Source organism: Drosophila nasuta, chromosome 2L (genome assembly GCF_023558535.2).
Source record: "Drosophila nasuta strain 15112-1781.00 chromosome 2L, ASM2355853v1, whole genome shotgun sequence".
NCBI classification, from domain to species: Eukaryota; Metazoa; Arthropoda; class Insecta; order Diptera; family Drosophilidae; genus Drosophila; species Drosophila nasuta.
In genome coordinates, this window is record NC_083455.1 from 8457569 (window position 1) to 8740395 (window position 282827).

At 38.3% G+C, this 282827-nt stretch overlaps 37 protein-coding genes and 4 long non-coding RNA genes across 53 annotated transcripts; 23 read left to right on the forward strand and 18 right to left on the reverse strand.

Moving 5' to 3' along the window:
• Positions 1 to 1055: 1055 nt before the first annotated feature.
• On the forward strand, positions 1056 to 4340 carry LOC132785460 (beta-1,3-glucosyltransferase-like; the record flags this gene model as incomplete). The annotated part of the gene is made up of 6 exons (XM_060791572.1): positions 1056 to 1511; positions 1992 to 2128; positions 2212 to 2587; positions 3282 to 3414; positions 3631 to 3784; positions 3923 to 4340. Coding segments are annotated over exons 1-6 (1596 nt in total), but the record flags the coding sequence as incomplete, so codon positions are not given.
• A 1808-nt stretch (positions 4341 to 6148) lies between these two features.
• On the forward strand, positions 6149 to 6637 carry LOC132785465 (uncharacterized). Its single transcript, XM_060791585.1, has 2 exons — positions 6149 to 6291; positions 6363 to 6637. Exons 1-2 carry the CDS (start codon positions 6261 to 6263, stop codon positions 6635 to 6637), a joined length of 306 nt encoding a protein of 101 aa, XP_060647568.1. The 5' UTR covers positions 6149 to 6260.
• A 4617-nt stretch (positions 6638 to 11254) lies between these two features.
• LOC132798244 (beta-1,3-glucosyltransferase-like) lies at positions 11255 to 17259 on the forward strand. The gene is made up of 7 exons (XM_060810028.1): positions 11255 to 11740; positions 12339 to 12475; positions 12559 to 12940; positions 13724 to 13856; positions 14061 to 14214; positions 14353 to 14882; positions 17098 to 17259. The coding sequence occupies exons 1-6, from the start codon at positions 11363 to 11365 to the stop codon at positions 14870 to 14872; spliced, it is 1704 nt and encodes a 567-aa protein (XP_060666011.1). The 5' UTR covers positions 11255 to 11362; the 3' UTR covers positions 14873 to 14882; positions 17098 to 17259.
• Positions 17260 to 22389: 5130 nt separating this feature from the next.
• On the forward strand, positions 22390 to 23647 carry LOC132798617 (ribosomal RNA-processing protein 7 homolog A). The gene is given in 3 exon segments (XM_060810544.1): positions 22390 to 22611; positions 22668 to 23179; positions 23181 to 23647. Coding segments are annotated over 3 exon segments (801 nt in total). The 5' UTR covers positions 22390 to 22586; the 3' UTR covers positions 23445 to 23647.
• A 2495-nt stretch (positions 23648 to 26142) lies between these two features.
• Positions 26143 to 27054, reverse strand: LOC132798563 (uncharacterized). Its single transcript, XM_060810471.1, has 2 exons — positions 26754 to 27054; positions 26143 to 26691 (listed from the first exon to the last, which is right to left on the reverse strand). The coding sequence occupies exons 1-2, from the start codon at positions 27009 to 27011 to the stop codon at positions 26236 to 26238; spliced, it is 714 nt and encodes a 237-aa protein (XP_060666454.1). The 5' UTR covers positions 27012 to 27054; the 3' UTR covers positions 26143 to 26235.
• Positions 27055 to 29019: 1965 nt separating this feature from the next.
• LOC132797114 (homeobox protein H2.0) lies at positions 29020 to 35690 on the forward strand. The gene is made up of 3 exons (XM_060808634.1): positions 29020 to 29688; positions 34726 to 35273; positions 35334 to 35690. The coding sequence occupies exons 1-3, from the start codon at positions 29178 to 29180 to the stop codon at positions 35586 to 35588; spliced, it is 1314 nt and encodes a 437-aa protein (XP_060664617.1). The 5' UTR covers positions 29020 to 29177; the 3' UTR covers positions 35589 to 35690.
• Positions 35691 to 36962: 1272 nt separating this feature from the next.
• Positions 36963 to 42754, forward strand: LOC132798207 (breast cancer anti-estrogen resistance protein 3 homolog). 2 transcript variants are annotated; one of them, XM_060809979.1, is made up of 8 exons: positions 36963 to 37166; positions 37224 to 37505; positions 37574 to 37757; positions 39103 to 39457; positions 39964 to 40962; positions 41025 to 41459; positions 41517 to 41923; positions 41983 to 42754. In XM_060809979.1, the coding sequence occupies exons 1-8, from the start codon at positions 37109 to 37111 to the stop codon at positions 42107 to 42109; spliced, it is 2847 nt and encodes a 948-aa protein (XP_060665962.1). In that variant the 5' UTR covers positions 36963 to 37108; the 3' UTR covers positions 42110 to 42754. The 2 variants fall into 2 exon arrangements, with proteins under 2 accessions (XP_060665962.1, XP_060665964.1); XM_060809981.1 differs by lacking the exons at positions 36963 to 37166; positions 37224 to 37505; positions 37574 to 37757 and adding an exon at positions 38471 to 38774 and having other exon boundaries at positions 41983 to 42752.
• Positions 42755 to 43596: 842 nt separating this feature from the next.
• Positions 43597 to 46524, forward strand: LOC132798257 (beta-galactosidase). The gene is made up of 6 exons (XM_060810048.1): positions 43597 to 43843; positions 43913 to 44076; positions 44477 to 44627; positions 44693 to 45035; positions 45092 to 45239; positions 45303 to 46524. The coding sequence occupies exons 1-6, from the start codon at positions 43691 to 43693 to the stop codon at positions 46405 to 46407; spliced, it is 2064 nt and encodes a 687-aa protein (XP_060666031.1). The 5' UTR covers positions 43597 to 43690; the 3' UTR covers positions 46408 to 46524.
• Positions 46525 to 47100: 576 nt separating this feature from the next.
• LOC132785476 (odorant receptor 42b-like) lies at positions 47101 to 48270 on the reverse strand. Its single transcript, XM_060791597.1, has 4 exons — positions 48180 to 48270; positions 47645 to 48089; positions 47250 to 47595; positions 47101 to 47175 (listed from the first exon to the last, which is right to left on the reverse strand). The coding sequence occupies exons 1-4, from the start codon at positions 48268 to 48270 to the stop codon at positions 47101 to 47103; spliced, it is 957 nt and encodes a 318-aa protein (XP_060647580.1).
• Positions 48271 to 49702: 1432 nt separating this feature from the next.
• Positions 49703 to 53484, reverse strand: LOC132798416 (tetraspanin-17). 4 transcript variants are annotated; one of them, XR_009633945.1, is made up of 6 exons: positions 53016 to 53476; positions 52873 to 52953; positions 52535 to 52813; positions 51716 to 51832; positions 51389 to 51608; positions 49703 to 51230 (listed from the first exon to the last, which is right to left on the reverse strand). XR_009633945.1 is itself a non-coding variant. In XM_060810270.1 (6 exons), exons 1-6 carry the CDS (start codon positions 53298 to 53300, stop codon positions 51540 to 51542), a joined length of 942 nt encoding a protein of 313 aa, XP_060666253.1. In that variant the 5' UTR covers positions 53301 to 53483; the 3' UTR covers positions 49703 to 51539. The 4 variants fall into 4 exon arrangements, 3 of the variants coding, with proteins under 3 accessions (XP_060666253.1, XP_060666252.1, XP_060666251.1); XM_060810270.1 differs by adding an exon at positions 52351 to 52461 and having other exon boundaries at positions 49703 to 51608; positions 53016 to 53483; XM_060810269.1 differs by lacking the exon at positions 51716 to 51832 and adding an exon at positions 52351 to 52461 and having other exon boundaries at positions 49703 to 51608; positions 53016 to 53484.
• A 751-nt stretch (positions 53485 to 54235) lies between these two features.
• Positions 54236 to 65453, forward strand: LOC132792233 (lysine-specific demethylase 5). The gene is made up of 4 exons (XM_060801537.1): positions 54236 to 54431; positions 58223 to 59779; positions 59836 to 61250; positions 61315 to 65453. The coding sequence occupies exons 2-4, from the start codon at positions 58279 to 58281 to the stop codon at positions 64162 to 64164; spliced, it is 5766 nt and encodes a 1921-aa protein (XP_060657520.1). The 5' UTR covers positions 54236 to 54431; positions 58223 to 58278; the 3' UTR covers positions 64165 to 65453.
• A 1624-nt stretch (positions 65454 to 67077) lies between these two features.
• On the reverse strand, positions 67078 to 71468 carry LOC132784029 (sphingolipid delta(4)-desaturase DES1). Its single transcript, XM_060789433.1, has 2 exons — positions 70867 to 71468; positions 67078 to 68070 (listed from the first exon to the last, which is right to left on the reverse strand). The coding sequence occupies exons 1-2, from the start codon at positions 71262 to 71264 to the stop codon at positions 67503 to 67505; spliced, it is 966 nt and encodes a 321-aa protein (XP_060645416.1). The 5' UTR covers positions 71265 to 71468; the 3' UTR covers positions 67078 to 67502.
• Positions 71469 to 71567: 99 nt separating this feature from the next.
• Positions 71568 to 72788, forward strand: LOC132784111 (uncharacterized). The gene is made up of 2 exons (XR_009632231.1): positions 71568 to 71845; positions 71914 to 72788. It is a non-coding gene; the product is annotated as an uncharacterized LOC132784111 (long non-coding RNA).
• A 245-nt stretch (positions 72789 to 73033) lies between these two features.
• Positions 73034 to 77455, reverse strand: LOC132783891 (eukaryotic initiation factor 4A). Of its 2 annotated transcripts, none has more exons than XM_060789233.1 (5): positions 77351 to 77455; positions 75599 to 75825; positions 73970 to 74583; positions 73283 to 73506; positions 73034 to 73209 (listed from the first exon to the last, which is right to left on the reverse strand). In XM_060789233.1, coding segments are annotated over exons 1-5 (1212 nt in total). In that variant the 5' UTR covers positions 77353 to 77455; the 3' UTR covers positions 73034 to 73064. The 2 variants fall into 2 exon arrangements, with proteins under 2 accessions (XP_060645216.1, XP_060645297.1); XM_060789314.1 differs by lacking the exon at positions 77351 to 77455 and adding an exon at positions 76049 to 76201.
• An 835-nt stretch (positions 77456 to 78290) lies between these two features.
• LOC132793871 (profilin) lies at positions 78291 to 86622 on the forward strand. 2 transcript variants are annotated; one of them, XM_060804127.1, is made up of 4 exons: positions 78291 to 78379; positions 79587 to 79896; positions 83519 to 83690; positions 86384 to 86622. In XM_060804127.1, the coding sequence occupies exons 2-4, from the start codon at positions 79786 to 79788 to the stop codon at positions 86479 to 86481; spliced, it is 381 nt and encodes a 126-aa protein (XP_060660110.1). In that variant the 5' UTR covers positions 78291 to 78379; positions 79587 to 79785; the 3' UTR covers positions 86482 to 86622. The 2 variants fall into 2 exon arrangements, with proteins under 2 accessions (XP_060660110.1, XP_060660033.1); XM_060804050.1 differs by lacking the exon at positions 78291 to 78379 and adding an exon at positions 79261 to 79389.
• Positions 86623 to 89131: 2509 nt separating this feature from the next.
• LOC132793799 (mitochondrial uncoupling protein 4C-like) lies at positions 89132 to 90632 on the reverse strand. The gene is made up of 2 exons (XM_060803927.1): positions 89990 to 90632; positions 89132 to 89755 (listed from the first exon to the last, which is right to left on the reverse strand). The coding sequence occupies exons 1-2, from the start codon at positions 90621 to 90623 to the stop codon at positions 89400 to 89402; spliced, it is 990 nt and encodes a 329-aa protein (XP_060659910.1). The 5' UTR covers positions 90624 to 90632; the 3' UTR covers positions 89132 to 89399.
• Positions 90633 to 90729: 97 nt separating this feature from the next.
• On the reverse strand, positions 90730 to 91620 carry LOC132785589 (mitochondrial uncoupling protein 4C-like). The gene has a single exon (XM_060791746.1). The coding sequence runs from the start codon at positions 91618 to 91620 to the stop codon at positions 90730 to 90732; it is 891 nt and encodes a 296-aa protein (XP_060647729.1).
• Positions 91609 to 93544, reverse strand: LOC132793714 (mitochondrial uncoupling protein 4C-like). Its single transcript, XM_060803807.1, has 2 exons — positions 92775 to 93544; positions 91609 to 92063 (listed from the first exon to the last, which is right to left on the reverse strand). The coding sequence occupies exons 1-2, from the start codon at positions 93406 to 93408 to the stop codon at positions 91708 to 91710; spliced, it is 990 nt and encodes a 329-aa protein (XP_060659790.1). The 5' UTR covers positions 93409 to 93544; the 3' UTR covers positions 91609 to 91707.
• A 526-nt stretch (positions 93545 to 94070) lies between these two features.
• LOC132798834 (mitochondrial uncoupling protein 4-like) lies at positions 94071 to 95322 on the reverse strand. The gene is made up of 2 exons (XM_060810821.1): positions 94557 to 95322; positions 94071 to 94488 (listed from the first exon to the last, which is right to left on the reverse strand). Exons 1-2 carry the CDS (start codon positions 95167 to 95169, stop codon positions 94133 to 94135), a joined length of 969 nt encoding a protein of 322 aa, XP_060666804.1. The 5' UTR covers positions 95170 to 95322; the 3' UTR covers positions 94071 to 94132.
• Positions 95323 to 97707: 2385 nt separating this feature from the next.
• On the forward strand, positions 97708 to 99887 carry LOC132798393 (atrophin-1). Its single transcript, XM_060810240.1, has one exon. It carries the CDS (start codon positions 97781 to 97783, stop codon positions 99827 to 99829), a length of 2049 nt encoding a protein of 682 aa, XP_060666223.1. The 5' UTR covers positions 97708 to 97780; the 3' UTR covers positions 99830 to 99887.
• A 2982-nt stretch (positions 99888 to 102869) lies between these two features.
• LOC132788286 (uncharacterized) lies at positions 102870 to 104348 on the forward strand. The gene has a single exon (XM_060795622.1). It carries the CDS (start codon positions 102939 to 102941, stop codon positions 104289 to 104291), a length of 1353 nt encoding a protein of 450 aa, XP_060651605.1. The 5' UTR covers positions 102870 to 102938; the 3' UTR covers positions 104292 to 104348.
• A 5657-nt stretch (positions 104349 to 110005) lies between these two features.
• Positions 110006 to 110642, forward strand: LOC132788318 (vitelline membrane protein Vm26Aa-like). The gene has a single exon (XM_060795654.1). The coding sequence runs from the start codon at positions 110072 to 110074 to the stop codon at positions 110495 to 110497; it is 426 nt and encodes a 141-aa protein (XP_060651637.1). The 5' UTR covers positions 110006 to 110071; the 3' UTR covers positions 110498 to 110642.
• Positions 110643 to 111594: 952 nt separating this feature from the next.
• Positions 111595 to 112216, forward strand: LOC132788329 (vitelline membrane protein Vm26Aa-like). The gene has a single exon (XM_060795664.1). The coding sequence runs from the start codon at positions 111681 to 111683 to the stop codon at positions 112083 to 112085; it is 405 nt and encodes a 134-aa protein (XP_060651647.1). The 5' UTR covers positions 111595 to 111680; the 3' UTR covers positions 112086 to 112216.
• A 1263-nt stretch (positions 112217 to 113479) lies between these two features.
• LOC132788297 (annexin A7) lies at positions 113480 to 114329 on the forward strand. The gene has a single exon (XM_060795633.1). It carries the CDS (start codon positions 113576 to 113578, stop codon positions 114155 to 114157), a length of 582 nt encoding a protein of 193 aa, XP_060651616.1. The 5' UTR covers positions 113480 to 113575; the 3' UTR covers positions 114158 to 114329.
• An 843-nt stretch (positions 114330 to 115172) lies between these two features.
• On the reverse strand, positions 115173 to 115875 carry LOC132788308 (vitelline membrane protein Vm26Ab). The gene has a single exon (XM_060795644.1). It carries the CDS (start codon positions 115808 to 115810, stop codon positions 115256 to 115258), a length of 555 nt encoding a protein of 184 aa, XP_060651627.1. The 5' UTR covers positions 115811 to 115875; the 3' UTR covers positions 115173 to 115255.
• Positions 115876 to 116521: 646 nt separating this feature from the next.
• On the forward strand, positions 116522 to 117438 carry LOC132787041 (transmembrane protein 138). The gene is made up of 3 exons (XM_060793911.1): positions 116522 to 116798; positions 116865 to 117118; positions 117178 to 117438. The coding sequence occupies exons 1-3, from the start codon at positions 116665 to 116667 to the stop codon at positions 117285 to 117287; spliced, it is 498 nt and encodes a 165-aa protein (XP_060649894.1). The 5' UTR covers positions 116522 to 116664; the 3' UTR covers positions 117288 to 117438.
• Positions 117439 to 117624: 186 nt separating this feature from the next.
• LOC132787026 (serine/threonine-protein kinase 11-interacting protein) lies at positions 117625 to 124075 on the reverse strand. 4 transcript variants are annotated; one of them, XM_060793883.1, is made up of 11 exons: positions 123830 to 124075; positions 123509 to 123732; positions 121471 to 123201; positions 121290 to 121410; positions 121098 to 121233; positions 120908 to 121040; positions 120678 to 120851; positions 120217 to 120285; positions 119259 to 119945; positions 118734 to 119198; positions 117625 to 118672 (listed from the first exon to the last, which is right to left on the reverse strand). In XM_060793883.1, exons 2-11 carry the CDS (start codon positions 123597 to 123599, stop codon positions 118209 to 118211), a joined length of 4071 nt encoding a protein of 1356 aa, XP_060649866.1. In that variant the 5' UTR covers positions 123600 to 123732; positions 123830 to 124075; the 3' UTR covers positions 117625 to 118208. The 4 variants fall into 4 exon arrangements, with proteins under 4 accessions (XP_060649866.1, XP_060649856.1, XP_060649881.1 ...); XM_060793873.1 differs by having other exon boundaries at positions 120672 to 120851; XM_060793898.1 differs by lacking the exon at positions 120217 to 120285.
• Positions 124076 to 124564: 489 nt separating this feature from the next.
• Positions 124565 to 129776, reverse strand: LOC132791297 (glycerol-3-phosphate dehydrogenase [NAD(+)], cytoplasmic). 2 transcript variants are annotated; one of them, XM_060800179.1, is made up of 7 exons: positions 129537 to 129774; positions 129252 to 129429; positions 127083 to 127289; positions 126613 to 126985; positions 126399 to 126552; positions 126234 to 126326; positions 124565 to 125088 (listed from the first exon to the last, which is right to left on the reverse strand). In XM_060800179.1, the coding sequence occupies exons 1-7, from the start codon at positions 129578 to 129580 to the stop codon at positions 125076 to 125078; spliced, it is 1062 nt and encodes a 353-aa protein (XP_060656162.1). In that variant the 5' UTR covers positions 129581 to 129774; the 3' UTR covers positions 124565 to 125075. The 2 variants fall into 2 exon arrangements, with proteins under 2 accessions (XP_060656162.1, XP_060656155.1); XM_060800172.1 differs by lacking the exon at positions 124565 to 125088 and adding an exon at positions 125304 to 125708 and having other exon boundaries at positions 129537 to 129776.
• A 605-nt stretch (positions 129777 to 130381) lies between these two features.
• LOC132798921 (uncharacterized) lies at positions 130382 to 130784 on the forward strand. Its single transcript, XR_009633999.1, has 2 exons — positions 130382 to 130477; positions 130535 to 130784. It is a non-coding gene; the product is annotated as an uncharacterized LOC132798921 (long non-coding RNA).
• A 6213-nt stretch (positions 130785 to 136997) lies between these two features.
• On the reverse strand, positions 136998 to 153651 carry LOC132791291 (protein dissatisfaction). Its single transcript, XM_060800159.1, has 5 exons — positions 153569 to 153651; positions 150623 to 150706; positions 150394 to 150555; positions 138642 to 140131; positions 136998 to 137813 (listed from the first exon to the last, which is right to left on the reverse strand). Exons 1-5 carry the CDS (start codon positions 153576 to 153578, stop codon positions 137331 to 137333), a joined length of 2229 nt encoding a protein of 742 aa, XP_060656142.1. The 5' UTR covers positions 153579 to 153651; the 3' UTR covers positions 136998 to 137330.
• Positions 153652 to 156528: 2877 nt separating this feature from the next.
• Positions 156529 to 157110, forward strand: LOC132794088 (uncharacterized). Its single transcript, XR_009633181.1, has 2 exons — positions 156529 to 156667; positions 156728 to 157110. It is a non-coding gene; the product is annotated as an uncharacterized LOC132794088 (long non-coding RNA).
• On the reverse strand, positions 156728 to 171916 carry LOC132794005 (WD repeat and FYVE domain-containing protein 3). The gene is given in 21 exon segments (XM_060804248.1): positions 156728 to 159051; positions 159108 to 159222; positions 159296 to 159430; positions 159521 to 159622; positions 159680 to 159886; positions 159947 to 160115; positions 160179 to 161091; positions 161152 to 161255; positions 161392 to 162477; positions 162479 to 162970; positions 162972 to 163517; positions 163578 to 164815; positions 164876 to 166065; positions 166124 to 166703; positions 166763 to 167778; positions 167831 to 169167; positions 169233 to 169411; positions 169475 to 169829; positions 170159 to 170404; positions 170471 to 170883; positions 171766 to 171916. Coding segments are annotated over 20 exon segments (10482 nt in total). The 5' UTR covers positions 170777 to 170883; positions 171766 to 171916; the 3' UTR covers positions 156728 to 158885.
• A 384-nt stretch (positions 171917 to 172300) lies between these two features.
• LOC132790521 (dynein axonemal heavy chain 1) lies at positions 172301 to 175913 on the forward strand. The gene has a single exon (XM_060799077.1). The coding sequence runs from the start codon at positions 172375 to 172377 to the stop codon at positions 175567 to 175569; it is 3195 nt and encodes a 1064-aa protein (XP_060655060.1). The 5' UTR covers positions 172301 to 172374; the 3' UTR covers positions 175570 to 175913.
• A 171-nt stretch (positions 175914 to 176084) lies between these two features.
• LOC132790531 (tectonic) lies at positions 176085 to 178755 on the reverse strand. Its single transcript, XM_060799089.1, has 2 exons — positions 178090 to 178755; positions 176085 to 177578 (listed from the first exon to the last, which is right to left on the reverse strand). The coding sequence occupies exons 1-2, from the start codon at positions 178753 to 178755 to the stop codon at positions 176295 to 176297; spliced, it is 1950 nt and encodes a 649-aa protein (XP_060655072.1). The 3' UTR covers positions 176085 to 176294.
• On the reverse strand, positions 178731 to 179771 carry LOC132790550 (B9 domain-containing protein 2). Its single transcript, XM_060799122.1, has 3 exons — positions 179639 to 179771; positions 179225 to 179576; positions 178731 to 178854 (listed from the first exon to the last, which is right to left on the reverse strand). The coding sequence occupies exons 1-3, from the start codon at positions 179724 to 179726 to the stop codon at positions 178761 to 178763; spliced, it is 534 nt and encodes a 177-aa protein (XP_060655105.1). The 5' UTR covers positions 179727 to 179771; the 3' UTR covers positions 178731 to 178760.
• An 827-nt stretch (positions 179772 to 180598) lies between these two features.
• On the reverse strand, positions 180599 to 182057 carry LOC132790540 (testis-specific serine/threonine-protein kinase 1). Of its 2 annotated transcripts, none has more exons than XM_060799110.1 (4): positions 181809 to 182057; positions 181359 to 181746; positions 180997 to 181307; positions 180599 to 180941 (listed from the first exon to the last, which is right to left on the reverse strand). In XM_060799110.1, exons 1-4 carry the CDS (start codon positions 181831 to 181833, stop codon positions 180685 to 180687), a joined length of 981 nt encoding a protein of 326 aa, XP_060655093.1. In that variant the 5' UTR covers positions 181834 to 182057; the 3' UTR covers positions 180599 to 180684. The 2 variants fall into 2 exon arrangements, with proteins under 2 accessions (XP_060655093.1, XP_060655084.1); XM_060799101.1 differs by having other exon boundaries at positions 181800 to 182056.
• Positions 182058 to 203813: 21756 nt separating this feature from the next.
• On the forward strand, positions 203814 to 204358 carry LOC132798224 (uncharacterized). The gene is made up of 2 exons (XM_060810002.1): positions 203814 to 204010; positions 204076 to 204358. Exons 1-2 carry the CDS (start codon positions 203870 to 203872, stop codon positions 204301 to 204303), a joined length of 369 nt encoding a protein of 122 aa, XP_060665985.1. The 5' UTR covers positions 203814 to 203869; the 3' UTR covers positions 204304 to 204358.
• A 19817-nt stretch (positions 204359 to 224175) lies between these two features.
• On the forward strand, positions 224176 to 229652 carry LOC132794038 (uncharacterized). Its single transcript, XM_060804261.1, has one exon. The coding sequence runs from the start codon at positions 224336 to 224338 to the stop codon at positions 229568 to 229570; it is 5235 nt and encodes a 1744-aa protein (XP_060660244.1). The 5' UTR covers positions 224176 to 224335; the 3' UTR covers positions 229571 to 229652.
• Positions 229653 to 248352: 18700 nt separating this feature from the next.
• On the forward strand, positions 248353 to 250719 carry LOC132798858 (mucin-2). Of its 2 annotated transcripts, XM_060810851.1 has the most exons (3): positions 248353 to 248441; positions 248506 to 249271; positions 249305 to 250719. In XM_060810851.1, exons 1-3 carry the CDS (start codon positions 248426 to 248428, stop codon positions 250554 to 250556), a joined length of 2034 nt encoding a protein of 677 aa, XP_060666834.1. In that variant the 5' UTR covers positions 248353 to 248425; the 3' UTR covers positions 250557 to 250719. The 2 variants fall into 2 exon arrangements, with proteins under 2 accessions (XP_060666834.1, XP_060666833.1); XM_060810850.1 differs by having other exon boundaries at positions 248506 to 250719.
• A 2442-nt stretch (positions 250720 to 253161) lies between these two features.
• LOC132798852 (uncharacterized) lies at positions 253162 to 254687 on the reverse strand. Its single transcript, XR_009633981.1, has 3 exons — positions 254528 to 254687; positions 254069 to 254461; positions 253162 to 253274 (listed from the first exon to the last, which is right to left on the reverse strand). It is a non-coding gene; the product is annotated as an uncharacterized LOC132798852 (long non-coding RNA).
• Positions 254688 to 264484: 9797 nt separating this feature from the next.
• LOC132793925 (uncharacterized) lies at positions 264485 to 265172 on the forward strand. Its single transcript, XM_060804087.1, has 2 exons — positions 264485 to 264974; positions 265040 to 265172. The coding sequence occupies exons 1-2, from the start codon at positions 264496 to 264498 to the stop codon at positions 265098 to 265100; spliced, it is 540 nt and encodes a 179-aa protein (XP_060660070.1). The 5' UTR covers positions 264485 to 264495; the 3' UTR covers positions 265101 to 265172.
• Positions 265173 to 282827: the final 17655 nt, after the last annotated feature.

The window sequence follows — 282827 nt, forward strand, 5'->3', positions numbered from 1 at the left end:
ATATATATATTATTATATATTATATTATTATTATAATTATATTATTATATAATTATATTTTGAATGATAACACCATTAATGAAAAATAATTAGTGTTTTATTAAATTGTGGTATACAATACTTCTATAATAATAGATTCTCGACTGTCATGTTCTCTTTGACTCTTCGGGTTATGTGGCATCGCATAAATAAGTTTTCTCTAAAAGTGAGGAACATATCGAAGCAAATACTTATGAAATTTCCAATAGTTCCTTAGCTCAGAATCCAGATTTGCATTATCCACTTCTGGGCACAAGATAACGATTAGACGTTTGTGCTTATTCATCGATGTAGCCTGAATTGCCGTACGAAATTCAAATCGACCCCAAAGGGACTTGAAAAAGACTTCTTCTGCGTAGTACGTACGTATTAATATTATATTATGTATCATATTACATATAACAGAAACAGCAACAGCCATTAATGGTTTATTGTGTTAATATTGATAAATATAGTATAATACTGCTTAAGGATTTGGAACTGGATACGCTTTACGTTTAAATACTGTATTTTAAAGGCGAACTTTTAATACAGTTTGAGAATCATTGTTGCAGACTTCGTGGACCTAATTTACTGCTAATGTCACAATAATAATATATTATTTAAATTAAATTAAACCAATAAATAGTAAATTGGTAAATAAAAGTTCAAGCACTTTAAATTATAATCATCCATTATCGACTACAAATGAAACATTTTTAATTTTAACCATTTTTTTTATTTTCAACTCTAAAATTTTTTGTCGCTAACATAATGGACTTGTTATCATAACAAGCTAATCATTCTGCCATAATATGTAGGGAATCTCAATGCGTACAACTGTACAAACATTGTTTTCATTGTCATTGCCATTTTGAGTTGCCAACTGTTGCGCACAATCCATTTTCATTCATAAAAAACTACGTTACTTTGGCGCCTGCGCATTATTTTTATTTGGGTTTCCTTTGCGCCAAAATTGCAACCAAAATCAAAGTTTCTTCAGTACGTATTTGAACGTTCATTACCCAAGTCGCAGTCAGACTATGTCGGGTCAGTTTTAACAGAAATTAAGAAAACAAATGTGAATTGGAAAATTTGAAAATAATCTTAAAAAAATGGAACTGAAGCCTCTCATATTATTATTTTCGTTTATATTGTGTTTTGATTACTTGTGCCATGGACGCGAAATTCTTTTCGTTATCTCTTGTCCCCATGAGGGATTAAAGAATTGCCGAAAACTAGAAGAGAATCTGTGGCAACAACAGCAGCAAATAACCGAGATGATCCCAATGGATTATGATTACGCCATTAAGGTTCACATAATGCATGAACTATTCAATTACTGGACACTGCTCGACGCGTTGCCACATTTGCGAAGCCAGACACGTCTGCTAAATGCCAACACCGAATGGATTATTTGGTGTCAGCAAAACACGAACGTGTCCTTCCTGCGTGCTCTGCTCGACCAGCTAAATCGCCAGGATGCCCAAGAGGTGCGTTGCCGACAAAATAAACCTTTCACAATTAAACTGTACAACAAAAACGGAGATTAATTAATCTGGCAAGGAAAGCAAGGAAGTGAATAAGGGAGAATGTTCAAAGTTGTAGAGTTGACTCAAAAAATAAACCAAGTTCTGATATAAATAGATAAAAACTTTAGTTGTTTTCGCTAAATCATAGTACAGATTTTAAGATCTACATTACAATCGTGAACTTTATCTTAAAAATGGCGGTTTTACTTTTTATTGTTATGAATTTGGGGGAATATATTAAAATTCGAAAGTCGGAAGTGATGTCTGCCTTGCCTGTTACGTATTTTTCGTTTAAAAAACAATTTTCTTGAATGTGTGCGTTTGAAACATATGACAAATTGGCTCAAAAAGGTTGCAAGATGTTAATCAAATTGTATCCTTTTTTTTTTGTTACTTCTTATGCGTTAGCTTAAATTTTACTTTTGCTTCCATAATTTTCAGATGGCCTACTATGGACACGCCTTGTATGATGCTGAGGCAACGATAGTGCATCACTTTGCGCACTACAAGAATCCAACTTGGTTCCCGTATCCAATGCTGAGTTCTGGCGTTGTTTTCACAGGTGTTTTACTCCGCAGGTAAGTTCAGCGGGGGGTGAGGGGAACCACTGCAACAAGGTGATGCCCATTACTCATCATGGAACATGCATTTGCATTTGCAGCCTGGTCGAACTTGTTGCTGCTAATCCCCAAAATATCACTAGGCACAGCGAATTCGCCATAGATGCGGCGCATGAGTTGGCCCGATTCATTTTCGATAATTTAGCACCTTCATTGCCAAATGATGATGATGATGATGATGATAGCAGCAGAAACAGTGTCGAAAAAGACTTGTTACAGCGCAGAATAATTTTGAAAAGTGCTGCCTACATTTGTCCCTCGGCGAACTTGTCGCCAGCCTGGTCTGGAGAGTTGCCATCTCCAGAGACGCCGAAAGGCAAGCGAACAATAACAACAAAGTCGAAGTTGAAGCCGAAGCCTGTGTCTTGTATGTTGCATGCAACTCCTGAAACGGCTGCTGGGAATGTCGAACATTGTGTGAGTTGATTTATGAATGCATTCATGGTTGGCCCCTTGAGTGTTGTGAGTTGTAAGTTGCAAGACTTACTCAAACAAGGGTCAGTAGTCAGCAATTTTGGATATGTGATGGATGCAAATTTAAAGTTTTTGAAAATAAGATTACAGCTTTGAGAATATAGTTTTTGTATTCCTAATACCTTACTTATTTATTTATATAATATATTTAAACTCTTAAACATTTACTGAAAATAGATATAACATTTGTAAGCAGATTATTACGAAACCAAAATGAAGTAATTATCAATTTAATATTTCAATTTCAAACTATTATCTGACTTAAAATAGATTTTGATAATAAATGCATAATTTTTCTGTTTGTCATATGTGAATTCTTTTTCCTATGACAAGTCTAAATGGAAGAGCAATAATTAGCGTAGAATTCCTGACTCTAGCTAAAAATGTATAAATATTTTGGTTTTGTGCAAACCTTCCTCCTGACTAGAAGGTTGTGCCTTAAGTGGAGTGAATGAAAGTTGAGTGCTCAATTTTGGAACAGCAATTTAAAGCAAACATTAGTGCAGTTGTAGGCAATTGAAGCAATTAACATTCGACTAGGCAGCTATAACCATAAATTCTCTGACAATGGTCAATCGAAAACTGAAACTGTCGATTTTCGCCCACAAACACAAACTCAAACATAAACACAAAACAGGTGCACACAACTGGGGCCCACATCTATTTTGCAATCAAAACCTGTGCAAAATTCCATAAGGAGCGAGTACCAATCATCGAACGCACCTGGGCGCAGGATGCCAGGCAGCGCAAATACTACAGCGATGTGGCAGGTAAGGTGTCACAATATCTCGACAACGTTGAGCACAATTAAAGCAAATGAGTGTCTGCAACAGCATGGGGCATGGATGCAGACTGCAAACAGCCTCACTTTAACTTCAACTGCCATATTGAATATTCATTGATTTGTCTTTGTGATCTTCCACAATTTAACCTATGACAATAACGACAACGACAACGACAACGACAACAATTGGCAACCACAACAGATGCCAGCATACCGACAATCAGCACCGGGATACCAAATGTTGCAACTGGACATTGTGCCAAAACATTGGCAATTTTGCAATTATCCCTCAAGGATATCAGACAGTCAACGGACATTCGTTGGCTGATGCTCGTCGATGATGATACGCTACTGAGGTGTGTGTACTCGTATAGTAAGTGTGTGTGAGCCATGATTTTTATGCAGCTCACTCGCCTGACAGCACATTCAATTAAAATTATTATTGTTATTATTTCTTTCATTGCTTTCCAATGTGTGGTATTAATCTGATTCAGCGTGCCTCGATTGGCCGCTCTGCTGAGCTGTTACAATCACACGGACCACATTTATCTGGGCGAACGCTATGGCTATCGATTGTATGCGCCGGATGGCTTCAACTACCACACAGGTGGCGCTGGGATTGTGCTCAGTGTGCCGCTTGTGCGGCTCATAGTGGAGCATTGCAGCTGCCCTTCTCCGAGTGCGCCGGATGACATGATCCTCGGCTACTGTTTGCAGACGCTGGGTGTGCTGGTGTTGCATTCCTCCGCCTTCCATCAAGCACGACCCCAGGACTATGCTGCGGATGTGTTGCAACTAAATGCGCCCATTTCGTTCCACAAGTACTTGCAGACAACGCCGGAGCACACGTATAAACGGTGGCTGGGTGGCCAGCCACCGGACAACGCCACCATACGTCATGTATCTGGCAAGGATCAGCGGTCAGTTCCAATGCAGCTTAGTGGTCATGGACTGCTACAGTTGGCCAATATAGACCTCGATGACTCCACAAAACATCTGGATCTCTAGCCAGGTAAGTGGTATGACTAAAATATTTAAGGGTTAATTGTAAATCTCTGTCAGCTAGAACTCTTTGGCTGTGGCAGTTGAATAAATGTTGTTACCACAAAGCCGTGGCCTGTCCGAAATGCAATCTTCTCCAGCTTCAAATGCAGCCAGCCATCAAGTAACTGACAGGCACACAAATTTTCCGTTCTTAAACGGGAAAAAGTTTCTCAATGGCACATTGCAAAACCCTTTTACCATATTTTATCAGCAAATGTGTGTGCAACTTTTCGCATACCTTGTTTTTTAGGTGTGTAAGTGTATGTGTGTGTGTGTGTGGTCGGGTGTTGAGCAACCTTCGTGTCACTTTAATTAGTGGAAATGCGGTCGCCATTTGCAACTTTGCGACAGCAGATTGAATCTGTTTATACAGAGTAGAGTATTGGGGTTAATCCTTTGGTTTTGTGTTAGCTGACTACAAAATGAAATTAAAGAAATTTTAATTATATTCACTTTTATGTGAATGGTGAATGGTATTACAAGCTGGCAATTAACAATTTTCTTACTTAAGGAATACCTAATTCTACGATAAAATTCATAAGTGAGACTGGAGCGTTCTTTATACTTGGATCAATCATGTTTGCTTTCAATAAGCTCACAGCACTGAATGTGAAAACATTTTAAATGTAAAACTCAAACAGAAAATGAAAACTAAAACAATTGTGGCAATTCAAGGGGGAATTGAGAGCTGAGCTGAACGGAGCTTCGACAAACTGTAAAGTCCCAACCGTAGCTCGACCGCTCAGACCTAGACTGAGGCACAAACTATTTTCTAAATCACTTGGGATTTTGTTGCACATTGTATGAGGGATATCTTTTTAAACAATTTCTCTTTCCTGCTTCATTTCATTGTGTGTCTTTGTGTGAAGTTGGGGTTACTTAAATTTTCTTGTGGTTTAACTTTTTGATGTTTGGAGTAAGATTAACGCTTGAATTTCATACACACAGACGACCCACATCTCGCCCAACTTACACTCCTGCCGGACCTTTTCTGATGTCACATTGTGCGTGTTCCATCTAATCTACTTTCAAATAGCCACAAGCAACACCCATGTCTATGTAATGGTGTTGGTGTTGCCTTCAGTCCTGTCTGCGGACAAACTGTAATTTTATGCTAAAGAAAAAGAAAATGCTGCATAAAGTCTCAAGATAATGTGAAAATTTTTGACATTTTCTGGTGCTGGTTCTTTTTTTTATGTATTTCACAGATGAGCAAGCATCAAAAACAACAAATGCAGATGCAGTTTATCTAAACTTTTACAGTTTGAGAGAAACGAGAAAAGGTTATCCAAAACCCTGTGCTCAAATAAAGTAGTCAACACATGCATTTAATTAATGGTGACTGTAAAAAGAAACATATATAAAATTATCGTACAATCATAAAGTAAAGAAAGGGTTAGAAACTTTTACTTTCATTCCAATGCTCATAAAATAAAGCATAAACTGATAATGAGGTACAGGCCGAAAATGAAATACTCTTACAAATGATGTTATAAAAGCTTTATAATATTATTTAGTAACTTTAAACATGGTTTTTTTACAACAAAAATATGTTTTCGTACTTTGATAAGCCACCAAAAAATAAATAGTTCTATAGTTTAAACTTAAGTCAAATTCTTAATGTAAATTTCAACTTGAAAATATTTTAAATTCTGAAAGTTTTCCTTAACAAACTGCTCTTTGAGCCCTTAGCATCTATCGATAGAAAGGGTATAATGAAAACTATTCGAAGCTTTGGTATAAAAACGAAATTGTTTTCAAAGAAATGAGACAGTTCAATATTAGAAAATGCAGATATCAGTTGTGTTGCTTTGTTTGGGTGAGTACGGATTATAGGCACCATATAACAAATATTTGATATCGATAACGAAGTATAACTTCATCTCTAAGTGCTGTGGATGATAGCAGTCAGTGCATTGCCCTGGAGTCCGAGCGATCCCATGGAGCCAGTGCTTTTTCAAGCCTATAAACACCAGAAGCAACGAAACTTGGCCAAAATACAACTGCCTCCACAAAGTGCTATCAATTTCGTTGGTCCCAGACAGGCAGCATCCTTGGAAGAAGATGACGATGACAGCTACTATGACGATGGCTACGAGGACGGAGACAAGAATTCGCCGGTGGATTACACAGAATCGGAGGAAGATGATTACGAGTGGCGTTGAAAGATATACATGTACATAACATACATACTTAGACACTTTTATATATGTAAAGTAAATGTAGTATTTATTTAACGGCAACTTGGTTGGTAATTAAATTTATTTGTCGCAGAGGCATGCAGCATGCCGCATGTAGCGGTTGCTTCGTATTCATTGAAAAAATCCGCAACTAATTAGGACACGATGCAACACACCGTAGACAAGAGACGAGAATGTGTTTTCAGCGTTTGCTTGCCCAGTCTGAGTCTGAGTCTGGCTGTGACTCTGCCATCCAGAGATAAGCAACTCGAGTGTCGCGTTGACCAACCGACTGCAGACTGCAGACAGCGTCAAACAGAGCAAATAAACAGAATCAGAAACAAGCACAAAGCAGAGACCAGGCTGTTGAGAGATGCACGATTAAAGTAGTATATTAAGAAGTCTTTTTATCCAAACATTTACAAGTTTTCAAGCACAAGATAATTCGTTTAATTGCAAAGATAGTTAAGTTAAGTTTAGTTAACATCCTTTCAATTCTATCAAAATAGCAGTGCTTTTACTAAGCATAACATATTATTACTATAAAACTCTAGTGAAATTTAATTTCCTTTTTTAATTTAAGCAAATTAAAAGCTTTCCTGATGAACATATATTTAAATTCACTTACTACTCACTTGAAGCGATGGTTCGTTTTTATACCCGCTACCCATAAGAAAGAAGAATTTTAAAGCTTTGTGTTTACAGGAAATGTTTGTAATAGGATTGATGATTTTATGATAGATTTTTGTGTACTCTGAATACAAGATAAATGAAATAACTATTTTTTGCAAGCATGAATTCTATAAATAACTAGAATACTTTTTGCAATGAGCTTAATTTTTTTATTCATATTTTTGTTTGCTAAAAGTTAATCAACAAATCAAAAACTTTGATAAATTTTAGAAGCAGTAATTTAAATGTTATTGCCAGTTACCACAACGTTTCAACGGAGCCTTTAATAATTGAAGTTGTCAGATTAAATAACCACAAGCAATTACAACTGTCAACGCGACCAAATCAAAAGTCATATTATTTTCACCTAATTGGCAATGTCGTCGCCCCTTTGGCCACTTGCGAAAAGTTTAAGTATTGATTGGTATTTGAATAATAGATGTATTTGCTGCTTGCGGTGTCAATGAAGTGCTTGGCTTGCCCCATGTCGCATGACTGGGTGGCATCAATGCCAATCGATTGGGGGCATGGGCGGATAAATGAGTTGCTTTTGTTTGTTTATCGCCGAATATCTCAAAGATGCACACTTCAATTCATCTCAGTTCAGTTGAGCTTTAGTTTCGTTCAATTCATTCAGTCCAGTGCAGCCAACCAGCGACGGATAAAACACTCCAAAAATGCAATAGAGCGTAAACTGTTGATGCCCCAATCAGGATGAAGCAGAGCTCTGCTCGAGTTGCTTTTTGCCCAAATTTACATTTAATGACGTTTAAGTAAATGGAAGGTGCCAAAAAGCCATTGAAATTGCTTTGCACTTTATAGTTTCAAGTAATTCAAATGATGCTAATGGTTGACCTCGGATTTTATATTGAATTTATTCTAGTTGTGGATACTATTATCTGGAATTTAGATCAACAACTGATAAACACAAAGGGAAAAGACATGCTGCTTTAATAATTACATATTTCTGATTGCATCTTGATTGAATTGAATGCAATCATCAATTCAAATATTAATTATTTTATGGATATTAGTCGGTTTCTATTTAAAGCACTCAAATATTTCACAAACCAAATCAAGTCTGAATACAAATCCATTAAGATTAAGTTCGAATGCTCGAGAGTAGGTATCTCTGTTCGAACATAATCTTTGCACTCTTAGTCAACAATAAATTTGTGGCCATGTCTAAAGTTTAACTCGAAGAAAAACCATTTAGGGTCTATCAAAAAGTCTAATCTGCACTTCGTGCAGCAACACAGCCCAACTGAATAACTGAACCCGTCTTAACCAGCTTGCCACGTGCAATAAATTTCTAGGCGCAATGTCTGCACTATTTGTGGCTAGTCCCAGGACTAAGGCGTTGCCTCTCTCTCTCGTCTCCAAGGAAGGAATTGTCAAGTGTTGAACGAAGTTTCAATGGCAATGAGCATGGGCTTGATGTGAGTTACTCTCACAGTTAAACACGTGCTCTGTACGTGATCTGATAAGGAATTAAAGCCAACACAGGAGCATGTGTATAGTTGGTTAAACTGTGTCACATTCGTTTGAAGCCACCGCAAAAGGAAACAAATTCCACGCCCTAACGTTGTTATTTCCGGTGAGGTTTGAGCAGCACTGTTTACACAGTTTGACAGCCGTTGTCGCCGAGTTCGCTGCGCTAATTTGCTTTAAATTGGCTTTTACGGCAATCGCTGCTTGTTTTGGTGATAAATGACAGGAAGCCCTTGACCCAAAACCCCTCAATGAGACGTCCAAGCTTATTTGAAATGTGTTTTTGTTATCACTAATGGCATCTGCAGCTGGAGTTTTTCCTGCTGTACACGCTGGTAAGTTAATAAATTGGTAAATAAAAATTAATGCAGCATAAATTACAAATAGCCAACACTCAGCATTGACGACGTCGCTGGCTCTTGACAAATTTCCTTTTTTGCCCACTCACATTGTGGCCATAATTAACGAGCAAAGTTTTTAACCTTTTGTGCAAGTTTTTCAGCCAGAGTCCAGTCGCATGGTCCCGTTGCTTGTTCGCAATATTGGCTGCTTATCGCAACAATGCCATCTGAGTGGCCAGCAGCTTGCGGCATTTGCCCTGTGGGCGTGGCATGTCAACTAATGAGAGTGCGCGACCAGTCGAAAAGTTTTTCTTTTCACTTGGCATAATTAATGAAGCGCACGTTAGTCAAAGTGTTTGACCGATTAATCAGCAAAGCAATAAAATCTTTAAGGCTGTGCATGGATTATTGGCGCCTTTGAAATTCTCTGGATCACGTTCAAGCTGTTAACGCACTTCGGTCGAGTAAATCACAGTAATTTAAGATTAATTTCAACTGGTTAGCATTCCTATTACAAACTATGCTATACAAATGTGAAATATTCAGTGATTCTGTAAGAATTTCTCATTATTCTAGGCACTATTATTATTGTTAAAAATTTGTATTTTACTAATAATTTAATTATTACCTGCTATCACATAACATCTGAAACTAAATACACATAGGTTAAAAATATAAAAAATTATTAAATAAAGTACAAAACAGTTCGTATAGTACCATAAAAGAATTTAAGATACTTAGGTTGCTTTGGGCTGGTTTCCACTATCAAAATAGAAACGAACTTCTGATTAGTAACAACTAGCAGTCTATACCTTTAACATACTGTAATGTTATTAAGAAATGTTTGCATCTATTTTTGGGTACAAAATACACAATCTTTTCATAAGTCTTTGCAAAAATATTATCGTATCGTATTCGTTTAGAGAGCATGTTAGAAATGTTTTTTTTATTACACAAAAAATAGATGGCTTAGTGAATTTTCTGACGAATTAAAAGGCTGCAGCGACGAATTTCGAAATGTGCCAATGATTGCCGGCCTGGTCGATTGCACAACACATTTGTTGATTCGCTTGCGGCAGAAATTGTGTGCCACAAATGGACACACATAAATCATGCGTGTGGCAAACCTCGACTGAAAGTTTTTACGCACAATTGGCTTAATTTCAAAGCTTTTCCCAGCACAGGTGGCGATTCGCATCGACACAATTCTTTCTGGCACACCATTTCAAAACAAATTAAATGTGAAGTTTAAGTATCTTTTATTTAGCGACTGAAAAGAGCAAGTATTGAATTCGATTTCTGAATCAATGCTTAGGTTATTGACAATAAAACTTAAAATTGACTTAAATGTATGTATATATAATATAATAGACTATTTTAGAAGAAGAAGAGTATTCGAGAACTCCAAAATTTGAAATAGGTTAAAAAGTCTACTAGCAAGGTGTAGGATAAAATTACAGCATCGATTTTGCTCGATTAAAATAATAAATAATAAAAAAAAAAAAATAAATAATTTCAATGCTCCATTTTTAGATTGTTACTGGTAGTTAGGCAATAATTTTGTAACCGCTTACACATCTGACACATTGACACAAATTCTCAACTAGAAAATCTAATAAAGTAGCAAATGTGTCAACGGTGCTGCCATTGATTAGCCTCTTGCTATATGAGATATAGGCAGCAGATTGAAATGAATGTTTAATTTAAAAGAAATATTTGTTACCATCAGACCAAAATTTGCCTATTTCAAATGACTTCATTAAATCCTAATGAGAGTAATAGAAACGACAAAAAAACAACAAAAGCAACAAAATAAATGGCAACGGGGCTAAAAACTTAAACCATGCTAAATTTTGTGTAATAAATCGTACTCACACCCTGCACAAACTGTATTCAGTGTCATTGTCAGTGCTTTGCCAACTGTTGCATACAAGCTATTTTCATTCATAAAAAGTTTGTAACTTTGGCGCCTGCGCATTTCTATAGCTCAGAAATATTTGGTTTCCGATTGCGCCAAAATAGAAATCACAGTCAAAGTTGCTTCAGTACGTTTTTGAACGTTCATCAGTGAAGTTGCATTCGGACCACGTCGCTACATTCGAGTAATGGATAACGCGATTTAAAGGCAATTCTAAATTCTGTCTAATTTTGACGGAATAAAATATATTTCCAAAAATGTATAATTAAATAAGAATTGGTGTACACCATGGAATCTAAGCATCATTTATTGCTAATTTGGTTTACATTGTGTTTTGATTACTTGTGCCATGGCCGCGAAATTCTATTCGTTATCTCTTGCCCACGCGAGGGATTAAAGAATTGCCGAAAAATGGAAGAGAATCTGTGGCAACAACAGCAGCAAATAACCAAGATGATCCCAATGGATTATGATTACGCCATTAAGGTTCACATAATGCATGAACTATTCAATTACTGGACACTGCTCGACGCGTTGCCACATTTGCGAAGCCAGACACGTCTGCTAAATGCCAACACCGAATGGATTATTTGGTGTCAGCAAAACACGAACGTGTCCTCCCTGCGTGCTCTGCTCGACCAGCTAAATCGCCAGGATGCCCAAGAGGTGCGTTGCCGTCGCCAAAACAAAGCTTACGCAATTAAGTTATACAACTAAAAAGAAGATTGATTAATTAGGAAAAGAGCAAAAAAATGTTTAGTTTAGTTTTTTAGTTTAATGCTATAGTGGATATTTTACATATTTGCAGTCTAAAAAAAAAACCAATTATGAAGACAGCCGTAAATATTGCCTGTAATGGACTAATCATTCGAATTTAAAGTTTGTCTTAACAAATGCCGGATTTAGTTCTTACTATGATGGACTTCGGCAGGTATATGAAAAATAAAATTATAAATTAGTTCGGTATCCTTGTCTTTTATCGTTGATGAGATGCAAGTATTCATATGTACCGACGGGCAGAGTCATCAAAATATACACATATTCGACTATTAAATGATGTCTATTTTGCCTGTTACGTATATTTTGCAATAGAACCTTTTTTTTATTTGAAGGGTATAAAAAACAATTTTCTTGAAAGTCTGCATTTGTAACATATGAAAAATTGGCTCAAAAAGGTTGCAAGATGTTAATCAAATTGTATCCTTTTTTTTTGTTACTTCTTATGCGTTAGCTTAAATTTTACTTTTGCTTCCATAATTTTCAGATGGTCTACTATGGACACGCCTTGTATGATGCTGAGGCAACGATAGTGCATCACTTTGCGCACTACAAGAATCCAACTTGGTTCCCATATCCAATGCTGAGTTCTGGCGTTGTTTTCACAGGTGTTTTACTCCGCAGGTAAGTTCAGCGGGGAGTGAGGGGAACCACTGCAACAAGGTGATGCCCATTACTCATCATGAAACATGCATTTGCGTTTGCAGCCTGGCCGAACTTGTTGCTGCTAATCCCCAAAATGTCACCAGGCACAGCGAATTCGCCATAGATGCGGCGCATGAGTTGGCCCGATTCATTTTCGATAATTTAGCACCTTCATTGCCAAATGATGATGATGATGATGATGATGATGATAGCAGCAGAAACAGTGTCGAAAAAGACTTGTTACAGCGCAGAATAATTTTGAAAAGTGCTGCCTACATTTGTCCCTCGGCGAACTTGTCGCCAGCCTGGTCTGGAGAGTTGCCATCTCCAGAGACGCCGAAAGGCAAGCGAACAATAACAACGAAGTCGAAGTTGAAGCCGAAGCCTGTGTCTTGTATGTTGCATGCAACTCCTGAAACGGCTGCTGGGAATGTCGAACATTGTGTGAGTTGATTTATGAATGCATTCATGGTTGGCCCCTTGAGTGTTGTGAGTTGTAAGTTGCAAGACTTACTCAAACACGGATCAGTAATATTCGAAGTGTGATGGATACAAGTTCTGAACGTTAAAAGATAGAATTATGTATGATTTCCCGGATACCGGATACACTACTTACTTATTTATATCTTGACGCATCTGATCGTTAGAATCCATTAAAATGAAGATCCCTTTATCTATAAAACTTATTATGTTTAAAATATGGCAAACATACCAAATAGTAAGATTGTTGAATTAATTCAGATTAATTTTTCAATTTCAACTTATTAGATGGCTTAGATAAAATTTAAATCTGACTTTAATATGTAAGAGTTTTATCAATATTAACAAACATATGTTTAATATAGGACCACTGCAAATAGACTATTTTCTTCGTTTGTATATCTGTTATAGATGAGTTCTTTTTTTTTGAGAAGCCTGAGTGAAAGAGGAAAAGTTAGTTTGGTATTTCGGACATAAACATTTTCGATTTGTAGTTTTGCATTTTAACGAAAAGTTGTTTGCGTTAAGTGCAATGAGAGTTTTCAATGAAAGCAAGAGAATGTACACTAGGAGCAACTTCGCAATTTGGGAACAACAATTTAGAGCAAACATCAGTGCAGCTTTAGGCAATTGAAGCAATTAGCATTCCACTAGGCAGCTATAACCATAAATTCTCTGACAATGGTCAATCGAAAACTGAAACTCTGTCGATTTTCGCCCACAAACACAAACATAAACACAAAACAGGTGCACACAACTGGGGCTCACATCTATTTTGCAATCAAAACCTGTGCAAAATTCCATAAGGAGCGAGTACCAATCATCGAACGCACCTGGGCGCAGGATGCCAGGCAGCGCAAATACTACAGCGATGTGGCAGGTAAGGTGACACAATATCTCGACAACGTTGAGCACAATTAAAGCAAATGAGTGTCTGCAACAGCATGGGGCATGGATGCAGACTGCAAACAGCCGCACTTTAACTTCAACTGCCATATTGAATATTCATTGATTTGTCTTTGTGATCTTCCACAATTTGACCTATGACAACAACAACTACGGCAACAATTGGCAACCACAACAGATGCCAGCATACCGACAATCAGCACCGGGATACCAAATGTTGCAACTGGACATTGTGCCAAAACATTGGCAATTTTGCAATTATCCCTCAAGGATATCAGACAGTCAACGGACATTCGTTGGCTGGTGCTCGTCGATGATGATACGCTACTGAGGTGTGTGTACTCGTATAGTAAGTGTGTGTGAGCCATGACTTTTATGCAGCTCACTCGCCTGACAGCACATTCAATTAAAATTATTATTGTTATTATTTCTTTCATTGCTTTCCAATGTGTGGTATTAATCTGATTCAGCGTGCCTCGATTGGCCGCTCTGCTGAGCTGTTACAATCACACGGACCACATTTATCTGGGCGAACGCTATGGCTATCGATTGTATGCGCCGGATGGCTTCAACTACCACACGGGTGGCGCTGGGATTGTGCTCAGTGTGCCGCTCGTGCGGCTCATAGTGGAGCATTGCAGCTGCCCTTCTCCGAGTGCGCCGGATGACATGATCCTCGGCTACTGTTTGCAGACGCTGGGTGTGCTGGTGTTGCATTCCTCCGCCTTCCATCAAGCACGACCCCAGGACTATTCTGCGGATGTGTTGCAACTAAATGCGCCCATTTCGTTCCACAAATACTTGCAGACAACGCCGGAGCACACGTATAAACGGTGGCTGGGTGGCCAGCCACCGGACAACGCCACCATACGTCATGTATCTGGCAAGGATCAGCAGGCAATTCCAATTCCACTTAGTGGACATGGGCTGCTGCAGCTGGCCAATGTGCCAACAGGATTAGATGGGTCCACAAAGCATCTGGATCTATAGTTGTTTGCAGGTGAGTGACATAACTAAAGTATTTGAAGCATAATTAGAAACCTTCGTTAGCTTAAATTGTTGGCTGTGACAGTTGGATAAGTCTTGTCACCCCAAAGCCGTGGCTTGTCCACAATTCAGTGTACTCCAGGTGCCACAGCCATCAAGCGGCTGCCAAGCGCACAAATTTCCATTTTCAATCGCGAAAAAGTTTGTCGGCTTGCGCATTGCAAAATCTTTACTGCATATGTGTGGGTACATTTAGTTGTATGTGTGTGTGTATGTTGCGGTCTTCATGAGACTTTAATTAGCGAAAAGTGGTTCTCATTCAGACAGTTAGGTCTGTTTATACGAGGATTGGGGTTAATCCCTTAGATTTCCATTTCAACCCTAAAACAATGATATACCATTTAACAAATTCGTTAGAAATAAAGAAAACCATTATATGGTAAAATATACAAACGTGTGCAGAACAGACATTTCGAAACAGTTTAAATGGCCGAGAATTCTGCGAACAAACTTAGAAAATAGGAATCCAAATAATTTACATCATACTGCAATACTTTTTATATACACACACATACAACTAAATGTACCCACACATATGCAGTATGCAGTATACAGTATACATATACAGATAAATATACCGAAAGTTATATTTGGCATATTGATATGCTATAGCATTAAAACTATACCTTTAAGTACAATATAAACCAGATTAAAATTCAAAGCTACTTAGGGTAGACTCAACTGCAAGAACCACAATTTTCCAAACAAAATTATTTCTAAATAACTTCTATAAGTTTTAACCTAATTTTTATACCCGCTACCCATAGGGTAGAAGGGTATTACAACTTTGTGCCGGCAGGAAATGTATGCAACAGGTAGAACAAGGCATCTCCGACCCTATAAAGTATATATATTCTTGATCAGCGTCAACAGCCGAGACGATATAGCCATGTCCGTCTGTCCGTATGAAACACTGGATCTCAGAGACTATAAGAGATAGAGCTATAATTTTAATTCGACAGCATTTGTTATGTTTGCACGCAGATCAAATTTGTTTCAAATTTTTGCGACGCCCACTTCCGCCCCCGCAAATCAAAAAAAATCGAATAACAAGTGTAATTTTAAAGCTAGAGTTGCGAATTTTGGTATATACAATAATTACTATAGTAGTTATAATTTCTGATTTGGGTGCGATCAGATAAAAATTGTGGAAGTTATTAAAGAAATACTTTTGTATGGGCAAAAACGCCTACTTACTAGGGGTCTTAGTTGCTTTGGCTGACAATCTGGTATATTGTGCCGTCTATGGTATATTTTGAATGGTGTACTATATCGATATACCAAACATACCATTACTTGTTTATTCTTAAAATTATTTTTCTATGAAAAAATCGAATGTAAACCTGATCTGCTATGTTACATTTATCTAGTAGCACCATTCAGTTGCTTCCGTTCACATTTATTGTTCATGATTGGTTTTCCTATTACTTAGATTGTGTTTAGCTATATGTATTGAAGACTTAGTAGTAGTATCATATATTAATGAGCTAAATGCAACGGTACGAATCAGAAATTTTGTTATTTACTTCAATCAACTTTCAACACTCAATGCGAAGACAATATAAATGCATAACTTAAACAGAAAATGAAAACTAAAACAATTCAACATATTCAAGGGGGAATTGAAAGCAAAGTTGAGCTAAGCTGCAACTTGCTTCCACAAACAAAAAGTCTCAATCCTGCTTTGCCTTCCCAGACTCAGTTACAACTATTTACCAAATCACCAAGGATATTGTTGAACATTGCATGCTTCATTTTATTTTGTTACTTTGAGTGAACGCTGGAGGGAATGCTCGGGTTTCTTACATTTTTTTTACCACTTTACTTTTTGATGTTTGGCATAAGATTAACGCTAGAATTTCACACACCTAAGACCCATGTCCCCTCATGTTAATCCCCACCACTGCTGGACTTTGACGTGACATTGTCTAATCTACTTTCAAGTAGCCACAAGCAACACCCATGTCCATATAATCTCTATGTACTTTGTGTGTATGTACTCGTGCTTGTGTATGCGTATGCGTGTTTTTGTTTGTGTTGCCTTAAGTCCTGTGACTAGGGAGAAACTTTAATTTTATGCAAAAGAAAATGCTGCATGAAATTCTCAAGATAATGTTAACAATTTTTGACATTTTGTGTGTGGTTCTTTTTTTTTATGTATTTCACAGATGAGAAAGCAACAAAGACAGCAAGAAGGTCGAAAAAAGTATATGATCACTTAAATATAACTTTTCTTTTGATGGAAATTCTTAGTCACAAAATATTAAGCAAAGTGATTGAAGTAAATGCTTTCAGATGATGTTTGTATATATATCAAGTGATAAAATAATGAGCAGATATACTATAATAATAAAAAATAATTGTGATGGTGCCACATTTTTAATGGTTTTTTGTACGGTAGCAATTTTTAACAAAGTTAAAATGCCTAAATTTTTATATATAACGATGTAATTCAAAAAATTAACATCTTTCTCAAAAAAATATATTTTTTTGGGTAAGTTCTAGTATTTTCATATTTTATATTTTATAGAAACAAATTATTTTATTCCATTGGTTATCAATGTTCAGATATATTAATCATTTAAACGACCGCTGATCACTTTGAGAACTTTACACAGCTTCGATAAAACGTTTAATAATTTAAGATGTTCGACCAAATCAATTACAAATGTCATCGCGACAAAATCAACTGACACATTGTTTTCACTTCACATTTGGCAATGTTGTCCAAATTTGTGAACCTCTCATTCCCCTCTTTGGGATACTTGCGAAAAGTATTGATTGGTATTTGAATAATAGATTCACTTGCCGCATGCGGCGTCAATGAAGTATGTTGTATGCCCCATGACCCATGGGTGGCATCACTAAGTGCCCATTGACACATCGATTATGGCATGGGCGGATAAATGAGTTGCTTTTGTTTGTTTATCGCCGACAATCTCAAAGATGCATACTCCAATTCAGCTAGGTTAAGCTTAGTTCCCTTCAATTCATTCAGTCCAGTTCGACTCAACCCAGCCATGCCAACCACTGGCGGATAAACCACTCGAAAGATTCAATGAAGCGTAAACTGTTGATGCTTCTACCTTCTCTTTTCTTTGAGTTTCCTCTTCAAATTTGAATTTAATGAGGTTTAAGTAACTGAAAGGTGCCAAAATCTTATTGAAATTGCTATGCACTACCGTAAATCTTAAAGTTTTATGTGATTGAAATAACGGGTCAGATGAACGTGGCTTTTCAGATTGGAATTATTTTTGTCAGCACTCTTGATGGCCATCAGAATAACTTGGGAAAGGGACATAGTTACTAATTTATAGTAAATAACAACAATCACAAATGATTTAATTTGATAATGAAAACAACTATATGTTTACAAAGTATTTTTAAAGCATTGAGATTTATAATTTTATATTTATTTTATTACTTAATTTAGAACATTTTAGAGTAAACACGAAAATTCAATCACAGATCAAGGATTCTAATAAACATGATTATTTTTTAGAAGTATTAAACTCAATGTTACGCATTGACAGAAGTTAAATGAAATAAAGATAAATTAATATGCTAATAGCTCCTTTGGAAGTATGTATGTTGTTGTTTTTGATTTGAGTTTTCGAAAAATTATAGATCTGAAATGGCTGCATTAAAACTAAATAAAAAGCTTGTGTTCAAAGAAAACAGAAGCTAATAATTCTCAAATCGCTAAAAGACATTTTCCAGCCACAAAAAACAAAACTGAAAACAAATCCTAAGACAAATCCATTGAAATCAAGTTAAGACGCCAGAAAGTGGCAACTTCATTCAAACGAAATCCTTCCACTTTTAGCCAGCAATAAATTTGTGTCCATGTCTAAAGTTTAACTTCAGGAAAAAACCATTTTGTGTCTATCTAAAGGTCTAATCTGCACTCCGTGCAGCAACGCAACCCAACTGAATAACTGAACCCATCCGAAGCAACTTTGCCACGTGCAATAAATTCCTAGGCGCAATGTCTGCACTATTTGCGGCTAGCCCCAAGACTTTGGAGTTACCCCTCATCCCCTAGGTAGTTAAATTGTCAAGAGGCGAAGGAAGTTTCGAGGGGATAGAGAAAGGGAATGGGAATGGGAATGGACTTGATGTGAGTTACTCTCACAGCTAAACACGCGCTTTGTACGTGACCTGATAGGGAATTAAAGCCGACAGAGACATGTGTAAAGTTAGCCAAAACGCGCTGCATTCGTTTGAACCCACAGAATATATCAGTGAGCGCAAACAAGGCCGCTAACCCTCCTCCCCCACTCGATCCCTTTTGAAGTTTTATCCAGTGTGGTTTTAATAGCACTGTTTACACAGTTTGACAGCCGTTGTCGCCGACTTCGCTGTGCTAATTTACTTTAAATTGGTTTTCTTGCGGCACTTACGGCTTGTATCTGTGATAAATGACTGAGGGCGTAAAACGCTGTGCCATGACACCAGACCAAGCACTCGAAGCCTATTTCTAATGTGTCTGTGTTATCACTAATGACATCAGTAGCAGGATATTTTTCTACTGTTTCTCAAGGAATTATTTTGCTATGTTAAAATACTGTGTGTACATATGTATGAGTGCACATATATTGAATTAATAGTACATTTAAAAAGTCTAAGTTTTGAACATTTATATTTGTAAACATTTATCTCAAAAAAGTATTCAATGAATAGTTTACATTTGTTGTTGCTACTCTTAAATATTATAAGTGCGTGCATGAATCAGGTTAACATACATACATTCACCACTAATTTCTTATTGCTAACTACCAGACATAAAAAGTTCTGATTTATCGCAACACAACATCACAGAATTCCGCTCTCTGTATCGGCGATGGCTCTTGACAAATTTATATATTTTTTTGCCACCTTATATTTTGACCATAATTAACGAGCAGAATTGGTAACCTTTTGTGCCTTTTTCATTTCATGTATCGCAAAAAACCCTCATTTGAAAGGCAACCAGCATAGCATGTCAAACAGTCGATTTTCTTCTTTCTTTTGGTATGCCATAATTAATAAAACGCACGTTAGTCAATGTGTGTGGCCGATATAATAAGGTTTCTTGGGCGCTTTTATTACACGCTGGCCATGTTGGAGCTATTAACGAGTTGGGTAAATAAATCATAGAGATTACGTCAATCTCGAAAACATTTTGCATTGCCTACTTCTAGGCTAAACATGGCATTCATATTATTCCTAACAAATTTGCAAGGACGTCTAAGGAAAAGAAATCGCACAAACTATTAAAATGTGTAACACACATGATTTAATTGTGTTTTGATGAATTCAAAAATTAAATTAATTTTTAGTAACTTTTACAATGTGCGATAAAAAATAAATTGCATTGCGAAAACTCAGAGTTGAAAAAGCATTTTAGAAAAGTTTTTTTCTTTTGTCATAGCAACCGTAGATGGCTAAATAAATTTGCTGCACGTGACGACGTAAATGGCCGCACCGAGGGATTTTCAAATGTCAGAGAAATGGCTTCCGACCTGTTCAATTGCACAACACATTTGTTGATTCGCCTGTGGCACAAATTGCGTGCCATAAATGAACGCACATAAATCATACGTGCGGCAAACCTCGTTTGCAAGTTTTTACGCACAATTGGCATAATTTAAAAGCTTGGACTTAGCCCAGGTGACCATACGCATCCACACATTGCCTTCTAGTATACCATTTTGAAAATTGGAAAACAGCAAATAAAGCCGAAATAAATTTCAGTTGCGATAGACGTTCCGTTTTCTACTGATTCAAGGTCTCGTTTGGGTTGCTTATCATTTATTACGTATCCGCAATAACACGAAAATCAATGGAAATTATTTTTGCGCCTTAAAGTAGGCAAAACTTTTTGCTGCTTGCCACTCATAAGATGTCATTCTACGAAGTATTTGTATGTATGTATTCGTATCTATGCAAATGCTGTGGTCGCACTTTTCTCCCTAAAAATGTGCCATATAGTTGAGCACCCTACACTGTAGTCTTTTGACTTAGTTTATAAATAATTTGAATTAACCTTTCGCAGCTACGCATCAGCTAAGCGAACATTTTTAATGACTTCGCAAAGTTACACACACTCAAAACACGTAACATAAAGAAGCAACGAGACCGACATTTGTTTTTATGTGTGAGATACTTGAAAGTTCATAAAAATGTCTGGTGATGTGGCAAGAGGGGGTAGGATGCCTGGAATGCCTTGGTCGCAGCCAACGCAAGCGCTAATTAGTCAAGGATTTGGCATTAAGGACTGGCCTCAGTACCAAGTTGAATTTATAAAATGTAAAACACGCGCCACGCCATATTTAAAATATTCAAAATATTATTTTTATGCTGTTTGTAAAAAAATTTGAAATTTCGAGCACGTACTGTAAAAGTTAAACAAAATTTGTGTTTATTATGACTGCGTTCATTTGCTACGCTTGACGTGAACTTTATGGGCTTGGAAATTTTACGACGTTCGAATAGCTATTGGGGATGGTTGTATTTAAATTTGAACGATGATATTGTTTATCAAATTAACTGTCCTTTTGGCACAACGTTTGCAATGCATATTCATTTGCACATTTAATTACACTTGAGACTTGCACAAAATCAAACCACATTCAAATTGCATTATTCAATCAACCAGGTTGTCCTCCCTCAGAGGCTGTTTATGTCCATGTGTAAGTCCGTCTACGTGTGTGTGTGTCCAAAAACAGTTGAACAATTGCCACTGCAATTAGGAACATTGGAATTTTGATTAATGAATACAAGCATGTAAACGAAATAGTCCCATGCAAATTTTCAAGATATAGCTTAAGTATATTCAAGTGTTTTAATGATTACATACCAGTTGTGGCTTTAATCTTAAATGTGGCCAAAACATGCTTAATCATAGCACACAAAAAAAGAATCACATTCAATTAATTAGCATCAATTCAGAGGACCTAGAACACAACGCAAGCCAAACGTGCATGACAAACTTCCGCTTTTCGGTTTGGTCGCAGGTTGGCTTAGATAAACATTTAAGAGAGGGCGGGCGGGCTGGTGGCTTACTGCATTTGTGGCTAGTGTCCAGTTTTGTTTTCGGACCATTTCACGGGTACAAACGAGTCCAAGTTGAAAACTGCTGCCGGACAACAGGGCAAAACAAATTCGTACGAAACTAAAATACGTGCAAAGTTTACAAAAAACAATTTGGTTGTGGCTCGGCCGCTTCCGTTGCAGCTCCTGTCCAGGTTGTTTAATTATTTGCCATTTAGCAGCAAGAAAAACTTTTGCCTACTATTGAATTACTAATTTTATGCAACTTAAATGTAAGGTACTGAAAAAAATTGTTGTAGTGAAATTTAGAAATAGCATTTTTATTCAATTAATCTCAGTGACTCCAAAATAAAATATATGGTATGCTATCTTTGAATGTCAACACCAACATCTTAAAAAAATTCTACGTTATTGATTTGAAATTAGCGCCCACACACTATTTAGCGTTGCCACACAGTTTTAAATACTTAGTTGCTGAACAACGTTGCCATCATTCGGGCAATGCATGAAGTTGGCTGCGCTTGTGCAAACAGCTGTTAACCATACACAGCTCGTACGTGCATTTCAAACAAAACGTGTTTACAATTTTGTGTATTGTCAAATATAAACAGAAAGCCACACAATGACAGAAATTGAAGGCTATAAAGGTGAGATATAATAAAGATAGTGGCCTTTATAAAACTAACGTAAATATCATTTACAGTTGTGCCGCTCAAAGTGACACCTGAAGCGAAAAATTGCCACAGCATTTACATGCGGGAGCATTTCATACGTCTTATGGATCCCAACAAACCGAAAGGCCGAACACTGTTTTTGTTAAATATTCCTCCATATGTCACAGAAACGAGTCTCGAAACATTCTTCAAACGCATAGGCAACGTGGAGAGTGTTTTATTTGCTGCTAAGCCAGGACGCGAAGAAACCGCCAAATGGTATGAAGGCACCGATGTTCCGTTCTCAAATACAAAAGCGCCGTTCAAGTTCAAGGTAGCCTACATTGTGTTCCAGAAGAGCAGCAGCATTGGCCATGCACTGGCCATAGAGAGCATTGATTTGTACAACAGCAGCGGTGTATCCCTCATCAAAACAGGCATGGAACTGTGGCACGATGAATACGAGAACAAGTTTATATTGGATGTTGCGAAAACGCAAGCAAAGATAAATGCATATATGGCAGACTATGATAAACGGGAGCGTGCCGAACAGGAGGCAGCCAAAAAACAGCGAGGCTGACGCTGATGGTTGGGTTACAGTGGGCAAAGATGGCCGTAATGCGGGCTTCGAGCAAAAGGAGTCAATAATTGGACGCCTGGAAGGCAAGTTAGCCAAGGACAAGAAAACCAAGGAGCTTAAAAACTTTTACACATTTCAAATACGCGAAAGTAAAATGCAGAATGTGGTAGAGCTTCGCAAAAAATACGAAGAGGATAAGCGCAAAATTGAGATGTTAAAACAATCGCGAAGATTCAGACCTTTTTAGTAAATCAATTTAAATAAAATATATATAATAAAAAAATAAAAACAATTTTTGAAAGATATGTTAACAGTTGTTAATGTGTAAATATAATAATTCTGAAAATATCCTAGCAGTAAACAAATTAAGCATTATTGTATAATGTGATCAACACATTCATCTTTCATGATTACAAATAGCTGCCTAAATAGCTGCTTTGAAATATAGTTTAGAATAACTTTTCATGTGTTTATTTTTAATTTGAGCATGTTGTATATTAAAAGTAAAAAAAAAAATGCAAATTGGTATATATTGCAAATGATTTGTTCGTTAAAAATAGGGAAAACTTTCTTTCACTACAAACAAAATTGTATTTAAAGGTCATTTCTTGATGAATTCAATAACGAACATAAGTCCAAAAAGTCTCAATGTAAAGTTAATAACAAGAAACATTCATTTGGCTAAATATCAATGAAATTCTAACGTGTTTTTCGTTAACCAAAATTGCTGCAACTCTTTTTAAGTATGAGTAATTTAATGGAAACTGACAAATGCTAGTCACAATAATTAAATTAACTCTTCGATCAGGATTATCAGTTCACTTTTCTCAGAGCAATTGACATACTACGAGTAATAGTAAGGTGCTTAAGCAAAGGTGAAGAGTTGAATAAATGTGAAAAATACATTCGCCCAAACAAGTAGGGAAGCAAATATATTCTTATGTATGTATGTATGTATCTGGAAGTACGCATTCGCATATGTGTTGGATGACATGACCGCTGTTCGAAATCCTCATAAATTTATTGCCATTGACACTTTGCCGCGACTAAATCCTGGCCTGGCCTGCCATAATTTCACGGCAATGCCATAACTTATAAGCGAGCCGCAGTTGTGCGTCTGTTGTCCAACGAGAGGTCCCCATAAAAGCGCATAAAAAAAGCAAACAACAACAACCACAAAATACGCTAAAGAAAATGCAATGAGAAGGAGAAGAAACGCTGCGCTTATTGTGTGATAATCGTATATGGTTTATGTTAATTTGAGAAATGATAAAAATATTTCGCTTATCAATTTTAATCATCATAATCGTCGCGTTGCCATCGTCGCGACGCAGACAGAAACGCAGAGACCTCGCGCTCCACGCTCAGCACGCGATCCGGATCTGTTGTCGTCGTTGTTGCTGCTGCATGTGAAGCGCTTGAGACTTTTAGGCATAATGTGGCGCGCGTAAATTTCCAATCCACTATCTACCAGCAACTGGGGTAATCGGAGAGTCTGGAGTTCGGAGTGAAATACAAACGAGGTACGCGTTGGGTAACGCATACAAACATACACAAGCACACAGACATACACACACATCAAAATCTGAGTTAATGTTGTTGTTGTTGGCCATCATCAAGATTGTTGCTGTTGTATGCTTGTCATTGGCTGGAGGCCTGGCCTACTGTGGAGCCTAAAGACAGCAACACATTCATAATTTCTTCCGATTTGTATCGTTTTAAACATTTTAAATTGATTAAAATGCGATAAATCATAATCGCCCAGTGACTGCGATCAGGGGACTATGGAATTGGAGTTGCAGTTGGAGTCTGAAAATGGTGGGATTGGGGTCTCTTCGTCGCAGACTGGAGCGTCTGCGTCTGTGACCGGGTGATGGAACGATTTATGAGCCTTGAACATAATAAAGTGTTAACGGAACGAGTTATTAAGGTAATCTGAATGCGCATAAGTTAATAAAAGCTCGTTGCACTTTCGTTAGAGCTGCGACGATTTGCATTTGCATTTGCATTGGAGCCACACATACCGTTTGCTTTGCTTTGCTTAGGTTAGCTTTAGATTGGTGGTTTTCTGGTTGCCAGTTAGGCAAGTCACAACGACTTGCGTCTAAGGTTGCATAGGCCCCGTTGCGGACACACAAGATGTCGAAAAATATAACATAAAACGACCACACGTACGTCTCCCATGCCGCGCAGCAGGACATCGAGAGATCGAGAGACCACAAAACATAAACGCCGTGTCTTGTGAGCAGAACAATCAATAAATTTGAACACGTGAGCGGGACGCGAATGCGGACAGCAACAGCAACAACAACAACGAACATAACAACAACAGCAGCAGCAACAACAACAATGAGTACAACGCGATAAGTGATCACCGTGTCGACTGATTGGGCAGCAACAGCAACAAAATTCACTTTTTTTCACTGTAAGTGGGAAGTGCAGAAACTTGGAAGTTGTTTGGGAATCGAGCAGAACTTTTTTTAGGTGCAGTAGGGAAACTAATACGTACTTAGTTCACTTACCACTTATTGTACCGGAAACGGAAATACACTTTTACATAAATATATCTATAAATAAATGCTAATATAAATACATATAAATGCAATATTTTATTATATCATTTGCATTATATTTGCAGAAGGTATCGAACAAAATATGTATAAAATACTTGTTAATTATATGATAAATACAGTGCAATAAAACCAACAACAAAAAAACTATCCTATTACTAGTGTACAAGATTATGATTACAAATAAAAGGAATAAGCTCTTCTGGAAAGATAATAAAGATAATTAAAACATTTTTCTATAAATTTCCTGACATTTCTTGTGGTAATTCTTTTTATTTTCACACATGTCTAAAATAAATAAAGAGATTTCATAACAAAAACTAAGATAAAAATGATAAAAGTAGGCAATGCTTAGGATTGCCTAAATTGCAGTTTTTGAAGTGAAATTAAAATAAAAATTTCAGATAAAATTTGATTATTCTATTGATTAATAAGAGATGGGTAAACTTGCATTGGGTAATCGAATATTCAATAACAATCCCCAAATTGATACCAAGTGGTTGTATCGACATCGTCCACCATAATGGGTTCTCGACGTGCTGTTGATGGACCATATAAATTATAGCGCCTGGATCCGGCAACCACCTCGCGATATCGTCGAACTGGAATGCGGGACATGTGCAGCTCCATGAGATCCCATTCGTTAAGGTCCTGGAAGACCGATCGCAGCATATGCATGCGTCCCAGCAGCTCCGTCTCACGCAGTCCCTCATAGTTGCGTCCGGTTCGAGATCTAAAGGATTTATACACCTCGCTATTCTGCTTAGCCTCAGTGGCTGTCTGCAACTCCTTGCGATAGAGAGCTCGAATGCCGCGACCCAAGTGACGAATATGCTCAAAATCCCGTATATTGAGGGCTACCAAAGCAATGGCATCCAGATTGAGAAGCTTATGGCCATCGATGTAGTTCTCCCTGAAGGTTTGCTGTTTGATAATTTCAGGAATTACGGATTACAAGTGCTTCAAGATTACTAAAACCAGCGAACCTCATATTCTGGATAACCAAAATCAATCAGCCAATTGGCCACATCATTGATGTTCCACTTAAAGACCTCAGTACGTCCCTGGGCATCGACGACGGCGGCACAGAGATTGAAGAGCGAGTCTGGCGAAGCTCTAAATGAGAGGGGCACATCATTTTTATCGTACTCCACATCGGGATACATGTAGCTGGGATAGCGAAATGTGAAATCCTGTTCATCATCATCGCAATCGCCTGGTTCACTGATGCTTAGACTTTCCATATTTGCATATTTGCCGCGCAATAATGGCGTAGATACCGATGACGGCGACGGAGGCGTTGAGGATGACAACGAAGCCATTCGAGCGAAAGATACGTACTGTGTCTACCTAACCCAAATTTAGTTGCGCCAAGTCGTTTTGATTGCGGTTTTCTCCCCAAAAAAATATCCTGTTCGTGTTTTGTTTACTTTGCCTGGTTGCGTTTCTCCATACGCTTCTTTTAAGGGATATACGACCTTTGTTACCAAGTTGAAAACAGAATACTCAATACTACTACTACTATATTAAATAAATATCCTTAATAATAATTATTTGTTCATTAAATAAAATAATTATATGCCGCCACGATGTATAAAATGTGTATTAAAATTAATGAATATTTTAATACAATTTTTTTTTTGTTAAAATTATATCAGTTTTCTAATAATATATATAATTATAATATTTTTAATACCATTTTTTATGGTGTTATTAAGAAATTCATCTCATTGTCTAAAATTCACAACAATAAAATATTTTTATTTGAATATCAATATATCATAAGCCAATAATTTATTATTTTGTATTAAATATTAAATTAAATTATAATGAAATAAACACTGCTTCCGGCTTCGACTGCGCAAAAGGAATAAATGTAGTTAAGGTACACATACAATTTATATTTTTACAATTAATTTTTAAGGGTATTCCACATTTGTTAGGCAGTACTTTGGGTCCTTCTTTAACTTACATTTCCCGTGATTGCATTTGCATATTCATTGTTTTTTTTCGGGGTCACTTGGGCGCGGTGAGAGGGGCGGTGTTAGGCGCCGCAATGTATGCTACGTAACGGCACGGCAGGACTCACATTAACGAAACGAACTTCGATTCACAATTTTTACTTTTCCACTATTTATTGTGTTGATTTTGAGCAGTTCACAAAGTTTAATAGCTCACCGAAATTTCAAAGCAGCAATTGCGGATTCAGGAATGCGGTTAGATTTATGACTAAACTTAATATGCAGAAACATTACCTACTTTATTATTGACTGCCCACATATAGATATCGTACAGAGATCACTCAATTTCAAACAAATTTACCATACACTCCCCACATAGCATGTGCAGGAAAGAGATAAAGCATCATTGGCGATAGAGTCTGTTAGCTCCGCCCACTTGAACGGATGGCTCGCATTGGCTGCCAGCTGCCATGCTGTCTCTCCCCATAAGGTGTAGGTGCTAGGGAACCACTCTGTGTGTGAGTGTATTTCTTCTCAGCATCTCTGTGTGCGTGAGCGTGTGTGTGTGAGTGAGTGGAGTACGGCAACATATGGAGAAATCGGTAAACAAATCTCAATAGCGATCAACGAACGATCTCTGACTGAGCTAATGACATAGCGGTCTGCATGTGTGTAAACAACCGAAGCAAGCCGTGTACAACAAGTTTCTCATCCGTGTGAGCAACAGTGGGCAAAAACGAAAGAAATATTCAAAGAACGATCTGTCAAATATGGTAGATGAACAATCCGAGAACACGGAAAATGCATGTGAAACTATTTTAGGTTAATTCAATATAGTATTCTGATATACATTTTACGAAGTATGTATATTAAAAAGATTTTGATAATTTCAGAATAATTATTTTTATCATAAAATAGTAATTTGATATAAGCCTATTGCGTCCTTTATACCCTGATTTCGAACATGTCTACTTCAACTTCATAAAATAATATTTTCGTTAAAAATAAAGTTTCAATTGCAGCATTTATAAATTTTGAATTAATATATTAATTACTTTTTTTACTGATCCTTTATTCATAATATTCAGTACATTAATAAGAATGTATGCACCTTTAATTGCATACAATAATAAATACTTTATAATCCCAATTTTGACCACTGTGCCGATCACTGAGATTTACTTTAACACAATACTTTTTCGTATGCGCCCAAAGGCAATCGATGATCGCTGGTTGGGTCTGCTCCCGGGCCGGTTCATTCAGTTCCGTGTGGGTTGTCTTAGCAAACGGTTTCAACTTTAGATGCGCCCCCCTTTAAGACTTCTTTGCGATCGTATCATTGAGGTTCCTTTAGCGACGGTGTTTTTTTGTTACCATATAGTTAACTTAACTTATGGCATGTTATTCGATCTATGCTAATAACGTTCAGTAGTGTGATTAAATTGTGCAATGTTACTACAAGAAAGTGCCAATATGGAACAAAGTGTGCCCGAAAATCTAAGCACGCATGTGTTTAACGACTGTGAAATTAAATTACAAGCAAGCAGTCATGATCCTGCGGACAGTGAGAATGGCTCCAACTCCAATAGTGATCTGCCCACCAAAGATTCAGTGACCAATTCCAGTGTAACCAGTGAAAACCCTTTAACAAGCAAAAGCAACAACTCCACAACCAAAGTGAAACTCAGTTTCAGTGTCGATCGTCTGTTGAGCTCCGATCGCACAGATCCTTTGGCAACCCTATCAATACCTTCATCCACCCGACAATGCTGTGACGGTGGTCTCTATGCATGCTGCACATTTCCCAGCTGCTTTCCACAGACCACGGAAAGTGTCAAGCATTCGCCCATAAATGTTCCACATGCCTTCGCCTATGCGGGAGTGGATAAGTTCTATCCAGGACTTTATATGGATTATAAGGCTGTGCTGAGGCCCACGCCTATACGTGCTGCAGAGCATGGTAAGAATTATTACTTAACTTCTGACACTTTGTAATAATAATTTGATAGAATATTAATATACTCTACATGTAGTTGAGATCCTCTATAACTAGACTTCACAAAAATCTGTCCAAGATGTTTTATACAAACTAGTTAACTGTTATTTGACTGTCTTAATTTTTCAAAATTGCATTTTTTAAAAAACATAAAAGCTTCCCAAACTTGTACTTAACTGAAATACCTATAAAACAAACAAAATATCTACATAACAATTTGTTAACTGTAATTTGACTTTTTCAATTTTACAAAATTGACTCTTCTAAAAAAATAAAAACTTCCTAAACTTGTACCCAACTAAAATGCATATATAAAACAAACTTTTTTAATAACTAATATATCTATATAAAATACTGAAATACCTATAAAACAAACTTTCTTCATTAACTAAAATATCTACATAAAAATTTGTTAACTCTAATTTGACTTTTTAAATTTCTCAAAATTGCCTTTTCTAAAAAAATAAAAGCTTCCTAAACCTGTACTTAAATGAACTAAAATGCCTATATAACAAAGTTTTAAAATGTAGCCTATAAAATAGCGTAGACTTAAATAGACCCACATAAGCTAATTATTAATCTAATATGATCCAACCATAAATAACAATAATTGAAAGTTCAACATCCTTTCAAGTGGTTCTGTTCTCTTACAAAGACAATCACCAGCAGATGATCAAAAGATGCGTCAAGGAAGTTTTTCCCATTTGCCAATCAAATTCAGACATCTTCTTTGGTCCGACTCATTATAAACTGCATTGCGATCGCGATGTAAAAAGAATGATAGAAAATTTACATTCCGGAGAAAACATGAAACACTTTTGGTCTGAAACCAAATGGTTGGGCCATAAATTGTGCGTTTTTATTGGAATTATTAGTTGATCTGTGGCCATATTGTGCAATATTATTGTAGCCAACTGTTCTTGACGAAAACAATTCGTTTGTTGAAATCCAATCGAATCGAATCGCATTGAAATCGAATTTGAATTTGAGTTTGAAATCGACAAATATATGTATATCTATATTGTTGTATTTACGTTACTTCCTGCTGTTTTGTATATCAGGGGGACGACTCATGGACTCATGTGCACTTTGATCTTGTTTATATGAAAAATAGTGAGAAATATATTTTGTATATTGTGCTGGATTGCTATTGTTCGACTTGTTGTTTGCCCTTTAACCAATTTCTCCATTTCCACCCCGTCCCCACCATGCATCTTGAATGTTTTGTATACAATACTTATCAAGAGGGTGTTAAATAGCCAAGTGTCTCAGTATGACGTTCGCATCCGGAAGTTCTTGTTACACAATGTCATCATATTGTCAAGAAGAATGTATCTCAAGATACATACTATATGATGTAATAAATAGGAAGAACAAAAAGTATATATTACACTTCCTTTTTGCATATTTGATTCATCCAAAAAAACGAAACCAGAAATGACTTCAACGCACAACCAAACTCATTAATTTAGACTTAATTTCCTTTGAAAGTGGCTAACAAATTAGCGCCACATCAAAATAAATTGGCCATCAATTCAAGATGAACATTTATGAAAATTATTATCAAAATTAAATGCTTCTTAAACACATTATCAGCTCGCAGCGATGTTGAGAGGGCGAAAATGAAATGCCAATTAGCACGTGGCATAAAATTCGACATTTCCTCAATCAACAACAACAAAAATAAATACTGGTCAAGAGTTTTGAAGTGTTTCATCAATCCTGCGCTACATTAAATAAATTAAATTCAAAAGAACCAAAACCAAATTAACAACAATTTATGAACAAATTAAGTATTGAGCTTAAAAATAAACTGACTGCTCACAAAACGATTCGAAAATTCGGAAAATCGAAAAATTGGAATATTGAAAAGCGATTGAGGCGAATTTGTTTATTTGCTTGAGCAATTGGCTCGTCATTCATTGGGCAGCCAATCCATCTAATTATAATGAATGGTTCCGTTTGAAGAGTGCAAAGCACCATCCACCACCCGAAAGGAACTCACTCCTCACCCATTACAGATAGATGCTCACTCTCTGATAGATTGGGGCGCCGGTGGGGCCAACTACTGTGCCTCCAGATTGGAGGCTGCCGTTTAAGTTAATGACATGCAGCATTCAGGCAATTGACTGACTGAGGTACTGCCTAACTGACTGATTGAAGTTATGCTGCTTATGCTGCTATTCTGCGGTATTTTTAGGGGCCAACCGAGGCCAACTATTTACACAGCCACCCACTGTGGTGGCCCAGGCTGGCCCAGGCTACCTGTGGTGCCAAAGTTATTTCACTGGTGAATAAGCCAGACAGACAGCCAGAAGATTCTCTCTCTTTCTCATTATGTGTGTGCATTCATTTGTGATGGATTGATCGCATCGCATAGCACATCATAAAATACCGATGGCTCAACCATAGTCACAATTCCATGCATCCATCCATATCCATATCCAAATTCTGTATCTCTTTCTATAGTTCTGCTCATCTCCTCTAGATATTTGTTGCTGTTTCAGCCTTGGGTGTTGAGTAGTTTGTTTGATTGTTTTTACTTTCTAGTTGGCGATCGATCGATCCATCGACCATCAACCCATCGATCGATGGATTTGTTGAAAATCTTCAATTCGTTTTACTTGTGTTTTGGTTTTTGTGCTTATTTATGTATCGCCTAGTTTGAATGCTGCGGGTTGGGGCCCATAATTTGGCGCCACTTGCCTAATTAATTTACAATTTATATGTTAATCCAATTGCTTGTGTCTTCCACCATTTCCAATGATCAATGATCGACACATAGAGTACGTGTTCAACCATATAACCTGCTGACTTTGTCAAAGTTCTCTCTACAGCAGGTGCGCTTTCACTGACCCAGGCTAACAGGTCTATATCTTTGATGATCAACGTATTAAGGTTGCCTCAACACATCATTTCAATCAGTTATCTAACTGAATGTTACTGCATATAAATTCTACTAATCAGTGAGATCGCGATTAGGCAACTTTATGATGATGATCGCCAATTGAAACGAAATCACTCTGTATTTTTTTTATTTGTTAACAGTTATGCGATGGATACAATGGAAATATTCATCTTGATAATATTTTGAATTGAGCAAATTTTACGATTATTTTCAACTAATTTTATAAATTTGCATATGCTGTATAATATTCATTAGCTGTATAATAAGTTTACAGATGCAGAAAAACATACAAACATTTTAAGAATAAAATAATTTTTTTGTTGAATGTCTATAAATATTATATTTGCATTGAAATAATAAATATTCTGATCCGATAAGTAGACTATAAGTTTCACCTGCACTTTCTCAGGTTCAGGGATATTTGCTTGCGGAATTCTCACAAATCCCCGAGAATTTATTCAGTGTGAGAACATTCTCTCTTGCTTCATTGCGATGCACTCGGAATGCCTTCAGTTGTTTATCCGCAAAGTGAACTGGATAAATATTCGCAAAACCATAAATACCAACTCACAAACGCAATTAATTGTATATACAATTGTAAGCAGGTCATAAATTTATAGCCACAAATAATCAAGACATCAGAACAGAAGCAGGCAGCGGCAGGCAATGATTTAAAATGCGCCCAGAATGATCACAACTCATTAAGATATTTACAGCATTGAGGGATTATTTACAAATATGTATCATTGTCTAAGATGCGGCAATTAAGGTGCGCTGAGGTGTTGAAAATCGATGGAAAACTCATTAGAACGAAAAGGCGGCAGTTGACAGAAACCAAATGCCGCCAATTAAGATCCAATGCTTGCACATGGCACATGCACATGCAGATACAAATGCAGAAGCAGATACAGATACAAATTCAGATAGAAATACAGATAAAGATGCAATTGTAGCGCATTTCCGTTGCAATGTAAATAGACAAAAGATCGCTTGAGTTTTGAGTAAATAAAATGCAACATGAACAAATAATTAGACGCATGCCGAGAGCACAAACAAATTGAAAAACCGTGCGCAGAGTTTATAAAAAACCAATAAAAATGCATAAACTAGTTTAATCGTTGCCACCAATGAAAAGAAACTATTAGCTCATAAGTTGCTATATTGTAAGCGTATTTAAAAAACATTTAGCTACGAAACAAAAACACACACATACACAGAGATACACAAATACCCGCTTGCCCCACCAAATATGCCTCAAGCACATCTCGTGCCTCATGTCGTGCTCGATTACCCCAAATAAGAGATATTTGCTGTTGTTGTTGTGGTATATTTCTCGTTGTTGTTGTTGCTGCTGTTGTTGCTGTTGTAGCTGTTGATGATGTTGGTTCTTGGCGCTGTGGTGTAAACAATTTGTTTACCTACAATGCTGATTATTTCCAATTAAGTGAAAATTTTATTATAAACAAACTCATTTAAATATTTTTAACGTGCGTTTCATTCAAAATAATTTACTCAACTTATTTTTACGAAAATTGTATTTTAATATTTGTTCCCCTGTCGATTATTTGTTGTTCACTTTTCAGCCTTGTGCACTTAGGGAAATGCGTAAATTGTATTGCAAAATATATTATTTCCCGGCGGATATATGTTCAAACATAAATAAGTAACCATTGAGGATGTCTGGTGCCAACTTGTAAAAATAAATAAAGTCACTGCATTGGAAATTTGAATGGAAAAACAGTTTGGCTTCAAGTAGGAAAAGTTACAAAATAGTAGAATTTAGATAATTAGACAAAAAAACAACTTAATAAAGAATACAATTAAACATCAGAAAGAAAAATATTTTAATGCATTAATATTTCACAATAATTTTCATATACAATTTAAATCGTATAAATAACATATTATTATAACAGAATTTAGTAATAAATTTATAAGAATTTTATAATAAATAATAATTCCGTATTTAATCATTTAATGAATATAATATTTAATATGATATCATTCTTTTAAAATTAATTTTAAATATTTTTGACAATATTCAAAATAATTCTCATTTAATTTTTCCCATTTTATAAACTTATCCCTTTCAGCTACATCATTTCCAACACTGGCCACGAATGCGTTGCTGCGTTTCCACCATCAGCAGCAGCAGCAGCAACAACAACAGCAACTGCATCAGCAACAGTCGCAACATTTACACCCGCAACAGCAACATCCACACAAAGCAGCGACATTGCTGCACAGTTCAACATCCACTTTGAATAGCCTGAAGAATCTGCAGTTGACGCAACAGCAACGCTTTTTGGCCAAGACTGCGGCACAGCAGCAGCAGCAGCTACTGGACATTCCCACAACGGCAACAGGTGTTGCGATACAAAATGGCGGACACACACACAACGGCAGCAATCACAGCAATGGCAGCAATAGCAGCAGCACTCACAGCAACAATGCCAACAGCAACAACAATGCAAGTAGCAACGGCAACAACAACAATGGCAAAAGAAAGCGTTCTTGGTCTCGAGCCGTTTTCACGAATCTTCAACGCAAAGGACTTGAGATACAATTCCAGCAACAGAAATACATTACCAAACCAGATAGACGTAAGCTGGCTGCCAGACTCAACCTCACAGATGCACAGGTTAGTTTAAAGTACAAAAAATGCGCAGAAGAATTTTGCAATAAAGTTACTTTCTTGCAGGTGAAAGTGTGGTTCCAGAATCGACGCATGAAATGGCGACACACGCGAGAGAATCTCAAGAGTGGCCATGAGAAGCAACCTCCATCGCAGTTGGGTTCGGGAGTCAGTGCAGCGAAGCCAATGCTTCTGCCAACTGGAGCTGTGGCTGTCAGACCTCATGAGCCATTGGATTATAGTTCGGATAGTTGTTCCAGTGTGGAGTTGAGCGACAAAGCCGACGATGATGATAATATTGAAATAGATGTGGTAGAGTAACAAAACGTGCAAATCATTGTGAGTCATGTAGTTTATTAATAAACAAATATAACGAATTTAACTTATTGCCAATTAGAAATTAAGTAAATTAACATGTAAAGATTATAGTCTAAATAAATGTTTTAAAATCCTTGCTAAAATTGCAATTGCTTTTTTCACTCATTTAGTACTGATTTTTCTTAAGATTCTTTCAGAGTTAGAAAAAGTAAATTTTCCCAAATATAATATTATAATAATTAAAATTTTATTATATTGAATTAATTTAAAAGCTATCTTCAGTCAGCAAACAATCTCATCTCTAGAAATGTCTCAGCAATTATTGTACTAACTAACAATTCAATCCTGAAAACCAAATAAATATACACAGCTTCCTTGGATAAATAAAGATACATCATGCCCACATACTATATGAGTTGCTTAAGCCAATAAAAACCACACAAACTAAACAAAATAAATATTTCAGCTGAAACTCATCATGAAGAACCCCTAAAATATTTTAAATTTACTGCACGTCTCTTTCTCGCTCTTTCCCACAATATTTTTTCGTCTTTCGAATTGAAGAACTTGGTGTCTCTCAAAACTGAGACTCTCAATAACAAAAACACGCAATGCCATTTTCTTATATTGTACTTATTCTTTCACATGAACAACGAAAATTTAATTAGGGGTATACCGCTGTGATCAGCACAATTTGGAACTGCGACGAGACCTTCTAATCTATACAATGATAAAACCCGATACCGGCGGCAACGCAAGACGCAAGACGTACGACAAACAGTTGGTCAAGCGCGGGGGCAGCTGGCGGCGGTGTGTGGATTAAAGAGAGAGACAATTAGGCAAACAGTGAGCGCAAATTATTGACGCTCGACATTGAAATACTACTTCAATACTACAATAATAATAATATTATTGTTTTACGAATACTCTAAAATGACTATGCATTAAATAAATAAATGTATTTGTTAGGTATAAAATATTGTTTGAATATTAGTGATTGATATTGACTATATCGAATAAATTGTTGGATGTAAAATATTTTTTGAATATTAGTGTTTGATATTGACTATAGTGATCAAAAAATTTTTGTGATAAGATGCTTAATTTTGATTTCAATTTCAAATGGAATGAGTATTTGCTTGGTTTCAATTTTTTTTTTATGTTATATATATATTTTTTTTAAATATTATTAAACGAAAATACTTAATTTTGATTTTAATTTCAATGCTATTTTTTTTTTGATAATGCATGTATACAAATTATATAAAACAATATACAAAGTAAGAGTAAAGAGTATTCAAGCTGCGACTATCTAAATATGCACTTTCACTCAGTTGTTTTTCTGGAGCTTCGTTTGCTCAGTTTGTTGGCAATAAGCGCAGTGAGCGGTTGAAATTTCAGTAAATGAAACGCGCAGCAATGTGACAGCTTAATTACACAGCCAGAATAGTTGTGTTATATGTGCACGATCGCAGTTGAAGTTCTATGTTATATAGTGTAGTTAAATAGAATTACAGGAAAATATGGGCAATGTGCAGACGCGACCGTTGGAGCCGCGCAATGCGACAAATAGACGAAGCAGTGAGTCTTCAAGGAAATAAAAAAAAACATAAATTAATTATAGTGCTTAAAATGCAGGCATCCTGTGGAACTTTCGCTATCCAAATGCGAGCAGACGTCGTGACGATGTCGCTATGATTGTACACAACTCGAGGCTGAGCATTGCGGAGTGGCTGAATCTGCTGGAACTGCAGCAATATGAGGAGAATCTGCAAATGTACTCCACAGTCCACGATATCGGCGATATAACCGATCGGGACTTGAAGCGTTTGGGCATACGCAGCATGAGCCATCGCCAGAAAATGCTCAACAGCTTGCTCGGTGTACGTGCCAAGCGGAGGCAGTCAATGAATTTGGAAGGTAACCCCAATACTCGATCTATTATTCTTAATACCTAATCTAAAGATACTGCGGGTTTATCTGTCCAGCAATGCGAAGTGCTCCCTGTGCAGTGCCAGTGCCGCGTCGCAAAAGCTCCTGTCCCTTGGTTTATCAAGATGTAAGCACTATTGATAATATAGGTGGAAGCAATGATAGCGGAGGAGCTGCTGTTATTACCACAAAAAGCGGAAAGGTGCTGAAACAGCTGACATTTGATGAGCCAGCAACGATGTAAGTATAGATTAGATTTGATTTAGTCATTCTCCTATTTGAAATAATTCTCATTGCTTTATCATTGAAATATAAATAAACAATATGGAAAAGATATATTTGGTATTTAGCTTAGCAGCGTGAGGTAAACAAATATAATAAAATGAGAAACAAAATGGTGTCAAAACACAGAACGACCACAATAAATATGAATTTATATCGCTCTAAATTTTGAAGGTGGTTAGTTCCTCTTAAATATCATAAGTAAAATAATTGTTGCAGCTATTTATAGTTGTTGATTTATTTTTTAAACTACTCTAACAAATAAATAAAGTCATATTTCATGATTTTGGAACAGTTATATTGTAGAATATTATTATATTTTTTTTAAATTTTAAGACTACTCTAAAATTGGTTGAAATTTACTTTTTCACATGTCATTCAACCACATAAATATAAATTAAACACGAACGTTGCGCCAACTTATATGTTATTTATCGATATTATCGACATAAGATACCATCCACCACAATAGCATCCACATGCCCTCCCCAAACTCCACGCAACAACTTCAGTTGGGACACACGTGAAAGCATATTTCAATAACAAAAAGTGTGCGCATGTGCGCCAAGAATTTCCCGTAAAGGAAACAAAATAATAAAAACCGTTCACCGTTAGGCGGGCGGCATAAAAGTCGCGAAACAAAACACAAACAAATTGAGAATAAGCGAACAACCCCCACAAGGACATTCGACTTGTGCCAGGGTGGGCGAAGCACAGAGCGAATTTGGATGGCAAAGAGTGCAGACGCGAGGTTGACGATAAGGAAAGCCAACGAAGTTGCAGATAACGCAGTTCAAAATTAAAGTTTTTTAGAAAAAATTAAGAAACTGTATTTTGGACCAATATGCATACAAACAAAAAACTTTAAAAACTGCCAAGTTAAACATTAAACTAAGTTTTGTAACAATCTACTTGGGCGTGTCCTCTGTAAGTTTGCTGTAAAGAAAAAACGTTAGAGAAAAATGGGCGTTGCAGGTGAGTGATAACAATTTTTTTTACTGAAATTACATTTGAAAGGGAAGCATTTATTAGTTTTGTATTACAAAACATAAAATAGAAACATACATCAATGAATTCTATAGCCCGTTATTTACAATATTTTACTATTGCATAGTATTTTTTTTGCACTTGAACTTCAGACAAAAGTTTTACATATACCAAAGGACCAATTATTGTGGGAGCAAATTTCCCTTTTTGAACAAAAGCCCGGCCATCGGGGCCAATGTACACGCGAATGTACACAACATAAATTACCCATAATAAGGGAAATGCTTAACTCACACTTTCTCTTTTCTCGTTTAAGATACGAGGAACTGAAACCACGCTCCAAGTGCAACAGTCCGCATTGGGGCAACATCGCTGGCGACATGGAGAACGGCAACAGCAGCAACGCATCCACCCCCATCGCCTCCTCGCCCAATCCGAACGAGCAACAGGAGGCAATCGCACTGAAGAAGGCCCTCGAATGGGAGCTAAGTTTGGATGCTCGGGAACTGCGTTCACATGCCTGGTACCATGGTGCACTGCCTCGACAACGTGCCGAAGAGATTGTGCAGCGGGAGGGGGACTTTCTGGTTCGTGATTGCGCCTCTCAGCCGGATAACTATGTTCTCACGTGTCGCAGCAAGGCGGCGGTCTTGCATTTTGTGCTCAATAAGGTGAGAGAAATGTATGAAAAATATAATGGTATAACCAACTTCTTTATAATATATCCTTCAAATAGTACTCCATCATTTCGATTACTATTATTTTAAATTATTATTTTATATAATTGTTATACAATTTAAAAAAATAACTACAAGCTTTAATAACTTAATATTGAGACTTTCAGTACTTAAGATTGATTATAAAAAGTTATTTGGGAATGAAATGATTTTAATGCATATGTGCAGCATATTAAATAATTTCATTCCTCATTAATAATTTAAACTGAAAGATTCAGAACTTCAACATCAAAGAGTATAGTAAAGTAATATTTAAATCAATACTAATTTGAATAACTGCTAAAAATGTTAGGTAATTATTCTGAATTTTGCAGAATTTAGACTTGATATTAAAAGGTTAAATGTGGCAGAAATGAAAAGTACGAATAGGGAGGTTTATATTCAAACTTGAATATTATTATTACCTATAAACAGTTATATTTAAATGTTCTTTATTGCAGCTGGTGCTACAACCTGAGACTGTGTACGAGCGAGTTCAGTATCAGTTTGAGGAGGACGCCTTTGACACTGTGCCGGATCTAATCACTTTTTATGTGGGTTCGGGCAAGCCGATCTCTGCGGCATCTGGTGCATTGATACAATATCCATGCAATCGCACATATCCACTCTCCTTCTATGGCCACAAGATTGTGGGCAATCAGCTGCACACACAAATGCTGGCTGGATTACGCGGCTTGAGTCCCTTGAACTCACCGATGGGCAGCACAACAGGAGGCGGCGGCGTGTTTCGCTTTGGTCAGGTGGCTAGTGAAGTATCACAAGCAGCAGGAGCGGCACAACAGCAGCCGGCGACTCCCTCGAGTCCACATTGCTCGCCACCTCGTGTGCGACGTGAGGTGCCACCGCCGCGATTGCCATGCAAGAAGCAACAACGCTCGCAGAGCTTGACACCAGCACAAGCAATGGTTGTGAGCAACATCAACAAGCAGCAGGAGCAGCAGCAACAGCAGGGGGAATCAACCAATGGACATGGCATGGCACGCTTTCAGACTATCGCACGCTGCAATCCCACCAGCGATTTGCAGTTGCAGCCACAACAGCTGGAGAGCAAGTTCAGCACTCAATCGCTGCCACGTCCGAGCACATCGGCAGCGCAGGCGCTGCGACAACAGGCTGCGGCAAGGATCTGCAATTTGGCGCGCAACTGCAGCCTAGACACACCAGATCGACCGCCGAGTCCACCGCCCAAGCCACGCAAGGAGCCAATGGCTGCTGTGCTAGCCTATCAAGCCAGTGGCTCCGATTCGGGCAACGGTTCGGGCGATTCGGCGCCCGGAGATGTGAGTGACATTTGTCTGCAACGTGGCGGCGTCATCATAAAGAATCCCAGATTCATGACCAGCTCCGCTTCGAACGGCACGCTAAAGAGCTTCACCGAATTCGATGCTATGGCTGCTGAGGAGCAGCTCTTCTCGCTGCCCATCGAAGAATTCAAGCTGGTAAGTTTAATGCGAAGTTTTCAACTGCTCCAATTAAACCTTCCTTTATTTTTGCATTGCAGTGCAGCAAATTTGATTTTGAGAATTTTGTCACCTTACTGCTGCCATCAGTAGAGAACAAACCTTTAGACGGCGATGCACTAAACACCTTCAAGATGATGCTGCTAGAGACGGGACCTAAGCTACTGGCCGAGCACATAACACGCATCGACATCGGTCTATTCCTGGACGAACCGTCCAGTGAGCTGGATTCATACTTGAGCTGCTCGGGCCTGGAGTTGCTGACGCTGCCACATGGCAAAGTGTTTCGCGAGGACATCATCGAGCGCACGCAGTGCATCAAGCTGATGGTGGCTGTCACCATACTCACATGTCAAACGGACTTGGATCGTGCCGAGCTGCTGAGCAAGTGGATACAAATTGCGGTGGAGACAAAAACAGCGCTAGGAAATCTATTCGGATTTTGTGCCATCATGTTGGGTCTATGCATGCCGCAGGTTAGCAAAGTGGTTTCTAATTAACGAACATTTCATTAACGATATCTATTTTGGCAGATTCAAAAACTGGATCAGGCCTGGCACATTCTGCGCCAAAAGTACACGGACAGTGCGTTCACATTCGAAGCGAAACTGCGTCCCACATTGAGCAGCATGAATGAAGCTTCCAATCCGCAGGCTCCCAACACAACAGTGCCCCATGTGCTGCTCTATGCACTGCTCATCGATCGACCCGTGCTGGATATTATCAATCATGGCAATATCGATGAGCGTCCGGCACTTTATAACACCTGCATTGCGCCCTGGGAGTCAAAGGCTGATGACTTTGGCATGAGCATTAACTTCCAGCATTTAGATGCATCGCGTGGCTTCCTTAAGAACTTAGATCTGTATCGCAAGAATGCCAAGATTATTCTGGAGGAGGCCAGCACCAGGCTGGATGAATTGCTGGCAGATGCCTTCCGGTTAGTTATAAGCCAAGTTTAATCCCCAAACTGTTTTAACATGTTGCTTTACTTTTTAGCACCGAATTTCACGTCAAGTTTCTGTGGGGCAGCTCGGGAGCCACGGCGAAGCCAGAGGATCGACATGGCAAACTCGAAAAGGTGCTCACTCTGATGGCCGATAAATTCTGCAGCATTAGCGCCTAAATTCTGTATAAAAAATACCCAACACAACGATATTATATGGACTCTAGTTTTCTAAGCCAAACCCATAATATTTACCACAATCAAAACTCGATCTATAATTACGTCTACGTCTACGTATACTAGTCTTCTTCAATCCCATAACGATTCATCTAGCTTCCTGTAATTTCGTGCTGGTTCTACCTCAGCCTATGTGAAATAGAAGCACTTTTGTTACAGTTCAAATAATTTATAAATGAGATACAAAACTATACGCAACTATTTAAAAGTTTAGTTAAGCCAAAGTAACTACTTAGAATTTGTTATAACACGTCTTTCCCCCCAAAAAAATTCACACTTACAATCTATAAAGTGGAGTAATCAAAATATACCCTTATCCTAAAAGTAGAGCTATGGACTCTCGGAGAGAGTTGATAAAATGAAAGAAAACGAAAACAAATATTAAAGCACACTACCAAAGGCATTTATAGTCTAGTACTTAACACATATTCAACTAAATAACGTATTATAACTATAGATTGGACAATATACAATTAATCAAATTTATCATTTATACATACATTTATACGACCATGAACTTGGATGATATAATTTTTTGCAATTTTATAAGTGATAGTACAGTAAACTATGATAATGAAATAAAGGAAATATTAAAACAATACTTGTGTACATTTTATTAAAAATGGAAATAGAAAGGGACGAACGTTGAGATGAGACCCGACTAAAATGTTCACAGAAAAAAAATCAATGGCTTGATAAAACGATCGGGGAATGAAAAACGACAACACTGAAAATAATAATAAAACTTACAAATTTTTTTCAAATCTCAAAATGAAATAAAACACTTATAACTGAGGGTATATTTGTATAATTTATAGGAATCAATCTTCAACCATTAAAATAGACAATTGTTTCAAAATCTGCAATCTGCAAAATCTACAATACTGACAAAAATATTTAACATCCACTGATCAGTTGTACTCTCAAATTAAATTTAGACAAATACGTTAGACTTACTTTCCTATGCATTCATGTCTCTTCCATTTATTGCAAAGAACATTTTATGTTAAATAATTTATAATTTCTTTTTGTAATAATGATTTGAAAAATAAATGGGTCCAACATGGGAAAAGCCCCAATCGGTAATTAGGTCTTAATTACTTTTTATTGTCATCCAAAGACCAAACACGATTAAGATTATCAATTGGAACATCACAGATTTCATTTACAAGGATTATAGATTAGATATAACCATAATTATTTATAACTACTTGAATCAATAGCGATAAGCGCATACTTGCTTAGTGGAATATTAGCGATTGTTTAAAAACAATTACGATTCCACAGGCATTCAACTTAAACCCGGCATTAGCTTTATCAGCCACTCCAGGCGGACTTATCAGAATAGTATGTATATGAACAACAAGCAAATGAAGTGTGCGATCAAAGTGCCTGCCCAACTCAATGCAATCCCATTGACATTCGACTGCGAGCAGTGCTGGTGATCAGTTGTAAGTTACGCCACGCGAAAGAGCTTAAAGCTGAGCTTACTTGAAAGCTTAAAAGCACACATACGCATTAACAATGAGCAGCGCGCCTCAAACTGGCGGCGGCGGCGGCTTTCGCTGCACTCGCAAACTAACATTGGCCATGAGCGGCGGTGTTTTAATTTTGGTGATCGCATTGACTGTTGGCCTCTGCGTGGGACTCAGCAGCAGCGACGATGTCGTAACAGAGGTGAGAGCTTTTTTGGAAACTTGTATTGTTTATGCAATAATTAACACTCGTATTAATTGCTAACTTCAGGACACGCCTTCATTTAGCATTGATCACACAGCGAACACTTTTCTCCTGAATGGAGAACCTTTTCGCTATGTCTCCGGATCATTCCACTATTTCCGTGCCCTGCCCGATGCCTGGCGAAGCCGTCTGCGCACAATGCGAGCATCAGGTCTCAATGCCTTGGATACGTGAGTAAAAAGATACGAGATAAAGTACAGTTCAGTACAGTGTAGGACGTGACTATAGAAAAACTCTGTGTGAACTTTGAATGAGGAAACTATTAATAAGCAAACTCTTCTGATAAGCGGGGCAACAAAAGAAATTTTCAATTGAGCTTAAGAATAAACTTGTGACGCAATTGCAATCTGAAATAGTGTGATAGTGTAAAAAAAAGTTCATAAATTTAGAAAATATTGGTGGTACTTTTACCAAGATATGTTCTCTAAATATTTATTAAATTCATTCTCGAGTAAACGATAAAGCTTTCGCTTTTTTTCGACTTGTAAACACACTTTATCTTTTGACTGACTTAAATATTCAAGATTTTAATATACATTCATGTAAATTTAATACTCCCCCTTTTATCAGCTATGTTGAGTGGTCGCTGCACAATCCTCACGATGGCGAATACAACTGGGAGGGCATTGCCGATGTGGTGAAGTTTCTAGAAATTGCGCAAGAGGAAGACTTTTATATCATACTTCGCCCCGGCCCATATATTTGCGCAGAGCGTGATAACGTAAGTCACTGATAACAATAGGCAACTGAATGACCTTTATGAAGTTCAATATATTTAATTCATAGGGTGGTTTGCCCCACTGGCTCTTCACCAAATATCCGGATATTAAAGTGCGCACCAACGATGCGAATTACATTAAGGAGGTGGGCATTTGGTATGCTCAGCTTATGCCACGGCTGCAGCATTTGCTGATTGGCAACGGTGGCAAGATCATAATGGTGCAGGTTGAGAATGAATATGCAGCATATTATGCTTGTGATCACGACTATTTGAATTGGTTGCGCGATGAGACCGAAAAGTATGTGGATAATAAAGCTTTGCTCTTCACCGTCGATATACCCAATGAAAGAATGAGCTGCGGCAAGATTGACAATGTGTTTGCCACCACAGACTTTGGCATCGATCGCAGTAAGTAGAATATACTAAAGTTGCATGTAGATTACTATGGATTGAAAACCCTGTAGTATTTGAGATCGAAAACATTTGGAAAATGTTACGCGAACTGCAGCCAACTGGTCCGCTGGTCAACTCAGAGTTTTATCCCGGCTGGTTAACACACTGGCAGGAGACGAATCAGCGACGCGATGGCCAAGAAGTGGCCGATGCCCTAAAGTGTGTATTACAAAGAGTGTTATAATTGAATTCAACAAAATTCCCTCTCTTAAATGCTTTCAGAACAATACTTAGCTACAATGCCAGCGTTAATCTCTACATGTTCTTTGGCGGCACCAATTTCGGCTTCACGGCCGGTGCCAACTACGATCTGGATGGTGGCATTGGCTATGCGGCGGATATAACCAGCTATGACTACGATGCCGTGATGGATGAAGCGGGTGGCGTGACCACAAAGTATGAGCTGGTCAAGCAGGTGATTGGCGAGGTGCTGGAATTACCACAGATAACTCTTGAACCGGCCAAGCGCTTGGCTTATGGCAAAGTGGAGTTGACGCCTGCCTTGGAGCTGCTCTCGCTTGAGGGACGTGCTGCGCTGTCCAAGGGCACACCTGTCATCGCAGAGAAACCCAAATCCTTTGAGGAAGTCGATCAATACTCTGGACTCTTGTTGTACGAGACAACGCTGCCCGACATGGATCTGGACCCAACACTCTTAAAGGTGGAAGATTTACGCGATCGCGCTCATGTCTTCGTCGATCGTCAATTGGTGGGCACACTGTCTAGGGAGGCGCGTATCTATCAGCTGCCCTTGAGCAAGGGCTGGGGCAGCACGCTGCAGCTTTTGGTCGAGAACCAGGGACGCATCAACTACGATCGTGCCAACGACACCAAAGGTATCTTTGGCCAGATAACAATGCAGTTGCACAATGGTGGCGACTTTCCCCTAGAGAACTGGACGACCACAGCGTTTCCTCTAGAGGAAGCTACCATCGCAGCCTGGCTTGCGAAGCGTGCTGACGTTGCTCTTGATCCCAAAGTTGCCGAGCAGCGTTTGTTGCGCACTGGTCCCATTGCGTATACAGGAAGTTTTTCGGTTCAGGAAGTAGGAGACACTTATCTCAACATGGCTGGCTGGGGCAAAGGTGTTGCCTATGTAAATGGCTTTAATCTGGGACGCTATTGGCCCCTGGGAGGTCCACAAATTACACTCTATGTGCCCAATGAACTCCTGAAAGTGGGTGAGAATTCGTTGGTTCTTTTGGAGTATCAGCGATGCAATAAGACCGTCAATGGATCGGAGCTGCCGGCGGTGCAATTTGATGCAGTGGCTCAGCTGGATGGTGAATCCAGCGAGGCACCGCAGATCACTAAAAAGTCGACTTAGATTTATAGTTTGCAAGCGTTTGTTTATTTAATTCGAAACAATATTTGAATTTTGCTGTTGCAAATTAATCTTAGCTTTTAATACATTTTGCAATAAATATTTCTTAACTAATTAAAATTGGTAATTTTATTTACTGATCGGTATTATTTTTATAGTATATTAATTTGCACTTATATAATTTAGCTCATTTATGATTCACTCTTTCTGTATTCGATTTAGATTATTAAAATTTCAGCCATTCGCCAAAATCTCATGATTTTGAATATTTTTCTTTTTTTCATTGGAATTTTGAGTAAAATTATAAATTCTCTTTATTTTATTGTAAGTTTCACGGGTATCAAAAACAACTATTCTGAAAAAGCGATATTAGCCAAATTCGGACATTTTATATTAAACGCATTATATTAAACTCGGGTAATTTATAGCACATTATTTTTACTATGTGCTTTTTAAACTGTGACTATTAGTATATTTATGTGTTAACAAGCATATTCAGTATATTTATATGCTAACAAGCATATTTATAATTGTGTTTCACGGGTATCAAAAACAACTATTCTGAAAAAGCGAGATTAGCCAAATTCGGACATCGCATTATATTGAACTTGGATAATTTATAGCAGATTATTTTTACTGTGTGCTTTTTAAAATGTTATTTGTGTCTTCTGTATATTTATAAGATAACAAACATACTCATTTTTTTTGCAATTTCTCAACCAGATTGAATTGTTGTACTATTGTAACCACCGAGAATGCAAATTTCGCCAGCTTTAATAAATGAAGTAAACATTATGAAATAAGTATATATAAATATCGAATCAACTATATTTTAAAATACGTACGCTTATTTTAGTGGCCAAAGATATATCAAAAATGGTGCCACCTGTAAAATGAATTGGTAGCTGAGCCTGGTGCATGAAGTACAGCAGAGAGGACTTATAACGACGGGAACAACCAAACCAATTTGTTTGGAATATACTCAAAGTCAGATCGTTTACATCGTCATCCAACAAGTTGCAGATGTAACAAAAGGGAAGTGTTTGAAAAATACAACCAAAAATATAGGATATAGTAGACAAGTCGGCGAAAAAGATTAAATTCGTTAAACAAAGACCACATATTATGCCAACCATAATAAACTGAACAAAGATAAAACGCGAAATGAGAGGTCTCAAGACGTTGCAATACCTATAAGTACACCAATTAATTACGATCGCAAATCAGATTTATCACTCACTTTAGTATAATCTTATGGTCAGTGATGCAGCCAACGAGTTTTTCGTAGTCCTTATCTTCGGATTCCGTGTCATCCGTTCTCAATTTCTGAATACGCTGATTCAATAGATTCAAGTGAAGCCGAATATTCATACCAAATAGAGTCGGGCACATATCGATCGCAAGATGATAGTAGGTAATGATGGAGACCACAAAATATTCAATTACAACGGTTAGCCCCAACTGCCATTTACCATCATGCCAGTTCAGAAAAGGATTATGGACATTCCAGGGTGCAACACCATTGATAATAGCTGTGCAAATTGAAGTCAGTGGATAGAAAACATAAATGATTATATAGACGAAGGAAATACTATTGGAGCGTATGGTTGAACGATGCACTTGCAACTTCTCCTCTTGGGTAACACAACTCTTGTCCAATTGGTCCAGCAACGCCTTAGCTTTCTCTAATCGCCATACAGAAAAACAAAAGATAGCACCTTTAATCAATCCGGTAGGTGTATTAAAAACCAACTGAACCGATACAATTAGTTCACTTGGCGTAAAGTTATTGAACTCCCTCACATAGCTTATTATCATGCCAAATGGCAGATAGAAACCCAACGACGTTACAATTATAGAATACATTATGTACATCAAGCGACTTGACCGATTCGTAGCCGGAGATCTCCAGCCAACCAAAGTGTGCCAATAACTGGCAAACGTAAAGGAATCACGAGATGGCAACATCTCAGTCGAGGTAGAAGATTCTTGCAAGTATTTGCGAAACATATTTCTCTATTTAAATAAAGTTAAATTCAATCATACTAATATCACAAATGTTGAATCTGTTTCACTTACGAATCTCGTTCGTATCTCAAATTTAACTGTTGTGTTCTTTTCATTGCAGGCCTTTTATATGTGCGTTACATGAACATTTCAGAATTTTTAATACTTTTTTTTTGCAATTGGAAAAGTGCGTATTCTCCATGAATGAATTTACATCAGGTGGTGGCACTTTTTTGGCATTGAGTCTAAACTACGTCATCGATATTACACGTAATGGTTTACACTTGAATAGGCATTCAATTAATCGCACGTTTCGTATTTTTAGCAACTGCAACTCGGCACACATAAAATATTCAAAGATTTATTGACAATGCTCACAGTTCTGACTGCAATCATAATTTCATATTTACACACGTGTTGCTTAATAAATGAAGCAAATGGAAGTTGATCCAAATCAAATATTTACTGGTCGATTAACAAATGCCCAAATAGAAATATGCAACATATTAAAAAGATACTCAAATTGGTCAATTGAAATAATCATCTCATTGTTTTTAATTGTTTGTTATTAAATTTGATGTAGATGCATATTCGTTTATTAAATCTAAAAATCTGAAATAATGTTGTTAGTCATTTACAATAAATAAAAGCCAGTTAGATTGCAATATAACTAAGATAATCCTCCAACTTATTGCGGATGAAGCAAACGAGAATCTTATGATCATGCAACTAAAATGATATTCGACCAAACCTCTTATACATTTCTAATATTTCAAATATCTTTCGATTAATTCTTTTAACTTTTTTTTTCTCACATAAATTCAGCAATTAATATCAATTATTGTTAGTTCTGTTGTAATAGACTTCACTGCTTACAAAATGGAAAATGTTACTATAATTATTGCAACAATAATTGTTCGAATTCAGAGCTTTACTTATTCCTACTCCGACTCCTTCGGTGAATAACATCTTCATCCCTTTAATATTATAAACATATGTACTTACATGGAAAAATCTAAAATTCAAATGAAATATTTAATTCTCTTTCCCAGTAAGGCACAACAGATTACTGAAAAGTCGGTTTACATTTATAATTTACAAGCGTTTCTTTATTTAATTAGAAGCAGTTTTTTTGATTTTGCTGTCGCAACAACAACCATGACAAGCTAATCGTAGCTGTTAATACATTTTACAATAAACATTTCTTAACTAATTAAAATTGTTAATTTCATTTACTGACTGGTATTGTGTTTACAATTTATCATTTAGCAATTCTAATAATAAATTTAGCTCGTTTACAATTGACTTTCTCGGTATTCGGTAGCGTTTTTCCTTTTTTTTTTAATTTTCAGCCATTGTTTTCACTTTTATTGCACAAATCAAATTCACTTGGCCTTAAATTGTAAATAAATTTTTGTTTTTCTGTTTTTGTTCATTGGCAAATGGAGATTCAGATTTCTTGCAAAGTAAATTTTGCAGTCAAAATATTCAATCTATATATTTTATTGTGAATTTTACAATTTATGAGTTTCTCAAGAGGAGTATTTCAAAAAATGTTTTTTATTAGATAAAAATGCTCCGAAATTTGAGTAGATCTATTATTAAAATAAGGATCTCTTATTGGGCAGTGTGTGTTTCATAGGAAGAAAAAACTAACAGTTGTTCACTGATTCTATTACAACTCAGACGTATACTCGTAATTATTTCACCTACTTGTTCTGAGTTCATTCACTTAGTAATAGTAAGTGTGTGTGTGTGTGTGTGTGTGTATAGCAAATAGATTGATTTGTTTTGTATCGTTTTACAACCCTTTTCAATAGACCTCATATTTAATAATATACTAAGCACTTATATTAGCTGCATCGAACCTCTTATAGATATAATTTCAAATATTATATTCCAAATATCTTTCGACTAATTCGACAGCAGTCTTTTGTAAAAACCCATTGCGTACCCAACTCACGTAATTAGTTGCAAGTCGTTATGTATAAGATTATACAATAATAATCGAAGGTTAGACGTGCGGCCCCTTGGAAATAATGTAAATTATAAATCATAAACTAAATTAGTTCGCAAAAATATATATGTATATAGTATGTGCTAATATCTTTTCACATACCACGCATTTTCATTTAAGCTCGTCGAAAAACAATCTGTATATTTTTTTTTGTGCCCCCACACAAAAATATTTGTTGCCTTCATCTTTTAATTATTATTGTTACAAAAATACTGCAATTAATATCAAATTGTTGTAGGTTTTTGTAGTAATAGATTTTGCTGCTTACATTAGGAAGAGTTTTGTAAGAATTATTTTGAAATTAATACCCTTGCAATTGAGCATTTGATTTTTCTCTTTTACCTCTGAAGTAATGAATAACATTGCCAAAATATAATGTCCCATATTGAATTCTAGTCAGGTCATTAATTAAAAGACGAATGAAAAATTCAAAATTAACCGGTTATTATATTATTTCACTCAAGTAGTCAGTAGATAAAATTTAAAGAACTGCAAGGATATTAAATCTTCGGTAACCCGAAGTCAGTTGCTTTTGTTGATTTTGTTTTTCTTTAAATTTACTTTTATTTATTGTGTGTGAAAATTTATTTGCATATGCATTTTGGGTTGTCTCTTTTCTATACATTCATTAAAAATATATCACAGCTGCATTTCGAGTAATTTTATCCTCTTTTTTTTTTGTTATTTTTTTCTCCATCATTCTGTTTTCACGTTGTGTAAAAATGTATAGAAAATGTATGCAAATTGTCGTTTTCTTTTTTCCTCGTCTTTGTTTGATTTTGTTTTAGATTTAAAGAGAAGCCTACGTAAAACAGCAAAAAAATTTGGCAACCTAGTTAATAGTTTTTAGTCAATGTCCATGGAGACGGAATGCGTTATTTCGTTTGTTTTTTCTCTTAGTAGACACACATTTAGTTTAGGTATTTATAGTGTATAGTATATAGTGTATAGTGTACTAACCGAAGCGTAGATCCATTGTTATAGTTGTTCTAGTTGTTGTCCTATTGTTGCTGGTGTTCTTCTTACCTTATCTCAATTCTCCAGCGCGTTAAATCTCTAATTACCTTAATAACTCTTTCTAAAGTGCTGTGGGGGCAGCGTGAGCCATTTGTCAGTGCCATTTCGATTTTTGCGTATAGATATCGGCACGTAAATTCTGCGCAAAGCAAATGCCGAGGATCTGTAAGAATACGATATAAATTAGTATTGCAATTCTATTCAATGAATGGATATAAAGAAAAATAAACAAAAAAAAAATTAAAGAAAATAGTGAAACAAAACTGAGACCTGGAAAAACATAACACCAATGGCGGCCGTTGAAATTATAATTAAATTATGCTCGATCCACTCTTCGCCAGCCTGAACGCAGCCTTTTTCATAAATGATCTTTGATAGCTCTCCATTCTGTATTTAAAAAAAAAATGGGAAAACATAAGCAACGCAAAAAAAAAATACAAAAATAATAAAGAAAATATAAATAAATGAAATATAAATAAATAAATCAAATTTAAATGAAAAATATAATATCAATTATATAAATTGTGAAAAATTTTAGCCAGCTCGTGGCAGCTTATCAACTTATTGGACAATATACACTTTAAACTGTTAAGGTTTAATTTCGTATCGAATGATTCGAAACTATTAGCCGCTATTGAAAGTGAAGTTATAACTAGGATAGAACCGCTTTCTCCGTTGTCCCTAACTATTAGAGTTGATGAGATCTAAGTGTCAGTACGGACATACAGACGGATACAGCCAAGTCAACTCAGCTTTTGATGCTGATTTAGAATATTTCATATTATAATTATTATGCGGTACAAGCTCATTTTTAAAACTGAAACTTCAATTTAAAATCAACGAAAAAATGGTTTTAAACCACAATATAAATTGAGGTAAATATAATTTAGAGTTGATGACAGCACCTGCATAATGAGCAGGGCAACACACGAGGCTGCGACGCCTATTAAATGCGTCTCTAGCCAATCCTCGCCAGCGCGCAAACATCCACGCTCATGAATATTCCTATCCACAGGCTGCATGTGTATCAATTTATATGTGGAAATTGTTAGAACTACAATTAAAGCTCCTCTCTGAATTGTGACTTACGTAGCCTTCCTTGCGTACATCGTAACCACATTGCTTGTTCTTAATCACCTCCTGCGGTCGACGGCGACAGCAGGAGAAGGGGACACCGCAGGCCTCTCGACTGCCAATAGCAATGGACGAACAATTAAAATAGTTGTTGCTATCCCAGTCCTTGGGTCCATCAATGCCACAGCATTGCAGCCAATCCTCTTGAATCCAATCAATTAAGTTCTGTTGATCGGGATCCTCGCGATAATGTTTGATAAAGGCGCGCAATCCCTCCGTGGCCTGATCTTTAATCTACAAAAATTAAAGGTAAGTAATACTAATAATTTCATTATAATTCATCATTGACGTACCCAGCCTTTGTCCTTGAGCACAAATGCCAGGCCACAGAAGCCAATTTCGCTGAGCAGCAGCACGCTCAAAAATATGGCATACTGTAAATGAAATATATATACATATATTATATATATCTGGTTTACCAAGCATGTCGACTCACAGCTCCCAGAAGACAAGTATTTTCACGCAACGCTCCCACACTGCCCATAAAGCCGAGCATAAATGTGATGGTGCCCAATATGATGAGTACGAAGGCGGGATCCAAAGCAATGAATGTTAGTTTGCTAATGTTGCGGAACATATCCTTCTCGGTCCAGGCCCAAATGCCAATAGCGAGGACAAGAAGCGCTGCCATCCAGATGAGTACATTGCTGGTGAAGAGCAAGTATTTGAGGCAGCAACTGATTTCACTTGTTTCGCGTCGATATTTTCGCACCGCAGGCATTTTGCGATAACAGATTGAGATTCTAATACTACGACTAATAATATTTGACCGCTTTTGAAATCTAATGACTCTTTTTATGGTTGACAATTTTTTTTTACTAAAAATCGACGAAAAGCTGTGTTTACCAGCCACAGTTTTTCGACATAGCAGTTGTGCGACTGAGACGATAGATGGCAATTGGCCAATACCTGTAAGTTGGTAAGAGAGATCCGATAGTCTGTTTTGAATCGTCTGTTATGTTAATAACAGTTAACAACAGCAAGCTTACAAGTTGCCACTATGTCACAGTAAGCGTTGCCACTATTTTACAATTTGCTTTGCCAGACTGTTTCTGTTTGATAGCACCACTAACCGTACAATACATTGTATTGTATGGTTAGTGATAGCACGTTCTACTGCCGAATATGCAGTGCTTATATTGATATAGTCGCTGCTGCTAAATGCTAAATAAAATAACATTCTACCAAATAAAATGTAAAAATATATTGAATGAAAAAAAGACTTATATTAAGATTTTATATCACTGCAATGATTGTTGTAAATTGTTGCTCGAGCTCTTATACAAAAATATGAAAAATATTCAAATGGGCAACATCGTAAACATAATTTGAGATCTTATTTTTTTGTTTATACTTTTAAAATAAAAATTTACAATTATCAACTTAAAAGCAAAAAAACGTCTTATATTTTTGGAAACATTCTGTGAAACTGATCCCCAGCTAGCTTTGACTACAAAAATACAGATCTGCATGTTAAACTGCAGTACGACTCCTCAATCAACAGAGCTCACTCATGCATTAACAGTTACATACAGTCAACGCAATATAGTCCACACATTTTACCAGTGCAGACCAATACCAACCGCAGTATTTTCTGTGTGCGTGCTTGAGGCGACATTGCGGTATTTTATTTGACATATTGCCCAGCCACACTGATTTTCATCGTCGTGTGCAGTTGAAAAGGTAGTCGAGAAAGAGATCAGTACCACAAAAAAATAAAAATATACAAATTGAGAATACAAGAAAATAAATCAAATCTAATCAAGTGCTCTGTGCGGTGAATATATTCGATATTTTGGGCAAAGTGCACGCATTTAAACAGCGTGCTTGGCCCTAATTACCTATGACGACAGTGAGTTTAGTTTTTCCTCTACATATTTCTTCTACCCTCTGTGTGAGTGTGTGAGTTTCGCTGATGGCTGAAGCTGAAAAAATGTTTAATTAGCAGGCGAAATATGGATAGAATGTATACACATAATATGCCAAAGCCGAAAGCATACGATTAAATCAACTAAAATTCAATAAAAACTCAACTAAAGCTAATAAGTGCGCCCTGAAAAAGACAATTGGAATCAACCCCCCGCGTTTTAATCAAAGAAAAAAACTTTTGTATGTGTGTGCGGCTGCTGCTTTGGCCACTGCTTGCAGCGCAGTCCACCAAAAAGAAAAAAAAAACAAAAAAAAATTGTAATAAAAAGTGAAAATGTACGTCGCACACTCCTAAAAGTCACAAAAAAAACAATATTTCCGTCATTGAATTGAATTATGTGTGTGATTTTTGTGATTAGCTCACACTACTTATTACATTAGCAAGCTGAGCGACAACGAAAGCAAAATTATTAACAGAGCTGTAAAGTGCGTTCTCTGCTTTTTTGGTCGCCATCATAGCCAAGACGACGTCGACGGCGCTGCCTCCTTGTTGTGTGCGAGTTTGTGTCTAGCGCTGTTTAATCCCTTCAAATATTGTGATCCCACGCTTCAATATCAATTTCAATTGCACTCCCCACTAAATTATGCAAAATTGTGTAGTTTGTAAAAAGTACAGTGTTGCATTTACAAATACAAACAAACAATATATATACGTAAATATGTATGTACATACGTACATACAGTGAAACATAAAACATTTTAGTGTGCAATATGGTGGACAGAGTGCGTAAAAATCACAACGTCAACGTTTCGTTTTATGTTAACTGCTTACTATATTTCTGCTAGTCTTGTTGTTGCTGGGCTTGGTTGGCAACAAATAAAAAATGAGAAAAATTTACCGAATTTCTAAGCAGCGTTTCGTTTTCAAATGCAGCTAAATCAATTGCATTTGACAGTAAAAAGAATTTTAGTGCTAATTTCACTAAGCATACAAATGTACATACATACATAAATACATGTGTATGTGTGTGTATGTATAGAGAAATGCTGCTGTGTGTTTTCTATACGTATACGTATAATATACCTGTGCGAGCTAATGTATATGTGTGAGTGAGCTTACGGGTGTGTGTGTTCGTTCGACTGAAAATGGAAATTATATAAAACCCCTTTTGTATGCGTGAGGCGCTTTAGATTAGAGTACCAGAAGAGCATGCGGCCTATTAGGCTTCACTTATTTTTCAACATAAAGCATGTGTACACACATATACATACATACATATGTATGTATGATCAATATGGCATCAAAAAAAAGTTGTTGAAAAACTTTGCCAACATTACTAAGACTTTGTGAAATTCTCATAGTTGGCAAAGCAGCGTGTGCAGTGCTCATCGCAAATTTTGCCAATCAATAATTTGCAAAATGCCCAATTAATGAAAAACGAAAACACAATTTAGATTTACTCCAAAAGCAGTGTGACCAGGCGATGTACACATATGTAAGATGTATTTATGTACATATCCATGTATGTATGTATGTATTGCTCTCACGCACTTCTTTCTGATCAAGTAAATGACAAAACTACGCACACGCTCATACTCTCTCCACTTCACTCACACCCTTCATTTGGCATAGAAGTATGTTGTTGTTGTTCCCTTTTGGGGTGGCGCTGCTGTCGACATCGTCGCCCCACTTTTGTATGCGGACCTTTTCCTGTAACTATATGTGTGTGTGCTTCTGCTTATGTATGTGCGCTGTAACAACAACCACCAAAGGCAAAGCTTTTTTCGCCCAGAATGTAGCGACTATAACGGCGGCTTCCTTTTGTCTATTTTGACGCTGCTGCTGCTGCAAAAAAAAAAACCTTAACCGGAACTTTAACAACGTCGCTGCCGGCGACGACATTTTTCAATATGGCTTCTTTTACTTGTTCAATTTAATCAAAATACAGAAATGTATACAATTTCGTTGTGCAAGTGTGTGTAGTTCTGCAATTAAATATGCAGTAGGCAAATAGCAATTAAATTCGTAGGAATAAGAAAAAGCAATACATTATATGTATATACATAAATTAGTATGTTTATACATACGTATGAAGTACTGGATTACATGCAAACTATACAGGCAAACATATCCAATTGGTCGCTATGTTATACATACACAATGTAAGTACATACATATGTACGTACATATATGTTTTCAAAGTATAAATGTATGCGTGTTTGGCGCTCCACTTTTCTATGCAACAAATTCTTTTCATTTCTCCTTTGGCGCTGTTGCACGCTTTAATAAAATTTCAACACATACACACAGAGTGTTTTGTGGACAATAAGAAAATCAGTGAACTCACTGAGCGCCTTCCAGGATGGTGTGAATGTAAATAAGTATGTGTGCGCAAAAACAACGAACTTAAAAATAAATAACAATCCAAATGAGTTATGTGTGTTTTTACCAACACTGCACTTTTGCGCGATGCATCAAAACTTACACTCAACTCCCAATCGCACTCTCACGACTCTCTCACACATTGTGCTGCTCTCTTTCACTCTAATGTTACGCCGTCGCAAGCTCATGAAAGCCACCCCCACCCGTTGCCCTCGCATCCGTTAGGCGTTCTTTGATCACGTAGACGCGTTTGTTTGTCATCTGATGTGTGTGCGTGTGTATGTGTGCCATTTATTTGCCTGCTCGCTTTGCCTGCCATCCGGTCAAGCAGTTGGCATCGCTGCGCACAGCTGCTTTGATTTTTCGGTCCAAAAATATTTCAAATCAAAATAATTAAAAGAAAGTTTTCCATTTGCGGTATGCAATTATTTTAGTTGTGAATAAAGGATGACCTATTCTCACACATGTAATATTTAGATACTTTTTTTTCTCTGAAAATTAATATTTAATAGATCACAATCTGGCACAATTGCAGAGTATCTGTTAGTCTCCAATTATGTTAAGCTTTGATGAGCATAGCACTAATTTTGATAACCTACAAATACGTAAATGATAACATGTAAAATTATGTTTGTGCACAAACTTTAAATCAGCCCACGCATTGCTCGCGTATTTTACGAATTATTGATACACATATAGACACAATATTATTGCAATTCTGTTTTATCATTATCACAAAACGTTGACTGATAATGTAATCAAGCGTGAGAGAGCGAGAACGAGCTAGTGCTACAACGCACTTGTACTGCGAATGTGTGTAAAACATGTACATATATGTGTGCTTGTGTGTGTTTGACTTGCATTTCTTGTTGTCAGTTTCTGTCTCCGATTTAAAGCCAACCCCTACTCTTGTAAGAGAGTGAGAGATATTCTCACACAGACACACATGTAATGTAAACGCCGTTTACTGTTTTGTTTACCTGTCCGATTGAGTTAAAGAGGGGTGGGTTAGTTGCGCTGCTCATGCATGTGCTGCTGCTGCGTAACTTGTACTCTGACTCGCCCTCTCGTTTGCTCGCTCTTGGCTACAATTACATCTTTTCACTTGCCGTGCGTTCATGCGTTTAGTTTTGTAGCTAGGCTGCTGTGCCGCAGTGTTGAACAGTGCCGCCATGTTTCAATCAAATACTTTCGTTACTGGTCACACTTGTCACTTGCTTTAAACTAGAAGTTGACCATGATGAGGATTTTTGTTTTATTTTGAAAACACAAATACAAATCATAACGTAAATGAATGAGTGAATATAAACCACAACTGTTGTTAACTGTGATTTTAAACTGTTCTTTTAATTGAGATAACTAAAGAGCATATTATCCCATTTTGTTTGCAGAGCTGAACAAGATCAGCAGCCGTTGCAGCAGTACATTTAATTCAAAACATAGCCAGATGTCCGGCAAAGCCGAGGCGGACAGTAGCCAAGTCGCCAACGCTGGCGGCGGCAGCGGCCAAGGTAGCAACTCCAATGGCACCGTGACACCAGCGCGACGCCTGCGCACACGCAACTCAACTGGAAGTGGCAGCGAGTCGGCCAAGAAGAGCCATAGCCACAATAATAATAACAACAACAGCAACAATAACAATAACGAGGCTGCAGCGGCAAGTAATGAAGGATCATCCATAACCACAACAACATCATCGACACCAGTAACTGCTGCATCTGCATCATTAGCAGCACCTAGTTCCGTGGAACGTCCAATGCCCAGCGTGCCGATGAATCATGCCAGCAGCAGTGTCTCGGCCAGCAAGAAGTATCACAACAGTTGTCCACATCCGACGCCATCGGTGCACAAGAAGTCGCTGCACACGAAGCCGCACAGCACCAACAAATTCGATCAGAGCAAGAATGAGGAATTCCACTTTGATACACCGCCCGAGTGTCCAGTGTTTCGACCCACAGCCGAAGAGTTTAAGAATCCCCTCGCCTACATCAGCAAGATACGCTCTGTTGCTGAGAAGTGTGGCATTGCCAAAATCTTGCCACCGGAGAAATGGTCGCCGCCATTTGCCGTTGATGTGGACAAACTGCAGTTTGTGCCGCGCGTGCAACGACTCAATGAGCTGGAGGCCAAGACACGTGTTAAGTTGAATTTCTTGGATCAAATTGCCAAATTCTGGGAACTGCAGGGTTCCTCATTGAAAATACCAATGGTGGAGCGCAAGGCATTGGATCTGTATACTTTGCATCGCATTGTGCACGAAGAGGGCGGCATGGAGCAGACCACCAAGGAGCGCAAATGGGCCAAGGTGGCTAATCGCATGCAGTATCCATCCAGCAAAAGTGTTGGCGCCACCCTCAAGGCGCACTATGAACGCATATTACATCCCTTTGAGGTTTACACATCTGGTAAAGTGCTGGGACCTGGAGGTGCGGCTGCAGGTGGTTCTGCTGTGGGTGGCACGCCCGTCAAGCTGGAGGATTGCGGTACTGATTACAAGGCACACGAGATACCCACACGTCAGCAGATTGCACCGCCCAATGAGAATAACACGCGTCGCTCCAAGCGGTTTGGCAATTCTAATGCCAGCTGCGGTTTGGTCGGGCAGGCCGGTAAACCTGGTGCAGCTGGACCTGGTGGAGTCACCATCAAGACCGAGACCAAGGAGGATTTCAAACGGGATCTTCTTAGCAGCTTCAATGCCGTCAATTCAACTGGAACTGGCGTCGCTAATCAAGCAGGAGGTGCTGCTGCCACTCCGAATACACGTGCCACGCAAAAGAAGGCGAGCACAGAACCACAGCAACAGCTGCTCATTGATCCACTGATGAAGTACATCTGTCATATTTGCAATCGTGGCGATGTTGAGGCCTCCATGCTGCTGTGCGATGGCTGCGACGATAGCTATCACACTTTCTGCTTGTTGCCACCACTAAGCAGCATACCAAAAGGTGAGAAAAACACTAAAATAAATATAGAATCAATCTTTAATCTCTATGTTGCTCAGGTGAATGGCTCTGTCCGCGTTGCGTTGTGGAGGAAGTGAGCAAGCCGCAAGAGGCCTTTGGCTTCGAGCAGGCGGAGCGTGAGTACACATTGCAGGAGTTTGGCCAAATGGCCGATCAGTTTAAGCAGGAATATTTCCGCAAACCGGTGCACTTGGTGCCCACCGAGCAGGTGGAGCGCGAATTCTGGCGCATTGTCTCGTCCATCGACGAGGATGTGACCGTGGAGTATGGCGCCGATTTGCATACCATGGATCATGGTTCTGGTTTTCCCACACGCAGCTCTCTCTATTTGCTACCTGGGGATCAGGAGTATGCCGAATCGAGTTGGAATTTAAATAATCTACCACTGCTGGAGGATTCAATATTGGGGCACATTAATGCCGATATTAGCGGCATGAATGCGCCCTGGATGTATGTGGGCATGTGTTTTGCGGCATTTTGCTGGCACAATGAGGATCATTGGAGCTATTCGATTAACTATTTGCATTGGGGCGAACCAAAGACCTGGTACGGTGTTCCCGGCTCGTGTGCCGAACAGTTTGAGGAGACCATGAAGCGTGCAGCGCCCGAATTGTTCTCCTCGCAACCAGATTTATTGCATCAACTGGTAACGATTATGAATCCCAACATCTTGATGAACAACGGGGTGCCCGTGTATCGCACCGATCAGCATGCCGGCGAGTTTGTCATCACATTTCCGCGTGCTTATCATGCCGGCTTCAATCAGGGCTACAATTTCGCCGAGGCCGTTAACTTTGCGCCCGCCGATTGGCTGAAAATGGGACGCGAGTGCGTCAATCATTATTCGATGCTTCGACGCTTTTGCGTTTTCTCACACGACGAACTCGTCTGCAAGATGGCTTTGGAGCCCGCCAAACTGACATTTGGCATTGCCACCGCGTGCTACATTGATATGGCCGAAATGGTGGACACCGAGAAGAAACTGCGCAAATCCCTCTTGGAGTGGGGCGTCACACGAGCAGAAAGACGCGCCTTTGAACTGGTCAACGATGATGAACGTCATTGTCAGGAGTGTAACACCACATGCTTCCTCTCGGCCGTGGCCTGCGAGTGCAATGACAAGCTGATTGTCTGTCTGCGCCATTACACAGTACTCTGTGGTTGTGCGCCAGAGAAGCATACGCTCATCTATCGCTATACGTTGGACGAGATGCCGTTGATGCTGCAAAAGCTAAAAGTGAAGGCGCATAGCTTTGAGCGGTGGTTATCGCGTTGTCGCGACATTGTCGATGCCAAGGGACCGACATCGGTGACGCTCTCCGAACTGCAGGAGTTGTGTAAGGAGGCGGACAACAAGAAGTTTCCACCTTCGTTGCTTATCGATCGATTAAATGCCGCTGCAATTGAGGCAGAGAAATGTGTTACAGTTATACAACAACTGGGCATCAATAAGGTAAGCAGGGAATTAGTTTTATAGATAACATAAACTGAGATTTGACTTTATGTGTTTATTTAAGGTGCGTACGCGCTCGGATCACAATCAGGAGGCGGCACAATACAAACTAACCATGGAGGAGTTGGAGCTATTTGTACAGGAGATTGACAATCTATGCTGCATCATCGATGAGGGCGCCTCGGTGCGTGAACTACTGCTGCTGGGTCGACAATTTGTGGAGCGTGCCGAGGCACAGCTGCAACTCTCACTGGAGGCACTCGAGGAGAACGATCTGGAGACGCTGATAAATGAGGGCAGCTCGTTGCGCATAGAGTTGCAGCAACTGGATCATTTGCAGAAGCGACTCAAGCAGTGCAAATGGTACAAGCGGTCGCAGGGTTTACGCGAGACAAGCTCCAAGTTGACCTACAACGATGTCAAGACGTTGCTGCACACAGCTGCCGCAGATTTGGATCCTACGGATCCGTATGTAGATCGTGAGATGCGCAAATTACAGCACATTGGTGCCGCAATCGAAGCATGGGAATCGCAGGCAGCCAAATATTTCCGACGACTCAATCAACAGCACGAACTAACCGAGATTGAGCAGTTTCTGAAGTCGGCCACCGACATCAATGGACAAGTGCCATCGCATGGCTTGCTCAAGGACGCATTGCGTAAAGCACGCGAATGGCTGCGCTCAGTGGAGCAATTACAGCAGAACAATCATGTGACCTACTGTCACACGCTGGAGGCGATGATTGAGCGCGGTTTAAGCATACCGCTGCAGCTGGAGGAGCTAAGCCGGATGCAGGGCCATTTAAATAGCGCGCATCAGTGGAAGGAAAATACGGCACAAGCCTTTTTAAAGAAGGGCACATTCTATACACTTCTAGAGGTGCTGATGCCGCGCGCAGATGCCATTAACATTGACTCGGATCTCAAGCCGCGTTTCCAAGATGATTTCCTCAAGGATAAGAATCCCGCCGAAATTGTGGCCAGCTTCAAGCATGCCGAGGAGCAAGAGTTGCGTGACATGCGCGACTTACGGCGTCAGAATATGTCCAAGAATATGCTGCGCGATATGTTTTGTCTCTGCAAATCGGAATTTCGTGGCCTCATGCACAATTGTCAGTTGTGCCGCGACTGGTTCCACGATGATTGCGTGCCTCCACCGCCAACAGCACACACGCTAGTTCTGCCCCAACAGCAGAATGGTGGTGGAGCAGTCAACGGTGGTGGTGTGAGTACAATGCCGGTGCAACCAAAGTGGTTGTGCCCGAGCTGTGTGCGCTCGAAGCGTCCGCGTTTGGAGACCATCTTGCCGCTGCTGGTGCAACTGCAACAGCTGCCCATGCGTCTGCCTGAGGATGAAGCGCTGCGTTGCTTGGCCGAGCGTGCAATGAACTGGCAGGATCGTGCACGCAAAGCACTGAGCAGTCCCGATGTTAGCGCCGCCTTGGAAGCCATTCTCAGCCAGCAACAACTGCAGCAGCAGCAAAAGCGTCGTTGCGAAAGCAGCAGCAACAATAGTGCCGTCCTTGGGCTGGGGAACATCAACAGTCCACGAAAGCCGCGACGCGGACACAATTCTTCGTCAAAGCTGGATAACAATGCAACAACAACACCACGCTCTGAATCGGATGCGGAGGATGCAGATGATGTGGATGACGACGATGATGATGATGAGTGCCGGCTGCGCATTGTTGAGGATGGCTATAGCAACGATGAGGACGACCAACTGCAGCAGCGACTGGCGACGAGTAATGCACAAAGCGGCAACAACAATAACAGCAACAACAGCAGCAGCAACAGCACTGATCTCTTGAAACTACTCTCCGACAGCGAAATTGAGAATCTGCTTGAGTTGATGATGGAGGGTGATTTGCTGGAAGTGTCGTTGGACGAGACGCAAGAGTTGTGGCGTATTTTGGAAACGATGCCGCCATCGAAGCTGCAGGCAGAGGCCAAAGCGCGTGTGCTGCAGCATTTGCAACAACAGCAGCAGCAACGACAACAGCAGCAGCAGCAGCAACCTTCCTCTACAACAACCACACCCAACAACACAGTAGCAGCCTCCTCATCCAGCATACACAGCGGAGCCGAAGATTCCAATGACAGTCTGCTAGTGCAAAATAGTCCAAGTCCTGGCACTGGCAGTGGCAATGGCGGCAACGCTAGTAACATCCATGGCGGTGCACGCAGCAAGAAGCGACGCTCCAATGATGCTAGCAGTGGCAATGCTGCAGTGCCGCGTAAGAAACAGAACACACCGAAACAGACGCCGGGCAAGAAGTCAACAACACTGCGAAAAAGTGACAGCAAGGCGAGCACATCGCCTGGTGTCGATGCGGATGCGGAAAACAAGCAGGCGAATGGTGGCAACACCACAGCAGCAGCTGCTGCAACTGCGGCAGCGGGCGGAGCGGCAGCGAATACGCCAACGCCCGCGGCAGCGGGGCATAAAAAACGTAAGCGCACCACAACCACTAACAACAATAACAACAACACCAGCAGCAATAGTAATGCAGCGAGCAACGCGACTCCAACAGGAGGCAGCAACAACACGCCAGCAGGCGGCGGTGGGCAGAAGAAGCATGCGCAACGCACACAGCAAACCGCGCAGGAAGACGACGAAGAGGAGTGCCGAGCGGAGAATTGCCATAAGCCGACGGGGCGAGAAGTGGACTGGGTGCAATGCGATGGTGGCTGCAATGAGTGGTTTCACATGTATTGTGTGGGTCTGAATCGCAGTCAGATTAAAGCAGACGACGACTACATTTGCATACGCTGTTCCAAGACTGTGAGTGTGGGCGTGGCCGGCAGCAGCGGCAGCGCCAGTTTAACCGTAACAACTACAACAACCAGCAGCCTCACATTGAGCACAACGACGACGCCAGCCAAGCAGCGGGCAGCGCAGTCGGCGCGGTAGACAGTGAGTGAGCGAACGAGAGAGAGATCGCAAGCAAAATATAAAATAAACATCAATTTGACAAAGGTTGGCAGCACCCTCGATTAAAGCTTGCGATTAATCGATAAACTGCAATCGCAGTGTCTATACATTATTACCCCCAACACACACACATACAAGAGAACAGACCCCCACACACATATGAGGAAAGCCGACATGGAAACACACGCATTGTTGTTGTGCTAACGGTATTTACTATGTTTTAGTAAAACAAAAAACAAAAATTTAAACAGTCACTTGAACGTTTTTTGTAGTACATATTTACTAATTATTACTATTATTACGCAACGCAAACGTATTTCAAAATACAAATATGAAAACAAAACCAATCCACAACCAATCACACACACCGACACACTTGAGAAGTAAACAAGTGACAATTCAACTGTAAATGCAAAATATAAACAGATTTTGTGGTCACGATAAACAACATTTTACGTTCGTTAAACGTTCTTTTATATAATATACATATATATATACACCATAAGCACACATCATAAATATGTGTGTATTTTTAGATATATATAATTACCATTACCTGCTATTATTAGTTTTTTGTTAATTTAATTTACATTTTGTGTTCGCTTTAAGTTTTGTGCGACGCGCGCGCGTTTTTTCGTTTTTAAAATTTCAAAGAGCATCTATTAACTAAAAAACAAACAAGAATCTGTGAAAGAAAAATGATTCGAAATTGCTTATTATTTTTTACTTCTGTATATTTTTTCCTGTTTTCTTCAAGTTAAAGCAAAGTAAAATTTAATTGTTATTTTTATAATTATATACACATACATATCTATCCAAAAAATATATATATGTATATCTTCCATAAACGTTATATGCGATAATTTTGAACGCGTGGCGCGATGTAATTTTCATCTTCTATGTTTTCTTTATTTGTTTTTCCTACAAAATCCAATAACAACAAATCTTGTAGCATAAAAACCAAGTTTAAACTAAAAAACAAAACACAAAAACTTGTTGATAAAACAAAAGATCATAAAACATATTAATATAAATAAATTGCAACCCTAATGTTAAGTTTATATTTAAATACAAGTGGAAATAATAATAATAAAAAAAAAACAAACAAGAAATGTATAATTTTTAATTAAAATTTAGTAAGCTGATTAGAGAGAAAGAGTAATAAGAGCAACTTGAAACAAAAACAAATAAAAACTAAAAAAAAAAAATGCAAAACAAAATAACACCACTTCTCAACGTACAACAAAAACAAACAAAAAAAAAGCAAAGAAGAAAATGCTTAGAATTATGCGATAGAAAAACACTTTGTAAAATCATTTTTTAAGCGTGTATAAAACGAGTGGGTTTTCAGCATACAACACAGCCCCAAACAAAAAATAAGTAAAGAAAAGAAAATAAAATACCTTACCATATTAAGGAGCAACCATTTTATTTAATTAAGCTAAAACTGTACGATTTCTTTCAACGAACCCCCACAATCAATACCCAACAAATAAACCCTATCAATCCTATTTTCCTTCAAGCGATCCCCCACAATATGTAATTCTATTATATAAATAAATTATATATACATAGTATTTAAAAAATAACCGTGGAGATCACAATGTATTTTATTTAAACATGAATTCAGTCAATTAATCAACCTATTAAATGTCATTTGTATTTTTAGATGTTGTCAGCAAGAGAGTTTTGATTAGATTCCTACTGTGTTACTAATTTAAACTACGATTAGTAATCGTTGGAATACCAGCGACTTATCGGCATGTTGTTGACTTGCGTGGGGCACCAACGACGATGAACGACCTACGCCTGCAAAGACACGTGCAACATGCCAATGACTGATTCTCGATTAGTCACTGCACCTTTGACTGCTTTTTGTTTTGACTGTTAAACAGGTGTGCGTGGTGCTTGGGTAACTTTTGGGCTAGACTAATAGGTAACACCTGGAACTGATAACGTATTTAGGCTGAAACTGCTATCTTCTGGCTCTGTGAAACAGGTAAACAGTCTCTCTCAAAGTAAGTGCGTGGAAAATATTGAGTACTTTTCGAAGGAATTTCAGTTAAGTGCGTCAACAAGACCGTGAGTAATAAAACACAAGAACCACATTGAGTTGGGTGTAGTATGGAAAGGGGTTCAAGTATCTTGAGTTTTAAGTTCGATATGCTAAACAAAATAGTGCACCTCGATTCTTAAACGTATCGTCAGTAAAATATATTTTGTATTTGCAAAATTCAGAACAGTTTGCTGGCAAACTTTATAAATATTATGATAACAAAATGAAAGATTGGAAAGAATATTATCAAGATTCGTTGGGTACTTGGAATATTTGCTGTGCTGTTATTGTAGGCTATAAATTCTATGAAATTTTTTTCACAATTCTGATTGCATTCAATCATTTGAGGAGGCTTAATAACACCTGATACGGAGGGAGCTGCATCCGGTGCGGTTTGGTCAATATCGTAATTGAGAACGTGTAGCTTGTGGCGTAACCGTTGCGAGTTTAGTGGGGTTTTGTTATGGCATACTCCGAGTATATATTGACAGGTCTTATCATGCACATCATTATCAGCAATGGCTACGGCAATTAGAGCTAGAGCTGCATGTTGCCACAGCGATTCACATGACACGAAACCCGAAAACAATCAAAGCAAAAGGCCCTAATTGAGTTGATTGAACAATTTGTTTAAAGAAAATTTGATTTTTTGGTTTTTTGTTTTGCATTTTATTACATACACATACGAGTATAGTATACAATTATTATTATTGTTTATTGTTATTAGAGCTAAACGCCGCGTGCAGTTGGTTTCATTTTCATCTGGTTTTCTTTTTGGTATCCGTTTATCATTTATCAGTTACAAGAGGCTATCAAAAATAGTGTAAAGTTCACAGTTTGCAGTATATATAGTGTATAGTTTAGTTTAGTACTGTTTACAGCTGCATTTAGGCGCACAAATTTATAAATATACATACATATTTAGAAAACACTAAATATAGGAGACAATTTACATACTACGTTTAACAGGCCATCAATTAAGTTTTTTGAGGTAACAATAATAGTTTATAATAGCGCTTAACAATTGCCTTGCCAACTAAGCTTTACATACATATTATATAAGCTTACACATGAAAAAATACGTTTTATAATCATCCAGTGCGTTCGCTGTCCAAAAATAAGCAGGACAGAACTTAGCAGGCATTTCTCATTTGCATTCGCTTATTTCCTGTTTGTTGTTACCGTGGTTGTGCTTCTAGGTCTAAACGCTGAGATTACATAATGCCAGGAAACCGTTAGTAAAATCGTTGATGCGGCCACTTTAGGAGGCCAATCCGCGCTGTCGGCGCTTGACACGCGCGTATGGACCCACAGAGGGATCCATCACAAAATCGTACAGCACACGTGTCCAGCTGGTGTGCTGTGGCATCGTCTCGTAGAACTCCTTGGCGATGCGCTTCACCTCCGGCAGCCGAGAGCCAGGCACAGCCGGAAAATCGTGATGCTCATTGTGATAGCCCACATTGAAGGTGATCCAATTGAGTGGGCCATAATACGAGTACGTCTCAAATCCCTTGGCAAACATATAGTGCTCGGATATAAAATGCCCCGCCACCGGATGCAGTCCCATGGCTAGAATCGAGCCGAATATCAGATAGGCCATCGCCTTCCAGCCAATGAAATAGACGACGGCAGCATTGAATGTCAACTGTATGATCGTATTGATGATCTCCAGGCGTGTCGGTGGCTTTGGGTTGATCACCAGCGGACGGAAAATGTAGAAGAAGGGCTGCAGACACACCCACATGAATTTGCCAAAGGTTGTGTCGAATAATCGGGCCTCCAGTAGCGTTGGGATATCTGTATCAATCACCTCGTCGCCTTGATAGCTGCAAAAATCAAATAGAAAATGGGATTAGATATAGACCAGACGATAATATAACTATTTATAGCTTCAGTTTATTATATAAACATATATATATTCGGTTAGGGTTCTTATTACTTTAGCTACCAAGGCCCAAAACTGAATTTATTTATACAGTGCTATACTTTTCACAAATAATGTATGGCAAAGACTTGTGAGTCTTACTTATTATTAATTTCTTTTATATGGTTATCTTAACAAAGATACAAATAAAAAAGTTTTAATGTTAGAACCTTTTGAAAAACATTACATATTTTATTTTCCCATAATTCCTGTCAATAAAAACTTTTTTGTTGATCCATCATAATACATAACATCAAAGCACACATTATACTTAAATTTCTACTTGTAAATTTGGTAATTGTTGAATTAAACTACATTTTCAATTGCAAGTTAAAAGCTCTGCTTGCCTTATCGCTAATATTGCCTCCATCAACAAGGTATTCGAGCAACTAATAGATTAGATAAATGCGATTCACTTATCATTAGCACCTGGGTCCCAAAGCTAGACACGCGTTAGCCATATGAACCCGCGTTCTAGCCATGTGACTCAATTGCTGGCAATCTATACCGGGCAATGGGCAACAAGGTTAACGGATTTACAACCCGACAATAAATGTGACGAGCAGACTTTCTGTGTCCTAATATTATAAGTTAAAAATTCTTACACTATTTAACATGAATTGAGCATGTATAAATAACATGTTTCAGGCTGACACTGTTATTTCCCATTCACAAGAAGTACAGATAATGCTGATGATAAGAAGCTATTGCTCCAAATATCATAGCTGTTAGTCAAGGACAGAGATAGTGCTAGAGCTTGAGATAGAAAAAGATTTTTTTCCCTATCTTTGGGCAAGTAAAAAAATACAATTTTCAATAGAAATCTAATAAACAATAAATTGTAAATAATATTTTGAAAATTGACGTTTAAAATGTAGCAAGAAATACAAATTCAATTTTTCAATACAAATTAAATATGTGCAGGAATAAAACATACGAAAATATCCCACAAAAATGTATACTATACAATTATGAATATTCAACATAAACGTGTTCAAAAATATTTATAATTAATAAAAACAATAACAATGTTGTACCCTTTCTATGCAAAAACAAGTAAGAAAGCTACAGTCGATTGTACTCGACTGTGAGATACCCGCTACCCATTTTAAATAAAAGCAATATATTTTGCGGTATTATTCTCAAAATATACCAAATATACTGCAAAAATGCTATAAAAATATACCAAATGGCATATTTAGTATATCGGTATAGTACCGCATTCAAAATATACCATAGACGCCACAATATACCAGATTGTCGGCCAAAGCAACTAAGAGCCCTAGTAAGTCGGCCTTTTTGTCCATACAAAAGTATTTCTTTAATAACTTCGACAATTTTTATTTGATCGCAACCAAATTTTCAGGAATCATAACTACTATAGTAAATATTGTAATATTGTATACATCAAAATTCGCAACTCTAGCTTTAAAATTACGCTTGTGATTCGATTTTTTTGATTTGCGGGGGCGGAAGTGGGTGTGCCAAAAATTTGAAACAAACTTGATCTGCGTGCAAACATAACAAATGCTGTCGAAAAAATTATAGCTCTATCTCTTATAATCTCTGAGATCCAGTCTTTCATACGGACAGACGGACAGACACACAGACGGACATGGCTAGATCGTCTCGGCTGTTGGCGCTGATCAAGAATATATATACTTTATAGGGTCGGAGATGCCTCCTTCTACCTGTTACATACATTTCCTGCCGGCACAAAGTTATAATACCCTTCTATCCTATGGGTAGCGGGTATAAAAAGTACCAATTTTGATGCAGGTGTACAAAATGTTGAAACTTCAAAGTTAAGTTAGACTGCGATGGAAAATGTCAGACTAGTTAACAGAGCTTTAATTGAAGTAATCCGCAGCTCTATAAGCTTTTGCACCTACACCTACGTGGCTAAGGTCACATTGTTTTGAGTGTCCACCATATTTTAAAGTGTACAACAAATGAATCAATTGCACTGTCATTAAAGTGGTATTCTAGGGGCACCGCTAAAGTGCCGGCAATTACCGCTATTTTCACACACACTCGATTGATAAGGCAAGCGTTGGTGAGTCAGCGCGATGGGGGAATCGTAAATAAAAACACTCTTGAAAATATATGTATAAGAACCGGCTACGTGACCAATTAGAAGAAATATTGAATTACGTATTTAGTGATATACCTAAATATTGAGCTTATAAAGTTTTTAAGTAATCTTATCACAATTATACAAAACCAATATCGATGCTACACTAAATGCACAAAAAGCCCCACAAATGTTTCCTATTTGTTGTTGACTCATTTGGCTGGATTAAAATATATTAATGGGGACCAAACACATGTACATAAATAATGTATGGGTTGGACTTTCCCAATGAACAATAATAATAAACTTCTAAACTAATCGAAGAGCAGCGAGACTTTTGTTAAGCTTTGTTAAGTGTTGCGAAGCGGCCCTAATAGGCAAATTTGAGAAACGAAGGGAGGCGAAAGAAATTTCATGGCTACGCCCCACATGCGACAAATACACGAGCAAAGATTTAATTTGTTGCTATAAACACATACACACACTTATATATATATATATATTATACTGCCGGCACACGTAGCGCCAAGCCTGTGAGTGTGTGTATATGTAAATATGTGTACCCACAATAACGTCATCAAATCAACAGTCAGGCAGCCAGCCGATAGTCCATTGTCAACTTACCGATGATGTTCGAGATGATATTTTTTAAACGATATGCTCATCGGCAGTCCTATGGGCAGATTGCAAATGAAGCCCAAGATCCGATTATGCATGGGGCGGCTGTGGCCGAAGGCAAGATTATGCGATATTTCGTGCACGGCCAACATAAGTGAATGATTCAGAATGCCGCCAAAGCAATAGGCCAACACTAACAGCCAGGGCCACGACAAGTCCTTGACAATGAACAACGCCAGTATTTGGGTCAACACCATTGCGCCGGCAATCCATTTAAAGTTCGGATCATGACCAAACAGTTTCTTGATTTGTGGATATTTCTCGAGAATAATTTTGCGACGTGAGGCATGCGGTTCTTCCGTATAAACCCATTCGAAGTCGGTGCGCGACACTTTTTGTCCCATTTTAATCGTTTGTATTGCTCTCTTGCTCTTGTTGTTGTGGTTACACTATTAATTAAAACTGATTGTTGAATATTATACTCGAATGTGACGGCTTAAACACAGTGCTTTGCCATTATCGACCGAATCGAAGAAACAATAGAAAAGTTTTCAGACAATTCGCGGCGGCAACGCGACAACAACGAAGTGAAAAACTTAAATGAAGCCGCACCAGCAGCAACAACACACTCACACGGCACCCACACCAATGCAGTGTTGGGCAATGACGCTACAATCAGGGCTGTTCTTTCTGTAGTAATCGATAATATATCAGCTGACGCATTCAACTTTGGGGTTGCCATATGTCGAAAATGATTCAGTCAGAACTGGAATTGATACTTATTTTTTCCAGTGTAATGTTACGAATTCTAATTGGAGGGTGCCAAACACGAATTTTAAATATTTTTATAACATTCACTGTAAAGGCGAAAAAAAATATTTTAACAGCATATATTTAAACAAACTATTTAAAATATTGTCATTTTCTAAATATACCGAATTACCATATAACGTATAACAATAAGACATTTACATAGTCTGCACTCGTAAGTAAAATAAATAAAACTGAAGTAAACACTTATTTAATAATAAATTGTATGCTGACTGCTCATAGACGATGACTCCCATCTTTCATGTAAAATGCGTTAGAGTAAAGGTTTTAAGTTTTAACATATACGGTCACGCTGATATTCACACCCTTTTGTCAAAAGCCCCGATTATCGAATTCTTGGAACCGCAGGTGCAACGAGATTATTTCCAGGCAACAGAGCTACCTGCTGGCAAAATGAATACACAAAGCAGCTGCGTTTTGTTCGCCATTTTATACAATAATTTATAATTGTTGTGTTCAGTAGTCTGTAATACATTATGCAAATTTCGTATTCAAATAATTTCATTTAAAGATAAGACTCAAAATGACGGATGCTGCGTGATTCAGACATCAAGCTGCTAAATCTGTGTGTATGCACCAATGTTTCTGCTGTGGTGGCGGCGGCAATGAAAATGTGCTGCAAATGGGTGCCGTTGGGGTGACAGTGATGACGACACCTGGCTGACAACGGATCAGCGATCAGCTGCTGCTTCTGATCTCTTGCAATTTTTAGTTTGTATGGTGTCTCTGTGTTGTTATTATATTTAAACATAAAATTGTGTACATATAGTTTTTTTTTCTTTTTTGTATTGTTTTTAATATTTTTATCAATAGTTCTAGAAAAGGCTAAAACAATATGGATGTTGTGGTTGTTGTTGTTTTCGCACACACAAATATCGAAAGATGGTCTTCGTGTTTGTGTTTCCCCGTTTTAGCGTTTAATGTTTAGATTTGTTGTTTGTTGCTTGTTGACGACGCAGTTTTTATTCTTCTTGATGTTTACCGCTGTTCTTCAATTGGTTGGATATTGATTGGGTTTCTTTAGGAAGAGGACAAAGCGCCAACCAGACAGCCCGGCTGATGTTGCTGCTAAGGCTGATGATGGTATTTGACTGGTTGGTTGCTTTTAAAAATGTTGTTGATTTCTTCTGCCTTACTGCTGCTGCTGTTGTTGTTGCTGTTATTGTTGCTCCTGCTGCTGTTTGTATTGGGTTGTTTGAATAAATATATATTTAACGTGATTTAGTTCTTAGTTGTTCTTATGTTGTGTGTTTAAATAGATTTTGCGCTATTTGTTCGCAAAACTCTTTGCTGTTGTAGGTAGCGCTCACTCACTTTTTTCTTGTTTTATTTTCTTGTATTAAATTTCTTTTTTTTTTTTGCTCAACAAATATTTAAATCAAATCGGCAATATTAGCAGGCATTTCCTCAATAGTAGTGTGGTAGAATTGTTCAATATCCTTCAGGATTCGTCGATCATCATCTGTGATGAAGTTGATCGCAACACCCTTGCGACCGAAACGACCACCGCGACCGATTCTATAAAAAAAATAAGAAAAGTTGAAATTCGTTTCGCTCAATTATAATGAATAGTTCTCGCTTTGTGGCTTACCTATGAATATAGTTCTCGCGATTCGAAGGCAGATCGTAGTTGATAACCAACGACACCTGCTGCACATCGATACCACGCGCCAGTAAATCAGTTGTGATTAGCACACGGGAAGAGCCCGAACGGAATTGCTTCATGATCACCTCACGATCACGCTGCTCCATGTCGCCGTGCATGGCCGACACAGTGAAGTTGTGGTTGGACATCTCCTGGGTCAGTTGATCGACCTAAAAAGTGAAAAGCATTTCGATTATTATTTTTGTATTACTCATTAAGCCGTCATGTATTGGGTTTCACTCAGCAGATTAAAGCAAAGCTAAAAAAAAAAAAGCTAAAGCTATTTCTAATAATTGTTTCAATTTCCATTTATGTTCAAGAACCTTAAAGTTTCACTATATTACATTTGATGGATACTCGGTCGCATTACATACAAATCACAAAGAATAACTTTACAATAATGAAAATAATTTAGAATTCATAACTGTAGTTTTCTAATTACTAATGTTTCTAACAAGTATTTCCCCTGAATTATATTATTTAACTGGTTCTACAAAGCACAGCACGCTTCAAGACTTTGCACCTAGTTTAGACCGCAAGTTTTACTAGCTCATAAAGTCGACCCACTTACAACTGTATTCAGAATACATGAAATATGACCGCTCGTAAAGCAGAACAAAGTTGAAAGCTTACCTTGCGACGAGTGTTGCAGAAGATAACCGACTGGGTAATAGACAGCGTATCGTACAGATCGCACAGTGTGCCCAACTTCCAGGTTTCCTGCTTGACGTTCACATAGAACTGCTTGATACCTTCCAGTGTCAACTCCTCCTTCTTAACCAGGATGCTGACGGGCTCACGCATAAAGCAACGGCTCACCTCAAGCACATCTGGGGGCATGGTGGCAGACAGCAAAATGACCTGCACATCTGGGGGCAACATCTTGAACACATCCTGGATTTGATCCTTGAAGCCGCGCGACAACATCTCATCGGCCTCATCGAGGACGAACAGCTTAATGTGCTGCGTGCGCAATACCTTGCGGTTGATCATGTCATAGACACGACCGGGAGTGCCAACCACAACGTGGCAACCGGACTCCAGAATGCGGGCATCTTCGCGCACATTGGTGCCACCAATGCAGGCATGCGAGTGCACCTTCATGTACTCTCCAAGTGCCATCACCACACGCTGGATTTGAGTGGCCAACTCGCGAGTGGGGGCCAGGATCAAGGCCTGGCATTCACGAATGGACGTATCGATTTGCTGAAGGATAGCAATCGAGAAGGTGGCAGTCTTGCCAGTACCTATAAAAATAAGAAATCAATAACACCATGTAAAAAAACTGTTGTTTTCGAAAGCTAAGCAAAAATAAAGTGACGAAGGAGGGGGAGAAGAGATAATGTAAATAAAGTAATGACTCACAACTATGAAATGATGCATTTGAACGAAATGAAGCATTTGAAAGAAATTGAGTCTTGGCTTCTTTTTGCGCAATTTAACGCATTTTTTTCTTTCATATAAATTGAATTTAATGAATATGATGAGTTAATGCTATGAATGTTTTTGGTTATCTAATAAATTGAAATAAACAATCTTAAAGTTTAATAATGATGAAACAAATAACTGCTACAAACACAAGAAATCAATAAACATTTGAAAAACTGTCTGGAACTGCGGAAAAATATATAATCTGAATGTTATTCTATATAAATCATTGAGTCAATTGTTTGAAATGCATTATGAAGAAAGAAGACACTTGGTTTCAACTTACGAATTAAGCGCTATATTCGTAAATTGAAATTTTACTAACAACACAATAACAGAAAACACATTTGATTAATCGATGCACAATTGATTTAATAAAAGCAATATCAATATTACCCAATCACATTGAACTATATTAATTTTAATGATATGCGATATTATATCATAATAATAAGCAAAATAGCTGCTGTTTACAATTCTTGCATTTCTTTCTTTTGCTCTCTTGTTCTACTTTAGCATTGCGAAGAGAGTAAAAACGCGCTAAATGCCGATCACTAGAAAAAGTGGCGCGCAAGCGTGTTGCCGCTCAATTCAGTTTGAGCACTCTCTTTTGGGAGAGAGCTAAACGCAAGCGAGAGAGCAACGCAAGAATGAGAAGAAAAAACAGAAGCAGGCAGCTGAGTCACTGAGTTATCGTCATCCACTTACACATACAAATGCAAGCGCTGCGACCCCCCAACAAATATGTGCGTATGTAGTATTATACACTTTCTCAATTGAAGCGAAATTTCTTTTGTTGATTTTGCATACTCGCAGCAGAAAGAAATTACTCACCGGACTGAGCCTGGGCAATGACATCGCGACCCTTGACGCAAGGAATGATGGCGCGCTGTTGGATAGCCGATGGCTTCTCGAAACCGTAGCCATAGATGCCGCGCAGCAGCTCCTCGCGCAAATTCATGTCATCGAAGTTATCGTAAACCTCATGCCAGGTCGACTCGATGACGCCCTCGGGGTCCATGCCAGCGGGACCATCTTGAGCTATTTCAGTTCGATCATCCCTGTAAAGAAAAATAAAATACAATAAAACACGTAAATCACAGTAAAATTGCTTAAATTTTCTTTGCTATGCTTTTTTCACTTTTTTTTTTTTTTGGTTATGGCGAATCCGCGCTTGGCAACCAAGACAGCACAAAACGACGACAAAAACGGAGTGAGAAGAGAAAAGCGGCGTAATTGAGAGCACAAAACTGCAGCTGCGGCGGTGAACACACAGACACTTACATTATCAACAATAAAAAATTGACTAGTTAAATTTGTATACTGAATTTCGACGGCTTAAGCACCGTTCAGTTAAACAATTTCTATGTTTAGAGTTGTATTTCAAAAAAATTTTAATGAAAATTTCTTTTTTTTTTTTTCTTTTTTCAGAGTGCACACAAACGTGTTTTGTTGTGCGTGCTGCTCTGCGGTATTTTCACGTATGCCGAGCAGTTTTGCGATTGCCAACCCAAGTGTGAGGTTTCAACGACGAACCACTAGGCGGCCTTTTGAGCGTCTCGTCATTGACGTAAAATACAACGAGTGCGAAAGAGTCAACTAGTTTGTCTGTCAATGTCAGTGGTTGCTACCATGCGAGTCAGACATGTGTGTGAGCAGTAGCAAGCTACTATCATTTTCAACTGCAGTGTTGCATGTGCCGTAGTAGTTGGAAAATAGTAGTAGATGGCAGGCAAAAAAGAACAAAATTTAGTGGAAAAAATAAGCCGACCGTCAGGCAAATTTAAGGCGTGTTGTGTTTCAACCACTTGCACTTTGAGCAAGAGCGAATGAGTGTTAAAAGAAAATGAGAGAGGGCGCGTAATAGCACAACCACCAAATGAGTTGACAAATTCGTAGAATTCCCCGAACTCGGGAAATTTCTATAGCCATACGATGTACACATGTATGTACATACATATATATATATGTAGAATAGTGGCGTTGGCATTGAAGTGCTATACGTAGTCGTTGTCCATTTCAACGTCCAGTCAGCGACCATGAGTCAAAGGCGTGAGATTGTGTGCGTAGATGTGTGTGTGTGCCTCTGAGAGAGAGAAATTTTTATTTTTGCAATGATTTCATTATTGCTCGCTGTTATGACAAATATTCAATGGAAGGCAACAAACTCTGTTAACCTCGCTTTAAACTCATCGGATGTCTTATTTTCTTTGTTATTTATTACAGCTGGCAAGTCTCAGCACAAAGTATTAAATATTTGACCCAACACATACAATTCACATGCACACACACACACACACCCATACACTCAACAGCATTACGTTCTCTCTCGTCGTTCATTTTCTCTCACTCTCAATCTGTCTCTCTCGTTGACAGGGGCTGTCATTCGTGCCGCAACGTCCGCCGTCGTGTAAAATTGTTCTTTTTTGTTCGTTTTGTGTTTCACATTTTTGGTTATATTTTCAATTGCAAATTTGAATGTTATTGATCACTAAACCTGGCCTAATTTTGCCGGCAAAACTTAGCAAACGAGTTAATAAATCTGTCAATCACTTATTATGAATTAAATCGTTGAATAATACTAACATTTTCTGATTATTATTTGGCACTTTTTATACACGTGCTGCTGATTGTTAAAACCAAGCAAAAGAGGCTCCATCTTGCAAAACTTTTAGAGAGGGACCGCAAGTGGAATATTAAAATATACTAATTTGCTCAGAAGCTATAAGAAATATACCACTTCCGCAATAACTTGTTTGGTCACACGGGAATAGTGATGGGGCTAATTTTAGATTATATTCTTTATTGAGTCATTTTGAACAAATTTCAGTTTTGAATTCACTTTTAACCATATAAACGAAAACGAAATTTTGATTTTTTTGTAACCGTAAATTGGGTTTCAGAATATACCGGAAATTCGTTTTAAAAAGCATATATGGTCACACTTGGATGTATATATGAATTGAAAGCCATTTATTGAAGTTTTTAAATTATTTGGATTTTTACAAAAATAGTTATTCATTTCAATACTCGCTTTAGTACATATAGGATAACTTTCGTAAAGCAGTTACATTGCATGGGAAATAATTTCACAAAAATAATTGATTCAATAATAGAGTCTATTCATAAAGATAACATTTTCGTAGTTGGAATATTTATCGAATATCGCGCATAATAAAAAAAACTAATCAGAATTTTAACTGATCGATTACAGTTTATTATCGATAACTTTTGTCAATGTGGGTAGCTTTCTGACTGATAAAGAAAAATCTATTTCAAAGTATTTTATAACGATACTTAAAATCGTATATTTATTTTTCGATTTATTGCAGAAATGAAATGAATTCGTAGGCAACTTTACAACATACATAATTAATTTTTGAAACATTGATCTATTTTAAAAATACATTTGTATACAAATGCATTGGAAGGGGTTTTGATTTATAGAAAATTACCGAATATATAATAAATACAGTGTAACCAGCCTTGTTAGTATGGATTTGTGTGTTTTGGTATATTTTTGGTTGTAAATTAATATTTTTCTATGTTTAACTTGCGGTCATGCTGCCAGTCAGTACAATTTCATCGCCGCATCGCACAGCGTGTGAAAAAAGTGTGAGTTGGTTTTTGATTTTAAAAAGATCGTATTAACTGCTATTTATTGAGAATATGTGTCAATTTAAATGAACTTTGAGTGCACAAAATTTTATTGATATGTATTTTAACATAGTCAAAAATAGGGTATAAGTAGTTATCAAAATTCAAGTAACAAAAGAAAGACCGACTCGACTCACAAGTACACTCACACACATGCGTGTATTCGCCGACGGCGTTGGCTGTGCGCATATGTGTATGTGCATTGTTGTATGTATAAGTGTGTGCAAAAAAAAAGTGGAAAAAGTTCAGCAGCCGGTCGGTGTCTCGCCGTCTCATTGGAAGAAAAAATGACTTGTCAAAATTTGGTGTTGGCCTTGCGCTTTGTGTGCATTTAATTCCTTTTTCGGGCACTATTAACAGTAGCTAATAATCAGAATATATCATTTACTACATATACATTATTCTGTACACATTAAAATTAAAGTCTATTTTTAATTTATGATTGACCATAGACGTCGCTCGGTTACTCGACCGGCCAGCAAAGTGCTCAAGCAGCGGCAGAAAGGCCGATTCATAACACACATACACACACAGAGGGAATCAGTCAGGAGACGGTTGAGTCATCGCCTGCTCTCACTCACTCATTTGCATTACGCGGCCGGCAATTTATAACGGCCATACACGCCTTTTCACTCGCACACGCTCCAGCCTGAACAGTTTTTAGCACTGCACTCGTCGTTTGAGTGGATCTGGTGTCTGGTGAGAGTGGTGAGTGAGTGAGATTGTGTCGCAGTCAGCGTCGGCGGCAGCTGTGACTCACGCTCTCTGACTGAGTGGCTTTTGTTATTTTTTTTCTCAGTTTTCCATGCTTTGGAGCCATAGCCACAAAACATTTTGCATTTAATCGTTTTTGTCATTCTGTGCAAGTCGGACGTGTTGGAGCTGTTGCTGCTACCGAACGGTGTTTTACCTCTGCTCACAGTGTGTGTGTGTGTGTGCGCTATCTCTTGCTGGCTGTGTTAGTGTGTGTGAGTTTTTTAAAGTTACAGCGATTGAAAGAAGTATGCGCTGATTTTAGAGTTCTTATTGCAAAAATTAAGAATAAAAAATAAATATTTATTGAAATTGAAAAAGGCTCAAAGTTACTTGCAATACAAAAGGCGTAAAGTCGAATTAATGGTTTAATTTCTCTACATCTCTTCTTTTTTCTACCCTCTCGTTGCAGTTTAAATAAGTTTCCTTAAACAAATTACATAGAAAATCGCTGATTTTCTCTTTCTCGCTTTACTAAATTTCTTGGTGGCGTGAATAAAAGTGTTACAACCAAAAAAGAAGAAACAAAGCGCGTGTGTTAAAACAGCAAATATATTGCAAATAGTTTCAATTCGACACCCAAACTACTAAAACAACTACAAACTTCAATCATGAGCTGGCAAGATTATGTCGATAATCAGCTTTTGGCTTCGCAGTGCGTTAACAAGGCGTGCATTGCCGGACACGATGGTAACATTTGGGCGCAGTCCAACGGCTTTGAGGTGAGTACAATTTCCATCCGATCCCAAATAAACTAATCTTCATGGCCTGCAAAACTTTTTGCAAGTTCAAGGGTGTGACCAACAACAACAACAACGAGAACAGAACAGAGTGGCATACACACCCACACACGCAAACAGCCTCAAAGAGAGAAAGAGAGCGTGTATATGTATGTGAGTGAGTAGAGAGCAACAGAAGAGAGCTATAGGCACCCCAGCAGGACTTTTCGTCAAGTGCTCTCAAAGAACCAGTGTTACAACTTTTGTCACTCTCCAGTCTGTGTATGCTTTTCAAATTTCCACTCGAACACCACTTTAATTCTCTTCGTAATCAGCTTTGTTTGTTAGCTTGAAATGGAAATGATTACTCCAATCTTTAATAATTGATTTGAATTTGGCAAGGAACGAAGATAACATACGATGTTGTTGATTGCGGTTAGGAATTTTTCCTTGTTCGTCCGCCATTATTACTTCAAATTTTTCGTCATTTGTGATAAAGCAACTCCCACCCTAAACGGGTGAGCACCCCTGCAAACACACACTCTCTTGCTCGCTCTTTCTTTGTGTCACTCTAATAAAAAATACAGCCGCCTGCGCAGCGCTACGCGCACTCTCAATTACAGCCTCTCCCTTGCTGGCCTGTTACACACACAGTCTCACATGCACTCAAACTAAAATTTACACTCGAAAGTGATTACAAAAACATTCGTACTATAACTAATAGGAGGTGACTGATAAGAACTTGCTACAAGTAATGTTTGTCAGATTGTTTTCATTTATTTATAGCTCAATTAGCCATTGGCAGGCAAATTAGTTGGCGTAGATAAAGCAGCTGCTGCTTATTATCAAAAACAAAAAAAATTATATATATTATTTGATTAGCTTTGTGAGTCATCTTGCGGAAGAAGCTCTGCTCTCAGGTGGATTAGTCACTCATCTGCTGCCGAGCTAAGCTAAGCATGATTCGTCATAGAAGGGAGTGCATTGAGTTTGAAAGGTGTTTGATTGCAACGAGAGTCGTCTGTGTGTGTATGCGTGAGTAAGTTGACCGGCAAAACATATATTTGTGCACTTCTCAACACTGCTGTGATAGCGCTTATCCCCTTGCTGTTACTTTTTCGTTCTTTTATACACCACTAAAGTGAGTTCGTTAACTCAAGTTGAAGAGAGAGAGACAGAGAGCAAGAGGGACTCGCCTGCTCGCCCACTCGCCCACTTACCGGCCTTGTTTGCTTTTATCAACACTCACATATACATACGGCACATGCACTTGGGCACTTCACTCAATAGTTTGATACTTTGTATGTGTTAGTTTATTATCTCTGTTTCCTCTGCCGGCAAAAAATGTATTTTTTTTTTATCACAAAAAGAAATACGAATTGGAAATGAAACGAAAAGAAATGTATCTCAAAAAAACGCAACAACGACATTGCCGCGTCATCAGCGTCTACAATTTTTATATGCGCGCCACGTTTTCGCATTGACTTCATGTGGATGACTGATATACGAATGTGTGTGTTTGTGTGTACATTCGGGTGTGTGTGTGTGTGGAACTTCCTGCTGACTCCACGAAGCAGCAGCCTCTAACCATGTGGTTGATCCTTTGTTTGCGCCACTGTTGCGCGCCCCAAGCACATTCATTTTGATTTTTTTTTAACTTTTTAAAATTACATTTTTAATGGGTGGGGCACAGGGACAAAAATCTCTCTTGGGTCTTTAGGGATTTGATAGGAACAAAATTCGAAGAATAATGAGTTATTAAATAAAGGCATTTGATAGATTCACTTCAATTTTTGAACAAATATTAGAATAAAAATACAGTCTTTTATTGTTTTGAAATATAATATACAAATCAACAAATTATTATAATTGTTTGATTTCTTCTAGATTTTTATCAAGAATACGAGAACAATAGTTTTTCGGTATTTTAAATAATATAAATTTATTTGATTAAATTTAATTCAAGGTTTTAACCGAAATAGAGTTAACGACAATTGAAGTTATTGCTGAATATTTCTTGCCCAAACATGGTAAAAGTGATTTTTGTCATTTTCGTTTTCATTGTGTCGGATTTGTTTTGGTATTTGCCAATTCTCCATACACTACGTACATCACTTTCGTTTTGTGGCCTCAGTTTGTTACCTTGGAATCTAAATCTCTCTGCAGCTCGAATTTTGCCTGAGTTACCTATATATTTATTTTTACCTGAATTTTGATTCGTAACATTTTCATGATTCATCGAAAATATGTATTTGTTGGGTAAATTGTGTTTTTGGCATTGCTTCCTTTTTTTGGCTTGGATCAGCTGCTGTTGCATGAAATGCCATGGACGGCATTGCCAGACTGTTTTCGGTTTGTCTGTGTGTGTGCGTGAGAGTTAGCAAATTTTGAGCAACAAAAAAGTTCTTGACGCGCTTATCAATAACGTCTTTTTGCGTATTACACTTTGGTTTTGAATTTCGCAAAATACATACACACACATGGAAATGTGTCGACTGGGCCATTAAAAACCGGCTTTATATAGCAAAAATGTGTAGTTTTTTTTTTTTTAGTAATGAGTGTAAAACGCTGTCGTTGGATTTTTTTTTATATTTTAATTGCAATTAAACAAATTATTTTCGGCTAGACGTAGCCCTATTTTTAGTGCAAACGCAGCAGACTTGTGAAGCTATGCAAATTTATGCTTTGCTTTTATTGTTGTTGTGTTAATTTATTGAGTGCTTTCGATTAGTTTATTTAACATTTTTGGCATTGCTAAAACCGGCTTTTTACATTGCGCTCTCTTTTGAGTATAACACTCACTCAAGCACACACACAGAGGCATTCACATGAGAAGTTTTGTGCTCAAATTGGAAACGAAACTTCTCGAAGCTTTCATTGTTTGTTTGCTGGGACTCTCTTTTTCTCTCCATTTTGAAACAGCTAGTATCATTAGCATATTTGGCGCATGTGCTTCGGCTGCAAACAAACAAATGACTAACTATTAATCATAGGTATTAAACATGTTTTAATTACTAGCCATGTGAACTCTGAATGCGTTGCTTGGCAACAAAGTAAGGAGCCTGCTGGGTAAATGTTAATGACATCTTGCGTGGGAAATGTGGCAACTCCGCTGCTCCTTTTGCAAGTATCGATAAACTTGTATTTGGCAATCACAAAAAACAAACCAAACCGATCAATGGAAATCGGCCGCTCCTTCTCAACTCTTTTCTGCTTCTTTTGTGTTGTTTTTAGTTTGTTAATGAGCTGCCAGATGTCGCTGTTGTCATCTGGGGTTTTATGGGTGGTGAATGTTTGTGTTGCTTTTGTTGTTTGTAGTGGTTTAGTGGTGGTTCCATACTTTGCTGCTTGCCTTTGTTTGATCACTCGTCTCGAGATACAGCTGCATTTGTATGTGTGTGTGTGTGTGCGTTTGAGTGGGAATTAATTTTGTAAGCCTGCGTTGACTTACAACAATATTGTTGCTGCTTGCTTTATAAGGACACAACGCATACAAATTATTGAATACGCAGGATGCATAAATTTATGAAATTTATCGCTTCCGTGCGTGACTCATGTATTATTTATGTATTTTATTTTTGAAAGCTTATATTAATTTGTATGCTATGTTTTATTCTTCTTTTAGGTTACAAAGGAAGAGCTCGCCAAATTGATTAGCGGCTTCGATCAGCAGGACCTGCTCACCAGCAACGGTGTAACACTAGCCGGCCAAAGGTACATTTACCTCTCAGGCACAGATCGCGTTGTGCGCGCAAAACTCGGCAGAAGCGGTGTGCACTGCATGAAGACGACACAAGGTGAGTTTTGCACTCAATTTAAATAGTGAGAGCAAGAGAGTAGTTACGAGTTAGTAACTGTCCTGATTTTGTAATTGAGTCAAATATAAGGTGTGTGTGTGTGTGTGCCTACAGATGAGATTGTGTAGCGCGTGACACGAAATAGCAATATGCAAAAAAAATTAATAAAAAAAAATACTAAATGCGAGCTCAATGGCCGCAAAACAAAGGAATAACTTGGTTCGTGTCACGAAATGCCAAAAACAATAAGCACAAAGCTGCCGTTATCGCTTTGTGTCTCGCTCATACATATATTTGCTGCCTTTGTCTTGCTGAAATTATCAATGTATAGAAAGGTGCAAAGAATTTAATCCTAGAGATAAGTATACCGATTTTGCCAGTAGCCCGGCAGCTATAACATTTTGCGATAAGCATTAACAAATGAGCTAAATGTATTTTAGTATTTTTTTATGTTTGATACGCAAATTACAAATGTGTGTGTGTGCTTGTGTGTATGTGTTTGTTGTTTGGCTCATTAAGTAACAAGAGCAACAGAGCTAAACATATTATGCCTAATTTGTTGCATTTAACGCGCTTTTACAGTTTGCCACGTAACAGCGGCAGCAACTGCAGCTAAAACAAACATTAACGAAACGAGCTGTAAATGATAGGCAATTATTATGTGCCGCTGTTTGTTGCTGCTCCATTTTTCCGGTCAACTGGCAGCCTTTTTTGCCCCTCCCGTCTCCATCTATATTACCCACATACACACACATCCATTTACATGTGCTTATGTATTTGGCGAAATAAAAGTTTGCTGGCTGTAACGCAGCGTTTCAATTTTCACTCATTGCTTATTTTGTTTTTGCACCTTGTGCCTAAAATATTGCTGTTGTTGTTGCAGTGGAAAAATCTTGGAAGCAGCTGCCATGTCTACTCACAATCACACACTCGTACATTTATTTTAGCTATATGTATGTGTGTTAGTTTGTATTTGTGCCATGAAACTAAATTTGTTTTTGCCGCTTGTTTGCCGACACGTCGTCGTCGTCGTCGTCTTCCATATTTGTCTAGTTTTTCATTGTTGTTGTTGCGGCAACTGTTGCTCGATTCGTCGCTGCCCTCGCTGTTTGCTGCAGCAGCCGCAGAGCTCAAGGTTATTGCCATAATCCATTTCAAGTGCAAATGTGTTGCACAGAATAAGCCGCAAAAGCGGCAATGGCAACAGCGGCAACAGCGCAGCATAAATGGAAATAGGCAAGAAAATGGCATAAAATGGCAAACTGGTCTTTGGACGCAACTCGCTCTCTAACACTAACACACTTGTATATGTGTGCGTGTGTGCGTGGACATTGACGTTGGCGCCTGAGATTAGCCGTTTTGGCCTCTCTTGCTCTGGCTTTGTCTTTATTTGGCATTAAAATTGAAGCTTTCGAGGCTGGCACTGTGAACAGCTGATCGCTCAATCGATTAAATTACCACAGCAATTTATTTACCACAAATTACACGCTGCTCAAATAGCCAGTGTTGGTTAACACAATGACCATGGCAACTAAATACATATATTCCGCAGTGTGTATGTTTGTGTATTTCGCAATGGCAATTAAATTGCTGGTGTAACATCGTTTAAACAAACAATATCAAGTTATACTATTTCTGCTTGTTTTGTACGCTTGAAATGCGCTAAGGCATGCGACGGGCACCCTGATCTCATCAAAATGTCTGTATAATTAAATATAATATATACTGCTTATGTTTGAAATCTAATATCGCCTATCGTGCAGTCCAAACTATTATCGCAGTCAGTTATCGATTTTATATTCGCAGTTCTACATAACATCTCCCGCCATCTCTTTCACGCACACTCAGTTCTCAATGTGGGTGGCAGGTGTTTGGCCCGCAATGAGTATTTACATCTATTGCTATCTCGCTCACACTCGCGCGTAGACATCACACTTGACTCTTTTGGTTTATTGACCCCTGAGTTAATAATTTGTTTGACTTTGGGGCATGCATTGATTTGATTTGCTCAGCTGCTGCTGCTGCTGATGCGGCTGTTGGTGCTTCAATCAATTGGGTTACCAACAATTTGTTTTGAGCATTTGATTAATGTATTATTGAGTTAAGAACATTTTGACCACTTGACTTCGATTCGTTAGCGCAAAGCGCGCTTTGCTTACATTTATCATACAGTATTCATCAGTATTTTCAGCATTTCTCCATGTTTTATGCTCTTGCTCGATGATATTGCGGCATAGTAAAAGACTTGTCATTCAATTTTGTGGCCGGTCAGTCCGGTTTTCACCTGGCTGAGAGCTCTTCCTATCTCTTTCACTCACTTTATTGAGCGTTTTATTCATAATTTGCTTGCTGCCCGATGCTGATGAGATGTTGTATAAAATACAGTTAGTTCTTGTTTCTCTATTACTGCTGCTGTCTTTTGCTTTCTCTACACATTCTCGTCTATGCTGTATTGTCAACCGGATAAGCGGCTCGACACGATTGTGTCTCTCTCTCCTTGTCTATTTTTGTGTCTCTCATTTTCTCTTTGCTTGTAATTATGTATACGTAAGAAATATCTTAACAGATGATTACATCTGAAGTTCAGTACAGAATATTCTGCCTTTCTAAAAGAAAATAATAATTATTATTATCGCTTGTTTACGATAACAAATGTACTCACATTACATTCATTTATTTATTTATTTTTACAGCCGTCATCGTGTCCATCTACGAGGATCCTGTTCAGCCCCAGCAGGCCGCTTCCGTAGTGGAGAAACTTGGAGATTATCTGATTACTTGCGGGTACTAGAAAATAAACAAAAATCAACACAACACCATCAACAACAACACACCAACAACAACACAGCAACAAATTCGATAAGAATCCGTAAATGAACTACATAACTAAAAACAAAAAAAAAGTAATATTAATATTTAAATTTATGAAAAATGCCAAGAAACATTTTGAGGTAATTGTGGTCGACAAAAATAGGAATAAAATATGATGTCTAAAAAGTAAAAAGAAAGTACCCAAAAACCTACAACAAAATTATAAAATTCTGCATTATTATATTTAAACATCTTTGGTTCATACGATAAAAATAATAAAAAAAAAACAAAAAAAACTTAAACACAAAATTAAAGAAATTATATTGGAAAGTATTTTGTAAACAACAACAACTACAAATGAATAAGAACAACTACGCAAAGCAACGCAGGCAAATTTTTGAACACTTTTTTTGTACAGCAATATAGATACAAAGATATATACACTGATCTATATACACACACAGTTTTGTGAGAGTGAGTGAGACAGAAGAAGAAAATGAGATGAGATTTGGAGAGGAGAGGGAAGTGATGAGTCAGTCATTCAAGCAGCGAAAATACACAGGAAAATACCAACCAATATAAAAGAATATATATATATTTATATATGTAAACTATTTGGAGAACCATGAAGCTCTATTTTTATGTGGCAGGGAAGTACACATACTACATACACATGCAACAAACAAAACAAAAAAAAATCAGCCACTGTGGTAGCATTTTTTATACAAAATGAACTTTGATGTGTAATATTAAAAAAAGAAAAATGAAAAGAAAAGCAAAATATCGTCAGCCTTTTTAGCCATATATGAAGAAAATATGCTCATCATTGGGTTAGATAAACAGATTTCAAGCAGCGACAGCTACAACACCAATACCATTACAAGACGACACGCACACATGCATACATACACATACATGTATTCCGTTTTCCAACCGTCTCATCTAGCCATACATATATAGATACGTACATATTAACATACATACATACATACATATTACTTGCGACTCTTGCACCACATTTGTGCTCTCTGTATGCGCTTTTCATGTTTGTAATTTTGCTCTATATTCATACAAAAACAAAAAAAAACTAACAACGCTAAAAAAAAAGCTAAAAACATTTGCATACAACATATTTATCGATATGCGCGGCAATTACAATTATTTTCGAACGCTGTGCAACACTTGTCCGTCTCCTGCCAACCGCCAGCTGTGTGTGTTGTGTGTGAGGGCGTTTCAGGAACATTTTTTGCTGAATTATCCATCAACAATTCGGCAACAATAAATTGCCATTAAAAAAAAATCAACAACATAAACACCACACATACACGACGAATGTCGTAATGCATGCATGCGATTGAATTAAACAAAAAAAAAACAACATACGAATAAAAATCAAATCAAATATACAACAAACAAAAATTTAAACTACTTACTACAAATCATACATACAATTTAAATGGCTTTTTATGTTAGTTAAACAAAAGTCCTACATCATTTTTTTCCGACATCTTTTTCCCTTCGTCCCCCAAACATTTTACGTACAAGCGTCAAAAAGCAAAATTCATGACAAGAATGAATGCATAAATATTGAATATAATATAAAATTAAAAAGAAAACAAAAAAGAAATGAGAAACATATATAATACGATACTTTAATACTATTGAAATAAAAAACAGAGCATGGAAAAAATTCTGCTCATAAAAATAAAATATATGTAAAGTGTTTTTATTTCTCATTATTGTTTGTGCCGCAGGTTGTTCTTTTGTTCGTTCGCTTACTGCTGGAGACGGCAAATCGATAGATCAATGAACCTAGTTATCGACGTGTTGCGTCTGTTTAAAATATCTTTTGGTTTGCGCTACATTTAAGGCATTCTTTGAGTCAGCTGTTAATTAATTTAAAAGGCATTGCTCTAGGCAAAATTGTCAACGCATTTTTATCTATAAATGCATGACGCAATTGCGCAATTATTTCATAAATAATATACATATGTATGTTCAACACATGCAAAAAATCGTTTTCTGCGGTTTATTTTTTGCTCGACGTTCGTTTTTTTTTTGTTTTTGCATTTTCGCAGCTGCTTTTCTTTCAGCAATTGTCATTTTCGACATTTCTTTGGGCGAGAAGCACAACATTGACCCAAATTACACATTCTTGCGACCCAGAAATATTGAGAAAATATTTTTCCTACATTTTTGCTGAAGCTACGCGCGTATCACACACACAGATAACATATTCACCAATACTCTCACGTTATTGTGTAGATGGAATTCGACAATTTCTGTGTGAATGTTCGGCACTTTCGCTTTTTAAATGAGTTTCATTTTTCTACTTGGTGAAAATAAGCAGCATCTCAGACCCAACTCGGCTCTTTTATTTTTATTATCGGTTGCACAATTAATCACACACAATATTATTATTATTGTCGTTGTTGCTATTGCTATTGAGAAAACTTGTCTTTTTGTAACGCTTCCTCCGCCTCTCGTACGTCGCCTTTCTACGTCAATTTGTGGCGCGTGTGTTGTTCGCTGTTTTTTTCTTTCTGACTTTTAAAGCTCTAACGGCAAAATTTAAATTATTTGTCTACGGGGCAAGAGCGGCTAGAAATCAACACAAAACTCAACACACATACATTAATTCATTTAATAAAATATGCAAATTTTCAAAGGCACATGTAATTTTTTACGATTTTGATGCCACAATACAAATATATTATATATCTGCCTAGGTGACGCCACTGACTGGCCTTGCATTGTTTTCAATTTGAATTTGCATTCCAATTTACAACCAGGGCTGGGCAACTGCTTAATTACTAATCGATAAGCCGATTACACTTCTCCTCGACAAGTGTCCACATATCCATCTGCATTCACAAATAAAGACGAACAGGGTATGAATCAAAAACTATGTTGACCCTGCAGACGAAGCAACTGCTCGAAGGCGATCCAGAAGAATATGTTATAAGGACCAACGCGTAACCAACATGGCAGAAAGCCTTTATACATGGCCATAATGCCTTCCTGGGTAATAAGTTTGTAATAGCAATCGAAGGCGTTCTTATAGTGCATTCCCTGACCCCTTTCATTCACCGGCTGATTCATGATTCGTGATTTGACAACATCGGTGGGAGTGCTCAGCACACTGGCTGCCAATCCTGAGGAGACTGAGGCCAAAAACTGCACAAGCTTGCCGTCTTCTAAGCCAATCATGGAGATTATATTTCGCTTGCTGAGGTCATAAACAGCCACGTCGCCTGTCGGATATGTTAATGTGTGTAAGTGATTCAGAACTAATCGAAATCGATTGAACAATTATAGATGGCGTTCGCTAATTAATCGATTAAATTTTGATCGATAACTTTCAAGAACGTTTGGTTCATTTTTGAAAGTTAATCGATCACTGGATAATTAGGTAACCGATAAACACATTTCAATAGGTTATCGATAACCAATCGATAAATTATCGATACGTACGCTACTCCTCTTACCCGTTGTCAGCAGCATGGCACGCAGACAGCTTGGTCCCACGCCCTTCCACATGCTCTTGATGCCACCCTGCATATAGATATACTCCAACGCCTGCTTCACATTGCTAACCCGTGCCGGATATCCAAGGGCACGGCGTCGGCCCTCAACTTGCATGCGGATCTTCACGATATCTAGGGGATTGGCAATCGCCTGAGCCGTGCAACCCGCCAGGCAACTGGAGAGGAAACCCCGAAATACGGTCAACACTTCCTTGCCCTGATTGTCCACATAGATGAGCTGCCGGCGAATGAAATCATAGAATACAACGCGTGGCCCATTGAAGAATAAATTCCGTATAATCATGGCCGAAAGTCCGCCATAGACGCCACGCAATCCCTCCTCGCGCGCCATGCCCGCAAATGTGCCCCACATGCCACGTGTTTGGCTACCCTTGGCATGCGCCATTTCCGCCGTTTCGCCCTGAAGATGCAGTCGCGTCTTTGTCACGTCTAGGGGAAATGTAAAGAGCTCGGCGAACGATGCGCTTAGGAAGGTGTTGAGGTAGACCAGCGGAAGTCCGGGACTGGGCGAGTGCTTGACGCACTGCAATGATGAACGAAGCACTGGATAATCTTTGGATACATCATTATCCATTACTCTGAATTTGATAAGCGAAACGAAAGTGTTTAGATTATTTAAATATAACAAATTTTACAAATATATTTGGTTCCGAATTTAACTTAGAAACTGACAATTGACTTTAGAAACCCCTTTGACCCTCCCATTCACGTAGCTGCTCCACGCACAGCCAAAATATCACAGACCAAGAGCTCGATCTGAGGCAGGCTGGCAAGAGTCCTTTGAACAGTTTCGAAGAACCTTCTTCCTGCATAAACTTGAGCAGATACTCGACGCTTCTCTTGCCACGCTCATTCAACGGTTGTTGCAAGAGATGCAAGCGCATCACCTCGACTGGATGGCTGAGCAAACTGGCTGCCAGTCCGGCGAACAAGGCGGCGGGTAAATGAAGCGTTAGATTCTCCGGTAGCTGCAGTTGCTTCCTTAGCACTTGCTTGCTAAGATCGTAGGCCGCCACATCGCCCAAAGTCAAGAGGCAGGCTTGCGTGCAACTCAGTGGCATTGCGTGCCACAGCGATTTGCTTTGTATGGTTTTGATGGCTCTCGTCCAACTGAATGCTTCACGATGTAAGTGCTCCAAGGGATGATAAAGTGCCTGAGCAATGCAACCAGCAATACTGCCGCTCACGAGTGCACCTGGAATGCTGATCATCTCCTCGTTGATCGCATCCATGTAGAAGAATTGGCGGCGAAACACATCGTAGAGCGTGACGCGCAGCGAGTTGAATAGGAAACCACGTAACAGCACCGTGGAGATGCCAGCATAAAGAGACTTTGCTGACGGTTCAGGAGACATTTGATGCAACGACATGTCTGTAACTTTGGCCAACAGACGCAGCGGATTAACATCCATCGAATGGACAAGAGCTCCAGCAATGTTAGCACCCACCAATGTGTTGGCATAGAATTGAAAGAGATTGCCCAATGAGAGTTCTTCATGGTAGCTTCTTATCACGACAGATGTATCGTAAGGTGTGCGCATATGCCAATAATTATTACGATCTTTATCCATCATCAAAAATTTATTAATATTTATTACTACATACGAAATAAGTACACATTCAATTTGACATTACTAGCACATAACTTGATGTTTTGTCTAATAACCCTCATCGCCTCGGAAGCGTCGAATCTGCTCGAATGTCGTCCAGAACACCATCGCCCAGGGTCCGACACGTAGCCAAAAGGGCAAGAAGCCCTTGTACATCGCCACAACTCCCTCCTCCCGCACCAGCTTCGTAAAACAGTCGATCATGCCCTTGTAGTGCAGACCACGACCCTTCTCATCCGTGGGCTGATTCATAATCCTCGACTTGACCACATCTGCGGGTGTACTGAGCACAGCGCCAGTGAAACCCGCAATCATCGCTGCCATGAACTGTATGAGTCGATTGTCGGGTGAGTCAAGGAGCACCATTAGCCTGCGTTTGCTCTGATCGTAGCAGCTAACATCGCCTGGAAAGATAAGAGAATGAAATCAGTCTTTCAAACAGAATCCAAATTGCTTCCTTCTTTCGCTTGTAAATAATTAATCAAATCAATTATTTTCGAGGACTTCTACGCATCGAAGCATTTCCTCGAAATTATGTTACGATGCAAGTTATTCACTCTATTCCTAATAAAATAATTTATAAGGTTTAATGTTTGTTATTTATTTGAAAAATAAAAAGTTCTTAACAAGAAAAAACACAATTTTTAAAATACGAATTAAGTAATTTAAATTTCTGTAAAATAAACGTCAAATTTTTTAGATAAATGCTTCAACTTACAACGATTGCAACAAAAGAGAAAGGAACCATTTAATAGATTACTGCGAATATTTGATATATTATTTTTTAGTTCTATTCTATACTACTTGCGGATAAAATATTTAAGCTACATACTATGCAAAGCAAATAACATAAATTTTGCTATTATAACTTCTAACATCTACAAGTTCATAAATTTATAATAACTTCCCAGATTGTTAAGATAGTTTATATAAAATAGCTTAAATGAACAATTTTCTTAAGAAACAAATTTAGACAAACTAATAAATATTTAGGAGCGATTCCTAACCATTCCTGCATTACTTAAAAACTTACAAATGCTTTCAGCTTATTTCACATAGTCACAGATATATACGAACTTATAGATAAAGAGTTGGATATCTAAGATCATTCTTACCCATTGTGACCAGAGCTGCTCGAGTACAATTGGGCACCGTGCCCTTCCAGAGTGCGGGAACTCCCCCAGCTCGGTAGATTGAGGTGAGAGCCTGGAAAATGTTGTGTATTCTGGGCGCTTCACCCATCAGACGTCGCTTGCCCTCCATTTGCATTTGCACCTTGATCAGATCGGTGGGCGATGAGATCATATTGGCGCCAGCTCCCGCCATCATGCCACAGAGGGCGCCACGAAGAAATGGTAAACTGGCTTTGCCATCCTTATCGATGACAGTCAGTTTGTTACGAAAGGTGTCATATAGGTACATTTTGAGACCGGTGAAGATCGAATGTCGCAACACCATGGCCGAAATTCCGCCGTAGAGCTTGTGAATGCCCTCCTCCTTGATGATGCCAATCGCTGTGGCCACCATGCCACGATACTTCACTGGCGATGCCGTCTTACTAGCGAGCTCACCTTGAATATGCAGACGCGTCTTGCAGACATCAAAGGGATATCCAACAATTTCTGCTGTGCAGGCTGATACAAAAGATGTCAAATAGATTTCGGCAAATGGGACTTTCTTTTGGGACGCCAAATAAAACGGAGGTCCATATCGGTAAAGTTCATTATTCGGGCTATCTGAGTCATCCATAGTACAAAGAATTTAACGAAAAAAAAAACTAATATAATCAAAATAACGGAAAGTGTTTAACATAAAACAAGAACTACAATTTTGGAAGTATCGTAAACTACCGTTGTGTCATGCCTAATGTAATTGTAATTATATAGATTAACAATTGCGACGCCTGCTCTAATCAAAATATAATGAGCACTTCATACTAGAGTCTTCTTATATGAATTTATTCGGAAAATTTGATAAAAATAATTGTTATACATATGTACAAGTACGTGGATTAAAATAGAGAATTACTCGTATAGATAGCTTTGAATGTCGCAATGTATACATTGCAAAATTGGTGATCTCTTCAAGACACTTAACCTAATAGTCCATTAATTAGTATGTAAAATAAACACTATATGAATTTTTTTATTTAGAAATAGTTAAGTTATTTTAAAAAAATAATTCATCTTCTAGGGGTCCTAGTTTCCTTGGCTGACAATGTTGTATATTTTGGTCTTTATGGTATATTTTGAGTGCAGTACTACATCAATATACTTTTTGATATATTTTAAGTATTTTTACGCGTTATTTGGCTTTTTTTACAAATGTGAAGAGGTCGAGCAAATTCGACTGTAGCTTTTTTACTTGTTTCAAGTTGTTTTTAAGGAAAGAGCCATATTATTTCTGTTTATACTACAAATTTAAAACTTTTATTTCGATAATCACATAATATACACATAAAATTTGGACACTTTCAATAGCCCTCGTCGCCGCGGAATCTTCGGATCTGCTCAAAGGTTGTCCAGAAGACCAGCGCCCAAGGGCCAACACGTAACCAGTATGGCATAAAACCCTTATACATGGCAAAGAAACCCTCGTCACGATAGAGCTTGGTAAAGCAGTCAATTGTGCCCTTGTAGTGCAGACCACGACCCTTTTCATCCGTCGGCTGATTCATGATTCGAGACTTGACCACATCTGCGGGTGTGCTAAGAACCGCACTGGTGAAACCAGCTATCATCGCCCCCATAAATTGTATAAGTCGATTATCGGGCGAATTCAGCAGAATCATCAGTTGACGCTTACTCAGATCGTAGGCGCTAAGATCGCCTGATTTCAGAGAGCGAAAGAAACAAAGTAAAAGGGGTCAAACAACGCTGATGCATTTTTTCGCTTACCCAGTGTGACCAGAGCTGCGCGAGTGGCATTTATTACCGTGCCCTTCCACAGACCGGGAATACCTCCAACCGAATAAATAGAGCCAAATGCCTGAAAAATGTTTTTAATGCGCGCAGGTTCGCCCATAAGTTGACGCTTGCCATCCATTTGCATTTGGATCTTGATGAGATCCACGGGCGATGACAATATATTCGCAAGTGCACCAGCTGTCATGCCACAAAAGGCGCCGCGTAGAAAGCCCAATTGCGGCTTACCCTCCGCATCATTGGTGACCATCACTTCCCGTAGATTGTCGTAGAAGAACATCTTGAGGCCGGTGAATGTGGAATGCCGCAGCATCATGGCCGTAAGGCCGCCGTACAACTTGAGTACACCCTCCTCCCGGGCTATGCCCAGAGCTGTGCCAAACATCCCACGATATTTAAGAGGCGTCGCCGTTTTGCTGGCGATTTCTCCTTGGATATGCATACGAGTCTTGCACACATCGAATGGATAGGCAATGGTCTCGCCTGTAATGGCCGCTATGACTGAAGTTACGTACAGCTCTAGGAACGGAGTCTTCTTATTCGTGGATACAAAACACGGCGGAATTTCAATTCTGTTGTCTTCCATAATTGTTTTTAAGTGTAACTATTCTAATACTATAATTTCTTAGAATGGTTGTCCAAGAACGTAGTTTTAACGCATTAACTAAAATAATTTACATATATTTTCAGAATATCCCTAATTTGAATTGTATGTCAGTTATAAAGTGTTTGAATTTTATGTTCAAAAAGGTGTCAAACCTAAACAGCTTAAAATGTATATATTTATTTCTTTTAAAATATTGCATATTTATCCTATATTTTAATTTGCAATTCCTTCAAAAGTAAAACCCTGTCGAAAAAGTATACAAAGAGAAATGTGTAATTAAATTAACGCAATCCAACAGTAGTACTTTCTAAAAATAAACAGTATATGCATACATATTTTTATATTCAATAAATATATTTTATTTATTAGTAATCTCAGTGCATTGCTTTAAGGGATTCACAAAATATCGTATTCGTATAAAATACACGATATTTTTTGAAGATTATTAAAAATCAATTTAATTATAACTTTTGTGGCTGATAGAAGGGTACTTTTTGTTTGAGTTGACAATACGAATTCCATTGCAAAAATTTGGTAAAACCACTTAACTAGACCTATTTGCTTTAGACGTATATCAGCTAGTTAGCTCATATCAATAAGGTGACCTAGAAAACAAAAACTTCACCGAGAAATACCCAAGCGATAAGATAGATACCGCGAATTAAAGAGAAAAGCAAAGGAAGCACAAGAAAAAGAACTTGATGACGACGACGTGTTCATTGCACGCTAGAACGACCGCGCCCAAAAAAACAAGAACTGTACGCTCTATAAGGAAGGGAGAAGCGAGGGTTGGTGAGGGTGGAGTTATTATAAACCTGCGTATTGATGATGATAATGACGATGATAATTATGACGCATGTGTGGCAACACATGTTACACTGCTGTGCAGCTACTAATACTACTAACATAGGCTACCCTCAAACCTCGAAATGGGTGTGGCTGCTAGTCAGTCAGTCAGCCACGCAGTCAGTCACTCATTCACTCATTCAGTCTGCTAAGGGGAGACGCCAGTCGCTTTGTCTATGCCGACCAAGTCGACATCGGGTAGATGTGAATAAGTGGCGCTGTCAGTCGGCAAGAACAACACTAGTTTAGCTACTACAACGATGACGCGGCACGCGTCCCATACATATTACACCTATATATTATGCGAAACTGGCGTTTCCTTCCTTTCCACCAACTTGCCACCTTGTCACTTTTCCGCCCCTCGCTTTCTCGCTTCCTCCCCAAAACTGTTAAGCTCGAGAGCATTTAGCACTTTTGTTAAATGAAAACGACGTTTAGTGGTCGTGTTGTCAGACAGATAGGGAGCCAGGTAATTTCAAATTCCCGACACACGCAGCATTTATATTTAGATAGCTGGCAGGGGAAATACTACCTAATCACCTTGGCTACTGCTGTGACAGGTCAGTTTATGACGAATTTTTTAGCGAAATCTAATACTCGTTGACCAACTGACCGACTAGTTTCCAATATGCTCTATGCTGCTGCTCTACACAGTTCTTATAAACATACATATATCATGTGGTATCGTATTATATCGAACATCTTTCGCTGACGGGCCAAATTCGGCGGCAATTTGAGAGTTTGTTGAACTGCAAAATGCGACAAAAGTTGCCACGATCAGCTTGAAAAAGCAAAAAATCCCTCGAAGGGGAAGACAGAATACTTATTACAAATATTTAATGCTCTACAAAGGCTTATAAAACTCAAAACTTAAACTGACGTTATAATTGAGCTCTTAGATAAAGTAATTTTATTTTGGAGCAAAAATCTTTAAGTTTATATCAAATAAAATGGGCTATGCTTAAGAATACTTTCACTAAGAAAACATTTAGCACGTTGTTTAGGTATAACATAATAATTTGTTAAGGGTTTTGTGACAGTTTAGATAGTGCTATAATTTAGATAGTGGCATAAGTTTAAACCTATCATTATTACTATTTCATATTTTCTATGCATATAAAATATACTCCACGCTTTGGTAAAATCTTATGCACATTAAAGTATGAACTATTTCATATTCACTCACTGATATGGTGCAATTTTAGAAATGGATGATCTACTATAATAAGTAAAATATTTGGTACATAAAGATCTGCATAGATAATGCAGATAGGAAATTAGTCGTATACTTAATATTTTGGCTTGCTTGGGTATTCGGGCTAAATATAACAAATAACCATTAAACACTTTGGTGAATTAGCTTATTTTACCTTTAAGTCAAGAGACTTTTTGTGATAAAGGGCACTCGTTAGCATATTGAACCCTCTGGGACAGGTTCGCGCAGCACGGATCGTTGCAAAGGTGTTTATTCAGTGCTACGATTTTCGCGTGAAAGAAACTCCAATTACCAGTGCAGAGCTGAAGGAAAAACCGGACCAGAAGAGCCAACACATTGACAGGGATTGCGTAGCATTCTGCAGAATTGTTTTTTTGGTGGGTGAGTCGTGGGAGTCAAATGTTTCCACACCTAGAAGAACTGATCATAATGATGATGATGACAAAAAAAAAAAAAACAAACTGAACACTTACAGAGTATAAAAGCAAGGGCGCCAACAGTAACGGAAGTCAGTTAATAACGGAAGCAATGTTCAATAATCCACAACATTTTAAGCTACTATTGCTTCTGCTGTGTCCACTGGCTTTTGGCCAGGGGCAGCACTTGGAGCCACTGCATCGCAATAAACGCACATTGACGACCATCTGTGTGGAGATTCAACCAAGTGGGCCACAGAACGAACCGTACTTTATGTGCAAGGGCGCGGATTTCGCTAATGATCCGGTTCCAGCTGCTGTTCCTGCTGCAGCTGCTCCGCCAGTTCCTCAGCCAGCACCTCAAGCTTATCAACAGTCAGTTCCACAGTCAGCTTCGCAGACGTATCAACAGCCAGCTCCTCATCAGTCTCCTGCGTCAGCTGCCCAGCTATCGGATCAACCCATTTACAACTATGGACAACCATTGACGCCATTTCCTTCATTTCCCAGCTTTGGCGCTGGGTTTTTTCAGCACCCCCAAAGTTACGAATCAGCGCCAGCAACGCCTCCATCACCGCCTCCATCGCCGCCAGCGCCGCCAGCTGAATCCCCTGGAGCTGTCGCCTATGGAGCTGGACCAGCAGCTGCTGTTGCCTTTCCGCCTGCGCCTGCTGCGCCATCATATGGCCTACCAGCAGTTCCTTACCCAGCTGCAGGCGGCCCAGCAGCAGCTGCACGAGGAGCTGCTCCAGTCGCAGGCCCAGCGGCCACGCCCACTGCATATGCTGCTCCAGGGGCTAAGAAATCGCCGCCAGCTGCTCAGCACAAGTCGAGTGCATCGATAGGCGACAGTCGACATCGCGTCGAGTTGGATGACAGTGTGCTGGGCATGCCCAATGTGGGCTTCAAGCAAGAGGAGCTCCACTCGCAGTATAGACAACCAGTTGGAACCTTGGAGCCACCCATGGCATTCATGCCACTTGGACAGCCGGCAGCTGTGCCGCATCCTCACTACGATGATCCCATAATGCGTACGTTTTATGCCAGCTTGGGGCATGAGGAACCGCAGCTAGGACAGGCGGCGATTCCCAATGAACCGCTTGTTGCACAAGTGGCACCTGCGAATGCTCCCTATCAAGAGGCACCCAAGTATCCCACTTCAAGTGTTGCTCCCGCCGATGGGAATGCATGCAACTCTTGCAATCGTCCCTGCTCCACACCAGCTGCTGACAACTGTCCCAGCTATCAGCATGTGATCATTGCCATGCCCTGCTATGGACAACAGCAGCCCACGCATTATCTGGCTGTGCCTGGTCAACCTCAAGCCTCAGCTGCTCCATCCTTGGCACGTGAGCCAATTGTGGGCAGCTCTTTTGGAAGCGCCTGGCCACAGCTGACACCTCCATTTGGCGCTGCCTTCCACAACATAGGACCGCAGATGGGACCTGCTTTTAATATGCCGTCTCCCCAAGTAGGAGCTGCCTTTGGCATGCCAAATCCTCAGCTGTCAGCTCATGGCTTTGCTATGCAAGCACCCCAAGGCGGATCCCATGGCTTTGCCATGCCAGCACCTCAAGTTGGAGCCGCCTTTGGCATGCCTTCGCCCCAAGTTGGAGCTCCTTTTGGCATGGCACCTGTGCTGAATCCCTTTGGACCCTTTGGCAGTCTAAACCCCTTTAATCCCTTCAATAGAATTTTAGGAGCTGCAGCACCAACGACGCCCCAACCGCGTCTGCATCTCTTTGGGGCGCCAGAAGAAGGCACCACAGTCGCAACCTCAACCACAACAGGTCCACAACCTTCCCAATCGACAGCAAAGTATTCCAGCAACCCAACTGCGTCACCCACCAAGATGAGCACTGAGTCAGCTGATGTCAGTGTTGGTGCCTCACGAGAAGCTGAGCATGAACAAAAGGAAGCCGATGAAGATGACGATGAGACAACCGATGATGCAGCGCAGCATGCCACTGAGTCGCCCTCTGCCGATGACACCACTCACGATGATGCCGACGACGCTGAGCAGAACAAATCTGTTGAAGCGAAACCGCCAACGGTTAATGAGCTTGTCACAAAGGGAGAGGACAAACTGAAGGTTGACAAACGGAAGCGACACAACTCCCGCTCCCGTTCATATACAAGGAAGTTGCCCAAGCTCACTTAAAATCTATTTCTACTAAATGCAGAATATGTACTATATAATAAAGTATAAAAAATATATATATATATATATATAAAAATTGATATAAACACAGGCGTTTAATCTAATTCAATATTTCTTGTATTATATGCATGCATAATTAATTTAAAATTTGCTTTCTTAGTCTTTACAAAAAATTATATAAAACTAATTACTTAAAGGCCCTTTGCTATCCTAGCCTGCATCTAATCTTGGCCATGAATGTTCGCATAAAGTTAGCAATTTTATTGTTTGCTTTTGTTTATAGTTCAAGAGACCTTGAAAAGGTTCAGCAGGTGTATGCACTTTAATTAGCCATTGGTCACGAAAACCTTCTTATTGTCAGCACTCTTGTGTATTAAAAGTTATTATCTGAATATGGTTTTATTTAGTTTTATTTCTCCTATATCGTTTACGAGAGATTGTACTTCAAAATATCTGATGAAATAGTTTTTACTAACATACTACACAACGCTTGTGAAGAGCGTAAAAGATAATAATGACATTTACAAAACTATAAATATCATCTAAGCAATGCCTTTTTAAATGCAAATTAAAAATAAGTATGCAATAATTATGTAAAACATTATAATAATTGTAACATTATTTTAATTTAATTTTTTAAAAAGCAAAGCAGGGACCTTAATGGATTGGTATTAATGAAAAATTATAAAGTGATAAACGATTTTTTAATAAAAACTAATAGTTATTAAATTCTATTTTAATAATGGAAATCAAAAATAAATATTATATGTAATTTTTATTATCAAAGTATAAATAAAAGTTGATTTGAATGTTATAAGTCAAAAATAAAAATATACCAAATCGGAATTGATAGAGTGGATTATAGTATTTGAGGTTTTTATAACTAACAATAGCAGTATTTAAAAACCTTCAATTTCAGTTTAAATTGAAAATAAGAGCAAATTGGAAGTGGTTCGTGACTAAAGTGTATTATTAGACTTATTCCAGAAATAGCTTAATTCATTAAAACGTTCTTTGCAGCATATTAAGCAAATTGATCAACACTTTCTATGTAGAACCTTGACTTCAAGTGCTCACCGTCTGCGACTTGGGCTTCAAAGTGATTCCAGCTTGAATGCTTAAACGCAGCCCAGACAATTTCCGATGATTAAGGCAATGGCCAGTAAAGGAAGTGTTTTATATAAGTAGCTATAGATACTCTTACCCATAGGTAGACATATACGTGTGCTTATATATTTATTTATTATGCAGTTTTTTCTCTTGTTGTTGTTGTTTTTGTACATTTTCTTTGATGTACTTCCGTTTAGGTTTGCGCATTTCATTTTCCATTGGCGCACACGTCTTTATAGCAGCTCCACGCTCCGTGCTCCACGCTCCATGGATCAAACAGGAACCCACTTATGAGTGAGCTCTGTTTGCTGTTCAGCTCTTTGCTGCAATCTGCTGATTAACCATGTTGAGCACGTAACACAATTTAAATAAACAAAAAAATAAACTAAAAAACAAAAACTGAAAGCAAAAACAAAACGAAAAAAAGCACAAAATAAAAACAAAATTCAAGATAAATAAAGCATAAAGCAATTTAGGCATAGAGTCAATGTACCTTGCCAATTGTCCGTCTCCGGCTCCGTCTCCGAGTCGGACTTTGAGGTTGAGTAAGCGCTGCTGAGAATTGGGCACAGCTGTTGCGATTGGGTTTCTGTTAACCGGGTTAGAGAGTATTCGATTGCGAAATGCAAGACCAATGGACAGCTTCCTCATTTTGTGCTAGTTCTGCCGCAAAAATTGAGATACTCTATTTGCAAGTAGTGAAAGAAGTATTTGCAAAAGAGGCCATCTAAATTTCATTATACAATCCATAAATAGCATAACATACTTAAACTAGACCACATTTTAATTTGACATAACTGAATGTTTAATTCCCTCTTTACATTAAAATAACTATATTACCTTTTAACTGAAGTGCAATCTATTTTGATCTTAAACTAACAATATAACAATAATATATAATAATAAATCTTTATAGATACACTTATATGGTCCGCATTGTAGAGTATAACTATGATAATAATAAATATATAAGATAAGATTTAAACAAAGCTATCTCTAGAAATTATATTTAATGTTTGACTAAATGCATATAAATTATCACTGAAGTGATTCACAGCTTATTTTGGACGAGTTTTCAAGTTATATAGAAAGTAAAATAAAATGCATTTATTTAAACGAATATTTATACTTATATATTTTTTTTGTAGTATAATTTTAAAGTTTACTTAATATAAGTACTATATGGGTAATTCTCTGGTAAATGTCGCGTGCGAACAGCTTTTCAGTGACAAAAAAAAACATAAACTAAAACAATTTTAAAATTAAGTGAAGATTTTTCTTAAAGCTTTGGATTAGCACTATTTTTAGAGCTGAGATTGATTTTAGTAAGTTATTCTGTTTTACGATAAAACATATAAATTCGTTCATTTTTTGGTCTTGCGTACGAATTTGTTAATTTTTGCAATTATCAGAACAGAAAACAAAACAGAAAAAAAATTCCAAAACCATTCTTAACTCTAATTAAAGTACTACTCTAGAGCTATAAACATAACCTTAACTTATTTTTAAAATTGTTTCAAAATATGTTTTTTTTTGTAACTGAAAAGCTGGTCGCACGCGACATCCCTCAGAGAATTACCCATATGTTTTATATAAAATCCATTAGAACTACTTTACTGACTAATTTTGGAATATGAATTTAAAAAAGAATAAATTAATTATTTTTAAAATGTTAAAAATTGAAAGCAATAATACTTATTCATTTATTTTATCTAAGCTAGCTCAAATTTATCCAAGAGTCTCACATATGTAAATAGTTTTAACTACAAAAAGTGATATCAATAAGTTAACAGAACATCAAGCTGACCAACTCTGTGTGTTAACGAATGTGCTCCATTGTGTAGTGTATCAAAGTGCAAGGCTGGCACTTTCTTAGGCGGCTTTGGCCACAATTAAAGCTAAAGCCATAGGTGATCGTTCAATGCAATTGGAGCTAATCGAATAGTCGCAATTGCGAATTCGCTGCGCGAGGTTAAAGTTACAAACGACACTGGCGAAAATGTTGAACTCCTGCAGCTGGCTGGCGGCATTGCTGCTCTGTGGCTGCATCATTGGTCTGAGCGCATCCTCGGATGCACTGCAGCAAGATGGCAGTGCGTTGACTATGAGCAACAGCATTGCGGCACCTGGTCAACCGTTGTATTATCTGATGGCCGATGCTGGACCAACAGTGGGACCCAACGATGAATTGAAGCGCACAAATCGTTCGTTGATGAAGTGGTGGGAGGATTTGTTTGGACCCAACAATTGCTGTAACAACAACAACAATTTGTTGCCCATCAACAACAATTTGCTGCCCATTAATAACAATAATGTGTTGCCAGCAATTGTGCCCAATAATTGCAATGGACTTCAGTTGCAGAATCTGGATCCCTTCAAGCAGATGAAGCTGTTCAAGAAGCTGCCCGACCTGTGGGGCAACAACTGTGGCGTGCAGTGTGGCCAGTGTGGCAACGCCTATGTGCCACCAGCTGATGCTGGCTATGTTGCACCACAGCCCCAGCAACCACAACAGCCTGCACCTGTGGCTCCTGTTGACTACAATGCTGCGCCAGTGGCGCCTGCTGTGGTACCTAATCCTGCCTACGATGGTCCTGGCGATGGCGATGCTGGCTATGTTGCACCGCCAGTTGCGCCTGTTGCAGATAACTATGTTGCACCACCAACTGTAGACAACTACGTTCCTCCACCAAGTGTCGACAACTACGCTGCGCCACCTGCTGCAAACTATGAGGCTCCAGTTCCTACCCCAGACAGCTATGAGCCTGCTCCTGCTCCAGCACCGCAAAGCTACAGCAAAGTGGAGGAGAAGGGCAACTATGGTGGTGCACAGCCACCACAAATTGTCTATCAGCCCATCATCTATCTGAGTGCATCGCCAGCTGCCAAGGCAGACGCAGAAGTGTTGAAGTATAAGCCACAGGAGCAAAGCTACGAAGCCCAAACGGAGCCACCTCAGGCACAACCTATCTATGAGCCACCTCAGGCACAGCCCATCTATGAGCCACCTCCAGCACCGCCTGCTCCAGTTGAACCTCCAGCCTATGTTGCACCAGCGCCAGCTGCCCCGCCCTGCAATGCTCCCGCCTGTGGTTATTTGCCACTTGTGGGCGTGCCCTTCTACAGCTACCCCGCTCCACCACCAGCCCCTGTTTATGCTCCACCACCGCCTGCGCCCAGCTACGCTCCACCTCCACCGCCAGTTGTGGCACCGCCTGCACCCGCCTATTCTGCACCCTCTTGCCAGACGCCCATTCGATTGTCGCTTCACGATCAGCCGTATCGCGTCGCACCCGAACTGTTCCAGGAATACAACTATCGCTTGGCCCTGGCCGATCGCAATAGTTTATAGCCTGCCCATTGACAATAAATTTCCGCTTACTAATTGTAAATAAAAAGTATCTCAAGCTCTGTGTTTTTTGTTGACTTTTGATGAGGAAAAAATTCAAGAAATTCTGAATATATCTGAAGAGTCTCATTTTAGAAGATATTAATAGGAATCGAAAGACGTAAGGATTGGTTCCTTAAAGCTCTTTTCAACGAAGATGATTTGATACATCGATACTTTAGTTATAAGTTTATGGAAAGTATTTTTCATTTTTTTTGGTTATTTTTATTTTATTTACTGTTAGTCCCAATCGAAACAGACTGAGCTCAAGATTATCTTTAAGATGACTTTGATTGAACTGGAACCGATATAAGAACTAGTTCTAGTTATATATTATAGTCTTCTCTTTGATTTATCTCAATATGGCAAGATTGATGCATCGCTTTTTTCCAGATATCCACTGTTGTGTGCAAGAAATCAATATATTGAAAAACCATAACTCACATTTGTAGGTGTAGCCCTTCTACACTCCTACTTATTTTTCCACTTAGGAAAAATACAAATATTATTTGTATAATTCTTTTTTATTTGTAGTCAATATTTATTATGAGCAATAAGTGTTGCTACACTTTTCTGCTTTGACAGAATTAAGTGCTTACAAACTGAAATCTAATTATTTATGTTACACATTATTTTTAAATAATAATTTTGATTATATCATAAGTAACATATATATTTGAGTATTAAACGGTTGCTTCTTTCTGTCAACCTTTATTATTTATTATTATTATGGTTTCATACATACTCTATTAACTATTGATAATATTGCCATATATACATATTTGTATTTTTGGTCATGTCATTTACATATACCCAGTGATAAAGTTTCAATGAAAATATATTATGCATAACTACATATAATTTGGCTGAATTAGGCTAAGTTCATTTATTATAACCCTATAATTTTGTAAATTTTTAATGGGAAACTCGAAAACAGGAGATCATTAAGAAATTTAAAATTATTAATTACAAAGTTTTAAAGTTTTTCGTATGGAAAATTTATTTTAGCTTTTTTTTCACTAGATTAGATTAAAATACATAAATAAAGTTGATGCGCAGAATTTTAATGTTTTTCTTTCATTAAAATTTGTTTGAACATGAAACAATTTCAAGAAATAAATGTTTAAAATACTGAAGATTGCCCCCAAAAACTATTCCTAGCATCTAACAAGCTATGGATAAAATCACGAAGCCTTTCAGTAAATTACATGAAGTCTACAGAAACTAAATGATTCATAAGATCCATTCGTAAAAAAAATCTTAAATATTCCATTCATTCTTATGGCATGTGAAGTAAATAACTTTATTGCTTCAAAGCTTGCTTTAGCATTATTCTGAAAATATTCTAAAAAATCACCAAAATCTAAACTCAAGTGGGAATGAATTTATTTGACTGCTTCTTTTTAAGTGATCTTCAAGGCAAGTAATTAATTAATTTGACATACTATGCACTTGATTGATTTAAGCATAGAATCCAAATTTGTGAGCTAGTATCTAAAGACGTTTATGTACATTGTACAAGCCCGATCAATTGTACAGTTGTGCACTGTGATTTCCGTTCCTAAAAACAGAAGCCAGAGCAGAAAGAGGCAGCTTATCAACATGGTTCAATACATGTTTGTCTGGGCTGTCAAGGTCCCAGTTACTCATATACTTACTTCCATACTTAGTAGTAATCGCTTTGCTTCACATTTATCGCTTGTGTATGTGTGTGTGTGCTTGTGTGTGTATGGGTCTTCTCCTCTTCTTCTGCTTGCGCCTCTTCCTGTTATTATTGCGCTGCTCTTTGCATATGAATGCATATGAGTGAGTGAGTGCATGAGTGAATAACTGAGTGAGTGACGATGACGTCGACAAGAATTTGAGCTGTAATCGCGTCAGTCAGTCAGTTGGTCGCTGGCTGGTCTCTGTTTTCATTTTCAAATTCAAATTCCATAACAAATTGCACAAGACAAACAGAGAGAGAGTTCCTTTTTGCCTATGCGGGTCTGTGAAATGCGATAACAGCACAAATATAACACTCCGGACAGTTCGGATACACCCCGGGGCTGAGCTGAAACAATGTCCATGACCATGACCGTGACCAAGTGAAAGTGGCCTGCAGTGTTTGCCTGCCCGGCTGCCTGGCTGGCAACCAGAGCCGAAGGCCTGCACTCAGCTGGTCATCGTCTCATTGTCTCACTTTGCATGTGGCACGCACCCATTCTTGACTCTCGATCTTGCAACAGTCTTGAGTCTGGGTCTGGGTCTCGGTCTGTGTCTTGGATGGGGCGTTGATCGTTTGTTGATTGCAGCTCGTCTGTGCGGAGCGTGACGTAGTTTACATAATCTAATCGCCTGTTGACTGAGCAGAAAATATGGTTAATAAATTAGCGGTTATTCTCTTTTAGTGTGTGTGTGTCTGTGTATGGAATGATCTTCGTTTTTGAATTGTTGCGTAATGAGCTTGGGAAAAGCAAATGATCATCATCTTCAAAACGAGGCAAAGATAAGAAGATGTAGCAACAATGAAATGAAGATTTGCTCATTAAAATGGGTCTTCAAAGTTGCTGACACTGCGATGTGAGGATCATTGATCAATAATCTGAAGAGTTCTATAAACAGTTGATAGAGTCGCAAAATGGTTTAAGTCTGTTTATGAATCTGTCAGCATAATGCTCTAATTGTTATTGAGCATTGCGAATCAATCTGTCAAAACTTGTCAACAAAAAAATATCTAAAAGCAGACTGCCCTTTTACAATCAAATCAGTTCGATGATGATAAGGCAATCAGTTAATTAATTGTTTATGGCAATTGATTGCATCATTAGGTAGAGTTGAACATTCATTCATGTAATCATATTTCACTCCATTTCGAGTTGACTTCGATTACATTTTTCTGATACATTATTTAAATAAATTTCCTTCGGAATTTTTCCACTTATTTTAGGTTTTTTCTGTTATGGATACATCAGAAATCAATATAATTCAGCCAGAAATCAATATATTTTTAGAAACCACAGAAGCCACAATATATTTTGGAATTACAGTCATAAAAGTGAACTGTAAAGTAATAAGACTACATAAATAAAACTGCAGTTACAATGGAAAAATACTCATAGAAATTATAGAATTGACTTGTAGCTTTATGGCTGAACATTAATGGGCATCAACTATTAAATGGCAATTACTAATTGGTTTAGTCTAGAGATTTTATTAAATTTAATTGGGACTGCGTTCAGTTGATTCGATTACTTATTATTGATCTCACATAGTGCTATTGTAAAATTGTCAAGCTATATAGAAATGCAGCTCTAACGAGAGACAGCTACTTCTCAGAGATACTTAAGATCACAGATCGCGCATGATCGCCTTTTTAAAAGACAAGCTACAAAAAAAAGAAGATAAATACAAAAAATTACCCCACACAGATTTTCTCAGAAGTTGCGACTCTTGAGCGTAATTGAGTGAGTGAAGCAGAAGAACGATTCGAACAAAATTTAACAGCACATAAAGAACGATTCTGGCACAACATCTGTCAGGGGCCTGAACAAGAGCGCCCGATCGATGATGCCGCGCTGTTCTTGCTGCTGCTGCTGCGGCTGTTGGGCACTTGCAGCAGCAATCCAACCGCAGCGGGGGTCTCGAAAATAGCGCCAATGTCGTCGCCAATGCTGACGCCAAATGAAACGATCCTCCTACCCTTAGATAGGGTATTCAAAATATTTAAAACGACTTGCTCTAACGATCTATTTTGGAGATTTTTAAATGCATCATAACAAAATTCATCTTTGGAAACATTTTATAGTAATTACAAAACAATTTAAATATATGTATATTTAAGTGAATTTTATTCAAATATTTAAATGTGCTTAAAAAGATAATAAATGCAAATACTTAAAAACATAATCATAATCTTTTTAAAGCATAGATTATTTTTATAATAAGGTTATTATTTATGACATCAAGTAAATTTATACAAAGAATCAATTTAAAGAAAAATATATATATTTTTAATTTATTATATATTTAAGGGCATTTAAATATTGGTCTTTTTTTTTCGTCTCTTTTGTATTTGTGTTTGCGAGGCGTTAAATTATAAGGGAACGGAACCCATTGCTAGGTCCGGGTGCCTGTAGCATGTTCTTTAGCTGTAGGATATCTTTATATAAATATTTGTGGAGTGAATGTGCTCTGTGGGTGTGTGTATGTGTGTGTGCTGTGGCTGGGGTTGGGGCGTGTTATGACTCGTAGTGGTTGTGGCTGGGTGGGGGGGGGATTTTGTGGTTCAACTGTGTATGTATTTTTGAGAAATGTTGTGGAAATTTTCATTTGTTGTTACACTTTCGAAATTTATATTTAATTTTATGTTTCTTTCGCTCTTTGGATCCGAGTAATAAATTCTGAATAAAATTCAGCAAATTTAAAATGTAGGTTGTTGGCACTTGCGATGCATTTTTGGACTCGTGAACGGAAAATTTATGCCGAATACGTAGGAGATGCGCATAGAATGTGGAAAATTCTTTAAAAAAAAACAATTCATAACAATGAAGATAGATTCATGTACACCATAAATCTTTAAACAAGTCTGAGACATGCGCTTAAAGAAAAATATATATATGATCAAATTGAATTTTTAATTTTTTTAATTTTTAAAATTGGATCAAGACAAATAATTAAGACATTATTAATATTGTAACAACCAAAGATGAAAAGTAGTTTTAATGTATTACTTACGTATTTTTTTAATATGCTAGCTCCTACAAAATTGATTTATACTGTTATATTTTGATTACGAATTAAGAATAGATCAATGATCATTTAAATGTATTTCATTTTTGTTTTATAATGAATTCTTCGATGAATTTCATTGTTGTTTTATAATACTTTCTTTAAAAATTATTATATTCGGCAAGTGAAAAGGAATCGATGGCATAATACAAAATGAAGAATTTAAATCCATCGAAAACAGGTCGAGTGTGATCGACTGTGAGATACCCGCTACCCCTTTTTGAATAAAAGCAAAACATTCTCAAAATATACCAAAATAATATACCACAGAAATATTAGACAGACAGACGGATATGGCTAGATCTTCGGCTGTTGACGCTGATCAAGAATATATATACTTTATAGGGTAGGAGATGCCTCCTTATGCCTGTTACTTACATTTCCTGCCGGCACAAAGTTATTATACCCTTCTACTCTATGGGTAGCGGGTATAACAAAATTAAAATATATACATATGTATGTTTGCTCACACAAAAAGCCATATTATCCAAATTTAAATTAAAAATTGAAAGAATAAAATATCTAAGAGAAATTAGGGCATTTATCAACAAAATTTCGAAATACTTATCAATTTACCTTTTCAGCAAAACTCTGATCTAATTTATCCAAAAGTCGAGCAGTCTACAAAGAATAAGGCAAAGATTGTGCAACCATCAGAAGAGTCCCAATTAAACCACCCACCTCGTTCAGCAATTGTGTGCACTACTTTTTATGAATTCTGCCAACCTAAACGAATGATTACTTTAGTTAGTGTAGCGAATAAAATAATAAAATTCTGCATTCAAACTGACCCCAACAAAATTCCGAGTCAGCATTTCTCCAAATAACGAAAAACTCAAAGTCAATAAGTACTTGTCTAGTCACTTGTGCTAACTAGGCAGAAGTTAAGCTATATAAACTAGACTTCAGATTGGCAATGGCATCAGTCAGCAGCTTCAGCTTCAGCTACAACCCAACCAACCAACATCCTCACAATGAAATTCTTCGTGTGCTTCGCTCTCATCGCCATCGTCGCCTCCGCTGTGGCCACTCCCACTGGCAGCAGCTCCGCCTCCCTCACCAGCAGCAACGCCGGAGGCGCAGTTGCCCAGCTCAACCAGGAGGCTGAAGCCGAGGGTTATGGTGATCTGACCCGTCTGCGTAAGTCTGCCTATGGCGGCAGCTCCGGCGGCTATGGTGCCTCCAGTGTGCCCGCTCCTCCCTGCCCCAAGAACTACCTGTTCAGCTGCCAGCCCAACTTGGCTCCAGTGCCCTGCAGCGCCCCAGCTCCTAGCTACGGATCCGCAGGTGCCTACTCCTCGCCAGTGGCTTCCTACGCTGCTCCCAACTACGGTGTGCCCCAGCAGCAATATTATGGTGGCGCTGCTTACGCTCCCCAGACTTATGGCTACCAATACTAGAAGATCAGCGATCGACAATTGAGACTAGACTTTGACATGGCTTCTAAAGCTGCCAAGAAACAAATAATCTTTGCCTCGCTTAAAGAAAATCTATAAAAAAAAAATATATGTAATGCAAATAAAATGACTACAATATCTAAAGCAACATTTATTGAATTATATTTTATTTCTTAGATGATTGGTTGAATATTATAAAGGAATTGGGGTTGCTTCTTAGATGAAATATATCATAATAATGGAAAAAAACTATTTGGAATTAATTGTTCTGAAAAAGATAAGTGATGTTTTGACACTTCCCGAAATATTACAATCAAACTACATAATTTGGATAAATTCATAAAATTAATTTTGAATTCTTTCAGTTAATTACATCTATTTAGTAAATATTTAAGAATGTATAATGGGAAATTCAAGTTGATATTCATATCAAAACTGTCCATAAAATAACTATTTTGAAGTCAAGCAACATTTTTGGCAATAGTTAATAGGCTCCAAACTACTTTTATTAGAAATAACTGTTTACTTTGTTAATGAATATATATATCATGTAAGGGAAATATATAATAAATCTTAAATTAATATAAGAATTAGGACAATATTAAAGTGACTGAAAATCGTTTTTATTTCAAATCAAATATTAAATTCTTCTTGTAAAAATAAGTAAATATAAGTTAAAGCGGCGTAAACAATCATTGACGAAATTTAACTTTGTATATCTTCATGGTAGTAAAAGATTGATCTCAGAATTAAATATCAGAAGATTAGTTGCTTGACTATACAAATTTATAATTAACATATAAAATATTATTATGATAGATAAACCCAACCCAGCTTAGGTGACACGATTCTCCAATAGTCTAAAGAACATATATTTATTAAAAAGAATTCGCTTTGAAGTTGACCTATTTAAAATCTGCATTCTATATTTTTATTTGCATTTATGCTTAATAATTTGTACTGCAGAGAATATGTCAAGTAAAGGTAACAATCAATAGCTGATGAAGCGAAAGTGAAAGCATAAGAATAGTTCAAGCCACTTGTCTCCAAGCTTTATGCTAACTTTGCAAAGTTTAGGGTATATAAAGTGGCACTGGAACATAGACTGACATCAGTCACCTTTAGCAGCCATAACAGCTACAGTTCCAGCTCCAATCCAAGCTTCAACTCAACCAACAGCTTCAAGATGAAATTCTTCGTGTGCTTCGCTGTCCTCGCCTTCGCTGCCGCCGCCGTGGCCAACCCCACCAGCGGTACTTCCGTCTCTGTCGCCAACCAGGAGTCTGAGGCTGAGGGTGTTACCGGTCAGGGTTATGGTGATCTGACCCGTCTGCGCAAGTCTGCCTATGGCGCCAGCTCCGGCGGCTATGGCGCCTCCAGTGTGCCCGCTCCTCCCTGCCCCAAGAACTACCTGTTCAGCTGCCAGCCCAACTTGGCTCCAGTGCCATGCAGCGCCCCAGCTCCTAGCTACGGATCCGCCGGTGCCTACTCCTCGCCAGTGGCTTCCTACGCTGTTCCTAACTACGGTGTGCCCCAGCAGCAGTACTATGGTGGCGCCTATGCTCCCCAGGCCTTTGGCTACCAATACTAGAAGATCAGCGATCGACCCTGAAGACACAAATTTGACACGGCTTCCAAAGCTGCTGAGAACCAAAATCTTTGCCTCGCTTAAGAAAATGTAAAAAAAAATAAAATAAATGGACCAATTTTCCGACAATGCAATTCCAAGAACTGTTTTACAATCGGCTGCCCAGCTGCATTTCTTATTTATTTATATGGTATAAACAGCAGGTTTTTATTGATCAATTTCCTAAAACGAAAAGAAATCAAATATTCAAGTGGAAATCAATCTTTTGTTTGATTTACCCCTCCAATGTTGCAGTCGATGCTTTCTAGCTAATAACTATACAAATATAAAATCTTTTGTTCACTCACAATTTATTTTTATTATTTTTCAGATTTATATAAACAGAAAACAATTACTAATAATTTATTGCGGATAAAGAGATGATTAACGAAGTCTAATAATAAATATTACATATGCGTTTACTCGTATGTATAAAAATATATACATATTATATTATTAAAATAATTCAAAAAAACAAAATCTGGTTTAAGAAACAAAGAACAGAATCGATAAGAAGAATCTAATACAATTTAAAAATATGTGTACCATCTGCTATTGATATAATGGGATAGAAATAGAATAAGAAAAATAAATATCAATTGGGGTGGAATCACAGATAGATAGAGCAATTCGAAATAGAAATAATATCATATAAATGAGAATAAATGGATAACTTTGTAAAAATTAAAATAAAAAACTTAAAAAAATTTAAAAATGGATAAACTTAAAAAGCTATACATATGTGTATTAAACATTGGCACCACCTACAAAAATGAAAGACAACTCAGCATATTACAACTGCAAGTAAAGCAGTTATATACACACGATTTCCTTTCTCTCTCTTCCTATACCAGAACAACATAGCAACTAAATTGCTTATTAATCGAATGGGGTCTTTGAACTTGATGGTTTGTTTTGGAATTTACGATGAACAAATAACGTCTGTTGAAAATTGCAACATATCCGTTAATGTTGGCCTAAATCAAGAAGCAACAAGTTGTCAGCGCAGCAAAAGAAAATTGCGAAATATTCAACAAGAGTTTGCCGGTAATATGATACTAAAACTTGTAAACATATGGTCGAAAGAGTTGAAAAGCCTATAAGATACATATGTTTGCTGGCAGGTTCTTTATGTCAACAGTCATGACTGGGCTACACAAAGGTTAGGATGCATTAGGATTTAACTTCAACTCTCAACCCTACAACCGTCTTATTATCAGTGGCAATTACCCTTGGCCAATGCATTTCGACCAACTAACCCAATTGACCATGTTACCTTGGAACATTTTTGCTTTGACTCTTTTGTTTCTTTCCGCTTGCCAATGCACTTTCCAGCAAATGGAATCTAAGCCATATCGCTATCGTTAATAAAAACCAACTGCGGCCAACGCATTGGCGGCTAGTCTCAGTTTACAGCTTCATTGAACTTCAGTTCTAAAGTTATCCACACCAAGATGTCTCGACTCTGGACGCTTCTCTCATTACTTCTGTTGTGGTTCCGGTTTCAAGACTGTCGGGCGCATTGCGAACATCGTTTTGCGCGCAGTCCTTCGGGTCAACTATTTCACATCATTCCTGTGCGCCTCTTTACGCCTGAGATGCTGCAGGATAGTGTTCAGCTGGTGCGACAGCCAAGACAACAACAAATTGTCCAGGAGGTGATTGTGGAGAATAATTTTGGTGGTCCTGGCGGTGGATTTGGAGCTCCGCCATTCGGCAGACCGCCTTTTGGTGGACCGCCATTCGGTGGACCCCCAGGATTTGGAGGACCTGTTCGTGGGTTTGGAGGCGGCTTTGGCAGCGGTTTTGGAGGTGGTTTCGGAGGTGGATTTAATGCTGGCGTCAGTGGCGGCTTTGGTGGTTTTGCACGCAGCTATGACCAAGAGGAACCACCACAACAACAACAGCCACAGCCGGCAAAGCAACCAATCGGGTGCAATGCGCCTAGTATTCCAGTGCCTCCTTGTGCCCAAAGCTACTTGATTTCATGTGAAGCGGTGCTGAAGCCTGCACCCTGTGCGAGTAGTAGCTATTGAGATACCAAAGAACTGATATTGATTTCGTTAAATAAAACAGACTCTTAAAAGTTACATAGAAGTATTTTATAAATATTTTAATATTTAAAAGGTTCTAAGCAGTTCTTGAAATTTAATAAATTAGCTATTTTATATCACGTAACAAAAATTGAGAGGAGAATCCCAAGTTTAAACATATCTATTTAGTACCATAAATTGATAATGTGAGATTTCTCCGAGACAATTTAATTAACGTAAATTTACCATTTATCATAGTTTATGGATTCATAAGATTGCAAAACTCTTATGAAATAAATTTTGTATATGATATACATATTTTCGAGATACTATTTATTTATTTATTTACGTGTTTAATTATTATACAAAAATATATTATATTATAAAATATATTATATTATAACTAAAAAAGAGAGTGCTAGCTACTAAGCTACTAGCATCGTCTCCCTGAGACACTATTTCAAATAATTTTGAGTTACGGTAATGTGCGAGATTTAAATATATGTATTTCAATATTTAATTTGAAATTAATCTAAAATATGTTTTATAGAATTATAATGCATTATACAAAGATGTATATATTATATTATATATAATATTATAACACATAGTTATAAAAATGATATAATTTATTATAAAGAAATCGATCTTTATGTTAAAAACTAATAAACAAAGTATTTTAGTTTATTTTAATTCGAGATATTTCTGAGCTTCATTGTAATATGGCGAATACAGCCCTTGAACGCAGCTATGACCAAGAGGATACACCACAACAACAACAGCCACAGCCGGCAAAGCAACCAATCGGGTGCAATGCGCCTAGTATTTCAGTGCCTCCTTGTGCCCAAAGCTACTTGACCTCATGTGAAGCGGTGCTGAAGCCTGCACCCTGTGCGAGTTGTGGCTATTGAGATCCAAGGAACTGATATGATTTTAAATATTTTAAAATTCTTCATAACAAGATTTTTTTGTCGGTATTGTTTTAAGTCTTATTTATACCCGCCCAAAAAGTGAAAAATTATATTATTGTTTTCGTATAAGATTTTAGTTTATTTCAAGAGAGGTGAAACAGTTGTCCGAAATAAAGATCGATTCTTCCACTTAAACAAACTCGCGGACGATGGGCACAGCGTATTGGGGAGCGTACTGCGAGTAGGCACCGGCGGATCCATAGGATGGAGCAGGCGCAGAGCAGGGCACAGGCTGCAGTGAAGGCTGGCAGCTGAACAGATAGTTCTTGGGGCACGGTGGGGATGGGATGGAAGCGGGTGCTGAGTAGGCAGGTGCGGCTGGGGCAGGAGCTGGTGCAGAGTAGGCTGGGGCCGCTGGGGCTGGAGCTGGTGCGGAGTAGGCGGGAGCAGCAGGAGCCGAGTAAGCGGGAGCGGCTGGTGCGGGTGCAGCGTAGGCCGTAGCAGCCGGGGCGGCGTAGGCTGGAGCAGCTGGGGCAGAGTAGGCAGGTGCAGCTGGGGCGGAATAGGCTGCAGGGGCGGCAGCTGGAGCTCCATAGCCACCATAAGCGGCACGTGATACACGAATGTTCTCGGCCAATGGGGCTGGGATCAGGATACCTTGAGTTGGCTGCAATTGAATTGTTTCCGCGGCACAAACGATGGCCAGGATGGTGACCAGAAAGATGTGTCCAATGTTAAATGCCATTTTGTGGGATATGTAGAGCTGTCGCTGCTTGCTGCTAATGTGCCACCTAGAGGTTGACTGTAATACCCTAGTGCCGAAGCTTTCCACTTTATAGCCCACTACAAAAACGCTGAGCGCATTGGAAAATGGGAAAATTACCAAAAAGAAAATAAAAAATAAATATATTGAAAAGTGCAAATTGCTGACAATTCCAATTGGAGCCCAACTTGTGATTTACCATAATCGAAGAGAACGGTGTAGGGTGAAGCTCTGACCGGCTAACACCAATTCAAATGGACAAACTGAAGATACTTTTGCTTCTACTTGTAATTCATCTGCTGACCCCAAAATTTGGAGTCTTAACAGGGGCAACAGAAGCTTCCGGTATGTTACAGTTTCTGGAGCAAAACAGCAATGAAAACGAAGACTCACTGAACTGGACTCATTTATTGCCGAGCAACTACTATTCGGAGCTGAATCAGCAATATTATCTAAGATTTCTCAGACGATCGAAGCTAAATCTAATGGACTTGCGACGAAGTCGGTCATATCCATTTGAATCTGCATTATATATTTGAAAATGTTGCGTTTAAAGAATAAATCAAGTAATTTGTATTCCAAAAGTTGTATTTGTGGATGTTACAAATAGAATTTAAATTCGATTCTTATCAACGATAACTTTATCGATTGCAATGCGGTATATTTAGAAACCTGGTATATTTTAAACTTTAAGTTGCGGTCATGCTGTTGCTGGGGCAGCGCATGCTCCCGTTGCGTGGGCGCACTTGACGTCACTAGGACGAAGGACACCATAACACAAGCGTCAGAAACAAAACACAGTTCAAACAGAAAAGGTTAAGCTGCAATTATAAAAAATGAAATTAACATTGCGACGTTATTCTTGGCTTTTGGTTTTTCAACTTGCCCTGTTGCTTGCGGATTTGTTCTTCAATGCCTTTGGCTCCTGGTTAGCGCGGGATAAGCTCCAAACTGCAATATTCTTTTTCGTGTAAGCAACCAAACAAAAGTTTTTTTATAGTTGCCATAAATATATACTAAAATTCCTTGCTTGTAGTGTTCAGGATTCGTTTATCATCATAGAGTATCTGTTATTTACGTTGTCGCTGCATTCAACTTGTGTCTATCAAGTGGGCGCCTCTCACATTATCTTGCGCAATTGCAAACTATTTCTGTTCAGCATAACGATCTATTTTCTACTGTCCGCCTCGCAGCACTCCTGGATTGTTTATCAGTATCGATTGTCCCCGTCGGAATCGAGTCAACAATGGCCTTTGGCCCTTTATGCCTTGGCCGTATTTCAGCGCTTGAGTAAGTTTATTATTTTCAATTATCCTTTAGTTTTACTTAAATCTCTATTATTCGATTAGTGTCAGTTTTGTATTATTACACTTCAAAGTCAACTGCGCTGATCATGGCTGATCCACGCTATAAGGAGGAGCATCTTGATTGGATTGCCGAACAATTGGGTGACAAATAAAGCGAAAGGCTCATTTAATGGGAATAAATGTATATATTATTATTAGATAGGCAGAGTCCGTCTTTCATATATAAATTAAAAGCTCAAAATACTGTTATTAAATGTACATAAATATACATACACAAAAAAATATAATTAATGATATTTGAGAATCAAAATTAAAAACTTTTTATCATCAAAAGAAGAACATGGGAGGAAAATTATTGTGATTTGTTTAATTGCTAACTTCTGTTTGCCTGGCATTTCATTGCTCTATTATCCCCAGTTTAATACTTAAAACATCCAAGCTTGCTGAACTGTTACCACAGTTATAAAATAATTTTTAATTTGTATAATTTTATTCTTAAAAATCCTAGTTTTATTCGTAACATTATATTGTAAATTCTGTTATATTTTGTATCTTTATATTATTGCAACTCTTACAACGATTCCTATCTAACAATACGGAAACATATACAAATTGAAAGTGGTTATGTATTATAATTTATAAATATTTACAAAAGTTTTTTATATTATTCTCATTGTTAAAAAAAACATGGTAAATTCAAACCCTAGTCAAAACATTGCATCATACATAATTACAATATTTCGCTTAATTATGACTCTTCCAATACATAATAATTTAAATTGTAAGCTGTATTTTACATTGACTTCAATAATTCATAGCTAGTGTAGTGTAGTCAGCACCATTTTTCGCTTGCTTCATTATAATTGTATTGTCCACATTTTGAAATACTAAAACTAATCCAGTTAAATATATATATGTCCAGTTTGTAAAGCTAAGCATGATAATATAGTCAATTTATAGATTGTAGATCATTAGATAAACATTGTCACAATTGAATTTCAAATTTGCACATAGTTTTTGCTTCGATATGAACAAAGTAAAATAGTGTTTGGTCCCTTGTAAAATGATAAATACTACATTCCGGAATAACTGAATGGCACACCAAACAGTTGTTCCCACGATTTACCAATGACGTCCAGACAGCATTCGGCATTAGCCTGTGTCTCGAACTGAAGGTGCCACAGTTCACATTGATTTTCCGTCTCGTCCAGAAAGTTGATTTTGTACTCGCAGTCCGTAACTCGTTCCGCTTCCACTAGATTGCTCATCTGTTGTGTCAACGAAAGTTCCAGCTGTGGCTTCTGCTCCACGTTGGTTGTCAGCCAATTAAATCGGCCATTGCCGACGACTTGCAATTGTGTGTCTGAAGTTAGCAATGTGCAGACTTCAAAGTTGCGTTTATCCTGCCCACAAGTCCATCGGCAGCCACTCAATACAGTGCACATCTTAAGCGGCTCCGTAATCAGCGCATTTAGTCGTTGAAGCACGGCATCAGACGGGTCTTGTATCAATTCGCAGTTAGACGGAAGCGGATTATCTACACATAATATTATATATATATAATTTGATAAACTAAATAGGCTGCAAAGTTTACTTACCCGACAGGTACAATAATAAGCTGTCGGTGCGCAGCATATCCTGCAACAGGAGTGCAAAGTTTCCCCAATTGCGCAGAGTAAAAGACAATCCCAATTTCCAGGGAAGACACTGCACACGCGTTAAGCGATTAATGGTAGCGCTTGTTACCTGACGCAACCACTTGGATACATCATCAAGGGGCGGTGCATATGCCTCCATCAGATAGCACTTGCTGGTGGATATTATCAATAAACCATCGCGCACCGTCTGCGTTTGTTCATTGAAAATACGACCCTTGGCCAGCCACTTGAAGTGCTCGCCAGCATCCTTGAACTTTGTCTGATAGAAATACAGCTTTAGCCGGTGATCGATGTCGTTAAAGTCGCTGTAGTTAAACTTGTAGGGCTGCACTCCGCTGGCAGTCGACTCTGAGTCGATGAGCTTCTTTGAGCTGGACATTAGGACGTTGGTCGATTGAAAAAGAGCTGAAGATAGATAAAATTATATTAAAAAGCATTTATGGTCGAAAAAGGTATTTAACTCACCTCCAAACACAGAAGAGAGGCCAGCCTCTTCGCCCTTCTTCAGATGTCCATTTTCGCTAACACCCGCCACCTCAATGTTGTTATTGTTGTGGTGATGCTGATGGGTGCTAACATTGGGTTCGGCATGCAGCAAATTGTGTATAACGATGGGATCATTTGTTGCCAGTAATTGACCCTTATCCTGCGGCTGCAGCTGATGTTGCTGTTTGCTCTGTTGCTCGTAAGTGGTGCAAATGCTGTCGGTTACCGAGCCAGATGAGCTGCTCTCCGTCAGCTGCACTTGTGCCAAAGTTTTGGATTTTGGCGTTGTATCTTCAGCTGTCGTTTCAATTGATTCCTCATTTGCTGTTGACTTGGATCTGGCCGCCAGCAGTTGGCCAAACTCACGCTCAATGAAGCTTTGTGCTTGGCTGTGGTCATCATCGATGGTCTGTAGATTGGGTATTTGTGCTATGCGCCGCTCCTCAGAGGTTTTGCGACTAGCGCTTTGCACGAAATTGGGATCCAGCACTTCAATACTAGATTGGCTCGGATTGGATATGATGTCGACATCACTCTCATTGGCACGAAACTCCAAATCACGTTCGGTATTCGAACTGCCCACAACTGAACGATTGGAGTCAAACGAACACTGTGAGTTGGTTATCTTCGAACAGGAGCTGCTTTCGTTAAGTGAATTGGCCGATCCTGTGGAATATGGTTAGACAATAATTAGTTAACCTAGCCATGAAAAGTAAATATAAATTTTTCTCTAATGGAAGCAGCATTGCCCTTGTTAAACTCTTTAGTGAAATACCATTTTCTTTTGCGGGTGCGTGATTAAATTTTGAATAGATCTGTTTTGTTTTGTTAGCTTGATAAATATGCAAATAAATTAGTGGTTCATGCCCAAATGCTGCTTCACATTACAACAAGTAGCGAAATGCAAAAATTGTTTACAATAAATTGGCATATTAACTTTTTATGGTTTGCATCAAACTCCTACGATTGTTTGGTGTGTTATTAGCGATGAGCCTCTTGTTGCCCACTATATAATTAAATAGTATTTTTTTTTTACAATTGTTGTTGTTGGGTGAGCGAAAAGAGTACAAAAAGAATACATAAAAATATACAAAACGTTAGATTTCAGTCTCGATCGACATTCGTGGTTTAACATGTGTGTTGCAAATTGTTTGTGTGTCGTGTATTTTATGTGAAATATCGCATGCAAAAAGAAAAATAAAAAGAAATAAATTAAAAATGATAAATATAACAAAAATAAAAACAAAGAATTCAACATATTCCAATAACAAAACTACAAAACACAAAATGCCGCTCGCAATAACCGAAATGCATTGATAATAAAAATCAAAAACTACAAAAATTTGGCAGAATTTTGTTCTACACAAATGGAATGATTGGCCAGGGACTTGCCAATACTTTGATTATCCTCCTTGGACTGCAGCATCAGCGGTGTACCAACTGGTGATTCATCTACAATCAGCGCTGGTGACAACTTCGGTTCCATTGCAGCTCCTTTGGTTTTCTCCAGCGAACCAGACTCGTCGTGCACCTCTGCCACAAAGTCTTTAGAGCAATTGGGACAACGTAGCTCTATAAAAAGTAAGATATTAATCACATATTCTAGAATTTTAATTACTTTAGCTTACCTGATGTCTTGTAGCTCTTCTTATTACGTTCTCTGGTAAACTTAAGGCCACAATTGATGCATTTATAAATGGTAAAGTTCATTTCGGTGAGATCACGCTGCGAAAGAATATCGCGCAGCTTCTTTTCGATTTCCTAAAAGCAAAATCCATTGAATTAGTGACTCTATTAATTACTAAAAATATAACGTACTTGACAGAGTGCATTGTCCGCATAATAGACGCGCTCCTGTTTGTGTTTTTGCATGGTGTCAAAGTTGACGCGCAGCGTATTCGATTTAATGCGCTCACAAGACTCCAGCACCCTGAGACTCCACTTAGTTTTTGTTCTACAAAGGCATAGAATTATAATATTTAACATCATATTTATGATACCAATAGCTACCGTTCGTTCAGTGCGTCTTTTTCCCGTATGTAATTCGATGATATGGTTAGGAACAGAGGTTCACTAGTCTTGTGCGCATGGCAAACAATGTAAAGCTTCTCATCCGGTTCTTCGTCAGAGACTAGAAGAGATTACACACACTTAGCAAAAAATGAAATAATTTTGAAGTAGATATTATCACCTGGCTCCTCTTCTTGCTCTGCACTTGACGATCCATAAAGATTCAACACTTCTCGATGCTTGTCAATCTCTGGTTCCCGTTGTTCATCTTTTTCTTCCTGCAGTGTATTGTTCATGCTCTGATATTCCGTTTCCGTGGTATTATCACATGATTCGTAAACTGTTGCCTGAGTCTCGTCCTTGTCGGTGTTGTCGACATCTAGTTTAATGGGCGTCAATGTGTCATTCAGAGGCGAGGTCCAATGTGCCCCATTCGTGGGCGTGGAGCTAATATTGAGTTCGTCAGATTGGAGTTGAGACTGAGGTTCAGGCTGATAGTCTGCAGAAAACTCGCCCAGAAACTCGTTGAGCTCTTGGCGTGCATCGTGACGTCTCTGTTCGCTGGGCTGTGTTGCGCTTATGCCCAGCATTAGTTCTGCATTGCCCGACTGCAACCACTCGTTACCATATTTCATGCGCAATGTCTCGATCTTTTTCTTTGTCTCCAAATGGCTACCATCAGGGGCCTCTTGTTCCGGAACAGCGCTTACGTTGATAGGATCTGTTATAGCAGTCGCTTCCTTTGCAAACTCTTCGCCATGCTCTGCTATCTCCACGCTGCGCAGCTTCTTGGTGCGTCGTTTAACTATTTGCGTCTCTTGTGGCGCTTGTTGCTCTGCTTCAGATGATGAATCTCTGCCTCGCATCGATATCGAACGCTGCGAGCCAATGCTAGATGCGGGCGTATTAACAGATCCCCGTGAGCTATTTATAGACAAGTAACTGCTGGCGATTCTATGACCCATGGTGCCCACATTTCGCAGCTGTTGGCTGCCCGTCATTGCCTTCTCTGGCTTTGACATGGGCTCAAAGTCCAGCACAAACTTAACAGTGGATGTATTCTTGTGCAGATATTGTGCTGTCGCCAAGCGATGTTTTGGATGACATGCCAGTGGATTACCCTGCAAATTTAGAGTGGTCAGTGTCATCAGAACACTCAGCGGCAACAGCTGCGAATGCTCTAGGAGACAGTTGTCCGATAGATCCATATTCGTCAGAGCATCTAGTTTGGTCAAGTCGAGCAGCTCCTCCACGTAGTTGTTGCTGATGTTGAGTGACTGTAGTCGCTTGCAAGCCTCGGCATGAAACAGCGGAAATTGCGTCAAGCAATTGTAGCTTAGATCAAGTGTTTTTAGATGTGGCAGCCACTTAATGGCAGACACACTGATTAGTTTATTGTGCCGCAGATTTAGATGCTGCAGATGTTGGGCAAACTCCAGAGCAGTATCAATGCCACGCAGATTGTTATAGCTAAAATCTGCCGTTTGCAGTTCGTTCCAAACGAAGCCATTCGAGTTGTCACCACCACAGTGCGTTATAATGTCCTCCACACTGTTCAGACTCTTGATGCAGATCAAGTGTTGCAGCTGCGAACGCAACGCTTGGATGCCAACCACCTGACAGATGTTAATCTTGTGCACCTCCAGGCGACGCAGTGCACGGAATTTGCATATGTCGATGGCACCCTCGAAGTAATGTTCGCTGGGGAAATAGTTAAGCTTGAGCAACGTTGTTTTCTGCACAAAATCATGCAGCAGCTGGAGGTCGGAAAACACACTCGATTTGCCATTGAATGGCTTAACCACTTGGAATGCCTGCGAGTTCTGCTGCGATGTCCCCAATCCAGCTCCGAATCCAATGTCGCTGTCAGCGATTAACGCAAAGGAATCATTCAAACCGCGTAGCAATGGACCTGCAATGTGTGCGTTTGTATGATTAAAAACGGGTTAAACTGATAAGCAAAGCAAACTATGTGCTTAGGAACAAAGCAATGGGACAGGCGTTGGCTAGCGTTTGGTCATCGCCCGAGTGCATGCTTCTCTATACTCTATACCATTTGCAAAAATAACGTACCTACGCATTGTTAGGCTTTTAAAATTTTTCTTGTACATGAATTTGATTATTATCGTCATAATTCTGCACAAAAAATATCAACAAAATGTTGCAAATGTATGTTTTATACGCTAATAGTACTCAGCGTGTTTTTGGTTTTTACTCACCTGATAAGGTCAAGGTAAATTCCGAGCTAAGGATTTTGTCACCATTTTTGCGCAGCAAATTGGCCAATTCGGTTATCTTTTGAGGATCCATTCCAGCTGCAGGTTGAAGGCCATGCAATAACACAATTCCTCCAGCTGTTTGTTAATTATTAAATATTTGTACAGGGTCTGATTCAGTTTTCTTCTGCTTTCTGCGTTTTAGCTTTCTTTATTGAGGTTGTCAACTGAAAAAACAATATTATATTAGGCACACCCATACTTTTACACGCTGTCAAGTGTTAATTGCAAGCAAGCAAGAAGCAAACATTTTACGTAGTTCACCTAATTCTATTTTGATGTTTATGATTTGGCTGCTGTCCCCTATGAGCGAATAACAAAGGGAATTATTATGACGCCATTGTCCAGAACGCGTTTAACACTCAGCAGCACTACATAGTCAACTAATAATTATTGTATAGATTTCAAACGTATATTTGGCACTTTAACAACATTATTATTCGTTTATGTTGGTGATTGTGTTTGTGTGCAATGGGCGCAAAAATATTCCACTGTCTCCCTAAATATACTTTTGTTATTGCTAAAAATTGACAGTCAGCAGGCAGCGTAGGCACAGGGTTGCATTCGCCAGTGTTGTAAAGCGCTTCCAGCACAGCTGATTGAAATCACCGTTAAATCAGTAACCAAAGTTATCGGATTCTCTATGAAGTGTAACAAGAAGTGAAAACATATGTATGTAAATATAGGTTCGAAAACGAATATTTTCGTGATGGTCACACCAGGACAGCTTTAAAAGCTCTTTAATAATAAATAAACTTATAATATACTTACCACCCGATGGCTTAAAATCAGTTATTTTACTACATGAAGTTCTCAGAACATAATTTTCAGAATAGGAATTTTGACAATCTTAATGATCACGGTCAAATTTCCTAAGCTGGTTTGAGTACAAACTACCTTTATGACTTTAACGTGCGAGATTTGATTACGATTTAAAATTAAAAAAAAAAATCCCAGAGTTATTGCAAACTGTGCTTTTCTAAATTAAAACAAGAAAAGTAGACTCGTATAGCTTTTTGACTTTTATTTATTTAACACATTTTTAATTTTACATATAATTTATCATGACTACGCCATAAAATTCAAATTGCACTAAGATTTAGTAATGCAAATAAAATTCCGTATGCCTAGATTTATTTAATTTAAAAATATACCATTGCTGTTCCATTTTAATCGCTTCTGTTCACTTTTGTGTTTATGTTTCGAAATTGTAAATAGCATATTTGATATTTACAAAATTCTTTAGGTACATGCGCACATTTCTTGCTAAACTTTTATTAACTAAGTTTAAAATAAAAAGCAGACTTCAAGATTGGTTTTTGTTCGTTTCGGTTTCTGTGGTTCGCTGGATATGCGTTGGATTTTAAAATTAAATTAACAACCTGTACACATTCTTGTCGTTGGTTGGGGTAGTATTACTGACTCATTTGTAGAATTTGTTTGTGTGCTGAAAAATACCTAATTACTCCTGTTTGGTGCATAAAAACGTTTAAAAAATTGCATGACAATTTTACAAAGTTTGCCTGCGAAAAGAAAATAAAACTCGTTATTTGTAGAAGCGCGTCGTACTATTTTTAAAGCAATTAAAATTATAAATTGCATTCCAATACAAACATGAATTTAAAAACGCAAAATTCAATTGAAGATTCAGATTCATCAAATTTTGATACGTACTGCTGTCTGCCAATTCATAGCTGCCAATTTTGGTAAATATATGTAATTTAAATAAATATAAATATTTTTCCTAATTTGGTTTATTTTTTCGATATGTACAAAAAATATTAAAATGCTTTATTTATGATTAACAAAATTCATTTTGGTTTTAACAAATAGTATGACACTGACATTTTCTCTTATGAACACATAATACACTGAAAACAAAATATATAAATCATACAAAATTGGATAATATTATTGTTGAAATGCGTGTTGAACGTGGCGAGGGATAGCGATTTTCTGATTGTACGAGAACGTAGTAGTATACCGGTTGCAAAAATGCATGAGTTTGTGATAGAATATGACTGGAGTTGAACTATAAACGAATAGTATTTACAATCGATTGTATATTTTTTCTTTTGTTTTTTATATATTTGGTTGTAACACAGTTTAGAGTTTTGGCGACGGCATGATGATCGTATCATCCCTATGAGAAATCATATAAAAAGAAGAGAAGAAAACAAATTGTTGTTGATGAAACATAAAAGTTGATATCATATTAGCAATGCGAATGAAATGAGATAGTTATTTTTCATGGATCAGGGATGAATGAGCTGATAATGAGTAGGATTTTGTTTGGAATGAAAAAGAAAACTATTCGAAAAATATTTATGAAAAATTTCAAATTTATAGAATTTAGAAATTACTTTTGGAGTTTTTATTATTCAGCTTTTTGGTTATACTAAAATTTAAACTTAATATTATTAGAAACAGAACACATGCCAAGAACTAAAAAGAATGTGCAAAAAGTATTAAACTATTTAGGATAGATACGGTTACAATAAAAACTAAAAATCTGTTGTTATTAGGAGGAAAATCAGTAAGTACATTATAGGTTAACTCAAAGATTGCGGGTGTATATAGTAGATAGGAATATTCAAAGGGATTTGTTGAGGAATTCATGTGCAGTTTGTGCAAAACGAAAGCAAAACTAAAGGAACTCAACACTTACATATGCTCTGGATGATTGCGTATGCAATCGATTAAATCTTTAGGCTTAAGCTGATTTGTGCAAATTTTGTGAATGGCGGTGAACAGAGGGAATCTGAAATAGAAATTAAAAAACAAAATCGTTAGCGTTGAATTCAAAATGTATGGACTATTTGAAATATCGTACTTGTCCTCCAGACCCTTGTTCTTCAACATGTAGTTAACTTCCTCGGCAGTGGGAGGACCCTGTAATTTTTGTCCATTGAGCATTTCCTTCTCCAGCTCTTCAATTGTTTTGCCAGAGGTGACAAAAGCCTCAGAGACACGACGATTGCGGCCACCTATAAATTATTAATTCATATTACTTGATCAAAAACATGAATTCAAATTATTTTTCTTACCGTAGCACGTTGTGATAAGATCCGCAACACCGCAGCTCTCGAAGAAGGTAGACAATTTGCTGCCAGGGTAGAAGACTTCGACGAAACGAATCATTTCCATAAGGCCAAGACGAATAACAGCTGCCTTGGTGTTGTCGCCCAGCTTCAGACCATCAACGAAGCCCGCACCGCAGGCAACAATGTTCTTGAGGGCACCGCAAACCTCAACGGCATCGGAATCCTCAACAACCACAACACGGAAGTGATTGGCCTGGAAGAGATCACGCAGCACCTTGCCGTATTTTTTGTCCGTGCAGCCGATTGTCGTCTCGCAGAAGTTGCCCTCGGCCACCTCGTTGGCCAGATTAGCTCCCATGAGGACAGCGCATGGTATCTGAGCGTGGGAGGAGCGTGTGAGATTAGCAAAGGGGTTTTCAAAGTGACACAGTGTGTGTTCTAAATATACTACGAAAGAACGTCCATTGACTCACCTTCAAGTGGCGGGTGATAATGTGCGAAATTAGATCAATGCCGCCGCCTTCGGCTTTGTCGAAGCCCTTGATCAGCGATATGGCAATGGCATTTGGCTTGATTTTGCCCAGCAATTGTTTGCAGAAATTCGGTATAAACTGATGCGGCACCACGAAAATCAGTATATCGGCATTCTTGGCAGCCTCAACGAGATCAGGTACAGCAACCTAGAAACAGACAAAGACAAGGAGAACCAATTCATCAAAATCCGCAAACAACAACAGCAACAAAAATACAATTATAATGTTCTGATAAGCGGGGAACAGTTGTTCTGATAAGCGAGTATACAACTAAATAAAAAAGCACAGCTCAAGGTTGAATGAAGGAAAACATCACGGAAATCATTGGACGCACACGTGTAAACGTTTTCCATTTTGGAGGCTTGGCTCCGTCTAGACATGGTAAGTTAGATGACTGCGTAATCTATGAGATACTATTGTTTGATGTATCAAAATTCATAACCAGTTTTTACACATTTAATTTTTGTTTTGTTGAAAATGGTTCAGCGTTTGCTAAAAAACTTGTTTTTTGGCGTTGGCGTTGCCGTAAGCTAATTTGATAAGCGTTGCATAACTGTTTACCTAAAGTATAAAGTTCATATAAGTTGCTTAGCTCCTAATTTATATGGATTGCTCGCTTCAGATAACACCGAGGCGACAAACAAAATATATATCTCGCAAAGTGATTAAAATTGTTGGCACAGCTAAAATTAAAAGCGAAACAATTAATATTCGTCAGCAGAAAGGCTTAAAAAAGTGCAACATTGCATTTTCTTAGTCGTATTCAATTTAATGTTAATGTCCCAATGTATTTTCCAGTAAATGATTCTATATAATTAAATCGTTCATAATGAAAGGGAAGTTGTCGATACTTCAAAACAACAATTAAATGAATCAGAAACTATTCCTATTATAGAAAACCGGTTATTATGTGATAATCTGTTTTGCTGCTTAATGCAATTAAAATTGTTTAGCTCTTGTTGCATTTTTGACATTGGCCTTTTGTTTTTATTTGTTTATAAGCAATTAAAGAAAATTTTGTTTTCCCCATTTCTTTTCACTATTGAACATTTGCCAAAAATCATATATGTAGGTATTAGTGTATATTTTCTCATACAAACATATATGTATATGTAGACATGTATGTTTGTAATTTATCTGTGGTCACTTCTAATGATATAGAAAAGCAAAAAACAAAACAAAAACAAAAGCAACAGGCATAGAAACAGTTTTGATTATCATATCGGTCTGCCGCCAGCTGTTTCTATTCTGAGTCTCTCGACACTATTAATTCCAGTGTTTTTCCACAAAGAAAATTCTAAATAATTAACAATTGCAGCACAATACAAGCCTTATCTATCGCAACAACACTAAAATAGCTTGTTTAACATGACCCGCATACACAATAGAGACGAAGTTATCTATAATCAGGCAATTGTCAAGTGTCGGCTGTGTATTTTACGCTTATCAGCTATGAGCTGATGCTCTGATCTATCATATTGTTAGTCATAGTACTTACTCTCTTCATATTGACAAGCAATATGATTTAATATTCGCATTCTGCAGTGTGTGGGTGCGAGAGAAAAAGAGACGGCACGATTAACAGAATGTGAGTGAGTTTTACACATCAAGCCGGCCTTGACCTACGTCAAAGGCAGCAGTGGCAGAGCAGATATAGAGAGAGTGGGAAAGAGAAGCTGAGGGCAGCCAGCAGAGTTGGCAGTGCCAGGCTGGCAGGCTTTGCATGTGTGCAAGGTAAAGAGAGACAGAGCAAGGTGAACACTTTTGTTAGTGTTGGCCCTGAAAAAGAAAATTGCACTGAGAGCCAGAAAGAGAGCGGGGCGAGAGCTTGTAAATTGTGTAAAAATAGCTGTGTGCATTTCACCCGTTCGCTTGATTAGATAATTTCAGTGTATTCTGGCAGCACATCATCGGTCAAGATCAAGGTAGCGGCGTGTTTTATGTAAGGCGCAACAACGCGGCGACAAAAAAAGTTGTTAATAATTGAGCTAATACGCTTTGCTTATTACATAAGTTCAACAGCTTTTTCTCACACCTTTTGTGTTTTTTGTTTGTGACGTGTTAGATTATGGGTATTGATTACGATTTAATTGTTTGTATTTTACTTACCACATTTGGTGGCAGTTTGTGTCCCTTCAAGTATTTGACATTCTCGTGCGTTTCATTGATGATTTCGGTTAACTTCTTGCCATCAATCAACTCCTCGTAGACAAACATTGTAACGCGCTCCTCGAACTCGGGCAGCGCTGAAGCATTGGCGCCCACAATTTTTGCGATGGCCGAACCCCTGTTACGAGGTTTTCGTTTAGAAATGCCAAGGTGCAATATGCAATTATTATATAATTGGCGGGCATTGTTTGCTCTCGCTGTTGTTATTGTTGTTGTTGCACTTACCAGTTGCCTGAGCCAACGATGCAAACATTTACTTTTTCCGCCATGCTGATGCAGTTAGTTGTTCTTGTAGTTGGTTCTAATTATTAATTGCTTGCTGTTGCTGTATGGATAAGTTAGTTTATTGCGTTGATTACGTCTCGTATTGATTCGCTGCGCGTTTTGACACTCTTGGAATTTGTGACTTACTCCGCGAATTATTTACAACAAACTGACACGTCGAAGCCACCGCACATTAATATAAATAATAAATAGTAGTGCTAAACGCGTATTCACGACAGTGGTGGAGAAACATCAATGGATATATCCATGCATCGCTATCGATATTTTTGAACATTTTTGGAATATCGATTTTTTATAAGTACCAAATACCAAAATACAGAAACGCCGATAATTGTAAGCTGGTTACACTTTAATGGTATTTTAGTAGAATTCGAAAACGCGTGTAAGTAGGCGCGTAATTTAAAAAATTCTTTATTTCGTATGCTATACGGAGCAAATGAAAAATGTAATGTACTACGAATATTAACCTTTTGTTTGAGAAGAAAATACTCCAAAAAACTTTAAAGTTTTTACGGGGCCCTGTCGAAATCTGAAGAAATTCAGAAAAACATTTCTTTACGTAAAATTATAAGCAAAAAATATTTTACAGCACTCCCTATTTTACTGTTATGCTCAACTGAGCTGGTGTTTTGAATTGCACAGATATTGGCGTAAAATGTTTGGTAAATGCCCGATTTGAATTATTTTCTATATGCATTTTCTTATGAATTGAATTATTTGTTACTTAATGAAGTTAGTTACGAATGGTTTAACTAATTAAAATTTAAATGGTTCTGATTAGTTTATAAGTGAAAATATGGAGATTTTTAAAACAGTTGATATTAGACTAGTAAAGAGAGTTAATATGGGACACCAACAGGCACTTTTGTTTTTGATCGGTGGTAAGATATAATAAATAGTTTTAAGTGCTCAGGATAAAGATCTTGTGTATTTCATAGTATTGCTTATTTCCTTTTATCCGCTGTGTGACTGTGGTGCGTGTTTGAGATATGATCCATTTGGAAATTGTCTAACTACGCAAGTAAGTCCCTTGGGAGCCTTGCTTGGTATTTCCCATGTGCCAAGTCCTAGAGTCCCTCAAGTCGCCACTTATCCAGCAGCAGTGCCAGCTTATCCAGCAGCAATACCAGCTTATCCAGCAGCAATGCCAGCTTATCCGGTAGCTATGCCAGCATATAGATATGGCTATTACGGCTAAATTATTACGGCACGAGTCTCAAAAGGCTTATACTAAATAAATCAGAACATTTTGTTGACTGTAATGAAATTAGTTTTTTTACTACTGGCAAAGTCAAGTTTACAATTGCACATTTCAGATTATTGCACAATTTATAAGACATATATAGTATTTCTAAGACCAATTTTTATATGAACGTACATACATACATCTGCTTTTTACAACAAGATATTTCAGTTAGAAAGAAGCACAACAACCCAAACTCATCTAGAATATTGTACGATCGTTTTGAAACCAAAATTATATTTATTTTAATTGTACATTGCGCATAACTGCATCATATTTTGTTTAAAACTCGAATGTGGCATATATAAAGTTTCAGAATATAATTCGAGATGAATAATTCATTAGAAAAAGAGCATTTCTAAAGTGAAATTATTATAGAATCCAAAAAACAATATTAAAAATATTCGGTTTGGTGAAACTTATTCGGCTTGTTCTCTAATTGCGATTCTGTTTTAGGGATGTTGTTGCAGGCTTCAGCCGATTAGCAATGTTACAGCTGACGTCGACTAAGCTTTGTCCCTACTACATGGCAAAAGTTAGGCCAGAGTCATGGCTTACCACTAGCCAACGAGGCGAGGTGAGGCGAGGTGAGGCGAGGTAAGGAGAGACGGATTGGGGGCATGTTGCATCCACATCCCGAACGAAGGAGGTTAATCATGCAGCGATGCTGTTACGCGTTAATACCTTCATGTGAGCTGGACCACGTGCTGGCCGCTGTTCGGTTGCGTGTCTAACGCTGTTTGCGCTCTTCACAAGCACACACTCACACACGCTTACTTACATCTATGAATATGTGTGCATGTCAGAGTTGGTGTGTAGGTGTGGATGTAGTTGAGTTGGCTTGGGTTACTTTGGGTTGGTTTGTAAGCATGTTCGGGGTTGCTCTAATTCTGCTTCTGCTCTTGTTGTTGTTGTTCTTGTTGTTGTTGGCACTGCTGCTGTGCACCCGTAAAATTGATTGCGGCGAAAGCTGGAAAGTTGCACGTTATGCTCGTGGCCTGACTTGCTACTGCTCGGCTTCTGTATCTCTCCGTGTGTCTGTGCTGGGATGTCGAGGTCTACTCTGTTTCTGCTTCTGGTTCTGTTTCTGGTGTGGCGTGCGGATTGGCTTGTTTCCATGCCGCCCAAAATGTGATTCTATGCAGCACAGCAATGTTGATTATGTATGTGCTCCTCTCTCCCATTCCACCTGACGCCTATCTTCAGCTCTAGCTGTTAGATAACCGCAATGCTATGGGAGTATTATTTTACAGGGTAACGAATATATATATATTATATAAATGAAATATCTATTAGAAAGTTAGTTCTTTCGTAACGAACGTAAAGAAATTAAAATTCTTGAAATACTCACAACAAATTTAAAACCTAAACTTGATTACTTTGCAGCTGCTTATTTCGCTGGTTTCATAAGTTGAACGTTGAGTTAATTGACTATAGCTGCGGTTTAGCTGGACAAAGTCCCTGCTTACAACTGTTGGAATGCCAGCTACCCTTAGAATTCGTTCAAACCATTGTATCGCTATGGCTCACTAGGCGTATGGGTAATTTCAATGCACATACTCTAAATTACGATGTGTGTGCATGTGTGTGGCACATCAATCCTTTTGGCCACACACACACACACATACACGTTGATAGCGCTGTGGACAACAAGTGGCACAGTTCACATAGGCATTTCGTCAGTGAGAGCAATGCAGCCACCTTTTGGCCATGTCATGTTGCTGTGTTGACGATGATAAAGATAAGATGAGTGGAAGAATGGGTTATGAGTGGAAGAGTGGAAGGAGTGGAGCATTCGATGTAGCGATTGTTGTGTAATGTTGTGTCTATAAAAAAACAATGATGGACATTGGATCTTGGCATAGAATAATAGTATATCAAAATTTTACAGAAGGCCGCAAAAGAACGAAATAAAATCATTTACGCAAAACGAAACGAAGAAACCCAAATTGAATACCAAGGCAAGAATAAGCGAAGAAAATACACAACGTTAAGCGGATGTAGCACGCTTATCCCTTTACACACACACACACACATATATACATTGAAATAGACACACGCTTGGAGCATAGAGAAAGAGATGGTTTTTATTATTTTTATTTTATTTAAACCACACAAAATACTTAAGACGATTTTGTGTTTTGTGGTCCAAGATGTATTGCCCATGGCGATGCAAAAAGTGTGAAAAGAAATGAACGAAACGACAACGAAAGTTTTAGCCAAAAGGGTATGCAACATGTCCAGCGGTCTATGTGGTTTCCCCTCCACCCATCCTCTACTCCGCAGCTCTTTCATTTCATTTCCATCTGCCATTGGACTGGACAAACGGATCCGCTCAAGGCGATTGCATACGAAGATGTCGTATGTAAAATACGCAACTGTCTTACCTTTGGCCAACACATATGCCTCAAACAATGGCCGCTCCTTTCTTGACAGCAAGACAAGATGGGACAAAACAAGACAGGACAAGACAAGACAGGAACGAACAGGACAGTACAGAACAAGACAAGGCATCAATAATACCCGTAGTCCTCGCCAACATGTCCTTTATCAAAGCATTGAGTCGTTCACAGCATTTATGACAACTATATCCAATTCAACAGCCCCCACTCCTCTTCTCTTCTCTGTCTTCACCATCCCCCACATCCAATCCCATTCTGCATCCCCATCTGGACAATGCTTAAGCGTTACAGAATATGCGACAGCATACAAATTGCGGATTTTTATTTTCATTTTTTATGATTTACATTTTATATTCGTATTTGCCTCGCTCACTCCCTCCTACCTCCTCCCTCCCCCTTCTATGCTCTCTTTCTCTCGCAATTGAAATGTTTTGGCTCTTTTTTAATGTTACAATTTTTTGGTTTCCTTTTTTTCCCACTTTTTCTCTCCATTTTTACATTTTTTACATTTGTACTTTGCAAATAGTGCGGCCCAAAAGAACGCGTCACTTAATTGTTTTAATTGCATCCTATTTTTATTTCTTTCTTTTTTTCGCCTCGTATACACTCGTATTTCTTTTGTTTTTTGGGTTCCATTAACACAATTTGCTTTGGCTTGCTGGATTTGGTTCGGGTCTGTCTCTTATTTGTTTAGTGCCGAGGCAAATTTGCATGTTTTTTGATCAAGTTTTTCCACTGAATTAGACTAGAAGTAATAACCAATGTACTTTTACGTAGACTAGACATAAGTTTCTCCCCATTTACTAAATATATTTTTAAGTCTTTTTAAAATTTTCTCAAATATTTAAGCGTTTTAAATCAAACAAAATAAATGTATTTATTTAGTAATCTAAACTCAGTACTTTACAGGAATATAATTTTAACATAAAAATAACAAATAAAGAAATTTTTCCAACACGATGTGTGTTTTTTTTGTTTTATTTGACAAAATAGAAATGATGACGATCGGAAATTATGGAAATTAGGGAATTTCAAAATTGATTATGGAATCACTCCGGACTAATAATAATAATAATAAAAATAAAAATGTCAATAGGAAAAGTTACATCTTTTAGATACCATTAAGAGCGGTGACAATTTAAAGTAAGTAATTTATCACATTAAAATTCCTTATCGAAGCTCTTCGTTTTGCACGGAATTCGTAAATAATTGTAATTTTTCTGTTCGGAGGCCAAATCACGTCAAAAGCCCAAATTCCAGAATAACTCGAGACCCGCAGACACAATGTGAATATTCTTTGGGAGGATTATATTCCTCACGAATAGGTTGACACAAATCTCGATATTCGAAGTTTTTAGAATGCTAATCGGCTCTATTAAAAACAACTATCCTTGTGCCAAATGACATTACGATCTTTTACCGAAATATACCGAAGGTTATCTTTAGTATATCGATATACTACTACTACTACATTTAAAATACACCATAGAATAAAATATATGACAGATTTCCATAAGAAGTGGTAAAAATCTAAAACTTACTTTATAGGGGCGCAATAATATTAGGTGCTGACGAAAATAAATTAGAGCTCTATTTATAGTCTATTAAATCTAGTGTTTCATAAGGCTATATCGTTTTTTTTATTAAAATAATGACGAAATGATGACAAAGATACTAGGTGCACTGTTACCTAACTGGGCAACTTAAGCAAATCAGAAATTATAAAAAGAAAATTAATTATGTCAGCAGCACATAATAAATATAAAGTAAACAAATATTATATAAATTGAATCTAAGGATATACGGGAATTTTATGTACAGTATTACTGGTAAATATCAGGTCAAGACCCGAGACAGCAGGTCTTGAGGATGATAGCGTTTTAATCTTCTCCTGACTGTAGTGCGATGACTCGGCGTTGGGCGCCTAGCCAGGCTGTTAGGGTAACCTTCAAGTCTCTCCGTATATTTTTGTGCAATTGCCTGAATTCTATCGCCAATTTTTGGTACTTTGAGGTCGCGCCGTTCTCATGTACCATGGAGCTCCTGAGATCTGCCTCAGCGTCTTGGCTTGAATTACTCGTATTTTGTTGAGGTGCATTTTAGCCGTGAGATATATCGTCTTTGTTAATCAAGAATATATGGATTGTAGATGGCTCCTTCGACCTATCGCATACATTTCTTGTAAGCATAAATTTATTATACCCTTTTATCCTAAAATTCTCGAATGAAAATAGATGTTACTACTTATTCTGATTACAAAATCTGGGTTCTCAATCCTCAAGGATATGTCAAAAAACCAGCTATATCTCAGTCATATTCTGTCGTATTTTCAAAGGATGCATGTTGCATGACACACAAGGACAATCACTATGGATTGTAATGAAAAAAGTATGGGATCATCTTAGGATGTAACACTTTTAATATTGATACTATGCAAAGTATTTAATATCTGGGTCTTTTACTGTATCACTTGCCGCTTGATGAGATGTTAACTTCAATTTCAGGTGGAGATCTGAAATTCTGGGTATTCCGCATTATGTATGGAACTTACCTGAGAAGGAGAATTATCTAAATAAAAACTGACAGGGTTTTCAAATTCTTAAAACATTTCTCGTATTTTAGGTATTTCAATTTATTTAAATATTTTTGTATATATAATAATTAATATGCATTTATATGCTGGTAGCAACAGCTGTTGCGATTTACATACTATTTCCAACTGTATCATTTTATATCTAAGCTTTATTTGTATTTTATTTATATTTCTATTTTCTATATGTGTATAAATCGTTAGCAACATTTCTCTGCATACCATTTTACAATTTGATTGTGCGAAAATCAATTACAAAGCGTTTATCATTTAATAATTCATAAACCGAGCTGGCACCAATATGTGTGTATGTATTTGTGTGTGTGTGTGTCTATGTGTGTATCCATATATGTGAATATATGCGATATATGAAGTACTCTGCTGATACATCAAACCATCGAAATGTAAGAGACAAATCATACAGAGAATACGAGAACATTTTGTGCGTTTGACCTGCGGCAAAGTTATTTTTTCATTTTCCACGATTTCTAAACGCGATTTTCCAGCAAATGTAACAAACGAAAAAAAAGTGAAGAGAACGAGAAATGAAAGAACTCACAAGAGAGCAGAGGGAAATTATGAGTTTTGAATTATGTACACAATGAAGTGAGACTAAAGTTGGTCAGATCAGGATATGCCAGGGAATAGAAGACCGAATAAAATAATTTACAATATTTTTATGATGAACAATATGTAACTTAAAATCACAGTATCTAATAATAAATACATTTATAAGTAATACATTTTTTTCTAGATTTTTTCACTTTAAAATGATGTTAATTGAATCCAAGTTAATTGTAATAATAATAAATGTATTACTTTTTAATTTAGTTGGAACTTAAATTATAATCATTATAGTTGAATCAAAGCTAATACCGAACTGTCTCTTAAAGCTGTAATACCCTCCTGGTAGGGTATAACAAAGCCAAAACGTGATAAAGGTAAAACAGAAATGGGAAGTGGTTGGGGCAAAGCAAGGAGCGGGGGAGTCGGGGAGATGTTGCTGCTGCAGGTCAAGGGTGCGGCGGGAGGATTGCAGGTTTGCCAGGTTGCCAGGTTGAAATAACATGAGCAGTTTTAGAAAAGAGACGACAAAATGTCGAATGAAAGATAAATAAAGTGCATGGCGGAGGAGACTAAAAATAAAATGTTAGAAATAAAAAAAAAAAGAAATCGCGAACAGAGCTATAAATCAACGTGAAAGCAGCCAGCGGGGCTGGGCTGGCCTGGGCTTGGGGGCGTGGCAATGTATCTATTACATGAACTTTGTACGCTGTGAACTGTCGCAGCTGCAGTTGTCGAGTCGAGTTAGCAATTTTTATTTTTCATTTTCATTTCGTTCCTATTTTTCTGCTTCCCATTCTGCTTCGTTTTTCATTTTTAGTTGGAGCAAAAATATTTTTGCAAGTGACAAAAATTGTTGCCGCTTAAATGCAACGCGAATCGATTTTGATTACATTGGATGCCCAACTGCATCCTTTCCTTCCTCCTTCTTCGCTCTACTTGTCCACCTGGGCGGGCTCCATGGTGTACATATCGCGCAGCAGACGAGCAATGGGCACATTCCCGATGGTCTCCTTGAAGAAGAGCGCCTCGATGGTCGACGCTCGTATCGTCCGCAGAGAGGGAAGCAACAGAAGAAGACGGCCAAAGCGTGTCGCCTGGCGGGAGTAGCGAAGCCTCACATGATCCGAGAGTATGCACTGCGCCTGATCCTGCAGCATCTCCACCGGCTGCACATCGCACAGTCCAGCTGTCTCTGGAGCAAACAAGGCAATCGCCTTCATGCAGCCCACTTCGCTGCCATCGGGCGTGATCTGTCGGAAGCGGCAGAGGATCTCCTGGATCGTCTTCATCTCCGTCTGCGTCGCCTCGTCCTGCAGCACGCGCTCCTTGATCAGCGGCGACTCGAGTATCGGTGTCAGATCTAAGGGTATTGTCCATTGGGCAAGGTTCAGCAGAAACAGCTCCTTCCAAGACTCCTGCAAAATAGAAACAAAGAGGAGATTAGTGAGATTGAAAGGAATTTACATTATTTTTTTATAATATAGAAAGTTAATAATGGATTTATAATTTAGAAGAATATATGCTCTAAAGAATTTTAGTTTAAACTATATCAGAAATTAGTTATTAATACTAATGATTTAATAGAATTATGGCTTAACGATTTATTATAACTTAACATAGATAACCAAATCAGCTAAGTTAAACATTTTTATAATGGTGTCAATGTATATAATAAACTAATGAAATATTATTTAGAGCTATGCATATCATTTAAAAATATTCATTCCTTTTGAGTACTTGAATAAATTTTAATTCCTTTTACAAGCAATAAGATTTATTTTTTTTTAATTCAAACTAGCAATACTTCTACAACTTCTACGGGGTGAAGATCTCTCAAATAGTATTTTGATACAGATAATTTTTATCAGATATCACATGATTCTAAAAGAGCGATAATTTGTTACATAAATAAAGAGAGAGATAAAAATGAAGTTTATAAAACCAATAAAATATTTATATAGTTTTAAGAATAATATAGATAAATTATAGTTAGCTAATTTAGAACTTTTCTTTCCTTAAGTTTAATAGTATTTTTAACTTCTACATTTGTTAAGGCATTGTATATTTAATTGCATATAACGTATTTCTTTTTCGTTAATTTGAATGGAAAATTATTCTGTTTCTGTTGCTCTTTCATTTGTTTTATAAATGATAAATTATAAATCAACAGATTTGGTTGCTTAAGAATATATTCAAAAAAACCCTTACGATTAATTTAAATATTAATCGTGGGTTGTACACACCTGAAGCAGCAGATGCTGATCGTTCTTGGAGAGTGTCTGGAAGGGCATCAGACACTTGACCCAGCGCACGGCCATGAAGAGCAGACGCGCCGTCGTCTCCTGGAGCATCTCCCAGGAGAGGAGGCGCGAGTCGAGCAGCTGCTGGGGCAGCGGAGGGGGGAAGAGGAGCGCGTTGTGCTGCACCTGGTACTGGATGAGCTCCTGGCACTTGTCGGGACTCAGCAGCAGCTCGAGGAAGCCATTGGAGGCGTGGCAGCCGCTGCTAGCACGAGGGGCGGGCAGCGCTGGCGGAGGAGGCGGAGTTGGAGTTGTGGGCGTTGGAGAGCCCGATGTGTAGCTGTGTTGTTTATTATTGTTGTCACTGTTGTTGTTGTTATTATTGTTATTATTATTATTGTTGTTGTTATTGTGATTGTTATTGTTGTTGTTGTTGTTAACGTGAATGCTGTGCATGAGGAGTGCCGCATTGCTGGGCGGCGTTGTGGCATTGTTGATGGTCTGATGCGAGGCTTCGCTGATGCAATAGTTCGAGTTCTGCGGCGGATGCGGCGAGGTACTCGAAGCCGCCAGACTCTGGGAGTCGGTCAACGTGGGAGCTGGCGACACGCTGCCAGCACTTAGCGGAGGCGAGGCCGATGGCGAAGGCGTCTCCGTCTCGACATTCACGCGAGGACTCTCGCTGCCCAGGCTAAGACCTCCGTCGCCGTCACCGTCGACGTCGCCACCTCGACCGCCAGCGCTTCTTGAGCCAATGCTCGATATCGATTGAATCGAATTGCTGGGCGAGGGCGAGGAGTAGTTGTTCTGCGCTGTGGGCGTGGCCTGTGCATAAGGTCCCGTTGAGACGACAGCAGCCACCGCCGTGGCCGTTGCCGCCGTGATGCCCGGCAACTTGCTGGCCGCCTCGGCAATCAGATTGTGATGCAGCAAATGAGGTGGAAAGGTCATGGCCACCGTTGAGGCACCAGCAGCTCCACTCACATGCCCATTGCCACCGCCACCGCCATTCTGCAGCGCTGCATGTGGCGCTAATACATGACCATGGCCAGGATGATGAAATGCCGTTGCATGCGACGCCGTCTGCTGGCCAGGATGTGTCGTCTGTGACTGCACTTGCACCTGGGTCTGAGCCTGTGCCTGCGTCTGATGAGGCAGCGCATTGGGTGGAGCGCCAGCAGCCAAATGAAATCCACCAGGCGGTGCATGTGTCGAGATGTGTTGCGTGTAGTTGAATGAGGCCGACACATTGGTCACCAACGAGACGGGCAAGTGACCGCCATGGTGATGATGCAGTCCAGCTGCAGCTGCTGCCGCCGCAGCTGCATGATGAGCTGCTGCAGCATGTGCGTGATGGTGATGATGATGATGGTGGGCATGAGCATGGGCAGCGGCTGCATGGTGAGCTGCAGCTGCGGCAGCCGCATGATGGTGATGGTGATGCAACTGCGGATGCAGTTTTGGCTTCCGAGGACCACGCTCGTGCTGCACAGCTGAAAGAATTCAAAAGGTATTAAAAGTTAAGTTATATGTTGAAAAACTATTATAATATGTGATGACTTTTGTATTGTAATATTGTCATAAATATAAGATAATTTATATTAAAATGATACATATTGAAGTTGAATCAACAAATCAACGAAGTGAAAATCACGGATATCAACACCTCAATGTTTGGATTTCTTTTCAAAAGGACTTAAGAGTTTAAACTATTTCAATATGTGATGAATTTTGTATTGTAATATTGTCATAAATAATATAAGATAATTCGAAAGGTGCATATTGAGGTTGAATCAACGAGCAACGAAGAGAAAATCACGGATATCAACATTTGACATTTTAATGAATGGATTTCTTTTTTAAAAGGAGTTAAAAGTTTAAAAAATTGTACAATATATGAAAAATTTTGTCTTAAAAAAAATGTTTGAACTACGATTTAATTATATAATCTTAAATATAAGACAATTCTTATTGAAAAGTTGCATATTGAATTTAAATCACCAAAGTAATGAAGACATGGATATCAACATTTGAACACCACAACAGTTAAGAGTTAAAACTGTTACAATATGTGAATAATTTTGTCTTAAAAACAGGTTCGAACTACGATTTAATCATAGAATCATAAATATAGGATAATTCTTATTAAAAAGATGCATATCGAAGTTGAATCAACAAAGCAATGAAGCAACGAAGTGAAAATCACGGATATCAACATTTGAAAAACCTTTTCCCCCAAAAATGTGTTATGTTATGTTCTTTACATTATTTTGTATTCAAATTATTGAATAATCTTTTATGTACTGCTTTCCCTTAAAAATCTTTCATATTCTATTGCTTACTTTGCAAATATATTTAAAGAAGAGTTGTAAACAACTTTTTACATTCAAACAAGTTTAAAGATTTCAATAGTTTTGCTTTACAATGTTTACTATCGCTATATATACTATACTGCATTTATATTCCCCAATATCAATAGCAATATATTATTATTAATTATATTAATATAATATTATAGAAAGTTAAGGGCAACAACTTTAAAAATCGAACCGAATGATGATTGAAGTTTAAGATAGGGGACTTGGGCTGTCTTTTTTTTTGCTGATTTGCGGCTGATTCGGCAGTTACTGCGTGCGTGTGTGTGTGTGTGTTTGGGTATGTGCGTGTGTGTGCGCGTGTGTGAAAGATGCTGATGTTGCCTATCAATCCATGACATTTCGATTGCTCATCCGTTTTGCATAAAATCAGTTCAAGTGTGTAATTGCGTTAATCTGCTTTTAAGTAGTTAAATAAATAAAGTTAATTTGAAAGATACTTTGCATGGCTTTCTTCTCTTTTTTGTTGGCCACCCAGAAAAACTTTGCCGTCTCTTTGAAGTGTGAGTTTGGACTTATCTGTTTGACGAACTCAAATAGCAAATAGAAAGTAACACTTGTCTGAGTGTGTGTGTGTGTGTGTGTGTATAAGTCGCTTCTTGAGGCGCCCACACACACACACACACACACATACACATCTGAATAGAAGCAGGCATAATAAACCGATTATTAAAATGCGGAGATACACAGATGCAAGGATACAAAGATACAAAAGTCCTGGGACAGGTCTGGTCGTGTGAACTGTTGCATATGCCCCAAGCCTGGACCAGGATCGAGTTCATTCGCGTCACAGACACACTCACACACACACACACACACATGTTTGAGTGTGGGTTGCTGTCATGACTTTTATTTGTTTGTAATTAAATGTATCTATAGCATGTGCATGTTTCTATCTTGTTTCTTGTGCGTGACGCTGCGCAAAAGGGGTGACATTTTAATCCGCAGCTAATCGCATGTGTGAGTGAATTCGTGAGTTTGTCTCTGAGTCTCTCTCTATCTTTCCATCTCTCTCTCTCTCTCTCGCTTTTCATGGAAAGTGACTGCAGCCACTTGACGGCCTCTGGCTGATGGCATTGCAAACTAGCGCCAGAAAGTATGCAACAGCAAAAAAGCAAAGCTCTCAAAAGATCACAAATTTCAATTAAAGAAAATGCCAAACTCATCAAATTTTTACGCTGCGGGTTAAGCGGCATCATACAAACTTGCGACAAATTTCACCCGCGAGAGAGAGAGAGACTCCTTAAAAACTGCGGTCTGCACGCAAAAAAAAAAAGAAGGAAAGTTGAGAACCCAAACGAAAAATTGTAACCCAACTTCAAGTGAAACCTTGAGCACTTCTAACCCTTTGCACGCGACACTTTTATGCTACTTCTCATCCTTCGGGCAAACAAAGAAACGTGTGAAAAAGGCAAAAAATTAACGGGCATAAGCAAAAATTAAAAAACATATAAAACAGTCCTCATTTCCCTCTCATTCACTTTTTCTCGCCTGCTCGAATCTTCATCCATCTTCAACTTTTCTTGAGGCGACGCCATTTTGTTTTCGTCGCCAAAGTGCGAAAGTTGCGTCAAGAAAGAAGAAATTAAGTTCCAACCAATTTGATTACTGGAAAAGTTATGAAATGCAAAATGCAAAAGTCGTGTTGCCTTTTTTATGCCTGCAACTTGAGGCGTTTTTGGGTTCGCTGCTCACAGCCATTTTGAGGTTAGGTCGGATGCTAAATATCATGAGCAAAGGTCAAATCTCTGAGTGGAACAAATAAATGGAGAAATAATAAAAAATATGTATATATTTAAAAATATAATAATTTACAGAAATAACTCTATTTGAAAAAAAAGTTTGTATAGAAATAATTTTTGAAAATCCTAATAAAATATTACATAATATTAAAATCAATGTGAAATAAAAAATGTTTGGTTTCTATAAGAAAAATAAAAATCTATTTTATGTATATCTCTAATATTATCAACAACCATAACTGAATTTTTTAAATTTTATATATTAAGAATAAATTATACTAAGAAAGATAAAATATACTTATAGTTTCTCTAAATATATATTCGGTAGATCTAGTTTTATCGAATATTTTTTTAATATATTTTCAGAGATTTCTTAAATATGTTGTTTTTTTTTTATAAATTTGTTGATTCTTCAAATAGAAAGAATTTCAAGAATTTTATTCCGTCACTTTTATTTTATAGAATAGTCTTAAACACCTGGAAAGACTCCCAAAAAGTGCTGAGTTGATTTGAAGAAAAAAAGGTACGATGAACAAATCTAATTAGCAACTCATTACGCATCCTCAGAGCGTGGAGAGCAATAAAAACACAGTGTGCAAGGAAAAGCAAAACATATTGACCGATTTGCTGAAGCTAATCAATTAATTAGGGTAGAGAGACGTGCGATGGTCAGAACTAGGCGGGGGTGAAGTGGAAAGAAGTGAGTGAGAAGTGAAGGGAGCGTGAACTACAAACGCATGGAAGCAAAAACAATTATGTCAAAACAGGGGACGGGATCAGAAAAACGAAGGCAAAGGCAAAAATGTCAGAATGCCAGGGCAAAGAAATACGGTAGAAAAATTAATGATAAGTGGCAGCGCGGAGAGCGGAGACTGGAGAGAGGAGCGAGGAGAGAGTAGAGACAAAGCGCAAAAGGCGAGTGAAACGGATGTTAAGCAGCTGCCGAATTCCCAGAGTTCGCAGCGACTTCACGACCGAGACACGCAAAAATCCCAATGAATGATCATCAACCCGAGGCCCACATTAATGGGTAATGGACAATGGACAATACTGAATGGTGAATGGAGAATGGTGAATCCTGAACGTTGAATGTCGAATGGTTGCGAGTCGAGCTCGTAAGCTGAAAAGCGCGAAGCATCATCGCTGCAATCGTAACAAACATAATGAGTGAAGACAACATCCGGGAGCTTTATGTTTGCTCGAGTAATAACGTAAAATTGCGCAAGAAATGTACAAAACGCGTATTTGGCAGGCAAATGAAAAGTAAATAAGGCAACACACCTAAATGTTCTCTTTTTTGATTGCCGAGGAGGGGTGAAAAGAAACCGTGAAATTGCAGAGAAAAAAAATAAACACTTGAAGTGATTCGATGCGGTTGGCAAATGGCGATGGGGTGTTTTGGCTCGTGCCCTTCACCCCTCACTGTCGAGAAGGAGAGAAGAAGGAAGGGGGGAACGGGGCTTAAGATGAGCATCGCATTTGGCTTAGCAATTGTAAAGTGCATAATAGTGCATAATGGGCATTGTTAATGCCAGCTCAAGCACCTCATAGCCACAATCCACAGCAGGAGTCCAAACCAAGCCAGTCGAGTGACAAATTGATGTCTCGATAAGCGTTACAGTTTGTTACACATTTTACCTTATTTTGAGATGATAGATAAACATAAAGCCGCATATTATTGACTGCAACAGCTGTGGTTCTTCGTGGAGAATTTAAACTAATCTTATAATAAACTTTTGAAGAAATAAACCGATTTCATTTTAAAGATTGTGTTCTATGATTTGATTAAATTGTTCAGCTTTGTAAAGTATATTTGAACTCTTAAATAGTTACTGGAATTGTAATAGAACTAAATGTGTATATTTCTTAAAATTATTTAAAACTTTAATATTGGACTAAGTTTAATATATTATATAATGCAATTGTCTAAAAGTTGCTATTTATAATATTGTTTGTTACTACATTACTACCACATAAATTTGATTAATATTTTTGTAATTCATTTTCATTTATACGAATGCAATTTTCACAAAATATTAAAGGTTCAGTATAAAATATCAATGTATTAAAATTCTCGCACATTAATTTCTTTTAACAAGTATTAAGCGGCAATTAAAAAGAATAATTACAATGTATTTTAATATTTTGTACTCTTTCACAATTCGCTTGCAGTTTTATGCATAACTTTAACTTTCACCCAATTGGAATATTTACAATATCTTTTTGCTGGCTGCACTGCTCTTCCATCTCTTTCTCGCTTTCTACCACTGTCTCCATCTCTGTCTCTGTCGCTCTGGCATTGGGAAACATGGTTCAGGAGGCCAAAGGCTTTTACGCTCTGACTCTGTCAGCAGCGCCCAGTGAGTGAGTGATTTTAAATCCGCTTTTAATGTTGACACTGACACTTTTGTCATTCACACAGACACACTCACACATGCACACACACAGAGACGCACGCATATTGAGGTACACACACATGGAGTGTGGGCTGGTGTGAGTGCCGTGACACATGCAAGCCAGTCGCATTTACATGTCGGCAGCTCGCACACTGCCTACCAAAAGTGTATGCACATAAAGTAGTAGGCTATAATGTCAATTAAGAGCGACACTGCAGTTCGCATACACACATGTCGACACATGTACGTGCATGTGTGTGCCTGTATGTGTGCATATGAGAGGGCGCCTGGCTTTCAGTGCCCTGCAGTCATGTGTAAATGTGAAATGCGTATACGTAATATGGCGGACACAGTGCAGCGAGAGGCTTAAAAGTTTTGCAAATAAATAAATATATCAATCACATAGACACTGTATATATATTAATATGTATACTCCCTCAGATATATATAAACACACACAAAATCAATACGTTTAAATGTGGTCATGAAATTAGTCGCCATCCAGCGCCAAAAAGTCGACTATACATAGACAGACTCACAAGCAACAACAACAACAACAACAATAATAATGCGAATATCAACAACGTGGAATGGCAACAATTGCTTCAACTGCCTGACGTTCCATTTAGAGAACCGCAAACGCAGACGAAGACAACGAGCTAAGTTACAACGCAGTCTGTTGACAAAAGGGCTTAACTGCCCAAAAGTATGCTGCAAAATATACCTTATACACAAAGATAGAAGCAAGAGGAAAGGGAATGGGAATGGGAATTGGAAAACTAACAGTCGAGTGCGAACAATTTCCATTTGCAGTTCCTTTTTCATTAAACTTGCACTTGGCTGATTTTATTGCAGCCTTTTCTGACTATTTGTTCTTATTTCTCGTCGTTGTTTTTGTTGTTGTTTTGTGTATGGTACAAATGTTGCTTGGTTCGCTTGAAAGGTTTGCGTTAAGCGTTTTGTTTGACATTAGCTTTGCAAACTTTTCGATTTGCCGAAAGTGCTAAAGTTAAAATTCTACAGCTGTATGAAAGTGAAATTAGTACGATCGATAAACAGCCAAAGAAATTGAATGAAAATAATATAAAACTGAATGGAATTATTTTGGAATATGATATAATAAAAGTACAATTTTATATTCCACTAACAATTTTTACAAATAATATACCATAGACTACAAAATATAGCAGACTATTAACCAAAGCAACTAACACCCAGTAGCCAAAATGATTTCTTAAATACATTTTACAATTTTTATCTGATTGCAACCAAAATTCCACGGCTGTATATTTGATATTATATTGATCGTCTGTTGAAGCTGATTAACTTTATGGGGTCGGAGATAACTCTTTCTGCATGCACACATTACATACATTTGCTGGAGGTACAAAATCATAATACCTTTAAGTACTAATGTAATATTATAGTGTTCTTTAAGCTCTTTCCGCCACTCTGCATAACTAAATGATCAGCTTAAGGTACAAATTGTAATAATAACTCAAATCATAAGTATAATATGAATTACTTTTGTTTTCTCTACGCCATCATTAGAGCTCACTTTTCAGCTCATCACGCAGCCAGTGAGACTTAAGGACCAAGCAGCAACAACAACGACAGCACACGCAAACGCCCAGAAAAGGACATTTTATTGCTCGCTTTTTTATTTTGCTTGTGCGAATGGGATTTGGGAAAGCGACACAAATCACTCAAAATGAAAAATCCGCTTAAAATGCCGCGTAAATATTTGTAAAGAAATAAGAAAGAAATGGAAGTAGATGTGGAGAAGACAGAGAAGAGGAGTGAGAGGTGGAAGGTTGGTGGGGGGGTGGGGGGACATCATCACTATGCGTGAGATGATGCTGACACTTTGTTGGTATACAAATGCAAATACCATTAAATGTGACAAGTGGCAACATAATTTGTTAAGGGAATCTCGCTTCATGTCTTTGCTTTCTTTTTTTCCTTCTTCTACTTTTTCTTCTCGTTCCCTGCACCCTCTGTCCGGATATTAGCATACAAAGGAGCCAAACATTTATAAGGCAGGAACGAGATGGCAAACGAAATGTGCGCCGTTTGTCATATTTTCACGTAATAACTCACTTCACAATACACCTATCTCGCTCACTCTATCTTACTTTCTTAGTCTGGGATATTTTCGAGTTTAGTTTCGCTTTGCAACACTACTTTCCGACAGTTGCCAGCACTTGTCCGTTTTTCTAATTAACTTTATTGGCAACGTCGAGAAATCACACAATGGCCCAACGAGTCTAAAAACTGTGGCTAAATAAACGAAAGACCAACTAAAAATGGCTAACCACATGCCCAAGCTTCCTTTCAAACCCCCTCGGGGGGGATGTCGGGAAAAACAACATCCAACTACTCGCATGTTTGTCAGCCCCAAAAATATAACACAAACGTGCCTTGAACGATTTTTGTGGCTTTTTTGCTTTTTGCTCTAAACAACAAAAGCACTTTGTCTGCCCAGGCATCCTGACGTATCCTTGCGCTGGGCCAAGGGAAACGCTGCTCAAGTTCGAGTTCCAACAGTTGTTGGTGTCAGTCTCCTCCTCTCACTCTTTCTCTCTGTCTCGCTCTCTCGCAGTCTTTGTGGGAGTGTGTTTATTGTTTATTTACGGTAACCAGCCAAGAAAAACCCCAAAAAGGCAGCTAACATGGGGCTTTGTAGCGGCAAACTAAGAAAATGCACAAAGAAAAAGGACATGAACATGTTCGGTGACGCTTTCGCACGCCCCAGGCATACCCTAACAACTGAGGGTTAAGTACAATTATCGTGCAGTTAGAGTAGGTTTGAGAAATTGGCTATTTGAAAGAAATTGGATTATTTAGCTATAGTGGGCTACCTTCGAGTGTTTCAAATCTTTCAACAAAATAATCCTAAATTAAGTTCTTGTTTTCAATTTACTTAACATTTAATATCAATAAAAATGAAGAAAATAGAGTTATTATATCTAAAATTATACAAATTGTTTTCCACTTTTGTGCTGTAAAAATACTTTAAAATACTTCAATAGATTAGATTAAATATTTAAATCTTCTTCTTTTCGAATATTGGCTTACTCTATAAAACCTTTTTGTTATCTACCTTTTATATATCTACCCATTCTTATTTTAACATATATGTTTAAACAATTTTTTAAATTCGAGAAACATTTGAATTTGTTTGTTAATTTTCTTTTACCTTAACTTACTCTATATAGAGCATTTAATCATTGGCTTTTTGCACTTTAGCTTTTCTGTTCTATCGCTTTTATTATTGTAGCTTTCGATATGTTTTTACGTGTGTTTGTTTGCTATTGTTGTCACCTCTGCGTGCGTTGTTATTGTTAGCCAAGTTTCAAGGGCGTTAACAATATTGCCTGCGTATCTTTTGCTCCAGCATAAACTAACTTTGTTTCTGGTTCATTTCAATCCAATTCATCCATCTATCTATCCACCCAAAAAAAAAAAGAGAAGCACTATTACCCCCTGACGTGACGTCTGTTGGATTTTGCAAGTTCTAAGGTCTAAAGTCTGACGTCTGACGTCTGAGTTTGGTATCATCATTTGATTGTCAATACATTTTAGTCGCATTTTCTGCGATGGGATAATGCATGTAATCCGCTATTAAGTGCACATTGTCAATCGAGCCCCCCGCCTCCGGCTCCTCTCGTTGCTCTCCAAGCCTCTCTCTCTTTCTCTCGGCATACAGCTCCCCTGCTCTCCTCTCCTCTCTTCCCCACCCTGAAGGCGAATTGCGTGTGAGAAAATCTGCAACAATTCTCACGCTGTTGTCGTCCCTTCTGGCTGCTGTTGCTGCTGCTGTACTTATTGCTGTGGTTGTTGCTGTCGTTGTTGCTGTTGTGCAATGAACCCCTCAATCGTTGATGCCAAATGGTAAATTGTAGCCATAGAGCTATACGAGCTATACGAGCCATAGAGAGAGCTATAGTCGATGGCCTTCCATGTTATGTGTTTTTATGCTACATTTAATGTTGGCTTAAGAGCTTTAAAGCTAGCATTGTTGCATTGAGTTGTTCTCCGTATTCAATGTCGTCCTTGTTGTTGTCGGGTTTGGGTTCACTCGAATTGCTGTTGCGTATGAGAGCGGTCTGTAAAGTTTGGTCAATCGCATTGGCCAAATAAAGTTCCAAACACTCGCAACAACAAAACATATTACTAATATGCAAAATCATTTAGTGACTCAAGGAAAACATTTTCATTTGATGTCTTAGTTGCCGGACATAACTTTGAATTGAATTATGTGTGATACGAGAAATAATCGTATAATCGGAAGATTAATGAAGTAACTAGGTGAAGCGATTCAAAAAAATACCCTTTGACATTTTACTGTTGTTTCATTAAAGGTCTAGCAGTCAAACAATAAAGTGTATCAAAACTACTTTCAACAAAATTTAATTCAAATTTTAGCTAGATATACTTCAAAGTATATCAAATAATTTCAGGTAACAATTTACGTATTTGAATTATCTATTACAAATTTTGTTTGTCTACTAAAAATTATTTTTATACGTATAGTATAGTGTATTTATTAGTAACAAGTAAAACTATAAAATTGAATTTTGAATGGAAATTTGCTGATAAAAATCCTAATTGCGGGACTTAAATATTTGAGACGTTATTACTAATATATTGCATCCAAATAATTCATTAATAAGCACATCGCTCATACGCAATGTGTTACGTATACTAATCTAACCTTCACCAATTGAAAAATAATAATAAATTCAGTGCTCGTTTGTTAAAGCAAATAAATGTGACAGCTTCACAATTAAGATAGAACGAAACAAACTTGACTGTATTCAAACATTATAAAATTTAAATTGAAGTAAATCAAAGTCACGCCTTCACTTTCTATTGTGTGGCTTTTGAGTGGCAAATGGTGAAAAGAGGTGGAAAGGTGTCTGCAGGGGTGCGCATAAATTATAATCAGCTTAATGACAACTACATCAAGAATCAAGTGGCATCCACTTCATCAGGCCACAGCCGCAGGGAAGAAGTCGTCGAGTCGTTGCCAAAAGTGTGTGGCACCCAAAAGCCTGCGGCATTTTGGTTTTTCCAGTTTAATGTAATTTATGCCAAAGCTTTTCCCGGCAAGCGGCAAAGCGGCGAAAGCAGCCCCAGCTAATTTGCTGCATAATTAAATGAATTTTCCAAGTAAAACAAAGACTTGTGGGTGAACAACGACTCGAACTCTCCAGCAGCTCCCACTTGTCTCACTTACCGTCTTTATTCATGGCCGATTGAAAGCATTTGGCAAGACGACAGGCACGACATTGATTCCTGTGAGTCTTGTCCACAGGACATCGACCCTTCAGATCACCGGTCGCCTTGCAGGTGTAAATGCGATTGCGATGAATGCTGCGCTTGAAGAAGCCAGAGCAACCTAAAAAGCAAATACACATAGTATTATATTAATTTCATTAAACGATTAGAGAATAATTCAGACTTACCATCGCAGCTATAGATGCCATAATGTTTGCCTGAGCTGCGATCCCCGCACACCTTGCAGGGTATATCCAGCAGACGATCGCCGGCTGTTTAGAAAAATATATAAAATTATATACGTTTACTTCTTTAGTATTTCACATATGCAAATGCAAATATTGTGAATATATGTTAACACATTAAAATATAAATTTCGATTATAACAAAAAAATAAAAGGAATTAATAATAAATTAAAGATTATCCACTTTACCACTTTTAAATACATATTAATATGGAGCTTATATTATTATACAAAACTAAAAAATATAATACAAAATGATATAAAAAAATTAAAAGTAATAAGTAATGAGTAGGTATGAATGGATATTTTAGATCGTTTTAAGTCCGCTGTATTTATTTGTAGAAAAAAATGTTCATAGTTTTAGATAGTAATTCAAATATATTACACTTCAAAATATAAACATTGTTTGGAAAAAAGAAATAAAAAGTAATATTAAATTAAAGTGAATCTACTTTACCTATGTTTAAATATGTACATAATAAGCTAATATTATTATAATATATATAAATAAAATAAAATAATATAACAAAATAAATAATACAAAAAAAAAAAGGAAAAGTAATGAAAAATAAAAATTAATTAATTAACTTTGATTTGGTGAAGATCTTTAAGTGCAAAATGATTTTATAATCATAAGGTGACAAAGCCAAGTTTGGTCACGTACTCAGGAAATGCAGTGCAAGGGCTACAAAATCGCATTCTACCTGCTAATGAAAATGTTTCTCGCTTTTTGAATTAGTCAAACTGTCGCAAAGTGCTGCGAACTCAAAGAGATATCTGCAACATATCCGCATATTTAACTTATATTAAATGCTAAGCTCGGCCTCAAAGCTGGCTGCCCTTGAACAAACACATTGCAGCACGCACAAAAGGTGCTGCATACTTTGCGGCGCCCTCGTTGGCGAATATTTGCCTGCTGCGTATGTGTGACTGTTTCTGTTTGTGTGTGTGTCGCGGATTAGCAAGTGAAAATTGCACAAAGCTAGCAGATAATGCGAGTTATATGGAGACAGGCCTTTACTTTACCCCCTTCCTTGCGCTCGTCTCTTGGAGTCCCTTTTTGGCTGGCACGCTTCACAAATTAAGTTGAAAACTCGGCACTTGTCAAAATAAAACGCGCCCAGTTTCGATTGTTTCGCTTTGTTGAGGGATAGAGGGGAGGAGTGTGAGGAGAGTCTTTGTCCTGTGACATTTGACATATTGTCAACTGTTGGTTTGGTTGGGTTTCGGTTGCGAGCGACGCGTGTTGCCAATTTTCACACCCTGCGCATCGGCAATTGTCCGCAACATGTTAACACCTCTCGAGTGGTTGTGCGTGCCCATTTTGCAGTCACTGGCCCTGGACCCTCAGGGGTTGCATAGGCCATAGCCCTCAAACTCTTCTGTCATATATTTATATACTCTTTTTCATCGAATGTTTTCTTTTTTAAAATTTTTTAGTGTTGATTTTAAATGTTTTTGTTTATTTATCAAGTTGCGTCAGTTTTACTCTGAAGCGAGTTGTGAGTTGTGCTTTGTGTGTGTGTGGGATACAACAAAATCTTCTGTTAAACTATCAACCATACAATATGCTTTTGACTGGTATGAAAATCTCGGCATTGTTTTTATAGGCTAAAAAGGTCGCCAGTCCAACTTTATTTGGGTGTGAGCAGACGTGGGATTTAAACGATTTAACGATTTGGTCGTGGGAACTGCAAATTAGGTCTACTCTATTGCCGCACTTCTTTTTAAGTGGATCTAAGCCTCAAGTAATGCATACAATTTGTGGTGATCGCTAAAGATTGATCTACATTTAAATTATATTCTTAGAATAAATTAGATTATTTATTTAAATAAGCTATGAGTTAAATTATATTACAAGTATATTACAAGTGCATTAGTTTATTCATCGAAAGAACTTATTAATTCAAATGAATCAGATTATTCAATTAAAGAACTTATTATTTAAAATTGATCAGAATATTTATACAAAAAAATAAAAATTTGTAACAAAATCGAAGTAAATCAAACTTTTGTAAAGTCAGTGCTGTGTTCTTTAAATTAAGTGATATATTTTTGCCTCATTTAGATTGTTTAGGATTTCATATCATTAATAACAAAAGTATAATTAAATAAAAATATGCTCATATTGTCGACTATTAAATCCGTATTGTAGATTTGTTACAATACAGTTCGTTAAAGTAAACGTATGCGGGTAAACCAATATCAAATAAATGTTATGATCCTAATTTTTATATCATTTAAAAAAAATTGCTAACAAAATATTCAATTAAATATCTGAAGAATGCACAATTACAAGTCATATTTGGCGGTGGAAACTTAAATATTACATGGATATTAAAACCACGAATAAATATTAAACCACAAATTAAAATTTTAACGTACAATTACTAATATTAATCTTTATAAGTAATCGTGAATATTTTATTTATTGTTAGCTGCGAGAATTTAATTTGTTTAATAGTAAGTTGAATTGAATCTGTTTTTTTTTTAATATAACATACTTTATTAAAAGTCCTTTATAACGGTCTACTATTAAGCAGAGAACATTCCTATAGACATGCTATTGAAATAATTGATGAATACTTTAATAAAATATTTTGAACTTAATCGAAGTATTTACAATTTAAATTAGGGAGCTGAACACATATTTATTTATGTTTTATTAATAATGGAACGCTAGTGAAGTGAATAATAAAACTCAAATAAAATTTAAAATACGATTAACAAATTTTATAGTCAATGTATTTCAATTATTGCTCACGCCACAGATTTTTAAATATACAAGTATTTTGAATTTTGTGTTTAATTTACTATATAGAGACTAAAATAATCCCGTCGCTTTGATAGAGCTTTCACAACTACCGTCGGCTTTCGATTGAATTTTACCTGTGCCCATTTTCCGTTGATGGAAATATTTAAACCCTAAAGTATCCAGCGTGCTGAAGTTGTTGAGAACTTTGAATAACACTCGAAATTTGCAGATTTAGTTCTGTTCTTTCAATCAGTATACTATAATATAGTATTAACAATTTCACTTTGTAATGCACGAATTTTGTGTTGTCTTTCGAATAAGCACACGCGAAAAATGTTTGTTACATTTGCCGACGCAAAGGACGACGTCGCAGCTGCGAAGCGGATGCGGATCGTATTGGCTGACGGACCAACTGTGAATGGCGCAGCACCAGAAGCTGTGGCAGAAGCAGAGCCAGAGTCAGAGTCAGATCCGGAGCCAGAGCCAGAGCCAGAGCTGAGCAGCGCAGACCGCCAATTACGAAAGTGAAGCTGCCAAAGGAGAGGTCCTTTTTGCAGTCAATTTGACAGGACGCAGAGCAAAGCCAAAGACAGCCACCCGCCACCCGTCGCTGCCTCTGTCGCTGCCTTTGCCACTGCCACTGCCACTGCCACCCACCCCCCTTTAGACGCGACACAAAGCCACAACCGTGGCACAGGCAGCAACGTCCGGGAAATTGAAAAACACAGAGCACAGAAAGAACACAACGAAAAAAAATAAAGCACCCGAAACCGAATGAGGAAAATGGCAATGCGAAGCGAAGCGATGTGAAGCGTTGGCAGCGAAAAACCAAAACGTCGACGAAAAAGTCGAAAATTTACGAAAAGCTACAAAATGTTACATTTCATCCCTTAGAACGACGATATGGGACAGAGCACAGTGCGCGACGTGGGGGGAGGACGGAGGACAAAGCAGAGCAGGGAAGGACAGGACAGAACAGGACAGGCGGGCAGCCAACCGGAAAACGCCCTTTTTTCTGTGCCTGCCGCCTGATGCGATTACAGCAAATGAGGAGACTTCCTGCCGTCCACCATTTTTGTTCTTTTGCCCCATGCGACACGCACACACCAACACACACACACGCATACAAATATACATATATAGAGTAGTATGTGTCCTGGCCACGCACACTGCGACACATTCTGTGGCTTTCAACAATTCACCACAAAATGTCAAGAATGATGAAAAGCTAGCGCAAGAACGAAGTCCTCCTCATCGTCGACGTCGTCGTCGCTGTCGTTGACGTTAGCGTTGGCGTTGGCTCCGCTTTGCGTATGTATTGGTAATGGCATCTGTTGTCCTGCTCTGTGCACGCCATAATCTCCCTCTCCTGCTCAGTCTCTGTCTCTCTTGTGCACGCTATTTCGCTCTCTCTCTTTCTCTGACTGTCTGTATCTCTCTATATGTGCCTCAGCAAATATCTTTGCCGCCGCTCTTCGGGCTGCTGCCTCGCTGGCTTCTTCTTTTTTTTTCCTCTTTTTTGCTGGTTCGTCCTGCGCTTGTAGGCTGTCGGATTATTAGTTCTAAAGTCAGGATCTCAGCAGCAGGGGCTCTGCAAATTATGGGGCATATGCCGCAAGGTGATCAAAATGGCAACACTTAAGAGTAAAAGCATTTTTTTTTTAAATCAAGTAGTTTATCTACTTATCATTAAAGGCTAGATCTTAAATGCATTTACTTTATAAAGATGTATTAAATAATAATTTTTAGTTAAAAGTTTAAAGTTTTCTGAATGATAGAAATATAATGGAATTCTTATTAATTAGTTCCAGAATATTCAATTATTAACTGGTACGAATTAATAAATTTAAATACCCTTTCATTAAAGTATGTTTGGTTAATATAAAATTTGACAAAATTAAACTGAAGAAGAAAAAACTTACAAAAAAGAATACAATCAAAAAGAATACATTTCGTCAGACTAGTTTGTATTATAACTATATATTTTAATGTGATCCCAATCTGAGAGACAAATAAATATTATTATCTATAAATCCAAATATTATTTACGGTTAGTAAGATAAAAATAAAATTCTTAAAATTTTAAGTAATAATTTTTTAAAGATAACTTTGTTATTCGTCTCTCAGCTTTCCTTAGGATACGTAAGGATATTTCATATGTGGGATATTAACATATACGGCGATATATGTCATAATGTGTTTGTATGTGCTACTTTGTATGTGTATGCGTCGACAATTTCGCAATGGCGTTTCCTGGGCTGGCACTGGCTAGTTGTTGTTGGTATGTTGATAGGGGTTGATTTACTGACTCTCATCTAAATTGAAATGACTTTTGTGACATTGTGTATTGGTTGCACACACACACAGACACACACTCGCATGCACATAAATGAGTGCCTTCTCATATATAGAAAGAGAACAATAAACAGGCAGAAGACTACTTAGCGGACTATATCTTATATATTATGGCGTATATTCGCAATTTTGGGGGTGGAGTTTTGTAAATCGGAGTTTTGGCATGTGGCAAGTGTGGGTCCATTACACAGTCCATTGAGTTGCCCCTGGATATGTGCATACACATACACATTTACGTAGTCGGTCTGTGCCCCAGATCGTAGTATAGTATGTTGCCCCACGCGTGCATAGCCCAGCCCAGTGTCGTCGCTTTTATACTATCCTGCGGTTATATTAACCAGTCAGAATGCAAAGTCATTTGCAGCTACGCCAACGCACGCTTTTCCCCCTTTCATATCCCCTTAACACACCACACGCTGTCATCTCTTCGGTCCTCTCCCCAACTCTTCTCGAGCCCATCAATATGCACTCACACATACGCATACTATGTCGTACACACACATACACATGGGCATGCCAAATTTGCGGCATCAAGAAGTCGCATTTTTTCTATGGCCCGAAATTCCCGGTCTCTACCCCGCCTCGCACAGCGACCCTTCTTTGTATTGTCAATGCATAAGTGTGTGTGAAATTAAGCCACGCCCCTTGCGAAGAAAACTCACCACTTTTGTTGATTCGAACGCATGCGCATTTATTCTTTGCTCACTTCGAATTCAGTTCGAAAATGTTTCGAATTGAAGCTGGCTGTGAATTTCTGTCGACTGAACGTAAATTCATTCCTTGAGCTTATTCCTTTTGAGCACCTCAACCAAATTGGAAGTGTTTTTATTTTATCTTTTTTTTTTTTTGTTTACACAGCCTTGATTTGCCGGCTTCGAGTGAGTAGCCAAATATTGAAGTTAAATCTTCCAATTGAAATCAATTTAATTTACTTGCAGCAGCACCAACCATGGATGGAAATACGCCTTTCTATAATAATCAGCGTTTCACTCCTGGCAATGCGCCATTTAACAATTGTCCCAATGGCAATTGTCAGCGAGTGGAAGCAGGCAGTCAAAGATCTTGTTGTCCTGGTGGTGTCTGCTGTCCAAACGGACGTTGTCCACAACGCGAGCAGGCTCCAAGACAGCAGCAACAGCAGCAACCACAGCATCCGGTTTGGAATTCCAACAATGGACGCTGGCAATAAACAAAAAGTAAAGCGAGTCCGGCAAATCAGTGCACTTATTAAACTAAACACTATAGTATAATTGAAATGACCAACTCTCTCTCCCTTACCGAATGGCTGTTTTGTTAGTAAATAAATATTATATATAATATACATATTTCATGCAAACGAATAAAGAAACTATTTTCTTTTGTTAACATTGTCCATTTTATTAAATCGTATTTGCTTTTTCGCATATTACACGAGCTAACAATAAATATATATATATTTTATTTATAATATTTAGTTTCGGTTTTGTTCGTGTTGGTTTTTAATTTTTTTGCTTTTTCTTTTGTTTTGCAGATGGTGTTTCTCTTTTGTTGCACTTAATTGGCTAGGGAAACGTGTATTTTATTTATTTACTCGTAAAGTTTCTTTATGCTTCTCATTGAAATGTAAGAATTTGTTGCTTAAAGTCTTTCTTTGGTTAGTTGTTGAAATGTTTGATAGTTGTTGTTGTCGTTGAATGTGCTGTTTATTGATGTGCTTCAAGTCTTTTGAAAGTGTGATTTGGATTTATATTCCCCATGAAGCTTTTGGGCATAAAGAGTACAGACGTACATAAATTTATTTATGTTAAGATTGAAATACTTTTGTATATATGTAGCTGTCACATGTATATAATATTTGTAAATTATTATCAATGCAACTGTAGATGCTCTACAAAATACCGAATATCTTTTATTTATTTAACACTACGACCATTTTATTTAGCTAATTTATATTCCTTCTAAATGTCTTTTATTGTTTACTTCGTTATTTGTCTTTCGTATTTACAAAGTTTTCAGTTTAGAATCTGCTGTCATAGCATAAGATTTCAAAAATAAAAACTGATAGTATAAATATTAATTGGAGGGAAATTTAATTCATTTAAGGTGTGTATGGTTGGGAAGGCAAACTTGCTATGACAGCTTGAATTTAATTTCACTAAATATGTCTTTAATTTTTTTTTAGTTTTTATTATATATAATCGATTGTTTCTTTATATCAGTGGAGTTAAATAGCAATTTTGGATATTGCTTTTTTTATTAAGGTTCCATTCATTTTAATCAACATTTATCATTGCTTTTCAGTTAATTGTTCTTATGCATTTGGAAGTAAAGTGTTATTTTATTCAGCTTAATAAGTATTTATCAATTTGTATATTTATTAATATTGATTTACCATTTATTAGAATTTCTGTGTGAGGTTTGTGTGTTGTGTGCTAATTAGGTGTTCTGTCTGTTTATCTGTCAGCCCATTAAAAGTCTGTATCTAAATTTTGTTTGGTTAATTATAATTGATATAAGTGGCGGTGCTTGTTGCGTTATTTGGTAAGCTAATTATTGATTTGTGTTCTGTTCTATCCACTACTGGTACATACATACATTCCCTATAAGTTGTATACTTTTTAAATTTTCGTTTTTCTATAACAATATTATTTTGTGCGCTCATCAGCTTTAATACATGCACAAATTTCGGCGCTAAACACACAAATCAGTTTCGGATATCAAATATTTATATAATTTTACAAGACAATTCAATTACACTTCTACAAATTGTCAATGATTGTAGCGTATATAAGCAATTATTATTGTTTTATTCGGTGTATAATAAATAATGTAAATTTTAAAATATTTATAAAATTATATTGCAACTCGTTTGTTTTTTTTTTTCAATAAATAAATTTAAAATGTATATAAAATCATACAATAACAGCCTTTGGTTGTTCTTAGCGCAAAAAACAATTTTTTGGTTAAAATTAATATAAATAAATACGTATACAAATATAGAATAAATAAGTAGTATTTCGATTAATGCCTTGACGTCTTTTTTTAAGAAAGTAGTAAACGCAATTATTACAATTTGTTATCTAATCGAAGTTACACCTCACGTTCCAAATGACACATTTAATTGTCAAGGGAATTCGTGCGCAACTGACTATAGCAGGCCTGGCAAACCCGAACTGGTTTCAGAATTCGCAGACGCGAAATTTCGGATTCAAAGCGACTGCACTTGTTGCAAAAGACCTGACCACAGTTACGGCAATGATGTTTACGCTCATAAAGAGTGAACCTACGAGGAAGATAATGTTAGTAAATTCGATAAAAGTTATTGCTGATCAAACTTACTTCACATGACATTTGACACATTGATCGGCACCCTCATCCTTGAGCCAATGATCTGCAACTCCACGACCAGGTTGCTCGGTTACGCTCCAGGAGAAAATGCGACCACGTGCATCACCTGCAAATTAGTAAATTACAATCATTAGTTTTAACTTTTGATACATCCCTTTTATTCTCTTGGCGGTACTTACCAACATATAGTATTTTATGGTCTTTGGATACCGTAAGCGCTGTTATGCTAGCCGGTTCGGCGTTATCTTTGCGGTCATAAGCCGTATGCATGGTTAGCTTTGATCTGAACATTAATTGACGTTGCCATTTGAAGCCTGGTAAAAGGGAAAATTCATATTAGTAGCAGAGGAATTGGATGGGGAAAGCATTAATAAAAATAAATATTTAATTATTAAGCTACAAACCTTTTCTTAGCACCTGTTCGCCTCGATGTCTATCATTGTCCAACATGACGAAGCCATCCGTCAAACTGGTGTCCGATTTACTAGGTCGAATACTGTGCTCCTCTGTGAAAACATTGTCATTAACAATTTCATATTAAACAATTTAATTTATTGACTCACCATCAGCTGCTCTTTGATCTGTGCTGCAACCTGGTGCTTCTACCGTAGCTGATTTCATCTCATGCAGCGACTTAGCGCCTGCAATGGAGCTCTTTCGACGCTCCCCTGAAGGTTCCGGTTTGGCATTCGCGTCGGCGGATTTACTGGATTCGTTGCTATGCTGTGATGCCTCCGAGATGCTGCTCTCCGAAGCAGATTTCACTATTTCTAAATAAAGTAGATCATATTTAAATATGTGATATAAAAGGATTTTATCCGGTTACTTACCATGTTCTGGCTCCGGCTGCGAAAGGCTCTTCATTTGTTTGAAAATGTTCATTTTATCAGCCTTATTGTCGTCTACAGATACCGAGTCGGGTTTGTCCTGCGAGGTGACTTCCACGCCCCGTTTAAGCTTACGATCAATGGGCACTTGGGTATGCTCCAGAGACCACATCTAAAATTAAATGGTATTTGATTATAATCCACTATAAATATATAGAAATAGATTCCGACTTACCCTGACTACGCCATCAGTGGAACCTGTCATGACGACATTTTGCTGATCCCATTCACGGATCTGTGAGAAGGCAACACAAAGAATTTGCTGCATGCGATCAGCGCTGCCCACGCACGTATTGACCATCGCCAAGGCGTCACCATTTATGGACCACACATGTAGCCAAGTTGCAGAACAGGTGGCAATTTCACCAGTCAGCTCATTAATGGCCACGGCAGCCACAACACCCGCATGACCACGCAGCTGACGCACGAATGTGAACCGCGACATGTCCCAGACAATCGCAGTGCCATCTCGAGAGCCAGAGACAACGACATTATAAGCTGCGCTGGCAGCCAGGCAAGTGACGGCATCCGTGTGTCCATGCAAAGAATGTCTGACGCTGAGACTCTTGCGATTAGCGTCGAATTTCCAAATGGTCACCACAGAGCTGGTGCCGGCAGTGACAATCATCTTAGCATTCGGACAGGCACAGGTCAGAATCTCACCAGAGTTCTGTGCTGCAGCCTCGGACACAAAGGATGCTCGATCCGTATCGTAGAGACCCACACGCAGTGAGTGATCAGCGAATCCCCAGGCAATATATTTGGTATACGATGGCGGCATCATTACCTTATTCTGCTCCACAGCAAACACGGTTTTGTCTGGCTGCAATATTTGACCCACTGGCCCTTTAAGCTCTTTGATGGGTTGCAGACTGGGCTTCAGATTGTCCAGATTATGGAAAAATAGACGATCTGTTTGCAACACAGTGCTGTTGCCCTGTATCAAGGCTGTCGGATCAATCAGCGCCGAGTGCCGTGAATTGCCCATTTTCTTGGCCGGATGCGCCTTTCTAAACAGCTGCTTGGGTATTTGACCAAAATTATTGATAAATCCAATTGTTGCATTTTTCTTAAGCGGATCATCAATGCTAAAATATGAGGAAAACATTAGTAAAGTATGTTAGGGTTGTTAAGAATATGTTATTTACTTGTAAATGTCCACATTGCCTTCGTAGAAGAGATGATGGAATACATTGACGGCATCTACGGCGGCGGGCCCTTGCTGCTTGCAGCCGAAGATCAAATCGATCCACTGAAAGTACAAAGTAATACTTTAATGGTGGTATATAAAAGAAAATTATTATAATATTGACTACAAAATGTTGGCTCTTAATGTTGAACTATCAGCTAAATACAAATACCTTGTGATATAAATGTAGTCAACTTACCAAATGCAAATGCTGACTAACGTGATCGCACTCGAGAGCACTTCGATGCAGTCGTATGAATTCTCTGGGATCCTGCTTGGCCCACGGCGGGAGAATAACATGATTCAACGTTTCACCATTTTGCTTGGTGCCCAGATCAAAGTTATTAAAGTTACTGAGGAATTCGGGCAGATAGAAGAACTCTGGTATCAGCTCCTTGACATCAGCCATGTTCAGCTTGGATGCCGACAGCCAAGCCTCTTTAATGCTGTGGAACATGCGATCGGCAAGATCAAAATGACCACCTTGAAGTTTGAGAAACGGTTGGGAGAAGGGCTCCAATCGCACCAGATACGAGCACACTATCATGGCCGAACTATAATGGGTGCCATAGTGATACGGTGGAGTTTCACCATGCGGATCATCCCACTCCTTAAAACGTTTCTGGAACTGCTCCAAGCGTTCGTCCGCCTGGGCGCCCATGGGACGTGAGAAGTCGCGGAATGTCTTGGGGTTGGTAAAGTCAAGCTCTTCCGAATCATAGTCGGCGAGAATCCAAGGGAATACCGGATACTGCATGAGATCATTGTAGCTGCGTCCCGCGAGCGTATTCAAATGCATTAGATACTGGAAATTGGAGATTTCGCCACGCACCCAGCGTTGAGTTACCGATGTCTCGCCAATGAGGCCACTAAAAAGACCCGAGGTCTGCTCCACGCTAGCTGTGCGCTTCTGTCCGGCCACTGATTGCTGCGCGTTGTCGTTGAGAGCAGTGGCGAGGGCCAGGAATCGTTGGTTCACCTTGTTGCGCACCTTGCGCGGGAAACTCAACAAGTAGTTGCGTCCATCCTCGGAGAATACCTCTAGGGCAATCGGCTGCAACAGATAGCGACGCTTGTGCACTTCACGAATCTCTTCGTAAGCGAACTTGGAGCACTGCCTCAGCTTGTGGCTAACAGCACGTGATGTGGACGATGTGGTGCCGCCTGAGTTAGGTATGATGGGCTCATAGGCACCTGGAGGTAGGGTGTCAATGTCGCGTATCTCGCGGTTCTTGAGAAGCGTGAAACCGTCAACAATGTAGCAATGTTCCTTTCCGAACAGCAAAAAGACCCTCAAAGGTGTCCAGTCCCTGGACACGAGCACAGCGAAACATGAAGCTGATCTTTTCCTGTTCTTCCAGTAAACGCAAGAATGTCTCGTTGTCGCTAGTCATCGACGTATCTTCTTCCTCCTCGTCATCCTCTCCGGCATTGCCGTCTAGTGATTCCTGCGGATATGGCGCACCGTGTGCCAGTAATTTGGGCGACACAGGTGGTGGGGGTGTTGAGGTGGAACTGCTAGCCTCCAAGCGATGAGGATGACTGCTCGTTTCCAGGGAGGATTGCTGTTGTATGGCATGTTGCTCGGCCTCTGCCAGTATCCTAGGCTGTTGCTGCCCATGCTGGAAATAGAGTTTGCTGTCTAGACTGCTAGCCACCTTGTACTTCAGCTGTCGATTGTCGGCCAACTCGAGTTCAGGTCGATAGGGATAATGCAAATAGAAGACATCGTTACGCATTGTCTTCTTGCGCATGCGATGCGGTCCTTCGGTGGTGTCCCAGTATCCATTTGTCCAGCGTGCAACAGCCACCAGGTCCCCAGAGTCCGCGTTCACGCGTCAGTTCTGTTTCGGATTGCACCCAATCCTGGTAAACATATCGTTGTGTATGCTGCAGCATTTGCTGATATTGCTTCGTGCGCAGCTCCAGCAGATCCTTGATCAATTGCACATGAATGTTAGTGCATTCGTAGGCCGACTCGCGACTCATGTTCGACTTGGTGCGCACCAGTTCATCCTTCTTGACCTTGGTGCGACTGGCTAAGCGGGTAAGTCCACCAGTTACCTTTTGTATCTTGGACTGTATCTGATTGTGCAGCTCCCAGGGCACACGGTACGAGGCTTTGCGTTCGGCTTCTACATAATTAAACCACAGTTTGGAGGCCAGCTCCATCACCTGCTCGCGTGTGGTCTGTAGATCGGGAGCCTTTGAGTTGGCGGGCGGTGGTGTCAACGATATCTTGAAGACCTCTTCGATTGCGGGCTTCTTGCACACATAGAGCTCCTCCCAAACGCGGAAGGCGGCGCCCACAATCAAATTACGACCCTGCAGAAAATTGTTTATTAAATTTTTAAAGATTACTTTGGTAAGCAACGCTTGACTTACCTGCAGCTGATTGAGATCCTCGTCCTTGGGTTCGGTGGTCTCTGTTTGCGGATTCACATGCCAGGTGGTGTTACGACTAGTTGCTGGCTCCAGAATGATCTTCATGTCCGCGGTTAGCTGCAGCAGACAGTATGTGAGACAGCCAATGAACTCGAGCTCATGATTGCCAGCACCAAAGATAAGCAGACGATGCTGTATGATTTTATGCAGCGCCTCTAGCACGCTCATCTGCTCGGCAATCGAGTCGTCGGTGGGACGTGAAAGTAGAAACAGTATGCTGCGATTCAATGAATGGTGCAGCTGCTCTAGTGATAGCGACGACGAACGTCGTTTGGCCTGCGCAATCAGTTTGATGACAAAGTCAAATATATCGTGAGGATTGCGCGTGAGGCATCCTTGCCACAACTTGTCCACAATGCGCGCTGTCAGATAGAAGACATTCGGTGCAATGTGCTGTGTGTGACTCTGTAGCAATGGCACCAAAGGCAGCGCAGCCTGCTCGCCCACCAGCACATCCGCTGCGAGCAGATGATCCATGAGTGCAATGATGATTTGCGTCTGGTACTGCACTTGCAGTGGCAACTCCGCTGTCTCTGGAGCAGCATCCAGTACAAGATCTATTACAGGCGTCGTCTTGCCGTGCATATTTAATCCTAGCGAGTCAACGACAATCACACGGAGAAAGTCTATGATGCACTTGCGCACCGGATGCGCTGTCAGCTTGGGTTGATTGGCCACAGCAGCATGTAGCGCCTCGGGTGGCGGTAGCACAAAGCTGCCGCCAGTGCCGTCGGTAGGCGTGGAAGCGCCACTATTCGGCTCCGACTCACTGCTGCGAGCCTGCTGAGGAAAGAGCACCGCCACGAGTGAGGTGACCACATCGCCAGCCATCATGACGGGCGTAAAATCATTGAGATTTTGATAGAGACTGAAGAGGAGCTGTATGATTGTCTCCGGATGACTATGCAGCCACGAGGCGCATTCTCCGGCATGCACAATGGCACGCACCATGGCCAGCAGCACACAGACGCCCTCGGGACACACGTTAAGCTTGGGTAGCTGTGTGTTGGCCGAGACAGGAGCGCCCCAAAGGAAAGACCAGACCCGATCCAAGTCGAATTTTGTATGCTCTGTGGCGAGCACTTTAACGGGTTGTCCCATGATCAAAGCGGTGACCAGGAAGTACAACTCGGGTACATCTAAATGATGCTGCATCAGCCACTCGAGTAGTTGGAAACCTGTTAAAAGAAAGTGATTACTAAGTGACATTATACGATTGCAATTCATTCGCTACTCACCGGGTATATTCAATGCTGCAGTGCGCACCTCGCCTGCAATTTGTGTGGGCAGATGTTGTATGGTATTTTGTGGTGTGGCTACGATGACGGTGCCAGTGCCATTGGTGGGCCGCTGATTCAGCTGCTGGGCGCCCAGACCAAGCAACTTACGCTGCGAAACCATCTCAGTGAAGCGTAGATAGCCACCATTGTGGGTGGCATCACGGAAACGTACCAGGAAACTCTCATTGGCGCAGATCACCACAAGAATGCGCACAGCAATTATGACTGTTGTGAAGTGAACATGCGGCTGCATGAAGAGGAGCAGCCAATCCATGCCCAGCGTCTTGGAGATGTCGTCACAGATCACATAGTTCACAGTGTTGCGAGGCGTGAAGAGCAATCCATGCAGTAGCGAGAGGCAGCGATTGCGCAAGTAAATATTCTGCGCAAGACCCTCCTGATCATCAATGGGCAGTTTCATGCTGGGCAACAGCACAGCTCGCTCTGCATTGCCATCGACTAGACGCGGTAATTTGGCAGCCACATATTGCCCGAAGAGCAACAGATCCGTGTGCCGTGGTTGTCCGCCCAGCAGCGTCTCCAGCAGATTGAAGAGTATCTCGCGCGTGGAATGATCCTGAATGTGCGTGATGATGTGGAGCAGTTTCACGAGCAGCTGCAGATCGCGCATTATCTTTACATTCTGTTTCTTCTCATTTGATTCCACTACGAGCTCAAGCAAATGCTCCAGCAGCGAGCGCAGCAATCCATTGGGTGCATTGTGCCAAATCTCAAGATCACACAGCAAATCTTGGAAAGCCGTCACATTGGGTATTGCGGACATGTCATGGCCACTGTTCACCGTGCCCACAAGGCCAAAGGTCAAGTGCAGAATGTGCGAGTTGAGCAGATGTTTCTTTTTCTTGAAGAACATGCCTAGTGTTTGATAACAACGCTTGCGATCCATCTCCGCTTGCGCGGCACGATTACTGCGCACCACACAAGTCAAGGCTTTGACGCCAGCATAAAGCGATTCCACATCTTGGGCCATGGCAATGATGCCAAGCAGCACATTGCAGCCGCCCACAGTGTCAATCATCGCAGAGACTGGATGCGGACTAAAAACACGTACTCCCAAATAGCCGACGACAACGCCGCCCAGCGAACGTCCTGCGCCGGCCAAATGACCCGCAGAATTATGCAAAATCCTAAAAAAAAGAGGGATTAATTCAAGTGTCAGCTTATTGAATACTTTTAGTTACTCACTTGATGGGCGTGGCATTCTCGTGCGAATTCATGTTCAGCTGTTTGGCAATGCTCTTGTTGTCTGCCCGACTGTAAACCTTGCGTATCTTGACCAGTGTCAGCTTGGACACAGCCTTGGCATTGAGTCCTAGCAGCACACGATCTTCAGGCACCAGAGGAGCCAATGGCTCCGCCTGTTTTCCTAGCTGTGGCGCCTGCAACGATCCCATGTAATGCGGTCCCAGCTGATAGATTGTTTGCACCGTCTGTTGGGTAAGCACATCTTCCAGCAGATGGCAGACACCCTGCTTCCAACAGAGTCGCGAGTAGCGACGCCAAATGGGTGGTGTGCCAATGTATCCAAAGATCTGTGTCGCCGAGGTGAGATTGGCGCTTGTTGCGCCCGGATGTTGGGCAATATAGTGCAGTTTCTGGGTGTGCATGGGTACGCCATCTAAATAGAGCGATAGACTGGAGTTCTTAAGCACGGCACGATTGAGCACCACGACTAAATTGTGCCATTGTCCCTCGTGCAGCAAATCTGGACACCAGATGCGTGCAATACCATCATCCGAACCCTCCGGCTCCCAATCGCCAATGCCTAGAAAGTGAATAAAGAGTAAGTAATGCTATTATATCGAAATTCAGACGATAACTTACTTTTCCTGGGCGTCACCAGAGTTTCCTGTGTAGAGACCACAATAGCCTTATCCCTAGCAGAGAGAAGAATCGATAAACAAGCCAAATTCTCCTCGCGCGGATTGTGTATGGTGCGCACCAAAGTCAACAGTCGCACACAATGCGGATCCGTTTTGGGATCCGAGAACTTCTCGACACAGAACCACGTGGAATAGCTGAGACCAGTTTGAGGCGGAAAGATGCGATCTCCCGCACCAATGCCGCCAATGGTATTCGCATCAATGGTGCCACCAGCTGTGGCTGTGGCCTGCGGTGCCAGTGATGGCAGATAGAGGCAACCAAAGCCCTCGGCCGACATGTCTAGCTCCACGAAAGGTGGCAGAGTGCTCGAGCCGTGTGCACGAAAGTCTCGCGGTGTTGTCATCGATACCAGCGTCTTAATACGTGTCAAGGGCACTGGGCCACCCTGACGATAGGGCTGCTGGAGATCAATGTCGGCGCAGGACAACGGCTCGCCGAGACGTAGAAATTGCCGCAGTTCGGTGGGCTGTAGCGCCTGAGCGGCCAGTCGCTCCAGTATGTACTGCATGGGCACGTGCAGCGGATGTAGTTCCTCAGCCAGCGCACGACGTGTTAGACGAAGCAGCTGTTCGGCCAGACCATGATCGCACATGATCTGCTGATTACGTTCGTTGCGCACCAGCGATTTGATGATCTCACTGAGGTAAACCTGCAGCTGGATGGCCTGGAGTGGAGCCTCATCGTTCTGCACCCCAGGCAGGAGCTGCAACATGCAAAGCACAACGCCGGGATGCACAATGCGGGGCTCTGGCGTCGGCTGGGTGAGATTAAGCTGGCTGGGGTGCACGGGAGCAGCGAGTTCTTTGCTGGGGGAGCGCGTATGTGGCGCTGGATCAACGAAGAGCGTGATGACACCGCTCAGATTAGGCGACTCAAAGTTGTCCAATGCGATGCTATAAAGCAGGCGGAACACCACGCAAATGTAGCTCAAAGAGCTGGGAATATCGTCGGAGAAGCTGCGAGAAAACATTTGATTAAGTTGCAAATATAAGAGACCAAGAAACTCACTTAAAGCTGAGAATGTCGCCGCTGAAAACATCATGATAGTATTTTAGTAGCGTCTGTTGTGGTTCATAGCTGCCAGTGAAATCCTGTAGCGTGGTGTCGCCGCCAAAGCAGCCGAGTAGTCGCAAAGTATCGCAGAGCGAACTGTTGCAGATCTCCTGATGAAAGAACTTGGCATTCGCCGGCTCAAAGCGCATGGCGGTCGCCAGCGTTTGACAGACGATTTGCAGCAGCAGTATGAGATCCTGTTGGGCAATCCCAGGTTGAGACTGTGCCATGCTGCCGTCCAGTGATACAAAAACGCTGGTCAAATAGACAAAGCCTCCTACTTTGCGGAAAACGGTGCGAGTGCGATGAGAATCCTTGAGACAGCCCAACAGCATGTTCAGTATTTGTATCTTGAACTCCACCTGATGCGGACTGATGCTGTGCATCAGCGACAGAATGTAAAGCATGTCATCGTCACCACCAGCGGAGAGTATCAGCTCTCGGACGATGCCCAGTGCCTGGGGACGGCAATGCTTGAACTTGACCAGCTCATGGATGCACTTAGCACCACCGTATTCTCGAAACAGTTGCGCATTATTGCTGGCGCCGCCGCCAAGCAACATGGTGAGCGCCTCCAGTACATGCTTACCCAGCATGTCAAGCAGATCCTCGGGGTCCTGCTCGGAGGCGGGCTGCACAACAAGCGATTCATCACCATTGGTTATTTGCCGTACATGATCGGCATAACGGTTAAGGCAGCTGACAAAGATCTCGAGAATGCCCACCTCACGATACACATCCTTGAAGACGCTGTTGTGTCGCAGTATGTTGAGCAGCGTCTTCAGACAGAGAATGCTGCACGATGTGGATTGGTTGTGCTTTAGCAGTAAGGAAAGACTGATTAGTTCCTTGCAGGGCACAAAGTTCAATTGAAACACAATAAACTCGAGCAGATCGTAGAACTTCTCCTGAATCTGTGGGCTTTTCTGATGAATGCGTTCCGCAAATGTGCTCAACGTGTGCTCTGATTCGAGTATGAAGTAATTGGCATTCTCTGAGTGATATACACGCGATATGGCGTCCAGTATGGTGCAGCACAACGCTGGCGTTGTGGACTTGAGAAACACTGTCTGCAGCACTTGGAAAGCGTAGACATTGCGCACACAGGTCTCCCGAGAGCTGGCCTGTGGCAGCTGGAAGTTCTGCAGCTTGAAAACCGTGTTGAATTGTGCTGCAGGAGGACGCAGCTCGTAGAAACCGCACATGCAGAGCGATGAGATCATGAGCACCAGGTTGCGTATTGCCGCCTGAATTTCCAGCGTTTGACTGCGCGCATTATCGAATCTACAAAGCGCAGAAAGATATTGATTAGCGAGTGTTTATAGAAACTTTTTTATTTGAGACTTACTTGAGCAAAAAAGTCGCTGAGAAAGACGTAGCCTTGGGAGGCACGAAAGTCGTCCATTAGTATCTGGGATACTTGACTAGAGTCCTTGAGAAAGCAGAAGACGGTGACAAACATTTCGACTATCTCCAACGGATTACCGAACGTCAAACGTTGCATGTTGTCCACGCACAGCGCCATGCAGCCCTTGGCTAAAGACGTGGAAGAGAGCACAGATTAGTATAAACCAATTTCTGCCATGAATGAGTACTTACAATGTATGTAGGTAACAACGGCATCGGTCAGACCGTGTCTTGAGATGGTGGTGAGAATCTCAGCCGCATTCTTGCGCCACACAATGTTCTGCATGGGGCAGGGCGAGGTGATGGCCGAGAATAACAGTGTCAGATCATCCATGCGTGCCAGCTCCTCAGCCGGATACGGATACGAGCAGAGTTTCACCAGCAGCTGCACAAAAACTTTCTGCAACAGGGTGCGACGCTCATGGGCATTGAAGTCACTGACAGTGGCTCCATCTGCCGGTGGCTCATCGTCTTCCACGGGTGGCAGATCGAAAAACAAGTATAAACACTTGACCAGCGTCGAGGGCACGGCTGCAGCTGTCATGACCTAGAAAAAAATAATACTTGTGGTTACTTCAAGGGAACTTCGAATGGGGAATGCGTCAAAGAGATAAGCAGCAAGGCAAGTAAATGATCGGGTTTCATAATGCAAGCGCTGAATGTATAGATGCAGAACATTGGAAACATGACTTTTGCACAAAATATGATGCAATTTGCAATTAAAATAAAAGTAATTATCCTACAATGATGATGATGAAAGTGTACAATATTAATAAATATTTGGATGACTCAAAAATTATTATCAATTATTATTATTATAGAATGCAGTTAAGTTACACCTTCCTAGCCAAAAGTTATTTCCACTATATCGCTCACCTGAATAAGCGAAACATCGCCGTTAGCCAAGAGATTCAGTGTGGCTAGCAGCAGCCAGCCACTGCTGGTATCCTCCGTTGTCTCTACCTCCAGGAACTTGACAATCGCTATGGAGGCGGCCTCAGTGCTTTGATTAGAGGCGCGTTTCCGGATTTCGCTGACCATGAGGCGCGACACTTGCTGACAAAAGGCGACGACATCCCAGAACTTTTCACTCATGTCATTGGCAGGGCAGCTGCTAAACACCTGTTGCGTTAATTGCAAAATAATTATATTAGTTTAATATATGATAATTAAATTGACATTCATTACTTTGCAGAAGAGAGGCAACATTTCATAGAGCTTGCCATCGCGTTCGGTTTCACTGAGCGGCTCCTTGGGATGCGTGTATTCGTTGAAGAGCTTTTTTAATGTGGCCAGACTCATTTGTATGCGTGCATCGAGCAGTGCATCCTCAGCAGAAACAGAATTAGAAGAAGCAGCAGCGGCGCCACGTCCGTTAGCGTTGTTGCTGCTATTATTACTGGAATTTGTATTGCTGCCGCCACTGCCTGTAGCATTGACTGCGCTGCCGCTGCCAGCGCTAGCAGCGCCCCGCAGCTTTCGCATAACATTCATTCCTTAGCCGTGTGTGCGAGTGAGTCTGCTCTGTGTATGTGTGAGCTCGCTGCTGTTGAACGTTGTTGTTGTTGCTGCTGGTTTATTCTATTTTGCTGGTTTTCAAACTGGAAATGCGCACAACAAAATTGTATTATTTAAATCAATTGTTTGCTAATCACATCATCATCACCATCAACGCTTATTTGACATTCTATTGCCTTCTAAAAAACACAAATTGCACCCGCTTTAATTAGCGTCTCCGTTGTAGTCTGTGATTCACCGGCGGTCAATTTGCTGAACTGCTCGCACTTGTTTCGCACACTTGAAATCGTTGTTGTTGCTTAAGCAAATGAAATTTTTTTGCTGAGCTTTTTAAAGCGCAATGTTTACACACACATATACTTGCAAACAAAGTAAACGAACGTGCGAACATTGGCCTCATGTGTGTGTGTGCATGAGGATATTGTTATTGATGTGGGTGGGAGGTAGGAAGAGAAGCACAAACAAGAGGAAATGTTTAAGCGTGGGCGAGTTCAATTGGGGTTAAATAAAGCGAGTGCGAATACTTTAGCAGCAAGCTTATCAATAAATCAAGCACAAATATTTACACTTATTTCAATTGCGCACAAACAATAATAATAATAACAGCAACAGCTGTTTGAAGTTTACTCAACACTCAGTCAGAGCTTTATTACTATTGCCTTTTTCTCGCTGCCAACGCATTTGGGCCAAAGTATCTATAATAGCAGAAGAAGCAGCTGAAAACGGGCACAACTACAACTAACGGCTGTTCGTTTTCTGTTTTCCTGATTCCACGCACATTCTTTACGCGCTCTTTGTTTTGCTCGTTTCAATCGCGATGCTACGACAAAATTTATTGATTTTTCTGCTCTCTTTTTTTCGCTTGCTCTCTCTTTCTCTGTCTAGTGAAGCACCATCACTTGAACACAAATTTGCAAATTTTCACACGCATTTTTCGCGCTGTTTGCATAACTTTTCGCACTTACTTTTGCAACACATGTTTAGCATGATTCTTGCTTGTTGTTTTGATAATATTTTTATGATTTAATTCGTTAAATTTCACATTGAAAAACTCATTTTTATTATTTAGTTGCATACGAGTGTTTAGCGTAAACGTGACCGTAAGTTAAATTTTCAAAATACACTAATTTATGTCAATAAATATACCAATTCCACAATGACTGGCAATTAAGAAACATGTGAAGTTCCGCCTTATGTTTGCAGCATTCATTCATTTAAATTGTAATATTATTATTTAATTATTTATCTTAGTGAGAAGCCCTAAATGTTTAAATTCGCATGCTGCTCTACGCGATTTCCAATAAGATTTCAAATGTAAATAGCCGGCCAGCTGACTGTGTTGTAAAACGCATTTGGGCGTCTGCAGCGTTGCCACTTCAATATAAATAGAACTCGCGCTGCCATATCATATACAAGTTATTTGGCGCGAATTTAAAATTTAAATTTAACTAAAGAATATATATTTATATTGTAAAAAGACCTAAAGTTAGATATGAATTAGAAAACTGTCATGTGCTTTAGTGTGCATGACAGCAAAATAATTTAAATATATTCTGGATCGTCAAAAATAAAAAATGGATCGTATGTTGTCGATTGATGATGGCTCCATGGTCATATCGGATGACCCGTCCAAGTCCAGTTCCGGCTCATCCAGGGCAGTCTGCATAATGCCTCCACGTCCCGGCACCGCCTCGAAGAACTTTAAAGAGCTGCTCATACCACGGGATCAACTGACGCCGGTCACATTCCCCATTCAAGAGGCACAACGCTGGCTCACTTTGGTGGGAAAATTCGATAAAGTTTACCGTTTTCCGCTGCCCACCATACTACCAAAAGTCATACAGACGCGCTTTGTGCCCAAGGGCGAGATCCCCAAAGATGTGGCGGTCGATCGACGACGTCGTCAATACGCCAAAATGAATCTCGTCGAGGAGCTAAAGAAAGCGGGTTTAACAGACGATGTGCTACAGCCCACCGAGGAGCAATACAATCTGATGTCCGAGTTTGCATTTCCCCACAAGTTCCCGCTAAGTTTCTTCGATGACAGTAACTACGACATCAGTTCGCCCGAAGCCTGGTTCGAGTTGGGCATCGTTGGCGATGTCCACTATCCTTTGCCAGCTCGCGCTTATCTTCCGTACAATCGCAGTCTGCGAAGTTGCCGTTGGGCTCTGGCTGCAGTGACTGCTTACAATCCCAAGACGGATCTCTGGACACTCGTCTCGCTGGAGGATGAATGCAGCTACGATGTACCCAAGTTGCAGTTCATGTTTCTCGCCGAGGATCCGCACAAATACATTCAGCGCCTGAAGTCGGCGATTCATGAGCGGCACAAGGGCGAACAGTTGATGCTGATGGAGCTGATTGTGGACTGTGTGCTACACGATGACATCGAGTCCACCACCTTCCAGAGTTTTAAGCCGATTGAGGAGATACTGCAGCAGTCCAAGGTCTCCGAGCAGTTCAAGCGTCGCCTTCGTTCGGAGGTTAATATTGTGTTTGAGCGTCTGATGGCGCTTTATGAGTTGGAACAGTTCATCATTCAAATGCCGAAGGAGTTTCCGCAATTCCGGAATATTTCCCTGAAGGAATTTATGCCCACAGCTGCTCGTGAGGACTTCGCAGATCGGGAGCGTCGCGAATTGCAATCCTTGGGTCTGGACATCAAGAAGAAACGCTACGGTTGGCTGCGGGCGAGCCTCTTTTACTACGTCGGGGGCATTGAGGCTATGATGGGCGTGGCAACCGAGTGCCAGCAGATCGAGCGTCTTTCGGTCTTTGTTTGCAATTTCAACAAGCCGACAGCTCTCGTGGACTTTATGCAATCGCAGGAGGCGCACAGCGATAGTGTGGCCACGTTTCTCAAGGTGTACTGGCCACAACAGTTGACCACAGTGATAACCCTAGTGCTCAGAGCTCTAGGCAAAGGTTGGCTGGACATTTCGCTGAAAAATTGGACGGTGTATGAGATGTGTAAGATCTCGAGGTTTCTGCTGCAGGTCAAATTCCGCATGCAGGAGTCGATGGAGGTCCTGTTGCTGACCTCGCTGATAAATTTTAGCAAACTTGTGTGTGATCCTTGCATTCAATTTCTGTCATTGAAGAACAACTACAAGTGGACAAGTGATTTTATTGAAACAGAATTTCCCTATGCGAAGCCCGTGTTCGCCTTGACCATCGGCATCAATGAGGATCGTAAAGTGTTTTATTCCACGCATCCAGATGAGTTTCAGCCTGCGTTAATGGACATCTTCAAGCGGGGATTGGAGAAGACGGCAGGAGTGCGCATCATCGATGCGGATGTTATGACTAACATGAAATTTGCCCGAAACCTATTTATATTAACAGTTGAACTCATTGAGGAAGCGTTTATTGTACAAAATGAGCTGATGAAACGTTGCTATGCTTTGGCGGTGTTGCCTTTGAAGGCTTATGCGCGACATTACGAGAGATTCATTGACTTTTATCTGCTCAATTTGGTGGAGTTTATGAAGGATTATGCTGCGGCCAAAAAGCCTTCGTCGCAGGTCAAGCGAGATATCATCGAGTTCAAGCGACAGAAGGACGAAGTTCGTCAAATATTGCCTGCTTTCATCACCATCGGACCGTTCTACATCAATGTTGACACGATGAAGCAGTTTCTGGTGAAGAAGTACATCGATCTGGTACGTCGCATCTTTGAATACTACGTGGATCGCATGTACGAGACAAATGAATTGATACTCGAACGGTGTAACGAGGTCTTCCATCGCATTGCCAGGCGTCCGATGAGCATTGAACATTTGTTTGAGATACGTGATTATGCTTTAACAGTGCCGGATATTGTGGATGAGATCAAGGCTGAAATACAGGTCATGTGGCTCGAGTATGACATGTTGGATAGCTTTTTTTACAATCTGTCCGATCATCAGTTCGCCATGAAGTGGAATGCCTTCGCCTGGCCGCATCAGATCATGGTGCGTTTATCCACGCTGAAGGATGAACAGAAACTGGACATAGAGGAGTTTCTGCGTCAGCATTACAGCGAATGCCAAGGCTTCGAGGAACGTCTTGAGTCGCTCAATGACGAGGTGCAAGCTTACTCGCTTGTATTCAATCCTAGTCGAGCGCAGGAAACCTCAGTTGACATTAAAAAGACCTGGGCATTGATCAGGGAACTGGAGAAACTCGGACGCACATTGCAGTTTCGACAGGAACTTTTCGAACTGGAGCCGCTTTCCACGGAGTTTTTGACCAGCATCATAGACAGTTTTCAGCCCTACAAGAAATTGTGGTACGCTTGCGCCAACTTTCATAAGCTGGAGGATGCCACATTGGGCAATCCCATTGCACAACTCGATCTCGATGAGGTGTGGACAACTCTGATGAAGCTGCGCAATGAACTGGTCGAGTCCCTAGAAGACTTTAGCGAGAAGTCCGAGATCATGGATGTTGCAAACGTGTTTATAGGTAAGATCGATGAGTTTGTGCCCGTTTACAATAGTGTTAAGGATCTGCGCAATGAGAACTGGATGTATCTGCATTGGATGGAGCTGAGCAAAGTCGTTGGCACCGAAATCAAGTATTCGGTGGCATTGAACTACATGTATTTGGTGCGCAAGGGCATCCTCGGATTTCTGCCCGAAGTGCACGAGATCTCCCTGAGGGCTACCGATGAGGCGGAGGAGATTCGCAAGGCCATCGAAGAGGAGGAGCGTCGCAAGCAGGCCGAACTCGATGCGCTGCTGATGCGCAAACAGTTGCGCAAGTGCCGCAGGGATATTCTTTAATTGGATGCATAAAATCTGCCACACTGCAGGAAAAATTACCCCTACAGAAAAACTTTGAATATTTAAAATATTTAAGTTAAATAACTTAATTCTGATAGCAGATTGTCAGCTTCACTTATTAATTATACCAATTCCAGCAGTCAAAAAAGGTTCAATACATTTATTTTCAGTTACTCAAGCTTATTTTAACCCTAGGGAAGAATGAAGTCAAGGGTACTGATCGGTTTACGGACGAAACATGGTAGACTGGGAGCACATATTCACAAATGAAATGTGTGTTAGCAAGACTAAGATAAAATCCTCAGTAAGCGTCTTAGCTAAATGTCGTGTCTTGGCCTCATACGAATAAAAATTCATAAATTCATTTAAGAAGTATTAAGGTACTGTGGTAGAACTGTAGGTTCACAGCAGGTATAACAGATCCTATAAGTTTTTGCAACTCTTTACCCCAATTGGATTTCTAGGAAAATAATGAATTTTCTATCATTTGAAAATTACGCTTAATACATAAACTTCCATGAGCATCATCATCCAAAGGAGATCTTAAGTTCTCACTTGTCTTTCGTTTATTGGTTTTGCAGTAACTAATTTAAAATATAAATCAATCTGTAGGAAACAGTCCATTGTCTTATCTTTATAACCGGAAAGTCGCTTATAAAGTTGCTTACTTAGCTGAAATGCCAGCTCACTTCAATTGTTCAACTCTTCAAGCTATTCCATTACGTTTATTGAACTAGCAATCGAATGCTTGTAGATATAACACAAGCCAATCCGCTTGAGAGGAATAGCGAACTTGCTGTATTTTGCTGCTGCTTGAAGAACATGACGGAGACCGCCAAGGGCAACTCGATCAACTGATCGCCCGAATCGAATTCCAGATCGTGTCGTTGACCCATCATCAATCTCGCATGACGCAACACATTCTGGTGCGGCACATGACCTTCGAACAGTGTTAGTTCTGCCACGTGGAACTCATAGCTGACGCTGAGTATTATGTTGCGACAACTCAGACTTTGCTGCTCCTCATTGTAGAGGCCCAGGATGGGCAGCTGACCATCCATGTGGCTAAGTTGGAGTGGCAGCCACTGATCCGCTTGTGGTTTGCCCAGCTGCGAAACCAATACTTGATTCAGTTGCTCCAAGCGAGTGCAATTCTGTGGCAGCAATTGGCGCCAAATGTGAGCCTGCAGCTGCTGGCAATATTCCGTATGATTGTGCAACACAATTGGCGCCACTTCACGTAGCTGGCAATGCTTGGCGAGATCCACGCCAAAGCCAACAGTGGAACGACTCTGTTCGCAGAGCGTTAGCCAGTGATGAGTAAGATTAAGTGGCATCTGATCGCTGCTGTTTTGTGGCTGCCACGTGGAGAGTAGAAGTGGCGCACCTTGCAGATAACCAAGTGGACCCGAGTTGGGTTTGGCCAAGTCTGATGCTGCAGTTGCCGTTTTAAAGTTCAGTTCGTAGTGCAGCCAGAGTGGATCATGTTCCTCCAATGCACTTGCTTCCTTTAGCACCAATTTGGCTGACAAGATGTGTGTGTAATTGTGCAGCAACTTCAATTCAATGCTGTCCACGCTGATGTCCAGTTGCGTCTCATTGCAATGCATTTGTGGCTGCTGCAACAGTTGTTGGCATATTTCTATGTCTATGCCCTGTACTTCCTGATCCTCTGGGTCGAAAGGTTTTGCTAGTAACTGATGGCTGCTCGTCAGATTGAGTAATGTCCAGAGGTGGCTCTGCATTTCTAAGGCATCACTGAGCTTGCAGCTGCTTCTCATGGGTTCCAGATGACGCAGCGCCTGCTTCAATTGACAGTTGGCGCTTTCATAGGCCAAGGGCAGCTCAAAATCGGACAACTGTTTGGTCTCTGCTTGCCACAGCTGCAGCGCCTGTCCGTATTTGTAGTGGGTCGTAGACTGGGAGGATTGAACAAGCTGCTCCTCGTAGCCAGTTAGCTGCTCCGGCCATTTGTTGTACTGTTCCGCATCGAAGTTGTTGCTGAGTGGCTAAGAACAAGGCGATATGTTATTACAACAACAAGTATAATGCACAAATATGAAAGATTACTCGTATTATTTACTATACATAATTTAAATGAATAATCGAATAGTACCGTGTGTAATTAGGATATTCTATAAGCTACGATAGGCGTAGGCGTTATTATTCTACAAAAAAAAATTAACTCTTGCTGGATGTATAGTGAATAAATTAAAAATAAATTTCAAGGAAACTATTTCTAATCATTAGTTGAATATACGGTACATAAATCTATTCCTATGAAACTTTAGAGAATAAATAAATACATTATTAATACTTTGTAACTTTTCTCAAATAAATAAAAAAAATGACATTATGTATTTAACAAATTATAGGAAGGATCATTTTGGGAATGAAAGGAAAGAATACAAAATAAACAAATTTCATGTTACGTATTGTAAAAATAAAAATGTTATAATGAATTTATTGTAATACACTTATTCCTCTTAATTACTTTTCTCACAAAGTGTTGTTTCTTACCTCTGGCTTCGCTGGCTTTGTGTTGCTGCGAAAGACGCAAAGCCATCCATCGTGGAGCTGGCAGGTGGGCAGTCCATGAGTGTACTGAAAGTCCTCAAGACGCGTCTGCAGCTGTGGCGCCACCGACGATTGCAAACAGTTGAAGACTTGCAGCGTCTCTGCAGGACAATCGCGATCACAGCAGCAGTTAATTTCGCACAGCTCCGATTGCAAATCGCACTCGCAGTAGTAGAGACGATTGGCTTGTCGAGGTGGCACAATAGTTGTCTGCACTGTGGTGGCATTTATGACCTCAGGAGCAGCAGTTGTTGTTGAGGTGCTGCTCGTTCTCCTTGGAGCTGTAGTTGTGGGAGTCTTTGAAGTTTTGCGAGGCGGAAATGTCTGGGCAGGAGTGCTGACAGCTTCGGACCACGACGGACTGCTGGTGGCAATCGCATCCAAGTTACTAGTGGTCAACGGGGCCTCAGTTGATGGTGTTGAAGTTGAAGTTGTAGATGATGATGTAGTTGATGGTGTTGTAGGTGATGATGTTGCGGTTGATGTTGTTATTGGTGTTGCTGGAGTTGTGGTTGTTGTTGTTGTGTTTGTATCCAAATCCTGTGAGATGCCTATTTTAATGCAGCTCACAGGCGCAAGGATTAGGCAGAGGAAGAGCAGGGACACCATTGCCTTTACTTGAACTCCACCCCGTAGTCTTCAAATTTGCGAAAGATCAAGTTGAGCTCCACTAGAACTTTACCAGAACTGCGAGTCTGCAATTTGTATCTGCAAAATACATTTTTATATTTTATTCCTATGAAATTAATATATTTAAGATTATTATTATCAGAGTTAGAGCAAGATAATAAATAATCCTAATTCTGACTTGGTTTGAAGGTTTTTCTTTTACAAAGTAATACATTAATGCAAGTAAGTTGTAAAGCAATATGCATTCCCCTTGATAGAAATAAAAATATAATATATTTTAAATTAAAAACGTAATATAAAAATTAAGAGTAAATACATATAATATAATATCAATGAAAATTACGACTTCAATGGTCGAGTTTATCCGGTTAGTATTTTATAACCATATACTTACATATGGATCAACCCCCTAGTGTTTAAAATTATATATGAACACAGAATTTCTTACCGCTCGACGCCCGAAAAAAGCAGATCGGTTTTGCTGAGAGCTGCGCCGCCACCTCCAAATCGTTCTCTAATACTTTGCCACCAGGTGCTTGGCGCAATCTTCCAAGTGTTTATCTCAAGGCGATGGTTGCCCGGCGTTGTAGGGATGTGGGCAAAGCCGTAGCCAACTGGCCAGCACTGTTGCAGCACGTTCACGGCGTACACTTCGACGAGGAGGCGTGGCCAGCCTTGAATGGCAGCGGCACAGAGATGCACGTCCAGAGGTTGGGCAAAGTCTGAGCAATTCTGCAGACGATGGCTGACAACGTGTGTCTGTCCCTGCACCTCGCCCTGAATCAAGCGCCAAGAGTTGCCTGTGAGTTGCGTACAACAAATTAGCGAAAATTATAGATTAATAACTTGTTCTTCTATTTACCGCTTTGCAGACTCCACTTGCAGAATAAATGTGGTTCGTCAAAATCAACAGCTTTCAGTATTTGTCCAATTATATGCACTTCCGCCATGAATTGCTTTTATTTATGTAATTCATTTAACAGTCCATTCAAGAATCACATCAAAAACAATAATTGTTTTGGCTGTCAGTTTTGCAGGCGTTGACAAGGCAACCGAATGTGGTTGCCATGGCAGCCAAATAGTATTTTGTGGTAAAGTGGTTGAAATTAAGCGTTTAAATTTAAATAAATATTTAATTTAATTTAATTAAATTCACGTTTAACATAAAGTTGTCATAAATGTTGAATGGATTTTTAAATTTATGCGCCATCTTTAAACAATGTTGACATCATCGATAAGATATCGATAATTTTTAAATATTTAAAAGCTCATTTTATATGGCAAATTTTGTTTATTTTATTGCAAAGTAATTAAAATTGTATTTATTATATATTGAATATCGAATATTTAATACTTTTAAGTTGGATCAAAAACTTCATATTTATTTAAAAATACAAGTTTGTTTTAAAGGAGTGCAAGGCAAAGCTTCGGCTTCCAATTGTGGTGGCTTGTCGATATGTTTTGTAACGTCAAGCAAACTACGTAAGGCAGAACAACGTATTACTTTATTACTTTAGGGGTGGAAGTTGCATTTCAAATGTAAAACCGTTACAATATTGAGACAAAAATACAGGTTAGGTTTTGATAAACTCATTATTGCATTGCCTGTTCAGGTTGCTCAAAATGTCTATATATATGCAAATTCAATTAAATTAGTATGCACATATTTACATACATACATATAATATGTATGATGTCTGAAAGAATGGGTAAAAATACGTTTGCTTTTTGGGTTTGCAACACGACTCTTAAACCGCGGTTTTGAGCATTTGTGTCTGTTCATTTTATGTAATTGTTCACCCCATAAAAATCTGTACTAATTTACTGGCTCAATTGAGCAATTTATTTAACTTAAAAATTTGTTTCGCTTTGGATACGTCAACGGCAAATAACTGAACTGAGCTAAGGCTATTTATTTGTGAACCACGGATCGTCCTTGATTTGCGGTATATTGTAGCGCATTTTAACGGGCGCCAATATATGCATTATCATATGCTTGCATTCACTTGTGGCCATCGGGTTTTTGGGGAACACCAGCGATTGGTTGATACGCTTGAGCAGAATGTGCACATTGGAGCCATCGTAGGGAAGACGACCGAAGACCATTGCATAGCATACCACGCCACAGGCCCAAATATCCGACATGAATGGATCGTAAGCAATACCTGACAATGGAGAGAAATAAATCTCGAATGCCAAATTGGTATAAATGAGATTTACCTTTCAAGATTTCGGGACTGGCGTAAGCATAACTGCCGCAAAAGGTTTTCGAGAGCACCACTTGGTTTTCAGCGGTACGTGTATCTTTGCGTGCGAATCCAAAATCGATTAGTTTGATATTCCAGTTCTCATCCAAGAGCAGATTCTCACACTTGATATCGCGATGTACAACGCCCTTGCTGTGAATATACTCAATGGCACTGATCAACTGTCGGAAGAGTGTGCGAGACTGTGGCTCATCTAGAAATTTCTTCTCCCTCACATAATCCAGCAACGTGCCATTTTCCGCCAGTTGCATGATTAAATAAACTCTGTGTATTCATTCTTCATATTGGGAATTGGTAAAATTATCATTCACTTACCTGTGACTTGTCTCAATGCTCTGATAGAAGGTGATTAGATTCTCATGATGCAATCCTTTAACTGCCTCGATTTCGCGTGGCAGAAACTTTTGCGTGTATTCAGTTGGTGCCTTCACCTTCGAAATGATCTTAACGGCAACACGTTTGCCGTATTCCTCGGAGAATCCAATCTTAACCTTCGCATAGTTGCCAGTGCCAATCACCTTGCCCAGTATGATGCCATGCTCCTCGAGTATCGTTTTCTGTGGCTTCGCCTTGTCCTCTTTCACCTGCGATGGCACGGGTTTGGCCGGTGCAGGCCTATCGTTATTAAAGGTGTAGACTTTCTGCTCTTGGCGACGACCTGAGGCCTGATCTGTTACTAGATCTTGCGATGAGCTAGCAGCCACTGCAAAGTAGAGAGATCTTAGTGAAATAATTGTTCGGCTATTCAGCTCTCACCTGGGTCACCCTTTCGCTTTGGCGCTGTCGCCATTTAAAATGGTCCAAAAGTTCTTTTTTGAACAACCTCAGCCAGGATGTTACTGTACGAGTTGACTGCTGCCGTGTATTTATCAAAGAATCATTGAGAATTTTACTTCTGCATTCTTAGTATTACAAAACTAGCACATTTTACAAACCAAATATATTTTATCGGCAAACTATTCTGACATATTTCGAAACATATGAGAATTTTGCTTTCAATTACGATTTTAAATTACACGCCCAGCATGTTTATTCGATGTGTGTTTAACTTTTTTCGGAATAACTATATAATAAATTTGATGAATAATTGATTTTTTAAGAACCCAAACATTCCACAAAATTTAGTAGTTAGAGCATTGTCTAGAAGAAAGATCCAACTCACTTCACTACACATTTAATCAAATCATGCGCATTTTATTTTTTAATTATTTCATAATCTCTTCAAATTTGAAAATGTATAAGAATAGAAATAATATAAGGAGTAATAAGAGACCTTTTAAGCCCGCTACTTATAGGATAGAATGGTATTATAACTTTGCGCTTCCAGGAAGTGTATGTAACAGCCAGAAGGAGGCATTTCCGACCTCATGAAGTATATAAATCCTTGATCAGCGTCAACAGCTGAGACGACGTAGGCATGTCCGTATGTCTGCTGCTCATATGAACACCTAGATCTCAGAGACTATATGAGATAGCGCTATAATTTTTACAGCTCTTGTTATGTTTGCGCGCAGATCAATTTAATTTGAAATTTTTGCAACGAATAATTTTTGGTACACACATTTTTTAATTTTTATGATTTCTGAAAATTTGGTTGCGATATCAATATACCAAATGTAGCCTTGTAGTTTAGTAGTTTTTAGTATTATTTTATTCACAATGGGTAGCAGGTATCTCACAGTCGAGCACACTCGACTGTAGCTTTCATACTTGTTTTTCTTGTAGCGCATTTTAAAATGTTGAAATTTAATTTATGTGTTATATTTTGGAGTTATCTATATATTACATTCTTAAAAGTTGCTGTTCTTCAAATAATAAATGTAAAATTACTGCTATTAAATAGTATAGTTCTAAGAATCGTTTTGGTAAGTTCGAAAATTGGGAATATAATTCGAAAAAAATGTAAATTTTCATCAAAAGTTCAAAATATAAATTTGTAATTTAAGCAGAGAATATAAAAGAAATCAAAAATTGATGCTAAACTAAATTAGAAACATCTTCCACTTCAATTGAAAGTTGGCTGCTTATGATTCCCATTTGATTTAATATTTGGGGATAAAACAAACGATCAGAGCAAAAGAACTGAATTCTGGGAATTATCCAATTTTACAACGCACATAAGCTGACTTCAGCTGGCGCATTCAAAGGGAATTTTCCTCAATTGATAAATGTTATTGGAAAAATCAACAGCAGGGCGCATTGTCGAATCGAGTCGAGTCGAATCGAGGCGAAAACGTGTCGTGCTTGGCTGTGGCATGGCCCACACTGGAGGCTTAACTTAAACAAAAAAATAAAATAACGGAAAATAAATTAAAAAATAAAAAGAATTATTTTTTTAATTGAATTTATATGCTGGAGGCGTTGCGGTTGCCGTGTTTATGCAGTTGCCAGTTGTGTAATAACTCAAGCAAAAATCAAAAAGGCCCAACACGAGCGACCTGGCAAAAAGGCGATTCGACCCCTCCTATGGCAACTGTATGTGTGTGTGTGTGTGTGTGTGTTTGTATGAGTGTGTGTGTAGAATGGCCATAACTTTTACCGGGCGGCTCAGTTTTTGTCCGCGTACACCGCCCCTAGCCATTGGTTACCTACATTTTTACTTAACTTTCGGCGCTGTTTGAGTTTTGCTTTATGAAATTTTCACATTTTTTGCATTATTTTGCTTTTATTGTGTGCCGTGTCGTTGGCTCCAACTTTAGTCCCCCATGCTTACCGCTCTCCCTCCCTCCTTCTCCCATCTAGCTTGTGTTAAAGTAGCTTAAGGTCATTCGAGCGGTTTGTAAATTTTCAATTGAAATCCTTACACACACAAAACATACAACACAGAGTGTGTACATATATATGTATTTTGTTAATATTTTTTTGTGCTTTGGCATTGGTTCTCATTTTACCATTGCGTGCAAGTAAAATTTTATGTTTAATTTAAAATTGAAATGTAGCTGGAAGCCAAACAAAGCCGCCTGCAATTGGCAATGGAATTTAATACAGGCTTCTTGCTCCTCCAGCTTCTGCTTCTGCTTTTTCTCTTCTCATCTCATTCCTCTCCTTCCCTTGAGGGCGCTGCTGTCCTCGCTCTTGTATTGAATAAAATATTTATAATTTCATAATGAAAAAGAGCAGCATGCCAAAGATAATGCGAACACTGTGATACACTCTTTTCTTTTCTTTCCTTTTTTTTTTAAGTGCACAAGACGTTTTGAGGTATATTCGAACTTGCGTTGCATTTGTCAATAATAAATCAGATAAGTTGGCTATTAAACTACAGAAATTACTGCCACATCATACCTATATCATATTCTTTTGCATTGGTTCTAACTCTAATACGTTTAGTATAAGTTTGCCGAGTTTAATATGGAATCAAGTATCTTCTTTATCCTTTTTACTATGTATTATAAAACTAAATAATATTTTGGGATTAGTTGTAGTGGATTGTTTAACATTTAACTGTATTGAAAACTGAATTGAAATAGTGACATTTTATTAGCAAATATACGAATTTTCGTTGGTTCGTTTTGTAGGTACATATAAACATATTTTTCCTGGGCTTGTGACGTATACGTTATGAAAACGTATAGGCAAAGTATACGTATACTTAATGTATAAGCGAATTATTCGTTTTGCAATTATTTATGATTAGTATTAGCAGAATTATCTTTTTTTTTTATTAACTTTATTATTTTTAATTAGGAATTTGTTTGAAATTGCTCTTAACTTTTCAGGACTTTATTTAATATTTTAAAGACTAATGTGGGGCTTTATTAAAAGTGAAGATTCTATTTGAGTAATGGAAATGTATATTGAAAATTGTATAAGTTAAACTTTATCATAATATTTATAATTCTTCTATTGAAATTTAAATATATTTTTCAATTTGCGGGTTGAATATGAGAATAGTATTATTCTTATTATTGTTTTTTATTGAAATAACAAATACAACTGCTTAATGCAATGAGATGAACCAGAGCGACTAAGGCTAGGAGAATAATATAAACTATTATTTGAAGTGTATTTACAATGCGAATTGTTGCATTTGATGCGTGCTCTTGTTTTGTGGCCAAGTTGCCCGGACGCTGTTACCTGTCGCCTTTTTCGCAGCATGCATGTTAATGCTCCGCCATTACGTTGATTTCACAATATCCTTGCACATCCTGTCCGGAGCACTCTGCGTTGGCTCCGCAATGCTCCGCAACTCAGCAGCGCAATGTCAAAATTGTTTGTGGCAGTTGCCGCCGCAGCTGCGTTGCCAGCGGAAATGCCGTTGTCCAGAAAGCCAAAGAGTGCGAGAGAGAGAGAGAAAGAGAGAGAGCGAGCCAGCAGCAGCAGCTTCCGCACACACACGGCGTCTCCTTTTGTGGCATACGCAAAAACTGGCAAAACAGCAAAAATGACAACTGAAATATGCGACGCAGTGCAAATTTGTGAGTCAGTCCAGTCCAGGCCGGGGATCTGTGTTGGGCTTTAGACCTGGCATTGTGGTTTATGCCACGCATCATCGTCAGCTACAGGACATGCAACTGTGAGATGGGAGTGTGTGTAGTCGCTGCTTCAAGGATGCCTTTCCGTTTCTTCTGCTGCTTCTGCTGTTTTGTTTCTTTGGTTTAAGCCTGCGTCTGCTTCTGCTTCTGCATCTGCCTGCCTGCATGTTGATAAAGCATCCGCACTTTTCTTGACTTATCACTGGCCAGTTCATTGCCCAACACTTGCTCCTCATCCCTTTGCTTCGTGACGTGTTTGTGCATAATGAGCCGGTCTCGGGCGGGGTAAGCGGGGGGAAAGACGAAGCCGCCTTTTCAGCCTTTGTTGTGGTTCATATTTCGTTGCCTGCAACTCGAATGCCATTCATTTGTGGCCAGTCCCTGTAACCGCATGGTCCAACTTCCCTCTCCTCTGCTCTCTGGGATGAGCTTACCTCGTTTTTCACTTATCCGCTTAAGCCGTTGCCATCTCCCTCCCACTTCCATTCCCACTCCCACTTTGGTCTTTCTGTTGCCTGGCCTGTCATTAACATTACTGCACATTTTATTTGTATACGTGTTGCAGCTTTCTCTTGTTGCATGTATAAGTAAATGTTGAAAAGTGCTGCAACTTTTTTTTCTCCAACTGTCAGCAATAATCACAACGCAAATCTTTGTCAAAAGGAAATAAAAATGAAAGACTTTGCTGTACATGGAATAAACATGAAGCTGCACGCTCTGAAAAGTCACAACCAAGCTGAATTGCCTGGAAAAGGTTTGCAGCTTGTGTCAGACACTTTAATAAATTTATGATGGCTGACTAAGTTGTACTCTATTGTACAGATTTTATTATAAGGTTGTATTCATATGATATTAAAGCAAAGCAAAACCTGATAATAAATTTTATTTATTTATTAAATCTTTGAAACTTAAGAATAATTGTTAAAGTATTATCTATAGAAGAACATGCCGGCTAATAAAATAATAATAATTAAAATTGAATTAAGTGTTGAACAAATTGTTATGGAAGATGTTGCTGCAGATTAAAAAATATATTGCATATATAATGATTAATTTAATATTCTTAAATTAAGTATAAAGAGTGGTCCACAATTAGAATAAATTTGCTGAAGAATTAGTTTGATTCTATGCAGAATGCTTTTCCTATGCTTTAACTGGAAATCCCATCATTGCAACCAGAGAAAAAGAAAGATAATTCATAAAGATGATACATTTTTTTTTTAATTTGAAACGGCGTCACCAAAAGCTGGATAAGATTTCTATAAAAGTAAAGAATAGAATATTCTTTATATTGTACTTTTTTGAATAGAAAAAAATAAATAAATAATATTGTTCTTATTATATATTGCTTATGTAATATGTCAGTACAAATATTAAATGCTTACTCTATAAATTTAAAATCACTTTAATAATTAATTTTATAATTAATTTAATTTATAAATTTGTAATAAGTATTATGAAATTGTCATATTATACTCTGCACAACACTTTCCTATTGTTAAATAAAATACCCAGAAAGCAATTAGTGAAGAATAACTTTTGTTTATAATAATTATTAATTAAAAATATTATTTGCATTTCAAACTAAAGAATTGCAAAGTATCCGAACAATTCTCTTATAAGCAAATTAGATAATCACAAATACATATTTAAAACATCTATATATTATTTATAGTTCGCAGAGAATAACCGGTTAAAGTAATCCTTTTGAAGCGAGGTCTGATTTAACTTTGCTTATGCAATATTTGGTAAATAGAATTATATTAATTTCTGACAGGCTTGCCATAATATATTGATAAAGCATATTTTGTTGCCAACAAGTCAGTTTAATAAACGTGCCGCATATTAAGCTGTTTGCCCCAAGAGCTGCAAGAACAAAAAGGAAAAAGAATAATGTAAATGGAGGCAAATTGTGGCTACTTTGAATGCACACAGCTTTACAGGTTTCAGAGGAAGAGGAGGAGGGAAGGGAAACGAGACGAGCAAAAAGCAAAGCCGACGAAATGCAGTGAAGAGTATTGTAATCCCAGTGCTGAAAGCAGGAGAAGGATGGAGCGGGGAGAGAAACTACTCGTAGACGCAGAGACGTTCCAACTTCTTTTGGCATAATAAAATAATATTTTGGCTGTGGTCCAGGGCTTGGGTCTGGTCTGGGCTGGGCTGGTAACAGAGAAAACAAAGCAAGAAGGCAAAACCAAGCAAAACAAAACAAGACAAAACAAAACAACGAAAGCAGCCCAAAAAACATGCTGGATAACAACAACAGGAGATGAAGTGGCCTCGAATTGGCTCATGGGTTATGGCCATGACAGCGGCAAAAGTAGCAGAAGTCAATGCAGTCAAGTAGCCAGAGCCAGAGCCAGAGCCAGAACCAGAGCCCAATCTAGACTTGTACACAGACTTGTACGGACTTGTAGCGACGTGCACAGACCTGCCCAGCTCAACTCGGCTCAGCTCGGCGTGGTCACAATGTCCTTCTTTTGTGCTGTGCTTTATTGAGATGGCAAGGCAGCGGCGGAGGCAGAGGCAGAGGAAGAGGCAGAGGAAGAGGCAAGCCAAGGGGCTGGGCAGCCTGTCAAGTTCAAGAATTAAAAAAATGTTAAACAAACTCAGCCAGGGAAATCAAAACAATAATAATACTATACGAGCTTGTGGCCAAATATGTGTGTGTGAGTGTGTGTTGGCAGCTTTCCCGACTTCCTGTCTGGGGTTGCCATGATTTTATTTGCATGCAAGCGCGTGTCAATGTAAACTATGAGGCACAGACGCGTTTGCTGCCCCATTTCTCCATCTTCTACTCTTACGTTACAGTGCCTGCCATTCGTTCTTGCGCTCACTGAAGCGTTGCCTGTTACATTTTTGGCAGGCAGCCGAAAAGTATGCAATGTCTGTTGGCTTTGTCTAGGTACTGCGTCTGTTTCCCTCCGCCTCCCTCTTTCACCTCCATCACCCTTAAACCTTTGCTATTTCCTTTACACGGTATTCAAGCATTTGTGCTCGGGTTTGCTTCAATTTGCCAGATTTTTAGGCATTTGGAAATTCGCACAGTTTTATTTGCATTCGTTCATTTCGTTTCACAAAACGCATTTAAATTCATGAGACGCGAACTGCAAAAATAAAATAAAACCAAAAAATGCGCGGCAATACGCGAATTCTGCAATATGCATTTATATATGTGTCAACAGCTGCTGTTGCAGCAAATAAAATACGTCGAATGAACTGCGACACTCACTCAACGAATTTAAGAATGCTCTACTTTCTCAGTGCCTTAAATTTATTGAGTTGAATTTTCACTCAACTTTTACATTTAATCAATAGAAAATAAATCTACATCTTTATAAACAGGAAACTTCTTTAATTTGTACTAATAATGATTTTCAGACAAGTTTTGAGTTCTTTCAATCTAAAATATATATGAATTTATTTTATTTACTCACTCATTTTCGATGATACTTTAAATATCCTTAAAAAGATATTCCTATTCCAATCGTAGTAAATAAAGTCCCATTTTCGGCCAGTTGCGCCCACAGAGTTCTCAACTGAAATACTGAACAGCACGAAAGTAACATAAATTAATATTCAGTTAAAAATGTGCAAATATTTTATACACGCATGTCGCAATATTGTTGTTGTTGCTTTAGTTGCTGAGCTGATTGTTGGGCTGTTCCTTTATTATACCCTGTACATATTTTGGCACATGAATGAATATTATAAGCTTTTGAATGGATTGCTATCATCTAAAAAAAAATAATTGGATCCTTTTTTGATTATCATAAGAGACGCTGAATGGTCACTAAAATTAAGAAATTAATAACAACTTACAACAACTTTACAACTTTAGCGCACTTTTCACTAGCAGGGTATTTTAAAACCACTAACAGCAATGGTCTTCTTTCATTCTTTCATTTTCTTTTACATATATTTGATGAAAAAACTGGGAGGTGAGAGCAAGGTATGAGGAAGCTGCAGTTCTCTCTTAACGGTCAGTGCATTTTTTTTGGCAATTTTTTATTTCGTGTTAAATTTATGAATTATTTGCGCTTTTGCCGTTGAATTTATTGAATGTAAATGCTACAGTGCACTATGGAATGAATTCACATTGGGAGAGTATTACTTAATAACTTTTAAAATATTAACCTAACGAAGATTTGAGTGGTGTGTAAAGTATACAATTTTCTAAAAATATACTGTGTTTATTAATTTCGAAACACTTGGAAAATATAGTGTTTATAATAATATTATATAAATGTTTATTCAAACCTACCATATATGATATTAAAATAAAATAATAATAATATCATCTACTTTATATGAGCAAGTTAACATTGTTTTTATTACTGTTTGTTATCATATCAGCTAACTATTCATATGAGGAATAATATATCCTATGACTATCTGCTTTTCCATTATAGCTCAATAGGTTCACAATTATATTAGGTTTAGATTGAAATTGAAAATTGAATTTGAATTTGTTTACTGTGATCTTACGTTACATATTTTACAATATGAAATCTATATTATATATATTTATAATTTATGTATATTTATAATTTTTAGTAAAATAGTAGTAGTAAAAATAAAAACAAATATGGCTGTTCTGTTCTCTATAAAGAATAAAACTGATTAAGAGAAAAGAAAGTATTTAATATAAATTCATAGGACTTTTCCAATTCATATCATAAAATATATATTCGTATTGAAAAGCTCTTGTATGCTAACAGGATTAAACAGGTTAAACATGACTAGAAAACAGAATATTGTAATATATATTGTAATACGATTTCATCTTCTATACCTTGGGGTTCCCAAAGGATCTTTTCAAGTTTCAACGTACAATAATTGGATAAACTGAATTATTTCTTAAAAAATTAGCATTTACACCATTGTGCTCCAGTTCTTGGCATTATTTCTGTTGCAGTTGTTGTTGCTGTTGATGTCGTTCTGTGCAAACTGTTGGTGCATACTTTTGTGGCAGCGACTTATCTGTAGGGCTGCATTTTGTCGTTGGCCCCCGAGGTAATTTACATGAATTTTCTGTTATAAATTAACGGAGCAGTTGCCATCAAAAACTATATACATATGGTATAGTGTAGAACAATATTTTGTGTGATTTATGCAAATGCTGGCAAAATTACAAGAGCAACAACAATAAGAGTGGCAAACACGTATGGTTAATTAAAAATGCATAGAATTTTACATAAAGTAGGCAACTAATATTCATAGTTTCAAGTTTGCACTCAGCCATAAACTCAAAGGCCCACTTAATAAGCCCCAAACCAAAGAGGTGAGGCCCTAGAGTGGGTTGCCTTCAAACGCTTAAAAGATAACTGAACCGCACACTAAGTTCATTCCGTTCCCTGCCACGCCCCTCGTCCACCCATACACACACACAGATAGAAAGAGAGAGACAATCACATAGGCTTGCCTGCATTATGAGCTCATTAATTATTCATAAATATTGCTTTACGCAATTAGTTAATTCCAGGATTGATTGATTTACTTTTGTCTGCATATGTTTCCCACATTTTCCTCCCCCCCTCTCTCACTCTTTCTGGCATTCCCTCTTTCGCTCGCCCTCTCTCTCTCTCTCTTTCACTGTGTCCACAATGTTCCGGACGCTTTTGTGGCATCTCTCGATGATTTGTGTCGTCTTGTTGTTGTTGTTCTTGTGGCATTGTCTTCATGGTTGTCGTTTCAAGGCAAATAGTTCGCACAGCTAACGACAAAATGCCATAAATGCTTTCGTTGTCCTTCTATTTGTATAGACCGCCTGCCGCCTGCCTGAGAAAAGGGGCAAAGGCAGTGATGGCAACGGCAAAGCTGCAGCAGCTGGTCTTCAATATGTTTTGTTAGGTGGTGGCAAGAAAGGGGGAGAGGGAGGAAGGAGCAGTTGAGCCCACGGTTCAATGGCTTTGCCTAACAGTGTGTCTGTGCAATAGTTTTAAGGCGCTTTGAAGTACCTTTTGAGACGATTTAATAGTAAGATATCAAGATAAGATATAGATAAATAAACATGATGATGAGAGCAAGCAAGCGGTGAGGGAAAGTAATTATAATGTAGTCACAACTTACAATTACATCTGTTTTTCCACTTGAAAAGTGTTTTAAGCGAAGTGAGAATGAAATTGAAACCACAGCAATGTAATGATTAAATGTGATAAAAATAGGGGAAAGATGGAGTAAAAACCTTAATGCTAAATAAATTTAAAAACAGAATTATGAGAAGTGGAGATCAAATATAAAAGTATATAGATATTCCAAATATAGCCATCAGTATAATTAGGTATTTATTCAGTATATTTATTTGGTATAGTAAGAGATTAACACTGTATTGTTTTGCTTTTATTGAAAGTGGTCTTCGTTATACTTTAGTATTTTTTCAGTATATTATGTTTGGTATATTTTAAGAATAAGACCGCTTTGTTTAGCTTTTATTGAAAATAGCCTTATTCACATTTTAGTATTCTTTCAGTATATTTGGTGATATTTGGTATATTTTTTAGAATAATACCGCATTGTTTTGCTTTTATTGAAAATGGATAGAGGATATCTCACAGTTAAGCACATTCGACAAAGATTTATTTCGTGTTTTATTTATGCATTCAAATAAAGTTTTTTTTTTATTAATATGAGTGTGCAACTAGTTTATATTATAAAATAAAAGATTGGATGAAATTAAACTTTTCTACAGGAATTAAATAAAAACCATATTTAAGGATTTAAATTGTATTCATTATAAGAAAATTCATTTGACATTATAAAGAAGTGTTTAACGTTTGAAATGACTGTAGTATATAAATTTAAAAATAATAGTAGATGATTTATGGAATAAAGGCAAGCGCAACTCTCGACAGGCAAATAAATCATGCAGTGTATATTTAATTAAAGAGTTTAATTTATTTGCTGCTAAACAAGACATAACTTCGCTTCGCTGTGCACAATTCTGTGGGGAGTTGATAACTTGAATAACTTCATGCAACTAATCATCAAATGCGATTCGAAATGATGGCAACAGCCTGCATGGGCGAGCACCGAGTTGAGTGGGCCTTAAATCGATAATAATCACAACGGCAATTGCAATGACAACTGAATATGCATATCGAGTGTGCGTGTGTGTGTGTGTGACTGTGTGTGCTTACCTCTACATATGCAGATGTGGATAGATACATGTGAAGTTCTGTGAAGCCCCAGCTGAAAATTGCAGTCAACATAAATCGCAGTGAACACAGAGGCAGCGTTTGACAGTCGGCTTATGCGAGGAGAGTGAGAGGGGAGATGGGGAGGGGGAGGGGGAGGGGAGACGGACGCCAAATGCCGCAGTTGTAGGCCGCCTTAGAGCCAAAGCCCGATGCCAAAGCAGTGTAAGGCGAGTGCGCTAAATGCAAATTAATTAGACAAGGCAACCTCAACCTCAACCTCAACCTCTGCACGGCAGCAACAAGAGGAACAACCACAGCATTCACAACAGCAGTTTGGGGGTGTATTTGATACCACACCACATCGATTTCGAAGGGGGAGCCAGGCAGATTTGTATTCTGCTGCCGAGCTGCTGGGCATTAGTTTGCACGGGTTTTTAAACAATAATTATTTTGTTAGCCATAGTTATGAGCAAATTGAGCGTCCATAATGTGTCCATTTCGGAGGGGGGCAAACAATAATAGGAGAGGAGGCAGGGGGTTGAAAGGGGTAAGCTGTACTCCGGATTCCGGAAGAGCATTGCTTGTGGGCCAACAATGCGTAAGCCTCAATTAAGCTTCAACAATTAGTGAGAGGCTTATTATAAGTGTGTACAATATGTTTCTAGTCCGTTGAAGAGGGCAGGCGGCCCTTGTATTCGAAATGGAAATGGAATTGGATATGGAAATGGGATTGGGTGATATAATTGATGGTGGACCATATATACACATATGTACATGGTAGTAGCTTCGTCGTATGGCACGCCTGTTATGCGAAATTAGAGAACGTTATTATTAAGTTGCCAAGTTGAAATAACAGTCATTATAGCTAAGCCGACTTTCAATTACAAAATACCGCTGAAAGCTCTTCTAATGCCATTTTATTGAATTTAGAACGTGGCAACTGATTTAGAATGTAAATTTCTAATACTTTAACTGTCCAACCTACAGTTTGTCTGCCTTAACACTTTCATATCGATGTAATAGAACAATACAAAATATGATATTTATATTAATTTAAATACAAATTACAAAATATTTATTTGTTTAGAAGTGTAGAATCAGTACAGCAGAAAAATTCATCCTAATAATGTCAAGCCATTTAGCCGAATGCAAATTAATTGTCAAAATTACTAACCTCTATTTTCATATGTTATAAATACATTCAATTAAAAAGATGCTAATTTAAGCGATTTAGATCTAAATACATACATTACCTTTATATGTCATCTAATGGAAAATAATATTTTCATTTATTTAAAATTGTTTGTTTAAATATGTTTAAATTAATATAAAAACAAGTAAGAAAGCTACAACCGAGTGTACTCGACTGTGAGATACCCGCTACCCATTTTAAATAAAAGCAATACATTTTGCGGTATTATTCTCAAAATATACCGAATATACTGCATAAATGTGTAGTACCGCATTCAAAATATACCATAGACGGCACAATATACCAGATTGTCAGCCAAAGCAACTAAGAGCCCTGTAAGTTGGTGTTTTTGCCCATACAAAAGTATTTCTTTAATAACTTCCAAACTTATTATCTGATCGCAACCAAATTCTCAGGAATCATAACTACTATAGTTATTATTGTATATACCAAAATTCGCAACTCTAGCTTTTAAATTACGCTTGTTATTCGATTTTTTTGATTTGCGGGGGCGGAAGTGGGCGTGGCAAAAATTTGAAACAAACTTGATCTGCGTGCAAACATAACAAATGCTGTCGAAAAAAATTATAGCTCTATCTCTTATAGTCTCTGAGATCTAGGTGTTCATACGGACGGACGGACAGACACACAGACGGACAGACACACAGACGGACAGACGGACATGGCTAGATCGTCTCGGCTGTTGACGCTGATCAAGAATATATATACTTTATAGGGTCGGAGATGCCTCCTTCTACCTGTTACATACATTTCCTGCCGGCACAAAGTTATAATACCCTTCTACCCTATGGGTAGCGGGTATAAATATAAAATAATAATTGGAGTAAATTGCAGTTGTTGTTAAACGCACAATATAAACAAAAGACACTTTTAAACACTTTAAAAATTTAAATTTTGTAACCATACGAAAACTAAGGAACGTAAATAAGTAAACTAATATTAAAAAAGGCTAATTTTTTTTTTAAATTTTTGTATTAATAAATTTTAATAGCTGATTGCAAAATGTGGTTTTACAATAAATTTAAAATAAGTTCCAGCTTAAGCTTCTCTTGATATGAACAAATTCAATGAAGTAAAATTTTGTTTTTTTTTTTTATTAAAATAATATCGAAATGATAACAAAGACTGTGCAACTTAAACAAATCAGAAATAATAAACAGAAAATTAATTGTGTCAGCAGCAAATAATAAATATAAAGTAAATAAAGATTGTATAAATTGAACCTAAGGATATACGAGGAATGTATGAGAATGAAGTACAATTAAAGCTAATATTTAAAATTTCATTGTATATATTTTATTTCCTGATATCTAGCTCTATCAACAAAACAATCAAGAAATTCGATTGGCTATATAATTTTAACTAACAAAATAAAAACTTTGAAATTTAAATTTATTTATTAATACCTAATTTGCTAGAAACTATTGATATTAAAAATTCGATGAATTAGAATTGAGAACTAAAATTTATTTAAAATTCTTTCTATTCCTAACATAAAGTTGTATAAATTTCGAAATTTAAATTTTTATATGACTTCCGAAACTCGGATAAAATGATTAGGTATGCTAGAAGTTCCTAAAAAGTTTGTGTAAAATTGTAAATTGAAAATAACGGCAACAATTCCACGTGGTGTCATAATTCACGTGATGTTCCCTTTAATGCCAAAACTACTAGAGAGTTTTAAGACTGGTCGAGGAATGAGAAAGAGTAGCAACTACTGCCAGTTCTGTCTGCTCAGAGTTGTTTCTGGCAGTGTAAGTTAATACCTTTGTCCAACTTCAACTTGGGATGTGTTGGATCCGATGCCAAACCCACTTCAAGTTGAAGTTTTGTGCCTTCCTGTTGCTGCTGTGATTGCTGGGTTTGAGCCTCAGACAGAGGCTCACATCACGGCGCACTTTGTATCATTTGGTTACTGCTCCGTTCTCTGTTCTGTTCTGTTCTCTGTTCTTCATTTTCCTTGCTCCGTTCCTCAGTTCTCAGTTCTCAGTTCAGTTCTTGGCTGGGATATGTTCCGCTTGTTTTTTGTGTGTTGTACTGTTAGCATATTTTATGCAATGACAATGGCTTTGGCCTCGCCACTGTTGGTAGTTTATAAATCATTTGAGATAAGCTGCTGCACAACGTGCAACACCTGATGCCTTTTTGAAAGGATGCCGACCCAGGCCAGCGGCGTGCCATTCGAGTGTTCTACGTTAAAAATTGCAAACAACGACTAAATGGGCACAAAAAACAGTAGCAGCAGCAGCAACAGCAGAAGCAGCAACAGCAGCAGCAGCAACAGCAGCAGCAGTCGCCAACCGAAGGCAGCAACCAACGACGAGCACATAACAAAATTGAAAATAAAAAAGAATAAAGAATAAAAAATGTTAAATGGCAACTGGAGAAACATGAAAGTTGCCGATAAACGATAAACAGACTCAATAGATACTCTACTTGAATATTGAAGGTAGTTCTATAAAACATAAATATTCATTTGAATAATATATAAAAATGAATACTTGAGAGTTGATTGACCAAAAAAGTATTGAATTTCATACATTCTCTTGATTCAATTATATTTTATTTCAATATCGCTTTGATTTTCAAATTTAAGAAACTATTTCATATTAATTGACTAAACAATTAATGCACAAAATCATTGAATCAATAATTTTGCTGTTCTTTGTTGTGCATACTTAATAAGGACTAAATAATTATAGCATGTACTCGATGTTATAAATTTTTCTGTATTACGTATACTTAATATTTATATGGAGAATTTGCTCACCCCACAAAGTGGAAATTAATTCTTGAATTTAGTTTTATTATCAATGAATACTAATTTTAATTGTAAGACTCAAAACATTTCTTTTTTATAGTAATTTATAAAAAAAAAAGACAACTTAAAAATTCAAAAATATAAAAATCATTTTTAAACTATGTTTATATATCAACTCTTTTTTTTAAGTTTCAACTATATTGTTGAATCTTTTAACTATATTGCAGCATAGAATTGTAAGATCCTGTTACATCAAGGGTATAACAATAACAACAACATCGAGCTGAGCAACAAAATTGTTTGCGGTGCGGCACACAGCAAAATATGAAAATGTAAATAGCATAAAATGAAAACCTGCAATGGCAGCACTTTTCCAACACTTTCCGAGATGCTGACTAGAGGGGTGAAGGGGTGGATGTAAGGAGGGGTGTCACATCGCAGGCCCTTAGGGTTGCCACCGCCTCGGTTGGAAGGGGAGCAAAGGAGAAGGAGTAGAAGACAGAGAGGGGGAACTGATGGTTTGATGGGTTGCCAGCTTGCTGCTGGGCTGGCGGTTAAGGCCTGGCGCTGTTTCGTGACTGACGCTGAGTGCAAGCTGTTTAGCTTTCATGTGACAAAGTAAATTTCAATATATTGAAATTGTTATTTAAGTAGAGTGCACGTGAAGGAGCCAAAGGAGGCAGTCAAGCTCTGCTCCTAGTTCGCTGTTATGTGTTATGTATGTATGTGGATGCCTGCTGGCAGCTGTTGTCTCTGTCTTCTACTCCTCCTCCTCCTCTCTCACTCCTCTGCAGCTGCTCATTCCTGGCTCGTTATTGTAAATAGTGTCATAAATAAATTGCCGTGATTTGTGTGCCAGCCACAAGAGTGAGAGCGAGAGGGAAAGAGAGGTGCTTGCTATTCGAATATACAAAAAAATATCGTGTGCCAAACAAATTGCATTTTAAAATGCAGCCCCAGCGATTTTCTAACAAAAGAAATAAAGTACAGTCGCTGGCCGAAAACCAAACAACGCAACATAAAAAGAAAACCAACATGGATGCCACAACTGAGCGCTAGCTGCCCAGCTGCTGAAACGATTTAATTACAAATAAAGTAATTTTTAATTGAATAACCGCCAAAGTTGATGGAAAAACGTTTTACATCCCCCTCGACTTACCCAGGGCTACATACTTCTCCTCCCCCCTTTCCCCACCACATTTTGGCTTAAAACCTGATCGATTTTCAGTCTCGGCTTGATGCAAACAAACAGCGCGAAAAATGCACATCAGCATTGACTGAGCAGGCGACTTCGAATCCATCCCACTGTGCCAATGTCCCACTGTCCCGCTGCAACATCATTCTCACTACTGTGCGTGCCACCAGCATTTGTTATAGCTCTCTTCCTCTTCCTCTCCTTGTCCTTCTCCTTTATCACCATCATCTCCCTACGAGTCTCACAACATGTGTGAGAATGTGTGTGCATTAATTTTGCCACTTTTCGCCCTTTACATACGCATTGCAGTGGTTTACTTTGGTCTTTGCAATACCCTACACTAGAGATAAAGTTGTCCAACGTCGTGCTAAAGATATAAATCAATGAAATGAGAATTAATTATTGACAATAATTGGTCGACATTTTTTAATATATTTTTTTTTTATTAGAAATTTAAAAGTGTTCTATGAATTTCTTAATTATGTTTCCTAATTATCAATAACATTTTAGAAAATACAATTTATGGTTATTTATTTCTGAATATGTTTTAATAACAATAATCTGAGAATTCTAAACAATCTTTTTTAAGCATTAAAAATTGATAAGATAGCTTTGGGATAATACATAATTCGGACTTGTATAGATATTTTAAAACCATTTCTATGACAATTTTAATGTTGGATATTCTCGATATTTTTTGAACATGTTTTGACAATATCTTGGAGTTTGGAAATAAGATTTGTTAAAAAAATCATCCAATATTGTAAATGAAAGTTCTATCTTTAAAGTTGTTTTATAACTATTTTAGGAAAAGCTATGTGGAATATTCTTGCTACTAAGTATGGATAATAAAGATATGAAAATGGGGAAAAGAGTTATAAGAATCTTCATTGATCATCTTCATTGATCAAGAATGTATTTAATGAATTTAAAAGTTGCAAATTTTCTTTTCAAATTATTTTACAAACATTGTTTTACACAATTGCATCTGAGTGCTAACTTCTTCTACTACTACAAATAAGTTAGAGTTTGAAAAGTTTAATAAATCTCACTTGCTTATACCAAAATCAAGTGTTACTTTCTAGCGCATTCAAATGGCAAATATACCCAGCTGAAATTCTCGTTTGCAAGCGAACCACGAGTGTTTTTTTTTGTACAATTTGCCATCGCTTCTTTTTCGCTGCGCTTATTTGCAATTGCATCATCGATTTAATTGCAAATTAATTGCTTCATCATTGGCTCGCGCATGGTCGTCAGGCCTGACACTGGCAGGATCTGGCCTCAATATGCCCCACACCACGCTGATGTGCTGCTTTATATTGCAGCCTCGCTCCGTAGTCGAGGCAAAGTCATCATCGCCATGGATTCGACCAGCTGCCGTTTATTTTTACATTTCGCGCCGGACGCTGCATTACTTTGTAATTATTGTGGCAAATGGTTTGTTTGCATATTGATTACAGCTGCAAAAAGCCAAGTGTGGCCATGCCACGCCCCCAATCCACTTTCAATACAACACTTTCCACTCCCTTCTCTCTCTCCTCTTGCAAACAGTTGCCATCAATATAAGGCAGGCAATTGGGTGACAGCATCCCATTCAGCTGAGTGGAAGATGCAATTGCAATGCAGGTCACTTAGTGGCGCCGTTCAGATCGCTCTACATAAATCCTAGACGGAAGCTAATGCAACAGCTGCGGCTTTAAGCCCTGGCTTGTGGCTTAAGTGTCCACTTGCTTTAGATAGTAAGGTCCATTTGAAATGCATTTTAATACTGTCTCGCAATATGAAATCAACCACGATTGCAAATATGTTGTTTACATAATAATATGTATGTTCCTTAAATCTTTTAACCTATGTGCAATGCATAGAATACACTCTGGATTATTTTGACGACGACTTTCCTCTTTTATGAATGAATAATATTCAGTAAACACACAACAGAGTATAATCATTTATTAAAACAAATTGTCAGATCGTTGAGACCATCAAATGCGCGAGTTCCTTGAAAATACAACTACACTTAAAATGCAATAAGCATAGGAATAATACGAAAATGTTTGTGTAACATATAGATGTTAAATTATGGACCTACATATAAAGTATACATGTACGTATATATTTTTGATCGATAAATATATAGATGGACAAATCACATTCACTTTATGTGTCTCCTCAATCTCCTACGTAGAACTTTTGTTTTGTTTGACTGTTTCAAACTGCAAATTAAAAAGACAATTAAAGGAAGCATTAAGTTTTGTTTAAATTATACATAGTTTTATGTTATTATATAAAATATTTGTTATTGGTAAGTTTTTTATTGAAAACTACAATTTATATTGACAGAGTTAAATTTCCTTTGCTGTGTCCAAACTGCCGGCATCTTACAGTCAAGCACATTCCACTGTCTTGTTATTTTTAAACATTGATGGACATGCCGGTTATGTATTGTATTTTTATACGTCAGTTGAGACATCATGAAATTTAAAAGGCGAATTGTACTTGATTTCGCTGGCAGCACTGACAACTCTCGAGCTGGAGTTGGAGCTGGAGCTGGAGCTGGAGCCGGAGCGAGAGTCGTGGCCGGAGATGGAGCTTTGTCTGCTCAATCAAATTTAGGAAAATTGCCTGGCGAGCAGTGGCAAATGTACGAGTAATGGAATTTGCAGCGTCAATTGCATTGCCAAAGTAGCCGCAACTGCAGCGGGAGCGGCAGTGGCAGCAAGGAAGTGCAGCAAAGAGCTTGTCCTGCGCCTGCAGGACATAGACATTGACATGGACATGGGAAAGAGAAAGAGAAAGAGAATGGGAAGAAGAGGAAGTAGACGGTTAGACAGGCACATCATAAAGGCAACACAAAAAATTTGCGGTTGATGCATTTTTATGAAGCGAAGCGCAAAGTGGACGTGAATGGGGTTCTCTTCCTTTTTTTTCGCCTTTCGTTCTCCTTTCGCTGTCTTTATGTGTGTGTATGTGTGGGAGTGCAAGAAAATATAATAATAAACTAGAAAAATGACAAAAGACATGTTAAAAGCGCACACAACAAAAAATAGCATCAGGGTGGCAACAAGACGACGCCGCTGACAGGCAACAAAAGTAGACAGCTCCAGCAGCACTTTCGGTAGGCCGGGCAAGGAGCTGTTCAGGGGTGCGAAGGAGGAGAGAGGGAGATGGCACAAGTGCTGCAAAGATTTACTTGGCGATAGACAAGAAAAGAGGCGTGTAAAGTGCCGCCAAGCTAAAAATATTTGCACAACAATGGAAGCCACAGAAGAGAAAGAGAGAAAGATACATAAAAAATATATGTAGTATGTATGTGTATGCAAAGGAGAAGAAGGAAGTTGAGAAGTAGGAAGTTGTGAAGTAAAAGCGTTGAAAAGGCAGCTGCCACAAGTAGTTGTGAGTGTGCGTGTGTGTGTGTGTGTGTGTGTAGTAAAATGTAAGTAGCTATAAAATATGAATATAATAGAGCACATCACATCATAATGCGCCCGCAGCGAGTGCAGCAGAATGTTGTTAAGCAAAGGGTCGAAGATGGGTGTTTCTGGGTAGTTGATTAAATCTGTGAAGTGATCGAAGTGACATGCATGAACACGACAAGCGCACTTGAGGCGCCGCCGCCACCGACGCTTCGCTTCCTTAATCCCAACTATACTCATACTATATCTATCTTCACTTTCACGACGACAATGAAGTTGAACTTCTTCTCAGCGGGTGTTCGAGTTGTTTTATCCATTGGGAGACGCGTGTGAATAACTTCCGCTACTGGAATGAATAGTGAGTGAATAGCTGTTGAATGATGTGCATAGTCAGTTTATGAGTTTGTAACGTTGATAAAGTGCATATTTAGTGTCTTTTTTTCTTCCCCTTCCTTGCTGTCAATTCTGCTTATTTCTTTAGGAGTTCAATTGTCGTTAACATTTTGGCACATTTTGTGTGCTTGGCGAGCGCAATGACTTTTTGAATACCCTGAAAATGGTTGAAACTTTCAATTTCTTTCTTTTATAATATGACATTATAATAGAGCTTGATTTTAACTGCTTGCAAGCAGTTTGAACGGTTCATAAGATGAATTTTCTTGGAAGTTTTGAATTCGTTTCAGTATTTTCATTGAATTTAATGCAGCTTTAGCAGAGTCTTTTAAGTTGATGACACTTGATTTTATTAACATTAAGGGCTACACAAAAAAACCCCTAAAGGACAATGGCTGAAATCACCTGTTCGGTTGTCAGTCTTCCTGTTTTTCAGTTGAGCGCTCAATCAATAATCAAACAAATAACAGCAGCTGGAGTGCGGGCGAGTTAGAGCAGGAGCTGAAGGTAAAGCCAACGCCTATATCAACACCTTGACAAGGCAACAAAGGAACCAGCCACAACGGACTCAGACCGAGACCAAGACCGAGACGCAGTCGATGCAGGAGGACTAACGTCTGGCGGGCAAAATGTTATGCATTATAGAGAAATACTATATATAACTAGAGTATGGGTAAACATTAACGCCATGAAGCGTGGCCATCAGGAAGTTGCACAATCGGCCCAGCCATCAAAGCAGCAGCAGCAGCAGCGGCAGCTAGCCTGCGAGTTAGTCAGTCAGTCGGACAGGCAGGCAGGCAGCCAGTCAGCCAAGTTAGCCAAGCAGCCGGCGGCAGTAGAAAGTCAGCTTCAGTCGCAAGTTGAAGTCAGTCAGCGCGTCAATAACTTGGACACAAAGGCTGCGCATGGTGTATGCAACATTATTTTATGGGTGGAGGTGGTGGAGCGGGGCGGTGTAACTTCCATTCCAGGACGTGCAGGACGCAGAGTACAGTTCAGAACAGTACACAAAGGGCAAGGGAGCGAACCGATGAAGCTACCGCAGGCGACTAAAAGGTGAGGAAGTGTAGGAGGGGGACAATGGGGCAGGGACGGGGATAGAGTGTGCCAATGACGCGTTGCGGTTTATTACCAATGCCATTGTATACTTTATGGTGTTGCCAAAGTAAATGGGCGTGGCCATAAGGGCGGGCATTGGTCGAAGTATGACATTAAGTGTGCAAATGTGCACCGAAGCCAGGGGTCTACATCCTAAGTGTGCCTCTCTGTGTGCGTGTATGTGTGTGTGTGTAGAGTGTGTGTTGACTTTTAACTTAAATAAATTTGCTTTGCAGGCGCTCCATAATATATGCTTCTATGATAAGGGGTTCAGCGCAGCGCAGCGTAGGAAAGGGGGCATGCTGCAAGTAAATTGCGGGTGCGCCAGAAGCACTTGGCAATTCAACTTAATGTGCAACAAAATGAAACGCAATATCGCAGAAAAAGGTCAATTTATATTATATAGAAAAGCATTGAAAACTCTCAGTGCACCAATTTTGATTGTAAGTAAAAGCAGTTTCTATCAAAATACTTCATATTCAAATATAAATATTAAGTATACGTGCACAAACTGTGAATATTTCAAAAATATAATTTGAAGAAATGGACTTGGGAATAAATTATTTATTATCCTAAACATTTGTTTTTGAAGTTCTCTAATTTTAAATATTTTATAAATTAAAAAAATTACCAGCAATTTTAATTTTTTCTCTTCGAACTGTAAGAGCTTTAACGAAGTTCTTTTTTTTAAATCGATACAAATCAAAAATATATATTATATTTTTAATATAAAAATCATAATTGTCAATTCTTCTAAAAAGAGTTATCAATATGTTTTACATGTCTGATGATTCATTTTCTTGCTAAAATTGTTTTTTTTATTATTTATTTTTTAAGAAAGTTTCCAATTATCGGAAAGTGGTCTTAATTTCGATACCAACCTTAAGTGTCAGATGGACTTAATAATGGAAAACTAATATCATAACACTCTACAGAGTTGCTTTATTAAGATATCTATCTATCTATCGATACCATAGAAAAACATCTGTCATCCCTAAAAGTCATTGCAATTCGTCAATTAAAAACGAAAAAATTGTCATTCAGAAAATTGTCATTTGTGGTTATGCTCAGTCTTCTTTCAACTTTCAATTGTGTCGTGTGTCTAGCAGAAGCAAGTAACAAAAAACAAATTCAGAAAAATGAATAACTGGTCGTGGATTGATGAGTTGCCGAAAGAGAGAAATATTGTACCTGAGGATGATAGCAGTTCCCTTAGTTCCACGGATCAGAGCTTGTCGCAAGCCGAAGACGATGAAAAATCTTCTGAGACAAACAATCATGTGAGTTTTCTGGCCTAAGTCGAATCTCTTTTTAATGTTGTTTTATTTTTCGTTAATTTCTTTAGCTAGTACATCAAAAGTTTTTGAACGATTTTGTGGAGAAAGTTGACTCGATAGCTTCAATGGATGAACAGGCGGTGGATCTGACCGTCAAATGTATGAATGCCATAACGAATGACATCTGTCGACGTGTCGTTCAAATTGCAAAGTATCGAAAAGTCGAGCCAGATATATTGGATCTAAAGTTTGTGCTAAAGCGTGAATACAATATGGAATTCCCACGCACAAATTGAAAATGGGAATCTATTAAATGAATTCAGCTAATATTAAATTGTGAAAATAATGATAAAATAAAATAATAATGATTAAAAAAGAAAATAATTTGTAACTGCTCAATTCGCCATTTTTATTGGCTATTATACAATTTGTAGAATATTTTGATTCATAAAATAATTCTTAAGCAATTATTTTACAAAGTAAAAATGCTTTCAGATTTCTTTTTATCAATAGCATAAACCAATCTTTCTACCCTCGTTTAACTTTCTCGTCTGTTCTATTTCTGCACCTTCTTCTTTTCGTTGCTTTCCCGCTTTTCTTTACTGCTTGCATTTTCATGTGCGTGTTAATTTTATTTGCAGTTTTATTTTCATTTACGTTTACTTCAATGACCTTTTTGCTCTGTTGGCCATCGGCCATTGGTTGTTTGGCTCTTGGCTGTTTGGCTCCCATGTTGTTGATGTTGTTCTTATTGCTCTTGATGTTGATGTTTGTTGCCTCTGCTACATTTGTGGCATTTTAGTTGAGTGCATTTTAAGTGCCGCCAGGCCCAAGCTCCAGTCTCTGTCGCAGTCGCAGTCCGAGTCCCAGTAGGAGACCCAGTCCCAAAGCAATTCCGTTTGCCGTTTCAAGGTTATTGGCCCGCCCACTAGATAGAGAGAGAAAGAGAGAGAGCAAAAGCAACAATTTCTGTTATTATTTACATTTGCCAAGTTCGCTAGCGGCGTTTTTCTCTGTTCTCCATTTTTATTCGACCTACGCTTTTAGCTTGGCAAATGTTAAATAAAGTCTAGACGCGGCAGGCAACAAAATGCTCAAACATATCATAAATATTTCATCATACAAAAACTCAAATCACGCATACGTAACGTAAGCCCAGGTTTCGCTTGCCTCACCTTTTGCCTTTTCAATTCGAGTGCATGCAGCTTGTTTTCAAGAATTATGAAAATATAATTTAAATATTATGCCAAAGTTGCTTAGCTGCTGCTTTTAGCCGCTAACTCTCTTGTGTGTGTTTTTCTCACATTTTGTGTTGATTTCAAGCTGCAAAATTAATGACAGAATTACTGCAACTCTAAAATCTGACGTCGATAAGATATAATCTTATATGAGCTAAACAATATGCAAACAATATTCCTCACATCTTCTATTTCTTCATTCTTTAGTGCGTTTTTATGACTTTTCTCTCACTCCCTCCCTATGTATGTGCACGAAATTTTAATAAAACCATTTGGGCCTCCTCGTCAACAGCTGTCTCTGAAACTTAACGCTCTGACAAGTGCGAGTATGTGCTCCCAAAGGCGGTTTCCTGATATTTTCTGGCATTCTGGCATGGATGCAGGCGCTTCGTCTTTTACTGCTGCCAATGCAGGTTTTGAATTACTCAAAGGAAATGAACAGAAATGTAACAACAAAAGTAAATTTCGTATACAAATTGAAAAAAAAGCGAACGAATGAACGACGCAACAAAAGTGGGAGGTGGGGAAATCAGCAAAAGCAAAAGAAAAAGCCCACGCCTTGACAGGAAGTAAGTGCCCCGAAATGTATGCTACACTTTTTCGCATTCGCTTTTCTTCGCCTCAAATGAAAGCAAGTTAATTTGATTTGGAAATTTTTGAAAGCATGCAGAGGAGCGAAGTTGGTGAGCGAGGAGGGAAGAGGAAGGAGGGAGGCGAGGCTAATAAACGTGTTGCCATTGTCGCTTAGGTGACGAAACAAGCGGTGGCAAAAGGAGGTTTCCGCATGTAGGGAAGTCAAGTGAAAAGCAAGGAAATTGAATATAAGTTGATAAATCTACGAAATATTTATACGCACATACAAAATATATCTACAAGTATTCTAAATGCTTGCAGTGCAAGCTGGTAGAAGTCAATATAATTTAATGTGTTAAATCAATTAAATTGAATATTACCTAACTTTTTTATAACCCACAATACTTTTCATATCATATATTAATATATAATCTATCAGATTAATAAATATTGAATGGAAAACAGTAAATAAATATATATTTAAAAAGTTTGGTTGCTTAGTTAAAAGATATAAATAAAAGTATTTAAAAACAAGGTAAAATAATATATTATTTTCTGTATATTTATTATTAATTTAATGTATTTTCTACAAATGTAATTTATTTATTTGTATACCATAAAAATCGATTCATATTCTCAAATTTATTTTACCAATTTATTATTTATATTATTGGAAAGTAATTTCTTTTGGTATACAATAAAATTTTTATATCAATATTTATAAAATGATATGTTTAAACTAAGTAATTTATAATAATAAATAATAATATTAAAGTAAATATTTATAAATATATGCCTTATCTTAAACAATCTGAAAAGTCATTAACTATTTAATCAAATTTTTCATAATTTAGTTGTGTTCATTTACAGAATACATATCTTTCTTAGTTGTGTGCTACAATTTCATCTAACAATCTTATTTAATGTTGAACGCACATATGTAAGCGCTGAAAATTAAATAGAGTTAATTAATTTATTCCAATTGTATTCCAATTTGGAGCAGTGTAGCTTTCCAGCAAACAACATATTTCGTAAGTCAGACAACAAAACAGAACGCAATACTTTGACTTCCACTTCCACTTCAATACGTCAAATGCGACGCTGACGAGGAGCAGGACAAACGATGAGCGGGGAAGATGGAGGAGAACAGAGCAGAGCAGAACCGAAGCGAACTGAAAGTCTTGTCAAGCGAGACAAGCTGGCGAAGTAGCTGCTTCAATATAAATAGCTTACTGTACTCCGTATACCTGAGCAACACCCAGTCCCAATCTTCATTTCCAACCTCTCTTTCGTATGGCCCCTCATCTCAATATACATGACAACGGGGCGGCAAGGAGGGAGCGGCGAACGGAAAAGTACATCAAATGTACATTAGTGCGGTAGTTAACTTATTCATGTACACAACTCCGACGCCCATTGAGCTGACACGCCTTCCCACCTCTTCTTCCACCTCCGCCTCCGCCTCCTTCTCAGTCTTGTCTCACCTTCCATCACTCCTCATTTTCATGTTGTTGTATCACTTTTTCCCACCAAAAAATACGAAAATACGAAAAGAGGAGCAACAGCAAGAAAAAAAAATGTCAAATGAAATATAATAAGGGTAAGGTTTGGGGCGAGTGCTCGCTTCTCTCTTGCTGGTACCTGCTTTATAAGCTGACTCCATTTAACTGCTACGCACTTGAAGTCAGCCAACAGACGGCAGACGTCAGACAGCAGCGCGAGGGAGTCGCTGGGAGTCCTGTGTCAAGTGCGTCCTTGGCGTTCTGGCGACTTCAATGCTGTCACTTTGCTCCGCAGACAGACAAAAATTTGTTTTGAGTTGAGTTCCTGCCGCATAGTTCCCACTTTTCCCAGTTTTGAGTTTTGCCAATTGTTGCTGTTGCTGTTGCTGTAGTCGGTTAGTCGCTGCTGCTCCGAAAGGGCACAAAAGACTTGAGCAAGTATGAAATAAAGTCAAATTCCAAAACGTGCCATCCACTCTACTCCTCCTCCTGCTCCCTCCTCCTCCTCCCTTCTCCTGTCTCCTGTCTCAGCTGCACCTCCCTTTCGCAACAGCTACAGCTATAGCTGCCAAGAAGCTGCCCCAAACTTCCGGCTGCTTCAAAAAAGCGACAGCAGCAGCTGCAGGTGAAAGTTTTGTCTAATTAAAAAATGCTTCTTTGGCAAGAAAATTGCGGCTTCATTTGCTTGCTCTTGCTCGCTCTCTAAGGGCATCCACACCGTGGGAGCTTAAGAGCCTCTAATAGAATTCTTGCATTTCCCCAGTCATCATCTCGATACCTTTTCCATAGCGTAAATATTTATTTTGTGATTTGGATTCAAGTTTTCGCGAGAAAACAATTTTTCATTCCCTCAATAGGTAAATTTATATTTATTTATATTATTATTAAGTTTATTTATCTAAACCTCACTAACTTAAATATTTACTGCAAATAGGTGCTAATTTAATCCGATCTATATGCTTGGTTTTTTTTTAATTATTTATTAATTTCCTATATAAGCCAGAAACTAGCTTATTTCATAATTTATTATTAATTATTTATTAATTTCATAAGCGTATTTATTAATTTGAATACCGTGATACTTTATTTTTGAATACCATTATGCATTTCTAATTTTTTATATAACTCAATAATTTAATCTTTCATTTTTTTTGCAATTTAACTAATAAATCTTATGATATAATTGGCTCGAAACCATATAAGTTTTTTCAATTATTTAAATAAAAAGATTTCTTTTAATTCTTTATGCTTCCTTAACCAACAACTATGACATTGTACTCATTACAATATTCTTTTCATTGTAATGGCAATTTAACATGAACCTGCGAAAGCCTTCGCTTTCGGTTACTTAACAAAATGTGTCTTCTATATACTTATATTTTACCATCATTCTGTCATTACTTTTTGCCATTATCACTTTCTCTGCAAGGTGGAAAATTAGCCTGGTTTCGTACCTGCTTCCCAACTAAATTAGTAACTTGAACTTACCTAAACCGCACTACGCTCCTAAATCTCGAGCATATGCTTTTACGCACACCCACACAACTGTACACCCTTACATACACACTTACACACACACAGAAGTCACGAAGTAACATTTACGCGTCTGCGGTTATTTTGCTTAATTTATGTTGTAATTACTTTGTTTGGCAGTCGTCCCTCGGTCTCCTCAGTCTCCCTCTCCCTCCTCTGTGTTTCTGCTGTCAGTGCACGTTATAAATATTTACTTATAAATATCTTACACTTTGTTCAAGTGCGCGTGGATGTGTCTATGTGTCTGTGTGTGTGTTTGGCGGTGTGAAATGTGTGTAAATACCCGAAACACCCACGCACAAAAGTTGTTACTGCCGTTGCTGCTGCTTCTTGATCGCTGCTTTGCTTGGAGGGAGAAGGGGGATCGGGATGGTTGCGTCGCCATGTTTGTTTGCAAATAAATACAAGTCGAAGTGTACTTTATGGCAACGCTTATGTCTTACTAATTAAATGTCACTCATACGCACTGTAAGCCTTCACTACATGTCTCTGCTCTCACTCTCTATTGGCGTTGGCTGATTTCAAGCATTAAATGCATGTACTTTGCATGTTGCCATTGTTGTTGTTGTAGTTGCTACTGCTGCTGCTGCTGATGTTGCTTATTGCCTAGACACCCCAGGGAAGGTGATTGTTGTGGGTGGAGATGGAAGACGCTGGCAACGGCCTCAGCTTAGTTACTCCTCGCAAATTTTGCAATTGACATGTGTGTGTTTCTGGGGAAAGAGCCGTTGAGGGGACGAGTGGAAGCAGCTATTGATGACATGGCATTGAAATGGCGTGCAAATGGCTAATTAATAGCCTGGCTGGTTGAGTCTCTAGGGTGTTTAAGTCCTTGATAAGCAGTTGACATTAGACTCAAGTTTTCAACAGCATTACCCAACTAGTTGAATATTTGATAACGCTGAAATTAGCAGAAATCAGTTAAATATTTTATGGCGAACTGTCTTAGAAGACATATATTAATCGTAATTTGTAGTCGAAGGGAGAATTCTAAATGGTTCAAGATTCATGCAGCAATATATTTTTATAATATAATATTTTACTTATTTTGTTCTTTCGAGGCTGATATCAATCTTAAATTGTTGAAGCTTACATTCACTACACTTACTTTTTCGTAGCTTAAGTCATGCTTAACAAAAAATAATATAGAATACATTCTGAAATATATTATAAATAATTTGAAGATATAAATAATAAATAAATAGAATTAATTTCTTTAGGGAATGATTGCGCAAATGTTTTATTAATTTATGGGCAATATATTTTAGAATCCATGTTATTTTTAAATTCATTTTACTTGAGTTTTGTAAAATGTACTAAAAATTACCACATAAAATATACCACAGTGCTGCCCATCTGTGTGCATACGCTAAAGAGCTTGCTGGCGAAGTTTAAGAGACAACTTTGGTGTTGCTCTCTTTCTTTCTCTCTCACTCAAGTGTTGGCCAGTCGTTAACTAAACATGCGCACGTCCCTCCACCGACCCCCTTACCTGACCACCTTGGCACCTGCCCGCTGCGTCCGATGTAAAGCATGCAACAGAGGACACATAACAGACGAAGTTGCTGGCCAAACAGGAAATAATGTAGGTAAACGTATGGCAGAATAAACTTGACGAAAGCAAGTCTCTCGCTCTCTGTATATTTCTCTCTCGCTTGCACACTCTCTCCCTCTCGCTCTGTAAGTGTGTGAGTGTGTGTGTGTGTTTGGTCTCTCCCATTCAGTGCTTGCTCTTTGGCATCGTTTGTTTGCTCTGGCGCGTTGAGCAAACACAAAATGGGCAAATTGGCAGACACAGAGCGGCAAACAAACTTTATTATGGGTCATTGTAAAGTGCAGTACATCCACACCCACACCCACACCCACACAGCCACACACATTTGTATACACTCGAGTGCACACAAACTCCTCTATACGCACACTTGGATACATATGGAGCTGCCTAAGTGAGCGAATTGAATTGAAGTGCCTATTAGTATGCAATAGATTTTTATCAAGCCGATGCTCTTTACAGCTCAAATTGTTTGCCTGCAAATTGAGTGAGCTCGCCAATTGATACATATGCAATTATTTAAGAGGAGAGAAGACACCCCTTCCATCTTGCATTTATATAAATATATCCATCTCTATCTTTTCTGCTCTCTCTCGCTCTCTCTCTTTTTCTCTCTGGCTTAGTAGGCCTTTGAGTTGTTTGGTCATTTACAATTTCACATTTTGTTTGCCGCATTATGTGCTATTAATTTTTAAGCCTCCATAATTTTGCCATTTGGACAAAGTCAATGAAGAGACTACGGAAATTATTTGTGGATTTGTAATTTTAATTAGTTTTTGCATTTAGCGTCTGTGATTGCAATTGCGGGATCAAAGTATTGTCGATTGTCGGTCGCCCAGGCCCTCTTATTTCAATATCAACATAAATTTACATAAATTTGCGGCCACGCGTGAGTTTGAGTTTTGGGTGTTTGTCAATGTGCTAACCATAAGTGGCATTAACCATAAAGCACTTAAAATATTGTGCGCACATACACAAATCGCTCATACGCCACATTGCACATTGGGGCAGTCAAACGATTCCTCTCACCATACTTGCACACGTATCTGTATCTGCATGAGGGACATCATCAGGGCATTTCCACATGTTAATATGCCTTTATAACACTGCCTGTGGCTCAGTGTGCGTGTGTGTGTGTGTGTGTTTGTCGCTGTGTGTAATTTGTGCGTCATATCAAGCGCAGCTGACAAACCATTACAGTATGTTTTAATTATTGCTTGTACAGTGGAAAAATGTGTTGAAACTCAAGATTATTTCTTAGTCATTTTCTATTTACTAAAATTAGTATAACTTAATTACTTCTATAATAGATTTCCTCATTAATTTAGGTTGGTAGGTATAAGTTGAAAAACTTTCAAAAAAAATTTTAAATAAAAATAATTATTTTCATTTATTTTTCTATATATTACAATTTAGGACATTCAATAATAAAAAATTGTTAAATTAATTTTCAACTGGAATTTTAATTGGTATTTACTATATTGTTTATTGAAATATTTCCGAAATCCAAATAAATTTAAATACAAAATATTATTAATTTTATAACATAACATAATAACATAATTAATAATTACATTAGGAACAATTTTAATATATTTCCAGACAGCTAGAATTTTAATTATTGCCCTTGAAATAAAGAAATAAGAGAAAATTGGAAAAATAAATAAATAAACCATTTTTTAATATTTTTCTTTTATTTTTTCTGTATTAAATTTATTTTTTCTGTATTATTTTCTTCCCACTGTGCCATTGTAGTACGTGTATCAGTTTTATCATAAGCATTTACGTAATATAATGAAATAAAATACTTTGCTTTAATGAATTAAATGCAACTGGCTGCGAGTTTGACCTGCCTGGGCATCAAAGGATTCAGAAGTTGGCAGTTGGTTGCTCCATCGAGTGGCGGGTTGATTAAAAATCACGCATACGCAACGTTGCACAACACATTGTATTGGATTTTGAGCCTGTTTTTTCCGTTGTTGTTGTTGCTTCTTTTCGCATCTGTTGCGAGCATATTTTGCTTTTTTATTTACTTTTATTTTTGTCATTGAATGAAGCGTACTTAATAAGTGAAAATATGCGTGGCATATTAAGAGTGACATATTTAACAAATAGATTGCACAAAGTCACATCACGTTGCCGATGTGAATATGACAGCAGCCATGGAGGTGTGGTCGGATCAAAAAAGGAAAAAAACGCATATATGTTATATGTAGTACATAACGAATATTTACGACATTTTCATAAACAGTAAAAATGTTGCTTGGCGACTTCTTCGTAGTTGTTGTTGTTGCTGTAGCTGCTGTTGCAGTTGCAACAATTTTACACTTTTGCCATTGGCATTAATTATGAACAAATTAATTAAATTAATTACTCATGCGAGTGAGTAGAGTGCATTCGTGGGCGCACTCACACTCACACTTACACTCACAGTTCGCTTTTGTGTGGTTTACACAAATATTTGCGCTGCCCGCTTGGGACACAGATGGCAACAAAAAAAAGGAGCTTTGATTCGCTGGCCCCAAAACTGGTCAACTATAATGCATGTTAAATATTTAATTTAAGTTTAAATAACACTTTTTGTTAGTGCGGGCAGTTGCTTAAATACTTTGTAAACCGATGCCAACATCATTAAAAATGCACCCCTATCCTTGTTCAAATATTGTTTTGTCCCCCTGCACGGAGCAGAGTCAACAATATTCTGTTGGGAGTAATATTGTGGTTATCTGAATAGCTTTAATATGCATTTAAAATATCCCTAATATTTCTTGAATAAATTTGTCAGGTTACACACCTTCCCAAAAGGATTAAAACGGCATAATTTATCCGGTTCGTGGCGGTGCATTTGTGGTCTCCTCTTTGCACTGGCTTTTCAACTTGATTTGGGTTTAAATAAATGTCAAGACAAAAGTGGGGGAAAATTGGCTACAAATCTAAACCAATTTGCAAAGTCTGTTTACAGGACATTCGGTGGCAAATTGTTGGTGCAACCGCAAGAATTGCAACTTAAAAATCAACTCCATTCAGTTGGTAACAATGGCAATAAGGGCATGGAAACAGAAACGGAAACGGAAATGCGAGCGTGGCATGCGGCACTTTCACCAGCAAATTTAACCACATTTTAAGCACATTTAAATACAACAACAAATAAAATATGCAGACGTGGTCCTTCAATGGAGGCGGGGGATGGACGGACGGGCGTGTGGAGACAATGAATTACGGCACCACGCACCGAAAAACTGCAAAAAGGACGCAAAAGCGAACGAAACAAGAGAAGAAAAAGTGTGCGGCATGACATGGAATAACAGCAACAACAATAATACTTAATAGTAGAAGACAGGCGGACAGAGGATTGAGGATTGAGGATGGAGGTGGAGCTGGAGCTGGAGCTGGAGGTGGGTGGTCAGGACATGCCGAAGGACACAACTATGTACAATGAGATGCCAGCAAACAAAGGCGAACCAGAAGGAGGCAGCCAGCGACAGCAGAAGCAAATACTACAAGCAATTTAACATTATTTTAATGCCATCCTCCGGCGTCCTTTGTCTCTGTGTCCTCCTGCTCCTCCTGCATATTTACATGCGTGTTTATCTGCTATGTAAGTAGTGTGTATAAAATAGAGCGACAGTTATCTATGTGCCTCTGTCATGACCGCCTGTTGCGACATCCACAAGCACATAGGAGAGCGAATTCGAATTGGAGTCGGAGTAGGAGTTGAGGGTGGAGGTGGCGGAGAATGAAAGAGAAAGCACACACAACACGCGCCCCAGTTGTAATAGTGTGCAAATGTGTTTGTCATTTGTCTTTTTAACGCCGAACTGCCTCCAACTGTTCTGTATGTACGTGTGTGTGGCAGCAGCAGCCACAGCAGCAGCAGCCTCCCGACTGCTCCCAATTGGGCGCTGCCAACCCGCTGCGAGCACGACGATTTGACTTCCGGCCGGAAGTGCGCATTAAAATTGCCATTAGCCCAAACCCCGGTGCCGAGTTGCTACCAAAAACTCCATTCAATTCGCCTAGTCACACTTTTTCGGCAACTGCCAAACAATGGGCTTGTAATTTTCCAGGCCCATCTAAAGTCAACAGATAAAAGAAAAACCAAAAGAAAAGTTAAAAAAAAAAACAATGCAATTGTCTTGACACTCTTATTTCTACTTTGCTGACTAATGACAAAATCAGCTAGACAAGTGAATTAATTTCTTTAAAGTCAATACACTTTTTATTTCATACTTTTAGGCGGCATTTAAATTCTTAGCAAAAGTAAATTGAACTTAAATTTGTTGCAATTTTATTTGGCTGTTGCTTACATACTTAGAATATTTTAAAAATAAACCACTTAAATTGTAAGAATGTGACAATTTATTTTAAATGACCGTCAGCAAAGAAATGTTTGCATTAAATTGATTTTATATAACGTAAACGAAGTTTAGATAACCGAACTTCAAATTTAATAAATTACATATTTGCATTTTTAAAATGATGTTATAGTTTTTAATTGAATTAAATTAAACCTGCAGCTCAAATGATTTTATGTAGTATATTCAAATAAAATATGATGTAGTAATTTGCAGCTTTCATTCAAAGTTTAGTGCAATTACATATTTAGAGTATCCCAAAAATGATCAACATAAATAAATTTAAAATTGAGGTATTATCTTAAATGACTCAAATTTAAACAAGTAAGCTACAGTCGAGTGTGCAAAATATTGCGGTATTATGTAAAAAAAATATACCAAAATAATATACTACAAAAACATAACAAATATATCAAATGATATATTTAGTATATCAATATGATACCATATTCAAAATATATCAGAATGTCAGCCAAAGCAACTAAGTAGCCGATTTTACCTTTAAAACTTACACAATTTTTATCTGATTGTAACCAAATTTTCAGACATCACAAAGACTATAGTTATTTTAAATTAAATTAATTAAGAAACCTAAATGCTATTTTTAAATTTAAACTGTTTTTATAGTTCCGTGATTTTGAAAAGTCATGTCTAACTTAAACTTTAAGTTTAAGCAAATACCGTTTTAATAAATATTTGCCTTTTTTCTAGTGAAAACAAACCAATATATGTAAATACTCTATTTTTTAATAATTCCCTATTTAACATTTTCAGTTGAATATTTATTATGGAAGAACTCATTTATCTTTTATGAATGACGTAAATGACTAAGACAGTTTTTCAATTTATGTGTACTTAAAGTCACGAGATGGCAATGGAATTCGCTTTTGCTTGAACACTGAGTCAGTATCGACACGTTGTGCGGACAAGTTGTAACTCATTGGGGGGTCTCTCTCTCTCTTTCTCTCTTTCTCTCTCACTTTCTCTCTGGCAATATGCACACATGCTGCGAAAGATGAAACGACAGCAACAGTTTCCGTTTACGCACTTTTTCTGCTATCTCCGGTGACCGTTGGACAATTTTTTTTTTGCTTTTTTGCTGAAGCATTTTCATTTATGGCAATGTCGTGGCTTCCTTTTACTTCACTTTCTGTTGGTTTATTAGATTTATGCAGCGACAAAACTGTTTGTCAATAAAATACTATGACTACTGCTGACTGGTTGGGTGGAATTCATAAAATTAAATGTTGGCCATCGCTTTTGCCTTTCAGGCTGAATAAACAAATAACAAGAAAAGGAAGTGATATTCAATGGCAATAAATTGCATTGAGTTCAATTGGGATTATGGGAGAATGGGATGCTTGAGTATTGCATGGCACTTAAGTATGCAATTGAATGTTTGTAATACAGATTTGTAAATTGCGCTTAATTCAATTAAATAGTTTGCCCGGCTAATTTATGTAGCCACTCGATGATCGAAGCATACAATTTCAATTGCCCGCCGCGTTGTATTAATTGATTTTGAGTTGAATTGAGTCGAGTTCAGTTGAGTTGAGTTGCGTTGAGTTCCTGGCACAGTGTGTACTCGGATAACAGACAAATTGACACGACATCAATATGGATTTTTGGAATATTATTGCATAACAAATTATCAACACACACACACACACGGTATGTACATTTCGAACAGAGATAGCAAACGATATATATTGTGTACAATACATATGCATAAATGCCACATGGAGTTGCATAATAATAAATTGTAAATGCATAAAATGCCACAGTAGCATTATAATAAATGGATGCAAACAGTTAACTGCAGCCTCAGAATCAACTCGATGCATTTTAATGCCATTGCAATTGATATTTCAATTAATTTTCAATTAAAAATGGTTTTAATAACATATAATGCACACTCGATGGCTCCAAACGGAACACTGCAGTGTGTGGCTGGGACTGGGGAATGATTTGTGCTGGTATTTATCAAGCAACTGTCTATGCTGTCTGTGTGTCTGACAGTGTGTGTAAGAGTGTGTTGGAGTGTATGTATGAGGGGGTGGTGAGTTATGTGACAAGTTGAGGTTAGGTAAGCTCCTATGATAGGATAGTTTTGCTCGAAATATCTTACAATGAGAATTTTACAATTTTCGTAAAAAAATTAAAGATACAAAATTTAAAATTTGCTGTGTATTGAGAGTATTTTATTGAGCATCATTCCTTTAATATATTGATTTATTTTAGTAAATTTAATTGACATTTCATTTATATAATTTCATTAAATTCGCTTCAATATGAATTGCTTTGTATTTTTTTTTTTAAGGCGATTACATTTTTTCATTGAAAATAGCTATATTATAAATATAATTTTTATTAATTTTCAGTATGTTTTATTTATTTCTTTTGTTAATGTTCTATTAAAAAAAACACTCGTATTTTAATGTATCGCCTATTAGTATATATGCTATTAACAAATTTATTATATAAGCCTAACTTTAAATACGTAAATATTTTTTATTGATAATAAATAAATGAAACAATTTAAAATGATTGGACCCATTGTATCCAGTATTTTGTTAAATAGTATGTAACATTGTATTTAAATTTTATAAATAGTAGTTAAAATAATTGAAAAGCTTAGTAACCTTATAAATTATAATCTATTAGTTAAAATTGTGTTGTTTTATTACAATATTTTAAATACTAAATTTAAATATCAATAATTTGGCTCTTTGTACATAGATGAATCTAATTATATTTATTTTGAACCATTATACATTTTTAATTATATGATAGTATAAATGTTTTGAGGTAAAAATTGAGTCCTTTATTACAAATATTTACCAAAAGCAAATAATTTATAATGTCTTTTATTTATATTGGAGTCCACAAGTATTTAGCTTTTTCAGATAATTAGTGAATTTAGTAAAGTGCCAAGTTTCGCAATCATTATCTTGCACCTGGGACTCTCACAGTTTGTTATCAGTTTAATATGCGTCCATTCATCATACGCCTCGTTGGCAGTAAAGTTTTTTTGTTGGTCGCGTATGCATCAATTAGATGACCATTTAAAGCCCAAGAGTGTAATTTGTATGTAACACAATGAAAGCAAATAACTAAATCAAATTTTTCGGGATTAAATAAAGAGTCGAGCGATTAATTAATAGACTTTAGTTATTAGTTATTTTGTTGGCAGGCTAATTAATTTTTGTGGTTTTTATTTATTTGATTATATAGTTGTTGTATTATTTATTTTTTGGTTTTGCTGCTCACTTTACACTTTGCTGTTGCTGCCGCTCTGGCTGTTGTTGTAGTTGTTGTTGCTGTTGTTGGTTTACCAATTTGTCGTTGTGTGAAGTTGACAAAGTGCCAGGTCCAGTGGCAACACTTTTAGTTGTTGTTGTTAGTTTGTTTAACAAAACCAGAACGAAAATTTGAACAAGTTGTTGTTGTAGCTCAAATGCACTCGTTAAATAAACAAACAACAGCAACAACAAGCACTTGCATATCAGACTATTGAAATTTAAAACAAACACAAAATGAGAATTCTCGTCGAGCTTATGCCAAGTGTAAAAATAAATATTTAATTGCCCTAATTGTCGTTGCATTATTGCATAAATAAACATTGAAAACTTTTGCATATTGAATGCATTTATTATCGTTTATTACTATTGCTCTCCGGAAATTGTCGTTTGTTGTTACGTTTGTCTCTGTATGTGTGTGAGTGTGTGTGTGTGTAATTGTTATTGAAATTGTGTGAAACAGTGTACAGATCCTTCGATTACAAATATATTATGTATGATTATCATTCACATATATATACGTTGCCATTAGTCTGCCACCAACTATATATGTATGTACATATCTATATATATATGTATACTATATATAGGTAGAAAGAAGCAACTCCTACCCTATAAAATATTTTATATTCTGGATTTCAGAGACAAAAATATATAGAGATATAATTGACAAAATCGAATAAGAATAGTATTTATGATTCCATAGAATTTGATTGTGATTGGATAAAAAGTGTAGAAGATATTTAAGAAATGATATAAAGCAAATTTCGCTTACTTCAATCAAGTCTTAGTTGCTTTGACCGACAATCTGGCATATTTCGGACTTTATGGTATAAGTTGAATGTAGTTCTATATCAATATACGTGAAATAGTTTTCGGTATATTTATAGTATTTGTCAGTATATTAATTTGGAATATTTTAAAATAAATTCTGCGTTATTTTGCTTTTATTCAAAATGCGTAGCGGGTATCTTACAGTACATTCGACCTTATACATTTTTTGTGTTTCAACAACGCAAGAATTGATTACAAAGTAAGGACCTTCAGCATTGAAAATCAACTTTAATTATCGATGTCTGTTTGCCATAATAAACTCGATTAATAATTAAAAAATGTGTGCATTAAATTATGAAAATTAAAGCTGCCGTTTTTGAGTCTTGGACAAACAACTTGACAACGACCACAAAGAAGCCAATGACATTGTCCACACTGTTGCACTGAGAGAACAGAAAGTTCACACAATGCAATCGAAAGGACAACTGACCAAGTCAGTTGCTTCGATATTCATGTCATGTCATTCGTTTGCATTAAAATGTTTCAACATTTCCGTTTAATGTGACTGCATTTCCGTGAAAATTTAATTTAAAAAACACGCTGGCATTTCATCTTATTCGTAGTCTGGCTTCTGCTACGACATACAGTAGAAAAAATAAATAAAAAATAATGAATAATTTAAATATGGGAATAACAATGCGGGGCATAACAATCAACATCTGAAAATGTACACAAATAATAGCAACAAATATGCTGAAAACATGAAACAAATAAATACGTAAAATGGTACGTATTATTTTTATTTAATTAACAACGCGATATTGCATGAAGAACAATTACGTTTTTTAGTCTTGCCTTTTAACATACACAAGTTTTGGGTCAGATATTATATTACTTTTTTTCAAATAAACTTTACTTTACTTACTGTTACTTTACCATTTCTAGACACTTTCAAACTATATACAAAAATTCATAAATACCTTAAAACTTTACTATATATTAATTTTTAAGAAAGGTTTCATATTTTATAATATCAGCAAATAATAATAAGAATTTTTTTTAAGAAATATTAATGGAGTGAGTATAAAAATACCTTCAGAGTAAATTACAATATCTATAGTTTTAGAAATTTAGTTAACCTTTATCTTCAAATAAAATTTACACAAAATTTTACTATTTAATAAGAAGTAAATGACAAGAATAGAAGAGTTTTAATTACATAACCAGCAAGTTGTGCGTTTTTCGCCATCACTGCTCATTGTGCAGGATATTTGAGTGTCGAGCACTCTCCACAAAAGTATTGCACAACATATTTTTTGTGCATTTATCTACAGCGGCATTCAATTGGTTGTTAAAAGTTCTGGCAACTGGCAACTGGCGGTCGACATGCAACATGCGAAAAGGATGAGATGGAAAACCGAATGCGAAAAAATGAAAAAACTTATTATTATTGTTATTATTACACTACACAACACTGCGCAGTGCACAAAAGCAGGGTTTTTAATTAAATAAATACATGTTTTATATGCCACAAAAGAAAGTGCAGCGACACGAGCTGTGTACACGGCCGCTAGCATTTTTCAAAAAATATATATTAAAAAATAAAATTCGAATCATTTAAAATGCAAGTGCGAGTTGAGCAAAGAAAAAAGCAAAATGCAAAAGCAAAAAAAAAAAAAAAAAAATGAAAATAAAATTTAACACATAAATGGAAGTTTGTTCAAGTGGCTACCACTTTTGGGTCGACTTTAACAACTTGCTGCACACAAAATTAAACAACGTCCGCGCAGTGGCAGAGAAATTTGCAAATTATAATTATTTCATACCTGGGCCAAAAGGCAAATTTGCGCTTCACTCGAAAAGGGACTTGGGACTCTCTCAGTCGAGCCGAGCCGCGTCGAGTCGAGTCGAGCCGGAGCACCGGATAAAACGCTTTACAAGCTGTAACCAGCTCCAGGCTCCAGACGCAGTCCTAAAGCCGAAGCCCAAGTCAGACCGAGCTGCCTTGCCTGGCTGCCTCACTGGATGGCAAAGTGAGCAATGAAGAGGCTGGCAAAATGGCAGCAGAGCCACTCATAGACGGTAGAGTGGGATGCGGTGGAGGTGACAGGTCGAAGCACTGGGCAAACTTCAATTACAGCTTAAAACTTTCAATTAAAAACTTTGCCGCGCGTGAAAAAAAGAGTGTGGGAAAAAAAAAGAAAAACGTGGACGGATGGATGGATGGCTGAAGAGCCTGGGAAAATGCATTTCCAGGCAGTCGAGCTTAGGAAATTACTAACGAGATGAGCAGATTTGCTGGGCAATTAGAAGATGAACAAAGAATGGAACTATGCATAGCTAAAGTGCTCTCATATGGGTCAAGAGACGGAGTGATAAAAAGCCAGCGGAAAAGAGCAAACAGCTTGAGCAGGTACTTTAACTAAATATCAGGTAAAGTTTGCCTAAGATGATGTAAAGCTTAAATCATTTTTTAATAATTTTTGAAAAAAAATTCACTAATTATAAATATAAGAATTTCAAATCAACAATTTGTGGATAACTTACTTCAAACTAATTTGTTATTATTATTCATTAATTGATTTTTATTATGATTGGCAATACATTATACATTATATGTTTATTGTATTATATTATTTTAAATTAAACCAGCACCGCATTAATTATAATGAACTAGTTGTTGAATGCTAAAAATGATGTATATTTTTTTATGAAATAATTAACCTGGTTTAGTATTTTTATTAGAAAAAACTTTTAATATAAATTTTATAAATATATAATTAGCTTTTTTTTTATTGGTAGTAGAATATAAAAATTAAAAAATGAAAATGAAGTCAAAGATTACTATTTCCAATAATTTGTTGTTTGACTTTTAGATTTTCAAAATTGTTAATACAGTTTAATTTATAGGAAACGTGTATTAAATAATGTCTGGAACATTGTGTCCATCTACCAATGTATCAAGATGTTAAACCCTTGCATCTTTAAGCACTGCTGCAGTCGACGCGACGACTAGAAGGTGAAACTTTACCTCCGCACAGACTTTGGCCATATGGCAAATTTTTGCACAGAGCCAAAAGTTTTGCGCAAATTTTTGCAGTTTCTTTTTGCTCGATTTTGTGCCGCACAGCATAGCAGAGCACAGCAGGCTGAGAATGCATTTTTAATGAATCCCCGTAAAGGTGAATGTAACATGCGACGTGGGCGAGAAAAGGTGAGCGAAAGCAACCAAAAGGAAATGCAACAGAAACTGTTGCAAAAATTGAAAAGCGCAACTTTGACTTTGCTCTGGCAGAGTATGATAGTACACAGGTATTTGTGTGTGTATGTGTATGTAGTTGTGTTCTTGTATGCGGCTGTGTTTGGTTTCTCGACAGAGCAACACCCGCCGAGGCCAAACTCTTAATTGAATTAAACTTTTTAGCTGTAAACTGCAAGTCGCAAAAAAAAATGTAAACCAATTTTTTTTTTCTTTCCTTTTTTTTAGCTTCTGTGGTGGGCATTGTTACATCCACCTAAAAATAACAAAAAAAAAAAGGAGATTGCTCTAAAGTCTACTAGGATTTGATTTGATCTTTAATGATGACAGCATAGTTCTGGTTGTGGTCTAGAAGAAAAGTTTACGCATTCATACACAAGCAGAGCTAAATTCAAATTTGCAAAACAAATCCGCGAAAATAAATCGAGCATGTTTTTGTGGGTTTCATCAGCGTTGAGTGTTTACGCTGCCATCTTGTAATAATGTTCGTTGGATTTTCAAACCAAACAATTTACATTTACTTCAATTTACTGCCAACATTGAACTCTATTATGAGGACAAAAGTAAATCTTTACGCTCTATTTATCTTATCTGCAAATTAACTTACGATTATGTTAATAAATTCATTGCTTAATGCTTTCAATTTAACTGCATTCATGTGGAAGGGTATTTCCAAGTTGAAAACACACTTTTTTTATGGCATGCTTCATGATTTTAGATTCTCTTTCCGCAGAAAATATTTAATTGAATTCGCACAAAAATTATAAATTCACACAACTGTGCGCTGTGGGGTCGTCATTGTGCGCAATTTCCGCACTTTAAGTGGCATTTTGTGAAATTATTATAAATTATTTATTTGCCGCCTGGGGCCACCAAAAAAACAATAATCAAAACAATCGAAACAACAGCAACAGCAACAACAACGACATCGACAACGACCAAAAGCATCAACAATGAGAGAGCATTAAAATTGACGCACGAATAGAAAATGTAAAAAAATTAACTTCATTTCCGTTTGTGAGCGTCAGAAATAAACATAAATACGAAATTAATACGCCGCAAATTTCAGCAGAACAGATGGAAAAGGGCTTCAATGGGTTGGCAGGTGAGTTAAATGGGGGAGGGAATTGCTAAAACTTTTGCGTTAGCTTTTCAATTCACCTGTTTGAAATTATGCACAACGTCTGCCAAATGGAAGTCGTTCTGAAATTTAATTAAATTGCACGAGTGTCGACGTTGAACTCGAACTCGACTCCAACTCCGACTCCGACTCTGCGATAGCGATGGTGGCTTAGTTCTTGGACTTATTAGAGACTGACATATGTGGGTCATAAAAATGCCGAAATGGAATGGAAATTGAGAAATGTGGAAATGCTGTTCGATGCGCACTGCGACAAGCTAAAAATGGAAAACAAGTCAATTTTTATGGCATACTTTTAGGCGGGGGCGTTCGTTCACAATAAGCATACGAGAGCCCGAAGTACACATGTGAACAAAAGAATCGGGGATAGCTCGACTTTAAGATTACCTCTAAAAAAGGAGAAATAGCTATAAATTTGAATAGCGATTATAATTATATAAATAAAATACATTAATAGAAAAATACACTATATATGAAAGATTCTTAACATCTTCGAACACATAAAATATCCTTCCTTGCTTTAAATCTACAGGGTATCGAAAATAACTGAAATGGAAATATTGTTACCGAGGGTGGAAACAAAGTACAACCAAAACGGGAGCAAATGGTGTGAGGGAGAGTAGGGGCGGAAAGACGAATGCTGAGCACAGCAAATGCGGCCACGAATTGTAATAAATATCATGTAAGCAAATATCTTGAGTGTTCAATTTATTGGTACTCTAAAGTTTGTAATAGGAACGGTGCAAACAGTCAGTTTAAAGTGGGGAAATCACAAAAACCTATAGGTTTATTGAATATACATAGGTATATTCATATGTATATAGGGAAAACTAACCAAATACAAATAAACGGAAAAATATATTCATTGACATCTAATAATGTAAATAGGGCATTAGAAAATAAAGTCATAGTTTCTCCAAATACTTATCGAAGTATTAGTTTAATATAAAGAACACTTCAAATCACTCTACTCACTCTAAATATTGCTTAAATACTCCAGAAAATCATTGCCAACAATTTAGTGTCGAGTCAAAATCAGTAGCTTCTATTTAAGAATAATAATAATACAACATAGCAGAAGCATAAATTACTTATATTTACAATGCCGGCACCTTCTCAGGGAAAGCTTCGAGGAAGCCAAAAGAGGGTAACTGCGGTGCGTGGCACTTCAATTGAAGACAGCTCTTCAAACACACGTTTCTCAATGCGTAGCCAGAAGCGCGACACTTATATGCCCGAATCAACATCCGCAGATGACCCGAAGCCCGGAGAAAAGGTGCCGAGGACGCGAACAAATGAAAAACAAAACCCAAATGAACCGTGGAACAAACGAAGATGTCCTCCAAAGAAGCAGCGCAAGCAAACGAAGCGAGAAATTGAAATTGCCAAATTTAAGAACATTGATTTCTCTCAACGCGACTCGAATCCACAGCTCACGGTGCAGACACTACAATTTCCTAATGCCAATGTGAAACACACAGAAATCGCTACCCGAGATGAATGCGGCAATCGCATGTTTAAGCCCAAGAAACTGCCCAACGATCTCAGTTCGAGTGAGTCGCGTTTTCGCGATGCCGTCTTCACTGTGAAAACCCAGGCAAGAAGTTGCACATCATCAAGTATTCCGGGTCGAGTTGTGCCTTCCGAGAAGACAACACGGCAATCAACGAGGAGTGCAAAGGGAGATCCGGACTCCAGGGAGATGATTGACTCGTATCATGTGCCCTCGCAGCGTCCCAAAGGCTTCAAGGGCAATAAATGGAAGCAGCCCTGTGAGGCGAGCTATGTTGTTGGGGCGCCGCCACGTCACATTGGCAAGTGTCCGAAGAACTATCAGCAACTGTCGAAACTTTCGCCAATGCGTCAGAAGTTCTTTCTAACCCAAGATCCGCGTCGCACACACTGTCTGGTCAATCCGGTTGCGTTGCGGCACAAGGAACTGACAAAGGATCAGCAATTCAAGCTGATCAGCAAGATGGTCAAGCATGGCGACAATGTGTGTGCCAGCACAGGATCCGAGACGTCGGACACACATATTTGTGAGGTCATTGATCTGGAGAATCCGGTGAATTTGGACTTTCAGGGCATGGACTATAAGAATACTTATGAAAAGGACGAACAGGATCAGCAAAATCAACAGATTTATTGGCGAGTGCTGCGCTATATGACACGTCGTCGTACCAAGAAGATGACGCAGGCGAAAGTCGAGGCTGAACTGCAAGCGGAACGTTTGGCCATTCCCGCCGAGTTCAACACAAAAATCAAGGACGAACCAATACCTGAAGAAGTGCCCGAAAAGCCCTTCAAGTTAGCACAACTCTTTCGCTCACCGGACAAGCCGGCGAACAAGGCGAAAATTGCCGAGGAGCAGCGCACTCGGGAGGTACGCTACAAGAACATTTATCTGCGCAACAAACAGCGCACCGCGGACAACGAACAGCAGCGGAAGCAGCAGGAGGCAGCGGCCAAGGAGATCGCAGCACGCACTGTGGCCGAGCAGGATCTGCTCGAGGATGTGGCCAAGATCGACGATGACATTGAACGCAGTTTCCGTAAATTCGAGTACATACCGCCGGTGATCAGAAAGCGCAAGTTCTTCCCCAAAACCCTAACGGAAACCGAGCGGCTCAAAGGTATCATGCACAAGGAGAACTGTGTGCGTAGGGATCAGGCGCGAGTCACGCAGGAATTCTACATGGAGCGCACGGGAAAGCTCAAGAAATATCCGGATGCGGCTCAGCAGCTGCGCTGCGAGGAGAGCATTGAGGGCAGCGGAGGAACAACGCCCAGTGAGAAGAGTAGCGATGATGAGGACTATTTGAAGGTGGGCAAGATTGGTGATGTGTTCCAGCTGCGTGGATTTCACTTTAAGCATGGCGATGGGTTGCGTGGTAAGCTGCATCGTCATCAGATCATGGAAGGACAACGTACCGTCAAGGGTTGTTTGACGCGTGACGAGTGGCTCAATGAGTTAGCGCCTCGCAAGGAGCCCATCAAGCTTGATGTGGAGCGTGGCATTATAAAGGTGCTGGATCCGGATGATCCCAAGCTCGATCTATTTCCACCTCAGGCAATGTTGCTGCACAAGCGCGAGCAGAAGAGCGCTATCAAGGAGTTCATAGACAAGCGTCTAGGTCTTCACTATCATCGAGTGCTGCGCAAAAACTTGAAGCTGGTTAAGCCCAAGCTCAAGTATCATGTACAAAAGTTCAATCTTATACGCTACGTGTTTCCCGAGAAAATTATTGTGCCCGATGCTCCCGATCTACTTGAAGGCGACATGGTGGATGCCAACAAGGCAGACACCACTCTCGAGTACATTGCATTGAAGAATCGGATGGTCAAAGCGAAGCATCTCAAGCAAAAACTCGCTCGCATGAGTCTCCTCGGCTTGACATGTGTAGAGGCGAAACAGCTGCGAGAACAATCGCCTTGCGATGCCAAGCCGGAGGAATTCGATCTCGACTGGGTGCCACCACAAGAGGCAGTCATTGTATCCGATCACAGTGAGGTGGAACCGCTACGTCAGCGCGATGAGCGCATCAAGGCGGGGGCCGAGGATGTTACACTACCCATTGAGCAGCGTGGCAATATGCCAGCTCCCAATTTCCGGGAGAAAACGTTGCACATTCATCCAAGGCGACAACGCGATTATGCCGCCGAACGTGTGCCATCGGCGCAGTTCAATGATGCCATCTTAAACTCCGGCATGCCCATGCTGGAGAAGATTATGCCAGACACCATCAAGTTTGCCAATGTGCGCACTCCAAAGCGTCCGTTTACCGAGAGACTTGAGGCACGACATCATCACGATCACTGGGATCCCACACAGGTGAAGCATGTGCATGTGCACTATCAGACCAAGACCGTCTATCCGGAGATCACAGTGCAGGAACAGCCTGAGAAGGTGCCCATTGTGAATTTCATCAAGGCGAATCCGCCCTGCAAGAAATACATGGACACAGACTTGACGCTGCCGCGCTATGACTTTGAGAAAATGATTGCCGATCATTTGGCGGCCACTCGCGTGGATAGCAAGGATGCGGCACGGGAAGTTGTGCAGGACTTGTGTCACCCCTATGACTTTATTTTTCACTCCCGCAAGCCGGAGGAGATGACCACGCTCGATTTTCCAGGCAGGAAACAATATCTGGACTTTTTGCGCGAGACTCGCGAGGCCATCTACGAGACAAAGGACATTGAGCCGGGTGAGGAGCGTCTGCTTGTGGATCGCAAGGCCATTGTGGCCGAGCTCGAGGAGGACCTAAAGAGCATTGAGCAGTGCTTGACCTCGCTGAGCAGCTCAGAATGCACGAATCTCTCCAGGGACAGCGGCAGCTTTTTGCTGCTCGAGGATGAAACAAAAATACCCTTGGATTATATACGAAAGCCGCTGGTGCCGTTTGAGGAAATGCGTCGCTCTCGTTTCCAGGCTGAAGTCATCGATGTGGATGCCGAGGAGGCGAATCCATATCGAACGCTGCCCTTCTCCGGTCAGCATAAGGAGCAGGCTGTTATGTTGGGTCCCAAGGATTCCTTTTTCACTTTTAGTTCGCGTCTCCGCAATGGTTTAAGATTGCGCCTGGAAGTTCCTGTGCCGGATGTGCGCAATACTTTGTTGGGACCGGGGCCAAATAAATACTATGGCTCGGTGATTACGGATCTGGATGAGAATTACATTGATGAGCTCAAGAATCGAGCGACAATCAAAACCTTCAACTTTAAGACTGGCATGGAGTTGCTCAAGGTGGCAATGCGTTTAAAATATGAATCGCTATTGATTCAGGGCAAAATGGTGCGCACCAAGATTTACGATACGTTGAACGAACGTCACTGGCAGGACATGAAGAACACCAAGCTGCTGTATGAAGGTCTCTTCGCCAAGTGGGAGAAGAAGGAATACAATGCGGCGATGACTATGGTTTATCAAGTGAAAACTTACTACGAAATAACCGACAACCTGAAGCAGCAGTACCGTGAATTGGAACGCGAGCGCACAATGCTCAACATGGATATTGTGTTCATTGAAGGACACTGGATACGTTGTGTCATGTTGCAGAACTTTCATTATCTGCTGGGCGAGGAGGAATGGCGGGCTGAGCACGATTGGATACATTTAGTGCCCGTCAAGAAGCGCGGTAGGCACTCGGAGGACTGTTCAGAGGAGAAACTCGAGCAGAACGACGATGAGGATGTGGCCTACGAATTGGAGCCCTATGATCAATCCATTGCCAAGCGTGCCATTGTCAACATACGCGTGCGGGACAAGGACGATGCCTGGGCCATCAGGGAATTTTACTACGATGTTTACTTGCGGAATTTGCATCCGGTATTGCAGGTGTTTCCCAATGCCAAGACCTTCCTGCAAGGTATTGAGAATCTGAAGAACAAAACCTTTATGCTATTGCTGGAAATGCATTATACTCTCTCTGTCCACACGGAGCTGCAGGGACGTCTTGAGACATTTGTGGACTGGTGCAACAAGGACCTGAAGGAGAAACAGGAGTATGTGGCACGTAAATCGGCCAAAAAATATTTTATGGAGGATCGCGCCATTGAGATGGAGGCTCGTGTTCGTCAGAGTCTCGTTAAGCCCATCGAGGATTCATTTGCCGACGAGGAATTCAACAAACATCGCGCTGTGCTTGCCGAGGTTTGGCGACGTCTTGTGCCAGCCACTGTCAGAGGATCCAGCGATGTCATACCCAGCGCGTCGGACATGGTGGCTGCCATTAGCAATATGGTGCTCGAGATACTGACCAAGTTTGAGCACATGGATATTGTCAAGGCGCGTGAATTAGAGTTGCAATTCCGCAAGCGTCGTCGTTACTTGGAGAAGCTCTCCGCCCAGGCTTATCAGATCGAACGCCGCATCGAAATGGAGATGAAGAAAGTGCGTCGCAATTTGGAGCCACCGTTTAAGAAGCCCAAGAGAGTTGGACCACTGCAGCGTCTGCATCTGCGGAAGCGGGTCAAGAAGATTGTGAAACCACCTATAGTCATCTCGGAGAATACGCGGAACTTTGTGCGCGCCTTTGCCGAGGATGGTGTGGTTAGCGAGGGCTTCAGTCAGGAGTCTGTCATGGTGCTGGATAATTTGCAGGAGCAAATCGTTCCCTTCTACTTTGATCATTTCCTCAAGATCAATGGCTACACTCCCAACTATAATTTCAAGACAAACATTGAGTTGCGCGATGGTCCCGAGATTAATCGATTCCGCATAAAAGAGGTTATTCCCGATGTGCTGCAGAAAGTGGAGCAATGGGAGAACATGCACAAGAAGATAATGGAGGAAAACATTGCCCGTAATCCCAAGATGTACGAGAATGTTAGTTAATTTACGAGTAGCGGTCAGCGCAAAAATTTATTAGGTTTCAACGAGTTCAAAAGAGTTGTAAATTAAATTGCAGGTACTTTCACTGGGTTCTCGTATTTGTTCTGTTGCCTCAAAAAATAGTTTATTTGTCTCTTTGCCGCAGCAATTCTTTAAAATTTCTATAAATTCTTCAACTTGTATTTTATGCCAACTTTCTGTGAAAACTTCAATATTTTGTAAAGTTTTGTTGTGGAACAGCTTTCACTGGTGCAGCTGTCGCTAAGCAGCTCTCTCAGTATCCTTCCATCTCCATTATCCTGGCGAGAAGTTCTTCAGTTTGGTACTGTTGTTCTGGTCGTCATTCTTTTTGTGTGACTTGGCAGCAGCTGCATTGGTAATTTTCATTTCTACCTGCTGTCCTACTTCATTGCCACCTGCAATGCCCAGTTTCTCTCTCTCTCTGTTTCTCTCTCTCGCTCTCTGCTCTGCATTTTTTATAGTGGTACAAAACTTGGCTTGCTTTTGTGTTATATTTGCACATAAATCACACAAGTTTCTTGAAATTATTTGCTGCTGCTTTTTAGTTGTATTTTATAGTGCAGACGGTTTTGAGTTTTATGTGACGCCCTGAAATCCTCTTTCGCTCTCACTCTCTCTTCCTTTCTCTCGTTCTGCTGTGATGCTGCATTGGAGTTGTCTTCTCTGAGTCCTTCATCCTGCCTGACACCTTGCATCTGCTTTAATAATAGCTAATGAAACTGGCAGCTTTTATATTTTATAGCCATATTTTGTATGCTGCACAATCTTGCATGAGCTTGTTTATTTTTATATTCAATTTGTATTTAAATTCATTTATAGCATTTTTATACAGGTAACTAAAATATCAAGTGCATTTAGCAAAATAAAATAAACTTTTTCACTAGAAAACAAAAGACAAGTCTAATGCATTTCCTTTTAAGTGTTGACAGCTTAAACCATTAAAATGCTCGGATTTAAAAACGTCTTAAAAATGTATTTTCACTAATAATTTAAAAATGTCATTCAAACTTGGAGCTCTGCTTATATATTATTAATAATTCGATGAAGAATATAATTAACTTGTGCCGTTTTCAACACTCTTGTTTTCTTTTTCAATTTGTAATGTAGTCGCATGTGTCGATGTATTTTTCGCTTTCACACCCCTTCAGCCTTCCCTCTCTAGAAGTTGATGTCAATGGGCAACCCCCTCTGGCAATGGATTTTCGCAAAGTCACACAATTTCCATTAGTAGCTAATGAAGCATTAAAAAGTAACGAAAAAAGCAACGGAAAAATACTTAACGCCATATTTTCCAAGGAAGAAGAGAGCTTCTATCAAAAAGCACAGCAAAGTACGACGAAAACAACAACAACAACAAAAAAGGAAAAAGCAACGAAAAAAGAAAAGAAATAAAATGAAAAGAAATTGAGAAATAAAATATCAAAAAAAAGAAGGAAAGCGTAATATGCGTCTAGCTGACTGGAGAATGAAACGAGCAAGCTGAAATATAAAAGCATCACGAATTAAATACCTTTTAGCAATTAATCTGCTTAGCTAATGGACGATTTCAATGCAGAGGACAACTGCAGACATCGGACTAAGAGACGACGGAGGGCAAGGAGGAGAGGAGACGAGAAGAGAGGAGGAGGCATCAAGGCACTTACATTAGGCTTACGGCTCGTTGACCAGGCCAATACGCCCTGGCTTATGCTACACTATTTGCAGACTAATTTCATTCAATAAACGCGTTGTGCGACCATTGATGCGGCCCTAGGCTGCCTTCAAGCTTTTGCCATGGTGTCTGCCCTCTGTTCTCTGTTCTCTGCTCTGTGCTCCTTGCTCTGATCCTTGTTCAATGGTCAGCACTTGTATGTTTGCCTTTTGCCCGATGATAGCCAACTTGGAATTTAATTTTATTTAGTTGCCATTTTAATTGACGAGTTCGCTACATTTTTATTTTCAATATCACTTTAGATTTCTGTGCCAGATTTCAACTCCGATTGCCACAGCCAGCCACTTCCCCTAATGAAGCATTACGAGTACATGTCAAAGTTCAGCGTACGCCAAAAAAATTCAAATGGACGACCTCTGAACACACTCTACATTATTACCAGCATTTTTTATTTAAATTGAAAAGGAATATTAAAATAAAAATATATAATTAAGTTAATTGTATTTGGAAATAAAATACAATTGTCATTGAAAAGAGCAATTTTAATTAAGGGGGCTTTTTAATAAAAAATTCTTAAATGTAACATATTTTAGTGATTATTGGTTAACATATGTGTGTGTGTATAAATGTATGGTGCATAAGTACTTATGTGTATAAAATTCACTACTTATGAGCACTTGTGTGTGTGTGTTGGGAGTTTTCGGGGCAACATTTTTCCCTGACATGTGTTCATTTATAATATTTTTGTAGCTTGCAACAGAGAGAGAGAACACATCGGAGCATTCACCGTTTCGTTCGCTGTTTTATTTATGTGGCAGGCCATCATATTTTATGTTATTATATATTGAACATATACTTATGTGGCATAACATGCCAACTGCCAACTGATGGCCAGGAGAGAGCGAGAGGAAATGGTTACAGGATGTGGCATGTGTGTGGTGGCATGGGGCACGCTTCATCGGAGCATGGGGCAAAAGGAGTACAGTCACATAATGATAAATCATGCCTCAGACTCGTTGCCGCTGTCATAAACAAAAATATTTGATTGAAATGACGTGGGCAGCTCCTGAAGCCGCCGCAAAGTCAGCTCACCTGACACAACACCGCCTCCCTCATTTGTATGTGGTCATATTAAAGTTTTTGCTTATCTTTTTTTGCAGCTGAAATGACGCATTTCACATAAGTGAAATTAACTTTACTTTTGTTTCGCTGCCACAACTCGTGTCAGCCTGTCCATTACAGCATAAACATAAAATTGATCTTCTGCTCTTTTTTTGCTGCTGTCTTAAACTTAAGATTACCTGGCAAGTAAAGGAAAATTAATATTTAGAAAATTAGGAATTGTATTTATTGTAATTTTTGTAAGAGGATTCGATTTTTCACAAAATGAATGAATGAATGAATATATTTGAGCCAACATAAATTCAATAAAATGCATTAATAAATACATTTGAAGCAATAAAAAAAATTCCTGGTATTATATGAATAACAATTAATTAATTTTCTTTTCTAAAGGGATCCTCTTAATTATAAAAATTACTGTTAAAAAATATATTAGAAGATTCAATTTTATTTAACATTTACTAAATAAAATAATTATTAATTGTAAATTGTTATGAAATATAATGATGTAAACATTTAATATATACAAACTTCACAATCTTCGGTTTAGAAATTGAAATAAAATTCCAATTTATACACATAAAAAGTCCATTTAAAACTTCAACATTGTGCCATATTCAATTTCTTTGCAATATTTTTATTTCTATTCTCTAAACTAATAAATTTATTTTGCTTAAATGTTGCTAATTCAATTACTTGTGGAATTCGTTGCACTTGCTTTGGTCATATGACTACAAAACAGACAAAGTTCTACAATAGATAAAACACTCTTGTGTAGCTTTATGATTATGTTCTTATATTTGTTTTTGCCACACGAGTTATGACTGCTCTGTTTTGCGTTGCGTTGCGTTATTCTTCTTACGTTGTTGCTGATTTTATTCGAGTGTAAATGAAATGAAATAAAATATTTGGTTCTTGATTTATTCAGAAATCTCCACAGAGATTTTTATGCCATTTCCCTCCTGGCTGCTGGGCCAGCTGTGAGCGAAGTATAAGGCGGAGAGGGGGGACTATTGTGAAACAGCACATAGTAGATCAACTGTGTGAGTATATGTGTGTGTGAGTGTCCTGTGCGTTTGTTATTAAATAAATTGACTGACACACACACATACGAATATGGAGAAAGAGAGGGACAGAGAGAGGTCGTGTGGAGTCCTGGCAGAGTCCAGCCAGAGTCCTAGGTAGTTCATCATGTCATGAAAATTGTATGGAAATTTAATTGAAAACATAAGCCAAGGATAACAGGCCAAAAAGGACAGGCAATCACACACACACACACTCACACACATACACAGACTGACACACGCACATGAGCCATATCAAAATGGCAGCAAAAGAGAGAGAGAGAGAGAGACAGCAAGAGAGAGAGAGAGTAAGAGAGAGAGCGAGGAAGCTTAACAACTATGGCCGCCGTCTGCCTCCCAACTGACTTTTCTGCTCATTGCGGCCGACGCGCAGGAAGTGTACGAAATGATATAAATAAATAAACAAACTACAAGATAAAGCTATTTGCAATTTGATTGTCAATTTTCATGAGAACGGCAAGGACATTTCCGCCGCAAATGAAACTTTTCCATTCATTTTCCATACTTCTTCAATGTGCTCCCTCTCTCCGTCTTCGTCTCCTCCTTCACGTGTGTCAATAGTTCAGTCATTTACTCATTGATGCAGTCAATCAAATTTCATGAGTGATTTTTGTTAGCCAAAACTTTTTTGCCTACTTGCTGCCATCTTAACTGTCAATTTTCATTTAGATTTTCCATTTGATTGCCTCAAAATGGCACATTTCGTATGCAGCGGTTTGTCGGCCTGTCCCTCACATGTCAGAACTTGGCGCCGAGTTTACCTTACTTCCAACCTACACACTTCCTATTCCCAAGGCAACAAAAAAATAAAGTTAAATTGCATATTTCACTTATGAAACCCCCACAACAATTTCACAGCTTGAAATGCTTGCCAACAATTTTCCGCACAATTAAAAACTGGCGTCAAATTATGGTGCACTTAATCCACCAAACATTTCTCCCTTGCCTCTTTTCCTTCATTGACCGAATGGGGCCAACTTCAAAAGCCCCATCCCAGACCAACTGAGAAAAAAAAACCTAATTAAAAAGCGCTTAATGCTAAAAAACTGAGAGTACTGGGCGTGTGCTAATTTCATAATCCAAATAAAGTTTCAATTAATTTGACCAGCGCAGCATTTCCATTTTACTTTTTTTTCGACTATTTTTTTGTAATGAAAATGAAAGAAATTTTGTAGCTACCCGTTTCCAAATTTGTATGGGGAAATTATTCAGAAAATTTGCAGCTTGAATGGTTGAGTAATTATGAGTTGAGTTCGCTTGAGTTTAGCCTCGGTTTTTCCTCAACATAACTGGTACAGTTGAGTGGCTCAATTTTCGCTTTTCCCACAAGTGTTTTCACGTGCAACTGAGCTGCAAAAAAGGTGCTAAGCGAAAATGGTAAATAGCTAAGCTGAAAAATCATAATGAAGGTGAAGCTGCGCAAACGTGGAAAGTGATGTGTGTTGTATGTATATTTATTTGCCTACATTCGAATATTAAATATTATAAAATCAGAGTTCAAAGTTCGAATGCAAATTTAGAATTTAAAGGTTAAGTAAAGCCACAAAACCATTTTAAATTCCATCTAAAAGCGCCACAAGTAACTACATTCGAACGAACATTAAATCAAATTTTCATAGCAAGCAAAAATTTTTTTAAGGCTATCTATCCTGTTTGATCACGCCCACTTATTAAATTTGCACCTTTAAAATGCTGATCAGAAGCCTTGTTAAAAAAAAAGACATGTAAATGTCACCCATAGAGATACATTTTTGCCAACCACTACCACATACTTATAAATGTATATGTAGTCGAATCGATTACCAGTCCAAACATCGCTCTACTGAATATCTGTATACATATTATATATACTAATCAATTCTTTGTTTTAAGTGACTCACAGAGTGAGCAATTTATACATATAAAATCAAGTGTCTCTCAAACAAACTTCCTTACATTTTATTTTTAATTTTGATTCCTCAAATAGGATACGTTCCTTAATAAACATTTTTTTTTTTTTGTAAAAAAGTAATTATATTAAATTATATTCAAATTCTTTATTTGTCTTCAAAAACTTTTTTAAGATTTATTTTTTTCAGTTAGCATATTAATTTCCAAACTTATAAAATAATTACACTCTGTCTTTTAACTTGCTAGTTAGCTACTTCCCTTTACTTGAGGATCTGCTCTCATCATAGATATGACTTTTTTGTGTTGAATGCAAAACACTTTTATTGCCACTTCGCACATTTTTCATCTCAGTCTCTGCAATTGCTACGCTTCATTAAAAGGTACTTGAAATTTAAATACGCCCATAAATGTCGCTAGAAATAAAAGAATGCAAAAGCGGGAAATGCCAAACAAATGATGGCCCTTTCAACCCGCCAATTGTCAACTCATCTGGCGTGGCATTAACCCCTTTGACACCGGCAATGGCAACGGCAACGGACAAAAACGAGACTGAGCCGCAGCAAAAAATGTTTGGCAGCAAAAATTATAAACCACTCGAGCATATTTTGCAAGTTCCCAGCCCAGCCCAGCCCGGCCCACGCCCTGACCTCACCACGCCCCCACCGCCGCCTTGGTCCTTGCCAAGCTTTTCATATGGATGGCTAAAATATTTTTTGTTTTGTTTTGTGTTGCTTGTTGCTGTTGCTGTTGTACGTTTACAATTTTTCATGAGCGGCCGAAAAAGTTGAAACGGAAATGCGACCATACAAGCGGATATGAGACGGACGAACGAAAGGACGAATGGACAGAGGGGAATACATATAGATGCCATATATAACCGAGACCGCGTCGCGTCAACCTATAAATAAAAGAAATGCCACCCAAAATCCCCAATTCCCGCCATGAAGTATGCAACATTTGTAACTGCGTGGACAGCGAATGTGAGCGAAGGATTCGACTCGACTCGATTCGACTTGGCTTCGTTTTTCCCCACTTTTTATTTTAGTTATTTTTTATTTGATTTCTTTTCTTTTTTTTTGTGTGCTGCGTATTTGGTTATTAACGGAAGACTAGAACCAAATATATGAGCATACTTTTTGGCCAGCAGTCAAAGCTCAGTCAGCGACCGGAAGCAAGCGAAATTATATTTAAACGACTTGATGTCTGAGCGAAAGAGAGCGATAGATAACAACAGAACAAAAAGAGCAGAGAGTGAGCGACGGATATTATGTGGGAGTTGCAGCTGGGGAATGATGTGATGTTATAACGTGAAACAAAAGCTCAGAAAAACGTCAGCCAGCTATAAAGGGGAATGCGCCTTAAATGTCAGCCATTTATTAAGCCCCGTCCACAGAGGCGAGCAGCAGACGGGCAAATGGCAAACGGCAACGGCAAACGTCAGAGTCGCTTGGCCAAGTCACTCAGACAGACGCCGGAGTTGAATGCGCAGACAGTCGCGACAGTTCCACTCGCCATGGTCATGCTTCTGCTGCTGCTGTTGCTGCACTCTGGCTGTGGTCAGTGAGATATGAATGAGTGAATGATTCCAATGTCCTTTCTACAGGGGCATTAGCTTAAAGTTTTGTTCACACAAGCACGCATACATTGCTCCACATAAAAGTAATAATAAAGGAAAATACGCATTGTGGCTAGGGAACGCTTTTGACTTTTGAATGTCATCATACTAGTACTTTTTTATACCATTGAATTAAATAATATTTAATAATTAAAACTGTGCTGTTAAAATTAATAAATTTGTCTATTGATCTTATTATTATTATCTAAATTCTAAATTATGTTTAAATGTTTAAACTAAGTATAAATATGTAAAATATCCCTTTTGTTCATTAACATATAATATAAATAATAAAATAGAAAAAAAAGATAGATGCAAATACAACTTTTCATATTTTCAATTTCAATTAGACAATAAAGAAAGGATTTAATTGTAGTATATGTATATTTAATATTTAGGATTACACAATTTAAATTATTTGCTTTTATATTTTGCGATTATTTTTATTATCAAAAAATTAGCATACATAATAATGACATCTTGTAGCTACAATTTACTTATACCATTTTATTTTAATTTGAAGGATATGAATATATAATTTATTTCTTAAAGTGAAATAATATCTATGGAATAAAAATTTAAAAAATATATATTTTAAATTGTAAATCCAAGGACTCTATTGACTTAAATCAAAAATATGAAAATGTTTTTTGTACAATTTTTTCAAAGGCAGTGTTGAAGATAGTCTTTAACGTAAAAACGTTTAATTAAGTAAGCTTAAATTGATTCACCATAGGAACGACAGCATCAAAGATGATTACACTTCTATAGGGTATTTTTTATTTACAATGTGCGAATAATAGCTTTACGTATTTGCCTTTATATCATAACATATATGCCATACATTTTTTTGTAAAGCATATGTATGATATTTGCGTACACATATAAAATAACTCGATACATTAAAAGACCTGCATATTTATCAGGCGGCAATCACGCAGCCAGGCAGAAGGCAGGCAAGCCAGTGACTGTCACCGAGCGTTTCTCAGCAATTTATATTTATATAAACCACAAAATATTTTGCAGATACTGTTTCCACCAGTGTCCACCCCTTTTTTGCAGTCGCAGTGGCAGAGTCGCTTCCCGTTTGCCACTTGCCACTTATTTAGTGAACACACGCAAAAATACAAACATTAAAAGTCCATTACCATTGCATACATACTTTGCAGCAGTGCGAGACGTTGACATTTTTTGGAATACATTTATTTGACAATTTCAGTTTGGTGTTATGAGCAAGGGGCTGCCTGAGCTTTTTTTTAATACCCGCTACACATAGGGTAGAAGGATGTTATAACTTTGTGCTGGCAGGCAGAAAGAGGCATCTCCGACCCCATAATATAGACATATATTTTCTTGATCAGCATTAGCCCAGCTGAGATATATCGTGTGTGCTATATGCCATGTTCGTCCGCCGGTCCCTATAAGCACCAAGATTTTTGGTACAAACTATAATAACTAAGTATGTATTTTAAATTCCTAAGAATATGGTTTGGCTGACAATCTCATATATTTCGCACTCTATGAAATATTTTCAATGTACCAATATACTGAATATTGCCTTTGATATATTTTTAGTAAGTTGGTGGTTTATTAATTTGTTATATATTAAAACTAGCACCGCACCTATAAGCACCAAGATATTTGGATTGCCGACAATCTGGTATATTTAGGACTCTAGGGCATATTTTGAATTTGCGACTATATATCCTTTGGTGTATTTGTAGTATTTTTGCAGTATATTTATTTGGTATATCCTAACTGTTTCCATTAAATTACTCTTTTCCATTTATTCACAATTCGTAACGCGTATCTTTTTATATTTGTAGTATTTTTGCGGTATATTAATTTGGTATATCTTAACTGTTTCCATTAAATTACTCTTTTCCATTTATTCACAATTTGTGACAGGTATCTCACAGTCGAACACCCTCGACTAAAGCTTTCTTACTTTTTTTTTATTATTATTTGGAGCTGCGGTAAGGAGTTGAGAACCCCATAGCTCAACTCATCGCATCGCATCGCATGATGTTGCTGTTGTGGTTGTTGTTGCTGGTGCCCGACAATTTATTGTGAGGGCAACCGAAATAATACGTATACGCCATGCATGGCGCACAGCACACATATGTGCCCAAATGAATACAAAGTTATTTTTTTTTGCTCTAGCGTTTGCAACACAACGGAAATAGAGCTATATTGGCGCCTCTGACATCCGGTATTCCGGCATTACGCCAGTGACATCGACATCGACAGCGACAGTGTGTTGTTAGCTCACTTCACCCAAAAAATATTGTATGGTATAAATTGTGGGAGGGGGGGAGGAGGGAGAACACACCGAAGCCGCAGCTGTATTAATTGTTTTGACTAGTTTTGCCCCGAATATATTTCGAAGTATTCAATTCAATTCAGTTGTGTTCACTCATTTTGATAGCTGACCGAACTGGACAGGAGTTCAATGATATTTCATTTGAGTTTTGTATTTCTCTAAAATAAACTAACGAAATGTGCTTTCTATTTGTACTTTTTTGCATACAGTCGGCGAGTATGTATAATTCCCAGGCCACAATTTTAGTCAAATTAGCAACAAAAATGCACACATAAACAAACTATTTTTGTGGAGTTGTTTTAACTGAGTTTTCTCCCCCTTTCCCCGATGCAGCATGAAATGAAATGCAAATGAATTTAATTGAAACTATTTTCGCTAGTTTGTCCATAACTACTTAGTTGCAATGAAGTTGTATATATATATGAATTTGAATATCTTTTAGAAATTATGAAAATGGGTATGATATGAAATAGAATAAACTATTTTAGTAAAATTTATATGTATAATAGTTTCGAATAATTTAGATAGTGATATTCAAATATTCATTTATTAAGTATATTGTGTAAAGTATTTCAGGGTATTCATTAATTTATCATTTAAAGGCATTCATTTTTAGTGAATTACATTTGAAAAGCAATCAAATTAGCCAGACAAAGTTGGAGTTTTTTTTGTGGAAGCTCTTTAAGCATATTTCCTCAATTTAGTTGAAAGTTGAGTAGGTCATTGATAGCATCAAATAATTAATAAAACAGTAGAAAATTTGAGGGTTTATTCACCTTTAGTACATTAGGTAATATTAACTGTTGAAGAGGTTTTGCATTTTAGCAACCACGGCTAGCTTTTAATGCTTGTCCCAGAAATTAGTATACATTTTAAATGCGTGCCTCGCTGTCTCGTTCTCTCTATCGCTGACAGCAACATGGAGCAAGAAACAACAAAGCAACAACCGGACAATTTGCGTGGGCGACCCAACGCTGATTATGATGACGACCTGGGCACATTAATGCTGATGATGTTGCCGCTAAGTAGCACTCCCAGAACCCATTCTCATGCCCATTCCCATTCGCATTGTCGGTAAAAACCCGCAGTAGGTAAACAAATATGGTTTCAACTGGAAAGGGCTGACAGTCAGCGAGAGTGCAAGAGAGGAAAACAGATTGGGAGTGAGAGAGATAGAGAAAGAGAAAGGAAAATCGTTGGGAGCTCAAAAAAGTCTCAGCGGTTGCCAGGACAGCAACAACAGCAGTGAAAATTAAGTCGCGTTATCTCTTTCTCTCTCTCTCGCTATCTGTGTGTCTCAGTCGCGCATTGATGCTGTCTCACTCTCCTGGCTTTGCAATTAAATATGCACATTCTCATTAAAAGTTTGCGCCATTAATAAACGCCAACAGGGATGTAATTTAATACGGTTAAAAAGTACGACACGTGGAAAACCCAGAAAGCAAGACATGAAGACTGAAGGAGAGATATGTACTCCGTACTCGTAGGTAGCCAATGTTGTTGGGGTGGAGTTAGGGGTGGGAGGAGACACCCTACACACCTCCACACACCTCCACACACCCACACCCTAAGCAAACACACTCACACACATACTGCATTACATTTAACATGCAGCCCTTGGAGAGTTGCCTTAACGCTCCCAAACAAAGCTCATAAAATTTGCAAATGTAAATAATTTTCTTAACGAAATTTTCACGTTTGCCTCGCCTTTTTGCTACTTTGCGCTCGACCACATTAAAGCTCGTCTGCAAATTTGTCAACAGGCAGGACAACACTACTAAGATGCGACACATATGGCTAGTGGCTTGCTAAGACTCATCACCCCATTCCCTCGTTTCAACTCCTCACTTCACTTCCCACTCCCGAGTCTCACACTCCACCTCAGGCTTCCGCAACATTCCAGGCATAAATAATAAATAATTGAAAATGTCTCACGGGAATTCTTTGGCTCGTCTTCGCTTCGTGTGAACTCTGGCAGCCAACAATTTGGCCTTAATATTAGAGCAGACCAGACCAGCCAACGACTTTGACTTGGCTATAATCATGCGAGGAGCATATTAGCTGAGTGCTTCGCTGAGAAACATTAGAGAAGTCTAGATCTAAGAGAATTATATATAATAAATATGATCATAAATAGAGTCTGACTGCACTAGAAAGGAGAGAGTTGCTGAGAGATAAAGCAAAAGATCATGTTGAGGGTTGTTAATATAAAATCGAAGCTATAGATACTTTGACATATAAACACTTAATATATTTTCAGTATTATTATAGTTTAAGATAGTCTGCATGCGAGAAAGAAGACAGTGAAGAAAAGAAGCAAAGAAAGAAGCAGTAATTCATATACAACATATATTTTAATGTTGTTAATTTTAAATTGAAATAAGAGAAGTTGAGATGCACTTTAATTTCTTATATGTTTATCAAAGGTTAAGAAAGTTTTCACAAGAAAAGAGACTGAAGATAGATCAAACTGTTAATTATCTACATATATTTTAATGTTTACTTTTTGTAAATTTCAAATTAATATCAAGAATATCTTAGCTTAATTGTTAGCATTAAATGTAATTCAAAATTGGATTTATTATCGACTGTTCATAGTGAGGTTTAATAAATAAAACTTTTATAAAACAATCCAAAAATAAACCATTTTTTGAATTAATGTCAATTTATTTGTAACTCAATCACAATAACACTTGAAACATTGTTTGTCTAGCAGATTGATTGACAGCACTTTAGCTTGACATAGACACGTTATCCTTTCTCAAGGCAAGAGTATCGCTTAGCTGGAAGATAGTCGAGTGACTTCTCTAAGTAGTTTCTTGAAAAACCACATTAATTGCATACAACTAGGCGCTGTGGCAGAACGTTGACAGGCTCGCAGTCACAGTCTTGACGGGCGTTTTCTTGGGCCAATTCCGGCGGGAAATTAAAGTAAGAGTTTACGCTTTTTTAGCCTCGAAACACACACACGCACTTTAGCCACGCCCACAACAAACTTGTAGTAAACGAGAAGAAGCAGGAGGAGAAGGAGGCGGAGGCGGAGGAGGAGAAGGAGGGAGTTGTAGCACATGAAATTGTTGCTCATTATGTATTTATGTCAATTTCTGGGTCGCTCTTAAGGTATGCCAGTGTATTGGTGTTATGTGTGTGTGTGTGTGGCATGCCGCAATGACATGTAAAACCTTTTTGGGCCTACAGTCTCCGCGTGTTACAGATCCACCTGGCCAACATTTAATGACTTTGGCTTGCTCTCTTTTGGGACGCATTTAGCGTGTAAATTTCGCTGTACATTTTCGCCGTTACATTTTTACTCCTTCAGCAATCGTAAAGGTGTGTGCGTGTCTCTCTGTGTGTGTGTGTGTGTGTGCATATTTCAGTTATTTTTATTTCAGCGTTACTTTTTATACACTCCTCACACACACACACTTGCAGATAAGTACACATATGAATTCGTATATACTGCATATATATGAGCACGTTTGTTTGTCGTTTTTATGTATTCATGTGTTTGGGCACTCGATGTGGGGACCCTTTATGGACCAGCCAGGGGAACAGATCCAAAAGGGGGGAGCACGGAACGGAACAGCGTTAAAGTTTCGTCCTGCGAATTGTAAAGGGATTTTGCTTTGTGACTCGCAAATGCTGATGACTCGCGCCAGAGATAAAATACATTTATATTGTTATCGCACTTGGCATAAATCATAAAACATCAAGTATACGCACATGGCTCACATGTCGATGTGAGTCAAATCAAAAGTGAAAGCCAAAGCACATCACAACATAAGTGCTGCATATCGAAGCAATCACTTCAGTTGATCAGTGTTGTCATCGAAGTAAGGAGGAAATAACTGATTTACTTATCAAATGAATATATGATATACTTGATGTTTCATTTACTACTTACGACTTTCAAGAATGATATTTTAAAATACGAAAGGCATTAGCAAGAAATTAAATTTTTTGGAATAGGCAAAACTATTAAAGCTATTAAGGGGTTAAAGTTACTAAACATATCATTTGGGATTCTGCGATTATAAATACTTCATCTTGTTGAAATTTCCTACTCAAACTTATTAAACAAAAATATAAAAAATCATCATACCCATAGGGTAGAGGAAAATGTATATAACATTATAAAAACGCCTACTCCAATCGGGTCTTAGTTGCTTTGGCTGACAATCTAGTATATTGTGTTCTATATAGTATGTTTTAAATGTAGTATAATATCGATAAATCAAATATATGTTTTGGTATATATTAGAATTTTCAATAATTTCATATATTTACAAGTATTTTCATTATATTAATATATATAAAAAGTATTTCTTGTCTTTAGATTAACGTTATTTACACGTTAATTACTAGTTGAATAACAGAAAATTATATGGAAAATAGAAGAGATATTTATTACTGATTTCACAATAAATTTCTTTGCTCAAGCGTGAGCTGTGCTATTTATTTGGAGCTTGGACGAGCGATTAGGAACTCAGTTACTATGCAGAGAGCATGTCAGATGTTAATGCTCACTTGTTTTGGTTGAATTTATCAGTCGGTGATATTATGCGTGCTTGGCATTGTTGTTTCGCATGCATTAGCTAAACTGCTTGCTTGCCTCGAAAGCAGCTGATAAATAATTGAAAAGAAAGCAAGAACTAAACACACGATGGCACAACTTGAAGTTACCTGGCGCAGACGAAGCAGAAGCAGAAACCGGAAGATGCCATTGAGAGACGAGGCAAAGAGACGCCTGTGGATGCATGTAGAGTTTGTCTTGTGCTGAAATAAATTTACTTGCATGCCAGATACACACAACACACACTCTATAAGCACACACACACACACACACATACAGTCGAGTGCACTCTGCTAACTAAATTTTGCGCTGCGTACGCGACTCAGTGGAGTGCAAAAGGCATTGGACTGACTTGGACTGACTTATGGCAAGATAAGCAGCCGAGTTTGAGTTACAGGTTAATTTATTATTGAAACTAATGTTGGCAGTCCAATGGGGTAAGCAGCTGCCATCGACGGCAGTATCGGGATGGGGTTGGAGTAGGGCGGATTGTCATTGCAGGTGCCGTGCTGACGTCGCCGGTTTGGTGAGTCAGTCAGGTGGTTGGGTAGGCTGAGTTTGAGGCGCAAATTATGAAATTCAAGTTGACAAATGTCAGTGACATTAATTAAACGTTGAGATATGGCAACAGCAGCAGTCACAGCCTCGGCACAGAGGGGACTATACTGTCTTAAAGGGTTCAAACTGGGAGAGAGAAAGAGTGGGAGAGCCCATTAAGTATTCGAACCAAAATCTCATTTATGAAAATCAATAAGTTTGCTTGTAATTCGATTGCTAAGCGCACTTGGCAATCCAATTGAACTTAATTCACACTTTTGCGCGCTCTAAGGAAATTACAAAATACGGTTTATTGCTTATGATTTACGGCGTACAACGTTCGCCGCTCTCATCTCTAGCTTTAAAGCGAGCGATGCCTTAAACGAAATGCCAACAGCTTTTAAAGCTGCCTGCGTCGTCCATTTTTTATTTTATTTCATTTTTTCGCACACTTCGCCAACTTCCGCTTCCGGCGGCAAGCAAAGCAATGCAAACACAACCCACGCTCTGTCTCTTCTTTTCCTCTCTTTCGCTCAATGTCTCCATCTCTTTCGTACTCGTTCGCTGTGCGTATTTTCCTTTTTGTTTTTACTGGCATAAAAATCATTAAACTGATTTATATTCCGTTTGATCCCCTCGTTTCCCTCGGCTACGCGTCATGTGTGCCCGCCGTTTTGTTTTTGTTGCTCTTTCGCTTCAATACCCTTTAAAAATGTTACCATAGAGTTGCGTGATTTATAAGAAAGTTATAAATAAATGTTATCCAACATTTTCTAATTTGTCATAGTAACATAAAAACATTTAGAACTAAGTTAAATATATTTTCAAAAACTTTTGATTTTTTTATTTTACAAATATTTTAAGAAAGACTCATATTTCGAACAGTTTTATCTATCTACTTCAAGAATATTAAAACTTTTATATAAACTTGTATTGGAACTTTTAACAGTTATTTCTATATACTTCTAGAATAGAGATCCTCGCTTCTATTTTAACCAATCGATAATTTGTCATAATACATATTAGATATTTCTATTGTTAATGTTCATTATGTTATTTTAATCTTTTCAAAGCTTTTTCGAAAAGTTACTGATATTTCCGATTAAATATGTTTCTATAGTATCCAAAAGTCGTCCATTGCTGGTCCTAAGCACTCGTAGATGTTTCTTGTTTTTGGTGCCGATGCCGATGCCTGAACTTGAGTTCAAGTTTGATAAAAGGGTCGCCCGACAGACGATGGCCGTGCCCAGTTGCAGAACCCATACGAAATTCGATAATTCAAGTCAATTTCGCATGTGTCGGGGTCGCTCAAGGGTTAAGTGATTTCTTTTGTTTCTTTTTTCTACTCGTTTCTCTTTTTGTGTTATCGAATGCATTTAGTCAAGTGTAAAATAAAGTCGCATAAATAAGCAAGTAAGCAAGCACAGCTCTAGCTTTGGCTTTGGCTTCTGGCAAGCGCATGAAAAATTTAAAGTTGTTCATGCCAAAGTGAATTTAAATTTTTAAACTATTGATTTTTATAAAAAGTAGCCTTTAGTTTGTCTATCTCTCTCTCTCTCTCTCTTGACTATCTATTTGCCTCTTTATCTTTACTTCACACCAACTCTTTCGCTCTGGTTGTGTCCACGGTTTTTGGCTAATGCGCTGCAGGCGGTCACCAATATCAAAAAATGTTGACCCAAAATGTTTGCACAGTTGTTGCCTTCAGTTGGGTTACCCAACAAACCAACTGCCTTCCTCTTTGACCCCCTTTTTTCGCCTGTGAAGCGGTTTGGGACCGACCACCTTGAAAGGGTTGTCGTTACAGAAATTCAATTCAATTTCGTTGAAATGTTTTATTATATGGATTTTGTTGTTGTCGTTGTTGCCTGATTTTAATGTAATTGCCGGTAATAGCAAACACTTTTTATGGCCTAACAAGTTGTTGTCATTGCTGCCGATGCCGCTGTTGTTGTTATTGCTGTTGTTATTGCCACTGCTGCCAATGTTGTCAATGCTGTTGCTGTTGTTGTTGTTGTTGGCCACGCTTAATGTGTGTTTGATAATTTTTCGTACGCCATTTGTAGTTATTCCAAATTGAATTCTAATTTGAAATTAATTTTCATGTCTTTTTCTGTTTAGATATTGATATAAATTTATGTAATGGATAAACTGTCAAAAGAGCAACGTTGTTGTTTTTTTTGCCACCCCATTTTTTGGCATTTTATTTGAGTTGAACAAATAAATATTTGTTAGCTAATAGTTTAATTACTTTTGAGAGACTTTGCAACCATCGAAAAATATATTTTTGTATAATTAAATTTCTATGAATATTTAAAAAATTTAATTAGTTTCATTTTAATGTTTAAATTACGCATTTCATGGGCAATATTCGCATCGGAAATATTCTAACTCGTTTCTTCTGCGAAAAAATCACGAGTCATTATTTCTCTTGTGAACTTTTCCGCTTTCTGTGCTGCACAAATGATTCAACAAGTAAATATTAAAAACAATTTCTTCCAATGAAAAAAAGCGTTGACAAGTTGTTCAGCAAATTTTCAAATGAAAACATAATTAAAGTTGATTTATTTATAACCGAATTACAGATACACTTTATATTACAAGTAGAGACATTCTAGTATATTTGTAGGCATTTCCTCAAGTATTTGCATGGTATGTGTAATGTTTCCTGTTGCCGTCAAGTAGATGGTAATCACAAGCCTCGACTCTGATAATTGTTTTTGATGTGCCATGAAAGCCCCAAGAGAGACCCTCGAACACGCACACGCACGACTTTTGTCACGGAAACAACGCGGTTTTGATATACCCGCCAAGCACTGTGATTCCTTATCAATTTAATTGTAATTACAAACTACTACGTGGGTACTATCAGGCGTACTACATCTGCTTCATTCTGCTTGATTCTTATCATGGGGATTCCAGAAAATACGAGCAAGCAGCTGCTTCCACATGCATCGTATATTTTCTCAATGGAACGAAAGTTCAAACCTAAGGTATTCAAGTCAATTGACAACATCCTTCTATAATGTTTATAAACATACTCTTTTAGAGAAATGAACTAATGTGTTCATATCTTTAACAACCTCTAAAAGCAGATTCCGCTTAAGACTACTAATACTATTAAAAAATTAATACTTTTAACTACTGGGATCAAAATCATAATACTGAAAATCATATATATGTTTTGTTGTTTCGTGATTGTTTCAGATATATAAATAAATACTTAAACATATTTATTAAAATAGATTGCAATAAAAATAAAAGAATTAAGTGCTATTGAACATTTTAGTATTGCATATCACATTGAGAAAACAAATAAAATATTTCTGGTACTCCGAGATTTAATTCCTTTGAAGTAAATGTGCTGTAAATGCTTTGAAAGGGCTGATGAATTCCATTGGCAGTGGCTCAGCTGCTGCATTGACCCTCAACTTGACCAGCTCACTCGACTCAACTGCAAATATGTTCAATTTAACTCGTGCTCTGCTATGTGCAGTTGATGAGTGAGTGAGTATTTGCATATTTGTGTGTGTGTATGTGTACAAATGTGGCAAGCATCTAATTAATTAAACAATTGTAAATTCCTTTGATAAATTAACGTCACCAGGCACTGACCACAAACACAGCCTGAGAAAATCAGTGGGCTTTTGGCTCTGAAGTACAGTGGGAACTATGCAGATTTGTAAGGGTCTCTTTGTTACATTTCCGAGTACAAACCAATTAAATAAATTGAAAAATGGTGACGAACCAATTGTAATCGATAAGATATGTCAATAGGTCTGACATCAAACACACACCAGACACTCACCGCACAGCCTCCCGGGTAGCAGTCAATATCAAGGTAACTGGCTATCTATCTATCATATGAGATAAGGCAACCACATCATGTAGCAGAGATGCGTATCGATACACTGCAGCTACCATATAAAAGCGACTACCACTGGGAGCAATGTCATTTGTGGAAAGCATCTGTAACAAGTTTGCTACCAGCGATCGATAACCAAGGAATAGCAGCTTCTCAATCTCATTTCTACATAGAAAATGAAATCCTATTACGGTATAAAGAGGACCACACATAAGACACTCTATCAGGACTAATTCGTAATTCTTCCTTCTTCTAGTCCTCGGCTGTCTGGCCCTTTTGGTGGCCGTCAGCAATGCTGCCAACATCAGAACCTCAGTGGCTGCTGTGAACAATCAGCTATATCGTCGCTTTGTCTGCGTGAATAAATCTGATGGTTTCCGCGCTTTGGTGCCCGGAAGCTGCTCCAAGTATTACGAGTGCCAAAGTGGTCTTGCTCTCGAGACTGTCTGTTCGTACTTCTTCGATGCCAAGATCAAGGAATGTGTCAACTACAACACTGGCTGCGTTGAAGTTAAGCAAACAGTCGCGCCGTTCGCCGTCATTGGTAGCAACACTGCTGCTGAACCTTGCGCTGAAACAGTGACCACCACTTGTGCATCCGAAGTAACAACAACTCCTTGCGCTCCCGAAGTAACAACAACTCCTTGCGCTCCTGAAGCAACAACCACTCCGTGCGCTCCCGAAGCAACAACCACTCCGTGCGCTCCCGAAGTAACAACAACCTCTTGCGCTCCCGAAGTAACAACGAAAACCACCTCCTGCGCTCCTGAAGTAACAACAACCTCTTGCGCTCCTGAAGTCACAACGAAAACCACCTCCTGCGCTCCTGAAGTAACAACTACCTCTTGCGCTCCTGAAGTCACAACGAAAACCACCTCCTGCGCTCCTGAAGTAACAACAACCTCTTGCGCTCCTGAAGTCACAACGAAAACCACCTCCTGCGCTCCTGAAGTAACAACAACCTCTTGCGCTCCTGAAGTCACAACGAAAACCACCTCCTGCGCTCCTGAAGTAACAACAACCTCTTGCGCTCCTGAAGTCACAACGAAAACCACCTCCTGCGCTCCTGAAGTAACAACAACCTCTTGCGCTCCTGAAGTAACAACGAAAACCACAACAACCAAGACAACAACAACCACATCCTGCGCTCCTGAAGTAACAACAACCTCTTGCGCTCCTGTAGTCACAACCAAAACCGTAACCACCATTGCAACAACCACCTGTGCTCCCGAAGTCACAACCAAAACCACAACAACCAAGACAACAACAACCACATCGTGCGCTCCTGAAGTAACAACAACCTCTTGCGCTCCTGAAGTCACAACCAAAACCGTAACCACCATCGCAACAACCACCTGTGCTCCTGAAGTCACAACGAAAACCACAACAACCAAGACAACAACAACCACATCATGCGCTCCTGAAGTAACAACAACCTCTTGTGCTCCCGAAGTCACAACCAAAACCGTAACCACCATTGCAACAACCACCTGTGCTCCCGAAGTCACAACCAAAACCACAACAACCAAGACAACAACAACTACATCCTGCGCTCCTGAAGTAACAACAACCTCTTGTGCTCCTGAAGTCACAACCAAAACTGTAACAACCATTGCAACAACCACCTGTGCTCCCGAAGTCACTACGAAAACAACCACACCATGTGTTGAGGTAACAACCACACCATGCGTTGAGGTAACAACCACACCTTGTGTTGTGGTAACAACCACACCATGCGTTGAGGTAACAACCACACCATGTGTTGAGGTAACAACCACACCATGTGTTGATCCAACAACCACTCCATGTGTTGATCCAACAACCACTCCATGTGTGGATCCAACAACCACTCCATGTGTTGAGGTAACAACCACACCATGCGTTGATCCAACAACCACTCCATGTGTTGATCCAACAACCACTCCTTGTGTTGAGGTAACAACCACACCATGTGCTCCAGTCGTTACTACAAAATGTCCCACAGCCGCTTCGTCTAACAAGTTGGTGCACTCGTCCCAAAAAGTGCGTCCGGTAGCCATGCCAAATGGTCCTTTGCCAGAAGTTTTCCATCAGCCCATGCACATGTCATCGACATCCAGTGAGCTGAATATGGACATCTATACGAGCTACGTGTGCCGCAATAAGCCCGACGGATTCATGCTGGCTTCCTTGACGAGCTGCAACAACTATTACATCTGTCGCTACGGCAAGCCACTGCAGGTTAGCTGTGGTTCCAAGTACTTCAATGCCCTGAAGGGCATCTGTGATCTGCCCGAGAATACCCGCTGTGTGCAGCCCACGGCTTAGATAGCAGTCGAAACAGGTACCAAGCTTCAGTTGAAACCGCTTCATGCAGAAGGAAAATGCAAATGACAAAATCCACCAGATTACATGCTAATTGATTAAGTATACGACTCTCAATCAGAGTTCAATTTATTGATGTAAAATAAAGAAATGCAAATGCCAATACAGGTCAAAAAATGTAATGAAAAGAATTTTTTTATTGACGAGGGAAAATATATCGGAAAAATGATCGGAAGTCTACACTAACATAACATATATGAAATGAATATTAAAGTAAATTTAAATTCTAGTTAGATAGTTAAATATTCGATACTCATATTATAGAAGGTTATTTATTTTAATTTTGCGCCTCCTCAAATGTACATACTTATATAACAAGCAGAAGGAGTCATCTGACACCCTGTAAAGTGATCAGCGTTAACAGCTGAGAATATAGTGCTATGTTTGTCTTTCAATTTGTCTGTATGAAACACTGGATCTCAAAGGCAACACTTTACGAGATAAACATATATTTTTTTCGGCAACACTTGTAAACCTTGCTTGCAGATAAAGTTTATTTTAGATTATTACCATGCAATTGAATAGTAAACATAATTTAGAACCTAGAGTCATGCTTTTTAGTACATATAATAATCTATATATTGGTTATGGGTTGGCTTCAATCAAATTAAAAATTGCTGTAGTTATTTTAAAGCAATTTTTATTAAAAAACAAATAAGAAGGCCATTTTGAATAAAAGCAAAACAGTGCAGTGTTATTCTTTAAATATACCGCAATTTGTACCCCAAAAACAATCAAATTTGGTACATATTTTTTTGGAACATATTTATTATGTTGATAAAGTTCGAAATATGCCACAGAGTGCAAAATATACCAGATTCTCAGCCAAAGCCACTAAGACCCGTAGAAAGCGGGCGTTCTTGGCCATAAAAGTTGTTTTTATTAACTTCTAGAATTTTAATTCGATTATAACCATAATAAATCATAAATACTACAGTTGTAATATAACATCAAAATTCGCCATTATAGCTTTAAAATCACATTTGTACTTGTATATTTATGTATTTGAGAAAGTGGGCGTGGCAAAAATTTGTCACATACTTGATCTGCGTGCTGAAATTGGTGTGAAGTGGTGTCAAAAAAAAAATATCTCTAGCTCTACGATGTAGGTGCTTCCCCACAACTCACCGAAATCAACGAATGGTGAAACCTCAAATTTATTGAATGGTGTCTTTCGAATGAATTAGCTTAAAAACTGTTTTTTTTCAAACGGACTCCATACTATAGCAGTCATTCCCTTAAAAAGTAAGAGTATCCTACACAAATAATACTTTGGATTGCCTTACATGTGGTCTAAAATTGGCCTCGTTTTGCCGAAAGTGCTTAAATAGCAGCTTCGCTCTTTTGTACTCTGACCAAGGGGGAGTCAAAGGAGTTGGCATACTATCATAGGGACCCCATCCAACTTGTGGCTCGTCAAAGCAAATAATGACACACTCATGTGTGTGTGTGTGTGAGTAATTTGTGAGGTCGCAATGTACTAAAGGGAAGACTGCGGACTGCGACGAAGACATATTTTGCACTTGGCTCAAAAGAAAAGTCAAAAAGTATTTAAGGTATTCGCTCTGTAAATGCGTGACACTCACAACCAAGCTTTTGCCAAGTCACCGCTCCCCGGTCCCCTCTCTAACTCTTGTTGTCAAAGTGCCATTAAAGTCAAGCGTCCTGAGATGGGCTTTACAAAAATAGCATAAGGGGATTTAGTTGACCAGCAAAAAAAAAGAGCGGCGGCGAACAACAACATCCAAAAGTGACCACAATGCGCTTTAAGGCTTATTGAGAGAGCGACTCGACTGTCGCACAGCCTGTCCATTACTTTGTGGGGGTTAGTTGCGGCCAAGGATTGTGTATTAACGGCTTAGCCAACATGTTTTGCCCATAAAAATGGTTGACACAAGCGGCGAGAGGAGCGAGGGAGATCCTAAAATGAAGACGCGTGGGGCGTTGCCTACTTTGACGGCGTTATCGTAACTTTGCGACTGTTTAACAAAATAATTAAACAGCCAAGAGACAGGCACGACGCACACATATGCACATATGCCACGCCCACACACACACACTGTGATAACGTTGCTTTTATGTTAATTTCGAGGCAGTAGGAGAAAACTTTTGCCAGCACAAACTGTGAAAGGGTTTTGCCAGGCTCAAAAATTACAACAGAAATAAATAACGTGACACAGCATGAAAATTGCTAAAGAGCGAAGATAGGAGAGAGACGTGGAGCGTGGGGCGTGAGGCGACATTAAGCGCAACAGGAATGTGAACAGCAAAAGGCTAAAAAGTAAAAGCAAACGCACACACACAAACACAGCAAGCGACTTTCATGACTTTCAGTTTCTTTGCTTGTGTTCTTCACGCTGCCATTTAAGGCCGCCAGCCATTTGCCGCGACATGTTGTCAACTGCCGTTGGCGTAGCAAACAAACGAGATGCGAGGGAGGGGGGAAGTAGGCTTGTAAACAAGGTAAGCTAGCATGTACAGGGCTTAGAACCACTAGCAGCAGGAACAGAGCCTAAGAAAGGCAAGCAACGAAATCAAACAATTGCAGTTTACTTCAAGACAATACAATTTTATTGGTGGTTGCTCTTACGCCATAGTTACAGAAATTCTTAAGGTTAATCTGCAGCATCGATCCATATGGCAAAACTGTCCAAGAGCAATCTGTAAATGAATTTGGATTACTTTTGTAAAAGCACATTTGCATTAATAAAGTTAGCTGTTGGAAATTTCGCGTTGCAAATTTTTATTGCATACTTTCGAGTGGGCCCACCCGTAGCGCAGCTACAGAACAACAGAGGGCGCCAGCAATTTGCAACGGCAATACGGCATAAAGCAAAGTACAATTTTGCTGGCACTGCAGGCGGCTTTACCGGTGCTAAACTCTCTCTCCAACTGCCCATTCCACAAAAAAAGAACAGTCAAATAAACAATGAACACAAAAGCACGAAAAATTTCGTAATAAAAATCACACACGCATACACTCATCCTGTCCCACTGCTAGCTAAGCTTTCTTTGGCGCTTTTCATGTTGCCACCGACAACGGGGCCAGAGAATGAAATCCGCTTTACCTTTTGCACCTACACACGCGACACGACATCGACGACGACGGCGACGACTTTGCCTCGGTAAGGAATTCAAATTACGAGTTTTGTTTACAATCGAACCCCAACCCCGCTCAACGCACGTCAACTCTTTGCACACGAGTTATTGAATTGCGCCCGCGATCCGCATCCTCTTTTCGACCTTCTCTATTTGCGATTGTAAAATTTTTTATTGGCAACGCACAAGCACTGCGCTTTGTTTCGGCTGTCAAGCAATTTTCAATTTGCCTAGCACTCGAAATGGCTCCGCAATCTGCTTCCTTGCTTGCTAGCTAACATGGCTCACACCTCAAGGCCAAAAACTGACGCCACTGACGGGGGAGCTGCTTGAAACGAATACCACACAGAGCTTACCTTGTGCTTTGTTGGGTGTTTGTTGCTTTGCCACAGAGCCACAGAGCCAAAAACCCAATAATCCAAGATTCATGTAGACACGCAACACCCATCTTTCAGTGCCGCGAAACTTTCGGTCGGGGCATTATGCGCTCAGATGCGAGATTGCTCCTAATTTCATTCCAAAGCTCAGCACGTATATAAGCCAAAGGGCCAACAGGCCGGACCAGAGGGACCACAGCCGCGCATTGGCCCACAGCCGCCGTAGAATCCATAACCCCCACAGGGGCCACAACCGCCACACGGACCATAGCTACAGGCACCTGACCAAGGTCCACATGCGCCCCAAGGTCCAAAGCCGTAGCTGCCACAGCCGAATCCGCACATCTTAAAGACGATTCTCTTTCTTTGGTGCTGCAATTGATATCAGCATTGAAATCCCCATTAATGAAATTTTAGCCTTTTTTTTATAAATCTCACCTGCACTTCACAGAAATAGGAACAACAAGAATAATATTTTGTTTAGCCCAAAATGTTGGAGGAAATAATTTTGCTGTTTATTATAGCACTTTCAACTTTATGTGGCAAAGACGAAAGTTCTATAAAATGTGAGAGTTTCTTTATATAATTTCTTTGCAATAGCTTAGCTTACTGAGCATGAGCACAAGGCTTGCTTGAGATGGGCTCACTTTTATTATTTTAGACAATAATTTGAAGAGGAATCTAACAGAACTTTAATTTTTAAGTTTAGCTTATATAGTTGAAACAATTTTCAAGGAATTCGAAATTTTATATAACAATTTATAATAATTTATAGTGACAGAGCTAATTAGCTTTAATATTATTTTGTATTATTGTTAATTTTGTAAAATAATAAAAATAATTTATAGAAAATTCTTTAAAAATGTAGAACATTTTTTTCTATAGATTTATAAAATGTGCATAGATCGGCAAATATTTTTATACTTGATTTAAAATAATTATAATATAATTTTTTTCTTTCTGTATTAGGGAAAAAAACATTAAATTATTATTTAAGTATTTCAAAAATACTCCTAATTTAATAATTTTTTATCTTTCTTTCATATAAATTTCTTATTTCTGATCAACAATTATAACAAAAATGTTTCTGTTTTCTAAGGAAAAACTAAAATGCCTTTAGTTGCGTCTTAAATTATTTGAGATTTATTAGACCCAAGTCGAGACGAAAGGAATTAATACCAAAAGCACGAGCAATGCCGTCGTAGCATCACTATTATCGTATACATCATTTGGTCCATCGCTTTCTTGCTTGTTATCTGCTCGCTGGCAGCATCTTTAAGCACAACTGTAACCAGTACAGACTGCAATCTGAGCTGAGACAAGAGAATGAGAAAACAAGTGAAAGAGAGACAGAGAGAAAGCGAGCTGGAGAAGAAGGAAAAGCTGCGGATAATTATTATACCAGGTAGTTCGTTGCGAGGGTTTCCAGTAGCTAACGGTGTCAGTTCACGCAGCAGCAGCTGCAGCACTTTTTACGACGTCATTAACCCAACAAGTAGCTTCCGCTGCTTGCTGCATGCTGCATGCTGCAAGCTGGCGCCAGCTTGGGTAAACGGGTTAGTCAGACACTGAGTTGCACATTCCGGCAGCTGCAGCAGCAGCAGCAAACAACAAAAACAACGGCAGCGGAGGCAGACAGTTATGCGCCTGCAAATATGCAATGCAAAATAGCTGCTGGCAAATTGTTTTGGGGCCAGAGACACATTTTACACAGCTCGTAATGCACTGCCCCGAAATGGGGAGCTAGCTGTGTGCATCGGTAATATATTTTTCGGTAGGTGGCTTGACTGCAAAACTTTGTTACCTGTTTTCGTGACTGCACAACGAACACATTTAACGAGCATTTGCAGCATACAACGCGCGTTCTGCGTTCTGCATTCTAAGCTCCCATTCGTTGCATTTAAACGAAAAACATTAAAGTACTCGAATGGATAAGAATCGATGGAGAGATTGCTAACTAATACCAACAATGCATGCAATATAAAATTACACTTTAATGTGCCTAAATAATTAAATTATGAAGTTACATCTTAAAGAATTTAAAATTCCATTTCATTTTAATGTCTAACGTATTTAAATTTGCATATTAGGTGAATTTACAAATCTGTTGCAAGTGGATCGTTTCTAATTTAATTTTACTCCTTATTCGACCTTCAATTAAAGTGTTTCCCACTTCTCCGCTTTTATTCTGAAATAAGTGTAATTATCTGAATATCGATTCGCATAATTTGCAGCCTCGCAGCATTCGACAATATTTTGTGAGTAAATTTGAAATTTAACACCGAATTTTTATTGCTTGCTGCGAGGCGCAAGTGGAAAATCATCTTTTCGCCTGTTTACGGCCAAAAGTTTTACAACATCTACAAATTATGGGTAACTTCTCTTCGACGTTGCTGCTGCAACCTCCCCATCCAGCAGGCAACTTGGCTGCAACATAAAACTTGGCTAATGAGCCGCTAAGCAGCAGTCGCGTGGCAACTAAGACGCAAAAGGGTTAACACTAACTGGAAGAAGTCGAACAATAACAACAACAACAACAACAACAACAGCAACAAGCTCGACTCGCTATTGTTGTTGTCCCATAACAATTAGAAAACAAAATGCCGCAGAGCCATGAAAATGAACGACTTACTTGGACTTGGACTTCGAATTGGAGAAGCCTGGAAGTAGGCGGGAGTTAGCCAAACGTTAAATTTAATAACACAATATCAAATTGGCTCAGTAAGTCTTAAATTTATGAAATTTAAATAGAAGCAAGCAAAAGGAAAATGGAAAAGAAAAGCTCCAATCAAAGTCACCACCCGCAGCGAAGGGTGTTTCCCATCCAGCCAGGCAACAGCTGTGTATGCGCTTTTCCGCTTTTCCCACCCACCTCTGACCTCCTCATCCATCCATCCATCCTCCCGCACCTTAGTCCCCAGTCTCTGGGGATAAATTAGTGGTTTTGGTCTCTAATATAGTCATCGGTTAAGGGAGTCGTCTTGCGACATTTGTCACCCCGCACAGCTCTGATTTAATATTTATTTTATTAATAGAAAATTAACATAAAAAAAATTTGCTGAAATATTTTGACACTTGGCATTCAGCATTGTGCTAAGGGCTGACTCTCGCTTGTGGGCCGCTTTCACTCTGCCACATTTTTGGGGTTGGGCTTGAATCTTGCCAAGGGGCGGCTTGTTATTATTTTGACACTTGCCAAACAATTGGCATGCGAAATGAAAACCCAGCTGCCTTAAAGCAACACCAACATCAACAGCAAAAGCAAAAGCAACAACAATAACAGAAGGTGCCATGAAAAGCAAAATTTTATTATGGAATTTCGTAAATTAAATATTTACACGACAGCTGTGCGAAGAGATCTAGAGATTGCGACTCATTCGGAAATGTCCTGTATTCTGTATGCTCATTTCTATGTCTTGCAAACTTGATTCAATATTGAGCTTACCAAATAATTGAATTTAATAGCTCGCTGCGTCCAGGCTTTAAAGTAACACACTAAAGTTTTGAATTTCAAAAGGGCAGATTATATTTTGTAATGTTAGAAATTTTATATTGGGATGTAGCCATAATGTAATAAGAGTTCAATGGAGAAAGCTATTGGAACGGATTCGTAAGCTAAAGGATTAAATTATGCTTAAATTTTTAAAGACTATGATGCTACAAAATATTTTATTAAATTATAAAAATCCCTACAACTACCAATTTTATTCAATACCAAAGTTTGTTAGATACAAATTTGAATAAAATTTTTATATAGATTTTTACGACAAAATTCATATATAATTTCCACAAATATTTAATAATCTTTAAAAAATATTTTTTTCAAGGTTTTCAAGTAATAAATAGGATATAATTGCAATGTAAGTCACGCAATAATACTAAAAACAAGTAAAAAAGTTACAGTCGCGTGTGCTCGATCATTTTGAATAAAATGAAAACAGTTCGGTATTATTCATAACGTATTCCAAAGAATATACCACAAAAATGTATCTACTAAAATGTATCTAAGGCTATATTAATATAGTACATTAAAAATATATATATAGAATACAAAATATATCTGATTGATTGATCTTTTTTATGAAATATATGTTTATTCCTTACAAACTAAATTGTAACGAAAGTGAGCTTATCCCTCGTTAGTCTATATAATTTGAGGATAGTCTGCATAATATTTTTTGTAAAAATACACTATCTTTGGGCCTCTTGAATGCAATTAGCTTATATTACAATCTGTGCAGCAAAAGAAAGTCAACAACGTTGATGACGACCACAGCAAAAGCAAGCATTGTTCATTTAAAAAAAATAAAAAACAAATAGGCTACAGAGGAAGCAAATGAGAAAAAAAAAATTGTTAGAGAAGGAAAGAAAAAGGAGCAGACAGCGCGAAAATGCGATGAACGCTGTGTCACTAATTCAGGTAATTTGTCACTTTATTTACATTTTAAATTAATGTTGTTGTTGGTGTTCTTACTGTCGTTGCCGTTGCTGTTATTTGTTGTTGCTACTGCTGGTCGAGGACAGCGAGAAACCGAGAAAACCAATTTCCATTTTCATTTTGTGGGCAACGCAGCGCACAGAAGACAAAACAAATGAGTGACTGACGTGCGGGACGCAACAGAAGGAAGAAGGTAGAAGGTAGAAGGCAGCTAGCAGGACAAAGAAAACCCTTTTTGCCTCCCTCACATCTTGTGCTGTCGAAGCCAAAGGACACACAGACAAAGTGGCAAAAGGAGAAGGAAACGGAGGGCAGAGTGGGAAAACCAAGAAATGCGATTAACATTTGAACAGTGAGCAAAAAGGCAACGTTGTCTTTTGTGGTGGCTCTCACGTAGGCTGATGGCCTCCCAGTGGCCAGGGCCAGGGCCGTTCCACACGGCGTATGCTTAATTTGAATGAAGTGGCAACGTTCTTAATAGCCCCAACCATATCCCAACCCCCCAGTGAAATGCGCTCGCAGGTGCTCAGCTTTTAATGATGCTGTTTACTTTGCATTTGATGCGACAGGCCTCCAAGGAAAAGAATTAGAATTAGAATGTGAAGCCCAAGCAAATGTTTGCACAGCAAACAAGTGGAAATTGCCTCAAAATATTACCTGCAAAATTGATGCCATATGAAAACTTGGCAATTCCTTATGCCTTTTTTTTTGCTTGTTACAATGTGATTAAATATTTTTTCTGGTTTTGCACACTAAGATTCCATATTTGAATAAAGGAATATGAAATTGGAAAAATAGTAAGTGAGTATTTAATTGAGAAAAGAAGAATTTTGAAATGAACAATATTTGTATTTAATTAAAAAAAACTATAAGCAGGCATAGATAAAAAATTGAATAAATTGAAATACGAGTATATATATTTTTTATATGCATTTTTAGCTTTGAGTTTAGTTATCACACATGTTTTTGAACGTGAAAAGACTTCCTTGTATGTATCTTTCAGGTAAAGTTTTTCGCAGTCTTTACTTCGTTGTCTTCAACCCTTTCAGAAGTGTGTAATGAAAATTTCAATCAGCCAAGCCGAGTCGAGTCGAGTCGAGCACTGCGGCAACGTTGACATTTATGAGCAGCTTGTAACATAAATTTCCAGCAAAAAACAGCCAAAAACGACAAGACTTTCCTCTTGTTCCCTTTCGCACTCTTTTGCTTTTGGGTCTTGCGTGTGTGTGCTGCCTTTTGCCATTGCCACAAATAAAAATAAACACACGTGCTCTGCTCTGTTCATTGCCAAAACGTGTGTTGATGCCACACGTCGCCGCAAGACAATGCCAGGTGGGCGGCAGCGCTCAAAAATGAGCGGAAAAGGGGAGGAGGAGACGCGGTTTTTGTCAAGCCAAAGACAAAGTGCCACCACAATAATAGTTGAGCAGCCGCAGCAAGAACTACTCGCTTCGAGATGGGCACATAAATATTTTAAACATGTTTACCCTGCCACATTTTGCGGCATCTCTTCCTCTTCTTTTGCTGTTGCTGCTGCTGCTGCTCATGCTGCTCTTCGCTGTGCTGCGTCTAGCGTCTGAGCTTCTTCATATATATGCCTGACCACGTACGCTATCAATGTCCAATCTTGAGCGACTCCTTGCCACAGCTCTGGTTCCAGTTTTTGAGATCTAGCTCCGATTCAGTGTGGCACAGACGCAAGATGAATTTATTTTCCTTGCTTTTGCCCTCTTTTTGTCTTTTCTGCATTTCATAATTTGCTTATTTTATTTGCTTTGATTTACTTTACTCAACTGCACTTACTCCTAGTCATATCTAGTCTTTCTCTCTCCTCCCACTTTCTCTGTCTGAGGTCTTGTCGGAGATTTTCTATTTTTCTGCACTGCTATTCCACAGATTTTCATTGCATTTTATTTGCCTTTGCCCTGTGTAAACAATATGCTTAAATTGTGAGTTTTTGTGCTAGAATTCATACGAGTATCTGAATGAATGATATGAATGGGTTATGTCACTCGTAAAACTACAAAGACCTTTCAACTATATAACTGTGTGTGTGTGTGTGTTTGTGTGCTTGTGGTTGTGAGTTTATAAGTGAGTATGTGTGAGTGTAGTGTCTATAATTGTGTGGTAAGCATGCTACGGTAAAAACTAACTAAAAAGGTAACTTTACATAGCAGTGTAAAAGGTTTTTTAGATTATATTCATATTACATTTTAATTTTTCTTTTTGTATTCAATGGTACATTTTTAATTTAGTACTTTATCAATATGCCAAGTACAGCCTTTACTCTACTTTTAGTACCGCTAAAATACATTTATTTGGTATATTTTAATATGAATACCGCATTGTTTTGCTTATAGCGGAAATCTTACATTCAAGCACACTAGCTTTCTTACTTGTTTCTTTGTACTATATATTATTAATACTGGATTGCTTATGTATAGCTAAAACATTTAGTATATTATTCAGTTAAAAGTAATGTTAGTTAATTTTTTCTTTACTCTAACTGTATTGAAATGACTTTTTTTTTAAAATTTATATTTAATTTTAACTTGAATTTTGATTATTTTTTGATTATGATTTTTTTTTTCTAATCTAAATTTACAGAAAGTGGTAAATATTTTATACTCCAAATTCTATAATATAAATATTTTTTCAAAACAGTTATAAAATAATGTATTTGTAAACCTATACAATTTATTTTAAAATAGTTCTATATGTGAATCATTAAGTAAGATAATTATTATGGGAATATCAAACACTCATTTTTTGAAACTCGCTTTAGTCCTTGCCACATTTTGTAGCCCATCTAACTTGGGTTCACTGTTCGTCTAGGTGCACGCATGTCTTTGCTCTATTGTTTATATTGTTTTAATTAATTTCATTTTGAGACTTTCTGAAAGAAACACGCATCGCAACGCTCAACCCCAACAACGTTCACCACCCTTCACACTTAATGCTCACGTGTGCAGAAATGATATCGCTTCGAGGAGCTCTTTGAGCTAGATTTTAGAGTGTTGACTGTGGGCTGTAGACATCAAACTAGTAGTTGTATGTAGAGTGTAGAGTGTAGGGTCTCTGGGGTGTCGACCGCAAGCCAAGTTGTGTGCTTTGTTAAGTGATAGAGAACGGTTCGAAGTATCTATCCCCTTTGTCCTCTCTCGTCCCCTCCATCACTCCATCGCTCCATCGCTGCTTTTGAGCTTACACCCCTCTGGCAAAACAACAGGCCTTTAGAAATAGCAGGCTGCGATGTTGCCACTATGTTTGTGCAATGAAGCGTTGGGCTTTTATAACGCCAACAGTCAGTTAAGAGACTGTGAGCGGGACGTGAATTCAAGTCATTGAGAAGCACTAAAAAGCTGCAAGGAAATTCTTAATTTACGAAGAAAAAAAATCCAAAAATAAAACTCAAATGAAAAAAATCTGTGCGTAATAAATGAAACGTAAAGGCAAAAAAATACACAAAAAAAAAAGAGAAAACGAAACCCAACACAAAACGAAGGCAAAGAGAGGTGGGCAGAGGGGGGAAAAGCGACCCTCTGGACAATCGTTCCGACAGTTTTAGGTTTTTGAGCAGACACAGTCAGTTCTACTCCAATCCAGGCACTGAAAGCTTTACGCTCCACTTGGCTGCTGCTTTGATTCTCACGGTTTTCATTTGAATGCGCCCATTCCAGCTTGAGAGATCCAAAAGCAACAGCAGCAGCAACAGCAGCAGTAGCAGTGAAGTGAAGGACGCTCCTCACCTGTAACGGCGCCGTCGTATCTTTGAGATACTTAGATACGTATATATTTTAATGTGCGCTTTATCAACAGCTTTAGATAGCAGACATCTTAGCTCCCCGGCTTCCAGCTCTCAGCCATTTGTTAGACTTGACTGCATCGGCTCCTCATGATGTGGGTGTGTCAGTTGAGCAGGTGGACAGAAGGACAGGTGGGCGGGGCGGTGCGGTGCGGTGCGGGGAGTAAACTGATGGGGCCGGGCAGCTTGTTGATGGTTTCTTGCTGTGCTTTTGTTGCCCACAGCGAATGATTTTAAGTGATTTTTCTTTGACTTTTTATACCATCTCTAGCCTGATGTCAAATTTATCTTGATTGTCAGTTCTTCGCATGCAGTTGGCAGTTTCGTTTTGTCAAACACCGCAACTTCGCATCGCTAATTAATATCTATCAATCGAGCAAAACTATTAATAACACATCCAAGGAACTTTACAAGATTATCAGTCAAGTTCGCATTGAGATGATAGTGTAATTTTCTCTCCATTTATGCAGAAGTCTGTGAACTTGCTTAGGAATTTTGACGTCAAGCGAGTTGGCAGCTTTGCAGTGAGTTGGCAGCACCAGCCTGCTGCTTGTCTAATTAAAAACTTTGGCGCGCTAATCCAACACATGAGACAAGCTCACACCTTTCAGAAGTTCACGTAGCTCAGTGCTCAGTGCTCAGTTGTTTGGGGTCTTTGGTCTCGGCTGGTTGCCTGTCAAAACTGTCACAAAAATGGCATTTTGCTGGCTAATTACAAATTCAAATTAAATCACAAGTAATTAGCTGAAAGTCAAAGCCAAAGTTCCAAACACAATGTGGAATGCAAAAGCTGCACGACGGGGGGAATGAATCGAGCTGACTCTGTGTGAGGTGTTCAGGAATTTGACAGGATTTTATGATTTACAAACGCTATGAAATGTGCCTAATGGTTTGTTTGTTTGTTTTTCTGTTGGTGGTGGGGGTACGGGAGAAGTATGGGGAGGAGGGCATGTGTCACGCCCACAAGGCCTCATTGTGCCAAATGAAAGACATTAAAAATGACAACAGGCAGTCAAAATGGCGGCAAGGTAACCAAATGACAAAGCGGGCGACACATTAAAATACATTTTTAATGTTGATGTGTTGCCCGTGTGTATGTGTGTGTGTGCCTATAAGGGCGTGTGTGCCACGCCTACTACACATTTTTCCTATACATACCTCATTTTGGGGGCATGTTTATTTGCCTTTCGGCTGTTCGCTGTGTCGCTCCGTATGTCTGCCTGTCTGCCTATCTCTCAGTTCTCAGTTCTATTCTCAGTTCCTTCTCTTGTCGCACATTAGAATTGTAATCAAAATAATTACTTTTATTGTGATTTCGCTGAACGTTAATCAAGCATTTCGAGAGTTTTTCGAGGGTGTAATGATTTTTTTTATTTTGTGCTTTATTTTTATTTCACTTTTGCCTTGTTCCGCCTTGTTGTAATTTGAATTATTGTTATAGCTTTCATTTTAATGGATTTTAATTTCCAGTTTGGATAATTTACTGATAAAATGAAATTAGCAAGTGCGTTGCCATCCATTTTTTTTGCGTCTTTTATCTTTTTAATAAAGTTAACAATCATCTCAGTTTCTGACATATTTTAAGTTTTCATGCCAACGTTAATTTTTTAAAGAGAAATTTATAGATGTCAGTGGCGTTATGGCGGGACAAGTGAAGCTGTAAGACACCTACAAACATCAACAAATCAAAATATTGCGAAAGCTGTATTAAGGTTAATATATACTTAATTAATATATCCATAATTGGTATAACGATACAACGCAATAACGTCCCTGAAGTTTTTTAACATAACATACCATTAATATAAAATTATGACGTTAATAACTCCTAAAATTTTTGATCTGATATTAGCCAAATAATTAAACGAATATAAACTTATGTAATGGCTCTATGTGGCAATATATCAGAAGTATATTATTGAACTAATTGTAATATGTAAGTAACTGTCAAATTAATTTACACTTTGCAATACTAATTAAAAATAAATTTAAAACCAAGTTGACTTTGACTTTTTCAAAATTGTATTTACTTCAAAGAGCATTATTTTTAATACTTTTTTTACTATTCAGCCGACAGTAGCAGGCGAGTGTAAATAGTTGACAAATTTATCTGAAAACTTTGCTAGTCTTTACTTGATTAAATTTCCTATAGATTGCTGAATAATGAATCCGAAAGGCCCGTATTTCCAAGCACCTTGCCAGCGGGATCGCTTTCCTAGCCTGGTGGATGAGATGGGCGAGGATGGCGATAAGCTCGTCGCTCATTTGGGTATAGCTAACATATCGGATATGGGAGCCCGCCTTAAACGAGGTATGCACCACTCTAGGGTCAGCGAACAACGAGCTGCCAATGCGATGATCGAGTCTCGTGATCCGATGATGAAAATATTTTCCTCTAATGCTCCGATTTTGCGACGTGGCGTGGACAAGTTCGCCCAGGTGCCAAAATTCGATCCCTATGCAACTGAAGAGGAACAAATGAATCCTGGGCAGCGTCCCAACCTGGTACCAGCTCCACGTCAAGCAGGCGAGCCCCCGTACACTGGACACTGTCCGCATTGTCGTCGTCGTGGCAGCAATGATGTGGCCAATGATTTTCAAGGGCGTCTGTACTTGGCGCAAGCCTATCAAATGCATCCAGTGTGAGTTTAAACTTAGTTCAGTTGATGTTCGCTTGACTCTTTTATATCTCTTTAATACCTTTCAGGCCCATGGCGCAGCAGCAGGCAAATAATGAGGCGCTTCCTCATCGCCACTATTGGGACTAGATCGGTTTAAAGAGAGAGTTTTATTTTTTGCGCAATTCTAGTGTCATTAAAGAGTTGAACATCTGCTTTCAATTATGATTAAGTATGCAACATGGCACATGCAACATGTAGCACGAATGCACGCCTGGGAAAAGTGCGGGCGTGCCAGTTGGTTGAGGGGGTGGGGAAGGGGGAAAGCGCAAGCTTCGGTCTGTCTCACAAATCAACGCCAGCATTAATTTTCATGTATTTTCATGTAATCACAAGCGCCACAGCCGCTGCACAAATTGCAGCCTTTAATTGCTGTAAAAAGTTGTCGGCATTTAACAGATGTCAACAGCAGGCCCAGAAAAAGATGAAGTGTCTGTAGCGGAAAGTGAAACTGGAATCTCGAATCTGGAATCTGTGCATCTGCATGTGAACTGCGATCTGATTATGGTATTTAAATAATGAGGAAGCGACCAGCAAACATTCATGCAATTTAATGCCAAATGTGGCACATCGAAGACTGTGCTTTCAGTAGATTTTTAATATGCAATGATGTGAAAGTTTTTTTGTATTTAATATTTTATATTTGCTCCGCTTTGCGTATTTACGGTAGTTGAGTTTCATTCAAACTGAAAGTTTAAATTAAAAGAATTTTTTTCACATTTAAAAAGAAATTGTTTACACAGTTTTAATGACACATTCTATAATACAAATATTGCAAGAGGGCGCTTGCGTTATAGGTTGTATTTAATATATTGTATGGGATTTATTTTAAATCAAAACAGGCTTATTAAAGATAGTACTTTCCATAGTTGTGCTTACAGAATGTTATGAGGAATATTCCATAGAGACAATAAAGAAAGTTACGGGCGATTGTGCTCGACTGTGATTCACCCGGCATCCATTTTCAATAAATGCAAAACATTGCGGTATTAGAATATACCAAACTCATATACCGAAAAAATACACAAAAGAAAAAAATCTGTCGATGGCTAGTAATTAAAATTTGCAATATATTTGGAATTATATCATAGTGTCATAAGTAATTAATTGGAATTATATCACAATGAAAATATAGGTAATTTAATTCTAAAATGGAAAATTGCAGGATAGTAATCATTAAAACCTTTTTTAAATTTGTGGCGTATGATCTCCGAGTGAGAAAAGTAGTCCAAAATATTGATTGTTATACTTTAATATTTTTAATACGAGTATAATTTTAAATTACTTTCGATTTTTAAACAGAATGTACTCTAGATGTTTAATTATACCGTAAACCCAAACCTCGACTTAAAGAACCCTTCGATATTGTTGGGAACGCGCAGCTTGGCTTAGTTTCACAGAGCTATCCAACCCCTTTTGGCCCACTTATTCATGGGATGCGATTGTGCATTGTGCGCTTATCTGGCGATACCATGTATTCTGCTCTGTGCTCTACTGTGAGTATTCTCAGTGCTTGTCTCATTTCCATGGAGTCACAGTTGTAGTTGTTGTCCTGCTGCTGCTGCTGTTGCTGTTGCTGATGTTGCTACTACTCATCCACCCACTCACTTAGTGCTTGTTCACTTTGCCATAAGCTTTGCATAACTTAAGGCGCAACAGGAAATGAATGAACACGCCCCGCCGGTTGCCTGAACAAGCGAAACGAAGCCAAAGCAGAGGCAGAGAGAGCAGAGAAAAATGTTGCCATGGCACAGTTTTTCCATGTACTTAGCCCCCATTTTAGCCACGCACAAGAAGAGAGAGTGAAAATTGGGGGTGAGAAGGGGAGACAAACGCAAATTGCTCTTGTAATATCAATTTAAAGCAACGCGCCAAAATTACGCCTTAAATTATGCAAATGTTTTTTTGCTGCGGCTGCCAACAAACAACAAACAAACAGCACAACTGAAAATAAACAAACAAACGCAACAATAACAATAACAGCAACACGACTAACAAAATAATAAATAATAAAAAAAAAGAATTTACAACGTCACTTTGAATTTAATTTTTGCTTGTTTTCATTATTATTTTTATTAAATTTTGCGCATGTTAATTCCCCCTAAACTCTCTGATAAAAATGTATCAAATTGTTCGACAACAGTAAAACAAAATAAAGATATCATATTCGAAAAAACATTAAGATAAAATGTTGTTGTTCTTGTTTGATTATTTTTCAACTTGTTTCAAAAAACAAAACAAGTTTATTAGTCAACAATAGAAATAAAAAATAACACGTAAGTTAATAAAATAATTGCTATATTCGTGTATAAAAATAAATAAAATAAATAACTTGTAAATACTATTAAATAAATTGTATGTAAACGTGAAATGTTTGAAATTCCGCGTCAATTTAAAACTTTATATAAAAAGTCGGCATTGGTTTTAATTAGCTGAAAATTGCATAAACTTTTGCTATGCGGCTGACAAAAAGTTTTCCTTACATCAAATTAATTTTGAAATAAATCAAAAAGCGCAACAAAAAGAAAATAAATAAGCAAGATTTAAGTGATAAAATACCTGAGGAGCACGTCACAAGTCAGTGCAGTCAGGAACTTATGTGATGAGTTCACACATACACTCCCACACACACACACCCACACACACACACACAAACACTTACAGACAACAACAATTCGAAAGGAAAACTTTCATTTTGCTGAAATAACTTTCTTAATATTTTGTTATATATACATATAAATATATAAATTTATATAAGTGTGTATGTTTATTTTGCTCTTCCCTTTTGTCTCTCCTCATATTTTTCTCTTTGTGTATCTTTTGCTGCGTTTCCTGTGCCACATTTCCTTTGAACTTTATCTTTGTTGTTTGCCATTTCTTGTTGCCTGTTGTTATTGTTATTTTTGCTGCTATTTTCATATGGAGTACAACAAACATTTTCAACTTTTCCCGTTCAAGTTTATGCAAAGCATTTCAAGTTATTCCCTTCCCCCTACCCCACCTCCTCCCTCGATTCCACCTCACATTTCTTCTTCGCCAGCAAACCGAGGAAAAAAGAAGGAAAATGAGAGCGCCAAAACTTTTCGTTACCTTTAAACAAATTGTCCCTTTTTGTGGGCTGCGTGTGTGGCTGTCTGTGTATGTGTGTGTATGTGTTTGTGTGTTGCCAACAACATCTAAAGTAACACTAGAAAAGCACATTACAAAAACCCGGCTAAGCAGGATGTGCGCACTTTGAGCCTGCTTTGCTTTTAGTATGAGTCTCTCTTTCTCTCTCGTTTCGTTTCTTATCGGACTTCATATTTGTGTGAGGTTTGTGTTTCCCATATTTCCGTTGATATTTCTACTCAAAACTTGGCCAAGTTTTTCTTTACTTTACTTTTATTTTATTTAAGCATTTTAAGTTTTTTTCCTGCCTGCCTGCTGGCCAAATCTTTTAAGCATTTCAAGTTTATTTGCTAAGCCTCTCATGTGTATGACTTAAATTACAGAGTATCCAGAGATAAGACTCTTTTGGGGTCATTTAATACATTTTGAAAACTATAGGATAACTGTTAGTCTATCAACAAGAGTAGCGTAGAGAGATAAAGGAAACTTTCAGTACTAAATTGTGTTGGTTTACATAATTATGCTTTGATCTGGGGGATCGAGCTAAAGGACTTTTGACTTTTATGGTTGTACACTTGGCTTCTTGGTTGGGCTTGCTTTTGTTCGCTTGACCGAGTTTTGTATTGCGTATACGTTTTTTTTGGGGTTGACTTTGGTCAAAAGCAAAGCACAAAGCGAAAAATCAAGTAGCCGACGTGTGTGTTCGGTTATTATTAAAAATGCAATGCTATTAATATGAAAAAACACACGCTGAGCTGCGTTGAGCAACTGTGCGTAAAACGACTGATAGAGCGAGAGCAAATGATAGAAAGAGAGAGAACAGGGCTGCGGGTGTTGCTGGACTACCTTCGGATTAAAACTACAATTAAATTCACATAAAACAAAATATCCTGCGGTGCTTTTTATGTGTGCGCTTGTAATATAAATCCTTTTGGCTAATGGGAGCTCTACACAGACACTCGTACACACACAGCTTCCCTTTTCATTCTCTCTCGGTCTACACATGTTTTTGGCATTGGTAAAAGCTCCAAGTGCCACAAGCCCGACTAAAGCTGCTCACAGCAGGCGGTTCTTTTGTCCGTGCAGAGCGAAAAGAAAAACCCGAATTGGCAACAAAAAAAAAGGAAGCGAACTCGACCAGCAAAATGAACTGAAAACGCTACAAGGACAACAACGGTTGCATGCTGTGGCAAGAAAGACAGAGAAAGAGTGAAAGAGAGAGAGAGGAGAAGAGTGAGAGCGAGTCTCGCTCTGTGGCTCTGCGCTAAGCAGAGGTTAAGCAGCGCGTTCATACGAAGCTTCTAATGAACAAAATGTGCATGCGAATGAGCTGAAGAGAAGTAGAAGGTAACCAGCTAAGCGGTAAAATATGCATCCTTCGTGTGTGATTAAGCGTAAATCCATTTTTATGTCCCTAGTATTACGCAACATCAAACTCACACACATCTTTTAGTTCTGAGTGTGGAGTGTCTGCATTTCTCTGCAATCGCAGAGAAAGTGTTTAACATCAAGTGAAATCTTCTCGCAAAGCAACTTAATAGCTGGCACACTAAAATTCTTCATTGTGGTTGCCACACATTTTAACATGTTACAACCTCAGTTGCAGCACTCGCAAATTGCCAAAGAAGCCTTTGAACCGTGCGCCTTGAATATAATTTATATGGCGTGCTGCATTTGCAACACATCTGAGTCTGTGTGTTGTAATTAACCTAATTTAACAGCCAAAAGGAAAGCACAAAGAAATTGCGATGCACAAGAGCTTCAGGTACTTCATTTGTTAAAAGTAAAAGGAATTCATGGTTAATAATAATTATAATTAAATTGTTCATATATAGATAGCGAGTAAATATGATATTATTATTCTTTTTTTTTTTCTTTTGTATTTCAGTAGTCAGCTATAGAACAATAAGAAATAATTTTGATTTACATAATTGTTAGAAATAAACAATTCATTTAAAGTCCAATTGAAAAGATTGACACTTCATTACAAAAATTAAGAAGTACTTATGTTTAAAATTAATAACGATTAATAAATTTTATTGGAGGCTTAGCATTATTAAATTAAATTTACACATATACTTTTGGTTATTTCGAGCTTTAAATTTTGAGATAAACAATTCATTGAAACTTTTGTTATGTGCTTTGTATTTGCACATTAAAATTCATCAAATGGCACTTCATAAAGCTAAGAATTATTTTAAACCAATTCAATTCTACTTAATCAACAATTGCAAAAAGCTCAATCAAAATTTGCGACGGTTTGTATTTTAAAGATTTGCCGCAGCTGGAAAAACATTCTTTTTTTTTTGTTTTTGTTTAATCGTAAGTTGCTTTTTTAGCACAGACTGTTGCAATTTTCATTAAGAGTCTTACACTGCACTACACAATACAATAACACGCGACGGGCGGACAATTCATTTTAATGTGCATTCAAGTAAATAATTGAAATTTATTGCGCTTTGGCTGAAAGGCTTTTTGTGAACTGCGTTGCGAGGCGGTAGCCGTATTCCATATACTTGTATGTTAAGTTCAGTAAATACTGTGTACTAAGAGTCATTACAATGCAACTCAATTAAATGATTGTCATTGTCATTGTGGCAAGGGATTTAAAAGTCAAACACAATTGAAGGCAATTCAAGTTCCAAGAATATCCGCAACTTCACATAGTTTAACGATACACGGAAAGAAATTAAATTAAATTGTCAGGTTGTATTACGATTGCCTTAAATTCTATAATTACAAATATTAATAGAAAAGGTTTTCAATTATTTTCATAGAGTATGGCATATGGTATTGATCTATCACTTATGGTAGTATACCTTATTTTGACATAATTTTTTTTTTAATATGGTATATTTTGTATAAAATGGTATACCAACCTTTGGTATTTTCAGATGGTAAATCTTAAATAATTAATTTTAGCTATTTTATTAGTTTCAAGTTAAATGCTATGTTTATGTTAAATATACATTTATTTTTGGTACAATATAATATATTATTTTAACAGCTAAAGTTTGGAGATCAGTCTAATTTATGAACAATGGGTTATATTCAAGAAAACCACGTAGACTTTGATACTTTAAAGCTTACAGTATCAACATAATATACACATTACATTCAAATAAAAAGTCACTTAGACAATGTTGAAAAGATTTCTAATACTTTTCATAGGGTATGGCATATGGTCTTGATCTTTTAATTAAGGTATGGTATTGGTATGGTACACCAACTCTTTGCATATTTAGTTTAGTTTGATAATAACACCTTTTTTTGCAGTGCATGTTTATCCATTTCAAAGGCAAACAAAGGCTCGAAGCACTGTTCTATTGTAGTGGCCACTATCGACCAAATGACAAAGGCAGCTTCCACTCAAATCGAGTCGAGTCGATTCAAGTCGAGCTCTTCACATGCTACGCACAATTACCGCAGCAAAGGCAATTCGACAGATGCTTTTTCAACTGGCGCTGGCTTTTCTTTCGCTTGCTCTCGCTATTTCTTTTTTTTTTTGGCTAATTAAGGTCACGTGACCCGACTGCAAATAGCATGGAAGCTGCGTCTCCTGTGCAGCGATGCATGTGCCTGGAAAATGTGCGTGTGCGTGTGTGTGTGTGTTCATATCAAATGCAGCCCCGTTAGAAGCCAATGATGAAGCTGCGTCGTCCACTAAAAAAAAACGCAACGCATGGTTCACGCACATTTGAGCAGCAGACGATGAGCGAACTGCCTCCTTGGCCAATTATCATACGCAAAAATCAAGAACACACCCAAACCACCCATCAAACCCACCCAGCCATTGTAGCTACTCCCCCAACTCACCCCGCTGAAGCCGAACTGCCAGCAAAGCAAAGTTTTCCCATGGAAAAAAGCTAACTTAACAGAGAAAATTACGCACACGAATTGCGCTGGACAATAAAAAAATCCGAAAGCGCAGAAAAAAAAACACAACGGCAAATAAATTATGAACAGTTGGAGATTGTTAAAGGGAAGGGGAGGGTAGTAAGCGGGGGGCATCTACTTGCGCGTCTAATTTGTTGGAAAATTAGTTTGTGTGTTTTGTGCGTGTAATTTCCATGCAAGTTTTTGGTTTCAGACAACGTCTGCATCTGATTTTGATTGAAATACACAAAAAACAGCAAAATAAAAGAACAAAAAGCAAAGAGGGAGGGACGAGAAATAGAAGAACAAAATGTGGGGTATAGAAATCTAGTTAAGCTATCTGGGGAAAACGATTATGACAATGTTCTCAAGAGCGACCACACACAGAATGTGGTTACAACTTTGATTGCGCTGTTTAGCACAGAAGATTGACAAAAAGCCAGTCAGGTCATATAAATTATATGGCTGTTGTCAATGGCAAGCTTAACAAAACTTAGTACTTTATGGTTAAATTGCAACTACATTAAATGAACTTTGAAGTTTTCGTTATCTACATCTTTTCATTGCAAATGTTATGGGAAAAAATAGTTGAAAAAGTTATGATAAAATAAAAAAAGAGTTACTTAAATTGCAAGCAAAATATAAATTACATTCCTAAATTTATTGCCACACTTCTGATGAACAATTTTTTGTTGCAACTATGTAAGATAAATTGTACTTTCTTTAAATATTTCTGTATATGTATAATATTTATTTATAAAAATAGTAAATAAATGTAAATTTAATTTGTACTAAATTGTTATAACTTGGCATTTATTTATGTGACTATTCGAAATAAATATTAATTGAATTTGATATTTAAAGTTTACTATCCCATCGAAGAGTTTTAATCACCATTGTAAAATATTAAAGACAAAAAATTACAACTTAGTCCTAATTAAAGAGAATTATACTAGTTTCCCGGATATTTATAAACTGTTTTTCTCAAAATAATTATATTATGCGGCACTTGGTGTTACTTGTTGAAATATATTTAAAAAAAAGTCGAAATATAGATATTGAGTTTGCAATGGCAATTTGTTTTTTTTTTATAAGTGCGAATATTTGAATATACAAAAACTCTGAATACTTATCTAGTAAAATATTATAAATAAAAAGCAAAACCAGAAAATATTTGACAGAAAAAATTTAAATGTAATTCTGAATGCTAATCTATTCTCTGTAAAACATTGCAATAAAAATTTGAATTGTTCGAGTTTTAGCGATTTCAGTTGTTTTCATAAAAGATTACAAATAAACGTGTATTCGAATTATTCGCCGCAATTATTCATTATATGCATACAATTTAAAATATTTCACGATATGCAGATGTAAATCTCAATTTAAATTCTGCATTTGATTAGCTTAATCTCAGTTGCAGCCGGCAGCGCAGGATGAAATGAGGCTTCTACAATTTGCGGCTCATCCAGACACGTTTCTGCTCGACTTTGATGCAGTTTGCAGTCTGCTGACTGCCACGCCCACCTGTAAGTCTCTTGCCGACTGCAGTACGAGATATAATAATAATAAAAGGGGAATTGCTCCATTGCAGAGCTCTCCAACCCTCGCCACCAAATCAAACGCATCATCAACAAGCAGCCGCTCTTTTTTCAGTGTCGGAGTTTGAGTTGGAGCTGCACAGTTGAAGTCATGGTCGTAATCTTGATGATCTTCCATGGGTAAATTGCATGCACGCCTTTTTAACCCAAATATGATGTGCCCAGCTCCTTTTCCTCCACTTCAGTGTCTCGATCCTCGCCAGCTAAGCGAGCCGATCCCCGTTGCGTTGATTGTCAGAGTCCGATAAGCGGGGCAAGCGCATTGCTTTTATTACTATAAGGAGGAGGAGGTGGAGGAGATGGAGGGGAGGGCAACAACTGTGGGGACGGCGCATGGATTAATGAGTCGCGATCTGGCAGGCGGCTGGAAAAACGTTTACGTGACTGAATTTTCAATTATTTTTTTATTGGACTCGGCTGCAAAAGTTGCAAGTTGCAAGTTGCAAGTTGCGCTTTGGCAGTTGCCAGTTGCAGGCCGCCTTTAATTGCAGGAAGTTGCATTTTGAATGTGCAATTTATTAAGAAATTATTTATTGTCCAATGAAATTGATTTTGAAAGTCGCGTGACGAGAAGTTTGGCATTGTGTGTGGCAGGCAACAGCAACGGCAGCATCAGCAGCCGGTTTCACATAATTAGACAACAAAGATCTGGTTGCAATCAACGATCAACAATCTATATATATATATATCGAGTTATGAACGTGCAACATTTCAGGCCTTTCCACATGACTTCTAACACCTTTGGCGAGAGTGCGCCACACGATCTGGTGCATTTGATGCAACTGCCGCTTCGATTTCCTGCCACACCCACTTGCACTTCTTTTCGCTGGCAATTAATTTGATTTGATGGACCTAAGGGGAGACTGACGACTCTCGATTCTCGACTCTCGACTGCTGACACTGCGGTTCTCTAGCTCATTGCCAGTTTTCAAAGTGCAACAGGCAGTGAATTGGCATCGCCGGCGTTGAGTAATTGGCTGCTTTGATCTTCTGGCCAGGGTGACGCCTGGAACAGCAGCGGTGCTTCCTAAAAATAGTCAGCCCTCAACTACATAGCAGCAGCCAGGCAGCAGAGGCCACTTTGAAGTACACAACTGCAGTGTGGAAATGGATCTATGTTTAATTAAACATTCCACATAGTGACGACAATGCTGTGGGCCTGGTTTAAGTTCAGTTGCTCTCTCTTGTTGAATTGGGTCAAGTCTTAAAGACTTGCTTCAGTTTCAGTTTTCGGGTCTCGTGCTTATGCCTTGCAGGCTTCATCAAGGTGGGGCGCAAACGCAAAAGCAGCGCACGCTATCTTGCCTCATGCGCCTCATTAATCAAATTAAATTGCATGAGAATTACGATGAGAATTTGTATCGGTCACTGCGCCCACAAGTAGGCAACGTTGCGTGGCGATGCCAGGCGTCGATTGCTGACCATTACGTTAGTGTTGGTTGGTGGTACTGATGGAAGGGGAGTCGCGGGGGGCAAGAGCAAGGGTGCTGCCGCCTGTCGCACGTGTGCAGCCAGCCGAGAAGATTTCGCGACAAGACTTCTGTCAGCCTGCTTCAGTTGCTGCTGGTCTCTTGTTGGCGCATCTGAAGGTATCTTTCTCTACTTGCGAGATACATATTTGGATTTGGCCCACGAAATCAGATGAAATCTTTTGCCAGATATTTTGTGATTTGACTAAAGTTAATTCAGCTTCATAATGTTAATATTTGGAAATCGATAACAAACAAAGTATTAATGACATAAGACATAATATTATAAAACTACATTTTTTCCTCGATCTTATGCACCCGCAAAGTGAAACTGAGAAAACTCTGTTCATTTGAAGTTTTACACATTTGAAAAGCTAAATAAATTTTTTTTTTTTGCTTAAATATTTTAATTAATTAATTAATTGGACTTCGCCATATTGAAGTGAATTGTATATTATTATAAAAATATACAAAGCGAAACTTAGAAAACTCTGTCTATTTGAAGTTTTATACATTTGAAAAGCTAAATACAGTATTTTTTTTAAATATTTTGTAAACATTTATTGGATTTCATATTTCTCTATTAATTGGACTTAGCCATGTTAAAATGAATTGTACATATTTATAAAAACATACTATATATGGTACATATAAAGTATTTTATGCTGCATTTTAAAACAGAAAACACAGTCCACATTTATTGAATTCAATTGCACATGACAGTCTTTAAAAATAATGCAAATTGCAGTCCCATACCTAAAACTGCCATATTTGTGAATTTTGCTTCATAATATGTACTATATGCCAATAACAAAACAACTTGAATAAACTTGGAATGTTTTTCGTTAAAGTGCTTGAATATTGGAATTCCTAATACTATATTTAACATTTGATAAATAGAGTTTTATAAAATGATCTGTAAAATGAAGAATACATTTCTTTTAAATTTTTTTTATATTTAATGATAAATATTATATTATATGATAATTGGAAGTAATTTGTAAATAAAGTAAGTATGTATATAAATGTGATATAATTCTAGGGAAATAAGAAAAATAATAGTAAAATAAGAAATGAAAAATAAGTTAGAAAGAAAAGAAAGTCTTTTTTTATAGTAAAAAAAGAAGCTGTGATTGAGTTTAAATGGATTAATCTGCTTTGAAGCTTTCAAGCGCGTCTTAAGCTTGTTGAAGACGGAGGGCACTCAATGGGGCGTGGCTAAAGCGGGAGACGTGTGGAGACCGCGTTAAATGACAAATTACAAGTATTTACATGCAAAACACAACAAGATGATGCTGGCAGCCGGGCGGAGGCTGCTCCATTGCTCCATTGCAGGCAAGGTAATCGATGAGGTTGTTCTACGCGTGCTGCCTGCCAAGCGGTGAGGAACCGAAAAAGAAACCACAGGTTGACTGAGTGCCGTCAACAAAAGACAATCAAGGCAAGGCCAAGAACAGGCAAAGTATGAAGACAGTGTGGAAGGGAGGAGTAGGAACAAGATGCGGGTTGCGTAATTGAGCGTAAGAAGCCAAACGGCAAAAGACGCTGGCGCCATCTGTCGTTGTGTGTGTGAGCTGAAATTGATTGCATTAATGATATGAAGTTGTTGCTGTTCTTGCTATTTCTCTTACTTCACGCTTCTCTTGCTGTTGTTGTTGTAGCTTTGTGCAATTTGACGGCTGCAGTGAAAGCTTCCAGGTCGCGTCGCGAGTTGATTAAATAACACAAGTGGAGGCGTGGCAGTAGCCTTAAAGAAGTTCGCAATGAAAGCAATTAGCAATTGACACCTGGGTGGCAGCTTAGAAAGCAAACAAACACAGTAAAAAGCTGAGCAGTAAGTGCCAATTGCACGTCAAAGCAATAATCAGTCGACAGCATACATTCAGCTGTATTTAGGTTCAATTAAAAAAATTGCATCCTTTCGAATTACTTCACTTTCAAACATGTGAAAGCGCTTCAATGAAATCGAAGCTTACTAAATGGTCCTATTCACCCTGTGATCTAATTTTGCTTAGAAAGAAGCTAATCGATATTACGTGGAGGCAAGATGATAATTGAATATTGTGAACGAAAATCGTCGATAGCCATACCGATTATTGTGCAAGAAAATGTACACCAAGTGCATTTTCAAATAATTAATAATCAATAATATTTTAAAACATAATTTACATAGCTTGTCAGAATGTCCTATGATAGCATACATAATGTGAGGTCCGCAACACGATGTTATCTTTTCATATTGCAATTGACTACTTATTGCGTAAAATTAATATTCATTGGTTTTCAGTATATTTTTGTATATCCAACACTATTTAAACAATGTTAGTTACAAAAATGTCGGTTGCAATATAAACGAAACGCACTGAAAATCGATCGTCAAGCTTTCAGAAGTGTGGTGGTATGACGATAACAATTTGCAATTGTATAAGAAATATCGAAAACGTGACTGACAAAGTTGATATTTAAAGGTTCGTTAAGTGCGATTAAGCTAGTTAAAAGAGTGTCATTAGCTACAAACTTGCACTGCATGTGTTACAGGTAAGCATTAATTAACCATAAAATAAATAGCGACTTTATATGATGGACCATATACTTAGATTTGCTCTACTCCACACCTTTAGATCTTTGTCAATTGCTTTACAACTTAACTACGCACATAGAATGTGGGTATACACACATATGTACGTACAAACCTATATCCGGCTATGCCAGGAGATGAATCGCCGCATAGCTTACTCATTGGGCCCCTTTTGGGGTAGTGACGGGCTCGAGGGTCCAGGCGATACATTGTTGTTTTGTTGTTGGCGGAATCTTCACACACGCCAACTTTTAAATCATTTCGACGCCACGCAATGCACGCCACATGAGTCGGACCAAAGCAACCAAACCGCTGCTCCCCTCCTTGAGCTTTGGGCCCTCTCTTCCCTCCTTAGTTCAGCGCATAGGCATCTCAAGATCGCATGGAGTGTGAACAGCGGGTGCCGCTTTTTTTGTATTTCTCTTTCTGTTTTTTGTGTGTGCTGTCAAAACATGGAAGTGGAGGGGGTATGAGCTGGGGACTGGGTGCCACATGCTGGCGAATGCTTGGGCTCATAAATTGCCGCTATCTTTGGACTGTATCTGTATCTGTATATCTGTATCTGCAGCATTGTATGTGGCTGTGGCATGGCGGGCATTGCAAAATATGCTGCTAATTGAATTGAATTGAACTTGCGCACAGTTCGATGAGCTGCGATTTTCATGTGATTTATGCGACGCGGGTGGAAACCGCCCACCAAATGAAGCCAGGCCAAAGGAATGCGAGTTGTAGACAATGCCCCAACAGCATGTTGCCACATCGACAAGTGCAACGTTCGCAACCAATTAAACCAGTTTCCTGTCACAACCTCTGTCTCTTTTCTTTTCCCTTTTCGCAGAATCTGTCGTTCAATTTGATTGCACGCTGATGAAATAACAAGACCCTCAAGAGATCCTCAGCCAGCGACGCCCTCATAATCAAACAGTCTTCCAGCAAACAGCGTCTGCGCAGCCAGCACAAGATTTGAGCACAAAAAAAAAGGAAATAATAAAAGCAAAACAAAATTAAAAAAAAGGCAAAGGCAAAAGAACTCGTGAAACGTGCGAATGTTTACTTGCAGCCAAAGGACAAAACCCCAAAAGCAACTCCAAGCAAAGCAGCCTCTAAATGAGTCTTTGCCTCGTTTTGCTTCACAGATGCCCCCAAGTGGCACTGTGAGAAGCAAGCATCGCCTCGAGGCATAATTGGGCGGACAGCTGGACAGCTTGCAGACACTCTCTGATGGGAATCTGTTTCTGCTGCAGCGACAGACAGAGAAGGAAGCGTCAAAACAACAAAAACCAATTGAATTTCGAGCTTAAATTGTTTAATGAACAAAATCTTAAATTGTGGTAAGTGCTTAATTTTCTCATTTGTCGACTTCACTTTGGAAATTATTCATTAAAAGTTTTATATAATTGAGAATTCAAAGTATAGCGGGTTATAATACTTTTATTGCTAATAATTCAATTCTTTAAAGAAAATTATTATTATTTTTATCGTAATCCTAATACTATACAATACATGATTGTATTACATGATTGCCACTTTTGTCTTCAAGGTGATGTAAAATTTGTAAAACTAATTTAATCGCCTTAATTTATTTCTTTCAAAAATATTTATTATTTTCTACTATATATTATATAAAAAGAACAAAAATTTAAATAACAAGTTGAGTATATTTTCCATTATTTTTTACTTAAAAATACTCAAAGTATCTAGTATTGCGTCTTAGCTTTTCATGTATATACATACATATATTATTAATTCATTTTCATTGATTCTAATTTAAATAATTTTTTGGAAAAAGAAAGCTCAAGAAAGCTTCTTTTTATATATTGTGTATGGATTTCCTCAATTTTAATCCATTTATAATTCGAAGCTGAATATATAATATATATATTTTGTATATAATAATATATATTTTGTATATTCTCACAACATATATTTATTTTATCTTAATTTATCCATTTTTATACCCGCTACCCATAGGGTAGAAGGGTATTATAACTTTGTGCCGGCAGGAAATGTATGTAACAGGTAGAAGGAGGCATCTCCGACCCTATAAAGTATATATATTCTTGATCAGCGTCAACAGCCGAGACGATACAGCCATGTCCGTCTGTCCGTCCGTCCGTCTGTCCGTCTGTCCGTATGAACACCTAGATCTCAGAGACTATAAGAGATAGAGCTATAATTTTTTTTCGGCAGCATTTGTTATGTTTGCACGCAGATCAAGTTTGTTTCAAATTTTTGCCACGCCCACTTCCGCCCCTGCAAATCAAAAAAATCGAATAACAAGCGTAATTTTAAAGCTAGAGTTACGTTTGGTATATACAGTAATAACTATAGTAGTTATGATCCCTGAAAATTTAGTTGCGATCAGAAAAAAATTGTGGAAGTAATTAAAGAAATACTTTTGTATGGGCAAAAACGCCTACTTACTAAGGGTCTGAGTTGCTTTGGCTGAAAATCTGGTATATTGTGCCGTCTATGGTATATTTTGAATGCGGTACTATATCGATATACCACATATACCATTTGGTATATTTTTAGTATTTTTTGCAGTATAGTTGGTATATTTTGAGAATAATACCGCAAAATATATTATTTTTTATCAAAATGGGTAGCGGGTATCTCACAGTCGAGTACACTCGACTGTAGCTTTCTTACTTGTTATAAATAAAGCATTCTTTTGTTGGTAGAATTTCTTTGAATCGCTAATTCCTTGTATGATAAAAGCATAGGAATATTGAATGAAAAGTCATCTTGCACATAATATGCATGAATTCTAGTGCTTAAAATCAGGTTCGAAGAGCAGTTCCTTGTTATAAAATTCTGAATCACTTATAAGTCAGAACTAAGAAAACTAAACGAAAACAAACAAGTTATCGTCGGTGATAGCTTATATCAAAGTTGTTGGATGAGCAGTGAAGTCTTTTGATTTCTAATAATGTCTTTAACTTTAACAAATGTCATGCGACAATATTAGCTGGATTTCGTCTTAGTATAAATTCCCAAGTGCAATGCCCAAGTCGACAGTAGTTTTAGTTTGACACTTGACAGGGCCAGAAAGCTAGAGGAAAGGCAGTGGCAAGTAGAGAGTGCTACGTGCAACATGGTCGTGACTGCATCCGTTAGTTGCAGTTGACAGTCTGAAGTCCAAAATGGTGGAAAGTTGTTGCGACTGTCCTCTATTTTTATTTTTGTTTCTTGTATCATTTGCAACAAAAGACAAAAACGTCAACGAAAATTGCAAGCGAAACGAGTTTGTTTTTCCAGCTTCTACTTTGTCCTCTCACTCTCCCTCTGTCTCAATCTCCCTCGTTCATTGCGCTTTTCTCGCTGTGGTACTTGCAACGAAATTGAAAATGCATTTTTAATGATTTGTTGCTGTGCGCTGCATGTGAAAATATATTTCAATTGATGAAATATGTGTGGGTGAATGAACCCAGTCGGGGAAATAAATATATATGTATATATAATTTCAGTCAATCTCCAACTGATCCTTACTCGTTGCCCGGACTCATCTGTCCGTCTGGAAGAGATTTCTGAGAAGCAACAAAAGGTATTCACAATTTATGGCAAAGCCAAAGTGGAGCACTTAAAGACAAAAGATGCCGAACAATGAGCAATGAACAGTCACGAAACTCAAAAGAAAATACAACTTGGGATCATTGAATTGCATATTTAAAGCGTGTCGAAGTGAGATTACATGAAATTATTGTGAAATACTTTGCCTGCAAAGCTCACACAAGTCACAAGTTGTGCGAGGAGAAAGATACGAACGAGAATTTATCACACATTCAGTTGAATTATTACCAATATTTGAGGCTGCAAAATATGCACAAACTGATTTTGATTAAAAGTGGCTGCTTGAGAGAGAGTTATGGAAACAAGCCAAGCACACACTTGATTAATTGTCCTTGGAGTATCATTCGTTAGGAGGCAAACAAAAGGCGAGTCTTGACTTTTATTCAAAATGAAATTTAATATGACAAAATATTGCCTGGACACTTGAGGCTGTCATTGGCACAGGCTACATACACAGCATACACAGCAGCTACAGATACAGATACTTTCAAAGAAATGCTATAAAATTGATGATAATGAAGTGCTGTTGCCGTTGCTGCTGCAGTTGCAGATACATTTGACAGGGCAAAGCTTGTGAACAAATAAGCAAATGCCAGAGACAAAGCATGTCATTCGAATATCTATCTAATGGTTGAGAGGGGGCGTGGGCAGAGGCGATGTGGCAATTTGTGAAGCATATTTGAATGTGACAACATGTAGATACAAAAGTATCTACAGCTGTCATATCAAGTGGCATCTGCCCACACACTGCTGCTTCTGTTGCTGCTGCTTCTGCTGCTATTATATCACATTGGATTGCAAATTGCCAGCCTTGTTCCAAGATAGTCTCCTGGAGAGACTGCGGTTTTGTGTGTTTTACTGCGGTCAATAGTATTTGCTTAAGAGGATTTGAAAAATTTCAAATTAAGTGGATTGCTTTTAGCATAAGTATTAGATGCTCTTCCAGCTATTTCTACTTCCACTTGCTCCAACTGCGGTTGTCTGCATAATTGTTCTCGTTAGCCTGGCGTCAACGGACGTTGCAATTTTAATGTCTTGCAACTCCTCCACAACTTGTGCCTTCTCCTCGTGTATTGTTAAGAGCTCAGTTACCTTCTAAGCGAACGTGCTAATTGAAGGATGGCAACTTCCATCGGCCAAGTTGTTTAGCTGGTTAGCTGGCTGCTAAGGTAGCTGCAAATTGACTATTCGACCCCGGTCAAAGTCAATTTGTCGCTGTACCAGCTCACACACATACATACACTTTCGCACACACACACACATAAATTCAGATCCCAGAACTCAGTCCGCTGTAGTTCTCGTTGTCGTTGTCCGTGTTGCACATTACAACTTTGAATGCGAGCTCGCAAATGAACTATAAATAAATAATTTGAATTACTAGGATAAGAAAAACACAGCGCCGTGTTCAGTGCTCATATTGAATCAAAGCGAGGGTTGCTTGACATGTTTGTCAATCAAATTGAGAACAATTCGAAAGCAAAATATTCATTTGAATTACATTAAGTTGCGTATACGTACTGTCAAAAATAGCAGTAAAAAAAAAAAAAAAATTAAATTTGAATTACATGTAATTTAATAATTTTCCTTTTTTCATAGTTTTTGATGCATTACATTC

Bases quoted from the DNA above. Each gene is read 5' to 3' on its own strand.
- LOC132785465 (XM_060791585.1), top strand. From the start codon at position 6,261: ATGCAGATATCAGTTGTGTTGCTTTGTTTGG. The intron at 6,292-6,362 runs GTGAGTACGGAT...TTCATCTCTAAG, and splicing joins AGTTGTGTTGCTTTGTTTGG to TGCTGTGGATGATAGCAGTC.
- LOC132798244 (XM_060810028.1), top strand. From the start codon at position 11,363: ATGGAATCTAAGCATCATTTATTGCTAATTTGGTTTACATTGTGTTTT. The intron at 11,741-12,338 runs GTGCGTTGCCGT...CATAATTTTCAG, and splicing joins ATCGCCAGGATGCCCAAGAG to ATGGTCTACTATGGACACGC. The intron at 14,215-14,352 runs GTGTGTGTACTC...AATCTGATTCAG, and splicing joins GATGATGATACGCTACTGAG to CGTGCCTCGATTGGCCGCTC.
- LOC132798563 (XM_060810471.1), bottom strand. From the start codon at position 27,011: ATGGAAAGTCTAAGCATCAGTGAACCAGGCGATTGCGATGATGATGAA. The intron at 26,692-26,753 runs GTTCGCTGGTTT...ATTATCAAACAG, and splicing joins TTGGTTATCCAGAATATGAG to CAAACCTTCAGGGAGAACTA.
- LOC132797114 (XM_060808634.1), top strand. From the start codon at position 29,178: ATGTTACTACAAGAAAGTGCCAATATGGAACAAAGTGTGCCCGAAAAT. The intron at 29,689-34,725 runs GTAAGAATTATT...TATCCCTTTCAG, and splicing joins TATACGTGCTGCAGAGCATG to CTACATCATTTCCAACACTG. The intron at 35,274-35,333 runs GTTAGTTTAAAG...ACTTTCTTGCAG, and splicing joins TCAACCTCACAGATGCACAG to GTGAAAGTGTGGTTCCAGAA.
- LOC132798207 (XM_060809979.1), top strand. From the start codon at position 37,109: ATGGGCAATGTGCAGACGCGACCGTTGGAGCCGCGCAATGCGACAAAT. The intron at 37,758-39,102 runs GTAAGTATAGAT...TTCTCGTTTAAG, and splicing joins TTTGATGAGCCAGCAACGAT to ATACGAGGAACTGAAACCAC. The intron at 41,924-41,982 runs GTTAGTTATAAG...TTTACTTTTTAG, and splicing joins TTGCTGGCAGATGCCTTCCG to CACCGAATTTCACGTCAAGT.
- LOC132798257 (XM_060810048.1), top strand. From the start codon at position 43,691: ATGAGCAGCGCGCCTCAAACTGGCGGCGGCGGCGGCTTTCGCTGCACT. The intron at 44,628-44,692 runs GTAAGTCACTGA...TTTAATTCATAG, and splicing joins TTTGCGCAGAGCGTGATAAC to GGTGGTTTGCCCCACTGGCT. The intron at 45,036-45,091 runs GTAAGTAGAATA...AAAACCCTGTAG, and splicing joins AGACTTTGGCATCGATCGCA to TATTTGAGATCGAAAACATT.
- LOC132785476 (XM_060791597.1), bottom strand. From the start codon at position 48,270: ATGTATTCTATAATTGTAACGTCGTTGGGTTTCTATCTGCCATTTGGC. The intron at 48,090-48,179 runs GTGAACTAATTG...TATGGCGATTAG, and splicing joins GTTCAATAACTTTACGCCAA to AGAAAGCTAAGGCGTTGCTG. The intron at 47,176-47,249 runs GTACGTATTTTA...CATTTATTAAAG, and splicing joins CTTTGGCCACTAAAATAAGC to CTGGCGAAATTTGCATTCTC.
- LOC132798416 (XM_060810270.1), bottom strand. From the start codon at position 53,300: ATGCCTGCGGTGCGAAAATATCGACGCGAAACAAGTGAAATCAGTTGC. The intron at 52,814-52,872 runs GTACGTCAATGA...TAATTTTTGTAG, and splicing joins TGCTCAAGGACAAAGGCTGG to ATTAAAGATCAGGCCACGGA. The intron at 51,609-51,715 runs GTCTCAGTTTTG...GTATTCTTACAG, and splicing joins TTGGTGTTATGTTTTTCCAG to ATCCTCGGCATTTGCTTTGC.
- LOC132792233 (XM_060801537.1), top strand. From the start codon at position 58,279: ATGTCCGGCAAAGCCGAGGCGGACAGTAGCCAAGTCGCCAACGCTGGC. The intron at 59,780-59,835 runs GTGAGAAAAACA...TATGTTGCTCAG, and splicing joins ACTAAGCAGCATACCAAAAG to GTGAATGGCTCTGTCCGCGT. The intron at 61,251-61,314 runs GTAAGCAGGGAA...TGTTTATTTAAG, and splicing joins AACAACTGGGCATCAATAAG to GTGCGTACGCGCTCGGATCA.
- LOC132784029 (XM_060789433.1), bottom strand. From the start codon at position 71,264: ATGGGACAAAAAGTGTCGCGCACCGACTTCGAATGGGTTTATACGGAA. The intron at 68,071-70,866 runs GTAAGTTGACAA...TGATTTTTGCAG, and splicing joins TATCATCTCGAACATCATCG to CTATCAAGGCGACGAGGTGA.
- LOC132783891 (XM_060789233.1), bottom strand. The intron at 74,584-75,598 runs GTGAGTAATTTC...TTATTTTTATAG, and splicing joins CATTGCCCAGGCTCAGTCCG to GTACTGGCAAGACTGCCACC. The intron at 73,210-73,282 runs GTAAGCCACAAA...TTTTTTTTATAG, and splicing joins CGCGAGAACTATATTCATAG to AATCGGTCGCGGTGGTCGTT.
- LOC132793871 (XM_060804127.1), top strand. From the start codon at position 79,786: ATGAGCTGGCAAGATTATGTCGATAATCAGCTTTTGGCTTCGCAGTGC. The intron at 79,897-83,518 runs GTGAGTACAATT...TTCTTCTTTTAG, and splicing joins CGCAGTCCAACGGCTTTGAG to GTTACAAAGGAAGAGCTCGC. The intron at 83,691-86,383 runs GTGAGTTTTGCA...TTATTTTTACAG, and splicing joins CTGCATGAAGACGACACAAG to CCGTCATCGTGTCCATCTAC.
- LOC132793799 (XM_060803927.1), bottom strand. From the start codon at position 90,623: ATGGATAATGATGTATCCAAAGATTATCCAGTGCTTCGTTCATCATTG. The intron at 89,756-89,989 runs GTAAGAGGAGTA...CATATCCGACAG, and splicing joins TGCCATGCTGCTGACAACGG to GCGACGTGGCTGTTTATGAC.
- LOC132785589 (XM_060791746.1), bottom strand. From the start codon at position 91,620: ATGGATAAAGATCGTAATAATTATTGGCATATGCGCACACCTTACGAT.
- LOC132793714 (XM_060803807.1), bottom strand. From the start codon at position 93,408: ATGGATGACTCAGATAGCCCGAATAATGAACTTTACCGATATGGACCT. The intron at 92,064-92,774 runs GTAAGAATGATC...TTATCTTTCCAG, and splicing joins AGCAGCTCTGGTCACAATGG to GCGATGTTAGCTGCTACGAT.
- LOC132798834 (XM_060810821.1), bottom strand. From the start codon at position 95,169: ATGGAAGACAACAGAATTGAAATTCCGCCGTGTTTTGTATCCACGAAT. The intron at 94,489-94,556 runs GTAAGCGAAAAA...CTCTGAAATCAG, and splicing joins CGCAGCTCTGGTCACACTGG to GCGATCTTAGCGCCTACGAT.
- LOC132798393 (XM_060810240.1), top strand. From the start codon at position 97,781: ATGTTCAATAATCCACAACATTTTAAGCTACTATTGCTTCTGCTGTGT.
- LOC132788286 (XM_060795622.1), top strand. From the start codon at position 102,939: ATGTTGAACTCCTGCAGCTGGCTGGCGGCATTGCTGCTCTGTGGCTGC.
- LOC132788318 (XM_060795654.1), top strand. From the start codon at position 110,072: ATGAAATTCTTCGTGTGCTTCGCTCTCATCGCCATCGTCGCCTCCGCT.
- LOC132788329 (XM_060795664.1), top strand. From the start codon at position 111,681: ATGAAATTCTTCGTGTGCTTCGCTGTCCTCGCCTTCGCTGCCGCCGCC.
- LOC132788297 (XM_060795633.1), top strand. From the start codon at position 113,576: ATGTCTCGACTCTGGACGCTTCTCTCATTACTTCTGTTGTGGTTCCGG.
- LOC132788308 (XM_060795644.1), bottom strand. From the start codon at position 115,810: ATGGCATTTAACATTGGACACATCTTTCTGGTCACCATCCTGGCCATC.
- LOC132787041 (XM_060793911.1), top strand. From the start codon at position 116,665: ATGAAATTAACATTGCGACGTTATTCTTGGCTTTTGGTTTTTCAACTT. The intron at 116,799-116,864 runs GTAAGCAACCAA...CCTTGCTTGTAG, and splicing joins ACTGCAATATTCTTTTTCGT to TGTTCAGGATTCGTTTATCA. The intron at 117,119-117,177 runs GTAAGTTTATTA...TTATTCGATTAG, and splicing joins GGCCGTATTTCAGCGCTTGA to TGTCAGTTTTGTATTATTAC.
- LOC132787026 (XM_060793873.1), bottom strand. From the start codon at position 123,599: ATGGATCCTCAAAAGATAACCGAATTGGCCAATTTGCTGCGCAAAAAT. The intron at 121,411-121,470 runs GTGATAATATCT...AATCTCTTCTAG, and splicing joins AGAGCAAGAAGAGGAGCCAG to TCTCTGACGAAGAACCGGAT. The intron at 120,286-120,671 runs GCAAGTCCCTGG...TTAATTATATAG, and splicing joins GGAGGATAATCAAAGTATTG to TGGGCAACAAGAGGCTCATC.
- LOC132791297 (XM_060800172.1), bottom strand. From the start codon at position 129,580: ATGGCGGAAAAAGTAAATGTTTGCATCGTTGGCTCAGGCAACTG. The intron at 127,290-129,251 runs GTAAGTAAAATA...GTCTGTTTCTAG, and splicing joins ACAAACTGCCACCAAATGTG to GTTGCTGTACCTGATCTCGT. The intron at 126,986-127,082 runs GTGAGTCAATGG...TCCCACGCTCAG, and splicing joins TTATCACCCGCCACTTGAAG to ATACCATGCGCTGTCCTCAT.
- LOC132791291 (XM_060800159.1), bottom strand. The intron at 150,556-150,622 runs GTAAGTCTGAAT...TTTGCTTTTTAG, and splicing joins TGGCATCTATAGCTGCGATG to GTTGCTCTGGCTTCTTCAAG. The intron at 140,132-150,393 runs GTAAGTGAGACA...GAATTCTTTCAG, and splicing joins ATCGGCCATGAATAAAGACG to CTGTGCAGCACGAGCGTGGT.
- LOC132790521 (XM_060799077.1), top strand. From the start codon at position 172,375: ATGGATCGTATGTTGTCGATTGATGATGGCTCCATGGTCATATCGGAT.
- LOC132790531 (XM_060799089.1), bottom strand. From the start codon at position 178,755: ATGGTGTCCCTGCTCTTCCTCTGCCTAATCCTTGCGCCTGTGAGCTGC. The intron at 177,579-178,089 runs GTAAGAAACAAC...CCTTGTTCTTAG, and splicing joins CAAAGCCAGCGAAGCCAGAG to CCACTCAGCAACAACTTCGA.
- LOC132790550 (XM_060799122.1), bottom strand. From the start codon at position 179,726: ATGGCGGAAGTGCATATAATTGGACAAATACTGAAAGCTGTTGATTTT. The intron at 179,577-179,638 runs GTAAATAGAAGA...CGCAACTCACAG, and splicing joins CAAGTGGAGTCTGCAAAGCG to GCAACTCTTGGCGCTTGATT. The intron at 178,855-179,224 runs GTAAGAAATTCT...TGTATTTTGCAG, and splicing joins CTTTTTTCGGGCGTCGAGCG to ATACAAATTGCAGACTCGCA.
- LOC132790540 (XM_060799101.1), bottom strand. From the start codon at position 181,833: ATGGCGACAGCGCCAAAGCGAAAGGGTGACCCAG. The intron at 181,308-181,358 runs GTAAGTGAATGA...ATGAATACACAG, and splicing joins AGCATTGAGACAAGTCACAG to AGTTTATTTAATCATGCAAC. The intron at 180,942-180,996 runs GTAAATCTCATT...CTCCATTGTCAG, and splicing joins CAGTCCCGAAATCTTGAAAG to GTATTGCTTACGATCCATTC.
- LOC132798224 (XM_060810002.1), top strand. From the start codon at position 203,870: ATGAATAACTGGTCGTGGATTGATGAGTTGCCGAAAGAGAGAAATATT. The intron at 204,011-204,075 runs GTGAGTTTTCTG...TAATTTCTTTAG, and splicing joins CTTCTGAGACAAACAATCAT to CTAGTACATCAAAAGTTTTT.
- LOC132794038 (XM_060804261.1), top strand. From the start codon at position 224,336: ATGCCGGCACCTTCTCAGGGAAAGCTTCGAGGAAGCCAAAAGAGGGTA.
- LOC132793925 (XM_060804087.1), top strand. From the start codon at position 264,496: ATGAATCCGAAAGGCCCGTATTTCCAAGCACCTTGCCAGCGGGATCGC. The intron at 264,975-265,039 runs GTGAGTTTAAAC...AATACCTTTCAG, and splicing joins GCCTATCAAATGCATCCAGT to GCCCATGGCGCAGCAGCAGG.